Source organism: Ursus americanus, chromosome 3, assembly GCF_024610735.1.
Source record: "Ursus americanus isolate L20-20 chromosome 3, mUrsAme1.1.p, whole genome shotgun sequence".
Lineage (NCBI taxonomy): Eukaryota > Metazoa > Chordata > Mammalia > Carnivora > Ursidae > Ursus > Ursus americanus.
In genome coordinates, this window is record NC_142129.1 from 45,240,330 (window position 1) to 45,454,174 (window position 213,845).

The 213,845-nt window shown below is 43.9% G+C and overlaps 3 protein-coding genes and 1 long non-coding RNA gene across 6 annotated transcripts; 3 read left to right on the top strand and 1 right to left on the bottom strand.

Annotated features, from left to right (window-relative positions):
* Positions 1-1,374: 1,374 nt before the first annotated feature.
* FKBP14 (FKBP prolyl isomerase 14) lies at positions 1,375-13,874 on the top strand. Its single transcript, XM_045792948.2, has 4 exons — positions 1,375-1,751; positions 4,527-4,678; positions 7,987-8,114; positions 10,364-13,874. The coding sequence occupies exons 1-4, from the start codon at positions 1,555-1,557 to the stop codon at positions 10,520-10,522; spliced, it is 636 nt and encodes a 211-aa protein (XP_045648904.2). The 5' UTR covers positions 1,375-1,554; the 3' UTR covers positions 10,523-13,874.
* Positions 13,875-22,756: 8,882 nt separating this feature from the next.
* On the top strand, positions 22,757-83,202 carry SCRN1 (secernin 1). Of its 2 annotated transcripts, XM_045792950.2 has the most exons (9): positions 22,757-22,951; positions 44,582-44,721; positions 45,228-45,387; positions 58,667-58,848; positions 62,239-62,441; positions 65,590-65,784; positions 68,223-68,388; positions 77,126-77,306; positions 79,317-83,202. In XM_045792950.2, exons 3-9 carry the CDS (start codon positions 45,229-45,231, stop codon positions 79,473-79,475), a joined length of 1,245 nt encoding a protein of 414 aa, XP_045648906.1. In that variant the 5' UTR covers positions 22,757-22,951; positions 44,582-44,721; position 45,228; the 3' UTR covers positions 79,476-83,202. The 2 variants fall into 2 exon arrangements, with proteins under 2 accessions (XP_045648906.1, XP_045648905.1); XM_045792949.2 differs by lacking the exon at positions 44,582-44,721.
* A 3,094-nt stretch (positions 83,203-86,296) lies between these two features.
* On the bottom strand, positions 86,297-168,796 carry WIPF3 (WAS/WASL interacting protein family member 3). 2 transcript variants are annotated; one of them, XM_045792951.2, is made up of 9 exons: positions 168,535-168,793; positions 150,091-150,240; positions 113,764-113,896; positions 111,333-111,464; positions 104,482-105,255; positions 101,696-101,845; positions 100,625-100,726; positions 90,626-90,702; positions 86,297-88,573 (listed from the first exon to the last, which is right to left on the bottom strand). In XM_045792951.2, the coding sequence occupies exons 2-9, from the start codon at positions 150,181-150,183 to the stop codon at positions 88,550-88,552; spliced, it is 1,485 nt and encodes a 494-aa protein (XP_045648907.2). In that variant the 5' UTR covers positions 150,184-150,240; positions 168,535-168,793; the 3' UTR covers positions 86,297-88,549. The 2 variants fall into 2 exon arrangements, with proteins under 2 accessions (XP_045648907.2, XP_087717076.1); XM_087860950.1 differs by lacking the exon at positions 90,626-90,702 and having other exon boundaries at positions 168,535-168,796.
* On the top strand, positions 168,788-212,521 carry LOC123789575 (uncharacterized). The gene is made up of 3 exons (XR_006778841.2): positions 168,788-169,550; positions 192,395-192,477; positions 211,469-212,521. It is a non-coding gene; the product is annotated as an uncharacterized LOC123789575 (long non-coding RNA).
* The last annotated feature ends 1,324 nt before the right edge of the window (positions 212,522-213,845 follow it).

Below are 213,845 nucleotides of genomic sequence, written 5' to 3' on the forward strand. Positions count from 1 at the left end.
AGGATACTGTGCGGCTAGGAAACATGTTGTCTAAACTCTAAGGCCTCGCTACTGGAAGTATGATCCATGGACAGCAGCACTGGCATCACCTAGGAGCTTTTCGAAATTGCAGGATCTCACCTCAAGCCCAGACCTCCTGAGTTGGAATCTGCATTTTTACAAGATTCTCCGGGGAATTCCTAAGCATATTAAAGTGTGAGAAAGTACTCTGCTAAGGATATTTGACAAGGGAAAGTGCTAACAACAGATTAAGTGGAAAGAGCAGGTTACGAAACAAAGTGTACAATCTGGTCCAAATTATTTTAGGCATATGTCATAGAAGCATGCACCAAAAATGTTAAGGTGATCATTTGTATATGGTGGCGCTATAGGCGATCTTTTTCCCCCCTCTTTCTCTTTAGCATAAGATTGTCAGATTTAGCAAATAAAATACAGAACGATGGATTCGTTGTCTGAAATTCATATTTAATTCCACTCGTGTATTTTAACCGGAAAACCTTACATGCTTTCCAGTTTCTTCCAAATCGACTATAATGAAATGTTTTGCTTTTGAAATTAGGCAAAAAAGGTAAAGCTAATAATTTTAAGCCAAGATGAGCCAATGTAACTCATAACCGTGATTGTTTCTTTTTTGAAGTGAAGGTCTGCATGTCCTTAGCCACGATAGATGGTAACATTGACCCTCTACACTAGGGTCACCACCTAAGTGATAAATTATTAGCAGCCATAACATTATGCGGTGTTGTAGAATGAATCAGAAGACCTGGTTTGAAGGCGGAGCTCAACTGCTTTGAGGCTGAACAACTTTAAGCGGGACACTTAACCTCTCCTTGCCCAGCCATACTTATCATTTATATGGGATTAAGGAACCTGCTTTACTGGCAGTGTTGTGAGGTTTACGCACCGGAACGCGCTTTGCGAACCCTACAGAACTATTTAAGTCTTTATCGTTTCTACGGTAAATTAAACAATCGCAATAGCAGGATTATGGAATTCTGGGGGCGGCCTCTCAGCATCGGCGAGAGTAAACGAGTGCTTCCGGAAACCGCTACCCTTTCACCTGGCCCAGGACTCTTCCCAGCAAGCTGAGCTCGCATATTTTACAGATGTAAATCTGCCGGAGGCGTTTCAGGTTAGCCCAGAGCGTCACCCGGTCTCCCGAAATCCGAGGTTGTGAAATTCTTTAATCCGTCGAGCTCTAGGACCACTCCCTGCGGTTCACAGCCAGACTGGTGTCCGGCTCCGCCCGCCTGTGACTGTTGCAGCATCATTGGTTTGAGAGGCTCCAGCGGACAGCACCGCAAGCCAATGGGAAGCCGTCCTTCGCCGGCGGCAGAGCTGTGAGAGCCAGTCAGACCAGGGTATGGAATTTAACTCTTTAGAGGTGGGTTCGCCGTGCGTGGGAAAGTTGTAGTAAATGTGCCACGTCTGCTAGGAACAGGGAATTATGAACGTGCCAGAGGCTGTCCTTAAGTCTTCAACTACATTCTTAGCTCTATGAGGTCGGGGGCCCTTTCTTTGTTTTTGTAGGAACTTCCTTCCTACTCCAGCAACATGAGGCTTTTCTTGTGGAACGCGGTGCTGACGCTGTTGGTCACTTCTTTGAGTGGGGCTCTGATCCCTGAACCAGAAGTGAAAATTGAGGTGCTCCAGAAGCCTTTCATCTGCCATCGCAAGACCAAAGGGGGGGATTTGATGTTGGTCCACTATGAAGGTTACTTAGAAAAGGATGGCTCCTTATTTCACTCCACGTAAGTAATTATACCCTCAAGGTAAAATAGTGAAAAACCCACCCACCTATGCCAGCTCTCGGGCAGGAAAGTAGCCTGTATCAGGTTTTACCTCTCTTTTAAAAAACTGCAATATATTATTTTCTTCTTTGGAAAAGGAAATTGTTTAACGACAATCTTGCATAACGGGGCCTTTGAAGTCCTTACTGGAAACGTGGTAAGGATAAAGGTTTAATTTTTTATTATAAAAATTAGCGCTAGAATCTTTGAAATACTACAGAAATATCTAGGTGTATAGTTAGGCAATACATAGGGAAAAAAAACTTAAAGGAATTCTCATTTTTCAAATTCCATTCCCGAGGGAAAATGACCCAATTCCATTTTTTATTTGGTGTAGGTGAAATTTACTGAAAACTTTCCATAGCGACTTGATGAGAATACACAATCATTTATTTGCTTGTTGTAGGGTATGCTAATGCTAAGCCATTGATCTCTTTAAACTTTGTTCTTACAGATGACATTTTGGTCAAAGCACAGTACCATGATTTGTTTCATGATTTGTTTCTTTCTAGAAATTCAAAGACTTCATTGATGGGTGTGGGTGTGGTTATGGAAGATTAATCCAATACCTACAGTGAAGGATTTTCAGGTGGTTACACTATCATTATTTCTGTTCTATAAACAGAAATTGCGACATGGAAAAGTTTTACAAGTGTACTGATTCCTACTTAGGCATTGATTCTCTTCATTCCATTCCAAAAGTATTTATTGAGTATTTCTTTTATGTTAGGCCCTGTACTTGATACTAGGGAGATTAAAAATTTTTGGCTTCTCCACCTTTGTCCATTCATTTATCTGTCCACCTAACAAACCCTTGTTGAGTGGCCACAATCAGGCCTTAAGGATGCAAAGGTGACTAAGAGTGGATTCTTGTCCTCCAGCAGTACATCAGCTGCAGAGAGGAGGAAGACAAGTCAGTAACTCATGCCAAATAGTATGGCATTTTCAAATGTTCACAAAGCATAATGGAGTCTGGAATTATTTATGCTCTGAGAGGTGGAGAAAAAGAAAGACTTCCCAGAGATCATAATTAAGATGGGCCTTGAAAGATGGGTGGAGGGTTCCTTCCCGGTGGAGAATGGGAGCAGAGGGGACATTCCAGGTAGAGAGAATGGCATGAACTAAAGTAGTGAAACTTTGTGGCCCCTCCTAGATCTGGTTTTTGATAACCTGCCTTCACTGAGCACTCAGTCCTGGTCTGTCTTTGGAGAAGGGAATGGCACCCTTCTCTGAACTCTGTTAGCCCTTCCACAACTTACCAAAACAGTGGCTTGCTATAGAATTCTCAACTGCTCTATCTCTTTATCGACAAGGCTAGTGCCACAGTGAATGTTAAACAATATTAAGATTTGTGTTTTAAATTTTCAATCACATCTTTATTTTTAGTCTGATATTGACATAGCCTGATTTCTTTCAGGTCTCAGAACCTATGTGGACTTTGGCGGTAGCCATAAGACACTATTTGGCAGTTTGCTACTAATGTTATAGTACCTGACGAGGGGACTGTTGTCATGCAGCCTCAATGTAAATGGTCAGGAACTGCTAACCCTGAGCTTTGTGAAGAGTTACCATCAAATAGTCCATTGCAAAGCACGTTTGCCATTTTCAGAACGATAGCCTGTGTGGTAAATAGCTTAAATCCTTTAGCTGTGACAAGAAATGTGTCAAAACTGTAGTCAGCGCTGGGTGGCAGATTGTTTTCTTCCTTCTTTATTCTGTTCTAGCCTTCCCAAGTATTCTACAGTTGGCAATTTGTTTCTTTAGTCATGGGGGGAAATTAAGGAAAAGAGGAAGTAATGGCCTTTACCTGGATTTAGTAACTAACCATGGTGCCCATGAAACCTAGCAGAGTGATTTCTCATTCTCACCTATAAGATATCTTTGAGAACACTTTCCTTATTGCACTGAAAGAGCTATTTGGGACTCAGGCACTACTCAGCCTGCAAGCCCCCTAGTAGCTCACTAACTGGGTTTCTTAGGCTGGCCTCTCTCCAGCTCATGAGCCAGGACACTTTTATCTCCTTCTCCCTCAGTCCTTGAGGGGCCATTCCTCCAGGCTTCCCTGCAGAGCCCCACAGAAGATGCCTGCAGCCAGCATCTAGGTAGGGTTCAGGGTTAAGAACAGCCTTTTCCACCTCTCAGAGCCATCACCAGGCTTACATCAGGACAGTTTGTAAGTAGGCTAGACCCTCCATTGTCCATGTGGGTATGGACCCGTGTGTCTTGGCAGTAAATTCTCCTTAGCTTCTCATCTTCCTTCCCAAACTCTCCCATTTTCCATTATTCTTTCCCTCTTTTGCCCCCTTAAGATTTTCCTGGGACAGCATCACTATCGTTAAGACCTTGAACTTTGGAGCTGGATCAAACACTGGCACATTTAACCTCAGTTTCCTCCTCTGTACAATGGGGAAATAATAGTATTTATCTCATCTGATCATTGTCAGAGTTAAAAAAAAGCAAAGCATTTAGGGTAATACCTGGTAAACAGTAAATCACAAATAGTTATTAACTGTTTTTATTATGATTCCCTCTGCCCTTCTCTACCTGAGTCATTGTGTGAAATTTGTATCAAGAAATACGGGCAGGGAATTACAAAATTGACTTGGTTTTATGTGTATGTATGTAGCTGTTTTTGTTAATTTCCAAATTTAATCACTTATGGGTGGAAAAAATACACCACAGCAATAAAAAAATAGAGTTACTAAACAGGTCTAATGTGTTCTCTTTCCACTGTAGTCACAAACATAACAATGGTCAGCCCATCTGGTTTACCTTGGGCATCCTGGAGGCTCTCAAAGGTTGGGACCAAGGCTTGAAGGGAATGTGTGTAGGAGAGAAGAGAAAGCTCATCATTCCTCCTGCCCTGGGTTATGGAAAAGAAGGAAAAGGTAATAACAATTCTACATTTTTACTATAGCATTGGAGTTTTTCTCTGGATTAGGAGACGGAAATCAGAGTAACTATTATGTGTTTTTTTTTCCCCTAAAAGTAAGTAGAGAATGTATATTTTTTTTGGAAGTATGATTGTGTCTTGATTATCATTTGAAATGATCAGATTAAAGCCATTATATCTTAATGGTCAACTGAGCTAATGATAAGAAGTTCTGGAACTTTCAACTCTATCATTAACAATTAACCACCATATAACCCAAATAATGGTTTTTTTTAAAAAAAATTGTGGCACAGTACACATAACATAATGTTTACTATTTTAACCATTTTTTAAGTGTACAGTTCAGTGACACTATGAACATTCACGTTGTTATACAGGCATCACCACTATCCACTTCCATAACTTTTTCATCCTCCCCAGCTGAAACTCATCGATTTATTTTAACAATGCAAAGAAAGCTTATTCAACAGACGTGTTTTGATGAGTTGAACATGTAAAATGTAGATGATTAAGGCATTGAATGAGGGTTAGATGTGGGCTGCCAGTGACTCACAACTCAAGTTTTCTACACCCAGGCTTTTTTTTTTTTTGGAGGTTGTTTTCACTCTTGTTTTAAAGTTGTTTTATAACTTTTTAAATAATTCATTTATAAAAATGAATGGAGTGACATGAAATGAGTTTAATAAAACAGAAGCAAATGGGCTAGCTGATTCCAGGAGACTTTGTGCTAGTTTGTGGCAGGGTGGGCATGCACTCCTGCTGTTTGCATGGGAAGCTGAGCAGCTTTCCAAAGGACTATTTACAAGAGACCAGATGATGTTTCCTGTGTAGGATATGCATGTGTCCTATAATTCCTTTCTCATTTAGCCTAAGGGAATAGTCAGGTATCAGGAGAAAGATTTGTGAACAGAGATGTCCATTACTACACTGTTTCTAATAGCAAAAATAATTGGAACCAACTTCAGTGGATAATGAGAAGGCTTTAGCTAAATAAAATAGGGCCCAGTTATTAAGAAATGGCATTTCAAAGATTAAAAAAAATTATATCCAAGTATGTATGATATAATGTTATATATAAAAGTGGAAAATAAAGCTGTAGTATATATAATACTAAGTATTAGAGAAAAGTATATAGACATACAGAGTGAATCACAAGGAAATAATTAAGAATGATAACAATGGATGGCTGGGAATTATTTTTATTTCTGGTTCTGTCTCTTACAAATTCTCTACAATGGGCATGTATTACATAATGAAGAAAAAATATTATTTTTAAATATTTATTTTAGAGAGAGTGCATGTGTGTGAGTGAGTGGGGGGAGGGGCAGAGGGAGAGAATCTCAAGCTGACTCCCCACGGAGCACTGAGCCCTACCCAGGAGTTGATCTTATGACCCAGGAGATCATGACCCGAGCTGTAATCAAGAGTGGGACACTTAGCCAACTGAGCCATCCAGGTGCCCCTCCCAAAAGAAATTATTAAGTAGTCATCAGAACAGACAGGGAACCACTCTGATACTGTAGAAATATAGACTTCACAGGATCCTTAGGTCTAAGCTTAACCATTTACAAAGTGAGAATCCTAGCCCCAGTTTCCTGAGAAGAAAGTAAGTGCCATCTGTGAGGCATTGTATATTTTAAAATGGAGCTTGCCATATAAATCTTATGCACAGAATGGGATTTACTTACCAAATTCAATTCTTATTTTAATAATCTCTTTAGGGAAGAAAATCAAGTATCTAGAAAATGTTTCTCTGGGGCGCCTGGGTGGCTCAGTCGTTAAGCGTCTGCCTTCGGCTCAGGGCGTGATCCCGGCGTTCTAGGATCGAGTCCCACATCAGGCTCCTCTGCTGGGAGCCTGCTTCTTCCTCTCCCACTCCCCCTGCTTGTGCTCCCTCTCTCGCTGGCTGTCTCTCTCTCTGTCAAATAAATAAAATCTTAAAAAAGAAAAAAGAAAAGAAAATGTTTCTCTGGTGTTCAAATATTATTTTACAACTTCCTCCTGTATCTTTATTGTCTCACCTTTAATGTATATGTAGTATTAGTCCTACTGTATTTAACTCAATTTTACTTTGTAACAAGTCGAGATCTAAATTTGAGTCATTTCCTCCAAACTGAGAGCCATGAAACTAACTCTGCTAATATGTATTTAACACTAATTTTGTAGTCCTTTGGTACCATGTTTGCATGCCTCCTTTGGAAAGACACCAGTTTCATCAACGACCTAGTGCATGCCCCTTCTCTGTCTAGATCTGGAATGGTAAGCTTGGGCACACAGTGTAAGTTTTGTTCTCTTTAATAGTTAACAAATGCTCTTTCATGGAAATATGTGGGATTTGGGTGGGTGGGGAGGACTAAGAAATACTCGTAATGTTTACCCAGACCTGTATGTTAAATATAAGGAAACGAGTTGAAAAAAACTGTTCATACTTCCCAGAAAGGTTTTGTTTTCTGTTTTGTTTTGTTTTGTTTTTTAGGTCCCTGGGACTTTAACAAAGCTCTTTTCGTTTTTAAAGATTTTTATCTTCCTTCTCAGAAATTTATTTTAATTTCTTCTCCATGAAATGTCTTCAAAATAGGTATAACTTCTATATCAGAGGGGGTGTTGCCTAACTTTCTGAAATTGTTGAACCTTTCTGTATTGTTTTTAAAGCCTGTAAGAGAATTATGTCTTATTAACATATACTGAGAGCTCACTAGTTATCAAGTATGATGCTAAATATTTTGCGTGAATTTATCTTCCTTCATCCTCCACAAATTCTGCATCTTACAGATGAAGAAAGGCTTAAAGAAGGGCAGGAGTAAGCTTTAATACCAGCTACTATGACACCAGCTCTCACTCAGCTTGATACTGCCTCCCAGTGGTGGAGATGGCAGAACTATATATATTTCTAGGTCAGGACTTTGGTGACCCCAACGTTAGTAAATCACTTGTACTATAATTAACTCTGAATTATCTAAAGCCCTTTAAGTCATTCTTGGCATGTAATATGTAATATCTTAATTATATTGAAATTTAATACCAGGCCATTAGGCATATCTGTATGTATGTGTCTGTTTGTGTGCACAAAACAATTTGTAATTGCAAAACCAGAAACAGACTGCTTTTGATCTACTAGTTTGGATTAGTCCTTCTCTATTCTATTTGTTTGAGTAAAATATAAGTAATTTACATGTGATAATGTTAGGAAGGCTTTTCATTTAATTCAATCAAAAGAATATTTTATTCAGTATCGTAAGTTTTCTGTCATCAGAACTCTGGGATTGTTTAAATAAGCCTTAACCTCCTTTCTCCTCATGTCAGGTAAAATTCCCCCAGAGAGCACGCTGATATTTAACATTGATCTTTTGGAAATTCGAAATGGACCAAGATCCCATGAGTCATTCCAAGAAATGGATCTTAATGATGACTGGAAACTCTCTAAAGCTGAGGTGATCTTTCCTTCCTCATGTTCTGTTTCTTTCTTTCTTTCTTTCTTTCTTTCTTTCTTTCTTTCTTTCTTTCTTTCTTCTCACTTTTTAAAAAATATGTTTTTAAAGAAAGTCTATTTTTATTTGGATAAAGTATTATTTATAAGTTTTCTTAAAATACTGATGCTTCAAATGTTGGCTTCCCCCCCCCCCATTTGGAAATCCTTGTTTTGGAGAGAAATATATTGAGACTTAAGAAACATCATTCGTTCTTTTGCCCCCACCCACCTCCCCCCCACCATACTTAAGGTTCACTGTATCTTGCCCTTACCCTGAGTGTCTGAAAGATCCATTTTGGTAAGACAATTCTCATTTTGGAGTTGCTATATAAGAAACATAGATGTCCTGAGAAATATCTCATGTTGATGGTTTCTGTTTAAAACTGTAAACTGGCTGTTAAATGCACTTATAATTTCCTAGCAGTTAGCAGCAAACAACCCACATGCTGTTTTGTTCTGGTTCACACCTGGAGAAAGGAGACTTCAGCGTGGGTTTTCCAGAGCAGGAGATCTTTCCCAGCCCCCTTTTGGTCCTGGTGTTTGAGTAAGGAGAAAGCAAGAAGACTTCTATCTTTATTTATTTAGGCTTTTGCAGCCATCTTTACACATACCTGTCTTAGTCTGGCTGCTGTGGGGAAAGAAGTGGAGGTAGACATCTGCTCTGTGTTTTTCTGTTTGCCCATGTTCTCCACCGTTCCTTGGCTGGTCAGAAATCAAGTCCCTTTTTATGTTTTGATCAATTTCATTCTAACAGCCAGGAAATGATTAAGTCTTAAATAAGTCAAGTTGTTATGAACTCACAGGGTCATGATCTACAAGTTACTAAATTTATAACACCTCATAGTATTACCAGTCATAGGACTTTTTTCTGTCCAAGATAAATTTTAATTACCTTTCATTTAAAAAAAAATCTTAAATATATAACACATTCACGTGGTTCAAAAGAAAATCAATCCAGTTAAAAAGTGTTTATTAAGAAGTCTTTCTCCTATCCACATCCTCTTCAACTATGTCATCTACCCCTTTCTGCATGCAGTTTTGTTGGGTTCTAAAGTGTCTTTCCAGTGTTTCTTTATGCAAATACAAACAAATGTGAATACATTTTCCTATTTCCCCTTTTCTTACACAAAAAGTAGCATGATATACATAATATTTGGCATCTTGCTTTATTCACACAGTATATCCTAGAGATTCATTCTACATTAATCCATTTAACTTTAATCATCCTTTTTTTTTTTTTTACAACTTCATTAAATCTCCTGACTCTTAAAAGTTAATGTATGTCATATGTTTGCATATTGGCGGTAGGAGGGGAAGGATTTGAAATTACTGATCTAACAGGAGGAGTACTAGAGATCTGATTAAAAATGAAAATACAGGTTGAACTGCATTATGGTGAACCTAGCGGGTAATTAAGAACAGTATTTTGTTTATATCTTTAAATATCTGAACGAGAGTGGAAATTTTTAGTCTAAGCACTCATTAGGGTGAATTTTGCTTTAATTTCTGAGATTGGAAGGTCATGAGGCATGCTCATAATCAGGTCCACTGCATGTACTATTACCATACACTTACTTAAATTAAAAAATGCCGTTAGGAGAGGGGGGAGGCCGATGGGGGATGGGTGAACTAAGTGAAGGGGATTAAGAGTACACTTACCATGATGAGCACTGAGTAATGTATAGAATTCTTGAATCACTCACAATATTGTACGTCTGAAACTAATGTAACACTGTATGTTATACTGGATTTTTTTAAAATAATAAAACTTTTAAAAGATTTTTAAAAATAAGTTTAAAAAAATGCCATCCTTTAATCTTATTTTAAGAAATATCTGGAATTCTGACCCTAGTTAGAAAATGAGATCTGGATAATTCAATGAAATGAAAGACTGCAGTCTTTCAAATGCTTGGCTTTATTTAGACTCAGATTAAGAATAGATAATATGCTTTCATTGGGTATTTTTCAGATAATATAAGGCTTATCTTTGCCTCTGAGCAATATTCTGTGTCTCTACTGGAGCAGTATAGCAACAGTTTTTAAGGGGAAAAAATTCCTTACAGTTCTTTTACTGTCATTAGAAATATATTACAGTTGTTTAGTCATTGTTATATATAATCAAATGAACTACCAGTCTGCTCTGTGATATTAACTGGCTTGATATGGGTATCTTATGAATTAGAATTATTAACGAGACCCATTATTTTATAGGTTAAAGTGTATTTAAAGAAGGAGTTTGAAAAGCACGGAGCAGTGGTGAATGAAAGTCATCATGATGTTTTGGTGGAGGATATTTTCGATAAAGAAGATGAAGACAAAGATGGATTTATATCTGCCAGAGAATTTACATATAAACATGATGAGTTATAGAGAAACACGTGCCCACTTTCTATGGCATGCATCCTTAAAGACAGGGCAACCATTTTTAAAGAAAGTCTTATTTTTAAATAATGTGCTGTTCTTTTTCTGTTTTTTATTTCTATATATTTTTCTGAATATTATTCGAAGAAACCCTTAGGAGTCCTAAGTGCCCATTTCTTTCTGGTGAGTTATTGGGAAGAAAAAATTAATTTGTCTTTGAATAGAAGACTTCTGGACCATTTTCCACTTTCACATATGAAGCCTTCTGTTTAACTTGCTTACTTGTAATTTTAAAAATATTGCAGCCGGGAGCAAGCCCAACATGAGACCAGGTTATTGCACAAATCAGCCCCCTCTATTTCTACTTCTCTCTATTTTCTCCAAGTTAGATACTGACATTTGAAGAGCCTTGGGCTATAGCCCAAGGCTTACTGTTTTCATGTTATAATGAAACAGTGTGTCTGTAACTGCCTTTGAGTCTGCTTAAGGGAAGAGGAAAATAGTTGTTGAACTGGCCTTGTTCACAGTTATTGCTCTACTGAGTAGATGTGCAATGCTGCAGTGAATAACAAAGTTAATGACTTATAAATATGTATACATTGAAACATTCTGCCCAGGACTTAAGCTCTATAAGGTTCGGTTCTTAGTGACTAATAAATAACCTATAATGATTAATAGGACAAATTATTTATGTATGTGGTTCTTTGTAATAATGTGTCAAAATTTTGTAGCTGAGGTACAGAGTTGTGTTTAGTCAGTGTTTACTTTTTAAGTCTAGCCGATGACCCTTCCTGGTATATTAATGAATAAAATCTATAACTAGTGTATTCCACTACAGTAACATTGTATCATGAGTGAAATTTATAAGCCAATCAAAAATTTCCCATTTCTGCTTATCAAAAATATGACACAGGCCTACAGTAGCTACTATTGCATAGAAATCTGTCCTGGGTCAAAAAAATGGGATTTTATAATTTTCCCTGAAATTGGCTTTTATCCTTACTACTTTGAAAAAGCCCCCAAATCTCCATTTCACTAAGAATAGTTCTTTATTGTTTAGGAAGTGATCTCAAGGGCATCGTCTTTGATTTTCATTGTTCTGAAGCCTATGAACAAAGCTGGTGGATCTTGGCGAACCTATTTTATAGATGAGGAAATTATTCTTCAAAGAGATTGTTTTGCCCGAGGTCAACAGCTAAGTTGTACAGCAAGATTGCAGTCCCCAAGTTCAGTATCTTGTATTGTCCTCCTTTGACTTCACTGGGCCTACTTCTCTCTTCAATTTGTTCTCCTAACAGTCAACGCTGTTTTTATCTTTGGGTCCTTATCCTTTGAAGATGGTTTATTGGCTGTTTTGGGTGCTTTTGAATTCTTCCCCTGATCTAGGAATGGCTCTGGTTTCATTGTTGGGGTTAGCACTGAATTCCCTCAAAAACCCTCTACTGTGAGAAGGTCCGGGTGTGTGTCTTAGTTCTTTCATTCTTGTTTTACCTGTAGGTTGTTGCTGTTGTTGTTGTTTTAGAGAATTACGAATAATTATTATATACAGGCTATTTTCACTAGTTGTATATTGCATTTTCCTCATTAAAACATAAAGGTCTTGGGAAGGACATATATAACACCTTTTTCTGATGAAATCAGCTATATGTAGAAAACTCTTAAATTGTCACTGCTGTTTTCCTCAACCTGGAGGAGTTACGAACCACAATACGAAAGCCTTATGCTGTGTTCATCAGGAGGGAACGAGCTTGTCACGTGGTACCACCTCGTATAGACATTACTGGCAATGCTATCTCTGGTAGAGCAGGGAAAGTAAAAAGAATTTTGATTATTCGGGCAGCATATTTCTTTATCTCACGTGACTTTATATCAATTCCCATCTAAATATTTAGACAGAAGTATGAAATGAAAGCATATAAATAAGTTATGATTGTTTTTAAGTATCTGCCTTTGGTTTAGCTGCAAGTTTATGTCTTTCCATTCACGGAAATAATCAGACATCAATGGCGACCTCACTTGTAATATAATTTGACTCATTAATATTGCTAGATGTGTCCTATTTAAATTTATATGACAATGTTGTATTTTCAAAATAAACTTTACTTGGGGAATAATTGGTTTTCTGAAAAATTCTTCAAGCACCTGTTTCCTCAGCAGCTTTATTGATGTTCCTAACTATTATTCTAGGTTTTATGTTGAAACCAGATGGGGAAGATGGACAAGTCGTCGTAGGAGAGGGGTGTAGTGACACTTCGTGCCTCTGATTATCTATTCTGTTTAGATATATTTGTAAGGAAAGCTGTGGTTCCTTTTAAATTGTCTTGAAATAAGCATTAAATATTGAGCATGACGGGCAGTAGTTAATAGTGAATGTGGGGTACGGGAGAAAGTATATGTGTTGGGTTTTGTTTAATTTGTTTGGTTTTGGTGGTAGTTATCACTATTGTTTTGGTTTGGGATTTTATTTTGTCAGAGATGGACATTATGATGATTAATGCCCAATGAGTACATGAGTACTATAAAATACCTTATGTAATTAAATGAAATACCGGGTTGCCATAAAAATAACGGGAAACAATGATTTCTGATTTGAATGGGGAATTAGCCATTTGAATCTTTACTTGTGGAAATGAATTTGTACTCACCTTATTCATGATAATAGTATATTCTGTCCATCTACAATGATATTAGATATCAGCATGCTATCTGTTCCCACTGAACTGAATGTATGGATGATTTCTCAGTGTTGTTTGGAAATTGCAAGAGTTCGAGAAAAAGAGACTTGGTGGAGTATTATGGGAAAAACTCTATCTTTTAACTTTTTACTAAAAAAAATGAATTGTCATCGTAATAGCCACCCTGGGGAAAAATAACAAGGAACTTATTTTCAAGAGATACAGAGCACTTGGTCATAAGGGTGTTTTGTTTAGTTTTTGTTTCTTACTGACTTTCGTTTGAATTGAAATCTAAAATGTTATATGCCCATTTGAAAACATGAAAATTATAGTACTTCTGTCTCCTATATCTGTAGCATTGTTTTTAGTAAGATTTGCATATTCTCTTTAGTGCAATGAAATCCATATATTCTTATGTCTGGGTTTGGAGTCTTTACTGGAAGGTAAATTCTTTCTTCTGTTTAAAATATTGGTTTGCCTTGGGGCGCCTGGGTGGCTCAGTTGGTTAAGCGTCAGACTGTTGATTTCGGCTCAGGTCAAGATCTCAGGGTTGTGGGATCGAGCCCTGAGTCTTCGGGCTCCGTGCTCAGTGGGAAGTCTGCTTGAGATTCTCTCTCTCCCTCTGCCTCCCTCCCCCCACCTTGTGCTCTCACTCTCTCTAAAATAAATAAATCTTGAAAAAAAAATATTGTTTTGCCTTTGCTTTCAGCCCTGCCTCTGCTACCTCCAGGTCCAGGCTGACAGCAGGAAAAGATCCTTCATAGTTCCACCCTCAAATACAAGGAGAGGTATGCTTTGGTTCCTAAATGTTGCAGAAATGTAGCAGTCACTCACATTTAGTGGATACCAGAATTGCATGGAAAATGTGTTTAAAATGCAGATTTCTGAACCCTTTCCCCAGAGATTCTGATTAATTCTTGGATTAGGCCCATGAATCTGCATTTTAACCTGCCTTGCTAGATGATACTGATGCGGGTGGTCTAAGAATCTTTAATTTGAGAGATGATTAATTATTTCCCTGCCCTTAAATATACAGTCTCCTATATTTTTCTCTTAATAGTCTTTTTTTGTCTTCTGTAAAGTGTTGGTCACTGGGGCAACTAATTGTGCCTGAAAATGAATATACGGTCAAAAGGATAAGTTGTGTGAGATAGTATTTTCCCGAGAGAAATTTTTTTATGACTCTGAATTCCTACAGCAAAAAGTTAGATCATCAGTAAATATGTTTTTGTGAACTTTTCTACTAGAAGAGAGAAAAGAGTCCCAGACGTCTCCAAAATTATTATTCTATATTATTTTTTCAGAATTATCTACAGCCTATCCCTTGAGAAGAATATAAGGTCAAGAGATTTAGGAAAAAATGAAACTATTCTCTTAAAAACATAAATATATGTATATGTGTGTATAGTGTATAAACTATGTGCTGTGTATAATATATACATATATTATGAATAAATTACATACATACATGCATATAGTTTTGTATCAAAGATAGTCATTGACATGCTCTCTCTAGTACATGATTTCCCTTCTCTGAAGACTTGTCTTTTCCATGCAGTTAAACTTCCATTTGGTCAATTTGGAATCTTTCCGTACTTTGCCTACATTTCTATGTTTCGCTTATAATTTAGGTAACATTTCCTAGTAGTTCTCCATGTAAAACCAACAATAATTTTTTTAAATCCCTTCAGCTTTGGTTTACCAAAGGAATTAAGTGACTCATTTTGATATACATAGATTATTGTAAAGGAAAATAAATGGATACACACATTGGGAAGATTTGGGAGATCTGTAACACCTAGCACGCTCTCCATGGATTCTTTTGTTTACCGGTCCTCTGTGTTCCTGTACTGCTAATAAAGCCTCTGGCATAAAATGGATGACTTCAGTGAGTATGAGTCAGCTGATAATTTACAAAGCCAATCTAGGTGCCTACGAGCTAGACTAACATTAATTTTATTTTATGATCTAAATACAAATTGCATGAGATGTTTGCTGAGGTTTTACTCTAAAAATCTGGAGTAAAGTGAATGCTGTCCCCTTGGTCTGTAGTAATAGCTAAATTATATCCCACTTGGGGATTTCTGGGAACTTACAAGTCATTTCTTTAATTTGAAATTCCACACTGCTTTAAGGTAAAAGTAATTTCCTTTCCAGTAAACAGTTGCAGTAGAAACAATGCCACACACGATGTGAACTGAGGCCGTGAGGGACGGTTCTCATTACTGTACAGAATGAAAGAAGGGTAGGGAGACCCTTTGGACCTTAGTTCCAATTTCTTAGAGCACTTTCTCATTCATTTGTTGGGCTTACTCTGCTACAGTGTATTTTATGTTAATATAACTGATTATACTTTTACCTCTGGGCAGGAGACTAGGATATTATAACATTCAGCCACATACTGGGTTTTTTTTCCTGTTAAGATCATATCTCCTTGAATCGCTGTGCAGCTGTTTCATGCAGAACACATTTTGCTTGAGACATTCTAGATTTTTTTTTAAGTATCTCTTAAGTTAGGAGCTAAATTAAATTAAATGGGTAATATAGTTGTGTAGAATAACTAAGAAGAGGACGAGTGTAAATACAGGAAATTTGCCTTAAAATAAGAAACATTTTACTTGCAAGAAAATAGGAAAGAACTAAAAAGGATCTTTCAATGAAATCCCCATTTGAATTGCCAGATTCCCCTGCAGTATGATTGTTCTCTCCTGTTTTCCATGCATTGTTTTGGCTAAATTTTATAAGGTATATAATCTTTTACAAAATGTCATGTGCCTTTTTTTTTCTTGCTACAAGCATTAGTATTCCAGGTTTTCTGCTTTGTTTCATAATTTTTAAGAAAATTAAGCAGCCTACTAAAGTTAATTGATTCTTACTCACATTAAGACTGAACAGTAAATCAACTCTGCTCCTTGGATTCCTTTTCTCTAACATTTTATTACTATGACAATAATTCTTCAAAAGTACTCACTCTTTATTATTGACCTATTTCTTCTGAGCTGGGCAATGTCAAATAGTTGTCTTTTTTTTTTTTTTTTTTGAGGTAGGGTACTTTTTAAAAATTAAATTAATATGTAATACAACACTTTTTTATGGTTCAATAAATTTTAGTATACTCACAGAGTTGTGCAACCATCACAATTAATTTCACAGATTTTTTCTTTAGGTAGGCTCCATGCCCAGCGTGGAACCCACCTCAGGGCTTGACCTCAATGACCCTGAGATCAAGACCTGAGTTGAGATCAAGAGTTGGACACTTACCAACCTAGCCACCCAGGTGCCCCATCACAATTAATTTTAGAACATTTTTCTTATCAAAAAGAAATCCCCATACCCATTAGTAGTCCATCCCCCTTTTCACCAACTCCCTAAGCAACTATCAAACTACTTTATCTATTTGCCTATTCTAGAAATTTCCATAATAATTCTTAAAGCTCAATTCTTTCTTTATATTCACAGTAAAGAAAAACTGACTATCTGAAAATTCATACAGTAAAACATTTCTGCTTTTAATTTTTGTTTCAAAAATATGATAGGTACTTTTTGAAAATCAAATTGAACGAGACACAGGTTCCAACTCCAAGGAATAAATGACTCTGTGTACACAAAAAGTCAAATCCTTTGCACATGTAAGAGCTGGAACCAATGGTATAAAGGATGTAATAACAGTAAAAACCTAGAGCTTGGTTTATGACTGAATAGTAGAAAGTCAATGGAAAAGAGAGTGAAGAATAATTAGGAATTTAAAAACTAAAATATCTCCATATACCTAGATTATTCCCAACTGTCTGAAAGCCAGGTAATTAATCCAACAGGGAACAAAATGATACCAATTTTCTGCTCTTTCATGGAAAATAGAAGCATGTCCAAAACAAAATACTCTTCCTCTGGAGTCAGAAATTTTATACATTCTCTCAATCTTTCAAATCATTGTTTAATCACTGAAGCATGAAGGAAGTCCTCCTTTAATTGAACGCAAAATTTCTACAGCAATTTAGCCAGACTTTGTTTAGTTCTTGGAAGGTTGGAAAATAACTAATAACTTCTGTTTAAAGTTCTATATTATCTCAAGTGATCAGTGGTGTTAAAATTGCAGATATAGGAGGCTCGACTTCTACAATTCTGGATTGGCTTTCATCTATTAAAAGGTGGCCTCAGGCGTCACTAGACTATTAAAAACAAGCTTGGACCTTTTCCACACACATAAACTAGGAAAACATCAGCAAGACAGAACTAGGTTGAAACTCCCAGTCTGATCATAGAATTCTCTAGTCTTTTCTCTAATGATCACGAGACAAGGTCTCGGCAATTCTCCTTTAAATTATCTGTACAGTTGGCTAAACCCGTGAATGACTCCTGGAGGTATAGCAATGAGTGTGAAGCATACATAATCATTCGTTTTTTAAAAGAGGTCCAGAACATTTATGAACTGTTATTTCAAATTAAATAGGAGCCATTCATTGAAATGACACATTTAAATAATTGAACTTAAAGACCCATCACCTGATTATAATAAATAGGATTTTGTACCCTTTTGCCAAAATACAATTTATGGCTATGTAAATTACATATTCAAAAGGCTTGATGGATCATTTAAATTCTCAAGATAATTTAAAAATAGATTTTAATACTTAAAATCTCTTGGTGTTGCCTATACTCAATATGGGCAGTAATTCTGTAAATTGATTTCAGGGCATTCTAAAGGTTTGTTTCTATGGTAACCAAATTCAGAACACTAACCTCTTAAAGATGGTTGTCATAGGATTAAGGCAGGTGGCTGACTAATCTTAACTAGTGCTTTTCTTTCTCATTTTTCCATGGTTTTTCTCTCAGCTGCTTTCTTTGGTTCTCATAAGATTACATACAAAGCAATTACACAGGCTTTCTTACCCATTTATGAGTGTCTCATTCACATAATACTGTCTGTTGTTCATCCCCATGAGATCTGCCCAGTGACAGATCTTTTTCTTCCTGCTACAATTATACACTAAAAGAAGCACTAAGTGGAAAATACCTCCATGAGTAATGTGTTAAAGGCATTTCTCAATTACACATGTACTTCAGCTCCTCAAAATCATTGCCCAGGGTAGGGTTCTTTAGACAACAATTCCTGTTAGAAGAAAAGGCAACGTTGTCATCAATAATTTTTTTAAAGTGGTCTCTGTTTCGATAACCCTCATTTATGATCATCTTTCACACTTGTTCACGTTTCCTAGTAAGCTAGATTAACATATTTATCTGTGCATAGCTCTTAGGTTACTCTGATAGGAACATGGAATATATGCATATATTTACTTTATACTTAATTAATTTCCTTGCTTGCCTCTAACTTCTGAGAGGAGAGGCTATGATATACCTTTTACATCTTTGTAGCAAAAACACAGTTCCTGGTACAGGGGTTCCATAAATGTCTCTTGTTAAGTTAGGCATGATGCAGAACTTCTATAAGTAAGCTATGCATTTATAGTTCATAAAATAATGGGCCTAGTTGATTCTGTATCAGTACATTTGGTTCCTTACAGGCACTAAGATCAGTGTTCCTAGCCTTCCACATCTGCCCATGAAGGAAAATTGCTATAAGACTTGCTATCCTATTATAAGCAACTAGAAAACTGGGCAAAATACATGAGACAGCTTGGGTCAGACATTGGACAGCGGGCAGAATAGGATTGTTTCTCAAGAGAAAGGAAACAAATGAGATGAGACCTACAATTACCTCAGCTTTCTGCTTGGAGGCAATTCCAGAACCATACATGGCAAAGAGAAGGGAAACAAAACAGAGCCCAGTTGTCTTGTGGGGTTGGGGAAACAGAGATCAGAGTTCAGGAAGGTCAAAGCAGTTAGAGTTTGTGGGATAGAGTTCTTCAGAAAACTAAGTGGAAAAGAAATTCAGAAATTTGCATTTTAGTCATCAGTTGAATATCAGTCTACACACGCGGACGATGAATCTCCGCAAAGTTGAGGAAAGAATAACTGTTGGGTGCTGGGCACCCCAAACTTTCCAGAGCCCACACAAAACTGGGACTTGTTCACATTTCTACGAGCCGGGATCACCTTATGGATTGCATGGGACATTTATTAGAGCCCCTCTGTGAGTCATACCTTAGCAGAAGGGCTAAAGTAGCAGTAGAGTTAAAGCTACCCCAGACCTGTCCTAAATAGTTTATAAACAAGCCAAAATGGGCCAAGCTGATCCTTAAATAACTGCCAGAACAAAGTCCAACAACCTTTAAAGGAATACAAAAAAATCCATTACTCAAAACATAAAATTCACAAAGTCTGGCATCCAATGAATAATTGCAAGAGAGACAAAGAGGCCAGAGAGAAATCAATACATACAAATAGAGTAAAAATTGACAGATGGCGGAATTAGCATAGAAGTAATTTAAAACAGCTTTTAAAATATAAGTATGATCAGAGACTTTAAGGCAAAAATATATAAGAGAAATGGATGATATAATTAAAAAGAACCAAATAGAACTCCAAGGGATGAAAAATAAAATATCTGATATAAAAATTTTGCTGATGGTTGGGGCACCTGGGTGGCTCAGTCAGTTAAGCGTCTGCCTTCGGCTCAGGTCATGATCCCGGGGTCCTGGGATCCAGCCCCGCATCGGGCTCCCTGCTCGGCTGGGGGTCTGCTTCTCCCTCTCCCTCTGCCTGCCGCTCTGCCTACTTGTGCTCTCTCTCTCTCTAATAAATAAAATCTTTTTAAAAAAATTTCACTGATGGCATTAACAGATTAGAGCCTGCAGAAGAAAAGATAAGTGAATACAAATTATTTAAAATAAAATATTCAAAATAAAGCACAGAGAGAAAAAAGACTGATGGAGGTTGGGGGCATAGAACAGAAACTTAGTGACCTGTAGGACAATATGAAGTAGTCTAATATATGTATATAATTGGAGTCCCTGAATTTGGGAGGGGCAGCATACAATGCGTAAAATATGTGTAGAGAAAATGGCAAAAAAATTTTCCTAATTTGATGAAAACTATAAACCTACAGATTCAAGAAGCTTAATGAACCCTAGTGGGATAAACACAATAAAAAACAAAACAAAACAGACTAAGGTATATCATAATCCTATTGTTCAAAGCCTATGGTTTTTTTCTCCCCAAAGACTGTGTTAAAGAGAAAACTCTTAAAAGCAGCCATGGCGGGGAGGAGGGGGGTAAGGATAGATTATATACAAAGGAAGAAAAATAATCAAACACTAACTTTTCTCCAGAAACTTTGCAAGTCTTGTGACAATGTTTTATGACAACAGAATGGTACCTTTAAAGTGCTGAGAGAAAAAAAAACTCCCAGCCAAAAATCATATACCCAATGAAAATGTTTCAAAAATGAAAGGGGTGTAATGAGTCTTTCAGACAAAACTGGAGAGAGCTCACTACCATCAAACCTGCCCCCACAATAAATGACAGCAATGACACTAAAGGTGAGGAGGGGTGGGGGATAGAAGGATATTGTTGAAAGTGTTTTGCTTTATACCTGAAATTATATTATTTGAAGGTAGACAGTGATAGGTTTAAGATGCATATTGTAAATCTTAGAGTTATCAAAAGTAAAACACACAGTATGACTAATAAACCAATAATGGATATAAAATGGAATACTAAAAAACCCCTCAATTCTTCAAAAGAAGGCAAGTAAAAAGTGAAAAAAAAAAGGTGGGGGGAGAGAGAGAAACAAAGAACAGATGGAACAAATGGAAGTAGCAAGATGTTACATTTATAACCTACCGTGTTGATAATTCCATTAAATATCAATGGTTTGAACCAGAGTTTCTCAACCTCAGTACTATTGACATTTAGGGCCAGATAATTCTTGGTGTGGGTGGTTGTGCTTTATATCCTAGGGTGTTAACAGCATCCCCCGCCTCTGTGCACTAGATACCAGCAGAGACCTCCCCCACCTCTGCCATTTTGACAACCAAAAATATCTCCAGTCATTGCCAAATGTTAAGAGCTGCTGATCTAAACACTCTAATTAAAAGGCAAAGAGTGTCTGAATGAAAAGCAGGATCCAGTTATATTCATTCTTTAAAAAAATAAAATCAAAAACAGACCTACTCTAACATAAAGAGGAAAGAGGTTAAAAGTAAAAGGACGGTTTCCATGGTTGGACTCTTTGCACCATAAGGTCCTTTTGCGCTCCAAGGGTGTATGACCACTGCTCTACCTGTAGTATTTCACTGATTCCCTCAGCCTTCTCCCACTATCCATTCACTCACGTGGCAAACCACAAGCGCAGGGATAACATTCGAAAGACGTGAAAAGAAAGTCTCCTTCCCTCCCCTGCATTCTGTCACCCAATTCTCCTTCCTGGTGGCATCTATTATTACATTTTCTTCTGTATTCTTCCAAAGATATTCCATGCATTTGCAAATATGAGTACAGGCATATTTTTTCCCCACAAATGGTAACACACAATATTCTGCACATGGTTCTATCCCCTCACCTCCCTTAGTATTGGTTGGAAATCTTTCATATGAGTACATAGACATAGATATTCCCCATTTTTAAGTTTTTATAGCTGGATAGCGTTCCATTGTATTGATGTGCTGTAATATAGTTAACAGTCCTTTTTTGATGGATATTTGCGTCCAGTCTTCACTAGCCAAATAATGTAGCAATGGATGACCTTGTACTCATATCACTTCACACCTCTATCAATAAATCTGTAGGATAAATTAGAAAGGCGGAATCCTTGGATCAAAGACGATGTATTTGTTATTTGGGGACATATTGCAAAATTGTGCCCCGTGGAGATTATAAAACCTTTTTTATTTTTGTTACTCTGATAGATGGAAAATGCTACCTTGTCTATTTGATTTGCAGTTAAGTGAGCCTGAATATCTTTTCATGTGCCTGAGTGGTATTGAGTTTGTTTTCTTGTGAACTATCTCCTCGTATCCTTTGAGTTGGTCTTGTCAGTTTGTAAGAGGTAGAGTCTGTGATCTGTTAACAGACGGATGGTCATGTCCTGACCAATGACCTTGATGCCAGCATCAACACACTTGTCACCTGTCTGTGGATTTATTAACCCAGGTATGGAATCTTGGCTTTGCTATTTGCTGTGTGACCTTGGGCGAGTTTCTTAACCTCTTTGGGCTTCAATGTACCCAGCATCGGGTCTCACTTAGCAACGTGGCGCAGGACAGCACCTTTAAAACCAGGGAGTTGGCTTGCACCTGGGAGTCAACGACGAACAGGACTGGTTTTTCCGCGGGGAAATTTTGCCTAGGCACCGAGGCCGCTCGTAGGAACCCTACTGCGGAGTTCGGGAGTGCGCGGGAAGGAAGTGGGGCCTGAATCCGTAAAGCCCGAGTTCTCCCTCTCAAGAGAGCCGCAATCCCGGCCGTGACCAAGAACTAAAAATCGAGCCAAGAGGGAGCCACTTCCCGCGGCGACAGCCGCCCTCTCGGCCGCTCCCCTGCTCCCAGGCGCCCTCCCCTACCAGGCCGAGCGCGGCGCTGCAGCCCCTGCGCCCAGACGCGGCGGGTGCGGCGCGGCCCAGGGGCCCGGGTGGGGGAGGCGGGGGTGGGCCCAGCGGTCACGTGAGCCGGGCCAGCTGTTCGCAGGGGGCGGCGGGCCCGAGCGCCGGGAGTCTGGGGAGGGGGAAGCGCCCGACGGCTGCCTCCGCCACTGCAGCTGCAGCCCCCGATGTCGCCGCAGTAATCGCCGCCGCGGCAGCACCCGCACCCTCGGCGGCCGCAGCATCAGCACCGCAGAGCCGAGCCCGGAGCCCGCAGCCCCGCAGGTGAGCCGCGGCGGGCACGGCTGGGAGCGCAGGGCGTCCGCAGCCGCTTCTCCCCGAGTGTTTCGGCCGCGTCCGCCATCGCCGTCCCCTCTGCTTCGTGGCCGACCCCTGTCCCTCCGAACTGGCGGGTAGCGCTACTCCGGGCCGAAACCCGGCGGGTGGTGGCTAGGGCAGGCTGGGGTCTCTGGGGGCTCGGGGGAGAGGTGGCTTCCGCCCGGGTGGGGATGACTCGGGCTAGTAGGTTGAGGGGGCGCAGGAGAGGGACGCCCCACCCCGGGGCGCGGGCACTGCCGCCTGGTGTGAGCCTGTCTCCCCGCTCTACACCCCAACCCCATCGTTTGCCCTGACCTCCGGGTGCTTTTCCTGTGTTTCCATGTCCTGGTAGCTAAGTTGCTGCCCCGCTGGGGTGTGTGCCTGTGACCCCCCACCCTCCACCTCTCGGGCTGCTCCCGAGGTTCGCAGCTCGCTCGGTGGTGGCAGCGCTGGTGGTGGAGTGGGCCTGGCACCTTCCCGGGAGGTAGCTCACCTGCCACCAGGGTAGCGCGAACATGGCTGCCTGGTGGGGCCCGCTGTCCTTGACCTGGCTCTGCGCCCACGTCCATCCGGTTTGCGATGGCGAATCATGGCCAGGGGACTGCCCTCCCCTTAAGGGCTGTTGCTGTCGTCTATGCGGGCTGCAGGACTTGACACAACACCCCCCCCTCCCAACCCCCAGCCACTTTCCGGGAGGTCCTTGGGAGTGGAGGGGTGTCAGGACAGGTACGCCATGGCGCCAGGACACTTACTGGTAGAAGGCGCTCACGCGTTTCTGCTATGATTATGCACTTCAGTCCTCCGTTCGCTTGTCTGTCAGGGCGCTGATTATTTGGCGACATCACTGCTGAGGTTTGAGACTAGTGTGGTCTGCGAAACAGGGGGGATGCTTGAACTTTTAAAGAATTGACAAGAACTCGGATTTAGGGGTTTAAAATGTCCATGAAACCCAAGTGCATCTAAGGAAGCTGTCATTCGCTGTGACTCAAAACTGACTTGGTAGGGTTTTACGTATGGGCTTTCTGGATTTGCTGTTTAATTCTGACGTGATGGTCTTGAATTACACTTGTGTCCAGCTCTCCCGGTGGGGTGTGTGTGTGTGCGCGCGCCAACTATGTTCCAAGCCTGACCAGAAGATGCCGTGGGTTGCAGAGGAAACCTATGTTAATTCAAAATGGCAGCGTGAAAAAAATCAGGCCAGGCGGAAGCGTACAGACCACAGCTAACATCAGCTGCCCCCTGACTTAAGCCTTGGTGAGGACCTCGGCATCAGGGAAGGCTCTCCAGCTGGTCCTAAGGGGTAGGGAGTGATTCTTGCAGCAGGCTGGTTTTTAGGGGGCAGCAGGGTCGTGGGGGAAGTGAAGTGGGAAGTTTGGGGAGCTGTCATTATCTTCTCTAACTTACTAAAAGCTGGTGCAAAGACCTAATTAGAATTCTCTGTGATTTTGATCTGATTTTCTCCAGGCTCCACTAAGGACGATTTATATGGCTGCTTATGTCTGTTTGATGCATAACTTCCGTTTATTTTATACCTATGAGTGGCTTTTAAAAGAAATGAACGTCTAGTGTAAACATCACCCAAGAACAGTACATAACAAATACCAGGTTCTTAGAACAAGTTTCATTGGAAGAATATATAGGTCCATGATCAAGCACCCAGGCATCAGAGAATGATAAATTCTTGAAAGGTGACTCATTTTAGGATTTTTTTTTTTTTATCAGCCTTTTTTTCCGGTTTTACTGCTGTGCTGCCAGCCATCTTCTCATTTAGGAAGGAGGAGACGCATGAGGAGGCAAGTGTTTCAGGGATAATGGAATAGAGGAAGATTAGTGCTATGGTCAGGAATGGCGAGCTGGAAGCAGCCTGAGAGAGCACTGCTGTCAACCCCGTTTTGACAGCGCGGGAGGGAGGCTGAATCCAGCAGGGTGATTGGGCTGCACCCAAGGTCATATAGCTGGTTGGCAACTGGCAGTGAGGATCAAAATCCAGGTCTCGGAGCTGCCCAGGTTAGGGTTCCACATGTCACCTTGCACAGCTTGGGCAAAAGGGACAAACCTGTCATTATTAGGATGGCAAACAGAGCAATTCAAAAGCAAACTGTAGCATGAATTTAAAAATCAATGGGTATTTAAAGTAAGTGGCTACATCTTAGTTTCCAAATTCAAAACCATTTAACTTCTTTTTTTTTTTTTTTAAAGATTTTATTTATTTATTTGACAGAGACAGAGACAGCCAGAGAGAGAGGGAGCACAAGCAGGGGGAGTGGGAGAGGAAGAAGCAGGCTCATAGCGGAAGAGCCTGATGTGGGGCTCGATCCCATAACGCCGGGATCACGCCCTGAGCCGAAGGCAGACGCTTAACCGCTGTGCCACCCAGGCGCCCCAAAACCATTTAACTTCTTAAGCTGTGTGCACCTCATGTCCGCATTTTCCAGTGACTAGACTGCTTCTGTATTTAAGCACCAAAAACATAACTTTAGTCGTATTCTTTAAGGTGAGAAATGCATTCTTTGATTAAAAAATGGGTGGCTTGTGTTTAGGGAGAATCATTGGGTCAATTTCTTTTACAAAGAAACCAAAGTGGGATATGTAATAGCTTTTGAGTGTGTCGAATTTTAAGCAGCACTGGATACAGAGGCTTTTTCTAGAATTTGAATTTGAATTCTCTTGGTCATATACCAGTAACCACAGATCTACTAAAGCCGAACTGGAAAGTGTGCATGGGTTAATATTTGTGCAGAAGTGGTGAGGATACAAAATATTTCTTCTGGGCATTCCATTTCTTCAGCCCATTGATCTGTAGAAGGAGGAGCTGCGTGGGTTGCAGGGAACAGGGAGAGTAATTCGCATTGGTGAAGCGGATGGGAGCTAGGTATGGGTGATTATGTGCAAGGGAGGACAGATGATGATGCCATCCATGCTGTTTAAAAAAGAATAACTTGCATTAGAGCATGAATATGAAGATTCATTCACTTAAATTCCCCTGATATACCAAAGATATTTAAAATCGCAAGGTTTGGGAATACTTAACCGTGTGCAATTTGTGTTTGTTGGAGAACAGTAATCCAGTTATTTTTAAAAAGCCACCCATGATCTCTTTATCCAGCAGTAATCAGTCCTTAGGAAAGTTTGGGGGCATTTTCATTGGAATGAGAGCCTAGGTCTTTGCTGTCCAATTCAGTAGCCAGTAGCCACTACCCACGTGTGGCTCTTGAGCACTTGAAATGTGGCTAGTCAAAACTGAGATGTGTAAATTACACCCCAGATTTCAAAATTTGTATGAAAAAAGAATTTAAAATACCTCATTAGTAATTTGTGTATTGATTATATATAGAAGTAATATTTTAGATCTATTCAGTTTAAATAGAATATATTATTAACAATAGTTTCACCAGCTTCTCTTTACTTTTTTTAGATGTGACTCCTAGAAAACATAAGATTACATGATGTGGTTTACATCTGTCTTTCATTACACTGTATTGGTCTAGATCATTAACGGAAAGTGGAGGTTGGTTGTGGTGTGTGGTACTGTGCACAGAACTGGGTGTGTAAGGAGAGAGACATTTTAATAGAAGCAGGGGGGAGATAGAGTGGATGGAGAAGGACTAGCAGGAGGGAGTGCTCAGGGACCCTGGGTAGTTGGAGAGCGTGAGTATGAAGTGTGCTGGGGCTGCTGAGTTATGAGACTTCTGAGGTGGAAAAAGCAGAGTATGCAGTGATCCAGAGTTTGGAGTCAGTGGAATTGTGGTTGGCAGGGGTGGTGGTGGTGGTGGGACAGGAACCAGGGTGATGAAAAAGCAGCATGGACACAACCACACGTCATATTGGAAAGTAACTTCCAAGTCTGAGATGTCTGGTTTTACAAACATACCTAACACATCGAAATGAGATGAACACATCTCATTCAGGGTCCAAGCTCTGGTTCTGCCTCTAATTAGGTGTGTTGCCTTGAGCGGGTCCCTCATTGAGATGCTTCGCAATCTCCTTTTTTAAATGGGATGAATAAGAGCCGTCCACCGACTTGCGAGATGGTTCCCGTGGGAGGAGATACGGCATATTTTAACACAAGAGTTTATTGTCTTTCTCTGCTTGACTTATTTCACTTAGCATAATCTCCTCCAGTCCCGTCCATGTTGCTGCAAATGTTGGGTAATCGTTCTTTCTGATGGCTGAGTAATATTCCATTGTATATAGGGACCATGTCTTCTTAATCCAGTCATCTGTTGAAGGGCATCTAGGCTTCTTCCACAATTTAGCTATTGTGGACAGTGCTGCTATGAACATTGGGGTGCATATGGCCCTTCTTTTCACTACGTTTGTATCTTTGGGGTAAATACCCAGTAGTGTAATTGCTGGACCATCGGGTAGCTCTATTTTTAACTTTTTAAGGGACCTCCATACTGTTTTCCAAAGTGGCTGTACCAACTTGCATTATCATATGTTTCACTCATTTATGGAACATAAGAAATAGCAGGAAGATCGGTAGGAGAAGGAAGGGAATAATGAAGGGGGGTTAAACAGAAGAGGGAATGAGCTATGAGAGACTATGGACTCTGGGAAATAAACTGAGGGCTTCAGAGGGGAGGGGGGTGGGGGAATGGGCTAGCCTGGTGATGGGTATTAAGGAGGGCACGTATTGCATGGAGCACTGGGTGTTATACGCAAACAATGAATCATGGAACACTACATCAAAAACTAAGGATGTACTGTATGGTGACTAACATAACATAATAAAAAATTATTATCAAAAAAATAAAGCAAATTATATAATTCTAAAAAAAAGAGTTTATTGGCATTTACATTACTTTATTACATACAACACTACGCACTGAGATAACTTTTACTTCTACACATGTACATATGAGGACAACAACAACAAAAAGACCAGCCTTCCTCTGATTCTACCCATATGTGTTCTAAAAATTAAAAATTTTGAGTATTAACATTTGGGGGGAGATTAGGAGTGTTGGGGGTCTGCACAGATTTCTCTCCTGCTTTCCCCATCCCAAATAGTTAATTATCCCAACAACATTTACTGTTTAATACATCCTTTCACCTTGCTTTCAAACTCAGCCTTCATCCTACACTAATTTCCGACATTATATGGATATATTTCAGTAGTGTCTGCTCTGTTAATCTGTCTATTCTTGCATCAGTATTGAACTGTTGTAATTATTGAAACTTCCTAACGTGGTTTAATACCATGCAGGGCTAGTTTTTCCTCATTAGTTTTCATTTATGAAACTTTTTGTCTTGTCCCACATCCTTTCTAATGAGCTCCAGGATCATTTTTGGTCAGATTGTAACCAAGATTGATTGCTGCCTAGTGACTCCGTGGATTACTGTAGGAAGACTGACAGCTCCATATAACATTGGCTCTTCCCAGCAAAGCACAAGCATCTCTCCCTTCAGATCTTCTCCCATGTCTCCATAAAGCCTTACAGTTTTCTTCACTGAGGGTTTGTACATCTCTCTCTAGTAAACTTATCCGAAAATGGGCAGAAGCCCTATAAAGAAAACTACAGAACTCCAATGATGGGCGTAGATGCTCACACCAGCAGAGACGCTTCCTGCCTTTGGATGGCAGGTAGAGTCGGGTGGTTAGGGCATTCTGGAGTCTGAGTTCTCTCTCTGCTACTTTCTTGTTATATGACTCTGGACAAGACTTAACCACTCTTGATCTCAATTTTCTCATCTTTAAAAAAGGGGATACTAAGGGACGCCTGGGTGGCTCAGTCGGTTAAGTGTCTGACTTCCGGCTCGGGTCATGATCTCGGGGTCGTGGGATCCAGTCCTGTGTCAGGCTCCACGCTCAGCGGGGAGTCTGCTGCTCCCTCTCTCTCTGCCCCTCTCCCTGCTCGTGTGCGTGCTCTGTCTCTCTCTCAAATAAATGAACAAAATCTTTTAAAAAGGAGGGTATAATAATACCTTTGTGATGTGGTTATTGTGAGGATTAAGTTATTTTATTATTTCTATATTATATATATTTATATGTATCTTGCTTAGCATATTACTAAGCACATAGTGAATGCTTCATACTCTTAATAATAATAGTAATATGTAAGATTGTAAGATTTTGTGTGTTTTACATTATTATATGTAGTAATGTAAGATTTTGTGATTTTAATTATTTAATTACTCCTGTCAAATGACTCTGTAAAGCTAGTATCATTTTTGGATCATAGGTCCAGAGAGGCTCTGGAAACATTTTGCCAGATTTTTGAAAAGTTTAATGGAACTTGGGAAGCAAATGGATGGAAGAGCCAAGAAATGTACAAGACAGTTATTGAGCGTGAGGTAGGATCTGTACTTGCTTTGTCTCTGAGGTAGATCGACCACACCCCTCTAGCACTTTGTTTCTGCCCTGACCCAGGGATAGGCACATTCTTTGCCATCATTCTGTGGGTCTCTTCGACCCTCACTGTCATCCTTACCCCCAGTCTGGCCCTTAAATGGAATGGTCTTCTCAGCAACTCTTAAGGATAGTTGCAAAGCTCTTGTAATGGAAAGGATGGCTAAGATCACATGTCCCATTCCCATTGGGACAGGGGAACAACCTGCCATCCAAGAAGGCAAGAGTGGTGGAGGCGTTAATCACACCTTCCTCTAGAAGCTCCCCACATCAGCAGCCCAGTCCAGGGTGGTGGGGAGCTGAAGGGGATGGACTGTCAGGTCACTCAGTCAGGGTAACTGGGAGGGGAGGAAGCTGAGGGCCAACCAGCTTGAGCGTCACCTGAAGCAGAGAGAGGTTAATGTTCCCTTCTTCTGTTCTTAATAGTTATATATATTTAGCCTAGCTTCCCCAGTGCTTAGTGTACCTCCCTAAAGTGAGCTACATATCCTTGCAAGCTCCTATAAGCATTTCCAATCTTATTTTCAGTTGGGGTGCTGTTCTCTCTCGTTTGTGCTCATGAGCACCTCTTCTAGTGATAAAGACCTTGAAAACATTGTTGTAGTTCCATTTTCTCTTGGGTGCTTTTTTTTCCTCAAGGTGCTTTGGAGGTGGTTAGGGGCTCAAAATACATATTGGTAGTTCATCTGACTTCTTAAAAATTCTAACTAAAATAATGTAGCGATCGGAGGCTCCTCTGAATATCTTCTTCTCCTCTCAAAGTAAAACCTTAGTGTATTTTTAAACTTGCACTTAGAAGTGCCCTAGTGACCTAAAAGAATTAAATGAAATGTCTTAAAATGTCTTTCTTAAGCACCAAAGGAATCAGATTTTTTTAATAATTAAAACCCCAACAAAGTAATATGAGCTTGCTATAAATTTAAAATGACATAACTAGATAAAGTAAAATTTAAAGCTTCTATCTGTGTATCCCATCCTTACTTTCACTGCCAATTCTCAGTTAGATACTAATCCATTAATCCTCAAGGTTCTTTTCTCTCTCTCTCTCCCCCCTTTTGTATATATTTATATTTACATGAATGTTTGTGCACATACATATATGTATACGTATATACATGCATATATTCATATATACAAATACAGGTTTCTTTTGATAATAAAATGGGCTGCATTTTCTAACGGTAAAACACAGCAAATGGCTCTAACATTAAAGGGTATTTACAAAGTTGTTTTTAAGTCACATTTTGCTAGACGTAGTAAAGGTGTCCTCTGGTTACCAGCAAGATTTAGTCTTATTAGTTAATTTCTTCTGTAGGAAATGAATAGTTAACCAACTTTTTACAGGGACAGAGAATGTTGAGAAGTGTTTCTGAAATCCCAGTTTGCAGAGTTAACAGGTACATATCAAGTCACGTTAATGGGAAAAGATCAGAGTAGACAATGCATTATTTAGATGGGAGAAGAAAACAGATGGTGGGAATAGGAAGGTCATAATTCAAAGCAACCTTGCCAAATTAGTGGACACAATGGCAGCAATGTCAGAAAAGAGAACAGAAGGAAATGAAAGGACCCTAGATGTGGCTTGCTTAGTAGCTTCCAGATCTTTCCCACAGAGAATGCTTTTGGCAGCTAACCACATACCTGCCTACCTCAAACACATTCTTCCTTTATCTCCATTATCATTATGTTTCAAGAACTTTGTTTTTTTAGAACAAGTCAAAGAAGCAAGCGTTGGGTGTTTCTCTATTCTGTATATGCTATATATATTATCTCATTTAATCCCCATAATAGTTCATGGTGGACATCATGGCTACACTTTATAGACGAAGAACTTAGTAAATGGAGGAGCTGTACATGGAATTGGGACCTGTCTGATCCTTTCTTAAAAAGCTATAATGTAACCTTCTAGAGAGATTAATTTAACTGCACAGTCTAACCTATGTCATTAATGTGATGCAAGTCATTTTCTTTCTTTGTGTTACTATGAAAGATGCAAAATGTCTTCCAACCTGCCACGTATTGGAAGACATCTTCCTTACAATGAACTTGATCAGACTATATTTTTCTAATTTGGCAAGCTTGAGTGGAGAATTAATCTTGCTTGTACTATTTATCTACTCTTTCCTGCAATTAAAAAATTGTTACATCCATGAGAAATGGATGCCATTCAACTAATCTCTCCTCTTTCCTTCACTCTAAAATCCCTAAAAGGGCTCTTGTTTTTTCTGGCTCAATTCTCACTTTCTGTCCAAGGCAGAGGAGTCATGATAGTCGCCAGTCTTGCAGCCTGAGTTTTCTTGTGAGTGATACTATATTTTAAATACCCCAGAGTGATGGACAGACCACTGGGTGTGGTGGAGTTTTTGCAGATGGTCCTTGAATTCACATGTGTCCCAACCTTGAATGTACACAAACGAAATAATGAGCCATATATATCTGCACTACTGTTTTTCAAATAGTATAGGGTTCTCTTGCCATTTAGTACATCCAAATCCATTGGAAGTGTTACCAAAGCCAACTATAATGACTGTTACGTGGGGGTTTCCATGAAAATTTCTTGACATTTATAAGTTGGAAAATGTCATATTAGAATATTTTGTATTATAGAGAAATTCTGGAGTGATTTGAAGAATTCTTTTGTAAAGTGACCATTTACCACTTAACTTATTCTATGAATAAATGCAGATACAGCATTCCATTTGACTATATATAGAAAACTCTGCATTTCCGTAGTTACTAGTTTGTCCCATGAATCATTAAGTTAGACATTTTGCTTTATTCATATTTCTCGTTGTGACCATATAGTGCAAATGAAGCAGAATCAGATTTGGCCCAAAGGTAAAATGAGTGCGTTTGCCAGGACCGAGTTATACGGTTCTCTCCAATTCCTGGGTTTCTGCCCTGTTGCAAGACCATAGTTACTACCTGTGGCGAGACAGGATAATAGATTATTTTGATTACGACTCTTCCTTTTCTTTTTTCTTTTTAAAATATTTTCATTACAAATACTGTACTTTCCTGTGGGAAATTTGAAAATACCTAAATATGTGGAGGTTAAGAAATTGTGATTCTGCAACCCAGAGACACTACTGCTCTTAAACATTTTGTTGCATTTGCTTATCCTTTTGTATCATCTATTTAGATAATATACATACTTTGAATGATACCATATTTAATTTGTGTGACCTCTTTTCATTTCACCAGGTTGATTCTGTGTATTTATATATTTTCCAGCTTTCCATGATATGTATAGATAGGCAATTACATATCATATGTTTGTTTTGTTTTGTTTTTTGATTCTTATGATCATCTAAATGGCTATATTTTGGGGGAGGCGAATGAAGCAGCAGTGGCCCATTAAATTATCAGGGGTTATGATGAAGTTGAATGGTCATTAATGGCCTGGAATTTTGGTTTTACAATTTTTATTTGTTTATTTAAAATCATGGGGGGGGGCGGGCAGTGGGAGAGAATCTTCTTTTTTTTTTTTTAAAGATTTATTTATTATTTGAGAGAGAGTGAGAGAGAGAAAGAGCTCGAGAACGGGGGATGTGGGGGTGGGAGGAGAGGTAGAGGGAGAAGGAGAAAGAGTCTCTATGCCCAGTGCAGAGCCTGACGTGGGGCCGGATCCCACAACCCCGAGATCATGACCCCAGCTGAAACCAAGAGTCTGATGCCCAACTGACTGCATCACCCAGGCGCCCTGAGAGAAAGAATCTCAAGCAGATGCCATGCCCAGCGTGGAGCCCAACAGCGGGCTCCATCTGATGACCCTGAGATCGTGATCTGAACCTCAACCCAGAGTCGAACCCTTAACTGACTGAGCCACCCGGACGCCCTGGGTTTTGCAATTTTTAAACAGACACTCTTTTCATTTCTTCTAGCTAATAACCTTTATTGCAGTACTTTTGGAATGAATAACAACTGTTTGTGATCATTTCAGTCATTAAGAAAAATGTATGCAGAGGACATTTCTTAGGCATCTTACTGATTTAGAAATACTCAGCTACTTGAAATGATATTTAACTCTTCTCTTTTTCTGGCTCAAATTCTCACTTTCTAGCCAAGGCAGAGGAGTCATGGTAGTTGCCAGTCTTGCTTCTGTCAATGAAGAACACTTTCTTAAAAAATGGCATTTTTAGGGAGTTGGATGAAACTTTACTTCTTTAAAGTAGCACAAAATGCAAAACATTGAAATGACAATTAACAATCCAAATCTTCCCGATTATCCTGTACTCTGATTTCCCTGTGTTCAAGCTGGAGACCAAGAAAGCGTAGCTTCCTACCCCTCCATTTGTCATATTAGGGAAAAGAAAACCCTGCTTTCTCAAGTTAACCAGAGATGGGTTTCACCCACCTTTATGCTCAAGGCAGAGTATTGCTGCCGATACTGTTGCTGAATTCAGCAACATTCAATTAAAATTAGATGGTTTCCTTAAAAATAAAGTTGAGAAAGAACAAGGCAGAAAGTTGATGGCCTCTGAGGCTGGTGGATGCCTTAAGGGGGTTTATTATACTGTTATGTGTGTGCTGCAAATTTCCACAAAGAGCCAGCAGAAAAAATGAATAATGCTGTGAGAAGCAAAGAGGTTAAATAACCTGCACCAACGGGCATCGCACACCAGTCTGAACTGGCATTTGTTAGAATATGCTGCCTGTAATCTCAGCCTAGATCTACTGAACAGAATCTGCAAGGAGGGTGTGTCTGGGAATCTGCATTCTAACATACTCCCCAGATGATTTTGATGCGTGGTGGGACCATGGACCGAACCACAGCATGGGAGCACCTTGGCAAAATGAGCTTTTCCTGCTCTTTTTCTCTCATTGAAGGTAAAATATAGATATGTCTCTTTCCCTTCATTTATTCAACAAACATTTATTGAGGTCTTAATGCGTGCCGGTCTATGTACTAGGTGCCAGGAAATAAGGGCTTATGTAAGAGTTCTTGCCTTCGTGGGACTTACAGTCTGATGAGCAGGGATAAACATCTTGAAACTTGAAGGAAAGAGAGATGGCAGGGTAGTGGGAACCAGGGGCTCAGCATTTTCCCCATTGCGCTGACATACCAAGCCAAACTAAGATTCCTATCCATCGCCCTACCCCAGTAATCCTTCCTCAAAGAGGTGTCTAAGCCCCCAAAAGTTGAGTAATAACTCCGAGAAAACATTCCCTGTATTAGATCAGTCCAGTGCTGTTTCTAACCTTAAAAGAAATTTGAACATCTCATCATGTGCTGTGCTTTGTTTATTTTTTTAAAGATTTATTTTTTAATTTTAGAGGAAGAAAGAGCTAGCGAGGGTGTGTGTGATCAGGGGGAGGGGCAGAGAATCTCCAGCAGACTCTCCACTGACTTCAGAGCCCAATGCGAGGCTCAATCTCAGGACCCTGAGGTCATGACCTGAGCTGAAATCAAGAGTCAGATGCTTAACCAACTGAGCCACCCAGGAACCCCTCGTGTGCTTTGCTTTAAAAAGTTATTTATTATAGAAATTACAAGCGTATACAGTATAGGGCAGTATATTAAACCACTGTGTACCCATTACCCAACTCTAGCCATATTTATTGCATAGCCAAACTTGTCTCATCTGAACTTTCACTGTTTTGTCTCACCCTTGATTACTTTCATTACATCATTTCACATGGAAATACTCCGGTGTGTACCTCTGAAAGATACGGGCTCTTTTTTCAGACATAACGACAATGTCAGAATATCTAAAACAAGAATTCCTTAATATCATCAAATATTCGATCAGTGTTCACATTTCCCCAATTGTCTTATAAAGTTTTTGTATTGTTTATTTAAATCAGGACCCAAATAAATTCCATTCTGCGCAGTTGGCTGGTACATCTCCTAAGTAACTTTGTCTCTTAAACTTTCTTTCCTTGCAGTTTTTGTTGTTGTCATTGAAGAAATCAGATTTGTCCCATAGTTTCTCCGAGTCTAGACCTTCCTGATTGCCTCCCTCTGGTGTCATCTGCATTCTCTGCAAATCGATGGTTTATATCTGGGGGCTCCATCACTCCAGTTTGATTCTGTATGCACATTTTGGTTACACTTTGGACCGTGTGTCTGATGTGCGAGGTGTAAACCGTTGATGAGAAAGGGTGAAGGAGCCATAGTAGGGATTGGTGTAATGGTGGCAAATCATCACCAGTAAGATGGAGGAAAGTAAACATTTATTAATTGCCCACTGTACACAGCCACAGGACCTGGCGCTTTCCATATGCTCTCACGTAAATGCAAGTGCTATGCTCTGTTGTGTATGGGGGATTAGTCCCATTTTCACATGCGGAAACTCTGGTGCAGAGTTCATAACCTGCCTGTTTGTTGCGGTTGGCGGGTGAAGTCAGGCTACAAGCAAGGGTCTGTTTGTCTTAAAGTGCATCATTCATTCTCTTGCCTCTGTACACATGGGGCTGCAGGGCCAAGTAGGCATGGTAAATGAGTACAGCTGACCCAACACTGAAAACAAAGAGAAAAGCAAGAGCTGTAGGGTGAGGCCAGGAGGCACTGTCTTTGGCCTCAGTGTCAGGGAGTGGAGGGGAGTGTGGGGAGGAGCCCCTACTCAGCTCCAGTCTTGATGTCATGTAAGAATGGGTTCCCAGGGTTGCCAGATCTTTTGGGTTTTCAGAAGTATCTGAATTTCTATGAAGAAACTCTAGATCTAAAAATGTTAGGTGCTAATTCAGATTTTAAAAAACACTTTCTGGGACAACACCCTGGGCCAAACCAAACCAACGAGCAGCTTGCCACCCCCGTCCCACCTCATGCTGCTCAGAGGTATGTCAGCTGCAGATTGTGCTGATGACTGAGGCTGGTGACTGTCACAGGGAGATGTTGCCCCTGAAATTAGAGAAAGGGCCAAGACATCAAGGGACAATGAACCAAATCTTCAAAAGGTGACAGAGCATGTAGATACGTCAAGAAAAAGCCCATTTCTGAAATCTGAACAGATCAGACCTTGACAAAGCAACAGCCCTCCTCAGTACCTTTTCTCATCCTCATGAGGACTGAGTCCTTACCGTGTCCTGTATGGTATTCTGAGCACTTTGTAAGTATTTGCAAGTTTCAGCTCATTTTCGCCTCACCACAGCCCCATCGTTATCCTGTCATGGGAAGGTGACAGCGGTCTGAGATTCGAACCTAGGTTGACTCCAAAGCCTGCTTACTTTCTTACTACCCTGTGTGGTCTTTCTTCTGTGAAATAGTTGCTCATTCAAGGCACTGAGTATTAGAAACTGCAGTTCCCTAGCTGTGGACTCCCAAAGCCTTACGCTCTGCTACCTTGAGCTTTCAACAGAACACTTAGTAGGATCTTTCTTTCTTGGAAGCAGAGCTTGATGAGCCTTTCATGAGTTTCGGTTAGCATTGACATCCGATTTCTAGTTAGATAATTCCTTTCCCAAACACCTTATTTATCCTTTATGATCCCAAGAGTAGACCTACGACAGAAAAACCAATTCCTAAGTGACTATCTTTTGTCTTGTTTTCACTTCAGGAATGCCAATAATTCAACGAATTTATCAATAAATAATGTAATATAAATGATGTCTCCTTGACTTTTCTGGAAGCTGGTAGTTCACAGACCCTGGAATTAAGCTTACCCAGTCCGCTTGGTAAAATTGGGAGCTTGCAGAATAAGGCAACCTTGCTGGACATTTGGGTTTCATTTTTGTGAGCAAGTCAAAGCACTTTGTCAGAGTTCCTTGCGAGACAGTTAATAAGCCTCTAGCTTATAGAGACAGTCATTTTCCTCCTCTCAGGCAATTATAGCTTTCTTATTTCTGGGTAAGGTCACTGATGAGGGACAGACACTCTGGAGCTTCATTGAGATGAAAGGGCAGGGCAGTCTGGCAGGCAGGCGATGAAAACCCCAGCTTGGCTCGGCTGGGGCGCAGAGCATTCATGTCCTTCAATAACAACTCACTGGACTTGAGGACAAAGACCTTTTCTCGCTTGCGGCTTCCTCCCTCCTTGTCTAGACATTCTGTGAGTGGTCTCCTAGTTACAGGGGTACAGTGCTCCAGCCCCGCACGTCTGCACCCTGCCTGCGGTCACCAGCCAGAGCGTGAGGATACGGCCTCTGTGCAGGGCACCCCAGGGACGCGTGAGCATCTTGCTCCCACGAGGAGCCCTGACTCCTGAAAGAAGCTGGATGAAGAGGACAGTGGTGGTTAGAAACAGCTTAGGGGGATGTCACCGCAGCGGACAGCACCATCTCTAAAGCGGTGGGGTTGCGATTCCGCCGCCTCTAGCCGTAGGTGGCTATTTAATTAAAAAATTTTTTAAGTGTGGTGAAATTCACATAACGTAAATTTATCATCTTAACGACAGTTTTTAAGTGCACGGTTTAGTCGTGTTAAGTATATTCACATTGTTGTGCAATCGACCTCCAGAACTTTTCTGGCTTGCAAAGCTGAAACTCTGTCCCTGTTAAACAACGCCCCACTCCCCCCTCCCCCCAGCCCCTGGCAACCACCTTACTACTTTCTGTCTCTATGAATGTGACTACTCCAGGAGCCTCATGTAAGTGAGATTGTACGGTATTTGTTTTTGTGTGGTTGGCTTATTTCACTTAGTATAATGTTGATGCTTTAATTTTAAATTAATTAAAAATTCAGCCCCTGATGTACACTAGCCATCTGTGAAGTACTCAGTAGCCCCATCTGGCTAGTGGCCACTGTTTCGGACAGCACAGACCCAGAACGCTGCCATTCTCGCAGAAATTTCTCTCGGACAGGGCTCATCGAAAGGAAGCCAGGAGGCTTATACAGAGACGTGGCTGGAGGAGGGGGCTGGGAGAAGGAAAGTGCCAGTTGTTTTTTTTTCTCACCATTCCAGCTGGTGAATAATCTGACTCCTTTTCTCCACCAAAGCAACAATGCCGGCATCAAAACATCAATCCTGATGTTTTAATAATTGCCACTTGCATCCTTCTCCCAACGTCCAGTCTTCCAGCAGCACTGAACGTGAAAAATAATCCAGTTTGAGAAAATATACAGTACAGGTTACAGATAAATGTACTTTAAAATATTCTTAGCAAGTACATCTTAGGGAATGCCTGTCAGTTTAACCATCTATGGGAGTTGAATTGGAGTGTTTCATTAATGGGAACTATTAGTTTATCGCTAACTTGGCAAGAATCCTAATTGGTATTTATCACAAAGAAGCCTTATTCAGTAGACCTACCCTTTAAGCTGTTGCTTTTAAAGATTTTTGCTTGAGACCCACAGTAAGAGGAATGCTGTATCTCAACCCAGTGCATGCACACACTTACATGTTTATATGTATAAACCTGAACTTAACGTTTCTTGTAACAACACTTAACCTTATTAAGTGTGATGCATGTATTCTTTTATTAAAAGAAAAAAGATTGCCTCTTAAAAAAAAAAAAAAACAAACACTGATCCTGTTCACTAAATTGATTTCGTAACCCTCAGAAGGGCCACAACGTGCAGTTTGGAAAACACAGCTTTAAATACACCTAGGTTCCATTTCAGGCCTGGAGTGTCATGCCTGCTCCCCATCCCCTCCTCGGGTCCCTATCACTCAGAAAATGGCTTACGAATTGCATCGCAAAACAAGCAAGTTTTTTTTTAGGGTTTAAAAAATTTATTTATTTGTTTATTTCAGATAGAGAGAGAGAGACAGTGCAAGAGAGAACACGAGAGCAGGGGGCGCAGCAGAGGGAGCGGGAGAAGCAGGCTTCCCGCTGAGCTGGGGCCCAGGACCCCGGGATATGACCTGAGCCACCCAGGCACCCCCCAAAAAGCAAGTGTTTTAAAAAGCCATTCATCATAGCTTTACTTCTGAGCGAGTTCTGTCTACTCATTTTAATGCTGGTTCCAGTAGAGAGTATCATGATAGAAAATCCATTATCAAATGGTCATACTGTGTTTTCCAAAGCCGAATATAAACAACGAACACTTTTTCATACGGTAAGTTTCTGTATTAGCATATGCAATTGGGAGCTCATTGAATTTTAGCTTACTTTTCTCTGTAGAGGAGAATATCACATCATAATACTATATAAAGTTACTGAGGGAAAAGGAGAAAAAAAGTCTTAGTTTCTTGTGTCATACAAGAACAATTTCATAGCTTATAAAACCATAAACACAGATTTCAAAATGCATGCTTTGTACAGTACGTAGATGAGTCAGCTTGTCCGATTTTTTTTTTCTTTTGTAGTGTAACTATCTGGTATGTTAACTAGTATTTTGACAGATAATAGGAACAAAATGGCGTTTCCCTGAATCACTTTCAGAAGCATTTCTTCTCAGGGTCAGTGGAAGATTGACTTCCTGAGGGCCTGTTTTTCTTTTCACCTTAACCGAGGGCACGGCCCGGGGAGAGGCCTGCCCACCATTCGTGTGCGTAATAGTAATGAACGTTTGTGTACTCCTCGAGCAGCTCCGAAGTAGACAGGCTGTAGAAAAAAGTAGAAGAAAGTATCAGAGAATAACTGCAATAATGCTGAATAAATAAATCTCATCCTTGGGGGATGAGGGATGGACAGAACGGCTGAAGGTGGCCAAAAGGCACAAACTTCCAGTTACAAAGTGAAGAAGTCCTGGGGATGTCAGCTACAGCATGGCGACGATAGTTAATAATACTGTATTGCATATTTGAAACTTGCTAAGGGAGTCGATCTTGAAAGTTCTCATCACAAGCAAAAACATTCTGTAACTATGTGTGGTGACAGATGTGAACTAGACTTATGGTGGCGATCATTTTGCCGTGTATCCAAATCCTGGATCATTATGTCGTGCACCTGAAGCTAATAGCATGTATGTCAATTGTACCTCAATAACAAGTGTCATCCTAACTAGAACTCGTAAGAACTTACCAGTTTTGAAACTTCGGATGTATCAGGACATGGAAGTAGAGCCAAAGTGTTTTCTTTAAAATACAATTCCAGGGGCCTGGCTGCCTCAGTTGGTTGAGTGTCTGACTCTCGATTTTGGCTCAGGTCATGATCTCATGGTCCTAGGATCGAGCCCTGAGTTGGGCTCCGCTCTCAGCAGGGAGTCTGCTTGAGATTCTCTTTCTCCCTCTCCCTCTGCCCCTCCCTGCCTCTCTCTCTGTCAAATAAATAAATAAATCTTTAAAAAATAATAAAATAAAATTCCCAAATTGGTACTATCCACTGGGTTTATTTTTTAAAAATCATTTTTGTGTTTATGTAAGTATAAATACTTGTAGGGAAATTGGAAATTGAAGGAAAATATGAAAAACATTAGAATTCAGTGGTCAGGCTACCACTATTAATATTTTGGGCACATTTCCTTGTAGTCTTTTCTATGTGTATTTTTACATAATTAAAGTAATTCATTTTGGATCTCCCTTCCTAGCCATTTCTCCATGCAATTAAAAATTCTTTGCAAATATTTTTAATGGTTTTATAGTATTGATGTAGCACGAATTTTTAAGCTGTTACTCTGATGCTGGACAATTAAGTTTTGGTTTTCCACCTGTATAAATACCGCTGTGATGAACATTTTTGTGCATGAAACTTGTCCGTGTTCCTGATCATTCCTTGGGGTACATACATAGAATTAGAATTACTTGATGACCCTTTCATTTACATCTAATGAGCTGTCTCTTCTCTATCACAGCCAACTTCTTTGTAAAGTTGTCTATGTGCACCGGCTCCACTTCCTACCTAACACTTGACTTAAAAGCCTTCGGTGGCCTGGACATCCATGTCTGTCATGGGATAGACACTAAAATCCTTGCCGTGGTCTGCAAGGCTTAACGTGGACCGACCTGTCTGCCTGCTTCTCCAGCCTCTTCCCCATTCTCTCTGGCCTCAGCTGCACTGGCTTTTTGATTTATTGGCTCCTTGCTCTTCTCCAGCCACAGGACCTTCAAAGCTTCTTATCATATCTCCGAAACAGTCTCCCTCCCCCGGCCATTTCTTCTTTACGCAGGAGGAGGTGAGATGTCACGCAGGAGGAGGTGGGTGGAGGTTTGAAGAGAAGTGAAGGTCTCAAAAGTTCATTTAGGAGGCGAAGAGTGGAATTGACGGGAGAGGTGCCCGCAAGATTTCCAGGCAGCAACGGGGAGCATGCTCATGGTATATTCAGAGTTAGGAATATGAGACTCGCCTCGAGAGAAATGGAATTGGTGTCCAGGGCTATGATTTCCTTTAGCTTCTGGAGGAAAGAGCTTACTGGTGAGTTAGTAGCTACTTCCTAACGTTTGTTTTCGGTCTTCTGGAAGTGTACTACCACCTCTTTGCTAATTCAGTTTATATAGATGGTAGCATGTTTTATCTTTAGAATATGTGCAGGGCTTCACGAAGAAACACTTCGGGGATTACTGGAAAGCTTCACGTGAAAATCTTCATTTCTGGGTTTAGTGGAAAGTTGTAATGCTGTTCTGTCCAATAGCATTCCTGCTACCTGTGTGGCTACTTAAACTTAAACGAATTAAAGTTTGTAACAAAAATTTAGTTCCTTAATTACAACAACTGTACTTTAATAGCTGCATGAGGCTAATGGCCACCATATCAGACAGTGGAGATAGAACATTTCCATTAATGTAGAAGCTTCTTTGGGACAGCACTGATCTAGAGAGTAGAAAAGGATCCAGCGAAGACATCTCTGAGGCCGGTCAGCGTCTAGAATGGTGGTCCAGGAAAAATAAATGGACAGTTATCCTTGGCTAGTTTGCTACTGGATGTGTTACACAGTTTGCTGGTTCGTTTAGCATTTAAAACATAGACATTAACATTCTGCTCCCTTCTGGTAGTTCCAGTCTTTCACAAGATGCAGTGGAAAAGCCAGCCTGTCCGGGCCCACGTACCGCTGGGCTTCTATTGCCTACATCCAGATCATGACCACGTGATTCATACGACTCTCTAACCAAGCAGATGTCCTGGCTGAAGAATAGAATAGGTGCTTGTCAAAAACCCTGCGGGTTTTATTTATTTTCTACCGATACATCTCATAAATGCAAGACCAGTGGATTAGCTACTATTTTTAAGGGCCAAATAAAGTAAGGTTCTGCTCATAGATGAAACACCAGCACTTTTGAAATGACCCGACGATGGAGAAGGAAGGGAAGTCCTACCACACATGGGAGGGAGGCAAACACAGGTGAATGTGCCCTTTCTCCACCTTACCACCTGGATTTTCACTTCATCTGGCTCAGCCAGCAATTCTCCCCAACTTCAAATTATAGGAACTTGCTATTAATGCATTTAATATTATAATTATTCTAGGTATTTCTTACACATACAAAGTCTTGGTTGATGGCTTTCTACCCCTCAGGTCTGAAGATAATGCCATTTTTGTGGAAATAGGAAAGGATTACGGGAGAAGGAACTGGAGTTTCTTTATCTTCCTGCCTTTTCTTTCTCACAAAGGAGGGGGGCGATTTTTCTGAGCTAAGGGGGAATGATTTTCAGAGCTATGGGCTCCCCCGCTTCTCAGTACCCTGGTTGGGGCCCACCCTGCATGATGCAGGACAGGACTCTGCCGGCCCAGAGTGTTCGGGTACAGACTTACGTGAAGCAACCAGGACGCAGACATAGCAATAGGGTCCCTCACAAAGATGGTTCCAAACTCAGAGTGTTGCTGACTGTGTGATTTGATAACTGCTCCAGTTATGAGTGAGGTGGTTTTGGTTGGCTTGCCCTATAGAAATGTTGAGATGCTGCTCTGTTTGAATAGTCAAAACCCAAATAAAATATCTTATACTCATGTAGCCTCCACAGTTTGCAAAATCTGTTCTCAAGCATCATGTCGTCTGATACTGATGATAAACTGATGGGCTGGAGCCAAACATTTGCAGAAGAGAAAACCTAGGCCCAGAGAGGTGAAGTGACTTGCTCAAGGTCACGCAGTAGTCGGTGGTACAGCTGAGTTTTGAATCCCGGTGGCTTTGCTGAGAACATTGGTTTCCTTCTCACTTGTATTTTGGGTTTATAAAACACATCCAAGTCGGATAATTGATGACATAAATACGATAGTTGGTCTAATAGATAATGTTCGTTGAGTCCCCGTAATAGGGGGTTGGGAAAGGGGCTGCTGTAGTTGGGTTTCCTGGGTTTCCCTGCCCTCAGGGATCTTTATTTGAAACATTTGAAGCAGTACATTTACAAGCAACAAATGTGCATCATCCTAGAACAAACTGGATGCTTTAGTGCATACGGGTGCTGAGAAGATGACAGAGTCCTTTATAGAAGGTGTCCTGAAAGAAAGGGATTTTGAATCAGATCCTGAAGGGTATGGACAGACTAAAGGGAGGACATTCTAGCCAGGTACAGAGGCATGGTTGGCTTCAGTTTTAAGAAAGAAGAAAAAAGCACTTGTTTATTTATTTATTTTTGAAAATCTACCCTGCAAAGACCTTGCGTACAGCTGGGTTTACAGTGGTGTACAAAAGAGACATGGCCCCCCCCACTGCCTTCATATTGCTTAGATTTTGGGGGGAAAGACCAAGTATTGATTGTTGGTAATAAAATCATTACACAAATATTTCAGATTGAGATTTGCTATCAAGGAAAAAGGTGGGATTCAATGAGAGCATAAAGCATAGTGACGTAAATTCCACTGATGTTTGAGCTGGTATGAGAGGGAGTAGAAGTTAACTAGGAAAAATGGTTTTGGTATAGGGAACAAAGAGAGGAGTGCTCAGAGAGAGGAGTGAAGCATGTGCAAAGGCCCTGGGAGGATCAGAGGGGCTGGAAAAAGGCCCGTGTGCTGGAGTCGAGAGTGTGGAATGGTGAGTGGCAGGAGGTGAGGCTGGGGAGGAGGTACGAGCTTGATCAGATTTTAGTCTTTATTTTAAGAACCATGGGAAACCTCTGAAGGATTTTAAGCAGAGAGACAAGACTGACATGATCAAATCTTTTCAAAAGCTCACGTTGGCTGCCGTGTGCCAGTGTTTTGGAGGGGGGATAATGGTGGTTATGCAGTAACCCCCAGGAGACTACCATGGGAATCCAGGCTAGACGTGGCGGCTTGGTGCAGAGTGGTGGTAGCAGAGATGGGGAGAAGTGGAGTTTCCAAAACGGATTTAGATCAACTCTACAGGTGGAATTTGGTTGTATGTTGGATATGGATGATAAGGATAGTTTTTGAGTTCTGGATGTTGGGGGAAGAAGATGAAATCAACTTTGGGTATCAGGAAGGCATTTGGGTCTGTGGGCTGGAGCTCAAGGAGAGAACTGAGCTGGGATTGACTGTATAGGTCACGGGCACACAAGTGACCCATGGGCATGGATGTGCTTTCCCAGAGAGAAAGGAGCATGAAATGAGGAAAGAGGAGTAAAGCAGTGTGGAAGCTCAGTGCCCAGGTCGGAGGTAACGAGCCAGCCCAGGAGCACTGGAGAGGTTGGAGGAAAACCAAGAGATCCCTGAGCGTCTTGTCATTGAGGTAGAGTAAAAGTATATAAAATAGGGGGAGTAGCTTTCACTTTCTCTCTATACCCATTTCCCCATCACCACCCCAAAATCCATTAGGTGGAAGCCACACAACTCTAGACCCGAGACACTTGCACGGGGCACTGTTACAAGTGTATTTATTTATTTTTCTACTCCTGTGACAGATTGCAGTCTGTTTGTGTTTCCTGCCGGAAACAATAACCTCTTTTCCTTTCTCTTACGTCATTGCGCTTTTGGCCGCCCCTGACTGCAGTTTGTTGCAAATCTGAGCTCGTTCAGTCCCGTGGAGTACTAAACACTATCTGGTCCCGATGGCTGTGTAATTCTGCTCTGGGTGCCCAACTTCATGTGCCAGCTGGGATCTCTTAATGAGCTAGCCTCACACGGTTCGAGACGAAAGCTATTTTCGCTGCTGCAGCGTGTTTGAAGAACTCACTATTGGAATGTTCCACGTCACGGCCGCTCCCAGGCCATCTCTGGCATTCTCTCTCTTTGCAGGATGGCTGTCGCTCCTCCAAGTTACTGTTTTGTGGCCTTCCCACCACGTGCTAAGGACGGCCTGGTGGTGTTTGGGAAAAATTCAGCTCGGCCCAGGGATGAAGTACAGGAGATTATGTATTTCTCGGCTGCTGATCATGAACCCGAGAGCAAGGTTGAGGTAAGTCCCACGTTACAGTCTCTCATTGGCACTCATTCCCTTCCTCTGGCTTGGCCCAGCGTGCCTTTCCTTAAGTCGGCTCACTGGTCAGAACTGGCACGTCGGTTCTGTTGATGCTGTTCCCACACGGGTTTGCTTGTAGCCTGGAAAACAGGATCACATGGGGAATAATGCCACATTCATGGCTATGGCCCTTGTTTTACAATTAAGTAAAGTATTTACATGGTTCCGAAGTCAGAGTACAAAATGACACGTATGCATAGAAGTCTGGAATCAGTTTTTATCTCATTTACTCCACTTACTTTTTCTCCTGTAGATGTTTTCCATGTTTTGGAAGTCTTTTTGGTTTGTCCTTCCATTTAAAGAATTACCTATGTATGTAAGAAACTACACACACACACTTATTTATCCCATTTCCTTTTCTTTCTTAGACGAATGGTAGCATGCCATGTACACGTATCTCCACTTTGCTTTTTTCAGCGTGAATCATATCTTAGAGATCACGCTGTATAGTGAATAGAGGTAACGTTCTTCATTCCTCATCAGGAGCTATAGAGTGTCCCTTTCTATGGATGTATCACGGTTTAAGCAGTCCCATGTTGCTGGACGTTTGGGTTGTTTTCCAGTCTTGTTACTACAAGTATTTTTGTCGTATTTTGAAGGGAATGATAAGCCTGGGGTATCTGTCACACTATCTGGCCCTGGTTTATGTATTGTATCATGTTAAAAAATTATCCATCAATTCCTGTTTCGAGTGCTGAAAAAGCAGTTTTTGTCAGTCCTTCTTTGGGATAGGTACCCAAAAAGGGATTGTTGGATCACAGAGTAAATAAATGTGTAATTTTTTTGGATATTATCTTATTTCCTCACACAAGTGGTGTACTTTTGCATTTCTGCCAGCAATCGAACAATGCCTGTTTCTCCATATTCCCAGAGTGTGCTGTCGAACTTTCGCGATGGCTATTTTATGTCAGTTTTACAGTCTGCTGTTTTACTAAATTCTTTTATTGGTTGTGTCAGCTTTTATCATTGATCCTCTTGGGTTTTCCAGGTTTACTGTTATCAACACCTGCAAACAGAGATAGTCTGATTGTTCTTACATCTCTGTTTTCTTGTCTGATTGGCCGATAGCTTGGATTCAGTGTTAATAGTTACGGATGATAGTGATGTTATCTTTGTCTTTGTTCCTGACCTGAGTGGGGCAGCCCCTAGTGATTCTCCAGTCACTCAGATATTGGCTTTACGATTGAGATTCATGTAGTTTTATCATGTTAAAAAATATACATCAGTTTTTATTTTTAGTGGTTAAAAGAAACCCCTCAGGAATAGGTGTTAAATTTTGTTAGAAGTTTTTTTTTTTTTTCCTTTTTTTCCCCCAGCGATATAGAGAAACTCACTTGATTTTTTTTCTTTCAAATTATCTGATAAATTGAACCATCTTTGCATTCATGGAATAAACTTCATGGTTATGGTGTGTGTGTGTGTGTGTGTGTGTGTGTGTGTGTGTGTGTGTTTAAATGGTAGTTGTTAAAGGGTGGAGAATGTAGAGAAAAAAATTGGGGGCGGGTGAATTAACGAGCTCTTTCCATTGACATAAACCTCAACTCTTTGGTGTTCTATGCATTCTAATATAAACTGATTGTTTTTCTGGTAATTTTGCTAGGTTTTAAAAGGGTATTCATCAATGTGTGTTTTCTTTTTTTCTTTTAAAGATTTTATTTATTTATTTGACACAGAGAGAAAACGAGAGAGCACACAAGCAGGGGGGACAGCAGAGGGGGAGAGAGAAGCAGGATCTCCACTGAGCAGGGAGCCCGACACAGGGCTCGATCCCAGGACCCTGGGATCATGACCTGAGGCGAAGGCAGACGCTTAACCAACTGAGCCACCCAGGCACCCCAGTGTGTTTTATTTTCTTATCTGAATCTTTATCTGTTTCAATTCTTTAAAAGCAACTAAGCAGCACCAACGAGCAACAGAACTCTGTAAGGAACTGCCGACCTTAGGTGGATTGAGCAGAGGCGGGGACGCGGCCAGGCAGCGGGGAGCGTGACTTTGCCTATGGATTGTATGCGGTTGGGGCAGTGACAGCCTGTTTCCCACAGGACTTTCACCAGAACCACTCACCTCTCGTGTTACACCACTAACTGGGTCCGAGCCCCTCAACCTCAGCATTTTTCTTTTGCATCGGCAGAGAAGAGTGCTAGGTTCCCTGGTGATCATGCCAGGCTTTAAATGGGTATTCATTAATGTGTGAATGTCCGTGTTGTTGGGGTCTGAATGTTTCTCTCTTCTGGGAGCCGAGTGCACTGGGCAGAGATGAAGTTTGCAGGTTTGAGTTGTTTCGACTTCCCCTGTCTGTCTTCCCTCAGTGTTCCTTTTTCTCAGAGAGTCATACCGACTGAAACAATACTTTGATTTTCATGTGGGCAGATTTAATTTCCCAAAGATAGCTGCACCAACTCCCATCCTACATGCACTTCTTACATGTGATGAACACTCCTCCGTGGAGAGGTGAAGGTTATGCCCGCACCCCTTCCATGAATCTTGGTGAGGGCTTGTGTTTGCTCTGACCAGCGTAGCCTGGTGGAAGTGATGCCACGTGACCTCCAGGGCTGGGTCATAAAAGAATTCGGCATGGAGTCTCTCACTCTCGGGGTCTGGCCCTAAGCATCCAGGCAGTATATGCTGGAAGGAACCCAAACCAGCCCACAAATGAGGAACACAGGGAGGGGCCCACATGGAGAGGAACCGAAGTCCCTCAGCCAACAACCAGCATCAACCCACAGCCAACTGCCAGATGTGTGAGTGAATGGCCCTTCAGACGATTCCAGACCTCAGACACTGAGGAGGGGAGACGTGCCAGCTCTGTGGCGCCCTGTCCAAACTCCTGACCATCGAATTCATGAGCATAATACATGGTTGTTTTACACTGCTAAATTTTGGGGTCACTTCTTAGTAGCCGTAGTAACCACAGCATCACACAAAAGCCATTTATAAATATGTCTGAAATAGATATTTTAGAAAAATTTGTTTTCTTTTGGGAGGGATAGGCTAAATAACTCAGTATTTAAAGTTCACAGATACAATCAGGTTAGAAAATAAGACTACATTTCTTTCACTTGTTAACCCACGGTATATTATCACTCACCTACACTGGAGGTTCAATGACGTCCCCTTGCATAAATAAGAGCAGTTTGATACATACCAGAATTCGTTTCCAAGGCAACCTGACCTCCTTTCTGAGTTGTCTCCCTGTGTTTGGAGCTGCCTCTGTACATTTCCACATCCATATTCTGCAGGTAATAAAATAACATCACAGGTCAAAATTCGTTTCCTGCATTTCATCTGCTCCTTTCCCTCTTGTCAGCACCGCTGTCTGCCACATAGTTTAATCTAGAAACCAGAGGGAAACTTTGACCCTCATTTTCCCATGCATCCCTGGATGCACAGGGACAGCTGCCACCAAGTCCTGTTGTTTCCTCTCCTGCATTCCCTTCTCCTCCCCGGGGCCCCTGCTCATTCAGACCCACCCCATCTCCCTTCCACTATCATCTGCTTATTGGTCCCTGGCTCTCTTTTTCATAGACCCTTCAGCCTGCGGGGTCACCAGAATTTTCAGAGCACAACTCTGTTTAAAAATGCTCGTGTGTACAGGATGAGAGTCTGGGCTGATTTGTATGGAACTCTTCCTGCCTGGCACGAGGCTCACTTTCACTTTCTGTTCTTTAAAAAAAAAATTTAGCGCAGTTTTATGTTTGCAGAAAAATGAACAGAAAGTACAGAGAGTTCCCATATAACCCTTCACCCTGCAGCCCCCCAGCTTTCCCCATTATAACATGTTGCATTAGTGTGGTACCTTTGTTATAATCCATGAGCCAGCATTGATACACTATTATTAACTAAAGTCCATCCTTGACATTAGGGTTCACTTTCTGTGTTGTATATTTTAATGGGTTTTGACAGATGTATATAATGACATGTATCCCCCATTATAGCATCGGACACAATACTTTCTCTGCCCTAAAAATCCTCCGCCTATTTATTTATCTCTTCCTAACCCCTGGCAACCGCTCATCTTTTCACAGTCTCTAGAGTTTTTGCCTTTTCCAGAATGTCATGTAGTTGGAATCCTGCAATATGTAGCCTTTTCAGACTGTATTCTTTCACTTAGTAGTTATGTTTTCAGAGTTCATCCATGTCTTTTCCCGGTTTGATAGTGTGTTTCTTTTTAGTGCCAAAAAATATCCCGCTGTCTGGATGAACCACAGTTCAGTTTTCCGTTCACCTATTGAAGGACACCTTAGTTGCTTCCAAGATTTGGCAATTATGAACAAAGTTGCTATAAACATTTGTGTTTTTTGTTTTGTTTAGGTTTCGATTTGTTGTTTTGTTTTGTTTTGTCTTTTAGCCCTGCTCCCCACCTGTGTGCAGGTTTTTGTATGGACATAGTTTTTTTTTTTTTTTTTTTTTAAGATTTTATTTATTTATTTGACTGAGAGAGAGACAGCCAGCGAGAGAGGGAACACAAGCAGGGGGAGTGGGAGAGGAAGAAGCAGGCTTCTAGCACAGGAGCCTGATGTGGGGCTCGATCCCACAACGCTGGGATCACACCCTGAGCCAAAGGCAGACGCTTAACGACTGCACCACCGAGGCGCCCCATGGACATAGTTTTTAATTCATTCGGAATACTTTTAAAAAATAAAGATGCTTTTTAATGTAATTTTACATTTTGAATAGGTAATATATTCACGTGGTTCAAAGATTAAGTGATATTAAAAAGGTGTACCGTGAGTAGTCTTACTCCCCCTGTTGCTATTCACTCTGATTCCCATCCAATATAACCTTTCTGATTAATTTCTTGCACATCCTTCCAGTGTTTTATGCAAATGCAAACAAATATGAATACTTAGCCTTATCTTCTCACTTTTATTCACAAAAGTAGCACATTATATATACTATTCTGAAACTTGATTTTTTCAATATAAAATTCCAAACTCAAGAAAAGGTCTACAGTTTTTTTTGTTTAATAATATTTTCTAAAGATTTTTCTACATCTGTACACAGAGATCGTCCTTATTTTTTTTTTAAAGATTTTATTTATTTATTCGACAGGATAGAGACAGCCAGCTAGAGAGGGAATACAAGCAGGGGGAGTGGGAGAGGAAGAGGCAGGCTCATAGCGGAGGAGCCTGATGTGGGGCTCGATCCCATAACGCCGGGATCACGCCCTGAGCCGAAGGCAGACGCTTAACCGCTGTGCCACCCAGGCGCCCCAGAGATCGTCCTTATTATTATTTTTCATGGATGCACAGGAGTCCATTGTGGAGTTGTCCCGTAATTTTTCAGTCAGTCCTCTGTTGGCAGATACTGGGACTGTTTGCTAGTCCAGAAAGTCAGCCATGAAGAACCTTGAACACGAGTCATCCTGCACGTGTGCAGATATAGTCGCTACATGCAGTTCCAGATGCAGGATCGCCGGGTCATGGACTAAAGTATTTGTACCAATTGCCCTCCGTACAATTTCCTGCTTACCTTTCTAACCTCACTCTTGGTTTTCCTCTCCCAGCCGGTACCATAGCCTTGAGCTACACCAAGCTGCTCATCATTTCTTGAACAACTAACACACTTGCATTTCTCTGCGCTTTTGCTCATTCTGTCCTTTGCTAAGAATGGCCTTCCTCTCCCCTGTTCTCATCTACTTGGTAGACTCTTATGCATCCTTCAAGGCCCAAATTCAACCTGTCCTCTTTTTTTTTTTTTTTTTAAGATCTATTCTTTAATTTGGGGGAGAGAACGAGAGTGTGAGTAGGGGGAGAGGAGAGGGAGAGAATCTTCAAGCAGACTCCCCTCTGAGTGCAGAGCCTGACTTGGGGCTCCATCTCATAATCCGTGAGATTATGACCTGAGCCAAACCCAAGAGTCAGATGCTTAGCTGACTGAGCCACTCAGGGGCTCCCAGCCTGCCTTCCTTCTATGAACATGCAACACTTTATGCTTGTTCTGCCATTATAAAGCAATGGAAATTTACAGTTGCCTGAAACCAATGTGCAATGAGTCTGGCCCCAGATGTGGGGGTCCTGGCTTCCAGTCTTGCCTCCCCCATTTCCTGCACCTTGGGTCGTTGAGACTCAGTTTACTCATTTGCCAGATGGAGATCATAAAACCCACTGTGTCTGCCTTACAGAGTTTTTTTGTGAAGCCCATGGGAACTGACACTTGAAAGTACTTTGTAAACTTTAAGGAGAACATTGTGAAAAGAGTTCTTTTTCTTTTTCTTTTTTTCTTTTTTCTTTTTAAAGATTTTATTTATTTATTTGAGAGAGAGAAAGAGAGCATGAGAGAGAGAGAGAGAGCACAAGCAGAGGGGAGGGGTAGAAAGAGCAGCAGACTCCCTGCCGAGCAGGGAGCCCTAGGCGGGGCTCCATCCCAGGACCCTGAGATCATGACCCGAGCCGAAATCAAGAGTCAGATGTTCAACCGACTGAGCCACCCAGGCGCCCCTCTTTTTTTTTTTTTTTTTTTTTTTAAAGAATTGGCTAGTGTTGAGAGATTGTGTGACTCCGGGTCTCAGTTCCCAAACTCCTATCCGTAGCACATGGTTCTAAATCTGCTTTGCAAATTTACTCTTACCCCTTTAGTTCCCTTATAGTTACACCTGTAACTTTTCCAAGTACAGAATGATGGGTTCTTTCCCACAGCTGGGCTCACGAGCCACGACAACTATCATGTAACTTTTATAAAAGCTCTCATTAGCATAAGGAAATTATTTTTCTAAACTATGGAGAGTGAGAAGTTCCTATAAAACCCCATCTATTTCTCAGCCATTTCATGACATTTTAAACTTACATATTCTGCAGTTTCCCTAGAAACCTCATACTTAAGTTTTGAGGTTCCAGGATTTCATTTTCTGGGAATAACTCTGTGCTAAAAGTCATCCTGATTACTCATCCACTGACCCGCCTCCCCTTCCAGCTGGCCCATCCTCCCAGGCAGTCTTCCCTTCCAAGTCATCCACTCACCCACCCGTCCTCCTTCCCTCAGTCTGTCCGTCAATCCTCTATTCTATGGCAGGTTCCCTCTGCTTAAGGCTGGAAGAACGAGAAATAGGATCCCTTAGCAGAGCTCCTCAGCTTCTAAAATTACCGTGCACAGTTGTGTTTAGCTGCACAGTTGGAAGACTGGAGCATTTTATTTTATGTTCTTTAGTTTTTCTGTTGTGGATTCTAATTTTTTTTTTTTTACAACGTCCCTTTTGATGTGGAATAGGATAGATAAATGCATATCCACTTGTGAAAGGCCCTCTGTCTTCTCTGGGGTAGCTGTACCACCGTGCATCACAGAACTCATCTCGGCTTTTCCTCGAGCTCTGCTCCTTCCTATAGATGGGAGCGTCGAGGAGGCAGGTGAATGATTTCATGGATTGTGATGTTCTGTGAGTGCATGGTGTGTGTGTGTGTGTGTATGCCCGTGGATGGGTGTGTGTGTCTATTCTTATATGGTTAAATCTTCTATTTAAGAAACAAGGGACCCAGCATTAGAATACTGTTCCAGAAAACAATGATCTCAGTTAAAGTTGACATGATTTATACTTGGTGCCCCAGAGAATAATTGTATTCCAATTTGTGGAGACAGAATTCTTTTTTTTACATTTAAATTCAAGTTAGTTAACGTATAGTGTAGCATTGGTTTCGGGAGTAGAATTTAGTGAGTCATCCCTTCCATACAATACCCTGTGCTCATCGCAACACGTGCCCTCCATAATGCCCATCACTCACCTAGCCCATCCCCCCACCCTCTCCCCCTCCATCAACCCTCAGTTGAGACAGAATTCTTGATAGCCAAGTCAGATTTGACACATAATGCTTTTTAAAAAGAGTCTCTTATTATTATCTAATAAACCTTTTCTCCATTTTATCCCTTCCTTTAAAGTTTAAAATCTTCTTTGTTTCCTTTTTTTTTTTTTTTGGAAAGTGAGTTTTTAATTTATTTGTATTTTCCTGCACATGAAGTTCCGTATGAGTTCAGTATCCCCGTGAGACTATGCAACTTTCAGAATTTGGGGCGGGCTTTTGGTAGATCACTTCCTTTTTCTTCCTGGATAAAAATACTTGTAAGAAGAATAGAAAATTACCCACTAATGAGCGTGGGTCACGTTGTTAGTAACGTTGCCCAGATGGCAGCTGTATTTGTGGTTTGTGGGATGTATGTGTGTTTTGCAGAGGAGAGTGTCTGAATTTTCATTCTAAAGATTCCCTCTTACAGTAGGAGAGCACAGGTTATTCTGGAATCAGAGAGAGCAGAGCAAAGCTCTGTGGCCGCTGGGCAGACTGTGTGCCAGTCTTCCTGTCTGCTCTCTTCGGCCCCTTGAGCAGCAGGAGCCTCCAGATACGTCTCCCTCACCCCATGGGAGCATGGCTTAGCAGGGGCCTTCCTTCCGCTGTGTCCCCTCTTCCAACCCTGTGTCCGACCCCAGGCCTTTGCACCACCCATTCTCAAAGATCTTACGGCTTCAGGGAAATAAAAAGCAGCTCTACTAACATGTGGCTGACATTTTTTTTTTTTTTTTTTGGCCTTTATTTGGAGTCCTATGAACCTTAAGGGCACATTTTCAAAAACCATTCAAGTAGCAGGCAAGACACTAGGATAAAAGAGACAAAAACAACCCCCCCAAAACCGCAGTGATAATTAGCAACGCTGCCTTAGAGTTGCAGATTTTCTAAAACTAAAAATATTCCTCCAAAGCGTCCCATTTTCCCTGCCTTTTTTCCCCCCACCCTAGGAAGCCTGGCTGACTCATCAGCTCATTTCAGAGCGGCTTTCACTGGTGGTGCCAGGGTTGTGCTCGCCATCCAAGTACAGTAGGAAGCACAATGGTTGCATTTCATTAATTGAAACGTCTATTGTGTGAGTGTCTCTGTTCCCCTTTCACTGGGTGATACCCAGAAAGAGTGTGCGCTGGCGTGTGCAAAGGGTAGGCGACAGCGTGAAGCTGAGTTTGCTTTTTCGCTTTTGACACAGTCACACCAGATCATAAAGGGCTGGCTCTGCAGAAGAATTGTCTTTTGTCTCTGTCTCCACAGCTTTGTCAAGGCTCATCTTTTCTATCCTCCAACCTGCACGTGTCCCCCGGAGCCACCTGAGAGAGTGGCAGGTTCAGTGCAGGCGATGGCACCTTCAAAACCTCGATGATTAGCGTTAGGCAGCACTGACATTTAGAAGCATGCCTCCCCACACGCCCCACTCTGGATGTTCTCATGTTTGATGTGGCCTTGGCACCCAGAATCGTGCTGGCTGACGGATTTGTTTTATTAAAGGCAGCTTGGGAGTGGCCATGGGGCAGCAGGACGGTTTGCTCCTCTCTCTCTGTGCAGACCTTTTAAACAGCTTCATCCCCAAAGCCGCGGCCAGAACCATCCCTGGAAAGACTGATCTTTTGAGTGGTGAATGTGTTCTTTTCTCTGTTTTCTACTAGAAATCTGGCTAGGAATTTTGACTTGAAACTAAATTGTTTTTGTCATGCTGAAAGAAGATTTCACGTGCTGTTTGGATTTTTTTTCCCCTGGTGAGACCTTCTCGGCTGCCTCAAATCGCGCTTTCTGTCTGCCTGCCTCATTAATGATGTGACAATCGTGACGGTCGGGGGATTTTATTTACAAAAGAAATGACTACCTGCAGAGTTCACGTTCTAGATGGCTGACTTTACAAACTTCAGCTAATTACATCTTGTGTAAACGTTCCCTATTTATGACGTTTGCTCCCAGACTAGGATTTTAGAGAACCAATCTATATGAGGCAAGTGTGACCATCCGCTTTGACCTGGGTGTGATTAGTCAGATTGCAAACACAGTGGAGTGTGTGTGAATTGCAGCCACAGAAGGGTTCTTGTTAGGTCCAGGCTGCCGCTGTTCATGACAGAGATCCCCTAAAGGGTGTGTGTTACAGGCTCACTGAGGCTTGGGTGCACCCCCCACCCCGGCTCCCCATCTCCCTACCCCCCTGCTCGGTAGCATATGAGGGGGATCTGCTGCCTTGGCTTTCGGCCTAGTGCTGAGGAGGGGCTGTTTGGCCCATCTGGCTACTTGGGCATCTCCTTTCTTCCTCCTCATTCTGAGTTTGGCCAAAAAGTGTCAAGTTGGCTGCAAATATTTTGAACTCCTACGAAGACCATATGGTCTTTTGGATTCAATTTTCAACATTTTTATCAGTCAATACTTACCGAGCTCTTGCAGTCCTGTTACTCAATGCCATCGCAGTAGCTTCCCCGAGCGTGACGTAGGAGGGTGTCCCTGGACCATGAACACACCTTTGACATCCCCATCTCTCTCTCTTCTGTGGCTCTTACCTCTTTCTGGAATGCCTTGATGTCTAGCCCATTTTTCAAGATCAACTCAGATGTCACCCACTTGATAAAGCCTCTGCCCACTTGGATAATTTCGCTCTTTCTTTTGCACTTGTATTATGTCCCTGTGATCCCTGTTACTCACTTATTCCTTCATTTGTTCCTTCATTCATTCTTTCAGAAAAAGGTCCATCGATGCCTAGGATGTCCCAGATTTCAGATATATCAGTGAACTAAACCGCAGAGATATCTCCCCGTCCTTATGGAGCTTCCCCTGTAGCTGGCGAGATAACATAATAAACGGTATATGCAGTACCTGAGTCAATTATACACTATTTTCGAAAGGGGTAAATGGAATGTGAAAAAAAAAAAAGCAGGATCAGGTTGATCAGATGTATAAGGTGGGGCGGGGCGGGGGGAGATGCGGTACATGTTAAGTAGACAGGCCTCGGTGACAGCTACTCAGGTTGGCCTGGTGGCCATGGTAATTTGCATGCGTACCTTCTCCTTCTTTCCCAACTGAAAGATCAGGAATTGGGCATCCTTACGGACTTATCTGCCAGCAGCACTTAGCACAAAATGCCTTGTGTGTGGTTCTGTAAATGGTGAAATGGAAACGAATGTGTAAAAACGAATTTCAAGACAAATAAGGAAAACCCATTCTATTTTTTAAAAAATATTGTTTATTTGAGAGAGAGAGAGTGTGTGTGTGTGTGTGTGTGTGTGTGTGTGTGTGTGTGTGCGTGAGGGGCAGGGGAAGGACCAGAAGGGGAGGGAGAGGGAGGGGGAAAGAACCTCAAGCAGACTCCTTGCTGAGCATGGAGCCCAATGTGGGGCTCAGTCTCAGGACCCTGAGATCACAACCTGAACTGAAACCAAGAGTCGGATGCTTAACCGGTGGAGCCACCCAGGCGCCCCAAATAAACCCATTCTTATTTTTACTTTCTTCCTGACCTTAAAAAAACCTTTATGATAAATCTATACTTGAGAATCTTAAGGGGTGCCTGGGTGGTTCTGTCGGTTAAGTGTCTGACTTTGGCTCAGGCATGATCTCAGGGTCCTGGGATCGAGCCCCTTGTTGGGCTCCCCACTCAGCGGGGAGTCTCTTCTCCATCTCCCGTTGCCCCTCCGCCTGCTTGTTTCTCTCTTTCTCTCTCAAATAAATAAATAAAATCTTTTAAAAAATCTTAAATTCCTTCCATATTTACTCATTCTTTTCAAGACAGAATTTGTCACTGGAGCTCAGTGTGCACAGGGGTTTTGGAAAATGTTGGTCAAATGCCTGAACTGCTTTTTACATGAAAAAACACAATTACAAAATGTAAATTTCAATTACAAATTAGAAGAGCACAGACGACCATAGTTTGCTGCTTTGGCTAGGTTTTTGCTCTAACAGAATCGTTTTTCAAAGTAAACAACTTTTGGGAAGTGGATAGGGGAAAACATTTCAAGAGTGTATTTTATTATCAGTTCGCCATGAAAAACTCAAGAGTCTCTTGACAGCCTCTGGATTTAATTAGCTGTGAGCTGACCAATATTTATCAAGTGAAATAACATCATCCCAGAGCAGAGCCACCTCTCGCAGGGATTATGAGGATACGCGTGTCACCTGATCAGTGAGTGTGCATGCCACACACGTCTCAGCTCTTACCCGAGGTTTAGAGATTATGGAAAATCAATGCAGAATAACTTTCCGGGCTGCATTCAGTCGATATAACTGGGTCTTCAGTTAGAAAAAGATCCAAGGCCACAGTTGAGCCAAAGCTTGCAGTGCCCAATTTAAAATGTAAATGGTTGCTCCCACTGATAAAATTCTCCCCTGAGAGCCAAAGAGCTCTGTGTAATTTAGAGCCCTGAACTCCGTGCTGTATCCGCCCGATGGCGTGTGTGTCCTGGGCTGATAGAATGACAGAGTCAGGAGGCCTCTAACAGACAACCTAGCCTAGTGGTTTTCCAGTTTCTCCGCGGGCTCTCTCCCAGGGGCCCCGTGTGGGGAGGCAGAGGGAAGAACCAGCAGGCCAGGCTCTGAGTGAGCTGGTCCCACAACCCTTCTTCCATTTGCCTCAACACACTTGGACCACTTTTATTGTCTTCACGCTTCTGCGTAAGAGTTCGTGTGAAGGCAGGCTTCTGAGGCTGACAATCGTTTGATCTCGAGCAGCTCACTCGTCTTCCAGGTAAAGACACGGCGGCCTGGAGAAGGGAAGATAGACAACACCAAGGGGTGTGTCTTGCAGTCCTGACAAGTTAGAAACGTGCGTGTGAATCAAGTGAGACAGACAGGGAAGCACGGTGTATAGGAGAGCATTTAATGCATTAGTTAAATGTAAAATGCTATCATTGTGTTCCGTCTTCTACCAGTAGAGCAGTTGTGGGGGTTGTTAAACTGGGCTCCAGGGAGATCCTTGGATCCTTGCCAGACGCATAAGAACCCCCATTCTTCAGGCAACATATTTTCCCTTTAATCCACTTTCTATGTTAGGCCTCCAGGTAAAGTTTCTCCTATAGTAGGGCTCTATAACTGTAAAACAGTTTGAAAACCACTGATCCAGAAGGATTTTTGCATATGGGAATAAATAGCTATGTATGTTTGAAACGCCGGTGCCCCTCTGTGCCTACTGAAATGACCAGCAGAATATTCGGAGCAGAGGTTGGCTGCATACCTGGTTCAAGAAGACGACCGCTGGCTACGTGAGCACCGTGGATAAACTGGGCTTGAACCAGAGACTGACAGCTGATCTGCAGAACTGCAACTCGCCATAGACACCTCTCAGCTGCATTGAGACCTGGGGTGTTTTTTAAGTCTGGTGTTCCCGAGGCCTGTCAGTTTTTTGGCTCTGTTTGTAACTCACATGGGGGTTCTGTGTAAGTACCAGGGTGGAAACTAAGTGGATCCTGACAGGTAATGGTCCTTTCTTTCCTGTCTTTGTTTTTCAGTGCACTTACATTTCAATCGACCAAGTCCCCAGGACCCATGCCATTGTGATAAGCAGACCTGCCTGGCTTTGGGGGGCAGAAATGGGAGCCAACGAGCATGGAGTGTGCATAGCCAATGAAGCCATCAATGCCAGAGAACCCGCCGCTGAGACGGAGGCCTTACTGGGGATGGATCTGGTCAGGTGCGATACGGTGATTCTTTAGAACAACTGCTCAGAACAGGCGGGGAATGGGAACAGGATTTATGTTCCTCTAAACGTCAATATTTTGTAACACGAGCCTCCCAAAGAAGACGTGTGCCTTTTGATAGGAAGTGCAAGGTAATAGAGAAAAAAGCAGATTACAATGGAATATTATTAAGCAATAAAAACTAGCCGAGTGCTACATGCTTGAATTTTGAAAACAGGATACTAAGTGAAAGAAGGTCACATATTGTACGATTGCATTTACAGGAGATGTCCAGAATAGGCAGTAGAAAGTCGATTAGTGGATGCCTGGGGTTGGGATGGGAAATGGGGAGTGATTCCTAATGGAAATGGTGCTCCTTTCTGGGGTGTGGAAAATGTCCCAAATTTAGATTGCAGTGATAGTTGCACAACTTTATGCATATAGTAAAAATCATTGTATGTTTTAAGTGGGTGAAGTTTATGGTTTGAAATACATCTAAAATATAGGAGAGAAGAAAGGAATCATATAAAATACATAAGATAAAAAGGAAAAAAGAAGAGAGATATGTGCCTCCCATCCCCTCTTCATCTCCGTCATCTGTTTCCCTTTCCCTGCTCTGCCAGCCACTGCGAACAGGGGGAAGTGGACATGTGGGCTCGGTGGGATGGGGATCTTTGCTCGCTTTCCGTTGCATCACAAGCACCGGGAGTTGTGTGCCTGGCCTGCGGTGGCCGATCGATGACTGAGTTTGGACTGATTGACCAAAGGAGAGGGTGGGCTGGAACGAAATGACATTCTGAAATGACTTTCTTTTTTCTGAGCTAGTGAAATGCAATAGAATCATGACCACATTAAAAGAATATTGGGCTACGAACCAGGGGCCTTGGTTTTCAGTGTGAATACACTGAGTTATAACACGTCTCTGGGCCACAGTCTCTGCATTTGTTCAAGGGGAGGCCTTAGACTGGATGACCTCTATGGCACCTGCCAAAGCCAACATCCTATACAAAGGAGTAGAGGTTTTGACACTTTGTAGGTTGTGTAGGGAGAACGTGCACATTTACGCCGAGACCTCTGTGGTCTGTAGCTTCTACCAACTGATGGAGAGGTCTGGTAACCTTTCAGGAAAGGGCCCAGTGAGTCTGACATACCTGTGTGAGAGTCATGGGCCGCAAAAGGGATTTTTCCAAGGATTCACCATGAAACAAGAATTTGAATTTGGGAGCATCTAACTCCAAGACCCAGAAAAACCTGGACCAAGCACACACTTTTGAAGGATCTGAATCGTACCGAAGGTAGATGTCAGAGCGAGACTCTGACCTTGGCCCAGTACATTTCATCCCTTTGCCTGCCCCGGTCATGCCCATAGTGAGGTGAAGCAGCCAGGGTGGAAGTAGGCATGGGGCCAGAAAGAGGCTCTTCTCGCTTTGAATCCCATGAATCTGCCCCATCTAGGAGGCCAGACCACCGTGAAAGGCTTTGGAACTGGCGTCCTGACATTGGGTGACTTGCGGCCCTAGACCTCGGTAGCCCCAGTGCATCTGCCCCTCAGTCTGAGCCGGACAGCGGGTAACCCTGCTGTTGTTCGCAGTCTGTAGAGCAGGCTGTCCTGTCCCCGTCCCGTGGCACGGAAGCGAGGTGGGAGTGGCCAGGTGGACAAAGGAGTATCATTTCCCATGGTCCCGGCGCAGGGAGTAGGAGAGTGAGGTCGGAGTCGTGTCTGTGGATGAGGTCGAGGTCCCGCTGCAGAGGCTGTGCACAGAGACACAGAAGTCAGTGCGGGAGGGCAGGTGCATGCCTGGGAGTCGCAGTGTGGATCGCAGCAGGCAGAAGAGCCGGAGACTGAGCTAGAAACTTCACAAGAGCGTCACAGCTTCCAAAGGTGGTGTGCCCGGGCTAGGTATCACATGCTCCTAGCACATGGTCACATGGGCACATTGCAGCCCTGCAAAAGCCCCGGGGACAGCTTCTGCTTGGTATGCATGCACGGGGCAAGGTAACCAGAGGCTCCCAGGGATCCGTGGAGGGAGGAAGGGGGCCGTCTGGGGGGCACAGCTTGAGCAGACCTGTAGAGGTGCTCACACTTACTTGCTCCGGATCCTCGAGATCAGATGGGTGCCTGCTTCTGCTATTCCTCCGCGGAGAAGACGACACTGACCAACAGAAAAGTCTGCTTAATCCAATCTTCTCATGGGTTTAGTATTTATCTCTCTCCTAAGGGCTTAGGGTTTAGCTTTGCAAAGCAGTGGCTGGTCACCAAGTCTTCCTAAATAAACTAACATGGAGAAGTACCCAGTGAATTGATAGATAATGATCTATGAAAATAAGCCCATTGCAAGAATACGTCTGTAGCACCATCTTTTCCTCTCCCTGGCAGCACAGTGAATGAAAGTCCCTTCAGAAAGAATCAAGCCGGGTGGATTTTAGTGACTATGGGTCTGTTGGAAATTCCCCGAGAACTGGCTTACGCTGCCATCTTAGCAGGCACCGCTGCCTGTGCTCGGAGGCTCTTGTGCTCCTGCCACCAGAATTTTGATGTGAAGGAAGAGATGGAGAAATGGTCGTGTACCGGGTACATGTCATGAGCCATCCTCTATCAGGCCTGAGAGGGACGTACTGCTGTTTCGACTTTATAGATGAGAAAATCAGGTTTCCGAAAGGTTAGGTTACTGAAGGTCATGCTGCCAGTGGGTGGCATGAAGAGAACTGGAAGCCGGGTCCCTCTCTCTGTGAGTCACTATTTTTCTGCCGGAGGGGGCTGCCTCTCCAACGTACCCACCACCTACTTGGTCCTGAGCAGTTGTGCTTGTACTTTCACATTCGTTATGTCATAAACCTGTCCTCAGAGCAACCTGATGATGTAGGTACTTATTTTATAGGTGTCCTTACCAGGCACCCATTCCTAGTGAGATCTCTGAGTAAATTATATGCACCGAGGACAGTGGCTGGCTATGGAACACTTCTGTTACCAACCCACATATCTGGTGTAGAATGGCAGAGATTTCCTTTTGCCCAAAGGCAGGCGGAAGAAGAAGCCACAGAAAGGGGGCCTTGATAAGGCTGGAGCTAAGCTGGCCAGCTCCAAGGGAGCCAGAGTTAGAAAAGAACTGAAGGCTGAGCTGCCCTTCATGAGGAAGAAGCTGCTGGGCTCCTGACTCCTCTGTGTGGGAGGGGGGTGCCCAAAGACAGAGAGCACCCCCCTGATTTTGGACCGAATGTGGGCGAGATGTATTCTGGATTCAAGTGCTGTGTGTCTGCATCTCAGCCCGCAGATGGGACATGTTCACGCGTGTCTCACACTTCGTCACTCAGCTTCGGGCCAGTCTTTGGTTGCTGTGGTGAAAACCACACGATAGGAAAGGACTGAGGTATACTTCTCGTTTTCTTACTTACTTTCTTACCAGGCTTGGTTTAGAAAGAGGGACAACAGCAAAAGAAGCCTTAGATGTCATCGTCGCCTTGTTGGAAGAACATGGACAAGGTGGGAATTACTATGAAGACGCGGACTCCTGCCATAGCTTCCAGAGCGCGTATCTGATCGTGGATCGCGAGGAGGCCTGGGTGCTGGAGACCGTGGGGAAGTACTGGGCTGCCGAGCAGATCACAGGTGAGCCCGCATGGATGGGGTGGCCGAGGCGGACGCTGCCCAGACGTATAGGAATCCCGCTGCCGATGCACACCCTGTCTGTGCTAGATCTTCTCTTCTGGGCCCTGCTTCCAGAGAGGAACCTGGGGTGCGGGGATGTCAGCACTTGGGAAACACACCCTTGACATTTCTTATTTTCTCTTTGCTTTGTGGGCAGGACCCAATTTTGACGACCAGCAGTTTCATGACACAAATGGTTACTCTGACTTGGTCAAAGGAATGGTGGTTTTCCCATTCCATTCAGTCAACGAACCACTGTGACAGGGAGCTGCCCCCCATCACCCCCAGCCCTGTAGCTCCTTGTGCTTAGAATGTTCCTCTGAAAGAGGAATTTGGATCTGTGTGGCGACCATGGACTGCCTCTGGGCCAACAAGCTCATTTCTCTGTGAGACAGTGTTTCTGGAAGAGCAGAGGACTAGGGAATGCACCCGGAAGGATGTAGTGCCCATTCAGTTGTTGCCCCATGCTCTCTGCAGCATCTGTTCTGAGATGGTTCTGAGGGAGGAGATGCTAGAGGGGGGTGTGCTTGTCCTGTCTCATCACTTGGCACCCTCCTATTGGGGACCAGATGGGGTCCCAGAATGGGCTACAGGGTTTCTGAGAGGACTACGGAGTTCTAGGAGAGAATTGGCCAGTGAAGCCCTGCCGACATCCTTAGGACCGAATGACAAGTACATGGACCATGCGCTGCCATTTCTGGCCTCCTGTGCTCCTGGCAGACACACCTGGTAGGTCCTAACCCGCTTCTCGTGTTGGACCTATACGTGGCCTATGTACTTCTCTCGACTGAATTTGCAAGGAAGTCTCTTCCGGTTCCTCAGAATCGATGATAGGGATGAAACCTGTTTTCCATCTGTGCTGTAGGGGGGATTGGAACCAAATCTGACCTGAGTTAGAAGCAGAGATCTACTGTGATAGTTGAGAATCAGCCTGCCGTTTTCTGCGGCCTAAGTCGGTGCGGTGATCAGGGTTGCCGCGGATGATGGGTATGTTGTGTCCCATACGAGGCTGGCTTGCGGTGCTTGCCTGGAGGAGGAAGGCTTCTTTTCATTCTCACAAGGGCGCTGAATGGGCTGGTGGCGTCCTCGCAATGATCTCAGAGAATTTCTCCACCCCCATGTGCCCAGCATACACCCCTCTGTGCCTGCGGCCCTGCCTCCTGCAGTCGTCACGGGCCTCCCTGGACTGATGCGGCCAGTGTGGGCTGCCGTATTGCCAGGCCTCCTGCCGGGCAAGAGCTGAAAACTCGTTTGCCAAAACAGTTCTAGGACGAAGCCTTACTATCAGATGGTTCCATCAAGAGGGCTAGTGGTCCATGCTGATAAAGCAGTCATAGCTTGCTTTTCAATAGAACTGAAAACTTTTTTTAAGATTTATTTATTTGAGAGAGAGAGAGAGACAGGGAGAGAGAGAGTGAGCGAGCAGCGGGGGAGGGGCAGAGGGAGAAGCATAGGGAGAAGCAGACTCCCTGCTCAGCAGGGAGCCAGACGTGGGGCTCGATCCCAGGACCCCAAGATCATGACCTGATACGTAGGCAGATGCTTAACCAGACTGAGCCACCCAGGCGCCCCAGAGCTGAAAACTTTTTGATCTTTACCTGCCTTTCAAAAGCTTAGTTTTCCTTCAAGATATAGCTTAAAAAAAAAAAAAAATCCATCTCCTTAAAATCGTGTTGTCTTTCACTAACTATTGAAATAAAACCCCAGCCATTCCTTGGACTCATTGCTTTCTTGTCCTCACTCCCTCCAGCAGTGTGATAGCAGTAGGAGTTCATGGATCTGGCCCCTGAAATGCTCACATTCCCGAAAGCAAACATCCATTATAAATCAGCCCTTGAGGAAAATGTCTGTGGAGTTGTTCACAAGATTTTTTTTTGATAGTTTAGTATGAAGAATGCCAAAATCACCCATTTAGGCCAAAGCCTCTTTTTATTTTTAATTTTTTAAAGTAGTTTTATTCTTGTGTTGTCCTCTGAAAAGATGAATGGCAGAGCGCCAGTGCCCATCAGCTAGGAATACTTGTTTTGGAAGACTAAGTCAGTGAAGCAGAACATGCTGGAAGAACTCAGTCCGGTACTGGCCTTGTCTCTAGGAACTGGTTTTCAGGCAGTAATGCCTTTATTGCAGCTTGTGGTTTGAGCTCTCTCTCTACTTCATTCCCCAAGAATTTAGAAGATCAGAATACTCTCTGGAAGCAGCAAATACGGATGGCCTTTGTGAACCACAGCTCATAACTTCTTAGTGTTCTAGACAGCACTGGAAGCTGGAAGGCCAACTCGTCCTCAGGGTATTTGTGGCCGAGGCTTCGGAGAAGCCAGAGCGAGCCTCCCAGCAGATGGGAGAATTTCTGGCTCACCCTCGTCCATCAAGCCAAGTGTGCTCCGAGTACAAGCATTTCCGATTCTAGGCTTCTTTAGTCACGCTTATATTTTTATGAGAAAAAAATTCCCATAGAGTTTCCACACTCATACACGCGGACACACATGTACACACACACTTCTACGGATAGACTCAGAGACACGTATGTTGACAGGTGCACTCCAGTGTTGTAGAACCATTCATTATCAGTGCCACTGTGTTTTTCTAAATGTTGGGGCCTGAAAAAAAAAAGCTGAATGAAGAAGTATCATATTTGTATTTTCCAAAAATGATGTATTTGGGCTGAGGGTGGTGGTGGAGAGTGTTCGTTCAAGTGGAGGAAGGCTGAATTGGGGAAGGGGGATATCTATGGTTGTGGCATTCATTAAGTCTTGTTGGTAGTGCTGGGTCTCTTTCAAGAAAGCTTTCACTTTTCTTGTAAGTAATAAATGCTTGGGGCTTATTTAGCCATAATGAGGGCTTCACATGTTTCCTTTTGAATGTGAATCGTAGATCAAGTGACCATTGCTCATTTAAGATGTGGTAATGCCCGGTCAGGACTGGTCACACCTTCTGGGAGGTCTCCTTAAAAGAGGATCAAGGATTGTGTGTTTCTGTCTTCAAAAACAGAATCGATTCCTCTCTGTAGTTAAAGTTCCCTTACAGAGAAGGGATTCCCTGTAAATTTCCATTTCTTGATTTAGTCTTTCTAAGCGTATCTCCAGCTAACGGGGCTTCGTGCTCTCTACAGAGGGAGTGAAGTGCATTTGCAATCAGCTTTCACTCACCACGAAGATCGATGCGGAGCACCCTGAACTCAGGAGTTACGCTCAGAGTCAAGGCTGGTGGACGGGCGAGGACGAGTTCAATTTTTCTGAAGTTTTCTCTTCAGCTGATGACCATCTAGACTGCTGTGCAGGCAAAGACAGCATAGAAAAGAAAGAAGGTGAGTTAGCACATCCCTTATGATTGTCCCTCTCACACCTGTTGTCTTGTAGCTATTCCAGAGAACGTGCCCGATCTTAGGAGGGTGAGCAGAGAGGAGGAGATGACAGTAGTCCCTGTACATAGAGACCGACCTGTGTGGATGCCTTTCAGGAGCCGGCAGGGTGACGACGTGCATCTCTTGTAGGCTGCTTCCTCATCCACGGGACGTTCTTCTCCTTCTGGTGTTATTTCTCCTTTAAACGTCAGTGTCATTGTACTCGTCTTTATGGTGCTTATCGCAGCCTTCCTTCTACCTCAGCCGTTGTGTATCTGACTTAACGTCTTCCTATGTTTTCCTCTCTCATAGCCTGCTGGGCCTGGAGGGCGGGACACTGTCCTTTACGTATTGGGGGATCCCCTTGTGGTGCCCATTACGGTCTTGTGCTCCATAAACATTTGTTGAGTTCAACCGTTGACCTGGATTCTCTTCCCAAGCCCTCCGTCTTCCCTCTAGTTATTGACTCAATCAGAATCCAAATCTAGGTAAATGTGTGCCTGGATAGCTTGTTACTTTGGTGCCTGAGCAGAAAGCCTTCCAAAGAAATCACCGTGGCCACATTTGATATTTGCCACACAGTTGATACCTGTGTTTTGTAAGTTAAACCTGTGATCATTTACAACAGGGGTTGGCAGACTATGACCCGTTGGCAGCCAGAATTTTTTTTTTTTTTAAGATTTAATTTATTTGACAGAGAAAGAGGCAGCGAGAGAGGGAACACAAGCAGGGGGAGCGGGAGAAGGAGAAGCAGGCTTCCCGCTGAGCAGGGAGCCCGACGCGGGGCTCGATCCCAGGACCCTGGGGTCCCGCCCTGGTCCAAAGGCAGACGCTTAACGACTGAGCCCGCCAGGCGCCCCAGCAGCCAGAATTGTGTAAATAGAATTTTATTGGAACACCACCGTATGCGCTTATTTAGGGATCGTTTGGGACCGTTTCCACGCTAGAGTGGCATGGTTGCACAGTAAGTCACAACAGGGATGCTGTGCCCATAAGCCTGAAATATTTACTGTCTGGTTCTTTAAGAAAAAGTTTTCTGACGTTTAATATAGAAGAACACTTTAAGGCCTTTTGCTGTGGAGCTTTATTTATGGGTTCAGGGTAGGAAGATAAGAAAGTATCCATTTTAAAACTGGAACTTAAAAAAAAACTCTCTAAGAGTTAAAAAGAAAACAAGCTTGATAAAAGTATATAATACCATATGTGGTGTAGTCTTGCTAAAACATCAAAAACCTAAATCCGATGAAGCCTCTGGATCTAGCTACGAGTTTACAGGGAACACAGAGGATGGGGGAACATATTAAATAACACCAGGGGATGCCATCTGCAACGTTCGGACTTTGGGAAATTCTATAGGAGAAATGGCCTAACAAATAAAATGCAAGGGAGTAAAACGAGAGGCAGAGATTAAAAGAGATTTGACACATTATCGACCTAGTGGATCCTGATTTAAATCCATAAGCTCATTTATGAGACAATGAGAACATTCGAACACTGGGTAGTTGAAGAAATCAAGGCTTTTATTGTTAATATTTTTAGGTATGACATTACAAATAGAAACTTATGAAAAGGATGGGAGTTGTGTTCGTGAAGTTTAAGGCACTTTCCCCCATGTGATGCTTTGATTCCATCTTTGTGAACACAGACCGAAAGAATAGTGTTTTAATGAATTACAAACAGGGAGAAAATGTAGAGCTGGGGTCCTGTGGAGTCAAGGAATCATTGACACATTTAATTGAAGTCAGAGCCAATAGTCATAATGGCTCTGAATATTCTAAATACTTCTCTGACTACTTCTCTAAATACTGCAGAGAGGCCATTCTGCAAACATCATGTTGACTCCAACCAGCAAGAGTGTACAAGAGAGTGGGCTTCGTGGAGTGTGGATAGATTGCACGTACTTTCCTATGGATATTCTATTGCATACCGCGGTCATTGAGGAATTACTAAGTGCTCTAACAAAGAGACTGCAAAATAATATGGCTTAAAGAAAATGGAAGCTTATTTTTCTCCCATGTTATAGTCTAGAGCTACATGGACAGTCCAGGTCTGGTGGGTTATTCTGCCTGAACACAGGACTTCCATCTGTGGCCCACTTGCAGGCACGTCCTAGGCAGCAGCAAGAGGGGGGAAAAAGTGAAGGGCAAACCATCCTTTTTATGAGTGTGCAAGGAAGTTGCACACATGATTTCATCTCCCATTGGTCGGGATTTATCATGTGGCCACACCTCACCACAAGGGAAGCTGGGAAATGTAGTCTGTAGCTGGGCTGTTATGTTCCCAGCTATCCATTCAAGGGTTCTGTTACTAAAAAGGAAAAGGAATGAATGGATTTTGGTTAACAACCTGCCACTGTTACAGCTTCTCTCTTTCTGTCTGTCTGTCTTTTTTTTTCTTTACAGAAAGCATCACTGTGCAGACTATGATTGACATCTTACGGGACAAAGCCAGTGGAGTCTGTATAGACTCTGAGTCTTTCCTTACCACAGCCAGCGTAGTGTCTGTTCTGCCTCAGAACAGAAGCTCGCCATGCATTCACTACTTCACTGGGACCCCAGATCCTTCCAGGTTTGTCTGAGACACAGTCGTGCGGGTAGAAAGTGTGTGTTTCCCTTGAAAGCAATAACTTCCTTCATTCAATAACTATGTGCTACATTCAATAACTATGTGCTACATTCCTCCCCTTCTGTAGCTGAGTCACATTTTTCATTTGTGGTCCAATGTGGCCGAGGCAGCACAGAGAATTCGACTAAGGGAAGCTCTTGGCTTTAGTCACATCTTTTTTTTTTTTTTTTTTTTTTAAGTATGCTCCCTGCCCAGCATGGAGCCCGACATGGGGCTCAAACCCATTACCCTGAGATCAAGACCCGAGCTGAGATCAAGAGTCAGATGGTTAACCAACTGAGCCACCCAAGTGCCCTTAGTCACCTCATTTTTATGACATTCATGGAATCAAATTGTTTTAAATTCAACGAATATGTATTGAGTTGATATCACGGGCCAGGTGTTGTGCTATGTTTGAGGGATGCAAGCATACATAACACATATTGAGACAGATGCAGAAATGCCCAAGATTTCTGAAAGCACTTGGTTCCTATAAGTTAGGGGGAAAATTGTCCAGAGGCCATACAGATTGAAGCCACTGGCCACTTCTTAAGACGTTTTGTTCAGGGGGTTGCTTTCTGCCCATGTACTTCAGCAAAGGGGTTGTACTGCTCAGTGTTTAAGAATACAGCCTGTAGAATAAACTGCCAGGATTTTGAAAACCATCTGTCTCCCTTAGTGGCTGGTAAGTTACTTAGCCTCTGTAAGCTTTAGTGTCTGTACTGTACAATGGGGATAATTCCGGCTCCTACTTTGTAGGCTTGTCGGGAGGATTAAATGAGATAATCCAAGTAAATACACAGTAGGTTTAACTTCTCTTTATTAAGACTGTCTGTGATTTGCCAGGCAGACAGCAGCCCTGCTCCCTGGGTATGTTCAGTCACATATACCACAAGTCACATCATCAGTGGTTTAGACATAACCATCCAATGGTTTCTAATTCTGTTCATTATCAGAATCACTTGGGGGAGTTTTTGAAAAATTCAGGTGCCTTGACCCAAACCTATTGTATCAGAATCTTTAAGGTGGGCTCAGGAATCTGTCAGCTAAGACTGATCCTCAGCCTGGAAAACTCTAGAAGACTTCTATTCCAGTAGTTTCACTGTTATTTTTAAGGGGTTCCATTGGCTGAAAACCATCATCAGTGTTTGAATATCGGGTGTCAGATCTTTGACTGCTACCAGGAAATCCGTAACTGTTCAATTCCATTCCTTTTCCAGCTGTACGCATTTATTCTTCTCTTACTCTTTCAGGAATATGACAGTGATGGTGTCTAGCTAGGGACTGTTTCTTAGATGACTCAGGGGAAAAATCCCAATATTTCTCTTGACCTTTTGGCCTTACTTTTTCTTTTCTTTTTTCTTTTTTTTTATGTTGAGAGAGAGAGAGAGAGCACATGTGCACAAGTGGGGTGGGAGGGAAGGGGCAGCAGGAGAGGAGGAGAGAGAATCTTAAGCAGGCTCCATACCCAGCATAGAGCCCAATGCGGGGCTTGATCTCACGACCTTGAGATCATGACCTGAGCTGAAACCAAGAGTTGGACTTTAACTGACTGAGCCACCCAGGTGCACTTCAGCCTTACTTTTTAAACTACTGCCAATATCAATAGATCCTTCTAGCAGGACCTGACTATTAAATTCAGTATAAGCTAGTTTTTAGTTTTTTCGTTTTTCATTCATTCATTTATTCATTCAACAAGACTTACTAAGCACCTACTATATACCAAATATCATGCTTGTTGGGTGCGAGGGATGAAGTATGTACAAGGTAACAGGTGGCTTGGAGGAGGTGATGAAGGAGCAAGCTTCATGGAGGAAGGATCCCTTGAGGGCCAGGCATTGTGGGAAGAGGAAGAATTTGTTAGGTACAAAAAGCAGGAATGACGTTTTGGGTAGAGGGAACATGTGCAAACGCAGAGAGCCCTGAAACAGTGTCCTGTTGTAGATTAGGTCTCCCCCCCACCCCCACTCCTCCAGTAAACGAGCAGCCATCCTCGCGTGGCCCTTTTGCTGGCCTCCCACCGTGAGCCTCAACTCCACGGTGTCCCAGCCAACCTCCCAGGATGCTCTCCTGTTTGACCCCAGCTGCCTTCTCTTGATCTTCTCTCCCTTCTCTCTCCCTTCTCTCGATGCTTGATCTCATGGATGGCCTGGCTCTCGCCCCCTTTGTGGTCCACCCACTGCGGGGCTCTTCCTTCCCCCCTGTCATCTGGACTTCCCCTCGTGGACTCTGTCTTAGCCTGCCCCCAACGCTGGTGGCTCAGCCGCCTCTTGAGAACCACTCTCTGCTGGCTCACAGGGATACACGCGGGCCCTTAGAGCCCTGCTTTAAAGTGCCTGAAATGCTCTGCCCATATATTTGGACATGTTCATTAGGGAGCAGGAGCCTTTGAAGGCGTGGGGTGAACCGAAGAAGGCCTGTACCTCCCCTTTTGCTTCCGACGTCTCAGGCACCTCCTCCAGCCGCACTTAGAAGACGGCTCTGTGAGGCCAGGACACCGATGGAAAGGACTGCCGTTTCCTAGACCAAAGTACACGGCCTCGTACAATTCTGCACTTGGACTGGGAAATAGCCTTCGAGTGTTGAATGTGGAAAATTTCCAGTAATTTTTAAAAGAAAATTATTCACGGTTAAATTAATTGAAAAGACCTTAAGGAAGATTAAGGGCTTTCTGGAAGACATTCATTGTTATCTTCCAGGGCTAAGTGAGCTGCATGTCGTACTGCGACTGTGAGAACTGTCACACATCTAACATTTCCATGTTTCTCTGTAATTGGGCATGTTTAACATTTTGTATTTTGTCAGCAGGAAGCATAATTACCTACTCTTGGGCTTTTAGGTAGTAAATCGGGGAAATTTTAGCTGGCTTCTGCTGACGCTAAAAACATTAGAGAAATGTGTTCAGGAAGTCATTTCAGAGCAAGGGGCTTGCTGAAGATTATGATCCAAGGGCAAGACTGTGTTCTTTATCCCTCCCAATTAATGTTTGGAACCAAAGGACACGATCTGACTATTGTTCTGTCTGCCTCAGCACTTCTCTGCCCTTTGCTCGCCGCATTCATTACCATTTCCTTCTCTCAAAATAACTTGTTCTTGCATTCTCCTTTTCTCTTTCTCCTTCCCTCCTGGTATGTACCAGCTACTCTGCACGTTCGGGAACTGAATGGAGAGGCAGAAGTCAGAGATTGAGAGATACAGGGAGATGCAGAAGACCTTTCATTAATTTTACTGAGAAGGCAGATTCCGTAATATTAATATTCCGCTGAGGTCACCCATGTCGTGACACCGACTGGCATTAGCGCTCTGGTTCTGACCTTTGCAAGCCATTTCCTCGGTGGAAGCCGGCACTTGCCAAAGCTTCAGCAACATGAAGAATTGGAGAGGAAGAGAGTAGAGAGGTCCCTTAGCACTTTGACACTGTGGCATTCGGAGTCCTGCAGGGTGCTGGAGCCAGAGCTGATTACGTGCCTCTCTTGCCAACCCCCGCGTTCAGTGACATCACACTGGGAACTTGCCATGGGTCGCACACACCGCAGAAACGGGCAGACACACGAGTCAGGGCTTGTTTGTTTCAGATCTAGTTGTCCAACCGGCACATCACCCAGACTCCCCCACCTCTGAGAAAGCCCACAAACACTCAGCATACAGGATGGATAAATGAAGAAGGGGAGAACACTTAAAAATTTTCCATTTTAAATACCGGAAGGCTATTTCCCAACCCATTTCTCTAATTGTATTAGGCTGTGTACTTAAGCCTAGGAAACAGCAAATAGAGAGGACGCTCTAGGAAAATAGGGTGTTTGGCCTTCTTTAACTAATGGCGAAGAGCTGGGGAGATGCAAGGGACCTGGGGTGTGTGTGTGTGTGTGTTTCCTCCTCTTCTCCCAGTGTACTAAGCTTGAGAGGCTAAATTGGATTAACTGAGACTGTCTCATCTGGTTAATTCAAACGTAGCAATGAGGGGCCCCTCTTTGTTGGTGGAGACAACACTACGAGCCTTGGACACCACAGCTCTGGTGCTGTGCAGGGCACAGACGTCCACAGGGCTGAGCGCCCCATGCAAAATAACACCCCTCCTTTTCATCCCGAATCCGTCCAGCACCATTCTCTCTTCTCTCCTACCCTACAATTTTGACTTCAAAACCTTCCAGAGCATCTGGATCTGGCCCTAAGCTTGTCCCATGTTCCAAAAGTGCTAGTTCTCTTTTCCTCTAAATAGAAAGGCTCTTCACTGCTAGGTTCTGCTCTCAGCCAGATGTGGCTGTGACTATGTGATTACAGTGACTCACAGTAAAAAGCCAGAGTGACCCATGCAGAGAGACACCTGCAATTGGGAGAAAACTGGCTCTTGGTTCTTTGGAGCTCGGTTGAAAGTTTAGCAGATTCATGCGAGCGGGAGCCAGTGCTGCTACCAGCCATGTGCCAGACCCCCTCAGAGGATCTGCCGGGGACTCCAAGGCACCAGATAAGCCTGGCTTAGTTGCTAAGGGACTTTCTGCACCTTTGGTGAGAACAGAGCCATATTTGAGGTCAGACGTGCCAGCTGGCCACTGATAATAAAATTCCAAACCCCAAAGCACAAAAAGTGTTTTATTGTTCTGCACAATGTGTATAAAAAACCAACAGAAGAATGTAATGGTGAGAGGTAGTGGAGAAAAACTGACTTCAGTATTGGACGTCTGAATTTAGTTCTCCATCGCCACTTATTGGGAATGTGCCTTTGCACCAAGCACTTAGCTGCTATGAGCCTCAGTCTTCTCATCTGTACAATGGGATGGGAATTTTTGCCCTGCCTTGTTCATTGCAGTATCCCTAGCACCTAGAACAGGTATCGGCCACTCAGTCATCACTGAGCACGTATTTACTGCTGAATGGATAAATAGGAGTACCAGGAGAACCGAATGCAGGTACTTTGAAAATTACGATACACTATAAAATGGTAGGGGTTTTCATGGTAATTTTGTTTTCCTTCCAAATGAGAAAACAAATGAAAGGAAAACAGATTTTTTTTTTTTTACACTGGCTCAGTGCATCTATCACAAAGTTTTGGAAGACAAAAAGGACAGATAAGGCAAAGACGCCTCTAGGGGAGCGTGTTTCTTGGCTCTGACTCCACGTGTCACCCAGGGCTGACATGCTGCAGACCTCTGAGCCAGACCTCGGGAGCCTCTGCTGTGTTTCTTCTCATCAACCTGTGCCTTAGACCTTACATTTGTCTCAGGGAGAGCTGACGGTCGTGGTGACGTGGTTTCTTTTGTGTTGCTCATGGCTTCCTTTGTCTAATTGTCCCCCATGAGGCTGGATTGTCCCTTCAGAGTGGCTCAGCCAGCTTTAAACCTCCTCATTAATCAGCTGCTAGGCTGCCCTTTGCCACTGGAAGCACTTTCCCCTTCTCGTCCTGTTATCTTGTGTTCCTGTCACAGCGCATCATGGAGGGGCTGAATGACCAGGGCTAATTCCAGGGTAGGTGGCTTCTCTGAAACCAAGGGCGGAGCCGAACCAGCTTTCTGGAGCCCTCTCAGCCGTGTCCCGCATCAGAGCCATCCCTGGGACACCCTGGGAGAGCTCCGTATGTGTGACGAAGTTTGCCCTGCCCTGTCCGGGTGCCTTATGACCCCGGTGGCCGTTTTAGCTTTGCCACTGGCTGGACACGTGACCTTGGTCAAGTCATTTACTTTCTGGACCATTGATTAACATACATTCGACCAAGCGGTATTTAAGAAGCTACCACCTGAGCTTTAAGTGTGGGAAAATGTCAGAGATTCTTCTCACCTGTGGGGAAGTGTAGTGTGATTTTCTATAAGCCTTGGCAAGAAACCAGAAGGTTTGGGGACCACTGAGTTACCCACACTCTGCTTTTTTTGGATACGTAGGCACAAATAATGAAGGCTGAGTTGTAATTCCACATTCTACTTAAATAAATATTAGTATTATTGCAGATTGTCATCAGCAGTAATTTTTATTCAATCTCAAATATCTTCCTTTAACCACTTGACAAATCTATGCCATGTGTTTTTAGCAGTTGAGGATGCCAGCTTCCTCACAGACTTTGGGGAAAATCTGTAGAGAGCTTTGGCTGCTTTAGAGTATTATGGGAACCTCCTCGGATTTATTACTTATTTTAAAAAAGAAAACCGATAGATGGGAAGGATAAACATATGGCGCTTCTTGTCTTAGGAAGGCCCCCAGACACCCTTACTGATGTTAAACTAACCTCCACGTTCCAGCGACGGTGGGGTGGGCTTCGAGTTACATGGAGTGTTCTGATTTTTACTACACTATGACCCTAGATACTGGATGCAGAAGACCACGACTGTGCTTACCATGAACTTCTCGAAGTCAGAGTCACAAGTTCACGGGCTGCACAACATACAAAGAGAAGTTAAATAGGTTTAGAAGCTGGAAGGGACCTTAGAGATCACTTTAGTCCAGATGAGAGACAGAGAGGGAACACCAGTATGCCCACAGTTGGTCAAAGTAGAGAGGGGACGCCCACCCTCATTCTGAGTCCCAGCCCAGTTCCCTGCCCCCACTGTCATGAGTCAGGCAGATCTGGGATCTCCCAGACTGTGCCTCTCCTGGCCTCCAGAGCCACGGGTCTTGCCCACGGGGCCACTGTGCCAGAATGGCCCTGCGATGCATAGTCAAGTAAAGCCTTGCCAGAGGTCGAGCCGGTGCCAGCCCCATCGCCCAGTGCCAGCCCCATCGCCCAGCGTCAGCCCGCGGAGGCCCTGGCTCTGACCCTTTGTGGCCAGCACAGACCCTGCGGCTGAGAAGATGTGCGCTGTGCAGGCCCCGGGCTGCGCGGCAGGAGCCCAGACCCCGTCTCCCACAGAAGGGCCTCTGCGCTGGCCCAGGACGCTGCAGGGGAACGTCTGCTGGTGGATGGTATGGTCTGCACTGACTTGTCAGGAGCCCCGTATGCTGTTAGCCCTGAAGGGTTGGGTGCTTGCCTGCCGTGAGGCTGTGATGCGAGAGACCAGAGGGGCCCAGAGGCAGTTAGGTCTGGATGGCCGTGTGCTGGACTCTCTTTCCTCTCGCCATTTCCCTCCTGCTTTCCCTCCCCTCCCCTCTCCTCCTGTTACCCTTTCCCAGTGACCCCTCGCGTGGCAGCCCTCACATTTGCAGAATCAACTGCGTGACTCATAGGATAATTCGACATTATATAATCAAAATTGCTTTTGACACTTTAAAGCTTCACATCGGTTCCTCTCGCCTTCGGTGGTCACCATGCAAAGTTGAGTGAAGGGGAGAGGACCGTGTGTGTTCAAGAGGCAGTGGCAGCTTGTGCCCTCTCGGTGCAGGGCAGCCCTGCTCCGTCCTGGGCAGGGAGGGTCCTCGGGCGGCCTTGGTGTGGTGCAAGTAGGCCGGCCCGCGTGCTGTGTGCTTCCCAGGAGATGGGGCTGAGGATGGGTCTGGTCTCCTGTAGGTGTTCGCATCAGCTGCAGAGAGCAGGATACCTGGCACCTGTCCCTAGTCAGCGCCCTCCACTTTCCCAGCTGCGGGCACAAAGGTCCCACTGCTTTTACTACTCACAGTAACTTAGCCGGAGCCCAGTCTTGCGGAGTGACTTTGGCCTCTTTCTTCCTCTCCTGAGCCCTCCTTCCCTTGATAACCTCAGGGAACCAATCGAAGAGGTCACTTCTCATTACAGATTTCCCCCACTATCCACAAGTCCGCTTTACCCCGCTTCACTTCTACGAAAGATGGACGTTAGTACGGTACCCGCTTTCACTAACCAAAAGAAATCCCAAGAGGATTTTTGCTTTTACGAAATGGTGATTGCTTCTTCCCCTTATGCCATTTTGGCTTACGAGAGGTTTCCGAGGAACGTTCTACCTTCAGGCACATTCTGCCTTCGAATAGCTGGGGAAGCCTCTTTCGTCTGGGTGCAGAGAGAGGACAAGGCCCTCTCCCTGTGTTACACTCGGCTGTGGTCTCCACGTACGCTGTTGGCTTGGGATCCTAGGATGCAGTTTTTTAGAAACATGTCTCTTTTGGTGTGTGTGTGTGTGTGTGTGGACATGTGCCCAGGTTTGCACAGATACACGCACGCGAGCACACACACACACACACACACGGCCATTTTTCCTAAGGTTCACCATCATGCCAGAGAGCTGAATGAGTTCTTGCATTCTTCACCTCCTGTGCCCAGAGCTCCACTTTCACACAACTGAGCTTCTGCTTCTCTGTAGTGTGTCCTCTCTGGGGACTCTGGAAACCTTTGTGTCGTCTGCAAATAAGGTAGAACCTAAAAAAAGGGAGAGAGAGAGAGATGAGGTCTCAGAGCCTTCCTTTCCAGGAGGCCACTTTCCAGCAAGCCATGGTAGAGAAAGGCAGAGCTCTTTCAATGCCAATGGATGGCCCGTTGCACCCTTTTCTCTGGACACTATGTGTCTGTTTGCCTGACTTTACATAACTGAAAGTCGCCTCTCAATTGGTCCTCCCAGAACAGAGCCAGTCTGTTTTGATGTCTCCTTGCTGTTAATAGAAGAATTTGCAGCTGGTAAATGACAGTGTTACTAAAATATTTACTAAAATATGCAGTGGTGTCTCTGTCTTGGCACCCACCCCCACCCACCCCCACCCCACCCCCACCCACCACGAGCTGGCTCAGACAGTGTTCGCTGAATGAAAGCACAGTCTGGTGTCCTCAGGCCTCAAGCTCAGTTTGGCTGAAGCACCTCTCCTTTCTCTCCAGGTCCATATTCAAGCCTTTCATCTTTGTTGATGATGTAAAACTTGTCCCCAAAGCACAGTCTCCTTGTTTTGGGGACAACGACCCTGCCAAAAAGGAGCCTCGGTTCCTGGAGAAGCCAGACCGCCGGCATGAGCTGTACAAGGCCCATGAGTGGGCACGTGCTGTCATCGAAAGTGACCAGGTGAGCCTGGCGCCAGGCCCGCGGAGGGGGGCGAGGTCTGTGACAGGGGAGGCAGGGGAGCGGTTATGGAGCTCATCATTTTCCTCCTCGCCAGCTTGCCTCCTTCCAGAAATCCAGGTGCCCGAGGCCCTTCCTAGAAGGCTGCTGTTAATTTTTCCAGCCAGTCTCTTGAATCCAAATGAAACAGGTCCTGCACTTGTGATGGTGTTCCAGAACTCCGTGGGCTCGGGATATCCCTCTTTCATTTACTGTTTACCTAGGAATAACAGAAATGTGGGGTTCTAGCAGGGATAACTGCTTTTCTGCTGTCCAAAAATCTTTGTATACTTTTGGGGGTAGAAAGTTGTACAAGACGGCAAAACTTCAGTTAAAGGTGCCGTCATATGTTGTGAAAAAAGGCGACTGTCCTTATGCCATTGACCTTGCACACTTAAACACGGCTAAAACAGAAAATTTTATGTTATGTGTATTTTACTATAATTTTAAAAAGTTTTTTTAAAAGATTCTCAAATTCCGAGTTTTTTAAAAAAAGTGATTCTTCAATGTGCAACCCCCCCCCCCCAAGCTTTGGTAAATGAAGTTACAAGACATCAGTTCAAACAAGACAGCCATCAGTGATGGATCACGTATAAAACCCAAGCCTCTGTTTTGCTGAAGGGAAGGGAAGGGAAAGGAACACGGTTGTTAAATGCCCATCTGCCTCCCACACATGTATTTAACAACTTGAAGCGGGTCCGGTTTGTCCTGAAGAAAGGGACACCTTGTAGATAAATTGGTGTCTGCATTGCGTGGACTGGGCGAGCTTACTTTCTCATGCTTAGCCTGGTGGACTCTATGAAAAGCGTAGAGAGAAGGGCAACATCAGTAGTAAATCCAAGGGAATTCAGAAAGAATCTCCGAGAAGGGCAGTCTCACTACCCCTAGCATTTGCTTTTCCGTGCCACACAAATGACCGTTTGGACGTGTCAAAGTCATGGTGTTTTCACATCCGCCTTCCCTGCCGAACGTCTCCCTGGAAGTGTGAGCGCGGCCACCACGCTGCACTGAGTTTTGCTGGGGCTGTCCACCTCGCTTCCCGACTGTGCGGGTTTTCGAGGCGGAGGACAGCAAGCCCCGAATAAAAATGTCACTCGGTGCATGGTTTTGCGGATATTTGACAACCAGAAGGCAGAGGGAGAAAGGGCTGTGTGTTTGAGCTGTTGTACACAAAATGTTAAAGAGATAAGACTGATGGCATTGGGTGGGCTTTGACACTGAGAAATGACCATTGGTTTGAGTCAAAGCCGTGTTAGGAAGTGGCGGATGGGTGGTGACAGCAGCTTCTCCGTGCTGGGATGAATTGGGCCAATGAAAGCTTTTCACAGTCATCCACTGTAAGTGCGTGGAAGAAATCTCACCACTTCAGAACAAAAGTAAGTTGGGGGATAGGTGTGGCACGTGCTTATTCACTGATCCATTTATTCATGCCACGAACAGTCATTGGGAATGCCTACTGTGTGTCCCAGGCATTGGAGCACAGGGATGAGCTCAGTTCTCTCAGGAGATCATGGTCTAATGGCGGACGCGGGCAAGTAGACAGACCCTTACAAGACAGGAAAAGAACAGCCATGGCCGAAGTAAAGGCATTGACAGGGAGCCCCGAGGAAAGGTTCAATGAGGCCTGGAGATGGGTACGGGAAGAGCAGGGTGGAGTATCACAGGTTGGAAGAATGCAGTTAAGTCAGTCTGGCTGACGGGAAGGGAGACGTGGGGGCCATGGCCGGAGGTGAGGCAAGCAAGAGCCTCATATGTTACAAAAGGCCTTTCCTGAGTGTCTCCCGGGAGTCTGGATTTTATCCTGAAGGTAGCAAGGAGTTAAGGACGCCAAGCAGAGGAGTACCATAACCACACTGGCATTCTAGAATGGTCCCTGTAGCTGCTGTGGGGAAACAGATTGAATGGGGATGGGTGGGTCCCTGGGAGGCTTTTTTGTCCCCTGTAGTGACCTGTGCTGTTTCCGTCCTTCCTCAGGAGCAAGGTCGTCAGCTGAGAAAGACCATGCTGGAACTAGAGAAGCAAGGCCTGGAGGCCATGGAAGAAATCCTGACCAGCTCTGACCCCCTGGATCCCACCGAAGTGGGGGATCTTTTCTATGACTGTGTTGACACGGAGATTAAGTTCTTTAAGTGAAGTAAGCATTCCCTTTCCCCTTCTTATTTAAATGTTCCCACCTTACTAAATTACCAGCAAAACAAACCTCTCCTGTGTGAGTAAAATGAGAAAGTTCAGATGTGTTAAAGTCACACTCTTGTGTTCTGCCTTGAAGCTCAGCGACGACCCCTTCTCCTACCACGTGGCTTCCCTTCTTTTGCAATGTAACGCGTCTCCATTTGCTTGTCGTTCGATTGTATGACTACTTGTGGATTTGCAGCCGCTCTCATTGCATCTCAGTGACAGTGGACACATGAGCCTTCTCACAGAGGACGAGCGTTCATCAGGCCTCGGAAGGGGGCTCCGCAGTGCTAAGTGTGCAGGAAGAGCAGAATCGTTGGAAGTCTTAGTCTTTCTTTCCATACTGGTTTCTTCCGGGTTAACAAAAGGCCAGGGCTCTTGTGTGGGTGGTTGAGGGAGAAGCTTCCAGGCCTCCCTTCCCAGGAGTGCATGCCTGTCATGCAGAGTGTTCTCCAGATGGGTCCGCTGAGGGACAAAACCAATGGGGAGGAACAAAGGGGGCCCCTCTGGGATCCCAGCTCATCCCAATTCCCGTGATCCTAGAGAGCCCGGCTTCTCTACACCGCACGTGTGTGCGGGGGACCCGTAGACGGCCCCTGCGCGAGGGAGAGCTGGTTAGCCGAGTTAGCTAGAAGTGCCAGCGTTAGAGATTGGGAGGCGGCCGCACGGGTGGCTTCCCCGCACCACTGTGTGGCTCTCCCCAAAGGCCTGAGGCTCTCCCTGCACTGTAGCATGCCACCCTCGGATGTGGCTTTGTGTAGAAACGATTTCAGGCCTGGTTATGGCCGTCTACTTCGGGGTTAATTAAATGGCCCTATGGCCCAGTTCCACCCCACAAAGCTGAGACTTTCTCCAGCTCGTGAGGGAAAGAAAAGGAGAAATTCTTGACTGTTTAGATTTCAGTTAAAGTAGCTGGAATCGGAGCAGCGACTAGATTATCTCAGCAGAGACTTTAATTAAACTGATTTGTTTCCAACGTCGTGTTCACACGAAGGATTTGACTTTCCACCAGAGCACAGAAGAGCGTGTGAGGAGGGCCAGATGGGCTCAGCATTGGGAAGACAGAGGGCAGGGAGGTGACAGATGGACGCCGCTGCGGGGTAGCGACCCAGCCCCCGGCCTTCCTGCCCAGCTCGTTACACCCCACAAGCTGCGTAGGGTGCCGCTGGCTCTCCCCGGCCCTTCCCCTTATTACCAGTCGCTGCTATCGGAGTGAAGGTGGCCGGAGGGGGCAGGCGTCGGGGGGCTTCGCTTGGGCCACTGAAACTCGAAAGCACTGGGAAATGGACCCGGGGGCAGAGATGATGAGCAGATGCGTAAGCAGGGGTAGCCGCTCGCGGAAGGACAGCAGCTTCCTTGCTCCGGCCTCCCCTGGGCCGTGGGGGCCCAATCACGCTTCGTCACTGGTAGGGAGTTGCAAGTGGAAGAACTGTGAGCGTCAGTAATCTCTGAAGTGACCTGGGGTTAGGGACTCTGCACTGGCAGCGGTGCCCTGCACGCCATGCGGGCTGGAAGGGACGTGGTCCCACACGCATATGTGGGCACGGAGGGCCGCGGGTCTTATCGGAACGCATCCTGCGGCTGCTCACCGTGTCTCGTCCAGGGCTCTCCGTGTGCGTGAGTGCAGGGCTTCCTTCTAGAGGGAGCGGCCATCCCCAGGGCGTCTGCTTACAGATGCTAAGGCAGGGGAGGGTGAGGCTTGGGGCAGGGGGTGGGGGGACACAGGTACTTCACTGCCCCTCAGTCCACATGCTCGGGGGTTATTTAAGACAAGGTGATGTGGAAAATCACCCTCAAATTTCACCACATGGTTCACCTCCACGTGTTATAGAAACATTTCGTCAGACCTGACAGGTCAGAGATACCCAAGGTGATCCGGGGTTTTCCCGAAAGAAGTCTAATGAGGCTAAATTACACAGAGGCCCGCTTTCATTATTACGGGCCACACAGAGGTCACGGAGAACCCATCCAGCCAATGCCATTCCCTAGCCACTGTGAAGTGGGAAATACAATGGCTACTTCTGTTAGGGGACATTTGTCCAGCAACTCAAAGAAGGGCCAACCCTAAATGAGAATTTGTCTGCATGTCACAATTGTGATGCCCCTGTCTTACCACCAGGGGGCATGGCAGCCCTCCATGGCACAGCCTGGCAGACGTTAAATGGGGCTGGGATGCTTCCATCCAGCACAGAGGGGGTTCTGTGTACAGTCAGACCCCCAATAATAGCAGTGGACGGATTCTTTGTGCCTTGGGGGTTGTGGGGGAAAGACAGGAAGAGAGTAAGAAATCTGCTGATGCAGCTGGACTCACTTCTAGCGACTTTTCCTCTACTTCCGTCAACTGCTTAAAATATGTTGTTGGAGTTTGAGCAGGCTGTTGGGGAAATGTTTCTTTTTAAATGCTCCTAACAGACGCTGCTTTTGAAAAATGCTTATCATTACGTGGATGATTTCTTGACCAGGGATTGCTTTTCTAAAGGCAGTGTGGGGAAATGAATATTCAAGATGAACTATGAAAGCAATGTTTAAAGGTCAGTGTGTAAATAGCTTCCCGAAATACCATTTGTGTATCCATTAAGACTTGGATGGGGGAGCTGTGCATGCTTTGTGCAGAAAGAAGACATGGCCAGGATGGAATTTCTCCCCTATTCCCATGCCCCATAACCAAACATAAGCTACTTAGTCTTGTCTAGTGGATGGGATTTACCATAGAAGAAGACAGCCCTCGTCCTCTAAGGGGAAAGAGGCTGCAGTAGAAGTAAATTAGCAAAGCAGAGTAGTCCTCTTCATTCTTGGAGGTTGGTTTGGAATTCTAGGTAGAATTCTAGGTAGAATAAGGCTATACTTGAAATTATGGTGATTCTTTAGCGCCCAGTAACATAAGACTCAGTGTTATTATTAGGAGGAGTTTTTCTTATAAGCTGACAGAGCAGGTGTATGCCTATTAGATATTAGCAGTGAAGTTCCTTCACTACTGGGTGAATTGTTAGGTATAAAAAATAATTACCAACCAGGCAAACTACTTTGCTCCCTAACTTATGTCATCCCACATTGGTATAGGTATTCCACCGCTCTGACTGGCCCAGGAGGGAAGCCAGGTGGGACCAGGGTGTCTGCTAGGAACCCACGAACTGCATTCTTGACTGATGAACAGTCAGGCCATTCGTAGGGGAGGTCTTCAGCTGAGCTCTCAGCTTTAGGAAGGAAGCACATGGAAGAAGGAGGGAGGGGAGCCCCCTAGCTGGCCATGCTTGTATGGAGGGGGAGGAGTGGCGGGCCACATGCACGTGCTGTCCCAGCACCACCCTGTGCCTCCCTGTGGCTGTGACATTTCATTCTGCACAGTCCCAAGTCCCAGCTCTCCTCCTATGGCTTGTGTCAAATGTGCTTTATCTGACTGACTTCAAACATTCTGAAATGTCACATGCAGATTTCTCATGGGAATGAATATGTACGCGTTTGCAATCATGTTGTGAGAAGTTAAATGTGTGAGCTGGAAAATGCTATTGGCAGGGAATACTACAAAAGAAAATCTTTCTGTTTCCTGCAGTGGGAACTGACTGTGTAGTCTTAACAGCCTTTTGTACAAATATCTATGAACCAGATAACTTCCCTATCTAGTGCTTGCCCTTGGAATTGTCTCTAAATACATCAAGCATACAATAAAAAAACAACAACAACAACACTGAAGTGAATGTCCTTGTGTTTCATGAATAAATGTGGGCATCAGTCATAAAATAGAAGATGTACGAAGGGGGATATAGTTTTCTGACTGGAAGCTTCAGAAAACCCAGTCAGCTCAGCATTTCCAACATGGCGTACGGTTCTGTGGACAACTCACTCTTTAAAAATAAACACAGAAGCACAATGAGGCACCGCTTCACACCCATCGGGATGGCTGCTATCAAAAAAGCAGAAAGTAACCAGTGTTGGTGAGGATGTGGAGACCCTGAAGCCCTTGCACAGTGTTGGTGGGGGTATAAAATGGCGCAGCAGTATGGAAAACGGTATGGCCGTTCCTCAAAAAAGTGAAAAAGATAGAATTAGCATAGAACCAAGAAATTCTGAGTATATGCCCAAAAGAACTGAAAGCAAGGCCTCAGAGATATTTTTATACCCCTGTTTATAGCAATGTTATTCACAATAGCCAGAAGGTGGAAGCAACCGCAGTGTCCGTTGATGTGATTCTACGTGAAATAAGCCGGTATCCAGAAGGCAAGTATCGTACGATTCCACTTGCACGAGGTCCCCAGAGTAGTCAAACTCACGGAGCTGGAAGGCGGAATGGCGGCTGCCAGGGGCTGGGGGGATGGGGAGCGAGGAGCTGTTGTCAGGCGGTAGAGAGTTTCAGTTTTGCAAGTTGATGAAAGAGTTCTGGAGATGGTTGCCCAATCACATGGATGTACCTAACACTGAACCGTACACTTAAACACGGTTCGGACGGTAAACTTACGTCACGTGTGTTTTACAATTAAACAAAAACCACACTAGAAACGGAAGTCTCGGTCACCAGGACAGCGGATGCCGTCTAGCCAAGCACCTCGATGTTAAGGCCATCGCACGGCTGCTAGATGCCCCTGAAGCGAAAGGCCAGCTGTCTCCGCCCTTGTGACCCTAGAAACGCCAGATTGCTTCCATGGTTTGGGCTCCACTGTGACAGGCAAAAGGCAACGGAGTGTCTTTAGTTCTTGAAGCTAGGACTCCGTCCCTGGTCACAAGTGACTCACGTCAAGGTCAGAGAAGGTGACTGCCCCATTTATATGACAAGGAACGGCTAGCTCTTTAAACCTTATTTCCAACTCTTTTTCCAGAAACGTAACATTCTCCCGCAAAGCTCCACAGGCATGGAGCACGCATTCGTTCGCTAGGGCTGCTGCCCCAGAACACCACCAAGTGCTTGGCTCCAACCACAGAAATGGATTGGCTCGCAGTTCTGGAGACGAGAAGTCCAAAACAAGGTGTCCACGAGTTGGTTCCCTCTGAGGGCTGTGGGGGCGCCTCTGTCCTATGGCTCTCCCCTAGCTTCTGGTGGTTTGCTGGCCTGTGCTCATGTTCACATAGTGTCCCTGTGTCTGTGTCCGGATCCCCCTTCTCACAGGGACGCCATCAGATTGGATTAGGGCCCATCCTACTGCATATGACCTTGTCTTCACCGAACATCTGCAACGACCTTATTCCCGAAGAAGGTTACACTCTGAGACGTGGGGTTAGGACTTCCACATACGCATTTTTGGAAGACATAATTCAACCAGTAACAGAGCAGCTTCGTGAAGGACGCCCAAACGTCTGGGGCCTGGTGTGAGAATCTGGAACTCGCTTCTGGAGGTCCCAGGTCCCAGCCCTGCCCGTGAAGCTGTTTCCCTCATCCTTCTAGCTGCGACCTTTCCCCGCCTTCACTCCAACAGGGGTGCCTAAAATTAGGGCTCCTTCACCTACACAATCCATGGCTTTGACCTTCCTCACCCCCTTCGTCAATGATCTTGGGCCACTGCTTTTCTTCTCCACTCAGACTGGCCCTTTTGGTCGTGAAAGAGCTTCTCTCTACCTCTGCTAATGATAAAACAAGTCAGGTCCTTCACTAATTAGGAGGCAAAGTGTGTGGCGGCGAACTTTGAAATTAGTTTCCAGATGAGACTTATTTCGGGAACATGTATGAATTTTAATTACGTTTCTCTCCTTGCTATCCAACAGCAGAGCCAGTGGGGTGCGCTCTGAGCCGCTCCGTAACCGTCAAAGTGGAATGCTGGGGTGCGGCCCGTGTGAGCTGTGTCTGGGACTCAGCCTGTAATGAGCACGTTTGGACCCTAGAGTGCGGTGTGCGCCCATACCTGCGTCTGTTGGGCCCCAAGGGTGAAGGGCTTGTCTAGGTCTTACGTCACTGCATCTTTACCACTCCATGCTTAGGTCCATTTGTGTCCCCATTTTACACGTAAGGAAACGGAGGCACAGACCGGTTATGTAATTTACACCCCCAAAGTTGTAAGAGGCAAAGTAGAGGGTCAGGTCTATGTCTGCTCCTAAGCCAGCTTACCTAGCAGGTGAACCTCATCTCCCCTGCACCGCATACCAAAGAGGCCACCTGAAAATACTATAATGGGGAGCGAGAGGACACTGCCTCATATAGGTGTTTTGAGGGGTTTGCTAATTTGGGACAGGTGCTCAGTGCACTTCAGATTGAAAGCTGTTTCATTTTAACACAAATTAGAGGCATTCTATAAGCAATACTCTCTGCCCGTTTTCTAGTAATAAAACAACATAGTGTTACCTTTTTTTTTTTTAAGAAAATGAATTTGAGAAAGATTTTCCCTTGGTGGTTTTTCCCAAATACCCATCAGTTCAGTTTAGCTACAAAAACTCAGATTATTTTTTTATGTTTATTTACTTGAGAGAATGAGTGAGAGAGTGAGAAAGAGCATGAGAGAGAGCTCAAGCAGGGGGAGGGAGAGGGACAAGCAGACTCCCCGCCGAGCAAGGAGCCCAACTTGGGGCTGGATCCCAGAACCCCGGGATCATGACCTGAGCCGAAGGCAGACGCTTCGCCGACTGAGCCACCCAGGTGCCCCCAAACTAGGAAAACATTATGTAGGTTAGTTAGAAATGTCAGCTCAGAAAAAAAAGGCCCCATTTTGACCACGGCATGTCACAGCAAGCGTTGGGTCCTATGTGAGTATCCTTTGTGTCCCATCATTCTTAGAAGCTCTTCTAGCCCTGAAAAATGGTTGGCTTACATCAGTACTGCTGACCCTCGATGGGTTTTAACAAGGACACGGGCAGAAGCATTTCCACTTATTAAAGTTTATTAGATACAAAGAAATGAGTCTGAGGAGGGCACATCAATAAATATACATATGAAACACGGGGGAGCCACAGACGACGGTGTCAGTGAGAACACTCGAGAGCGGTAAGGGCGCCGTAACACGTTGCCTCTGGGTGAGTTTATGGTCAAGGGGCTAAAGGTCTGTCCTGCCAGAGGCAGGCACCGCACGAGTTCCGAGGGTGTGAATTCAGTGACAGGTCTCGAGGAGAGATGGGATGCCAGATTCCTGAGATTTCTCCCTAGTTGCAACTTTCGGTTTCTGCTCATCCCTTCCCTCTGTCCTTGATAGTTTTTATTTTTAATTTCTATCCCAGTGGTGCGGAACGTGAATGCATCAACACATCGGGGCAGCCCGTCTCCTCTGAGGGCGGACTTGCCTTTGTCTTGGGCCTTCTTCATTATGATAATTAAAACCCTTGTAATCATTGTCATACAACTGGGAGGGAGATGGAGCAGATCCCATTATAATAAAGAAATCCTGACCTTTTGGAAACCTTCCAGAACCAATAAAGCAAATCAGCTATGCCCAGAGCTGATGACCCACAAAAGCTTCTTTGCCAATTGATTTAGCAGTGACAATTTGGCATGATTGATTCCCCGGAGAAGGGCACTTGACCTTGCTCAGTGGCTCCTCTCTGCAATGACAAAGCACAACAACAGTGTAGGAGGCCATCTCAGTCTTTACTGTAGACAACAGCTCAGTGTGTGCAGTCACGTTTGCCCAAACCCTCCACACCGGCTACCTGTTTTGGATGGCTTGGTCTGGGCACAGTGTCCTTCACCTCTGAGCACATGAGTGGGTTGTTTCAAAGGACACTTGTTTTTCTACTGCTCTTTCCACCCCTCCCTCCCTTTTCTCTAATCTGCACCTATTTTGAGCACAGACCCGGGGTCAGTCTGTTTCCTTCTATTTTCTCTCCTTCCTCTGTTACAGCTTCCCCCTCCAAGGACGGGGAGCATTTGGGGTCAGGCGCAAGCAAACACACACTTCCATTTCCTTGCCAGCTCAAGGAAAAGGGTGTGAGAACAGCAGCCAGAGCCCCTTCCAACCAGTTCCATTTTCAGGGGTGGCTGGACTTGGGCACTTTTCCCCGACAGAGATGTGCGCCCCCCACAGGGAAGGGGGAGCTCTCAGACCAATCAGGTCCTCTTCAGCTCAGAAGGGAGCTAGGTTTGCCTGGCGGGTGCTTCCAGGGTTCCTAAGGGTAGGAGTGAGGCACCAGGTATGTGAGGCAGACACTTGCTAATAGGCCTCGGTCTACACTTACTCGTGTCATATTTTCCATGAAAATCCTGCTCTCCAGGAGGAAGAAAAAAAAAACCCACCTCTGAGATAGAATATGTAATTGACTATAATAATGAGTTATGTATGTTTCTAACTTGCAGAAAAAATACCCAAATCTCATAAATCTCGCCTTGCCCTGGCTGCAAGGATGGAGTTGGGAACTTAGGCGGGACAGGAGGAAAGCCATGGGCACCTGGGCACCAGGGGCACTGTAAACAGGAAGGGCATTGGCTACTTGTAGGAGCATTCAGTTACAAAAGGGCCCTGTGGTTGGCATCGGAGGGCCCAAGCCCACTCTTGCCTTTCTTTTGCATCATATTTACATTAGGCCGAAAAAAAAAAATCCCTGTACTGCGAAACGGAAGCGAGACATGACATCTCGTTCACTGGAGGCTGTGTGGCATTGTCTGGGTGTGGGGACACACTACTCTCTCTGAGCTGCTTCGTTTATAAGGCATTATTTGGTTTGATTTTGCAGTGTGTGTGATGAGAATACACAATCATGCAAATAAGCGGCTGTGGGTACTATAACTTTGGGACTACTTGCAGACAAAGGAATCTTCTAAAAACAGTTCAGAATCTAGGAAGGGCCAGCCCACACGCATTATGTACAGTCATGGAATGGACACCATGGGGTGGGGACAGGGCGCTGTCTGTACTGACGGATGAACGCCAAGATGTATCTTCAAAAAATGGCGAAACATAATAGGTGTGTGGTTTTTTAAATTAAGCAAATAAAAGTCGACTGTCATACTGAGTTAAAGCCTGTGCAAACCACGTATTTACAATAAATAAATGCTCCACTCAGAGCTTATTTGTCAACTGAATTCCAACTTAAGTATGGCGAGGCCAGACACGTTCTCCTGGGGATGCCCATCTGGCGATATGGACCCCCAGGTGGCTCACAGGACATTGGCTTCATCTGTCTTCTCACCGGAGTGTCTTTAGAGATAACTGTGGAAAGACAGGAATATTACCAGGTGGGTTTAGAAGACTCTTCACATGCAAACAGCCCACCCCGGGGCTGGGCACCACAGCTTTCCTGCAGTCATACGAGGCTGCCAGGGTCTGAGGGTCCCATCAGATACAAGGGGCTAATTTTGACCCAGGGGGTTGTGGGTGGAAAAGGGATGAAACAGGACACATAGTTGATGGCGTCTGAAGACCTACCGCCATCTTGGAAACATTCACGAGACCAAACACCAGCACTTGACAGAAACTCAAAAAAAAAAAAAAAAAAAAAAAACTAAAGAATTTGCTGGAGATCCCAGACAAGGCAAAGGAAAAGAGAAAGGGCCCCAGGCCTTCAGATTTCCAGCCCAGGACTCCCACCCGTGCACGGATCACTCGGGGCTCTCCGCCATAAAAGAAGAGTGCCCCCTGGGGGCATTTTGCGATGTCTAGAACCCTGTGATCTCTCTGGGCTGCTGCTTTTTGTCTCACTGAAGTGAAAATGAATTAAGACGGTGTCCATCTAGATGTAAAGAAGATCTTCTTGACTATGGGATGCCCAAGAGAGACTTCACAATCCATCCTTGACTAGACTTTAATGGGCTCCAGTGATGTAGGTGTGTGCCTGCCATGAGACCAGAGACCAGACCTGGCACAATGTTCCACCATTCTTGCCATGTCTGAAGGGGAGGATGACTCCTGTCCTGGTAATAGGAACATGCCAGGAAAAGCAGAGAGGTATACTGGAAGGAGCACTGGGCAAGGAGACAGAAGGCGGGGCATGTGACCTGGGGCAAGTTCCTGAGCCCCTTGGAGCTCAGTTCTCTTGTCTGAAAAAAAGGTCATTAAAGGTATCTCTCCAGCTTACATCACAGAGTTACTAAAAGGATCAAATGAGATCACATATGCAAGTTATCTGAAGAACTGTAAAGACCTATATAATGAATGGAGGGACTATTATTTTGATTATTACTATATTTTCCTGACCACAAGAATAATGTATTCACTGTAGAAAATTCAGAAATTGCAGAAACGCGCTAGGAAAAAAGAAAAAAAAATCAACTGTCATCTCCCAGAGTGGGTACCTGTTAATTTCGTGTGTATTCTCCCTGTTTTCTTTTCTCTGTGCATATATACTTCTCCCTTAACTGCAGTCAGCCAGCCACTTTTGAGCCTGTGATCATCTGAGTGGTTATCACAATTCTTAGCTTAGCTGTTGGTTAGAAAAGGGGGTGCTTGTTCTCCTGCAAGGAACTCATCCCGGCGTCCAGGGTCTTGTCCCCCTTCTCACGTCCCTTGTTGTGCTGTCCCAGGGGGCTGTAGAAGGGCCCAGTTTAACAGCAGGCCACCCTGTTTGCCACATAGAACTCTGAAACAGGAGGAGGCCAGGCCACGACTAAACACGTATTTTCAAAGAAACAAAGGGCCTTTAAAGATAAGGCCCTGTCGTGGGCAGTGAGAGACGTCATCTCCGCCCAGGTTAGGACACAGTCTGTCCAAGCTGCCTTGTGTGAGAGGGAGGGCATTTTTTCAAAGACCATCTTAACCCACAAGAACCCGTCTGGTTCCCCTCCCAGCTTCCTCTAGCCACCAGGACTTGGACTGTGACTACATTTGGCCAAAAGAAATTATCATGTTGATGGGAGAAAAACCCCCATGGGTGCAGTAAGATGCCCTGTATTCCACAGACAAGACAGAACCTTGAATTCCATTTGGTGCACATTACAGAGTTTTGTCTCAGGCCTCTCCAGCCACCATAACCAGGGAAGAACGAGCGGGGAGTGAGTGGGGTGACCGTTGCAGAAGGACTCCAAAGGGGTTCTGGGTGGCCAACCTTGCTTCTGGATGTGCTGGGGATTCTGGGGGAAGCCTCCCTTTCCCTCTTCAGAGTTTGAAACTGTACGCGTTTCATTCTAGCTGGAAACGAAGGTACACCAAATGGCTTTCCCCGAGGACCAAAAAATCTGGGCAAAAAATGTAAAGCTTGAAGGAGAAAGCACACTCTCAGCATGTCTGGGCTCTCTGAGGAGAACTCAGACCTGAGGGAGGTGTTACCTGAGAATTTCTGCCTTTGAGGTCATCCGAGCTCTGCCCTGCCGCCTCGGCGTGGAGCCAGGGACCAGGTGTGCGGCCTGAAAGAAACAGGAACGATCTCACATCTATTGGCCCAGGGACCGCTGTGCGCTCCGCAGAGAACCTCAGACTCAACGGGCACTTAGAGCAACAGCAGAGCGACCAATGGTGACATGAGCCGGTCATCCTGAAACCTTCGGGCTCCCGGCCCTAGGCTGAGAGTTTCTACCCACGGCTTCCATGGCCCAGCCTGGATGTAGAGACATCCCGTCCAATCTGCTGCAAGGGGAACAGGTTATCAAGGCCTGTCGTCTACATGCGTGTGAGAGCTGCTTTGCTCAGAACAAGCCGCCGTCTCCAGACTCGCTCATTTGTCCAGTACCCAACAGGTGCCAAGCACCGTGCTAGGGCGGGTTAAAAAAGGCAGGAAAAGGTAAATATATGCTGAATAAATCAAGCTCTGTTCTAGGAGCTTGAATTCTTTCTTGAATTCATTCTCTAAAATGTATTTTGCTTAAATATTACACAAGTTACATATAAATATATTCTCATAATTAAGGGTTCAAAGAATATGGAAGAAGACAATAGGAATAAAAACCCAAAACCACCTCAAGTGCCTCTTCTTGGCCTAATCCCAGTTTCCATCCCTGAGTCACCACTACTTGCTGTGTATCCCTCCGGATTTTTTTTTTTTTTTTTTGGCATTTACTTGTATGTGTGTGTATATGCATCTATGTGTTTTGGTTGGTCGAGCCAAGTTTTAAACCCACATTCCCCGGCATTCCAGAACTTTCCTGTGAGTCAGGTGTTCCGAATGGTGGCTCTTTCTCTGCGGCATGCAGTAGAAGGCTTATCCGTCCTGCCTCTGTCAAGGACTGGGATTAAATAACCACGTCCCAAAGCCCTCCAGACAATCCAGGCTGCTGTGTTCCTTACAGAGCAGCATGAAAAGCAGAACTACTCACTGCAGATCATTCAAGATAGTGAAAAATTGATAATATCCTGTGTTCAACAAAACTATTTAGGAAATCCAGGGTTCACTAACTATATGACAGAGTATGAAGTGGCCGTTTGAATGTTTACAAAACAAAATAATTTGGGGAGATGTTTGAAATTTAGGAGAAAAAAGGCAGGGTAGAAATTGTATAAATAGGATGACCTCAAATACTTAAAAAAATGGAAATAATATATTGAATGGATTCCTCCTGGATTTACTGTTGTTTATTTTTTTAAAAATCTCTTAAAAATACTTAGTACAACGAACATGTAAGTCATCTTAAGAATCTGTTAAGGTAAGATATAGTTTTTTAAATGAACTAGCACATGGAACTGTCTCTACAACTTATAAAATATTAATCCAATGGACACTGAAATTTTCATTAAAGTACTTTTTAAATCAATGAGTGCCTTTGTTCTAGAATAAAGATATTTTTGGGCAAATAACATAGGGAGTGCTAGGTTTTTAGCCAGTTTATTAACTAAGTTAAAAATAAAAAGACACAGGGGAGCCTGGGTGGCTCAATCGGTTCAGCATTTGCCTTCAACTCAGGTCATGATCTCAGGGTCCTGGGACGGAGTCCCACCATCGGGCTCCCTGCTCACTGGGGAGTCTGCTTCTCCCTCTGCCCCTCACCCTGCCTGTGCTCTCTCTCTCTCTGTCAAATTAATAAATAAAATCTTTAAACAAAAAGTAAAAAGACACTGATACACAGCCCCCGACTTAATTCCATGTGGCAGTACGGCCCTGAAATTACTTCTTAGGTTTAAGAACCTCCAGTCTACTACAGAAAAGCCTTGCTCTAGGCCAGGGTTTCTTAACTTGGCTCTGCTGACATTGTGGGCTGGATAACTCTTGGCTGTGGGGATGGCTGTGTGCTGCAGGCTGTGGGATAGCGTCCCTGCTCTCTAGCCACCAGATGCCAGGAGGATCTCCCCCAGCCCCCAGAGCATTTGTAACAACAAAAAATGTCTCCAGACAGTGCCCCATGTCCTGGGGGTGGGGAAGGAGGGGCAAAATCCTCCCTTTGGAGAACCACTGGGCAATAAGACAGGTTTCTCTGTAGGAAAGTGGTACCTGCTAGTTTTCATAAATATGACTGGAAACAACAGCAGAGCTAAAGGAGAATCAATTTCTTCATAAAACAGGAGGGAAAATTTTGCATTTTGCTATAAAAGAAACTTCACTGCTGCTAGAAGTGTGTGGCCAGGGGTTAGGGTTCCTCGGGGTGGTTTTTTTTGTTTTTTTTTTTAAGATTTTATTTATTGGGCCGCCTGGGTGGCTCAGTCAGTTAAGTGTCTGCCTGTGGCTCAGGTCATGATCCCAGGGTCCTGGGATTGGGTCTGGCATCTGGCTCTCCACTCGCGGGGTGTCTGCTTCTCCCTCTCTCTCTGCTACTCCCTCCTGCTCCTGCTCTCAATCTCTCTCTCCACCTCGTACGCTCTCTCTCTCAAATAAATAAAATCTTCTATTTATTTATTTGAGAGAGAGAGAGAACATGAGTAGGGGCAGTGGGAGAGGGAGAAGCAGACTCCCCACTGAGTAGGGAGTCCAACACGGGGCTCGATCTCACAACCCTGAGATCAAGATCTGAGCCGATGGTAGACGCTTAACCGACTGAGCCACCCAGGTGCCCCTGAGGGTGCTTTTAATACACATACTGCCTTAGAGGATTTTTTTCCGCCATGAGATGTCACTAGAATCAGTAGAATTCAAAAAGGAGAGTTCTTCTGCTGAAATAGTCCTTTACACGGGCTGTGTTTCCGCAGAATTGTGTTTCAGGTTCACTTAAAAAACACTGGTTTTCAAACTTTTGGCAACACCAACTTGTATTATGAAATACTGTTTACCTCCCTACCCGATCCCATGCACCTGAGGGCCCCCAGAGCAGCCCAAGTGACCCCTGCCGTGGTCTCCAGCACACGGATGGCCCCTCCGCTTTGGTGCTGAACAAAGCAGCCAGATACGAAAGCCTTCTCGGAGCTGCGAGGCCTAGAGAAGAAAGTCTGTGCCGCACTGAAGAAGCAGAGACTTGAGGGCCAAGCTGGCTTCCAGCTGTATTTTTTGTCATTTGTAAACCAAGCCAGCCTGTGCCTTTATGCAGAGGGCAGGAGAGAATTCACAGACGTGGCTGGCCATTCAAGCCGGGTCTCTTTGAGAGCCTCCCAGAACTCCGCCAGCCTTGCAGCGGGACTCCTGTGGGCTGGGGACGTGAGTTAGCACGAAGCTGGACTCCTAGGAGAAGCAGATCTCACCGGCGACCCTGGGCCAGCACAGTCTCTCCAAGCTAAGGGCTATGTGGCACAGGCTGGAGAGGGAGCAAGGTGTGGTACACAGAGCACTGGACACGGAACAGAGAACCTTAGCCCGAGCCCCAGCTTTGCCGTCAGCTGTCACCAGGGGTGGCTATCCTATTCCTGTCCCGGTTTCTTCAGCTGTATATGAAGGAGTTGGGCTGGACAACCTCAAAGAGCCCTTCTGTTCTAACACTGGGGGCCTCTCACAGTCTTGAACCAAAGGAAATGACAGGTTTCATTGGGAATGATAATTCTAGTATCTGCCAGATCGAGACCTTAGAAAGTACATATCCGGCCTTTCCTCTCCTTCCCCACTGTCATGTCATAGTTGAGGTTGGTATGAGCCTTGCCACTCCTTCCGGACCACTTCCCGCTTGTAGAGAACTTAGCGGGGTCACCCTGTGTACCACGGGGCCACACTTCCCCTCCACAGGTGCTCAGACCAGGTGTTGGCCAATCAGAGTCTCTCTCCCAATAATTTGGAATTTTTAGAATTTTAAAATTAGTTTTAATGATTATTAAAAATAATATATATTTGTTATAGAAGACTTGGAAAAAATCATGAAGCATAAGGAAAACAAAAATCACCCAGCATTCTACTATTAAATGCTAACCACTCTGAACACTTTAGTGTACGTTTTCTAGCCTCTTTTCTCTCTATTTGGTCAACATCTTCTCCTTTCCCCTCTCCATATAGATTTACAAAATCATTTCTTTTTTAAAATCAAATTTCGGTTCTACTTTATGTACTTTTAGTGTACTGGTGTTTTTGCTTTTCCTTCTCAAACATTTTCTCATGTTGCTGAATAGTCAACAACACTATTTTAATGGATGCATGGCATTCTATCCTGTGGCTCTTCCTTAATTTATTTAACCCCATTGCTGGGGGTTTGTGCTGTTTCCAAATTTTTTATTCTGCAAATGTTTAGCAATATATATATATATATATATATATATATATATATATATATATAGGCATTCTTATCAATTTTAGAGAGAGAGAGAGAGAGCACACATGCGTGCATGAGCCAGGGGGTGGGCAGAAGAGGGAGAGAGAGAGAATCCCAAGCAGGCTCCACGTTCAGCACAGAGCTCAATGCAGGGCTCGATCTCATGACCCTCAGATCGTGACCTGAGCCCAAATCAAGAGCCAGATGCTCAAGTGCCTGAGCCACCCAGGTGCCCCGACACTCTTGTCTATTAATTCAACAAGCATTTATCGAGTGTCTGCGTGCCTGGCCCCATTCTGGGAGCTGGCGATAGACCAGTGAGTAAAAATTCATACCATCCCTTCTTTTCTGGGCCTTACACTGTACTGGGGGAAACAGAGAAAAGACAGGCAAGTATATAATATGTCAGGAAGTGACAAATGCTTTGAGAAAGCAGAATGAAGAGAACAAAAGTGATGGGGAGGGAAGGGCTGCTATTAAATAAAGACTGGTCAGAGAAGAACTCTCTGACAAAGTGCTATTAGATCAAAGACCCAAAGGATGCAGGGAGTGAGTCTCACAGACATCTGGGGAAAGTGTCCCATAGAAGGAACAGCAAGTGCAAAGAGCCCAGAGCCCAGAGGTGGGAGTGTGTTTGGAATGTTCTATAAGCTGTCGGTGGTCTGTGCTGTTGGAGCAAAATGAGGTTTTGTAGGGAGTGGGGCAGGGTGTGTGGGCACTTCCGGTAGGTCCTCTGAGCCATGGTGGGGATTTCTAACTGACACAGAGTGTGACGGGAACTCAGGGAAGGATTTGGAGTAGAGGGTGGTCTGCCTGGACTTGGGCTTTAGACGAATCATGGGGCCTGCAAGTATGGAGCAGGGAAGCCATCAGCAGCTTCCCGCAGCCTCCAGATGAGAAACGACAGTGGTTTTAGCCAGGCTGAGAGTAGCAGAGGAGGTGAGAGAGAGCAGATTGGGCATACATTTCACAGAAGGAGCCCTGAGATTTTCCTGGTAAGCGGGATGTGGGAGCAGAAGAGAAAGAAAGAAGCCAAAGATGACTCCAAAGTGTTTGGCATAACAAAAAATGGAGGACCGGTGAGCACAAAGTGGAAGGAGGAGGAGAGAGAGGGCTGTCAGAAAATCTAAGCGAAGATGTGCTTCATAGGAGGGAGTAATGGATTCTAGATAACACCTCTGACCCCTGGCTTTGGCAACATGGAGGTCCCCTGGTGGCCTTGCTAAGGACTCTTTCCATGGCGTGGTAGGAGGAAAATGTCTGAGAGGACAGGAAGAGAGGAAGTAGACATGGCACTGGCTGTGAGAGGAGCAGAGAAATGGCCCAGGGGCCAGAGTAGGTCAAGGGAGATGTTTTATAGACATGACAACACTTTCGCCAGCTCAGAGGAATAAGGGAGTAGTCTAGGACAGCAATGGTGGTAAAAGAGTGGGTTGCTGGAAGACAGCTTATGACGAGAACAGCTAAGGTAAGCACAGGGCAGAGGTCCTTCCTGCCCTGCTGCCCTCCGCAGAGGCGGAGATAAATGTTTGGCCACTGGCAGTGTCTACGGATTCTGTCAGTCCTGGAATAGCTCATCCTCTGATTTCATGACATGAACCACCCAGTATTGGTAAAGTGACTGCGGCACTTGCTGGAGAAGTTTCTTTGCTAATGGAAACAATGGTGGCTGGTTGTGCCCTAAGTGTAAAGTAACTATTTTAAAACAGGAATTGGGCCACAACGAGCTACCACTGCACACCTATTAGGATGGTTACTATCAAAAAAACCAGAGAACAGCAAGTGTGAGTAATGATGTGAAGTAACTCTTGTGTGCTGTTGATGCGAATGTCAAATGGTGGGAGTGTACGATGGAAAACAGTATGGTGGGTCCTCAAATGATTAGAAATCGAATTACCATATGATCCAGCAATTCCATTTCTGGGGATATACCCCAAAGAAGTGAAAGCAGGGACTCAAAGAGATACTTGTACACCCACATTCATAGTAGCATGAGGCAACCCAAGTGTCCACTGATGGATGAGTGGATAAACACAATGTCATCCAGACAGACAATGGAATATTATTTAGCCTTAGAAAGGAAGGAAATTCTGACAGATGCTACAAAGTGAAAAACCTTGAGGACACTGTGCTAAATGAAAGAAAGCCAGTCTCAAAAAGTCAAATATTATATGATTCCACTTATATGCGGTACCAAGAGTAGTCAAACTCTTAGAGCCAGGAAGTGGAATGGTGGTTGCTATTTACACGGGTTTAATGGTACAGAGCTTTAGTTTTGCAGGATGAAAGGAGTTCTGGAGATCGGTTGCACAACAATGTGAATGTACTTAACACGAGTGAACTGTACACTTAAACATAGTTAAGATGGAAAACTTCATGTTATGTGTTTTTAAACCACAATTAAAATTATATATATAAAAAAGGAGTTGGGATATAAACAGATTTCTAACCAGCCACTTTCCCACTGAACCGACTGTGATCAGGATGGTTTGCGGGGAACACCAGACTGAAATGTTACATTTGGGTGTCTGTCTCTCCTCCCTTTCTCCCCTAAAATGTGAATTTCTTGAGGGTGTGTCAGGGGATCATTTATCTAAATGGGCAGGGGCCTCCGTAAGTATCTGTCAATATGATGACAACGTTACTCTATCATCACTATGTTAATAAATATTTGTGACCTACGCAATTTTTCCCAAAGATTCCTCCTGATAGGGTGTTTTTTCCTACTTTGTTTCAGTACAATGCACGTAACATAAAATTTACCACGGGTGACCCTGAATACATTCACAGCATTGTGCAACCATCACCTCTGTCTAGTTTCAGAACATAGGCATCACCCCAAAAGGAAGCCCGTACCGTTTAGGAGTCCCTCCTCATTCTTCATAGCCCCAGCCCCTGGCAAATGCTAACTCTACTTTCTGTCTTTAAGGATTTGCCTGTTTTGGCTACATCATGTAAATGGAATCACACAACATGTGGCCTTTTGTGTCTGCCTTCGGTCACTCATCATGATGTTCCCAAGGTTTATCCATGTTGTAGCATGTATCCATGCTTCATTTCCTTCTGTTGTCAAAGAATATTCCATTGCATGGCTAGACATGCTGTTGATCCATCCATCAGTGGATGGACACTGGATGTTTCTACCTTTGGTGACTGCGAATAGTGCTGCTGTGAATATTTGTACATGACCTCTTGTTTGAACCCCCATTTTCAATTCTTTTGGGTGTATTCCCCAGAGTGGAATTGCTGGGTCCCATGGTAATTCTATGATTGACTTACTGAGGAACCTAGTGCATTTTTAAAACATTTAAAAAATTTGGTAAAATCATCTTATCAAAGAAGGAAAACAGCTAATACGTGCAGGGTGGAGACAGTGACGAGAACCAGTGGAAGAGCTACATATCAGGGTGTTTGTGTGCTGTGTGTGTGTCAGGAGCAGAGAGAGAAAGCGAGCAAGTGGGAGGAGACAGAGAGAGAAGTGCTGCAAGACAGCGTGAGAACACACTCATCCGAAAGCAGCAACAGTCTCCCAGACCATGAGGAGCTCCAGTCTCGGGGAACCAGGTCAATGGGGAGCAGGAGGAAAACTGTAAGAAGAAATGGAATCAGACAGGCATGAACTGTATCAGACTCACACTAATAGAATTACCATGGTTCTACCTACGGCTCCCAGGGACGGCAGGAACATGCTCATGTAATTGGGCTGGAAGCCGCAGGAGGATTTTATGCCTGCCAATGCTGCCTCAATCGAAAAACCACATTTTATTTTTGAAATCGCAAATACCCTTTCTGGTCTGTAGGATGTCAGTTCACTTCGCAGGCTTTTTTTTTTTTTTTTCTTTTCTTCTTCTTCTTTTTTTTTTTTAACTGCATCAGATTATTTGTGTGTGTGGGCATGGATCTGACCACTTCTCTGAGATGAGAGGAGTACAGCGCGCATGGCCAGCTGCGCCCCCCCTGGCGAGCTACGCGAGGCATGGCCTCTCTTGCATTCTCAGGGAGAGACTGGGCACCATGGGCTCAAAATGCAGCTAACTTTAGAATTTACTGAGTCTGAAGGTTGAAGGACTGCATAGCACGCTACTAAGAAAGAAGTGAGATTTTGAAGCATCTGCTTTTCTGGAATGGTTTCGTGCCAAGATCAGCAAAATACGGCCGGCAGACCAAATCCAGCCGGCACCTGTTTTTTTAATAAATAAAGCTTTATTGGAAGACAGCCGTGCCCATTCATTTATGTATTGTCTATGGCTCCTTGCAGGTCAAAACAGCACGACCGAGTAGTGGTGACCAAGACCATATGGCCCACAGAGCCTCAAATATGTCGTTTCTGGCCCTATAGAGAAAATGGTTGCTGACCTCTGGTTTAGGTTTAGGGTCAGTAACTAAAAAGCCTCCAGGGGCCAGGTATCACATTCACCTGTCACAGTCTTGGCGTAACAGAGGATGGTGGTGTTTGTGGCATGAATGTGGCCAGTTAGCAGACACCAGCTTAGGGAAAGGAAATGAGCCTTGCAGGCATGCTGACAATACTGACTCCATCTTTGGCCCTCTGTCTCATGCTGCTCCTCTCTCCTTCTTCTCTCTCTTAGTTCAGAGCAGTAGTCTCTGCATATTATTTAAAAAGCACACAAGGTCACTTCTCTCTAAATGCGCAATCCCACAGGCCAGCAGAAAAAGACCTGCCCAGGCTGATTCCAAGAGGACCTATGACCTGAGCAGGTCTGCCTGCAGGAAGCTGAACCTTGGAGGAGCGACTTCACCAAAGTCCTTCTGAAGGGAAAGGGTCGAAGAGCCCAGTTCATGGTCTTGGGCTACCCCAGGACACGGATTGGGGGCCTGACTCCAGTTGTAGGGTGGGAAACACCCTCACTCCATGTTGTTGCCTCTGCCCCCCCTTAGCAGCCCCTGCCCGACTGAACTGGCTCAGCGCTGGACCAGAACTGCCTCACGCTAACAAACAGGCAGCTTCTCTGTGTGGTTAACACCCCACCTTGCTTTTCTTCGCTTCCTGTTTTCCTAGAGTGCTTGCCTCCCTGCCCTTTCAGCCCCGAGGGATGCCAGCTCCTCTTCTTCCACTCTTAGGGCTAGTAGGTAAGCAGCCTTCACTTGTAGGCTGGCCACGTGATGAAATTGGGAGAAGTCAGGCTCTTACCAGCCTGAGATTTTCAGCCTTGGCTGGACACTGGAATCACCTGGCAGCTTTCAAAAATACCACGTGGGTCCCTCCCTGCATATTTTGATTTAGTGGGTCTCGGTGTAGCCTGGCCTTTGGGATTTTTAAAAGCTCTGTTGGTCATTCTAATGTGTATTCAAGGTCGAGAACCACTGAAGGACAGTCTCTATTTCACAGTCTGCCAGAGTTCTGGATTGGGGTCTTCTAGTCTTCTCTGGGTATTAATACAAAGCTCCTGTATCCCATTTTGCTGTTGTCTTGGGGTGGTTAGCTCCCTTGTCAAAAGCCCTAGGGAGGGGAGGGAAAGTGGTAAATCCAGGCACTCAAATCCAAAGCCAAACAATTAACTCTAGAGTTCTGTAAAAACCTTCTAAATGAATCCTTGGGGCCAGACCAAGTAAGTGTTCAGATACTTCCAGAAGTATGAATAGCACTGTATTCTTCCAGTAGTACAGTGAAATCATGACATCATCCTTTAGGCAGCCTGTGGCCAATCAATGTACATGAAGCACTTAATTCTGGAGGGTCAGGGAAAACCGAGAGGCTTCCCAAGGTGGTACTTACTTCTGGGGATTTTGCTGGGGTAAATCTTCTGGCACGGCTTATACTCGTCCGGAGGAGGAAAGTCTTCCACAGTATGAAACGTGAATTTAGATTCAAAGTCATCTGCACACGTGGAAAATCACAAAATTACTCTGGTTATTGTGATGACCCAAGTTTTGGAAATTTCCAGGAGCACACAGGTTTGCCTGCCCAGCGCAAGTGTTTTAATGGCTGGGCTATTCCCCCTGAAGATACCTCCATCTACCTCTCGATTTTGACTGCTTAGCTCAGACAAGGAAATCAGGAAAAGTGAAATCCACAGACTCTCCCTATCACCCACCCCACCTCGCTTTGACCAACATCTTAAGGAGAAGTCCCACAGAGCTATCCAGGGTCCAGATCAGAGGCGGGGAACGTGACAGCAACAAGGGACCAGCAAAGTCCCCGTGGCCTGAAGCTACCCCTGAGCCCCTAGGGAGGGCTTTGTTTGGGAGGGGTGAGCAGAATAGAAGTCCTCAGCTTGGCTGGGGGGAGTGAGCATGGCTTATATCTGGTGGGGTTCCTGGGCTCCCCAAAGCAAATAGGATTTTCCCTGAGCTCCTGACTGCAAGAGGAGAGGAGTCTTGTGGCCCTTTTATAAGTTGAGTCCCTGCTTTGTGATCTAGGGTATGGGTCTGACCCCAGAGAATTTCCTTCCTATCTCAGTATTTTTGCTCTAACTGTCCCTCTGTCTGGCGGGTCTTCTCTTCATCCTTTCACCTTTTCCAGACCACTCTATTCTTTCTATTCTAATCCAATATGCATGGATTTCTCCATGGAGACAGACAGACACACACGTATACAGTTTGCATGTTGGTTTTCTTCCCTCTTTCTCCTCGCAGTCAGAAAGTTAGAGAATGAGTTCTGGAACCTCCAGAAAGCCTCAAGAGAAGCTTTATTTAGCACAACTTGCAGGCTATTTTGCCCTAGAGTGAGCTCCCTGTTCTTGTGAAGCATGCACCCTGAAATGGTGGGCTGGCAAACTCCTTCCGAGGGCCAGGGGAAAACACTCCCTCACTGGCAGCCAGCACAGCACAAGGTGGGCCCCCTTACCGATGATATGCAGGCTTCCGTTCCGCAGCTGACCTCCGGGCTGCTGTGTCGGGGTCCAGGCTGGGGCCTGCTGGCTTCTGCTTGAAAGCTCCGTGGTAGGTGATCTCGCAGGGGGTGCTGGGGGTGGATTTAGCTTTCCTCCACCGGTCCCTTATAGAAAAGATGCCAGTATATTCAGATACAGGAAGGGGGACAGAAGATGCTATAACCTCCTGGGAGAAGTGAGGTACTGAGGTCTCTGGATGTCATATGATCTGGTGAATAAAAGGGCTGCCTCTGGGGCTAGGCCGCTTGGGACTGAATTCCAGCTCTCCTGCTGGGATAATGACAACCTCTTTGTGCCTCTGTTTCCTCATCTGTAAAATGGGGATCACAGTACACACGCCTCCTGGGGGTGTTGAGAGGGTTGAATGAATGAAGTCAAGTGGCATGCAGTAGGATTCAGTAAACATTAGCTGCTGCGACAAGATGAACGACGACAGCAACCCTCAGGATCAGAAGGCTGCAGAGTCTAAAGAAAGGGAAGGACTGTCTGTAGACAAGGCACAGAGGGAGGCGAGGCGAGCAAGCTGTGGGGCTTGCTCCTGTCCCCGGGATTCTGCTTACGTGGGTTCCCTGCATTACAGACCCTCACTTCTCCCTCCAGTCAGCCTAAATCCACCCTCACCCACCACAAAATGTCCACCATTACAGCCTCTTTCTCTCCCCCCTCCCCAGTTGGCTTGAGGCAGAAACTGCCTTCATGTTGTTCGGGGAAACGAAGTTTCGCATCCAAAGACACAAGGAGAGAGGCCAGACAAGCATCTCTTGCTGGCCTTGACTTTACCACTCCGGTCTTCCCCTCCTTGGAACCAGGACCCACTAGGATTTACTTGCTCCCGTAAGCAGACTCAGGGGACGAAGGGTCGACCGTGGCTGCTGAGCTCTCTTCTGGAGGAAAAGCTGCCCTACACGTGGTATGGGTATAACACGGCTGAGCCCCAGCTCCACGCAATGCACTCCAGGCACATTTTCTCACTGAATATTCGTAACAACCCTATGTGAACGGTCTCATTATGGTTTCCATTTGCCAAAAAAGGAAAAAAAAAAAGCAAGTTTCAAGAACCATTTAAAAAATGGGCACGAGGTTACCCAGGAATGGGTGGAGAGGCCAGGCTGCGCTCCAGTCTCTCTGAATCTAAGGCACTGTTTTTCTCACCACCCGTGAACACTTCAGAATCATAGGCAGCTCCCCGGGACGAACGCTGGCCCTTATGGCGACCAGTCCGGTGAAAAGAGAATGCCTTGAACCTTCTCTCTTGTGAGCAAGAGCCTTAAAAATATCCTTGCCCTTTGTACCGGGAATTCCTTTTGAGGAACCTGTCCTTTCAAAATATCCAAAAGGTGGATGACAATTGCTACAAAAGTATTTCCTGCAATATTAGCCATAATAACAAAAATTAGAATCAGTTTAATACTAGAAATCTGGCCAACGCTGATGATCCTATCAATATGCTTATGAACAAACTTTAGCAACTGGATGAGACTGCTTTAATATAATATTAAATAATTTAATATATATTAAATAATTAAATAATATATATTAAATAAATAATATATATTAAATAATTTAATATAATATTAAATTAAAACAGCATAGAACATTGTATATTCAAAATAAGATTAACTTTGTAGATCTGTAGATATTTTTGGAAAAAAAATGAAAGGAAATACACGCAAATATGACAGCTTTTATTTCTGGGTGATGTTATTGTAGGTGATTTCTGTTTCTTTCTATTTGCTCTACAGTGAGCTTGTGCTATTTTTAATTTGAGGAAATACATTTAAGAAACCTTCTGCATGAAAAGATTTTCTTAAAGACCAAAGAATATGTGCGTGTGTGAGTGTGGACGTGGGTTGGGGGGGGTGTGGTGTTTATGGGCACGTGTGGATGTGTGTGTGTGGATATGTGTGTATGTGGGTATACTTTCCGTTCGGAAGGACAGTAGAGGCGAATGAAGCCTCCCCACTATGTAGAGATCAGTTATGGGCATGCATACTCAATCCAAAACCCTTTCTGCTAGGTATGTGAAGGAATTATTTTTAATTTTTGGCTCAAAATATAGACCCTTAATTTTCTTGAGTCAGCATGAGCACCTGCCAAAAAGAAGACAGAATGCTAATCCAATCTGCTGAGGGCCAATGCAGACTGTGGCTGGGAGCCAGACTAGTAACTCAGGCAAAAATTACACCAGACACCTGGTTCTGGAAACAAACTGCATCCACAGCCCCCTCCACCGCAGACGGGAGATTTGGGCGAATGAACGACAAGAGTAAGAAAAAGAACCCTTCTCTAGAGCTCAATGTTGCCAGGCCCTGCTCCAACAATCACAAGAGGAGGGAACTATTGCTGTCCCCATTTTACAGATGAGGAGAAGGAAGCAGAGAGGCTAAGTGATTGACCAGGGTCACGCAGCTAGTAATCGCAAGAAGATCAAAGCCAGAATGCCTGGCCGGTGGTCTGTATGATCTTGGACAAGTCTTTCAGCCTCCCTCCCCCTTGGTTTCCTGTCTCTAACATGAATACAACAGAAAGTCCCATACAACAAGTTTTATTGTGCTCCATGAGGGGCACTGATAGCTCTGTTCTAAAACAAAATCCAAGAGTTAAGACATCTCAAGGTGTTCCCAGGCAGCTCTTCTCTAGGAGCAGACCTCTGGCTGTGTCCCTAGCACCTTCATAATTACTGGCGAGGGCTGAGTGTTCTTCTGATACGGACATCCTGGACCAGAAGACTGGTGCTTACCTGGGCCTCGGCCGGGCCTCTTCTTCTGCAGGAATGGCTGGGATCCTGGAGGGGCCGGCGGTGCCGGCAAGGCCTGCATGCCGGACTTGGGTGGCTGGGCCTGGAAGCTGGGAGACTTGGGGGGCAGTGGGAGTGGGCCTTCAGTGTTGTTGTTAGCTCCTGGCAAAGGAGGTGCAGGCACAGAGGACCTTGGGGTACAGGAGGCATAAAGAGGGGGTGGGGGTGGTGGAGGCGGTGGGGCGGGAGGCTCCCGCACATCTTGGGCAGAGCTGGCAGCATCTGTGCTGAGCCCGGGATACCCACAAGGTGGGAGGAGAGGGAGTGGGGGTGGGATGGGTGGCAGGTGCAAGGGGGCTAGCTGAGGCTTCACGGCCTTGTCACTGAGAACAGAGGCCAGGGGGGGTGGGGGTGGGGTTGGGGGGAGAGGTGGGGGAGGAGGGGGAGGGGGCGGTACAGAGGGGAGAGGGGGTACAACCCCTGGGGGGTTCCCTTTGGTGGGCGGGCCAGGTGGGGACACCAGTGGAGCTTTGGTGGGGGAGGAAGTGGGCAGGGGTGGGGGTAGGGGTGGGGGTAGGGGTGGAGGAGGTGGGGGTGGGGTGGGAGGCGGTGGGGCAGGCATGCTGGGGCGAGGAGGGATTGTCCTGGCAGCGCCATGAGCCTCGGAGGCATTGCCTAGCCTGGGAGATGCAGGGGGGTTAAGTGGGCCACCGATAGTTTTCGTGGGAAGCCGGGGAGAAGGTGCGCGGGAGCCAGGGGCCTGCCCTGTCTTGCCACCTGGAAGTGAAACAAGTTCTGAGTTAGCTCCGAGACGGAGGAAGGAGAAACCCAAGTTTGTGGGCAGTGATGACAGATGCCGTCCAGCATGATGTCCGTGAACCGCACGGCGGATGCTCTGATCCTGCAGGTACACCTGGAAGCCTCAGGGGCAGCAGCTGTCACAAGGGGGCCAGCTGGGCCGGCCCCAGGGCTCCTGCCAGCATCACTGGGCTGTCCTTCTCAGAGATAAGCCCAGGTCCGGCTACCAGACCGTGGTGCAGCTTTCCTGTTCCATCCCACCTCTGCCCTCACCTGCCAAGGGCCCAGGAGTCTCCCGGCCCAGGCACTGGGCTGCTCTCACCTCCTTTGCCCTTCCTCATTTCAAGACTAACCTCACCCTCATTCACCATTACCCACTAGTCAATCCAGCTGGGGACCCAGCCCTCACATCCTAGTTTGGATCTTCAGGTGGACCAACCAGAAGCTCCTTGCTAGGGAGGTTTTCCTCATTTCCAGCATTTTGTGAACATTCGTTTTCTGCATCAAGATCAGAGGATGAATCATTCTTTGAACATATAAGGTAACTCAGAAGTCAGTGAGAAGACACCATGCCTTGGGGATCCAGGTCCAATGACCTTGAACCTCCCAGTTTCAAGGCCTCTGGAAGTTCAAAGTTTCTTTTCTGAAAGTCGCGCCCATTTCCATCAGGCTCTCTGTCTCCTGGTCTCCTGGCCTCCTGGCTTCCTCACCCCACAGATCCACGAGCCCCAACTTGAAACCCAATGCGTCTTTGGAATTCAGCAACAGCACACCCCTCACAGTGATGTGTGTTTGGTGTGCTTCACGGAAGACTGGGGGGAGGTGTTCCCTAGGAGGGGCCTCGTCACCCTTCGCACAAAGCCCTTTCACTGTACTGCTACCTCTTCCCCCTTCGTCCCTCTCTCACCATGGAGAAGAATGTTCCTCTCCCTGTTTAGGAAAGCGTGGAAGTTCTGTGATCACTGCTTAAATGTGTCCTCGGAGCATCACTGTCCCCTCAGGAGTCACGTTAAAATACCCCTTCCAAACAAATACGGTGCTCTCCTGAATGGACTTCTGGGGAATATGTCTTTTCCTATTCTCGCACCCTGATACTTTATTACCGCTAGGAAAACATGTGGAGAACACGTGAAAAGATGGTTGCTTCTCCTACCTACAGCTTCCCCCGGCTGTTGCAGAATAAAAACACAGGTTTCAAATCAGATTATAAACTCCAGCATCTGGTGGCGAGTCTGAGCTTTTCAGCTGAGAGTCTCCAGTTGTGTTTACCCAACCAGGTCTAAGATCGAACCCCAAAGGACTCGACGCTGAAAGCCAGGCCAATCAAAGTGGGTGTGGCAGAGGCGACGCTGGGGCTGAAACTCAGCGGGCAGGAGGGCGGCATCTGGCCTTCCAAAGCGGATGCCTGCCCCGCCTCTGGCTATGACCTGACGGTTCCCTGCACTACTCACTGCAAGTCTCAGTTATGAAATGGCTGCTCATGAGGCAGGGTGGTGAAGTCACTATTCTTCTGTGGAGGACTTTCTCTGGGGCCATTCGAGAAGAGATATTGTCTTCGTATCCATGCATCTACCCTGTCTGACGTGATCCCCTTGGAGTCTAAGGCAGGCGCTGCCGTAACAGCTGGCTGACCATGACCGGGAGAGAAGGCCCCCACCTGGCCTTTCCAAGGACAGGATCTCCCACCGCAACTCTAACGTTAGATGTTTTATGTGAGGTCTAGGGCAGGTGTCAGGCTCAGGGATTCCTGCTCCAAGGATTCAAGCCTGTTTCCAGAGTACACAGAGATGAAGATGGAGGGCCAAGGCAGTGCCTAACAAGGTAAGGCCTCCCTGCATGCCCACTTGCTCCATGAACTTGAAAGGGCTAACAAGTTTGAGGAGCAAAATCAGCCCCTGAGTAACCAATGCAGACTTTTTAAGTGACTGAGGACACCATATACCCAAGATTCAAAAACTCCTAAAAGGAGTCAGTTAAAAGTACAGACGCTTCTGTTTACTAAGCAGCCAAGCAAATGAGAAGTGGGCAAACCTACTTTTATCAAGACATGAACATCAGAGGCAAGGCAGGCACAAATCCTCATCCGGCTTATGTTCATGCCCGCTCCAGGATGAAGCAGAGACCTGGCAGCACGCATTCCAGGTGAGACCCACAGGACGGAGGAACTAACCATGTCAAGTGCAGGCCAGGAAACCAGGTAGCACGGGGCCAGCGGAGAGAGCCAAGGTAAGGAAGTGCCAAGGGAAGGAAGGAGGGGGCTTTCCTTCATAACATAAATGTTAACCCTAGAAATCCAAATAGAAACACAAAAGGAGACCACAAAGCAGGTGGAGGAAAGGCCAGCTTGAGTGCGTCAAGAGCCTGGGGGTAATCAAAAGATGAAATATGTCTTCTTCCTTTAATCTGCGTATGTTTCCAGAAGACATTAGACTGCATGGAAGTCTCATTGCACATTCCATGGAACCCAGTAGTGTTACTCATCCTATCTTATTTTTTAACTTTTTAAAAAAAGATTTTAATTATTTATTGAGAGAGAGAGAATGAACTGGGGGAGGGACAGAGGGGAAGGGAGGAGGAGAAGCTGACTCCCCCGTGAACAGGGAGCCCGATGCCTGGCTGATCCTAGGACCCTGGGATCATGACCTGAGCCAAAGTCAGATGCTTAACCCACTGAGCCACCCAGATGCCCCCCATCTTATTTTAATGATCACTCCTTCAGATCTCTAAGCCAGGTCCACTTTTGAAGACATTTTATAGCTGTATTGCTATAAAGACAAATATAATCTTTGACTCTAAAAGTTCATGGTTGTTTTTTTTTTTTCCTGATTTTAAAACATACCCAAACATTTTCATGGGCCACCAAAAGTACTGTGAGCACTAGCCTTTGTGCTTTCTGGGCCTAACGGCTCTGAGCAACCATGCTACCCACTCACACATTCCATTCAACAAATATATACTGAGCACCTACTATGCATCAGGCATTTTTAAGGCAGTGAAAAAAACATAGTTCCTGCCTTCACAGAGCTTACAGCAATACACAAATAAACCAGTAAATATATAATATGTCAGATGGTGAAAAGTAATACAAGAAAACTAAATCCAGGTAGAGGGCATATGGATAAGGGGGTGGGGCTGATATTTTATACGGGTTGACGAATAAAGCCTCACTGATAGGTTGATCGGGTGCCACTTGAGCAGAGACCAAAGGAGGGGAGAGAATGAGCCACGTGGACACCTGAGGAAGAGTGTTTCCGGTCAAGGGAGCAGTCAGTGCAAAGGCCCTTTGGCGGGAACACGCATGGTGTATGCAAGAGCAGCAAGGAGGCTACAGATAAAAGACTGGTATCCAAGATCTACAAAGAACTTCTCAAACTCAATACACGAGAAACAAATAAACAAATCATAAAATGGGCAGAAGATATGAACAGACACTTTTCCAATGATGACATACAAATGGCTAACAGACACATGACAAAATGTTCAAAATCATTAGCCATCAGGGAAATTCAAATCAAAACCACACTAAGATACCACCTTACGCCAGTTAGAATGGCAAAAATTGACAAGGCAAGAAACAACAATTGCTGGAGAGGATGTGGAGAAAGGGGATCCCTCCTACATTGTTGGTGGGAATGCAAGTTGGTACAGCCACTCTGGAAAACAGTGTGGAGGTCCCTTAAAAAGTTAAAAATTGAGCTACCCTATGATCCAGCCATTGCACTACTGGGTATTTACCCCAAAGATACAGACGTAGTGAAGGGAAGGGCCATATGCACCCCAATATTCATAGCAGCATTGTCCACAATAGCTAAATCGTGGAAGGAACCGAGATGCCCTTCAACAGATGACTGGATTAAGAAGATGTGGTCCATATATACAATGGAATATTACTCAGCCATCAAAAAGAATGATTTCTCAACACTTGCCGCAACATGGACGGCCGTGGAGGAGATAATGCTAAGTGAAATAAGTCAAGCAGAGAAAGACAATTATCATATGATTTCTCTCATCTATGGAACATAAGAACTAGGAAGATCGGTAGGGGAAGAAAGGGATAAAGAAAGGGGGGTAATCAGAAGGGGGAATGAAGCATGAGAGACTATGGACTCTGAGAAACAAACTGAGGGCTTCAGAGGGGAGGGGGTGGGGGAATGGGATAGACTGGTGATGGGTAGTAAGGAGGGCACGTATTGCATGGTGCGCTGGGTGTTATACGCAACTAAGGAATCATCGAACTTTACATCAGAAACCAGGGATGTACTGTACGGTGACTAACATAATATAATAAAAAAACATTAAAAAAAAAAGAGCAGCAAGGAGGGCCATGTGGCTGGAAGGGAGGGTGTGTGCTAGCAAGAGAGGTAGGGAACAACATAAGAGAGGTAGCAAAGGCCAAAGTCCTCTTCTCTGAATGACCAGGAGGCTGATGGAAGGATTCTGAGAGAGGACAGCCATGGTCTGACTTACTCTGACATGGCACCCAGTCCATGCATCTACTTATTGGCTCTGTCCTTGAGCTACCATCCTGTAGCAGGCATCATCACCCACTGCATCGTGGATTTCCATCTCCTCTACAGAAATTGATCCGTGTCTTCACAGAGCGGCTCAAGCATTGGACACTTGTGTCCTAGTGTTGACAGGTAGGAATGGAGACGAGCTGGCTTCCTTTGGCTGGTCCCTGTTAAAACTGAGTGGGGACAGTTTCTCCTACCTTTACTTCTATGGAGAGAAACTAGTGGACATTTTATATTGCACAGGATGTTTATTTGATATCACTCAAGCATTTTGAAAAAGAAGGCAGCACTGGGACATGCCAACCCTCTTTGCTAAACCCTTAGCAAAAAAGAGGAAAAACAATGGCCTCTGAGAAGGTTCAAATTGGATCTCAAAGCATCCTAGAGCCCTTGTCTTTGCTGGATTTTATCAGTAGGCGACAGCAGCAAATGCACCCCACTATGTCAAACAGCCACAGAGCCCATTGAAAAGGTTAGCAAACCCCACGGCAGAAGATTCTATACCAGCACTGTTTGGGGCTTCATATTCCCTGATTAACACAATTCTTGGTGTTTATTTCCGCTTGCTGGCTAAAGAGAATAATAATAGGAAAAACACTTCTATTACACATAATTAATATATATTTGCCCAATTTTAATGCAATGCTTTCAAAATATCTGATACCCACTAACACACAGATGACTGTAGTAGACTGACTGCAGAAATGGCCTTGATTATCCACTCACTTCTGATTTCATAATCTTTGAAATGTGATTTTGCAGATCCTCTCATCAAGGAGTGAGGTGTCTCCCCCCCCCCCGCCTTGTTTCTGGGCTGTTCCGTGGCTTGGACAAGAGGATGTGGTAGGAAGTAATACTGTGCCAACTCCACGACTAAGCCTTAAGAGACTTTATATACTTTTGTCCTCTCTGTTGAAACCCTGGCACCAACAGGAAAAACAATCCCAAATAGCCTGCTGGATACTGAGAGACCATATGGACGTGTCAGGCCAGTCATCTCAACTGAGGCACCAAAGATTAAGAAATATAAGATTAGCAAAAGCTACCTACCCAAGCTGTACGTACCAGAGGGAGCCCCGCTGAGACGACCCTAAATTGCCAACCACAGAACTGTAAGCTAGATACATGGTTGTTTAAGGTCCCTAAGTTTTAGGGTATTTTGTTATACTGCAATACCTAACAGACAACGATGACTGATACATTATGGTGATACCATTAAAATTTTTCTAAAGTGCTTTATACCTTTTGTCTACACTTTGTAGTCTGGGCCCCAATCACACCATTGCTAAACACTACACACTGTGGCCAGTCCTTCTTCAATTATTACAATGGCATGATTTAAACGGGATGATGATTTACAAGATCCCTTGAGAACAATGGTTTGGATACTTCCAGGGCATACTCCCAAATCCATGATCTCCTGCTCTACAACTTTTCACTAAAAACATGTCACAGTCCTCATGGCTCATGAGGATTGCCCAGGTGGTTTTACACATTAAGGAGAGAACAATCACGAGGTAGCCAGTCTGAATTCTCCCTTACCTGCCACATCCCTCTGGCCGGCTGGTCTCAACACGGGAAAGCCACCAGCAAACAGATCTCCCAGGCTTGGGGGTGTGCTTCCGGCTCGAGAGTTTGCAGACCCTCCTCCTTCTTTGTTGGTTCCTTTAGAATCTTTGCAGAGAAGAGGCAAGCAGATGAGGACTTGTGAGCAGAGCTGAGCAGCCCGTTCTCAGCCCGGGGCCGTGATCCAACAGCGCCTGGGGCAGCCTTCTCATTTTCCCACCTCCAGCCTTACCCTTCCAGTGGGCATCTTTCCCAGACCCCTGTGCCTGGTTACCCCGCAGACTCATGTGCTCACGCCTGTCTGCTACTCTCTCTGGACCGACCCAGGAACTGACCGTCGGTAGCTGAGCACCCTGAAAAGTGACCCAAACAAAGGGACCTAAATGCTACCATTCCACAGATGCCGGTGGGGGAACTGTCAGGACCTTTCCAATGAGAACACCCAAACATTGTAGGTGTAGTTGCTAGCCCTATTTTTAACTCGACTGTTGTTGTGGGAGGACCAGACAGAGAAAACCCACAGATTTAGTTGCAGTCAGTAATTCTAACTTCTTGTCCACAGAGTCTGGCCCAGGACTGCAAGGAGGAAGTGAAGGTCTACAATGATTGGTACTTTGGCATTTTCCTTCTCTGTCTCGCCAGCTCTTGCACCCTGAGCCCCACACCCTTCCCTGCATCTTTTCTTCTACAGAAGAGCAAGCTCGTAACACCCTGGGGGAGAGGCATCACTAATTCCAGCCCAGCAGATGTGTGTGATTGCCCACTCCATACAATGAGAAGACATTCAGCTTAGATAAGAATTCCTAGCAAGGGGGCGCCTGGGTGGCACAGCGGTTAAGCGTCTGCCTTCGGCTCAGGGCGTGATTCCGGCGTTATGGGATCGAGCCCCACATCAGGCTCTTCCGCTATGAGCCTGCTTCTTCCTCTCCCACTCCCCCTGCTTGTGTTCCCTCTCTCGCTGGCTGTCTCTATCTCTGTCGAATGAATAAATTTAAAAAAATTAAAAAAAAAAAAAAAGAATTCCTAGCAAGAAATGTTCACAGCCTGAAGCTAACTTACACAGAGGTATCAGGGCCCACTGGGGGATGAATGTGTTTAGATTATTCTGAGTATTAATATATATGACCTACAAACTGGAATGATTAGGGAGTGAGTGTTCCAATCAAATGGGTTATCTGGTAACTGGGCTTAACCAATGATAACTGGGCTTAACCAACGAGTGGGTCTGACCAGAAACTAATTTTTATTGCAATTGTTGAAAATATTTCTTAAAATAAGTTATCTATCCCTGTATACGAAAACGTATAATTATAGATACTAGATATAATTATTTTTTACGACTATCTTTGAGAATTACCACCATGTGCATCACTGAAAACTATATGAAGACATAATAAGAGATGACATTGATAAATAATTCTGCATAGATTATTTCAACCTTCAGCAATCTTGACAAAAAAAAAAAAAAGCAGGTATTATTTTTACCTCCCCCATTTTGTAGATGAGTGGACCGAATCCCAGAGAAATTCCCCGATGTGCCCAGCAGCAGACTCGGGACTCAGCATGGGTCATGGGACCCAAGCGCTGGGCCCTTCTTACTCTATACATAGAAACCTGCAGTCATAGGGTCCTAGGAGAGAATTCTGAAGAAATTTTTTTTCCTTGCGGACACAAAAACTTGGCATACTTTAATGTTGAGACTCAAATTTTTGTCTCGACGAGTCCTCTCAACGAGGACTAGGTGGACTTCGGGTAAGCCATCTTCAGAACGCACCTCACCGTGGATGAACACAGAGTGGAATACCCAGATAATGGAATATTAGTCAACAGTAAAAAGACGTAAAGACCTGGCACACGCTACAGCGTGGGTGAACTTCAAAAACATTATGCTAGGTGAAGGAGCCAGTCACAAAAGGCCACGTATTGTATGATTCTGTTCACGTGACTATCCCAAAGACGCAAATCCATAGGGACAGACAGTAGACTGAGCAGCTGCCAGGGCCTGGGGGAGGGAAGGGGAAGTGACATGTAACGGGTGTGGGGTTTCCTTTCGGGGTGATGAAAATGTTCTGAAATTAGACCGAGGTGATGTTTGCAACCACACTGTGAAGGTACAAATGCCACTGAATTGGACACTTTAAACGGTTAAAATGGTGAATTTTATATTATGTGTATTTTATCACAATTAAAAAAAAAGTTATCCCACCATGTTTTTGCTTGTTTGTTTAGCATTTGAACAGTGGTAGAAGATATGCTCTAAACCATCTGTAGATGTGGAAAGGGAGCTCTGATTCTCTCTCCTGCATGACCTGTACATTGTGCAAGTCTGCAATGGCCCAAAGTGCATCCTGGGTAACAAGTGTGGTCCCCTTGACTCATGGCAGTCCCGGCCCAGCTGCTCACTTACTCTCAATCTGTGGGGCACTTCGGTCATTGATCTGTGTGACTTTCCGTAGGCGAGTTCCTTGCTGGATATCAGCCAGCAGTGCACTCCGACCTTTGGGGTCTGCCTTTCTCAAGTTGGGAGTGTCTGCACCTACCTGTAAGGGAATAAGAGGGATTTGATGATAACTGCATATAGTATCATAATTTACTTTTTGCTAGTACAACCTCCTCGACTCCACTCCCTTCTGCCTATAAAAGGCTTTGAATTCATACAGCTCCTCGGGGCTCTTTTCTATCTGCTAGCTGGGCTGCAGCCCGGTTTCATGAATCATTGAATAAAATCAGATCTTTAAAATTTGCTCAGTTGAATTTTGTTTTCGACATTTCCACTGTAGCTTGGGCTGACATGGCAGGGGTGTCCATGGGCTCACAGAACCAGGGAGCACCAGAAAGAACAGATGCAGGTTGGGGGCAAATAAGGGGGAGGGGTAGGTGCACTGGGAGACACAGCCGGGAGGAAGCACAGAAGGTTCATACCATATGCACGGAGACCTGGTTAAACGGTTCTTGAAGCCAGAAATACTTCTTAGCACCTGCTGAATAAGAGCTACCATGTGTCTTTAGTTTTCAGCTGAAATATCACAACTTCAGAGGCCTTTTCTAACCCTCCAGTCTAAGAAAGGCCCCCCAGTGTTCTCTCTTAGGGTACCATCTTCCTTTTTCCTTTGCAACTTCTATCACCTTGTATAAATTTATATCTATCTTTCCTTATGGAAAATGTCCATTTGCGGTTATGAGTTGAAGGTTCGCCACCCCCACAGGACTCTATGTCAGGAAAAAGACCTAGTTTGTTTTGTTCACGAATGCATTTCTAGAGAGTATAATGGGACCTGGCTGCAGATAAGCACCGTGACTATTCACCAGACGAATGAATGAGTGAACTAGACCCAGGATGTCTATAATACACTGGCCTTGCCTTCAAGGGCACATGGGTGTGCCAGGGAGATGGGACACATGTGCATGGAATTAAGCCACTACCTAATGCAGCACGTGACGTAAGTCCCACAGACAGGAAGGCTACCAAGAGTTCAGAAAAGGCTACAAGGAAGATACGAGACTTTAAGATGGTCCTCGAAGTACAGAGAGGATTTACAAATCCTTGCTATAGCCATTTTCTGTTCAGAAAAGGACAGTTCGGCTTTGTTGACAATACAGTCCGAGACTCTCCAGTGTCACAGACTAGAAACAAGGACAATTGCGGTTTTAGCTAAAATGTGCTGAGAGCGCATTTTCACTGGCTGACTCTCCCGCACTGGTGATGCATCTTCAAGGGCTTTGAAGGGTGTAAGCTTCAAAACTGGGTTCTTATTGCCCGGAAACATGCTTTTTTCACCCTTGAGGGGGACTCATGGATCATGGTCAATAACAGAGCGATAAGCAAAGGGCCCCAACCCTAAGGATACATGTTTTTTAGAATGCGTTATTAATGCACATGTACAGCAGGGATTTTCTCATACAACATGCTTTTTAAAAGTCTCTCTACATGAATCATTAATATCAATAAATCATTTTAAACTGCAAAGTTTTAAGATCTTTAAAGTCTCTCATTAAGAATAAAGAGCCAACAGAAATATCATGACCCTTGTCAAGAGGGTATGAACGTTTTTGCAAAAATCTAGCATGACCATCTCAGGCATGTATTATGGTCAGGGATTAGGGGGACAGAGTGCTTTGTAGCTTTCTTCCTAGTTACAAGATAAATCGCACACTGAATTATGATGATAGCCATGGTCCAACTCAGGTGACAGCCTTGGGGAAGGTGAAGGTTAGAACGGTGTGTTCTTCTGCTTAAACATGCAGCTGGACGCATGAACAAACCTTATAGCTAATAATTCTGGGGGTGGGAGTGGGTCATCTCATCTAATTTAAGCTTGACTGTTTATTACTGAAATGTATCCCCTACTCCCCAACCTTGCCCATCCCAAGCTTTTCAGGTGAGGGCTGTGAAGAAGGTTATATGTCCTTGGAATAATTATTTACATTTGAGTACCTACTTAGCACAGGCCTCAATAGGTTCTTGACGATGCCACATCACAGATTTGTGGATAAACATCTTCCAAACCAGCAGGAGGCTATCACGAGTCCCACCATGAGTACATGCTGCAGTTCAATTTGCTGGACTGAATTTAACCTTCCATCTTTGACTTCTAGGCTTCCGCACCTGCTGCACTGTCTGCCCTGATGACTTTCCACTAGAGGGCTCTCCCTCCCCTGATACTGAGATGGTATCAGTCAAGCCTCTCCTCTGAGCTCGAGAGCCAGTAACCTCAGGGCTAGGGCGACCCTAGAGATTTGGCTTAATGGGTTTTATACAAAAGGACATCCAAGGACATATTCATTTGCACACTGAAAACTGTATTATACAGTGACAGTCGTTTCTCTACTCCACCTGTAATATTTATGAACAATTCACTCATAATCTGCTTTCTTAAAAAAAACCCCAAGAAGTCTTGTTACTGTGGTTACAGGGTACAGGAACAGAAGAGAGAAGATGTCCAGATATTCACTCGTTCTTTTATTCTATGCAAATCCTGGTTACTAGCAACTTCATTAAAAGTATAATCCACAGAGAGAAAGCCACTCCTGGACACTTTTCCTGCGGTAATATAGCCACCAAACATGCCTTCCTCACCGTGCGGGCACGTGCGTGCGTGCAAACACATGCACACAAACACACACACTCACTCAGGAAACCAAAAACATTACTTCAATGTTCATACTTGTCCTTTCTCGACATTGCTAATGAGTGTGACGATCTTGAGTTCTACATAAACCTTTTGTGGACTCCGTTCCCCCACAGTGAGCTCCAAATGGAATGGTTTGGATCCTAAAAAGAGGCAAAGTGGCAGACGAGCAATGCGAATGAGCCCATCCTGAGCCACCCACAGGCTGAAGAACTGAAATCAAGCCGTAAGATCACAAAGACAAAAACTGACTGACAGTCCGAACAGAGCCCAGGGTGCAGAAGTGTCTGTTCTCCCATCTTGATAAATTAGAAAAGCTTTTGCATGTCCCTTTGTCATCCCAGCAGATGAGGTGATCCGGTTTCAGTGTGGTTGGGGGGGGTGGATGGCAGTCCAGCCCAGAAATGCATGTCCTGCTGTTTGTCACTCTGCCACCGTATGCCTGGCATTTCTGCATCTCATACCGATTTCTGTGACAAGCACGAATACAAAAAAAAATCCAACCGGTTAATCCAAATCTAGCAGGTTGTTTGTCTCAACGATGATCTAAACCCTATCATCTTCATACCGTTTCAGCTCTGCACCTTCCAAAAGGTGCACTCTCCAATGTGGCTGTTAAGCCTAAAATTAGCTCTCAGGTTTCCAGGCACCCAGCCTGCTCGTTACCTTGGCCCTCAGCCCACTCCTGCCTTCCACACTTGGGGGCAGACAGCTCTCAGCAGCCAGGGTACTTGGATTTCAGGACCAAACCTGAGTCCCCAGGCCAGCCCGAACGGCACTGCCTCCCCCTGCCACGACCATCTTGCTGGAGGAGAACACAGACAGCCTGGGATCCGAAAGAGAAACATGAAATATTTTCAGAGAAAAAGCACACAATGTTCCCTACACCCCAAATGTGCTTAAGTGAGGCTGTTCCAGAATGAGGTGTACCGGGATCTAACAGTGTTAGGTCTCATTTTCAGAAATCCAAATATGCAATTAAAATCCACAGCACAAAGAATGGAACCTCCTTTCCTAAAGCCTGGTTTCCTGAACAACAGCGCACAGACCGTGCCGTTCCCTAGAGTACCCAGCCGCCTCGGAAAGCGCCACTTCCTTTACCAGGAGGGTGAAAACAGCAAAACAGGTCCAAAATGGAGCCACCTGCCCCTCCAAGACAGCAAACCAAGACTTAATTTTAGTTTCAGCCCCTCTCAGGAATGTGACCTTTACCCAGTCAGGCCGGGGTGACCCCACCAGCACTAGTGAGGTAATGTGGGTGACTGACCCCTGCCCTTCCCTCTGCCCTTCACCTTGCCTGAAATATTCCTTTCTTTTATGATGTCCCTGTCCCACCTGCTTTCTGCCTTTATTTATTTATTTTTAAAAAGACTTTACTTTTCTGTTTGAGAGAGAGAGAGAGATCACGAGCAGGGGGTAGAGGTAGAGGGAGAACCAGGGTCCCCGCTGAGCAGGGAGCCTGATGCAGGACTCGATCCCAGGACCCTGCGATCATGACCCCGGCCGAAGGCAGACGCTTAACTGCCTGAGCCACCCAGGTGCCCCCCACCTTTCTGCCTTTAAAAACCTTCCATTTGGTACAGCTCCTCATACCTCCCTTCTAGTCATTAGATGGGATGGTCCTCGATTCCTGAATTGTTGGATAAAATCAATTAGCTCTTTAAGTTTACCCAGGTGAATTTTGTGTTTTAACAGGAGGCAAAGCAGAGTTAGGGCTCTTCCGTTGGAGCACTAGGTGGGTCTGTTCCTATTCTCTACACCCTCAGAGAAGTCCATCCCCGGACTCATCTCCTCCCCTGGAATGGCCAGCTGCTGTATGCCAGCAGCCACCTCCCTGCCCAAGGGCCTGGAGCCATCTCGGACCTTCCCTCTTCCTCGTTCCCTACAGCTACTCAAACACAAACTCCTATTGATTCTTCCTGAGTGATCTTTCCAGAACCTGGCTCCTTTTCTCCATCCCTGCAATGTTGACTCAACGCAGGTGGTGGGGTTCAGCCCAGGCTGCCTCCGAATATGCCACTTCGGCATATTGATTATTTTGAAATAAAGTTACATAAGAAACAGCCAATGCGGGGACACTGAACATCCTTTGTTCCTGTTAGTGGGAAAGAAATTTCCCATGTGAAAAGTAACCCCCTTGTACCAGGAGGAAAGGAGGCGTTCTTAGCCCCAGAGATAGGAATTCAAGACCAAGAGGGCTGTATAAACAAAACTTGTTACTTCTTTGCTAATTTACTACCCCAAGCCCAAACTTCTTTGTCTTCTCAACACTTAAAAAAATTTTTTTTTGTTTGAGAGAGAGAGAGAGAGAAAGCGTGTGCGGGGTTGGGGGGAGAGGGGTAGAGGGAGAGAAAGAGAGAGTCTTAAGCAGGAGCCTGATGGGGGCTCCATCTCAGGACCCGGAGATCATGACCTGAGCCGAAATCAAGAGTCAGCCACTTAACCAACTGAGCCATCCAGACGCCATTGTCTTGTCAACTCTTTACAATGTTCTTTACTGTTTCTTTGTCTAAAAGGTCTAAAAGCTGCCTGCTTTGGTGACTTTGTTGAGTCTCCTATTTCTATGAGCTCCTATACATAAAAATACATGTTTCTCCTGTTACTCTGTCTTATGTCAATTTAATTATTAGACCAGCCACAGTACCTAGAGGGGGGGAAAGGAAAACTTTCCCGCCCCTCCACAGGCCACCATCACCTTGGGATTCCATCCCCTGGCCTTCATGCCTCCTGTCTTCTTGCTCTCCCTCACTCGGTTCTCAGGATGACCTGTATAAGGCCCATGTCACCTGTCATGTCCCTCCCCACCATAAAACTTTCTGCTGGCTCCCCACTGCCCTCAGGAGCAAGTTCAAATCCCTTCACACTGTGCAAGGCCCTCCACTTCTCAGGCATTCCATGCTGGAGCTACTCTCTGCTGCTCTTTTTACACTTGTCTCTTGAATCAGACTTCCGGTCCTGGAAGGCCAGGTGAAGAGCCCTTTTTTTTTCCAGAGCAACATGTTCACCCTTAGCACAGTACCTGCCACCCAGATCATGTCACTCTGCTCAAAACTTGCAGTGTTTTTCCATCTCATTTGGGAGAAAAAACTTAAAGCCCTTTAATATGGTCTGCTGGGCTTATCTGCATTTCGGTATGCTGCTCTGAGTTTACCTATCAATGCCAGCATTTTCCTAACCACCAGTGTTATAAAGCAGTTCCACCGCAGGGCAATCTCTCCCTAACTACGAGTTGTAGTTGTGGTACTCGTTTTTAGCAACGCTGAGAATTTTGATTTTAATATGAATTGCAAGTCCCTTCAATAGGGAATAATCAGAAGGAAATGGAAGAATACAGGCTGGCAATGGGAAGAGCAGCAATAAAGAAACAGGGAGAAAGAGGGATCTGAGGTGTGTACAAACAGGGCCCACGGATGGGTTTAAGAGGCGGGGATTAGACTTAACTCTACCAGAGCTATGAATTTAAAAAGGCAGTCAACTTCTGGATAGTGGATTGGACACTGGACAAAAACACACCTTTAAATTCACGTGATAGTTATTTTATCTGCATCACAGTAAAATGAATTTGTAAGTCGTTCACAGGAATTGCTAGAGAGAGCGACCCCGAAAAGAGGGCAAATAGAAAGCAGTAGAGCAAACCTGGTGGTTATTAATATCACTCAATAATATATAAGATTTGGGTGTTGACTCTGCACCATTGGACTAGGAGTTGGGGATACTGTATGGGCAAGACTGTGAGGATTCTGTCCTCAGAGAGTGTATCTATGTGTGTGTGTTTGTGTGTGTATGTATATACGTGTATATGTGTGTGTGCATATGTATATTGCATACATGTACATATATATATATATATATATATATATATATATATATACACACATATACAGGGATCTTCTGCTATTTGAAAGTTCATGTTACTTCACTTTTACAAAAAAACGTACATTAGCACCTATTTTTGCTAAACACAAGAAACCAGAAAAGGATTTTTGCTTTTGCAAAAAAAAAGCGAAAAGCGAAAATAGCGTTCAGCATTTGTTTTGCAGTGAGGCTTACAGAAGCAGCGTGGACCCGGAGCAGCCAAAGCAGCACCACCGAGCTCCCCGCCGAGAAGCACGCTCAGCATCTTAGCATGGAGCTGCCTGGCTTTGAACTGTGTCTGTGGGCACCTGTGTTTTAGCTCGATTTATTTTGTGCCCCTGTTAGCAAGATGTGTCCTAAGGTATCAGAAAAGCCTAAGAGAGGTTATATTTTGGGTTTGGGAATGCTCAAAAGTGGTTCTAGATAAATTAATGGTAATTGCTTCCACAATTTACAGCATTTTGACTTACAAAAGGTTTCATAGGAACTCTACTGCCAGAGAGCGGGGTTAATTTGCATTCCTAGTTATTGATTTTCTGGACCTGAGCCTCTGAACCGGTCTCCAGAGCTAGGATCCCAATGTACCTTCAAGGCTGCCCTCAGATAACTGTATGAAAGGCATTCACTGTCTGACTCTCCTCAAACTGCTGCAGTGACTCTTCATTCTGAACCAAATCAAGGAATCTAGCCATACTTTCCCAAGGAATCTTTCAACCTTATTTTGTATTTCTTGTTGAGTTTAAACTGCTCCGGATGTCTCCTGTGTTTCATTTCTCCTTCTAAGCCTGTGCTCATGCTTCTGCCTCTTCTGGGAATGCTCCCCCGGCCCCAGACCTGCCGACCTGCCCAACCTTTTACTTCTCTTTTAGGCTTCACATCAAAAACAGTTTCCTTACAAAATCTTTTTTTTCTTTTGAACTTCTTCAAATTAATTTTTTCCTTGTATGATTCACACATCTCCTCCAAAGCACACCGGAATTCTCTACAGCACTACTCAGGTCTTTCAAATATTGAAGTTTTTATATACTGCCCTTTCCCCTTATTTATTGTTTATCTTTACTCTGGGATTCCCTTCATATGACGTTCTAGAAAAGGCAAAACTAGAGACAAGGTAAACATATCAGGCATTCTTAGGAGCAGGGAGGTTCAATCTGTGAAACACTTCCCAGGATACTTTGAGGACAGGCAACTGCCATCATGCATTTGCCAAAAGCCATAAAACTTTATAGCCTAAACAGTAAACCGTATGCACGTGAATAAAAATAATCATTTAGGAAGCTGCTGTATCCCAGGAAAGAATGCAGAATGTGACACAATTATCAAGCCGTGTTACCAATGAATGAAATAATCCCCCTGCACCCTGTAAGAACAAAAGACACTGATGCACGTAAATTTGTAAATGAGTCAAAATTTTTAAGAATTAAGGCAAAGGAATTGCATATAAATCCTAGACTCTATATGATCCCGTTATTTCCCACTGAGGTACTGGCTAACAATTCTGAAACTGCTATCCTGAAACTGCTACGGGTGTCCTGGAACGGGTGTCCTGGAACGGGACAATTCATAGGGGACAAATGGCGGCTGCGAGGCATCTCACTGTTGGAGGAAGAAGTTAAGGATGAGTGAGAAGAAAAAGTCCAAAGGTCCAGATGAACGCGCAGCAATCAGGAGGCACAGGACACAGTGCTGGACAGAGTGTTGCCAGAGTTTGCCCTGAGGGTCTGGCAAACACTTGAGTCTCAGAATTCCCAGTAATAGCGCTGATGGCACTGCTTTGCGTGCTGGTTGTCTCCTTCCTCAAAGTCAGGTCAACAGTCCCCGGATTAAAAAATAAAAATACCCAGCTCCAGAGTTCCTTGGTACCACATCTTGCTAAGCATTTTTGGGTCCCAGGTATAGTGCCTGAAACTCTGGAAATCTGGGGTCCATGCTGTGGCTACACTGACAGACGTCTGTTCCAGGTACGGTAGAACGCCGCCATAAAGCTCGCCCAACCTCTTCATCTGGACGCCTCATGGTTGGTCACAGAAGTTCAAGACTTGAGTTTCAGGTGTTTTCCCAACCTTCTTTCCCCTGAGGAAAGCATCCTATCCCCACAGTTTTAAGATTCTTTTGAGGTAGATCCAGATTTAATTACATAAGAGCCAAAAGGCCAACCATCGTTTCTCTGGAAGTGAGATCATTTGTCTCTGCCATTTTCCCCTTTTGAGTGGAAATTCTTAACATGCAAAAACTAAGCGATTCCATTTTTAATAACCAGCATACCCAGCTTTTTTTTTTTTTAACTGTATGAGCACTCTATCAGTATTTTATTAAAATGAACTTCGTGTAAACCTTAGCCCCTGGGTCTTTGACATCTGTCTGCTTCGACAAAACATGAAGGCGTGGGAAGAGAAGCTGCCACTTTCAAGGTTATGCCACAGCCCTGATTCCTCAAGCTGTCTTCACACCTTTTCACCTCTGGTCACCCTGTCCCTAGAGATGGGAATTTGAGTCAGCACTTTTCTCTCTTCTTCAATGATGCCAATATTCCCAGGCTTTTAAGACTAAAATTTAAATGAGGAGAAAACCTGATTTTAACACCTATGCTGGACCTGGAGAGGGTAACCTTGTAAACTAAAAAAAAAAAAAAAAAAAAAAAGGCCAGCCTTAGGAGTCAAGGGTGTGGCACTAGGAATTGCTAATAAATAAAACATAGTTTGAACAGTGTCTCAAAAACTGGTTGAGGTTTCATATCTTCCTTTTTTTTTTTTTAGACAAAAGTACTACCAAAAAGAAACATGCTCGCATGATTAATCTGCAAACTAATGAAATAACACTACTGTCAATTACAGCATCACTGTTTCTGTTAAAGGCTTTGTCTCATTTACCCGAGCTGACACCTAGGATTCCTTCCCCTCTTCCATGTGAAATAACCAACTTTTCCTAGGACTTGGTTCCTTCTTTTTACTCTACGATGCACATAAGTGATTCTGGAGTCTAGGTATGGAGGCTGCGACATGCAAAGCCTGACAACGATGACAACAGCAATAAGACAGAGATGGGAAGGCTTTCGTGTGTGTCAAGCACTGTTCCAAGTACTTGATGTGTCTTAGCTCATATAGAGGGCTCTGGAACAACCAGCCCCATGACGGAGGTACTAGTTATTATGAATATTGTGTCCACTTTACAGATGAGCTGCAGAGGGGAAGTGTGCTGTTTACTGCTAGTGAGGGGAGAGCAGAAAGGTGAGGCCAGGAGAGTCAGGGTCCTTCTGTCACCCTGCTGGACAGCCTCTTGGTAATAACATCACCTGGGAAAATAGTGCAGGTGAAAACCCAGGAATACACGGCCAGCCTGCAGCTGGGTGGGGGAGCAGTCTGATTATCCTCTGGCCTGGGACCACGGTAGCTGTTGCGTCACAAGGAGGGTGACAGCCAGAGCAGGAAGGAGGGGGCAGAGAAGGGGTATCAGAGAAGGAAGGGAGGGTGTTGCTGCTGAGAAGGCTGGGGCCAAGATGCTAAGTGCTAGGCCTTTGCCAGGGCCAGCAAGGACAGCCAGAGCTGAATGACGGCCTCCGAGAACAGTCTGATTAGTGCCTCAAACATGAGCCAGCAGCCGTCTTGGCACGATGACGACTGAAAGCACTTAAAATGGAAACTGCAAAGAGTAACCTTAGCTCTGAGGCTGATACCCTCAACTGTAAACAGCTTGTACCTGAAACTCTCTTGTCAGGTAACATGGAACCTCCCGCAGGGCAACCATGTGGGCCCACTTCTTTCTTTCCAAGTGTCAGCCCCCTATTCTCCTTTACACCTCCCTGCTGACTGCAGGGCACAATGCAGGGTTTTCAGCGTATGGCCTCACTTTGTTGACTCTGAAATAGATTAAGATTTTGAACATTGCTCAAATAGGAAAGGACACAAAAGTGACAAAAATAACCAAGAGGGAGAAATTCCAAAATTTCTAGAAAGCTCAAGGTGTTTCCAAAGTGTTGTACCTATTATGGATGATAACGTAAATGGATCTAGACTTTCTTCTCTCATGGTCACTCTTCTAGGTCCCTTGCATGGAGAGGCCAATGGAAGCCTCTGGATCTGGATGTGAATTGGATCCTACTAAGTCTACCAAAAGAATCTTATATCTGGATCTGGTGATATTCTCATCATTCCAGAACCTGCTTCCCCACCCCTCTGGTTGGTCCCTAGGATACCAGACCTGGGTGCTGCATGTATGTGCTCTGTCATCACCCTGGGACCTCGCTCTAGTTCTGGGCCCTGTTGATGAAGAGTGGAAAGCCGTATCTGGCAACTAAGGGATCCTTCTTTGGCCTGCAGGTGTTCTCTACACCCTGCCTGATATCTTTGTGGTCCATGCTGCTCACATTCTTTGTTTTTCCTTGGGCCACTTCTTTTATGCTGTTGGGCTGCTAAAAGCATCTTCAAAGGCCAGTTGGCAAGAAGGTACTATGGTATAGTGGGAAAAGCCGGGCTCAAGGGTCAGTTTTACAATTTACTGTTCCGCTCTGGCTGAGTTAACACTTAAGGGAGCATCTGAGTCCAGTCTGCCAGTGGCTAAGTGGTCTTGATAGAGTGAGTCACGCAAGGAGGAAGTCATCAGCTTGCCATCAGTAGGAGACAGCCCCTCCTTACAGTTAAAAAGGAGGATTCCAGAGTCCCTTCACCTTGAATGGGATTGTGGATCCACCATTTATTAGTGGCATAACTTTGGCAAGCTACTTTACCTCAACTAGGCTCAACTTTTAGAGAAATTTTTAGAAACAAAATAGGAGATACTTAACTATGGTTACATAACAGAAGGCAAATGTTATCATCCTTGACTATGAAGAAGTTCATAGAATCAGGCAATATATAAAAAGAATAATAAACTACAACTAAGTGGGATTTATTCTGAGAATGCAAGGCTGGTTCAATACATATTAACAGTTTAAAGAAGAAAAAAAATCACACACATCAGTTGAAGCACAACAACATCTGACAAAATTCATCCATTCGTGGTAAAATCTCTCATCAAAGTGAGAATGGAAGGGAATTTAATCAACCTGAAAAAGAGCATTAACAAAACCCTATAGCTAACCTTGCACTTAATGATAAGATGACAAGATCAGGATATTCCCTCTTAGCATTCTTATTCAGCACCATAAGTGGAAGTCCTAGCAAGTGCAATAAGGTAAGACAAAGAAATAAATGGCATACAGATTGGAAAGGAAGAACATGATTTCTATGTAGAAACTTCCAACAGGCAAAAACTCCTAGAACTAATAAGTGATTTAGCAAGGTCATAGAATACAAAGTCAACATACAAAAAGCAATCATGTTTCTTTATACTAACGATAAACGATTGGAAAGCAGAATTAAAAAAAAACCTTCGTAATACCTTGAACTAGCTTTAAGTACAAATGAAATACTTACGCAGTAATCAAACAAAATATGTACAGAATATGGATTCTAAAAACCATGAAATGCTCATGAAATAAAGAAGACCTAAAGAAATGAAGAAATACACTGTGTTCATGAATTGGAGGACTCCACACAGTAAAGATGTCAATTCTCTCCAAGATGATCTATAAATTTAATGTGGCAATCACAACCCAATAAGATTTTTAAATATAGACATGTTGATTCTAAAATTTATATGGAAAGGCAAAGGAAGTAAAATAGCCGAAACAATGTGCAAAAGAAAAGTTGGAGGACTCACGCTACACGATTTGAAGACTTAGTATAAACTATAGTAATCACAACGACATGGTACTGGCAAAGGGCTAGATACACAGATTAACAGAACAGAATAGAGAATTCAGAAATAGATCCATGCAAATATGGCCCATCGATTCTTGACAAAGGTGCAAAGGCAATTTAATGGAGAAAGGATAGTCTTCAACAAATAGTGCTGCAACAATTGGACGTCCACATGCAAAAAAATGAGACTAACCTAAGCCTTATACCTTATACATAGATTAGTTCAAACTGGATCATAGCTCTAAACGCAAAATCTAAAATGATCACATTTTTAGAAAAAAACCAGAGGAGAAATCTTTGTGACCTGGAGGTAGACAGAAAGTTCTTAGGCAACACATCAAAAGCATCACCCATTTAAAAAAATTACCAAACTGGACTTTATCAAAAATGTAAAACTTTTGTTTGGGGAAAGACACTGTTAAGAGGATAAAAGACAAGCTACAGATGGAGACAAAACGTTTTCAAATGTTTCCTCTGTGCAGCAGAGGATTTGTATTCGGAGTATCTAAAGAATTCTCGAAACTCAACAGTAAGAAAATAAAAACCCCAGTTTAAAAAAAAAAAAAAAGGGCACAAGATTCAAACAGATATTTTACCAAGGAGGATATGTATACATGTCATATAGATATAGATGGCGGATAAAAACATGAAAGGGTGTTCAATATCATCAGCCAGGAGGGAAATACAGATTTAGACCGTGATGAGATACCTCCTCACAGCTGTTAGAACAAACCAGACCCTGACAGCACCCCGTGCTGGTGAGAACGGGGAGCAACTGGGAGGCGCACACACTGCTGATGGGACTGTGTCGTGGTATAGCCACTTGAGCAAACAGCCTTGCAGTTTTACATAAAGATAAGCATACGCTTAACATATGATCCTTACTCCTAGGGATTTGCCCTAGAAAAATAGACTTCTGTTCATTCAAAAAGCTTGTACGTGAATGTTTAGATCAGCTTTATGCATAATCACCAAGAACTGAGAACACCCCAAATGTCCGTCAGTGGGTGAACGGACTTAAACTTTCTTCTTAAGATTTTATTTATTTATTTAGAACGTGCGTGAGTGGGGGAGGGGCAGAAGAAGAAGGAAAGAGAATCTTTTTTTTTTTTTTTAAAGATTTTATTTATTTTATTCGACAGAGATAGAGACAGCCAGCGAGAGAGGGAACACAAGCAGGGGGAGTGGGAGAGGAAGAAGCAGGCTCACAGCGGAGGAGCCTGACGTGGGGCTCGATCCCGTAACGCCGGGATCACGCCCTGAGCCGAAGGCAGACGCTTTAACCGCTGTGCCACCCAGGCGCCCCCAGAAGGAAAGAGAATCTTAAGCAGACTTTGCACTGAGCTTGGAGTCTGACATGGAGCTCGATCTCATAACCCTGAGATTATGACCTGAGCCAAAATCAAGGGTTGGATGCTTAACCAACTGAGCCACCCAGGAGCCCCTAGATTTAAACTTTAAAATCCTACCCAGCAGTGGAATAATAAAAAGGAACTAAAAAGGAAGAAGCCTTGATGTACACAATCTGTTTGAATCTCACATGCATTATGCCAAGTGAAGAAGCTAGTTCCATAAAATTACACACTGTATGATTACATTTTTGGGTGTTTTGGAAAAAGCAAAACTATAGTGACACAGAATAGATCACAGGCTGCTAGGGGTTAGGGATAGGGGACGGTGGGACTACAAAGGGGTAGCAGTAGGGAGTTTTTTGGGTGATGGAACCATACCGTATCCTGATTGTGGTCAGGGTTAAACAAATCTCTATGTATGTTGTAATTTAGAGAGGTGCTACCCTCTCCTAAAAAAAAGTCAATCTTATTATATGTTACTTTTTTTTTTTTTTAAGATTTTATTTATTTATTTGACAGAGACAGAAACAGCCAGCGAGAGAGGGAACACAAGCAGGGGGAGCGGGAGAGGAAGAAGCAGGTTCATAGCGGAAGAGCCTGATGTGGGGCTCGATCCCAGAACGCCGGGATCACGCCCTGAGCCGAAGGCAGGCGCTTAACCGCTGTGCCACCCAGGCGCCCCTATATGTTACTTTAAAAATAGAAATAAAATTAAAAATGCAGCCGAGAAAATTTGGAAAGTGGAACAGAGAAGAAAGATGGGACAGAGGGTCTAGGCACCAATGACCCCATTTCACAAAATAGAGGGGGTTCAAGCACAATGTCAAAAGCTGACCAAAAGCAACAGAGGTTTAAGTATATTCTTTAAAGTTACAAAGTGTGATGGTAAACTTATGTGTCAGCTTGGCTGGGGTAGGGGTGCTCATGGAGCTGGGGAAAACATTATTTCTGGGTGTGCATTCCAGGGTGTATCTGGAAGAGGTTAGCCTTTGAATTGATAGACTGAGTGAAGAAGATTGCCCTCATGAGGCAGGTGGGCATCATCCAATCAGCTGAGGGCTGGGACAGAACAAAAGGGCAGAGGAAGGGTGAATTTGCCCTAGGCTTGAGCTGAGACATCCATCTTCTCCTGCCCTTGGACATTGGCACTCCTGGCTCTCGGGCCTTCGAACTCAGAATGGATTATACCACCAGCTTCACTGTTTCCCAGCCTGCAGATGGGAAATTGTGACTCTCAGCCTCCATTAACATATGAGCCAATCTCTATAATAAATCTCCTCAAAAATATATTCTATTGGTAAAATATATATATCTCTAGAGAACCCTGACTAGTACACAAGGTAATGACCAAAGGAAGTACAAATAATGCCACTGGTATCAAAAACAAAGAGGAGGGTGGGGAAGGGGAGGTGAGGCGTCATAGAAGGGAGCTAAATTCTCATCTCTCATTGCAGTAAGTCAATAGACGACTTCTCAATGTAACAAATATTATTTAGAGATTATAATTTAAACTCAACACATCCCAGACAAATAGATTACTTCCCCCACCAAAAGGTGAACACCATGAAAATGCTTAAACTATACTCAGACTCATGCTGCTGCTCTTCTGTACCCTTGACTTTCTACACTAGCTCATTTTTAAACCATGGGCATGTATTAGTTTGATGTGCCCACTGGGAAGCTCACCAAGTGCTGCTTTCTGTTCATCTGCAGAACAGAGTTAACATATCCTGAGGGCAACAAGTGACCAGGTCCTGCCCAGCCCAAGTGACCACGCTTCTCTACTACCCCAGGGTCTCTCTGACCCTTTATCACGTTATGGCCCTAGAGTGAGTCTTTTACAATATGAGTAAATTTGAACAGCCAAGAACAACCATGTCTGACATTTCTTCTAAGAAGGAAGGCTGGCATTTCCCCCAGCCTCAGGTGAGTTGTGAACGGTCTAGTTTAGATGTGTGTGAGGCCTTCGTGGAATAAGGCTGATTCCCTGCAAAACACTCAAGGCATTCTTTCTCCCATTCTATCACCCCACCCTCCACAACCAGAAAACCTCCCCAAACGCCATTTTCATCAGCGCTCCTCTGGTTAGGAACGTGCAGTGGTTCTGCTGGCTTAAATACACCTTCTCCATCAAGTACTTTCTGAAAATCCTAGTGGGTTTTTCTTTCATCTGCCCGATCTTTGCCTAATACGGTCCTATAATTGCACACATTTACAGCTTACAAGCCTTTCTATATCTATTATGACATGTGTGTTTGCCAGCAACCCTGAGGGGTAAATGTGAATGCCTTCCTTTTTTACCACTTAAACCCAGGGACTGCTGTGTGCCAGGAATTCAATTTGTATTTGTTTGACTTTCTTGGCCAGGAGACTGGCTCAGAGCCCTACTTGATGCCCTTGGGAAGCCCAAAGCCTCCCAAGGACTTCTGCAATTTCAGGGGAGGTTATGTCTCGTGGGCGCATATGCTTCCATGTTCCTTCTTTCACACATCCTGTCTCTGCTCTACTCCTTATGGTCTCAGAAACACAAGCCACAGCCTTCTGTGGGCCCTTCCCTTCTTCCTCCATGCCCCTCAGGAAAACCCCTAAACACCCACACAAATCATTCATGAGCACAGGAGACTTTATTGAAGTGTGGGTGGAGAACAGGCGGGCTTTCCATTCCAAGAACCAACACCCCTGTGCTGAGCACTGGGTATCCCTGGCCCTCGGATGGCCTTTGCTTGTCACACCACAAGAAGATTTCATCTGGCCCAGCATCCCCTTCGTCACCTTCCTCAAACCAGTGTTCTGGCCCCTGCCCCCCACCTCCCTTCTGAACTCTCTTTTCCCTCTGCCCAGCTACTTATGCAGGAAGCAAATCTTTCTCCTTGCTTGGTTTTGTGCAGTGTAGCCATTCTTATTTTTTGCCTCATTCCTGCTTTCAAGTTCCACCCTCCCTGTCAACCCCTCCACAGTTCATCAAGATATGCTCCCCAGACAGGTCCCGCCTTGGGAGGAACTCGGGCGCCAGTTGCTGAGACGCTGAGACGGTATGTTTCACATCTTGACGTACATCAGTCTTCCTCAAGTAAGTTCCTTGGGGCAGAAATGATGTCTTCATCAACTCTTCTAGTGCTCAGCACAACGTCTTCTATATAATAAACACTCCGAATATTCACTAAAATAAAATTAGTTCTTTAATGTGAAAATTCGGTGTCAATTTTTTTTTGAAGTATTTTTGTCATGAGAATCACAGAAGGGGCCCATCTGAACACATGAAGTGCGACTCACACAACGTACTCTTATTAATGACACTCCTTGTGTATTTTTAATAAAATGGAGCCACTTCAAACCCTCCCTTAAAAATACAGTAGCATCTGTTTAACCGAATATGCCAGAAATCCTAGAGGACAGCAGAAATAAATTGCAGGTCATGACAGCTGCAGTGCATCGAAATGAGATGTAGGCTTTCATTGTGCTTAATAACTGTCAAAAGTCTTCATGGCAATTATGACAGAGAAAGACTTTTGCATAAACTGAACAGACTTAGCATCCGAGGGAGTGAATTGTAACAGAATAAAGGGGGGAGGGCTATTTTTAGTTCACTTCTCTCAACTGTATTTTTGTCTTACACCTCCTAAAATTAGGCTTCCTGATGGAGGCCATATGTAATCAGAGAGACGTAGGCTGTTGCAACAAACTGAGATACTTCTCCAACCACTGTCCTTCCTTTGCACTGATGGATCTCTGCCTCCTTGGCATCTCGGTGAAGTCAACCCTGCACCCTAACGAAGGAGCTACACCCCGGCTCAAAGAAAAGCCATTTAAAGACCACCAACCTACTGGCTCCCAGGCCAAAGACCATTCAGATGACACAGCATCTGGAAAGCACAGGACTACTTAAGGACTAGAATATCAACACAGTCAACAAACATCAACTGTCCTTGATGTGCCAGCTACTCATCTGATCTCTAGTACATTTAATTTCATCTTAGGAACCGATAATTCTTATACAGGCAGAAAATATGGAAGACCTGGTAAAATATTAATACATGAACATTTTTTAAAACTCGCATTTTGAAAATGCTACTAATCTTTGGTTATTCTGCTCATTTTAAGTAGCCATGCCTTCAAAGAGATAGTTTTAAAGATGATGAATCTTTAACAAAATGCAGAATTTAAGTCTTGATGAAAAATCTGCTGCTGATATGGGGGAGGCTGTGCAGGGGCAGGAGGTATAAGGGAATTCTCTGTACTCTCCACTCAACTTTGCGCTGAACCTAAAACTGCTTTAAAAAATGAAGTCAGTTAAAAACAAATCATACTCATACACAGATACATTTCAGATTCAGTGTTCAAAGGGAACTATTTTAAAGAGAACCGTAATAGTAAAGCACTCTAGTCATCAAAGTTATGGGGTAGGGGTGGGGTCAAGGAGTGCTGAAGCCCCAAATAACAGCAATGGCCAACAGCTGGTCCCCAAGAGTTGGAAGTCTGCAAAGTGTGTTTTAGGACTGTATTGGTGGATGCCTGCACAGAGTTTTTGGAATTTTTTTGTTAACAAGTGAATCAGACAACTGTTCACCGGAAAAGAAAAACAAACAAACCATAGACACCAACTACTGTGAAAAGGGTTTAGGAAAAGTTTGGGGAGGCAGCATTTTAAACAATGGCTGTGTCAACTTTTTTGTGGAATGAGGTGGAACACAGGGAAATAAAAATCAAGAAAAATAAATTCATTTACTTCCGTTTTTCTCAAATTGGAAAAAAAAAAAAAGGTGCCATGATGCTTTTTGAAAGAGAAACACCTTGGTTGAGCTTCCGAAGTGCTGGATTATGAGGGAGCAAAGTTTAATTGCACATGTTACAGAGCCAGGACAAGAGTGAAGTGAGGGAGGTGCCTAGGGTGCAAAATAAGACGAGGTGTAAGTTCCCAGAGTGAGTGCCCTGGGCACTCCTGCTCTGTCTCCCACCTGGTGAGCAAGGCAGCCATTTTAACCCAAACCCTTAATGATGAAGGTCTGTCATCACTCAGTTCTGGCTCAACCTAACCTCCTCACTTTTTGCTGCAATGAGTACGTATTCCTTCGTATTCTTACCTTTGCATGTGTCTTATCTAAGGGTAAAGACCAATGGGCTGCACTGATTTAGGAATCCCACAGCTTAGCATAAAGATTTGCAAAAAAACAGACATTAGAGTCAATATGCCTATTGACTGGGAGGTTTTAAGATTTACTCATGAAATTAAGCAAAAGTAAAAAAAATAAATTCCTCAGATTTCTTATGTTGCCCGTGAGGTTCCTACATGACCTGTATCCTGTGCCACCACCGTTCTGTACAGGGGTCTGATTCCATTTTCATATTAAGAGCCAGTGATCCAGCAAGGCAAAATAAATATAAATAAGTAGGAACAACAAAAAGCAAATTAGATATCTAGGCTGACCATGACCTTGTTTTACTGGTTTTTAGAGAAAGACCTATCAAGTATTCTACTTCGCAAAATGTTCACGTAGGAAGGAAACAAAAGTTATTTATTAAGTGTGACCAACATTTAGAGAGAGAAAAACTATAGTCTTTAAGGATAGATAAGGGAGATGATATAACAGGGGAGAGGATGTGGAGGAACGAGAAAAGGTGGAAAGAAAAATATGTGTAACCGCTCCTGTACATATGAAGGAAGGTGGGGAGTGTGTGTGGTGGGTTTATAGGCGAAAAAGACATAAGGAAAACCTATGAGGGAGATATCTGTCTCCATCCAGGTAAATCTCTGTGTACATACACACCTGTATATATGAGAAACATACAAAAGAACACATACTCAGAGTTGCCAGATAAAATACAGGGTGTCCAGTTAAATCTGAATTTCAGATAAAAGACAAAAAATGTAAATATAAGTGTGTCCATATTTACTCCCCACTTACACTAAAACAATGATTTGTTTTAGTTGTAGTATAGCTATTTAACTGAAATTCAAGTGTATCTAGGTGTCTTGTACTTCTATTTGCTCACTCTGGCAATAAAATAGTAACATAATGTAACACAGGGAAGGTAAAAGGAGAAAAAGTGAAGGAGACAAAAAAAAAGGGAAAGTAAGATGATTTGTTAAAAAACAAAAAAACAAAAAAATGATTAACTTTCACTTCTTGTGGTTTCTCTGGTACCATTAAAGACCTAAAACCATTTTGCACTTTTGCAAGGCCAGGTCTCCACGAGGACCTCCCGAGGTTTACCCCGGGTCTACCCATGCACCTAAGCAAGCCCCCAACCCCTGCCCCCCACCGCCATTGTAGCAAGAATTGGCTGGGAACAAGGAGGTCCTGGGAGGGAGCCAGCGGCCACTGTGCAGCGAGCAAGCAGAGAGATCTGCTCTGTGATGGCTGGACGACCGTCCCATAATGGATGCTAAAACGATTTACGATTGCACGGAATAGACACAGCTCTCAACCTGAGCTTCCAGAAATAGAAGCTATGGGTCCAGGGATTCTGAAATGCGTGACTCCTGCTGCAACCTCAGCAGTTGAGGTCATTTGCTGCAAAGGTTATAGAGGCTTTTAAACAAGGTCTTGGGGAAAGAAGGCCCCTGCTAATCAGAGATTCTGTGTGCTTCTGAAGAGTAGACAGAAGACAAAACAGAGCAAGCAACAAACCAACTCCTCCCCCCCCCCAAAAAAAGCACAAAAAACGGGGGGCAATGATGATCACACACAGCAGGGGATGAAGAAACCAGCTGTGGATTCTGTCTGACTGGGGCTGGCCGGCTGACTCTGGAACCAGATTTGCCCCAGGTGACCCATCCTCGAGGTGTGGTGGGGTCCCCGCACGGGGCTGTCACGGAGCTGGTGGAGCCCGCGAGAGGTCTCTGCAAGGCCTACAAATGAAGGCATTGTGTCCTTGTTTGCTAGCCTGCCTCCACAGAGCCCCATGGCCTGGCAATTTATTAAACAACAGAAATGTGTCTCCTCACACTTGTGAGGCCGGCAGTCTGAGATCCAGCTGTGGGCAGGGTTGGTTTCCTCTGAGACCCCTCTCCTTGGCTTGTTGATAGCCATCACCTCCCTGTCTGTGTCCTGATCTCCTCTTCTTATACAGACACCAGGTCTCTTGTATCACGGTCCACCCTGATGACCTCATTTATTTTATTTTATTTTTTAAGATTTTTATTTATTTATTTGACAGAGAGAGACAGCCAGTGAGAGAGGGAACACAAGCAGGGGGAGTGGGAGAGGAAGAAGCAGGCTTCCAGGAGAGGAGCCTGATGTGGGGCTCGATCCCATAATACCGGTATCACGCCCTGAGCCGAAGGCAGACGCTTAACGACTGAGCTATCCAGGCACCCCTGATGACCTCATTTAACCTTACCTTTCTCTTTGAAGACCCTATGAGTCACATTCTGAGACACTGGCCGTTAGGACTTCAACATATGAATTGGAGGGGAGCACAGTTCAGCCCATAACAAGCTGACTCTGCGACGTGGTGTCTAGGCAGTGTAGCTACAACCCACCTCCCACTACTGGGCACCTCCAACCTTCACCAACGAGAACTTGGAAATTGTGAACAAGCACCTCGCCTTAGCCCTTTCAGCCTCAGGGTCCTCCGATGCCAAAGTGGGGCCGAATTCCTCAGACATAAAACATGACCCCTAATTTGACCCTGACCCATTTTAACCATGCGTCAGGGTCAAAGAGATGTGAAAATGAGTCCACCTGTTGCCACACAGTGTTATCCGTACTGATACAATAATACCAATAATCACCGGCCGATGTTAATACTACACGTTGGAATGCCCCCTCTCCATCTCTTCACTTCCAATTTCATCTCACTGGGGATTAAAGAACTGAGGCACAGCTGAAAATTCTTTTGAGGGCCTCAGAATAGTGTTCTATAAATACAGAGAAAATTCTGGGAGGAGTACCTTTTAAATTCTTTTTACGCTGATGTCACCACCAGCAGGTGGCTTGCCTGGGTAACACGACCTTCCGTGTCACTTGTGAACCACTGGGACCGTGCGCTCTCATTCACCAAACACCAATTTCCGGAGCAGCTCCCAGGGCCAGGCACTACCCTTGGCACTGCTCACTCCGGGAAGGGTAAGGCCGGCACGACCTCCCTCCTTAGGGAGTTCCTCAATGCGGGGGTGAAGACAGGCGATAAACAGATTGTCTCAAGTGCCATGGTGTTTAAACTTGGCAAGATGCTTCCCAGACACGAATGCAGGATGAAATGTGAGCTTTCATTTTATAATGAGTTCACATGAATCCTAAAGCCAGGAAATGCTAGTGACAGGAAAAAGAGCATCCACACTCACACAATAACACCACGACTAACACTCTAATGGTTGATCTTCCCTGCTAAGCACTATACGTGTATTGACTCATTTAGTCTTTGTGTCAGCCATTAGGAAGCAGATAGTATTTTAATAGAGAACAAAACGAAGGCACAGAAAGTTTAAGTCAATTGCCCAAGGCCACTCAATTTCCAGGACAGGAACACAGGAGGGCTGGCTAGGAAATCACCACTATGCTGTGTTGCCTCTAAAGAAGGGGTTACACTCGTCCTGCAAAGGGCCCGGCGGAAACAGAAACGTGAGAAGCACCTCAGAGAAGGCATTCTGCCAGTGCTGCTCTCAGGCCTCCTAACCCTGGCTACTTTGGGCTTTTAGGGGATGTCCCAGCCATCTCTGTCATCACTGCAGCCCCAGAGGCCATGCAGTGCAAGGGATAGCATGCAGGTGAAGGAGTGCAAAGACTCCACCAGCGGTGTGACTCTGAGCAAGTACTTAACCTCTCTAGGCCTCCATTCTTCGTCCTTGAATTGGTGAGACTATAGCAGAAGCTGCTAGCTCCCCATACCTACCTGCTCTGCTCGGCCTAACCCAGGGGCTGACACCAGCCAGCCCCCCACATGCTAACTGCTTGTTGGTCTCTTCCAGAGGAATCCCCTGGACGGGCATGCATTCCCCTGCTGGGCTGCGCAAGGTGCCAGACAGTGATGGAGGGGGGTGTGTGGATAAAGCCCCCAGCCCCTCACCCCTCAATAGCATAATCCAGGCAGACTCTATAGTCTCTTGGGGTCCCCCCTGCAGGATGGAGCCCCATTTTTCTACACCCCCTTCCCCTGCTTTCCTCTCTCCTCTATTTTTCTTCCTCGCTCCCTTGCCAGGGCTTCCAGGAAGCATCTCCCAAATAAACTACTTGCACCCAGACCCGTGCCTCCAGGTCTACTTCTAGGGAAACGCAGATTAGACAGTGCTCTTATCTTCCTCCCAGGGCAGGAGGAAAGATCCAGTGAGGCTCTATGAGAAGTTGCTAAATGGTCAAGCTGTTTACAGTAATATGTTAGAGGATTACTATTTTGAATAATAATACAAAGGTACGATTATAATTGCCATGGAAAAGTTTCCACACCGGATGACTTTGAATACACCCCCTTTTTTTCCAAGCTTGTCCTCAAAACCTGTAACTCAGCCATCATGATGGGTCAGTGGCAGAAACTCCAACTACAGTTGGCAGCAAACAGAACCAGAGTTTTGGTGAATGCACTGATTCCTCGAGTCAGGATGGGTAAAGGGGCCCACTGCAAGGGAGGGGACAATGTACAAGAAGTTACAGCAGGTCAGAGGGACCCAGAGGGTGAGTGCTCTGGACATCAAAGCAGAGAATTAAGGAACTGGGTGCTTGGGTGATTCTTGCTGGGCTTGGAGCTCCTGGTGTCTGGGCCTTAAAGAAACACATTCCAGAATACTGTGTCCTAATATAGCTGTTCATTTCACCTAAAAATTAAACTAAGGGAGGGTCTGCTTTTGTGTGAGTTTATGGTTTTCATAGGAAATCTCATTGGTTCCTCCTCTCCTCCCCAGGACACTGGTCCCCTTTATCTCCCCTTGTCCAGCCTCCCCCAGTTTTGCACTAGAGAATCCAGCCTTTGAAGAACATGTTTAAAGATGTAGAAGAGCCTTTCTCTTTAGGCATTACCTAGCGACAATGAAAATGAAATGAAACAAATCCTTGACAAAGCCAAACAAAACACAATCAACAGCGAGCCACCCCACCTCTCTCCATGTAGGACTGTCTCCATTGTGCAGCCTGCCAGGTGAAGGGCAGGCAAGTCCCAGATGACACAGAGGGCAGAGGTGATGCAGATGTGCTGGGGTCCTCAAGCCCCTGCTCAGGGCCAGCCCAACCGGCGCGGACCCGTGGCTGGTCTCACCAACACGCTTCTCTGTGCCAAAGTGGGGCAGGAAGGAACACCATTGAATTTCATAAAGTTCACCAAGCCTTCCATGTCAGTCACTTGACTACTACTCTTATCCAAGCCAAACAGGCCAAGGCTGGCCCTGTTACTAATGGAAAATTTATGGGCCTTAAACACAAAATCCTATTATTCATGTTAACATAAAAATCAATGGAGGGAAGGGGTGCTTTTGTGTGGCCCTAGTGAAGATAAGTCGCCATGCTTTTTCCCAGGTGAGGGTCAGGAATCAATGATGCAAGGAAGTATTTGGTCAAAATAGGGAGGAGGAGGTTGGCTAAAGTGACATTGCCAAAAAAGGAAAGACGAACTGATGGGTGAGTTTGCACGCTGCTAAGAAATTACTGGAATGGAAACGGGAAAACTAGTGTGCCAAGGGGAAAACTCTGGGCTCCAGGAAATGACCTTCACATCTTGCTGTGTAGGGCCCCTGGGGACAGGAAAATCGCCCATCTCTGTCTCCCGACCCCCACTCTCAGGATCCTCCTGAACAGAAGGCCCCTAGACCAAATCCCCCAAAGGTGGGACTGACAACAAAGTAGCTGAACTGACGCAGGAGGGTTTACTGTCCTCCTGGAGAGACCAGTGTGAAAGCCAGTGAGACGGTGCTCTAACCCAGACTGTGGCTGAGTGGGGTCAAGGGGCTGCCACTCCCAGAACTGCACACCTGCCTGTGTCAGGCACAGGGCTAAGGTTTTCAAAGCATCGTTCCCATTAATTTCTTTTCCACCCCATAGAGCCATAGTATTTCCATTTTGCAGGTGAGGAAACTGAGGTCTAAAAGGATTTGCTCAGGTTTCAGTAGCCACTAAGCTTGGGGTTGGGTCTGACAGGGAAGGCTGCAGCCTTCCCCTCCCTGCTCAGGGGTCCTCCCACTGCATGGGGACAGGACATGTGTGTCCAGCGGGCACAGTGCTCTCTGCTGCCCAGGGAATCACCGCTACCATGAGTGCTGAGTCTCCACTTTCCCTCATCCTAACCCTAGCTTTCCAGTTATTCTCAGTGGGGGAAAGGGGGGGCATGCTCCCCTAAGTAAGTCCAAGTCTGGCCTTTGAGGAGGTGAGCAAAGACATACCACATTTCCAGTGGGTCTTTTTCCCTTAGCAACTGGCTTGTTTTTGTTTCAAATCCTTTCTTTGGATATAATAAGTGCTTCTGGTGTACATTGTTTAGTAATTGTTACGAATTAATGGCAAAAAAAAAAAAAAAAAGGAGCTCACCTACCAGTCCTCACTTGTGTTTGCACGAGTGGCCCTTGAGGTAAAGGAAGGGGTTTTACTGGGCCATTCTTGGTCTGTGGGCCAAGCCTCGAGGGGCAGCTGCCCTCCCTTCCTGTCAATGATCAGACCCCCAGCATGAATGTACTTTTTCTTCCAGTCAAACCAATGGTAGTTCCTAAAAAATGTTGACAGTCTGCAATGCCCAAAGGGCTAAAGTCTGTATTGCACAGTTGTGAGGTTTTAAGAAGTCCCCGGATGCCTGTGATCTGACTTCTTGAGAAGTGCTGTTCACCTGCTGGTGGACCCACAAGGATTTTGGTTTTTGGTGTGTTTTTTTTTTTGTTTGTTTTTTTGTTTTTAAGCCCTAACACATTTTCCAAGCTACCTCCAGGTCCAAAGTTTTTGCCTCAGAGTTGGTTTTAAAGCTCCTCTCCCCTCCCCAGCCTCCAGAATCCTTCAGCAACACAATGGCAAGCGGCATGTAGTCAGAGAGGAGACAAGGCTGAAGGAGAAAATTCTTCCATATCTGGGTGGGGCGACCTTGGTGCCCACAAGGGTTGCTGGCTGGGAAAGTTCTGCCTTAGCAATTCCCACAATGTCCTCTGTGCTTTGAGGAGAAAACACCAGCTAGCACTAGGTGTCCTTGTACCAGGGCACGGGATAGTAACGGCAACAGTGTCACAAACCAGTGTTTGTAATCTGCCTCCCACTAGGGCTCCAGGTTTATTTAAATAAAAAGTAGCAAGGGAGACTGGGATGTTTCACTGCTTCTCTGACACTCCCCGCTTCAGAGTCATTCATATCAGGGCTCAGTCTGAGGAGGGAAAAACCAAAACATTCCATAACTCAGTGATTAGAGATGGCACGTCTGCTGCGGGGAAGCGGTGCTAAAAACCTTCACATTAATCCCTAGAAAAACAGGAGCCAGATTACTTGGGGTGGCAGGCGGGGGGGGGGGGGGATGACAGAATTTTAAACAGACGTTCTGTGCCTACATGGCTTTTTTTTTTTTTAATTAAAAAGCATATAATAGGGGCACCTGGGTGGTGCAGTCCATTAAACATCTGCCTTCGGCTCAGGTCATGATCCTGGGGTCCTGGAATTGAGCCCCGCATCAGGCTCCTTGCTCAGTGGGAAGCCTGCTTCTCCCTCACCCCCTCATGCTCTCTCTCTCTCAAATAAATAAAAAAGATCTTTAAAAATAAAATAAAATAAAATAAAATAAAATAAAATAAAAAGCATATAATAGTTGGTCTCAATTATCCATCTGAATTAGTATAATGCCTTTCTTGGTTGTGCTAAACCACCTCTATTTTGCATATTTTGAGGTTGTTGATGTTCTTTGAAATTTTTTTTTATCATGGAAAATTAACATATATAAAAGTTGAGTAGTATAAGGAGCCCCCATGGGCAGTGATCCAGCTTCAACAATTATCAACTCGCAGCCAATTTTGTTCTACCTTTACCCCACCTGCTTTTTTCCCCTCCAAGTCCCTGGTTTTGAACATATATCCCACATTGTATGATATCAGAGAGCTCTTAAAAATGCAACAATAATATTATTAAGTAAAATTATAATTTCTTTATAATCTCCCATCAGTGTTCAAATTCTCATGGTCACTAGAGTTTTTTTATTTTATTATTTTCTTAAAGATTTATTTATTTTATTTTAGAGAGAGCACTGGAGCATGTGAGTGGAGGGGGAGAGAGAGAGAGGGAGAGAAGCAGACTCCCCACTAAGAGTGGAGCCCGATGCAGGACTTGATCCCTGGACCTTGCGATCATGACCTGAGCTGAAATCAAGAGTTGGACACTTCACCAACTGAGCCACCCAGGCACCCCATCAATACCGTTTTAAATGAAAGTTTGGGCCAGGCAGAGAGAGAGAGAGACCAAGCCATAACACCTAAATCACATCCTCTTCAAGCTGCCACAAGGCCCAAAGAACATCTTAACATCTTTCTTTGCTGTAGATAGGGGCCCAGAGTCAGCCAAATGATCTAGAATTCTTGCATGAGCATCACCATTAAATCCTCTAGGGAAACAGGTGCCTTCCCCCTGGCAGCTTCTTGGTCTGCTACTGCCCAGCTGCTTGTAAAGTGACAAACCAAACAGCAGCTGAGAAAATAAAACCTCCTCTACACGTTTGGGATATCCGCACTGGGCTGTCATTCCACCGGCGTGGGTCCTAAAGGACATTACATCTCCACTCCCTCCTCGCCCACAGCCCTAGTCCTGATTCCAGGTACTCCCTGCTGTTACCCATGGATTCCAGCCACTCAACTCAGTGGGAGGCACAAAAGAGGAGGGAAGGCCAACCATTCACCTCCTTGGAATCATGCTACAGGAGCAGATACTGGCACGGTGGATTGGTACCCATGAAAACCCAGAAGCGGTCAACTCTGCCCTCTGTTTCTGGACTATTTGCAGACCGCTGGCCTAACTCCCCACTTGAAATAACTCGGGCTTCCAACCTTGATCTTCACTTCTGGTGTCTGGCCTCCTGCCCCACACTGGCCACAAGGGCCTTTGCCTTCCACTTACCAGTCCCGGATCTAGTTACTCGCCCAGCTGTTGCCTGGGCCCTGAAATAACAGTAGCTACCATTGACTGAGCAGGCAGTGGGTAAACAACAGCTTCTATCAATATCTTATTAGATCCTCACAATAACCCCATGATTTGTGCATTCATTGCATATTTGCCAAATGCCTACTCCATGCCAGGAACGGCTCAGGTGTTGAGGATTCACTATAATATAGCAAAACAGACAAAAATGAAGTTTCCACTCTTGGGGCACGGCACCCGAGGAAGTAGTGGTTATTTTTCCCATTTACAGAGAGAAAAGTGAAGCCCAGAGTCACTAAGGAATTTGCTTGACATCATATAGCTAGTAAGTGGCACAGCAGGGATCCAGTTTCCAATCTGTACAATTCCAAAGCCCACGTGTTTTTGTCTTTTTAAAACACACCACGTTGCATCATTGCATGATCCCTGATGAACCTGACAGCTTGGCACAATGAGTGCTGAACGGGGATGCAGAACACAACATGTTTTTACACCTTTCTGTTTGAAGTGGTACAGGTGCTATCCTGCTTTCACCAGCTTGAAAATGCATTCAGACTCCTCTGTTGTGAATAGACCTTATAAAAATGGAAATCTCTTGCTACCGTGTACAAAATGGGTACACCATGTTGCTTCCTGGAGTTCTCAAATGTGTTTATGTAAAGAAAAGGTGCAAGGTCTATTCTCTTCGAAAACAATAACAAATTGGAATGGGTCAGTTTGTGCCAAAGGCCCTTTTAAGGGCTTTTCAAATAAATGCCTGGGTGTTTACTTTTGCTATCCGTAAATTTGTTAGATCTGTAAAACTGCACTTGCTTTATAAAATATTCTTACTAAAATTTGAATGTGCTAATGCTGTTCTGACACAATATAGGACACGTTCTGGCTTTCAAGGCTTAAGCAGGTGCAAGATGTAAAGTAGTGGCCGGCTAGCTCCCAGTGGGTTTACCTTATGAATGATACTTTTGCTAAACTCACTAGTTGGGGAAGTAATGCTGGGTACTAAGCTCCTACTATGTGTCTAGTACTGACCTAGGCACAGACTCCCCGTCTCAGAGTCACTTACTCACTGCTCACTGGCCCCACGATCCTTTCAGTCCTCGACCTGCCTGTTCCGGGGAGATCTCAAAGCATTAGCAAGACACAACGGTACCTGATGCTCAGAGAAGCAAGCTTAAAAGGATGAAAGGTAATGAATTCAGAGGACCTGAGGGCTCCTGAAAGATGAAACCTCGAGGATCCCAGACGCAGGAAACACATAATGAAGCAGCAACTCAAGGTACAAAGTTCTGGCCTGGGAATAACCAATTGTATGCTCAGTACTATCACGACTGAGCTGTGATCAATGACAAGCCCAGTCTTCTCTGGATTCAGGTCCAAAACTCTTCAGAGGCAGAGACTGGGTAAGTCTGTGCAGTAAAAGGTCTGTAAATTTGCACAATGGCTTGGTCAAGGTGAAGGGCACAGTCTGCCGTCATTGAGCTCAGAGGCATTTGCAGTCCCCACCATGCACCCAGCGTTGCCAGCAGCAGAGGCCCTGGGCAGTTAGACCATGAGTGAGCATGTACAGACACAGTTTTGTTTTGTTTTATATAGTTGGGACCATACTACTTCTATGTAGCCTGCTTTTTTCATGCCATGCAACCTGCCTTTTCAATAAACGTTCTAGGGAACGTGACTTTTACTGGCTGCCAGCACCTCCCTGAAGAGAGGTACTCCTGGGTCCCAGCACCCCTCCCTTCTTGCAGCTCTCTACAGAGTCAGGGCTGGATATCTAACTGCCAGCAATCACCTGACACTGGTAGTTTTTGCCTTTTATGGCAAGAAATGAAAGAGCAGTTTGGGGGAAAGGGTCCACGGCCCCAAGGATCCCAGGCTCCAAACCACAGTGGTGCTCCTAAGTGTAGCAGCGTACCTATGAAAAGACAGCCCTGGTGCAGGGACAATGGTCTGCTTGCAGTTTTCTAGGAATTGTTAGTTACACTGTAATTTTAAAAGATTTCAAAGGCAAAGAACCAGCAGACTTGCGTGTAAAATAAATCTCGGGTTAGTGATTGCTGAAGAGAAGGCTGAGGCTTCTGAGGATCGCCCTTTGGCCTCATACCCCATGGCACCTTCCCTTCCTTATCCCTCGGCTCAGGCACTGCGTGAGAGTGGCTTACGCTCCTGGGCTCCTATGAAATTTGATAAAAGCCTTTAACAAGAGCTTGCAGGCTCTCTAGCTAAGTCCCAGGCATTATTAGCGCATAATCGCTGCCTCCAGCACACCACTGCAAGCCTTTGCCTTCTTGTTCCCACCACCCCTCCCACCTCACAGCTGGGAAAAAAGAAACACATTTCAATACCATCCAGAATGGCCCTTTGCAAGGATGACTGGCAGCTCCTGCCACACCTCTCTCGCTTACAGACCCAGCGAATCTGTTGCAAAGACTGGCTCCCTTTTTCACTGATGCAGTGTCACTGCTTGTGGCTGCACATGGGCAAGACAGAGGGAATCAAGTTTTTAAAATTACTTGAAGACAAAGGTGCAGTTTTGCAAACTGTTAAGTGGAGACCAATTGTCAATTTAATTCTCTCTCAATAGCTTGGCCTAATGCAAAAGCCTTCTCCTTATCCCCGTGGTCACTGTCAATTCTGGGTAAGTGTTCCCAATCCCTTATTAGCAACACTAATCGAAGAGCCAGGGTGTCAGGAGAATCTGAGTGACAGTGTTTAAGATTTTTTTAAGCCTCTCATTATTCCAAATGTACCAGTAAACATGCAAATGACCTCTTCCAGAATATAGGGTAATATGCAATTCTACTAAAGCCCCTTTTCACTAAAGTGCCCCTCAACTCTGCATTTTTAACCCCAGCAAACACAAAACTCTGAAAATGGCTCTCATGGGACTTCAGACACTGCTCCATTTTCCATGTTTTCTTTCTTAGATAACATATTTTTCTATACCACGTGAGCTCCTGCCTCCTAGAGATGGTGGGAAAACCGCCCAATGTAAGCCACAGCTGATGTTTCCTGACACTGGAAAGTCTACCTCGCCTATAAATCACGCAATCCTTAGATTACAAGGAGAAAAATTATCTCATTGAGTTTCCTGAATGCAAACAAAAACCCTGCAAAGGGTAAGCAGGGAACGAAGAGCGAGGGGCCACAAAATACTTCTTATTGTAGCTTCCCCTCAGGATTTTATTAAACACTACCCCCGGAACAGGCAGGCAGAAATATACGGCCCCACAGTGTTTTCCTACTTAGACTTTTGCTTTTTGTGGTAAATAAATGACTGTCAAACCAGTTTCTCCTTTGTTTTTAAATAACAAGGTACAACTTCTCTTTGGGGCACTGTTTCCTCCTGAGGATGTTTAAGCTTGAAGAGCAACATTAAAAAACAATGCTGTAAACATTTACAAATCTACTTCTTAAATAAACACCCATGCAGTGGCCAGGACCCTACCACTAGGCTTTGCCTGGGCAACCCAACTCCAATGAGTTTATCAGTTGGTCAGAGACATGTATTTCATTCCTCTTGGGTAGACAGTGTTATGGGATTATGGCAAGAAAACAGAAATCACAGGCCCTCAAGGAGTTTATTCTCTCATCTCGGACACTACCAAAGGGTCCAACTAGATTTGAAAACAAAAGTTCCGTAAAAGTCTGCTGCGTTTCACAAATCAAATCCATTACATTTTTCTAGATTTTTAAAAAGTTACATGCCCCATAACCAAAGCAACAATAATTTCATTGTAAGTGGATCAATGCACCACGCAGGCAGTTTTGATACTGTTACCAGATTTTAGAGGGCTAAGACAAAGGAGTAGAGCTCAAAAGACATGGGAATAAGGGGCAAGCAAAGGCGAACAAGCTGGCGAAGGCTGTCTGGCTTTTTTTTTTTTTTTAAGAGAGGGAGAGAGAGAGAGAGAGAGGTGGGGGAGGGGCAGAGGGAGAGAGAGAGAATCCCAAGCCGACTCCACGCCCAACACAGAACCCGACTTGGGGCTCAATCTCACGACCCTGAGATCATGACCTGAGCTGAAATTAAGAGTCGTACGCTTAACTGACTGAGCCACCCAGGTGCCCCATGTCTGGCTTTTAATGAAAGTCTACTTCAAAATTTTAGCAAGCCCCATCTGCCCTTCTCCCTGGTTCCACGCTCATATTCTTGGAAAAAAAGAGAGGCTGCACATCAGACAAGAGGAGGAGATGAGGATGGGAGGGACAGGAAGGGGAGAAGTGAGAGGTGGGAGGAAGAAACCAAGAACCTTTCAGCCCTGGTCTGATCCTCAGATCTTCCAGAGCCAAGCTGAAGCCTGATACTCTTCATTACAAGTGCTCAGACACAACAAAGTGTCCCCTCCTTGCACGGGTTCCATATATCACAACCTGCCACATTGCTCCGTGAGCACAGATGTGTAAAGTCTTGAACGCTGGTTAGGAAGAGGTTCAGCTCCATTTCTTAACCCTTTTACACAGATATTCATTCATTCATTCATGCATGTATTCACTCATTCATTCAATGAGTGGAGTGCCTATGTATGAGCCAGGCACACAGAACTAAAAGTCCACAAAACACAACTATGGCTGCCAGTCGAATGAAAACAAAACTAAAAACTGATAACTGCTTCGAAGGAGAAGTTTAAAAGTATGTTATAAATGCCAGTATGGGCGTGAGGAAATATTGCTCCAAGGAACTGACATCTGAGCTGAGATGCCCAGAAAGAGCTTTCCAGACAAAAGGAAGATCAATGCTGAGATCCTGAAGGAGAAGACATGACTAGAGGAGCACGACAGGTCTGAGAGGTGGCATGGGACAGTTAAGAGAGGGATGGGAAGTCCTTGCAAATCGTTGGAGGGGAGGGACAAGATCTGAGGTAGGCGTATCAACATCTCTGGCTGCTGGTGACCAAAGGAAGGCTGAATGAAGCCAGCTGACTAGTAGGACACGTGTTGGCAAACTTTTTCTGTGAAGGGCCAGAGAGTAAATATTTTAGGCATTGTGGGCCAAGAGGCAAAATCATAGATGTTATGTAAGTACAACATAACAAAAAAAAGACAACAAATGTCCACAAAATTTTTGTTGATGAAGTTCAAAATATAATAATAATTGAGTATAATTTTAAAAATATAGGCTGACTAGTGAGAAAGTGAAATCATTTTAGGGGGATAACAAGTTATTTAACTGGTGTTCAGCCATTGTAGCAAGAAAGGAGCCACAGACAATATGAATGAAAGAGCATGGCTGGGGTCCAATAAAACCTTACTTATGAGCTGAAATTTGAATTTCATATAATTTTCACATGTCATGAAGTATTTTTCTTTGAATTTTTTTCAACCATTTGAAAAAGAAAAAAACATTCTTAGCTTGCAGGCTATTCAAAAACTGGAGCATGGGTCCCACTCTTGTTTGCCAACCTCTATTGTAGAAGATCCCACATCTGGATGTCTCACTGCTTGCTCAGAGTACATTCATTTTTGGCAGGTGATTTTTATAGGGCGATGCTCTGTATTTCTTGTTGCATTGCAGCAAAAGGCTTGGGATAGAAGGTCATTCCACTATAGGTCACCATTTTAAAGGTATACTTTCCCCTTTGTAATTAGAAGTAATCCGGGTGATACTTAGGATCCTGTGAACATCCTGTTCCCCACAAACCTCTCACTGACTGGGTTTAGCTTTAATGCATGATCCTTGTCTGAGTCAATCATTACACTGGAAGTTATAAAATAATTTTGATATGACTTTAAATGGCTGCCTAGTATGCCATTGTGTGGATTACATAATCATTTGTTTATGGAATCTTCTGGTATGAAAATTTTAGATTGTTTCTTTTCTTTTTGGGTTGCTATTACAAAGTAATGTTTTCATTTATATCCTATAGCTAAATATTTCTGTACATCTATGATTAGTTTCTTTTTTTTTTTCCTTAAAGATTTATTTATTTGAGAGAGAGAGAGAAAGAGAGTAGGGGGAGAGGCAGAGGGATAGAATCTTCAAGCAGACTCCCTGCTAAGCGTGGAGCAAACACGGGGCTCAATCTCACGACCCATGAGATCATGACCTGAGCCAAAACCGAGTCAGATGCTTAACTGACCAAGCCACCCAGGCACCTCCATCTATGATTAGTTTCTTAAAGAAAATTACTTTAAGTGAAACTAGGTCACAGAGTATAGCCATTTTTTTAAAAGGGTTTTGATCTATATTAACAAATTGTGCTTTAGGGAATTATACCAAGTTTTGTTCCCATTAAGAATTATTAGTGCTTGGTTCTTGACATTTGAGCCAACTACCATCACCATCATCAGATGAAAATGGTTTCTCATTATTTTAATTTGTGTTTATTCAATTATAGTGAGGTTGGAACATTTGTATTTCTTCCACCTGCTCATATCCTATGCCCATTTTTCAACTCATCCTTTCCATATTGATCTGTAAGAGCTCTTTATATACTAAGGATGTTAATTCTTTGCCTTTAATATGCATCGTACATAGTTTTCCTAGACTGTAGGAAAATGTGTTTTTAAAAATATTAACATTTACACGGTTATTTTACTCCTCAAAAAAATTTAGGAATGGGGAGGGAATGTAACAAATTGACCAAATGTAGAATTATTTTTATTTACTATGAACTTAAGCATCTTTAAAGAAAAAGAACTGCCTAATGAAATTTAAAATTTTATTATTAGCACTCAAAACTCTCTTCTGAACTATGCTACATATATATATATTATATAGCTGATCTCATTATGCACAAAATGTGCATTGTTTTTAATCCACCATTCCATATCTGCTTTCCATAATCAGCACAGTTATAAATATAACTTTTAATTAACTCTATGCCATAATGCAATTTTTAATTATCAGCATGACTTAATAAATTTCATTTAGTTCTCATAGACCATTTAAGATCTAATTTTTCACTGGAATAAACAGCATTGCTGTGAACATCCTTGTATAAATTCTTTTTGGTTTCTTTAGAGTTACATTTTTAAATCAGGCTCAGAAATAAAACTACTCAATAATCAGAGGAAAAAGCATGATGCATTTAGATTTTTAACTGTTCTCTGCCAGAGAACACTCCAGACTCATTCAACATGTATTGAATCCCAGGCATTGGAGTGTCACCAGCAGTGTTTAAAAGGGCTTATTTCCCCAATTCTCCACCAACATGGGTTTTGATAAGTTTATTTATTCTGGCTAAGTTTACAGCATTGTGGTATCTGAAGTTATTGTAAATGGCACTTCCCCAGATCTGGCAAGTCTGTGCAAGAGCCACATGATCGTCCCATGTCTATTTCCTTCACTTACAAACTTCACCTCCTTTATCCCTTGTGGGATCAGATGCAGCAGTGGAACTCCAACGCTTATCTCTATTCTTTCTACAGTGGCTGGAGAGCTTTTAGATATAATTCACATTATGTGTCTTCTTTCCACTCTCTTCAAGGGCAAGAGCCAAGTTTCAGGCAGGTCGGTGTCCCTGGCACATCAGATATGGTCAGCTGCAAAACTAACGTCATAGGGGGCGGCACCCAGGCATACCCTCACTCTCTCCAGGGGAGGATGGCAGGCGAAGCTCTATTCCTGGCTTCTGCTGACTTGGTTCATATCATCCCTAGGCAGCCCTGCCTCTGCATGCTACGTCAACACAGTATCTGTATCTTTCATTTTCCACCAGAAACAGGAGCTGTGGTCAGTGCCACACCTGGCTCTCTGCAGAGGCCTGTGGAGGGCAGGCTTAGGGGAAGAAATGCTCTAGGTTTTCGTCAGAAGAAGGCCTCGTTGTCAGCATGAAGCACAAATATTCTTCTCAGACGGGAGGGGGATCACTGTGCCTCTCGGGAAGATTTGGCAAAGGTTGGAGACATTTTTGATGGGCACAATTGGGGGCACTACTGGCAACTAGAGAGTAGAGGCTGGGGTGTTCCTTAACATCCTACAAGGCACAGAACAGACCTCCACGACAAAACTGATCTGATCCGAAACACCAGTCGAGCCAAGGTTGAGAAATCTCTTGTTCGAAAGCAAAGTAGCTGCTCTCTGTGCCTCTCCTGAACCCAAACTATTAAACCGAAGAAGTGTATCCAGTATTACAAACTGGAACGGACTGACTTCAGTCTTATGTAGATAGGGAAATTTCATTTGAGATTTATGTTTCACTGCAGCGTTTCATATGACATTTCTCTCGTGTGGACCCAGAACTAGGCTACCGAAGCCCAAGCAATGTAAGCACCAGCTACAGCACACACTGGAAGCTGCCGCCACAGCACACACCGGAAACACACACCGGAAACTCACTCGGCAGCACGTCTCACTGAGCACTCCCCACCACCTCTCACCTGAGGGTTCCAGTGAGATGGGAGAGCCAGTTAGAAATTCTCGGAAAGCCTGTACAGAGCAGCAGGAATTAGAAGAGAAATGATGCAGATGTTTGTATATGACCCTGAGGTAGGGGGTGGGAGCCGCTGAGAAATGGGAAGAGGACTACCTGGCCAGGCTGGTTTGGAATCAGACCCTGGAGCCCCCAGAGCCAGCTCCTAAGATGCCCCCTGCTTCAGGTGAGCTGGGTAGTGGCTGGTTCTCAACATTTAAAACCTTCTGCTCAAGTGTATTCAAAGCAGCTTATGCTCAACAGTAAACCAGACTGAACGACAACAGGGCTTACCGGGGGTGCTGGCGGTGGGGGAGGGGGAGGAGCTCCCAGGGGTGGGGGAGGCGGAGGCAGAGGAGGAGGTGGTGGTGGAGGTGGCACTGGCATATGTCACAGCGTTGGTGTCTCTTGCTTCTGAATGGTCCCAGGAGAATGGGTTCTGCCCTGAAAGGGAGAAAAAGAGACAGTTTTAAATTTGGATGTCTTTATTCACCCACCGGTAATACAGTCCTGCAGACACGTGGATTTAATGGATAGCTTCTTTCTTTCACTCATCCACTCATTCATTCTTCCTCTCATTCTTTCTTTCAATAACTACTGAAGGCCCCCCTGTGAGGCAGGCACTGTGTCAAGTGCTAGAAACAAAAGAAGTAGCTAGATTAGGGCGCCTGGGTGGCTCAGTGGGTTAAGCATCTGCCTTCCGTTCAGGTCATGATCCTGGGGTCCTGGGATCCAGTGGGGGAGCCTGCTTCTCCCTCTCCCTCTGCCTCTCCCCTCTGCTCGTGCTCTTGCTTGCTCTCTCTCTTTCAAAGAAATAAAATCTTTTTTTTTTAAAGTAGCTAGATTTTAGAGAGAATTAGGTGATAGAACTGATAAAATTTAGCTATTTATGTTTCAATATAAATAGAATATATAAATATGTCAATGGCGACACCTCATTCCATAACGATTTTTCCAAATAACTTCATTCTATCTTCTTAGCATTAAACTTTCAGTTTTACCATTTCCGATGCAATTTAAAAATATTCTGTACATACTCCCATTTTCTTAAGCAGAGCAAATGGAATGAAATCTAACCTTTCAGAATGTCACAGGCTCAACGTTACTCACGATGCCAGCCTTGAACAACGCTTGCAAAGTGCATTAATCCTTTTCCTGCTTCCTTCTTTTCTTTCAGCTCTCACTTTTCTTATTGTGGCTGTGTTGTTGTTTCTATACAATCTGGTATTTGCTACATAGAGGGCTTTGGAGCACAATTATGCAAATATGGTTATGTTTCAAACAGTTAATATTACAGGATGTCTGATCTCCAAATAAATGCGGTCTTTCTCTGTGGAGTGTGTGTGTGTGTGTGTGTGTATGTGCATCTTAGAATCCACATCAGGACACACTGAAAAAGCTTAAAATGTACACTAAAGAAAATCCCCAGAGTTTACAAGAACGAGGAAAACCTATATGAGAATCTAACAATTTAAGTGGAAACAGAAATAAACATCAAACTTAGGCAGGGGTGGTTTTGTGTTCCTTCTGTCTCTGTAGTTAGTGGAAGGCCAGAACAAGGCCTGTGGCCATTTCTTTAGCTTTAAACTCCTGCGGCATTTGTATTCTTCCATGGTAATATTCTTATCTCTTAGAGGCAAAAAGCAATTATGTAACCTGGTACTTTGTTCTTAACCTAGTCCCCTGGATTTTGCTTACTTCAAACATGTTCTCTTTACCTTTGTGGATAGTGGCTGCCATGTGACCAGCTAATCACATTAATTTCCTCTAAGGTCAGTAGTTTAATCCCAATTTTATAGGTAAGAAAAATGACATTCAGAGATATTAAGTACTTGGCCCCAAATCCCACACAGCTAGTAATGGGTGGACCTGGGGTTGGAACCCAGGCTTATTAGGCTCTGAAGTCCAGCCTCTTCTCAACATGATTTTTTTTTGTGGTAAAATATGCATAATACAAAATTTATTATTTTCATAATTTTAAACTGTACAATTCAGTGGCATCAAGTACATTCACAATGTTGTGCAATTATCCCCACGATCATCTCCAGAATTTTTCATCATCCCAAACAGTACCCATTAAATAATAACTTCCCATTCCTCCTTCCCCTAGTCCCTGGTAATTTCTATTCTACTTTATATTACTGTGAATTTGCTTATTCTAGGTACCTTAAATACAGTATTTGTCCTTTTGTGTCTGGCTTATTTGTCTTCAAGTTTCATTCATGTTGTAGCATGTGCCAGAATTTCCTTCCTTAATTGTATGCATACACCACATTTTGTTTATTCATTCATCTGTTGATGATACTTGGGTTGCTTTCACCTTTGGGGTACTGTGAATACGACTATGAACACTGGTGTATGAGTATCTCTTCAAGACTCTGCTTTCAATTCTTTTGGGCCTATACCTAGGAGTGGAATTGCTGGATCATATGGGACTACCCTGTTTTCAGCAGGGTTAAGAACCCCCTAAAATTGTACAAAAATTTAAAGTGGCACCTGGGTGGCTCAGTTGGTTGAGCATCCGACTCTTGATTTCAGCTCAGGTCATGATCTCAGAGTCATAAGATCGAGCCGCGCATTGGGCTCCTCACTCAAAAGGGAGTCCGCTAGAGATTCTCTCTCTCCGTCTGCTCCTCCTCCCACTCATGCATTCACTCTCTCTCTCTCAAATAAATAAATAAATCTTTTCAAAAAATTTAAACTGGTATAAGATACATGTAAGTTCAACTTTCACATAGAAAGAATCCATGATAGTTTTCATAAGAGTTGCAAAGAGATTCATGAGCTGATCACTGTAAGAGACCACAATTTTCTTATAAAGTATCTCCCTCAAAGTTACTAGCACCTGATAATTTTTGTGTCACTGTTTCTTTCCGTCATAGTAAAACAGGAACAGAAAGACTAAAAAAAATAATACTCTTCAGAGTCCAGATAATAAAACTATACTAAAATTGAGCAGAGGTCCCAGGCGGTAGTAGATACTTCTTCTAAGTAGTGTCGATGTTATTTTATTATACAATAAAATAAATTGTGTGTATTAGACAATAATGTAGAGTCAGATAAAGCTGGCATTTTACTGGCTGAATGCTAAAGCAAGTTGGATGTGAGCCCACAGTTTAGTTGGAACAAATATGAATGATCAGTTATTTGTATTTTAACAATGTCTTTCATAAAAAGCACTGGCTATATCTTTTCGTGATCCTTAATTCAGTAACAAAATAATTTCAGTCAAAACTTTACAATAGGGATTAAAGTGTTGGCTGAAGTATCACAAAACAAGAGAAAACATAGAGGTCTCATTACATGAGGATTATCAGAGGAGACAGAGCTGCTTCCCTCGGTGAAGAACCGGAAAGGGATTAGAAAAGTAACTTTAGAAACTTAAATGCCACTTACCTAAGGGTTTTGTCATTTATCTAAGGAAAAATGACCACAGGAAGTAATTAAAGAGAACTGTGGCAGAGCTATTCATGTAACCCCTTAGCACACAGCTGGATTATATTTCCCAGCATCCTCTGTGGTTAGATGTGACTATGTGACTGGGCTCTGGCCAACAGAATGAAGGTAGGCGTGATGTCTTCCACGTGTAGGTTGGCCCATAAAGACCTTCTACCCACAACTTTCCTCTCTTCCTCCATCCACTGGCTGGAAGGAAAGGTCTAATGTGTGGGCTCAGCCACAAGATATAAAGAATCTGGGTTCCTGACTCACCTCTTTAAGGCCATCTGCCAAACACTCGATTGGATTTTACAAAAATGAAAAATAAACTTCTACCGTATTAAGTCAGGGAGAGTTTGGAGTTAATTTATTAGAGCCACTAATTTTGAAGCTATCGAATACAGGAACTTAATAGAATATAGCCAGTTCTCATTATTTGTGGTAGTTATATTCTATAAAGTTGCCACAGACACTGAGTTAGCAAAAACTGAACCACTGCTCTTCACAGAAACACAGGGTCAGACTGCTCTGGACATCCAGTCACAAGACTTTTGTAAACTCACTAATATAGAATCTTGTTTTACGTATGTTTCTGTTTAAAGACACCTTATTTAGTGGCGCCTGAGTGGCTCAGATGGTTAAGCATCTGCTTTTGGCTCAGGTCATGATCCCAGGGTCCTGGGATCAAGCCCCACATCGGGCTCCCTGCTCAGCAGGAGCCTGCTTCTCCCTCTCCTACTGCTTCTCCTGCTTGTGCTCTCTCGCTCTCTCTGTCAAATAAATAAATAAAATCTTAAAAAAAGACACCTCACTTAATATATTGTACGTACATTAGCTTGAACTCATGCCAACAGCGTTATACCTCATGCCTGAATGAAGGTTCTCTAACACACATTTTCTCGCAGCCTTTTTGTGCTCAGCAACCCTAGAGAGCACTTCAGCGTTATATTTGGAAGGGTCAGCGAACTCACCGACAATCAACACAAAAGTTTAAAAAACGTGGCACTAAACAGAATGTGCAAAGAACACAGGTTTACAGTATGAGAGCTGGAACAAGACTGCAGAGTCCTGCCTTGTTCCACCTCAGCTGGGAACGCATGTGTGCATGGGGTGACTCCAGTTTTTCCTCACTCTGTACGTTTCCTCCAGCAACCATGATGGTGCCTGTGAATACTGACTTTGGGGTTGCAAATAGAGTTCAATGAGTAGATGATCAGCAAACTATGGCATCTGTGAATAATGAGGATTGACTCTATAACTTTTTGAAGCCCCTAGATGGGCTCAGCCCTGCATTAGGTACTTATAACACAATGTTCTGTTTAATCCCTCAACGACTCTATGGTAGACATCAACATTTCCTACGATGGGGAACCAAAGTCGGAGACATCACCTAGTTTCTACCAAATTTCAGATAGAGTACCAGAAATGAGTTAAGGCTCTGGCCTCTCTGATCCAAAACCTCATTTTTTTGTTTTAATAACTTGGTGTCATTCAGGTCATGTGACTTCTCTACTTCCACCTGGCAAAGATTTTTAAATATTTCTGAGACTCTCAAGTAAAAGGGACCTTATACAGGGAAATATAATTCTTCCACTTGCTGCTCCTGAATGGAGGCATCCTTGCTCTCCATTTAATTTTACCTTAAGAAATCTGAGAGGAATTAGGTGCCGCTGGGCTTCTGTCTTGCTGAACTCACCAGAATGATTATTCAAACCCTCTAGGATTAAAGGATATTTTTACGTGTGGGACTTGATGGCTGTGAAGGCTTTTTCTTGACAGATAAAATAATTAAGCAATTACCTAGAGAAGTATTCGTTAAAATCTGACAGTTAAGAATGCAGAGCTCCAGGAAGTCACAGGCTGTACCCATGAGCTCTTTGAAGCTTTGTGCTCTCCCAACACACTTAAAACTGTTACTTTGCTCTGTAATGTATTAAAAAAAAATGCCTAGGATAAAAAAAGCCAGATTCTCAAAGGCTTTTTTATATTTTCTCCCGACTCAGGAAGTAACTCTGAAAAACAGCATTGAGATGCAGGTTAGATATCCAAGCACCCTTAGAAGGTGGGGAACTAATGCCCCTTCCATGTGAGACCCCTGAGTATAGGCGACAGTGCTGTTCTTCCCGTCAGACCCATGTCCTACTTGTGCCTCGGCTTTTCCCAGCTGTGTGGCCTTGGTCAAGTCACTTAGCCTCGGGGGGGGGGGCTGTCTCGTTTTCTTTATCTGTAAAATATCTACAATGCTTAACTCTTAGTTTGTCATCAGGACTAAAACAAAGACTATACATGCAGAGTTTTATTACAGAGGTCGTGACACACATCAGACATTTAACTGGAAGCTATATTCATCATCATCACACCACCACCACCTGCATCACCACAAATAACTACAACAAAAGGTGGAGTAAGACGCATGCCCCAAGAGGGCTGTGGAGCACAAAGGAATGTCACCATCGATTCAAACATGAGGAGGGCGGCGGGGCAGGGGCCAGGGAGGGGCAGTAAATAAACGTCTGGTAGAAGCTATTGCATTCTTCAGCAGGTGAAAAGGTGGCTACAGGAGGCCGTTCTGGTTAGAGGGAGTAGCACATAAGCAGAGATACAGAAGTGGGAGAATGCAAGCAGCCTGGGAGGTTCTGCGTGTGTGGTGGAGGAGAGAAAAAGGCTAGAATCACAGAGTGGCTGAAATGACACTACACTATTCCGCAAGTGTCTCTTCTCTCGGGGAGGGGTGGACATCTGTCTCATCGTGGCTATCCGCCATCTTTTGAACACTTTTCCTATGCCTGAGGAATTTCTCACAGGAGTCCTGCCTCCCTCAGCCAGAAGCCAGGAGCTCTTTTGCCCAGAATCCCTTGCAGGCAGGGAGCCGACTTGTGACCACTGAGTCAGAGGTGAGGAAACAGTGGGTGGACAAGGTGTGGAGGGGCCCTGGCTCACAGGAGTGACAGCCTGGGTCTGCAGCAGGAGGCCCCCCCTTGCAGTGGGAATGCAAGCCCAGTATTGGCCCCATCTTCCCAGTGTTCCCCCAAAGGCCCCAAATCCAGGTGTTTGTGTGAAGTCCAGTTTTGAAATGTGGGTAACAATTCAAAGAGCATTTTTAAAAATCAGTGGGCCAACAGAACATACCTGCAGGTCACACAGGATCCACAGACCGCCACAGTGCAACCTCTTTACCAGGAGCTAGCGGGCTTGAGGGAGGTGGGGGTAGGTGATGAACCCTCCTTCCTACCCCTCTGCTCCCCTTCCTTCCCCACCTGATCCAGAAATAGATGAGGACTGGGCTTGCCCAGCTTGTGAATATAAAAAGTTCTATAGGTACATACACCAACTGAGCTTTTTCAGAGAGAAATCGCTTATGGTAAACAATTTTACACACTAGGTGCTTTTGTCGAAACTACATGCTCCCTTTTTCCCCCAATAGTAGTTTGTCAGATTACAGTTGTTAACAAGTAGAATATGTGCCTATTTTAAAAATATAAGCAAGAAGGATTACTGCTACTATTTGACAAAAGCTTCTTTTGCTGGTTCTTAAAATACATTTCAATAGGAATCAGAAAATAAAGTTCTCTGTGCACTCATAACTTTTTATGTTTTGTCACTGTCCCACCGAGTCTCTTACTTCTTTGGCTATGAAATGGAGGAGGCGAGCAGAGATTTCTCACCTCTGAACTTCTAATAAAGCCCCATGTGACAGACAACCCATTGCTCCCATTATGGGCTCAGCAGGGTCCTACAGATCAGTCATTTATTTATCAAAGGTGCCTTGTGGCCAGGAAATCACAGCCCACAAGTCCATGAGCATACAAGGCAGAAATAAAACATTTCTCAAAAAACACATGGCAAAGTTGCCAAAGCTATAACGAAAATAAAGAAAATTAAAAAAATATTCTCTACAGGTGGCGGTGAAAATGATTTATGAGTGATCACTTTCTGCTGTCACTTCCTTATTGTGTGATGAGTGAATTCTTTGGGCATCGCCTTCTCCTGGGACTTCCCTATAACAAGATCTCACGTCCCACACACCACCTCTCCTGGTCTACACTGTCCTTGTCTAGGCCAAAGGGAAAGTTGATACCCTCACTGGAATCCTCAATGGTATAAAAGTCCTGGAAATATTTAGCCTTTTGGGGGAGTTGGGGCATGTTGGGCTGAGTAAGTAGGGAAGCAGGGGACAGGGCAAGGCGAAATAAAAAGCACAGGATAAAAAAATCCTTGACCATTTGTGTTCTAGAGCATAGTAAAACAAGTGAGCGCTGACATAGCCGTTACTATGTATCGGATCCTGGTGTTTTTTTTTTTTATATTAACCCATTTAAGCCCCACAACAGCCCAACCAGATAGATACTACTATTGTCCCCATTCTTTAGATGAGGAAACTGACGCACAGAAATGTTAAGAAATCTATCCAAAGTCACATAGTGAATTAGTGGGGGAGCTGGCATTCAAACCTAGGATGTCTGGCTCCAGAGTCCATGCTCTTAAGTACCATACTAACTTAAGTCACTTAAAAACACACGGTTTTTACTCTGGAAAACAGTATGGAGGTTCCTTAAAAAGCTGAAAATAGGGGTGTCTGGATGGCTCAGTCGGTTAAGCGTCTGTCTTCGCCTCAGGTCATGGTCCCAGGTTTTGGGATTGAGCCCTGCGTTGGGGTCTTTAAATATTGTATGTATGTATGTATGTATGTATTTATCTTTTTGACACACAGAGAGAGAGAGAGAGCACAAGTTGGTGGAACAGCAGGCAGAGGAAGAGGGAGAAGCAGGCTCCCTGCTGAGCACAGAGTCTGATGTGGGGCTTGATCCCAGAACCCTGATCACCTGAGCCAATGGCAGAGGCTTAACCAACTAAGCCACCCAGGTGCCCCAATAAATAAAACCTTAAAAAAAAAAAAAGGTTAAAAATAGAGCTATCCCATGACCCAGCAATTGCACTACTAGGTATTTATCCAAAGGATACAAACGTAGTGATTCGAAGGGGCAAACACACCCCAATGTTTATAGCAGCAATGTCCACAATAGCCAAGATATGGAAAGAGCCCAGATGTCCATCAACAGATGAATGGATAAAGATGTGAGATATATATATTATAATGGAATATTACTCAGCCATCAAAAAGAATGAAGTCTTGCCATTGTTACGTGGATGGAACTAGAGGGTATTATGCTAAGTGAAATAAGTCAGTCAGAGAAAGTAAAATACCATATTTCACCCATGTGGAATTTAAAAAACAAAACAGATGAACATAGGGGAAGGGAAGGAAAAATAAAATAAGATAAAAACAGAGAGGGAGGCAAAACATAAGAGATGCTGAACTCTAGGAAACAACCGAGGGCCGCTGGAGGGGAGGTGGGTGGAGGACAGGAGTCATTGGGTGATGCACATTAAGGAAGGTACTGGATGTAATGAGCACTGGCTGTTACATGCAGCTGATGAGTCACTAAATTCTACCCCAATAACTAATAATACAGAATATGTTAACTAAACTGAATTTAAGTAAAGAATTTAAAATAAAAAATAAAAAAAGCACGTGGCTTTTATAGTTTTTGTCACATTCACATACCACCTGAAGTTACTTTTAAATACATTTATTTTGCAAAAGAAACTTTAAATTATTGCTATAAATGGAAAACCAGTATCATCTGCCATAAATAGAAGGTAGTAATAAAAATGAATGCAATAATTATTAAAATAAAATGCTATCTATCTACCATCTAAACTCATTTCAGGTTTCCCTGGTGATACCTAAACCTTTGTGCTTTGGGAAACAGTGATCTAGAGTGATGCTTCCCAGACTTTAATGGCAATGAATGAATCACGGTGGGGGTGGGGGTGGGGGTATGGATCTTGTGAAAATGTAGATTCTGATTCAGTAGTCTGAGTGGGAACTGAGATTCTGTATTTCTAACAAGCTCCCAGGCAAAACTAACAGTGCTGGTCTGGGGGCCACACTCTGAGTATTCTAGAATGTAAGAAAGGCACAGTGTCCACCCCAGACCTCCTGAATTAGAATCTTTGGGAGTATCTTATCAACAGTGATTTTTGTGCCTGCTGAAGTTTGAAAAGCTCTGTTGCAGAATATCTAGGATGCTGAAAGTCTCTGTCCCATACCATTGGAAGTTGTGTCCTTTACCAAAAGGCTCCTTTGCTATAGACTCATTTAACTTCAGCAGGCTGGATCCATGAAAATGGTATACTGTACTTAGAATTGGAACTGACCCACAAATGTGAAAGGGAAACCATGCTGAGTGCCCATTCACCTCTCACCTAGGTGATGGGAAGGATGACTTTCTTTCTTTCTTCTTTTTTTTTTTTTTAAGATTTTATTTATTTATTTGTCAGAGAGAGAGAGAGCACAAGCAGGAGGAATGTCAGTAAGAGGAAGAAGCAGGCTCCCCACTGAGCAAGGAGCCTGATGCAGGACTCGATCCCCAGACCCTGGGATCATGACCTGAGCCAAAGGCAGACCCTTAACCAACTGAGCCACCCAAGTGTCCCAGGAAGGATTTCTAACACCTGGGAAACCCTGCCCTGATGAAAGTAGCTCTCACATCTGAATCTGCTCAGCCCTGATCAGACATTGTAGTTAATTATCTGGTGAAATGCTGAAAGGACTAATGCAGTCTTGTCTATGTGAGATCTAAAATGAAGACACACTTTAACCACAATCTAATAGGAAACCTAGCAAGTCACGCCTGCGATGAGCTCATAAATTGGTTTCCTTCTATAAGGCTCTTACTGAAATGCAAATTTGTTCCCAGATCATTCATTGAACTTGTTATGATATTTGGACAGTATTTGGCGAAGGGAAAAATGGAGATATTGATAATATTTATCATTGACTCAGGTTTTTAAATTATAGCTAAATGCCATGAAAATCATTGTGTGTGCCATTCCCAAGGGGGAGAGGAGAAAATATTGATTTCCTGTCTTTTTCTTTTTTTCCTTTTTTTTTTTTTTTGCCGCCTTTGAATGAGCTAAAAGAAGAACTAGGCTTATTAAAAATACATGATATTAATCACACATTTATAAGTAAGTCTCATTTTATATAACAGCTATGTTTCTGGAAAATGGCATCTCTAGTTTTGGAAAATCAAGGTATGCTTTAAGGATAGAAGAGGAGTTGATTAAGCAATGGAAACCCGTAATCGATGTGATAAAATAGTGAATCATTTTACACAATAAATTGCCACCTCTTTAATTAATTTATTTGATGATGTTAGATTTTATGAGGAGGGTGTTTTTTACTTTCTAAGGCTAAGGGGGTAACTCTTCACTTAGGATGGTGAGCACTCCCAAAAATGATTTTTTTGAGAATCACTGAGGAAATAACGTGAGGACAGGAGGTGAAACAGGGTTCAAGGCTACAAGACAAATCCTTCCTTTTCAAGTTTCACTTCTGAGACTTTAGTTTAAGTATTTTCGCCTTATTCGTACTGCTCCAGCTTGGGCCAGAGAAGGACCAAGCCGATTCTGGTGCCTCCAGTCTCTCGTCCCCCTTGACGTTCTGCTAGAACCCCAGACAATCCGCTGCAGGGAGTCACTCTCATGTCTCACCAGGCAGATCCCTTCCTATGGCAGCAGGCACGGTTCAGTGACAGCCAAGTGACTGGAGGCCACACCTCTCAGGCCACAAGGCATCACACATACTGCTTTCGTGGCTCCTTTCAATGGTGGCAAATTCTACATCTCATCCTCCCCTCTGTTCTACACACTGAGATTTTACCCACACCACACTTGCGACATTTTCTTACGTACCTTTTCTGTATATCTCTGTGTCTTTGTCCATGTGATTCAGGCTGCACAGGACAGCTTCTGCCACCTGGGAAATCCCTACTGATCCTTTAAAACACACTCAGGTGCTAGCTTCTCTGCAGAACGTTCCTCCTCCCCTTGGCAGAGCTAACTGCACGCTGCTGGTGGGAACATAAAATGGCGCCGCTACTTTGGAAAAGTCTCGAAGTTCCTCACAATGTCCAACAGTTATCGTAAGACCCACCAATTCCACTCCCAGGTATCTACCCAAGAGAAATGAAAACTTATGCCCACACCAAAACTGACATGGGAATATTTCTAGTAACATTGTTCTCAAGAGCCAAAATGTAGAAACAACCCAGAGGTCCATCAACTTATGAGGGGATAAACAAAATGGCCATGGGATGAAATATTATTCACAAAAAAAAAAAAAAATGAAGGAAAGACTGACTCATGCTATAGCATGATAAACCCAAAATTCACTATGCTGAGTGAAAAGCCAGTCACAAAAGGCCACATACTGTATGGTCCCGTTTATGTGAACATCCAGAATAGGTAAATCCATAGAAGTAAAAAGTAGATTGGTGGTTTGTCAGGCTGAGGAGACGTAAGATGACGAATGACTGCTAATGGGTGTCTTGTTGGAGTGATGAAAATGTTCTGAAATTACATGATGGTGATGGTTGCGTGACTCTGAATATTCCAAAAACCACTGAATTGCACAATTTAAAAGAGTGAATTTTATGGTATGTGAATTATAACCCAAGAAGGCTGTTGTTACAAAAAACAATTGGTGCAACATGATTAGTTTCAGGCAAAACGGAATCCAGGGCAAAAAATATTAATAGAAATATGCAGTGCTCTGGAAAAATGAATTAACTGCTTCCATAGGTTATGGACATGTGAAAAGCATAAGAAACCTCTGAAGCAGACTTTCCATGGTTGAAGGGAGTGAGGAGGGTATGAACAAAGCTTTGCCACCAGTGTACATGCCACATACATGAATTATAGGGAGAAGCCGCAAATAGGTAGACCAATTTGGGGATCCACATGAGTGAGGGTGGATATTTATTGAATTCGAATCATGGTAAATGGGATAGAACCAAGAATATTAGTTTGGATGTCTGGAATGGGGTAGAAGAATCAGCCCAGGATAACCCCAGTGCTCCTTGCCAAGACAATCTAGTGTTAAATAAGGATGGGAGAAAGCGTGTGTATGGTGGGGAGGGACATAGACGGACAGGGAGAAGTGGGTTTAATTTGAAGCATATGAGGTGTATTTGGCAAATGGAAATACAGATCTGAAATTTAGGAAAGTATCAGGACTGGTGCTAGTGATTCAGGAATCTTTACATAAGACACTTGGGTATGTTTCATTCTCTCATGCTAATTGTATGAAGATCTAGAAACACATAACATTTTAAACTACTGAGTTGCCTTCTGTAATTTCTAATTAAGTCAGGGACATGGCTTATAATGGCAGTCAGGTGGCTGATCCTGCTAACTGCCTATTCAATAACCATTCCCTCTTCTTCCTCATAGCAAAACCCCTAATTTGTGGGTAGGGTAGTGGCAGTTGCAATTTACCCAGCTAAAAATATTTGATTTCTCAGACTTCCTTATATTTTGAGCAACCATGTGCAAAATCTTGGCCAACGAGATGTAGGTGGAAATAGCTAGGGAGGGCATCACTTTCTGAATAAAGAGGTAACACCTCCCTAAGGGAAGGGCCCTCACTCTGGATATTTACACCTTCCTTTTCTTCCTGATTGTAAGCCCAGAGATACAGCAGCCATCTTGTGACCATGAGGCAACCAGATGTAAGACAAGGTCCTACAGGCTAAGGACGGTGAATCAGGAAGATGGAAAGCATTGTTTGAACTCCTGCATCAGCCCTGAACTGCCTTTCTTGGGAGTCTAGTCTGGTTGCCTAACACAAACTTGTATCTGTTTAAGCCAGATTCTGATGTGTATGTTGTTCCTGTTTCGTTTGTTTGTTTTGGTAGCCGAATGCAATCTTAACTGATACGAGTCACATTTGAACTAATACATATATTAGTGTTATTGTATACATTAGTATTGTATTAGTACATAACATACATATAGTGAGACTACAAAGACATGACCATCTCATTACTAAAAATAAAGTTTAAAAACAAAATATTATTTTTTAAAAATATTTTATTTATTTGAGAGAGAGTGAGTGAGAGAAAGAGAGCAGGGGGTTGGGGGGAGAGGGAGAGGGAGAAACATACTCCCTCCTGAGCAGGGAGCTGACATGGGGCTTGATCCCAGGATTCCAGGATCATGACCTGAGCCGAAGGCAGATGCGCAACCGACTAAGCCACCCAGGTGCCCCCAAAATATTTATTCTTACCACCAGGAAGTACTGAAAGCATTAAGGGGCTTAAGAGGTAGTATAGAGCACTGGATCTTTCTTTTTCCAAACAGTGTGATAAAATTTGCAACTAATATGAGACTACCATACTAAGAAAATTCATGAATACACACTCTATTAATGAGCATATGTGCAGGAAACACCATTCTGGATGAGGTAAACTGAGCTGGCATATTTAAATGGCTTTAGCCAAAATGCATGTTCTTAAAGATGGGATTGTTCACATGACTCTCACAAGAATTATAATCTGTGGAAGAAAGAATCTTTCTACTCCCCCAGGCCCTCAGTAAACACAGCTAAGAACATAGCATGTCCTCAAACCACAGCTTTCTGGCCCTTCACAGAAGAGCTTTGGCTGGACTGTGCTCTGGGATTATGACTCCGGAACTGCAGTCCATAATGTTCTAGGAAACATTTATTATTGCCTTCTACCACAAAACTTCCATTGTCTTCACGGCTGGGACCACGTGGAACACTTAGATCTCTATGGCAACAGTGATTGCTTTGAAGACCTGCCAGGAGAAAGTTATCCCAGGTTTTAGGACCCGGAAAAGCTGTGCAACTGATCTGTTTTTATCTCATGGTTACTGTGGATCAAATAACTATTTGTGTTTTCCTCTTTGTTTTGGCTACTGGGAAGCTCTGACAAATTTTTAATCCTCTCTCCAGAAACTATACTGGACTTTATAGTAAACTCATCTCTAGAAACTACCTGCACCTTATGATACACTCTTATTCTCGAAATTACCTCTGATTTTATCTTGCTTTCCGGCATGTATGTTCTCTTTAGCCTGGTTTCACTCTCTATTAATTTTATGTTTACCATCTGTTCTTGTGAACTCCTCAAATGCTTTATGGAATAGGAAATTATTTAAGGCAAACAACTTTTAAAAGCATCAGATAATAGCAGCTACTTTATTGACCATTGCTATGAAGGAGGTGTTGTTCTCAGCATGGAACCTATCTTATTTACCCTTAATATGAGATAATTACTATTATTATGCCCATTTTACAGATGAGGAAACTGAGGCACAGAGAAGTTATTTGTCCAGGATCATACAACAAATAAATGGTGATTCAAACCCATGTATTCCGAATTACAAAATTTCTACAAAAAAGAAATAATAATACTGAATTTCTAAAAGAAGCAGAGGCCTTCTGATTTTATAGGCTGAGCTTAGCATCCTTCAGCTTTAAAGGCGATACCTATTATACATCTTGTCTATAAAGTCATGCCTGATGATCCATATCAACAGAGAGGAATGAGAAAGTAAAAGTCAGAAGGGCAGATCATCCAAAAATAATTGACTTTTGATTTTAGAACATAGAGGCTTTCATTCATTCGCTCACTGTTCATGCAGTACTCATCATGTGCCATGCATGGTCAGGCTCTGGGAACACAGATGAAGCAGACAAGCACCTGCCCTTCAGGAGCTCAACTGCAATGAGCGAGAGTCAGGGAGGCAAAGGGTACCTCGGGGTTATAAATGGGCTGATAGCAGACCAGAGCAGGGTGTGACATGATCACTCTATGACCAGATTAGCCCTTGGTCTCTATGTCACCATTGATAATGGGAGTAAGAAGAATCAGTTTCTTTGTAGGGCTATTGTGATGATTTCATACAAAGAAAGTGCTTAGCCTAGGCTGGCATGAACTATGTGTTCAGTACGTGTTAGCCTTTAACTCTTAAGGCACAGTGGACAGCAGCCCGGGATCCTGCTTTGTCACACAAACATACTCGTATGGACACATGTTCTGGAAGCTCAAGAACTGAGGCTGGCTACTGCTTCCTCTGAGCTCCTCCCTAGGAACTGACTAACTTATAGTCCATAAGCACTCTTTTCTGGATGTCACCATCTCAGATTCAGCGTCTTGCTGGACTATATCATGCACACATGCTGAATACTCCTTCAAGTTGCACTCGACAATCTTCCATGGTACCCGGTCCATATAATGCCCGCCTGGCATTTCCCCTCACATTTGCTCTGCTCCACTCTATCTCGTAGGCACTTCAACCTGGCAGGTAACCACACGATTCCCCGGCTGCATAACGGGTCAGGTTCCCACTTGAACAGGTCTAAGGAAAGACCCAACTAGAATTGCAAAAGGGGAGCCTCAAGTGCGTTACTGGCTGACGCCGGTAGGAAAACATATGTGCCGCACCTGCTCGGCATCAGCTGGGAACAGTACGTCTCTTCAGTTTTGTGCAGTGGCTAAATAAGAAATAACTAATCATTTTCTCACCAATCCTAACTCCTATTTAATAGTTCCCTCTCGAAGTTTGTTTTGTCAAGCTATCAGCAAAGTCAGTCAAACATTACGATTCCTTTCTAAATATTCCAGCAGCCAGATGGCAGGAACACTACTGTGACAAGGCAAAACTCGCCTAAAGATAACTTCGTGATGCATAATCATGCTTGATGGCACTCGGCTAAGCAGATTCACCCAGAGAAACCTCTTCACTTGCCCCACTTAACCCACGTTCTTTACACCAAAACTTGATAATTCCAAGAATAAGGCAAACATTCAACCCTGCAATATGATACTGGCTGGTAAAACAAACACCGTTTCTACTTCTTACTAAGGTCTGAATTTTAGGCAGAAATACAAAATCACTAGAAGACCACACACATCAGCATAAGATTTCTCTCTAGATAGGTTACCGTACGTTAAAGTTTCAAATGCTTCTGCACCAAATTTAATGTATATTTACAACATGTTGGCTAGAAAACGACTTTTCTTCCGCTGCCGAGTTATTTCTGTAGAGTGTGTGGCTTTTTGTTGTTTTCGTTTTTACTTGAGTGTTAAGAAAAGTATCTTTATAAATTGTACGATGTAGGAAAGTTGACTGTTCCTCCCTGGTGAAAATTCTACTATGTGTTCTCCTCTAGAGTTAATTATATTTTGGTTTCTCATACCTTTGCTAGGTTATATTATTCAGTGTGTGTGTGTGTGTGTGTGTGTGTGTGTGTGTGTTTGAATAACCGCAAAATCACAACCTGTTCTATATGGTTTCTGAACAATAAATCTCCTAAAAAGAGCGTTGGCAGGCTAGGCCAGCTGGCTTTCTCCTGTTTCTAAAACTGTATGTTCTTAGACACACGCGCTTCCTCCATCCCTTCTGCTGCTGGCTAACTTCAGTCTGTGACACAATCTCACACGCACAATTATATGAAAACAACAGGGACTCCTGGAAAGGAACAAAAAAGGGGCAGGGCAGAAAGCCAACCTTCAAGTCTCTGTCCCTGCTTCAGGTGGCCGAAAACTGTCTGTTTAGGGTGGTATGTACAGAATTTGAAGTCTGTGTACCCCGGTTCTTAACCCTGGTTCCCCGGAGCAAGGCATGTAAGGCATTTTAAAAGCGTGTGACTTTTTATTTGCTCATGTGTAAACTGGCAGAATAACAATGTCTCCCTTAAAGAACTGTGATCCCATGAGGTGACGTTCATACAGGCATTTTGGTAAAGTCCTCTGCAGTGTGTTTCATTTCCCATTATTTCTCAACTTTCTTTTTGTTCCCTTGTCCTTTTTTCCTTTTCTGATTCGGTTTTTGTGGTTTTTAAATGTATCTCTAAAATGTACTGCCTGGAAGACTGCACTAATCTGTGTGCTACCACAGTGAGTGCATTTTTAGCCTTAAATTTTCATTTACATTTTTATCGAGGTAAGACATAAGTCAAGTGCACAAATCTCAAGGGAATGACTTATCGCTATCTCTATGTGTACACCTGTGGAATCACTAGTAAGGCAAGGGAGGGAGCATTTCCAGCACCCCAGAAACCCCCTCATGCCCTGTCCACGTCCTTACAAGGCCCAAAGGCAACCCCATTTCTAACCTGTATTGCCATGACTAGCTTTGCCTAAAGTTACACAAATGAACAAACAAAAAACCAACTCAGGGAAGGTTGGGGTCCCAGGGATAACTACTATGGCTGACCATAAGAAATGTACTTCCAACCCTCCTTCTGAAGAGGGAAAAGATTCTGGAAATAAGGAGAGGGGTTTGAACTTTCTAAGTCACACAGGTCATGCAGAACAAGGCCCTCATTTTGTAGCTTAATGACTCTCGGGGAGGCGAAGTGACAGCCCAACTTCCTGCTACAGAGTAACTCTGCTTCCAAACGTTGCTGTCATAAAACATAAAAACATCCCGAATGTGAGGGATGCCGCCGGGGCATCCCAGCGAGCCAGCTGGGAACAGCTCTCCGGGCCTCTCCCAGTAGAACTTTCCAGGGAGCAGCGTACACTAGGTCCCCACGCGGCTCCAGCTCCCGCTGCAGGCACACCCACGCGGCTGGCACGCCACGCTCAGAAGGCACTGTTCCTGCGAGCCTGTGCCTGCCTGCCCACAGGGGCAGCGCTCGTTCCTCAGACCCCCTTCCCAAGGGCCCCGCTCCTGCTCCCCTCCGCCTCCGGTGTCTCTGGGGGGAGGGGCAGTCTCTGCCACCTTCTCTGACTCCTTCAAGGGACTTTAAAGCCCATGTGTGGCCAGATCTAAATCTCTGGAGCACAGCCAGCCTACTGACCTCAGGGGCCTGGAGATGAGCACTGAGAGGGGAGTCCTGAGACCTTCTGTCGGGTCCCAGCTAGGTCATCACGAACGAGCTGTGTGACCTTGGGCAAGTCACTTCACACCTCCGGGACTGACTTCCTCGTTGGGGGGACTGGCTTCTGTATCCCCAAAGCCATCTCCAGTCCAGCAATGTGCTGGCTCGTCTTTACTCCGCCCCAGTTCTTCCTGCGACTGCCCCCTCCTCAGCGAGACCCCAGCCTTTTGTTCTGGGGGGGAAGCGGGGAAGAGAGGAAGGGAGAGCTCGGTGCAGCCCAGGCCACGCAGCCTGGGCGCCAGGGGCGGCTCACTGGAGAGTCGGGTCCAGGAAGTCACCAGGCAACCCCACGGTGACCTGGTTCCCTCCGCGGTCCCGTTAGGGCCCCGCTCGGAAGGCGCCCCGCGGCGGGCGGCGGGGGGCGGGGATCCCCGGATACCAGCGCGCGCGCTGCACCCCTGTCCTCGCCGCACCCCTGTCCTCGCCGCGGGCCACTCCGCCCCGGGACGGGCCCGAGCGGCCGTTGCCCCAGCGCGTCACCACACCCCCCGCCCCCAGCCCGGCACGGACCCGGACACGCGCGCGCGCACCGCTACCTGCAGCTAGCCGCGCCGCGGGCCGGACTGGACTCGAGCTCCGGCCGACGTCCCCGCCGCCGCCGCCGCTGCTGTCTCCAGGCTCCGGGCTCCGTGTCGCAGCCCGGGTGCTCCAGGCGCCGCCGCTACCGCGGCCACGCTGCGCTCGGCGCTGCTGCGCTCGGTGCGCCCCGCTCCCTTGCCGCCGCCGGCTCTGGGGCTGCCGGGACGCGGAGGCGGGGCCGTCGCCCCACCTGCTCCGAGGGCTCCTGCCCCTGCCGCCGCCGCCCAGCGCGCAGGGACGCGGCCCGGCGGGGCGGCTCTGGAGCCCGGGGGCGGGTCCCAGCGGCAGGGGCGCGCCTCTCCCGGTGCGCGTCCTGAGTCTGAGGCGCCGAGAGAGGGGGCCTAAGGCACCGCCACGCTGGGGACACGCCACTGCTTCACCAGTTTACTCCAAGACCTCAGGAACGCTTCTTAGGCTCCAGGAGGCGTCGTAAGCTGTGGTGACAAAAGAGAGAACAAAATCACCTTTCGCCCTCTCAGAGTTCACGCTCTAGAAAGGGAAACGAACGGGGGCAACTACAGTCCAGACCAAGAGGGTGTGGTAGTAGAGGTGGCACCCGGTCCAGACCTGGGGAGGTCAGGGAAAGCTTCTTCAGCAGGCGACGTCTGAGAGACATGAGCTACTAGCCGGGTGACGGAGAGGGCCTGAGGAGGTAGACTGTGCCAGGTGGAGCCCCAGGGGAGAGGCCGCGGACTGTGTTTGCAGCCTGAAATGTTGGAGCCGGAAGAACTTGCAGTGGGCAGCACATCCCCTTCACACTCCATGTCCAGGCCCCCGGGAACATGCAGAAAGTTTGTGGGTACGGCCGGATGTGTTCCTCTAGGTGCAGTGCTTCTCTGGTGAGGCTTTCCTACCTCCCATGTCCTGGACCTGCCTACTGCTGGAGGTGCTAAGAGGATACTCACCGACGGTTCCCTCAGCCCTGCAGTTTTGAACATCTACTAGGAGCCAGGCCCTCTGCAGGGGCCTTAAGGTATGCTGGCGAGGGGCGCAGGGTCTCTAACACTAAGGGAACTCCTGGGCTGGAGCAGAGGAGAGACCTGCGCTCAGCGTTGTGCCAAGGCTTGTATGAAGGGCATGGGAACACAGGGAAAGAAGCAGTTAATGCCAGCAGGAAGGATCTCACACATGGGTTGCAACCCCCCTTCAAGTTCAGATCCTGTAGGAGCTGCTGTCAAAGTATGTTCCCACGCAGCCCTTAGCTGGTTTCTTAATTACTCATGTTCATAGCAAGGATAAATAATTCACTCCGGATGTCTTTCACTCCTGGGTTGTCAAGAACATGGGTTTCCATTAGGTTGAGGTGAATAAGGGCACACGTGTAGTCAGTGGAAGCCAATGAGGTACTTGCTTCCTGCCTCTTTATCCTGGGTTCCTCCTGCCTTTCTTCCTTTAGAACCAATAAAATGATCATGGGTATGAAATTGAAAAACTGTGCTCAACCTAAAATTCAGAAACAATTTTGCACAGGTGAACACTACTTTAAAAAACCCTGAAACATAACCAGACAAGACACCCTCCTCCGAATCCCTAGTGCTTGTTCTCATTAAACACATAACGACTAGAATTCTAATCTCTCAAAAAGGAAGAAAAGATAAATTAGCAGAGAAAACATTTCCATAAGTCCAGAGAGTTCCCATAAGGGCTTCGGCTGAGTGGCCCAAGCAGGAGCTAGTTGAACGGATAGGCTGCTGGCTCTGTCGTTCCATTTCCCATATTCCTTATGCCTGAACACAAACGGGATGCCTAGGGTTGCTGCAACCAGATGACAACTGACAGACCATGAAAATGAAGCCACAAGGCCGATATGACTAGGATGACTGAGTGAAAACTAGCATAGCACTGCTGGGCATTCGAAACAATGCCAGCAACAGCCTACCTCTGAACTTCTTGCCATGTGAGAAAAATCGTCCCTGTTTGTTTAAGCCACTAGACTGGGTTTTCTGTTCCTTGCAGCCAAACATACCCTCAACTGATCCAGTGACCTGGTGAAGGGCAAACGTCTCTTCTCCTCCCACTGCTCACAAATGCCTGAAATAGCTCACCTTTCATACCTTCTACTTGTAAACATGTATTTCCATCTACTGTGAATTCCTGAGCTTGTCAGGAGAAAGGTGCTAGAGAAATCGTAAATGTTTTATACATGTATCCACATCAATTCTTCAAGTGTTTATGAGCAGCTATTAGATGGTGATAATGTACTGGTTCTGGGGGTGCAAAGATGAATTCACAGCCTTGCCTCCAGGGAGCAAACAGCTTAGAGGAGGACATGAGCTTGCAAATAGAGTTTCACTGTTCTGTGCAAGAAGGAGTTTGCCTTGGACAGAGAGGTGATACAGAGGAAGAAATGATGAGCTCTGTCTGGTGTGAGGAAGGAGGGAGACAGTAACACCTGGGCTGGGCTTCCATGGAGGAACTAAAGTTTTCCCTGTCAGAAATTGGGGAAGGGAGGCCATTTCAGAAAAGAGAATGTCTGATAGAGCTTGGCTGTCCAGGAGCCTCAAACCCCAAATGTCTGAAAGACACTTGTGGTCTTCCTCCCAAACCTACCCCATTCTCGGTGTTGCCCGTCTGCCTGGCCCACCCAGCAACCTCCTCAGCGGCCTTTCCCTCATCACTCCTCCCTAAGGTGGATTTCGTCTCTTGGGTCTGTCTGGTCTTACCCATGGACACCAGTGCCCTCTCTCCCCAGTGCTTCCACAGCAGCCTCCCAGCTGTCGCTCTGCAACATGCTGCTTCTCTCTTGCAGACCTTTCTCCACAGTGTGGCTGGAGAGGTCATATTGAAACCCAAAGCTGATCTTATTAACCCCCATTATCTGTAGTTTAGTGACTTCCCTTTGCTCTGATGATAACAACAAAGATCCTGAGCTTGTTCTGAAGGCCCTCACCGTCTCCAGCACTACTTGCTCAGGCCTCTCCCCCCATCTCTTTTCTCCAGCTATGTGGGCCTGCTTTCAGATCCTTGAGCAGGGAACATTCTTTCTTGTCACAGGCCCTATGCACCTGTTATTCCTTCTTTGTAGGGAACATCACCCAAATGAACTCCTCTTCATTTTTCAGATCTCAACTAAACTTCACCTGGATCTTGACTAGGTCAACTTCTCCTATTATAAGCTCTCATAATCCTGTGTAACTTTCTGTTACAGCATTTATTACAGTTTTAACATCACCATTAAACAGCCACACTGTCCCAAAGGGTGACAAGGGGATAGTTCACTATCTTCGGTACAGTTAAATTCCATCACACTGCCTCCACAAGTTCTGCTGTTCCAGAAGGTGGTGCAGACACAAAAAGGTTGAGATCTAGCATCCTCATTTGTGGGGTGAGAAGAGAGGAAGGTCAAGGTGTATGGAGAACATAAGAGTTTACTGAACAGGCAGAGAAAGAGGAGCCAGCCCACAAAGGAGATGGGGGAAGAAGGGAGAGGGCAGGGAAAGAGCTCAGAGCAAGGGGGCACAGAAACCAGGCAGAGAGAAGACATGGTCAAGAGTGTCATACTGCATGGACGTCACATTCAAGAGCCAAAACATGTACAATGGGAGGTCGTGAGTTACCCTAGTAACTACAAGTTCAATGCACTAGGCCAAGGGGAAGCCTGATTTCATGGGCTGAAATACAGAAAAGCTGGGGAGTATAGACCACACTTCCAGCTTTTTCAGAAATCTTGACCAAGAAGAGGAGGAGAGATATGGGATCACACCTAGAAGAGGAGAAAGCATCAGGGAGGGTAGAGACCCTACCATGTTGCAGGTTAAAAGAACCAGTGGAGAAAAGGGTCTCAAGATTTAGGAAAGAGAGGGAGCTGGAAATGGATCCAGGAATTCTCCAAAATATCTTCTTAGACCTGTTCTTTGAGAAACTGAGAAGGGATTTACTGAACCATATTTCACAAAGTTTTCAAAACCATCGATCCTGCTAAGTAAACACATAAAATAATATAAAAAGCCTTCATCTCAGAGACCAAAGATGTGTGTTCAAGGTAGCATCAACTGGTTGTGTGATGTTCATTAGCTTGTCAGCTCCCCAAAATATTAATTCTTTCTTTCTTTTTATTTATTTATTTATTTATTTATTTATTTATTTATTTTTAAAGATTTTATTTATTTATTTGACTGAGAGAGAGACAGCCAGCGAGAGAGGGAACACAAGCAGGGGGAGTGGGAGAGGAAGAAGGAGGCTCATAGTGGAGAAGCCTGATGTGGGTCTCGATCTCACAACACTGGGATCACGCCGTGAGCCAAAGGCAGACACTTAACGACTGAGCCACCCAGGCGCCCCAAAATATTAATTCTTTCATCTACAAAATGAGTGTAATGGTTTCTGCCATGCCTCAGAGTCATTATCAGAATACCAAGAGGTGAATTCTATGAAATTCATAAAATTGAAAGCACTTTGTTTCACTACTAAGGGCACAGGAATGGAAAAAACTTTACCTGTTTTCCTGTAGCATATCTTAAATTAATCTGTCCTTATTGGAAACACCAACAAAAACAAATTATTATTTAAAATGAACGATGTTACTGATAACTGTTCTCACTTTTACAAACTCCCTCATGCTATTTCAGAGTATTTCCAAGGTTATGTTCCTATACACTGTGGGTGAAGGGGCAGTCAATGTGGTGTAGGAAGGGTGTGATGGACCCTCTGAGTCCCCTCCTCACTTCTGTCCGGGTCTGTCACACTGCTAAGGAGATTCGTTTTCTTCACCTCTTGTTTCTTGGCTGTACTGTAGCCAACATGGTCCGTTATCTACAAGGCAAACTCCGCACTCATCTTCTTTGTTGAAATTGTCATTCAGGGTCTAGTGAGTACAACTTACCAAGGGCTTTCCCCAGTGTTATCACAGTGCTCATCCAAACAAGCTGAGAGTGTGGTCACCACATTTGAGATGTTGACATAGAAACGCAGAAGGTAATGGGCTTGTGAGAGTCTCCAGGCTGGTAAGGAGTAGAACTGTGAAAGGAAATGAATCCTGTGTCACAGGACTCTTGTCTCACTGCCCAGCACAGTGCCTGGCACGGAGCAGATTCAGTGAACGCATGACTATAGGAATGACTCATCACCATCTCTGCGTGGCTGTGCCGATCCAACCTCCATCCTGATAAGAGCTATCATGTCATACTGGAAGCCCTGTAAAGTAGAATTTATCCTCCTTCTGGATCACTGGTTTCTGTTAATGGTACTATCACTCACCGATTCTCTCAAGACAAAATCCTGGTTCATCCTAACCTTCTCCCTGACTTCTACCACCACCCTCTGATCCATCACAAAACCCTGTCCATTCTGCCTCCCAGACACCTTCTTTAGTGCAGGTCTGGTCTACTGCCATCATCTCCAAACTGGTGTCTCTGGCTCCAGTGTTCTTCCCGTTCCTCCCAACTGTTCTCTATTCTGTATCCATAGTGATTTTTCTAAAGGGAAAATTTAATCATCTAATTCGCCTGCTCAAAATCCTTCAATTGCTCTTGTTTGATCTCAAGATAAGGCCTAGGTAACTTAGTATTGCCTATACAGCCTCCAAGATTTGTCCCTCCCACATCATCTTCCACTCCTCAGCTTCCCTTCCGTATTATGCCCTGCTCTGGCTATCCCAAAGGACTCCCAAGTCCCCCTTGGATTCACCATATGTACTCCTGACTGCCTTCACGCAAGCCTTTTTTTTTTTTTTTGGTCTTGGAATAACTTTTCTCTCTTTGCTACCTGGAGAACTTTTCTTCATTTTTCAATATCAATGCCCACTTACTTTAGAAAAGCTTTCTGAACCCTCAGTGTCGACCAGGAGCCCCTCCTCTGAATATCTAGCACCTTCTTTCTCCATCTGTACTGTAGCACTTAGATCATGCTGACATAGCTCTTAGTTACATCTTTAAGGGCAGAAATGGTCTCATTGCCTCAGTATCACCAGCACCCACCTAACACATGAGGTGTCATATAAGTCAGTACTCAATAACTTGATTAATTAGTTATCAAAAAATACCTAGCCCTCCGTTTCTCATCTGTCCAGGGAATATTCTGCACCAGAAAGATAACAGCTTAGAGTGGTAAGTCAGCTGAAGTGGATGCTTTATTTCTGTCTTGGTGAGAAAGGACTCTGGCTAACCCTCATCGTGTGAAATCATGGAGCAGGTTGGAACAGAATGATAGAATAAGAAAGATAGTTTCAGAGCAATGCCTGAGTCAGAGCTCAACTCTGTAGCTTTGTTATTTTGCTTAAAATGGTGCACACTGCTGAACAACAGCCACACATTTCAAATGTTCAAATAAAAACGTAGCCCAAGATTAAATAGACATGCTGTAAATTTTCCTGCCATTTTGGGCTGGTTGCATTCGTATTGCCCAAACAGAGACACCCTGTTCTCAAGGATGATTAAGAATCAACTGTTCTTGAAAGTCCTGGAATTCTGCATATTAAGATGGTAACAAGAGAGTGGCTTTGTGACATGGTGTTAAACTGTCACTTAATGGCAACAAAGGAGAGGGATAACTTCTGTGACTGAAAGGTCAGTCACCCAGGTAACACAGCCAGGCCTTAGTTGGTCAGTCCTCAAAAAAAGAAACCTTAGTCTTCCTCTTTCTACATCTATAAGGCAACAAGTTCAGATACCAGATTAGCTGTGTTTCCCTGTCATTAAAAAGACTGATATTCCTATTTTTTTTCCAGTGCTGGTAAATTTCAATCTGAGATAACATAAGGTTGAAGGAAGATATTATGTCATGCAGTAAGAAAGAATAGCACACTTACCTAAGGGCCTTGCCTACCAGTTCTCTACTGCTTAGTAAGAATAAAAAACTGCATCCTGAAAACATTTGAAGAGAGATTCTTCTAAATCAAAGTTCATCTTAATCAGCCTGAAATCCTTCTTGGATTCCTTTATCCTTCTTGACTGTTCCTTGGAAACCTTTATCCTTCTTGGCTATTCCTTGGAATCCTTTATCCTTCTTGGCTATTCAAGCAAATAGTCATGAAGCACTTGGTGAAGATGGAGGAAGGCACTTTGCTGGAAAAGTCCGCTGAAGCACAGAAACCCAGCAGGGAAACCAGATTATGATATTAAAGGCCGTGTGGTCCAGCCCAGAAAAAAAAATGCATAGGAATTTCAGGGTGTAACTCCTAGTATATCCCCACACATCCAACCAAATGACATTATAACACAGAAGATACAAGCAGGTGGAATATATGCTAGAAGTTCCTTTTGCTTTAAATAGAAAAAAAAATGAGTTCTATTCAAGGTTTCTTTTCTTTTATTTTTAATGATAAAGTAATGTATATTGGCTCTTGGTTCCATATAGAGAAAATTGGCTCTTGGCTCCATATAGAGAAAATTTAGAAAACACAGAAAATCACAAAGAAGAAAATTTGCAAATAACCCATAAGTATTCTACAGCACAGATAAGGAGAGGTAATATTTTAATGTATTTCTCTGAAACACACAAACCCATCCATATAATATAACATATATACACACAAATGTTCTGCTTTTTTCACTTAGCATGAATTTCCTTGTCATTACATGCATAGCGCAGTGGTAAGAGTGCAGGGACCCAGGCATTTGAAGCTTGGTTGTGGTTTAGTCCTCATTTGATGGGTCAACCCAGAAGTGACATGACTCTTGTGGGCAGCTGGGTTTCAAAATCCAGTGTTTATTTGGAGTGAGAATGAGGGCTAGCAGCCATTAATGTATGAAAGTCTGCATCTGTAAAATAAAAGACACGTCCCTAGGGGTGAAATCACAAGTGAGCCAAGAGAGGAAATGCACAGAACTGAGGTATGGCAGAATCAAGCCCTCCTTTCTCCTGCTTGGGGGCAGCACAGAATCAAGGAGAGAGGCTTGACATGGCTTTCATTTTGCTTACCTTGTCACACACACTTTAAAGGCTCCTTAAGAGTCTTCCAATTTTTTATTTCCAAGGAGAGAAAAGCTTCCCGGGACCCTTTAACCGACTCCTCTTTCCAAGAGAACGGAAGGGAACATGCGGGTATTTGTGCCCGTGTAAACACAGCACATGCACGTTCTCTTGTCTTGATCAGCCCAGAAAAATGCTTAAAATTTGCACAGTGAGTTTTCAAATAATACTCATCTTTGCAGAGACATTATGTTAACTGTCTCCTTTCCTGATTCAGTTTTGCAGAGTCTTTCCCTCCACAATTTATCTCATTAATGCTTTTTGGCTTTTTTTTTTAATCAATAGTTAAACAGTTAAACTAAGGACCCAGGAATTTAGCAGCTTGGTACTTGATAAACCATTCCTGTGGATCTTTTGTTCTAAAGCCTTCAAATTGAATCAATGAAACATGGACAGAAATGCCGTGTGTGTGTGTGTGTGTGTGTGTGTGTGTGTGTGTGTGTGTGTGTCTGGTGTTGACCTTCCTGAATAAAATGGCATTTTTTGTAGGTGCTGAGATTGAGATAGACTTTGAACATAGAAACTTTGATTTTTAGAATCCATAAGATCAGTTGATAGGGTATTGAATTTCTAGTAAAGATAAATTAATTCAGATTAATCAATTGGTTATTTCATTTAATATTTTATTTCTCAATAATTCCAATGAAGGACACCATTGAAGTAGTTCGGATAACTTAGTTAGAGAACAATGACTTGGTTAGTTGTTTTCATATTTTAAGAACTGATTTTTTTAAATCAAAGTGATAATGCAGGTAAGTTTAAAAATAGTGCTGAAAGCTTATGGAAAATAATTGACTTACTCCAATTTCCCTCTTCTGCAGGAGCAACCACTCCCAACTCCTTTAGATTTTTCTCTTTTATCTCTGTCCATATTTTAGTAGTATACATTACGTGCTATTGCTCAGTTAATCTGTTTTAGACATGATCATGTAACTTCTATCATGGTGGATAAGGATTTTGCTTTTTTTTTTTAAGATTTTATTTATTTATTTGACAGAAAGAGAGACAGTGAGAGAGGGAACACAAGCAGCAGGCAGAGGGAGAAGCAAGGCTCCTGCTGAGCAGGGAGCCCGATGTGGGGCTGGATCCCAGGACCCTGGGATCATGACCTGAGACGAAGACAGACACTTAACCCACTGAGCCACCCAGGCATCCCAGGATTTAGCTTTTGTAATTGCTTCATTTTTTTTGTTTTGTTTTGTTGTCTTCGAATTTACTGCTAAGTTTTCTTATACCTCCCATAGGTTCTCAATACAAATTTCAGATAATCTACCCATTCCATTCTCCTCCTCCAAACTGGGCTGGTGGCTCCTCAGGCCTGCTAACCAGCTGCCCTGCTGGGAATTCTCCCACCCTTCATCCCATGCTGGATCTCCTGGTGCTTGGAATCCACATTTTTTCTCTCTCAGGTTCTTGCCTGGCCCATGCCTTAGTGGTTAAGACTTTACACACTTGATTGTTAGTTGTGGCAGGTATGGAACTCTAGGATGAACGTCATGTTCTTGAAAATGTTGATGGCATTTCTCCACTGTCTTCCAGCTCCCAGTGGTGTGGTTGATAAGTCCATTGCTGTTCTTAGCCCCAATCCTTTGTTTGTGAACTTACTTTAGATCTTCTCTTTATGTCCAGTGATCTGAAATCTTATGATCGGCGTTGGTGGGGTCCTTTCTCACTTATTATGCTTGGTAATTGGTAATTCATCAATGTGGAGACGTGATTTCTTTGTACTAATCCTGAGTAATTCCTCCTTTAAAAAAAAAAGATGTATTTATGTATTTATTTATTTATTTGAGAGAGAAACAGAGGAAGAGAGAGGAGCGGAGGGAGAGAGAGAACCCTCAAGTAGACTCCCCGCTGGGTGTGAGCCTGATGTGTGGCTCAGTCCCAGGACCCTGAGATCATGACCTGAGCTGAAACCAAGAGTCAGACACTTAACCGACTGAGCCACCCAGGCGCCCCTGAATAATTTCCTCCTATCCATTTTCTCTGTTTACCCCTCATAGACTTCCTATTAATCAGAAGTTGGACCTTGTAATAAGGACGGCTATTTGCCTACCTAAATATTTGCTTCCTCTCCTTCCTTAGTAGGAAAACACTTAGTGGTTGGCTGTGTGTAAAGCGCCTAAGATAAAAGAACACATTTCCCAGATTCCTTTGTAGCTGGATGAGACCAACTTAATAAATTCTGGTCAATGAGATATAATTGAAAAGTGTTGGTAAGATTTATTGGAACACTGCTTTTGGAGCTGACTTAGCTGAGAAGAGCACCCTTTGTCCCTCCTGGCTTCCTCTTTCCTGATGCTGGAATGCAGACGTTACGGCCAGAGCTCCAGCAGCTGTCTTGGATCATGATGTGAATTTGAGGATAGAAGCCACATGCTGAAAGAGGCAGAGTAAAAAGATGGCAGTCTCTCTGGAGCTGCCATACCACTTTTAGTATGCTTACCTCCATTTAAGAGAGAATGGATCCTTGAACATATAAGCCACTAGCATTTTGCATTTTATGTTAAATGTAGCCAAACCTAATCTTAATCTGATACAGACCTTCTGGATTGCTATTCTAATTTTAATATTGTTTTCTCTGTCTCTTTCTCTCTCTCTCTTTTTTTTTTTTTTGTTAAACTTTCTTGGAGTCTTACTTGAATTTTTTTTAAATTTTGGTTTTCGTTTTTTTTTCAATTTCTGATTTTTAATTTTCTTTCTTTTTCTGTGATCTTATTTCATGGATGCAACATCTCTTATCTCTATTTTGGGGGAAAGTTTTCTTCTGATTTTGGTACTATTTCTGTGGTCTTCAAGTCCTTTTGCTGCTTTTCATGTTAGAAGCTTTCGTCAAATACCAGGTGACCTTTAGTTGTCAAATCCTGTTTTAGAAGTTCATCTCTGATTAGAAGCTCCATATTCATGGATGGGGCTTACTGACCCATGGTTTCCCTTGCAGGAGGTCAGGAAGGAGGCAGGCTATCCACTGGATGATCTCCAGCCTTTGAAGATAGGTCTGTGTTTATTGAATTCTTCCAAAGTAGGATCTTCTAACCTCCTGTGTGAGAATTATAAACCCGGCTGTCGAAATTCTGGGATCTGAGTAGGGGAAGGGAATGCTAACTATTCAGTATGCGGATTTACATAGGATCCTATAATTTTCAACCCCTTACCGTCTTCCCTATTCTCCACGGGGTCTATTGTCTCAGGGATGAAATGTCTCTGGTTGACTTTCTTGGTTAAAAAAAAATTGAATCTTGTTACTGCCCCCTCTCCTGATTTGCCTCTGGAAGTTAGTGAACAATGATTTACCGTTAAATACCCAGAGTGTACCCAGTAGGTAAAATGCAGACAGCTTTTCTCCCCCAATACTAAGCCAGAAAATAAGAAGACAGGGATGGAGACTCACAGAAAAAGGTGCTTTTGCCATCCCTCCATCTGCCATTGGTTTATGCCAGATGGGTTGAAGGCAGGTTGCCTTTTTTTCTTCTTCCATAGAACTATTGTCTCAGCAATTTTTCTGCTTGCTTGCTTTATATATTTATATTTATATTTTTTGGTGGGTTGAGAGAGAAGAATGGGAAAAACAAAGTTCTAGCTCCACATTCCATGTGATGAACGCTATTGATTTTTACAATTGCAGCCAGATCTGCATTGTATCTGCTGATAAAGGGGGTCATGATACAGTGATTTTTCAGCTCACAGAAATGTGAATGAGGGTGAAACGATAATAAGAATGATGACAGTAGCAAGAATAGTTCATTGAGTACTAGGCAATATCTTCTTTAATCATTATAGCAGTACTATGAAGTACACATTATTATCACCTTCATTTGTCAAGTGAGAAAAAGGAGGCATAATGGGGTTAAGTAACCTGCCCCAAACCATACTGTGGACCGTGGAGGATCTGGAATTTATAAATAGATCTGTTTGGCTTCACTCCTAACTATAACGCAAATATGCTATAATGTGTTTTCTTCTTCATTCATTTTTTCTTTTTAATCATGTTGTGTCATACATTTAACATGTGGTATATATTTTTCTCAATTATTTTCCTTATCAATTTGCTAATACATGTTTTGAAATTGGGATAATTTTATCCCAACTTTATTTTAAAATAAATGTACCGTAGTTTGTAATGACTACCCAGAAATGTATTCATTCATTAAATATTGATAGATCACCAACTCTGCGCAGGGAAGTGTGCTGTCTCCAGGTGGGATAAACCTCCCAGGACCCCTCCTCTCCTAACCTTCAAGCGTTTAATAGTTTGTAGACGTGCAGTCAGAGGATTCCACCTGTTAAAGACTAAACCCAACCATCATGCTATTGGTTTGAGCTTTTAAAAAGTCTTAGAAACACTAAAGAATCTTAAGACAAGTTTAAGACCATATCTGGCTGATCCCTTAAATGGATCAGCACATGAGAATTCAATGTCAAAGCCTAAAATTTGGTCTCTGCCTTAATTTGCAGTACTTCCATGAACCTTGTTTTCCCCATTCAGACAATAAGGGTAATATAATAAAGCTAGCTCATGTACATTTATGATAAAGGAATGAGAGACTATATGTGAAATACGAAAAAAGAGGTCTTTGTGTTAATTAGGTTATTGAATTAGTGGCATGAGAAAATTCTAAGCGGGTGAGGAGGCAACAGCTAATTAGCTGACCAAACCAATGGTCCCACTTTGCTCTTTCTAAAGTGCAAGTGCTCACTTAGGATTGAAACTTCTTAATAGCACACTGATGGTTGTTTAAGGAGATGTCGATTTGCAAATAATAATTCACACACAGTATGAGCTCAGCTGCTTTGGGAAGTTGAAATCAATGAGTCCAGGAGGTTTGTCTGCTCCTTGCTCACTCCCCTTCCAGGAGGAAGGTTTACTTGGTTGAGCTGACAGTGACAAGTGATTTTGTAAGCTGCTTGACTGTTTCTGGGCTTGAAGTTCCCTGGCCACTGGTGAGCTAGGGCGGGGAAGGGAAGAAGGCATGTAACCCAGTAAATAGTCAGGGTTACTCTTTAACCCTTTTCTTAGGGAAACAGGGTGGGGGAAGAGAAGAGAAGAGATGGACAGAGCCGTGGCTTCAGGGCTCTCCAGTGGGCTGGATGCTCATGATTCCAGCACAACTGAATTGCACACATTATTGAAATTGTCTACAAACTGCACCGGGTTTAAAAATCAGTGAACGCAAAAGCCCTTGGATAATGTCAAGTTTAATATAACTCAAAAGGCAAGATGGTGGGGGAGGGGGGATGCAAAACAAAGCCCTGTTCAAGCCCAGAACACTCATTTATTGCATTCTGTTGGAGGACCCAGATTTTTCCCTCTTGGAAATCATCCGGGAGAAAAATAGGGAAAGACAGAGGTAGAGGATGAAAATCTGAATTGTGTCCCCACCTGGATTTGAAAAAGAAAATGTTCCTTGAGACTAAGCTTCAAATGCTGCCTGATTTGCTGTCTTCCATCCCTCAGACAGGAGTATCTACTATACTGTGTGGGTATAAAGTGTGTCCCTGTGTCCTCTGATGGGCCTACAAGGTCACAGGAACCTGTTAGCACCGTCTTGTATGAAGAAACGAGATGACCGAGTCTGACCTTCCTCTTTCTTCCTGGGAGTCTTATTCTCCTCCTTCTAAGGACCTTGGCAGAGGCTCCCGCTCACTCATCCATCTTTATTTTGCTAATATCACTGCTTGGCTGCCCTCAGAAGATGGAATCATGGCTTATTTCCAGTTTGAGTAATGACAGGATTCACCATTTTCCACCACGCAGGTTTCTGGCAGCTTTTAAAGAAATCGTTACAGGTTAAATAACCAGAGGCAGAGGCCTTAATGCACTCTCGTTGGCAGCTGCCCTTTCTCTAGTCCAGATATTGAGCAGTTCCCTCTGTCCTCCACGACAAGTACATTTGAGAATATTTTCTATGTGGTCAAGTAATGTCAGACTTTTAAAAAGCCCTGAGAGGGGAGAAGGGAAAGAATCAATCTTTGCACTAAAATTGAGAGCTTTTCAGATCTAATAAACTTAGACAGAAGGTGACATCTCATTAGTCCATGAAAAATCTCTTCCCTTTCTCCTCAAGAGGGGATTGGGGTTGCCCAGCGAAAGAGCCCTAAAGAAGCTTAGTGGCCTGGCCTAGGGAAGCCCCACCCCTACAAAGCAGGCCCCACTTCCCTGAATTTGCACAATAGCTCCAGAAAGGGTCTTGAAAGCTCCCCCAGGGACCCTCTTGCTGGATGGACTCAGGGGAAAGAACATGGGCCTTGGAATCATAAGCTCTGAGTTCATGGCCTGGCTGCCACCTACCCACTGTAGGATCTTGGACAAGTAGCTTGACCTTTGGGAAAGTCTCCTTCTCCTTACCTGGATTTCGGGGATACGACAGTAGTAACACCTATATTGTAAGACTGAGTACCAAGCATGATGACATTTATAAGGACACTTGTGCATAGCTAGTGCCTAATTAATGACCACTGTTACTGTTATGATTGTTGACATATTATTTAACTGCCCTCTCAGCAAGCCCATTTGGATGTTTCATAAGTTTCTCAAATGTAACTTGTCCAAAATAGAACTCTTGGTTTACAAGTTCTACCCTCTTCCAGAGTATTCTCCCCCAAATGTTCCATGTTAGCCTTCTCTACTCCCAGAAAAGGGTAACCACCATCCCGCAAGGGACCTGGAATTATCTGTGACCCCTCTTACCTTTAACCCCTACGATGAATTCAAATTAAGCCCTGTTCTGCCTTCAAAAGTTACCCTAAATGCCATAACTTTTCCTATCTCCACTGCTACTCCCAGGGTCTGAGCCACTATCATCTTCCACCTAGAGGCCTGCACAGCCTCCCACTGGCCTCCCTGCCTCCACGCTTGACCTTCCTACAGTCCATTCTCCAGAGAGCTGCAAAGTAGTCTTTTTTAACAAAGGTAAAACAGATCAGGTCACTCACCTGTATAAAACCTTGCAATGCCTTCCATCCTCTTCCAAGGCCACAGACCCCTACACAACCTGGCCTTTCTGTCTCTCAACTTCATCTCCTACCTCCTGGTTCATTATGCCCAAATCACAGTCACACATCAGGTTTATTTGCATCTCAGGGCCTTTGCACATGCTGTTCCCACGTGCTGTCTGAAACCCCCCACCCCACCGCCTATCTTTGCATAGTGGCCTGACTCTTATGATTGAGGATTCTGCTCAAATATCACCCCTTCGAAGAAGGTTTTCTGACTTATTTGAAATTACTAGGGTCATTCTCCATTCACTTTATTTGTAACCCTTTAAATTTTTTTTCACGGTGTTTATCACCAAGATAATAAAAAAGATTCAGATAAAATATATCTATGTTTTAAAAAATATATATCTCTGTTCTAGTATGTAAGCTTTGAGAAGACAGAGACTTCTGTCTTGCTCACAGCTCTGTACTCATCACTAGAATAGTGCCTCAAACATTTGTTGAATGAATGAACAGAAGCATCATTAATGGTACGGTGTTTTAATTCCATCTCATCACCTTCTCCTATGGCCTTATGCACATGTACCTCGGTTCTCATTTCCTGCCCACTGTTTTTCCTTTTGGGGTCATGACTACCAACTGAATAACCAATTGGCAATGTGTTAAGAGCAGCGGTTGGATTAGGGGTGGGGAGGTGAAATTCCTAAAATAAGATGTGCTTCTTCTAATTGGAGTTTTTGTTGTCTTATCATTTTGTAGCTTTAATGGTGAACATTTGAGACTCTCAGGCTGTGGGGAAGACCTCTGGGCTGTGAGCTCCTAAATCCTACCTTCTATCTACACAGAGTGAGTGGGGAAGGAGGGCTAGTTCTACTGTTGTTTAATAAACTGGACTCCTCCATTCTCCCATAGATTTCCTTGAAACAATTGACAGGGATACACAATTGTGTCATTTTTCCTCAGGTGGAAAGCCTATGGCTTTGCCTACCTTTATTGGCATACATTTCTCTACCTGACTTTTGAATACAAAAGCAAGAGAGTGGCAGGATAGTAAACCTCTTTTAGACCAGCACTTTGTAGAACACTGTTTTAAGGGTATTAACAGAAAAGACAATAGAAAATCCAAACAAACAAGCAGATGCTCCTGTTTCAAACTACCCAAGGGCTCATACTTCAACTAAAACAGTACGAGCTTCCATCTGCCTGACCCAATGGTTGACAGCCAGTGTGGTGGGGTGATGAGAGCCTGGACACTGGAGTTAGACAGGCCTGGCTTTCATCCTGGATCTGTCTTTTCCTAACCCTCTTTGAACTCAGCGCTCTCATCTGTAGACAGAGATGCTAAGAGCAACTTTATAAGGTTGTCTGAGGAGCTAATGAGCTAGCGTATTTAAATAAGCCCAATCCCTGATATACAGAAGCTGCTCAATGAGTATTACTTCCTCTTTACCTTACCATGATAAAGGAGAGCATTTGCTAGGAATGCCCTGGGTTGCAAGTAACAGAAGACCAATTAGAGAGACTTAAAACTTAAAGGTTTATTTTTCTAACATAACGGGAAGTCAGAGGTAGGCAGTTGCTTGACATTAATTCAGCAGCTTAACAACATTAAGCCTGATGTCTGTGTGTTTCTCTTGGCCTTTTCCTTTTGCTCATAGGGTGGCTACTGCACTTCTACTATCACATTTGTGTTCCAGGCAGGAAGAAGGAAGAAGGAGGAGAGTAAATGTAAAGGGGCAAAGGACCATGTGCTTTTCTACCAGGAAGGCAGCCATTTTTTAAAAGCTCCACCAACCAGAGGTCTGTTTACATCTCATTGGGTGAACTGTGGCAGATGGCCATCTCTAGACCAATCACAGGCCAGGGGGAATGAGATCGCTATGGCTGATGTAGATCCATTGATGAGTATTCTCTGGAGCAAAATCGGAGTTCTGCATTCAGAAAAGGAGTGAGGCGGTGGTAATGGAAAATGAACGCTGAGTATGCAATAAGTCGTGTCTGCCACACAGAAGTAGAACCCATCCATATAGTTCTGGCTAGAACAAAACAAAAGAAACTTCCATCTTGTACTGCATGTTCCAATTACTGATGGAGATCAGCAGCGTTTATGACACTGAAAAAAAATTACTGAGAACCTCAGGGATAAATTTCCTAGGAATGGTCTTGCATGCATATCTGTCCTTCCTCTGACCACTTGAATTAAACACATAAAAGCATTTAGTGGCCCAAATATCAGGCTCCATTCAGAAAATAATTCCCCTGAACTTTAGTGCTCTATGCACTAAAGCTAAAGAAAATTGAGATTAGTCTGGATTTAAACATCCACCCTAAAACTGTATCATTAACTTCAAGCATAGAAATGTTCACAGGCTGTGAAAAAAGGCTGTGATCCAATATTCCCAAATTGTTCTTGGAAAATGATGCCATTGGCTAAATGAGAAATTCATGGAACTGTGAACAGTGTTAAGTTGAAAAGGCCACAGCGGGGAAGGCTGGGTGTCAGGAGGGGGAGCAGGAATCAGGCACCAGGAACACAAAAGAATTACCAAACAATGGGTGTGAAGAAGGATTGAGGATAATTTACTAAATAAGATGATAAACATAAGCATTTGTGCTTAACGAAGAATAATTACAGTAAAAGACTACATTTTGGTCTACAGTAAGCTTGAGTATCTTTTGACAAAACCTATCAGCATGAGAAAGGGCTGTAGAGGCATTCATTTTGCAGCAATAAGAAGTAAATCTGTGAAACTGCCGCTTATGTCTTTGTTTATCCCCCTGAAGCAATAAACGTTGTTGGAACTGGGGGATGGGGAGAGTGGAACCACGTCTTCGGTCCCAGACCTAGAGATCCAAGGGCAAGAGAGAAAGAAACGTGCAACAAGGAGAGGAGAACTGTGGAAAGGCCAGCTGGAGTCCCCAAGGGCACCAACCAGTAGATAAGGGAGGCCTCAAGTGTAAGATAGATTTGCTCTTCCTCTCCCCAGCCACACTTACCTTATTTTTTTTTAAAGATTTTATTTATTTGACAGAGAGAGACAGCCAGTGAGAGAGGGAACACAAGCAGGGGGAGTGGGAGAAGAAAAAGGAGGCTCATAGCAGAGGAGCCTGATGTGGGGCTCGATCCCATAACGCCAGGATCACACCCTGAGCCGAAGGCAGATGCTTAACCCACTATGCCACCCAGGGGCCCCACACACTTACCTTATTTTTATCCCTACCACTAGATGTCTTCTATCCCAGGAGTCCCCATCTTCATAGTGATCACCTATATGGATATTTGAAGCACTTTACCTTCCCACCAGTAGGATATGGGGGTACCCGCTGCTCGGCTTCCTCTCCCACACCCGATCTTTTATTTTAGCCATTCTGGTGGCTGAGTAGTGGTGTGTCACTGTGATTTTTAACTTCCATTTCCCTGCTGACCTGTGATGTTGAACACCTCTTTACCCACGCGTTGGACATTTGGGTATCTTCCTTTGTGAAGTGCCTGCTTCAGACTTTTGATCACTTAAACTTTTGGTTTTGTCTTTTAAAACTTAATTTGTGGTAGTCTTTGATTGCCATGGGGTAGGAGTTCTTAGATAACATATACGCAAATATCTTCTCTCACTTCATAGTTTGCCTCTTTTTCTTTCTTTCTTTCTTTCTTTCTTTCTTTCTTTCTTTCTTTCTTTCTTTCTTTCTTTCAAGATTTTGTTTATTCATTTGACAGAGGGAGAGAGTGAGCACAAGCAGGTGGAGGGGCAGAGGGAGAGGGAAAAGCGGGCTCTGCAGGCTCCCTGCTGAGCAGGAAGCCTGATGTGGGGCTCAATGTGGGGCTCAATCCCAGGATCCTGGGATCATAACCTGAGTTAAAGGCAGGCCACTTAACCAACTGAGCCATCTAGTCGCCCCTGCCTCTTATCTCTTAATGATGTCTTTTGATGAACAGAAAGGTCTTACTACTAGAGAGAAATGTTTCGATGCTCTGTTCAAGAAATCTTTGCATTTCTTAAAGGTCATGAAGATGGTCTCTAATTGCTTCTAGAAGCTTGATTGGTTGTGCTTTGATTTTAAGTCTGTGATGGGCCTCAAATTTTCTCATTTAATCATCGCGAGCTCTCTTTCTAGTAATACCTGACACGTGATTTAGAGCACACTGAAATCCTTTAATTCCAAGAATTACAGTGTCATTTTCAAGCTGAGATAGGAAGGGAGTCTATGTCTATTTATGCCTTCTGGGCAGGGCTTCCAAAGTGCTCTAGACAAGTTTCAAGGCTCACACTAATGCACAGACAGCATCCTTCCTGCATTTCCACCCACAGTGTGAGGTCAGAACATGTTCACAAAAGTACCAGAAGCAGATGGGAATGGAGATAACAGCCTGTCATTATGCATCTCGAAGCCTTGACCTTTTGATTTTAAGTATTTTAAAAACACTTCGGGGTAGAAATACAATTGTCCTGAGTTGCATTTTTACCAAGGGCTTCAAATTGTGCTTGTAACCAAACTTCTCAGGCTCCTTGGGCTTCTTCGGCTCCTTGGTGCCCCAGAGGACAGTCTAACTATGGGGATGTTTTTCTTAGGATGTGGTGGAAGGTGTGCTGCCCTGTCAGGTGAGGCAGACAACACTTCTTGTCAACTGGTCAGCAGCCATGTGAATGGGAGGGGGCAAGGCCTCTCTCACCTGGACCCAGACACATGGATCTCTCTTATTCTGAGAAAGAACCATCCCTTTTAGAAACCCCTCTGCATTCTGAAGCAGAGTGGTACCTTCTTCCAATATTTGTTACATGCCTGCTTCCTGGAAGTTACCTTCATGTGCTTCAGTCCATTAGGTCCTTGCTGCAAGCCCGTGAGATAAGTAGTACTTCAGAGAGGTTAAGTAACATGCCCAAATTCGCAGTCCTAAAGATGACGGAGCTGGCATGTGAATCCAGACCTTCTAACTCCACATTGAATGTTCTTTGTACTCCTTTGCACTAAACGATGCTACCTTTCTTTTCTGCACAATTTTGTCTGCACTAGTCTTTCTTAATGCTTCTCTTAGATGATGTCTTAGCTCAGGCTGCCATAACAGATTGGCTTAAACAACAATTTCTTTCTCGCAGGCTTGAGGCTGGAAGTCCCATGATCAGGGTGTCCACAGAGTTGGATTCAGTATGTCTCCTCTTTTGGGTTGCAGACAGCAGACTTTTTCTTGTATCTTCAAATGGGGGGGGAGGGGCAGAGAGAGCTCCCTTCATCCCCTTGTAAGGGCACCAACCCCATCATAAGGGCTCCACCCCCATGACCTCATCTAAACCCAACTACCTCCCGAGGCCCACCTCTGAGTACCATCACACTGAAGCTAAGGCTTCATCACATGAATTTGGGGAGGACACAAACATGCAGTCCATAACATATAGGTAGTTTTTAATCTAGGATCCTGTTTTCATGCCTTCGTAAAGCCTTGACATTTTAAGGAGATGCTGTTTGCTTGTGCCATTATATGCACAAAGGCCCTCCCTTTCATCAGGTTCCAATTATCGAAAGTTCGCACGAAATAAAAAAGTCACAGTGTTGGATGATGATAAGGCGGGAGCCCCTGAGGTGGCCTTGTTGGCCGTCAAGCGTGGGCAGCCCGGCTTAGTGGTGGGAGCATTTGGTGCCCTCCTTCGCTCCTCAGGCTTTGTGAACGTGACAGCTGTCCTGTTTGTGCTGTTTGTGACTCCTAGAGACTTCCCAGTGCTCTGTAATAGCCCTCAAGTGAAACAATGTTTTCTTTTCTCTTGTGATTATAGGGAAGAAGAATAATGTTCATAATAAATAATCAAGGCCGCTTGTAAATCATATATACAGTACAGAATGTTCTTCCAAGCTTTTTTCCTAATTCTCTTCCCACGTTTCTCCTCTTTGTGTTGTGCTCACATCCCACGGCAGTGAGCAGCATTCAGGCTGGTTAAAGATTGTTGTAGACATTATCATAATCACAGAATCTCTGGGTGGCAAGAAGCACATGCTGTGTTTGTTTAGTGAGAAGTCTCCAATAATAAGAACTGTAGTGAGGTTTACTCAGCTGAAGCTGTTATGGGTCAGAGAGAGAAGAAATACAAAGAGGAAAGGGAGAGGGGACAAGTAAAGAGGGAGGGAGACAGAGAAAGGGGAAATAAGCAGCTGGTAGAGAAGGATGAGGCAGCAACTGTGATTATAGATTGTTTCTGCAAATGTGAGGCTTTTCATAGGTGTATCAGGTAGCTCCAGGAGGGGACACACCTGCCATGGACGCAGCCCCATACATGTGAAACCGCTGGCAGAGAGGAAAACAGAGTAGGTATCTTATACTGAGTCAGGTGTCATGTTGAGTTTGCTTATCAAAGTTTGGCCCGTGGGCTAGTAGCATTGATATCACCTGGGAGGTTGTTAGGAATGCAGAATCACAGACACCACCCCAAACTACTGAATCAGAATTTTTAAGTTAACAAGATCCCCCATATGATCCATAAGTACATTTAAGGTTGAGAAACACTGACCTGTTTCTCACCTGACTCATGCAGGTGGTGGAGGGGCTGATAATGTGGGTTGCAATGAGACACCAAGAGTCATTACTGGAAGAAGCTGGTAACCAAAATGATTGGATGACAGGTAAACAAGGGCAGTGCAACAGAGTGGTTAGGAAGAGTTCAAATCCCAGCCCTGCCACTAACAAGCTGGGTGTCCTTGGACAATAACTTCAACTCTGTTAACAAAGAAACTACAGACTACAAATGGAGTCAGTTGTGCTAAGCCCCATGTCAGCAACCCAAGACTTAATACTTAACCTAATTGCAATTTCAGCCCCTCCCAGGGATGTGACCTTTAACCAGTCAATGGAGAATTACCTGATCAGCAATAGTGAGGTTATCTATATGATAGATCTCTACCTTCACCCACAAAGGAAGGTGACCTTGCCTGAAATATTCCTTTCTTCTCTTTATGACTTCCTTGTCCCAGCTCCTTTCTACATTTAAACCTTCCCTTTTGTACAGCTCTTCAGATCTCCCTTCTATTTGCTAGATGTGTTGCTGCTGGATTCATGAATTGATTCAATAGAGCCAATTAGATATTTAGACTTACTTAGTTGGATTTTGTTTTTGAACAACTCTTTGGGCTTCAGGATCTTCATCTTTAAAACAGTGACAACGATAGCACCTCTGTCAGAGGGTGGTTGTAAGGAAAACTGAGTTTACATATATGAAGTCTCGGAACTGTTCCTAGATGGTTAGTAACAATAGTTGTTATCATTATTATAATTATTTTATTATGTACCTGGCTTCAGCAAGTACACTGAGAGTAAAGAAATTAGAAGCAGGGGGCGCCTGGGTGGCACAGCTGTTAAGCATCTGCCTTCGGCTCTGGGCGTGATCCCAGTGTTCTGGGATCGAGCCCCAAATCAGGCTTCTCCGCTAGGAGCCTGCTTCTTCCTCTCCCACTCCCCCTGCTTGTGTTCCCTCTCTCGCTGGTTGTCTCTCTCTGTCAAATAAATAAAAATCTTAAAAAAAAAATAAGAAATTAGAAGCAGGAAAAGCAGTTTCAAATTTCAGAGAGTCAGATCAAGCTGGGAAGAGAGCAGAGGCAGTCATCTCTGGAACTTGCCCCAGTACAAAAACAGCTGATTTCATCCCTGGGTAAGCTGCTCTCCTGTTTACCAAGGGCACTAATAATAACCAGCCCTTGCATCTGTTCCACACTTCACCCCCCTACCTCCCCCTTCCAGCTCACAGAGTGCTATCCATGCACATCTCCTCTTCACCTCCTTCCTGGATGTGGGCATAGGCTCAGGCTGAGTGTGCCCTGAATAGGAGGATAGTAGGATAAACAGGAGAACATGTGATCCAACTCCAGGGGTCAAAGGAATTCCTGGTTCTGTCCTTAGACTGCAGGCATGTCTTTGTCAAACCACCACTCGCTTGCATCACTCACCTGCATTGACCATCTGTGTAGTAGGAGGAGAATAACATCTGTTGTGAGCATCAGCACTCCCTGACATTGGCCTGAATGCAGAAGATCACCTGGATTCCGCTTCCTACAGCTCTCAGTTTTGAATTTACAAGTATCTAAAAGGGTTGACAACATTTCCAAAGTTGTTGGCTCTGGGAAGTTGAATTGACTTAGTTTGAGAATGAGGCAAGTATCTCAAAAAAATTTACCTCCCTTCCTCCGTTGTTCTAACTACAATGGGTTAACAAGGACCTCTATTAAAATGTCAATACCCCTTGAAAGTAAACGTTAAAATTTATAAGTAGTTTCTCCTTTATTATGAATTACTATAGCTAGATAAGTTCTCATCCACTATCAATAACATTAAGGGAAGAGCAATGTTCTTGGATGGGGTGGATGGGAGGAAGAACTTGGGATGATTGTGTAGAGTAGGGAACTCTCTACATGGGGAAGTTGGGAGAGTAGCCAGGAAATCAAGAGCTTTTGGGGAGGGGGAGAATATTAAAGAGAAGGCAGCAGGAGATAGAATACAGGTCACAAAATGAAATGGGATGACACCAATGAGAGTCTTGATGACTTTGGAACTGGGCCAATGATTGGTGGAAACAACTACCTGAACATACAGTTGGTCCTTGAACAATACAGGGGTTAGGGGCATTGAGCCCACCTTGTGCAGTTGAAAATTTATGTATAACTTCTGACTCCCCCATACCTTAACTACTAATAGTTACTGTTGACCAGAAGCCTAACCAATAACATAAACAGTTGATTAACACATATTTTGCCTGTTATATGTATTATACTCTGTACTTTTACAATAAAGCCAGCTACAGAAGGAGAATGTTATTAAGAAAATCCCAAGGAAGAGAAAATACATTTATAGTACTATACTGTATTTATTTTTTAAAATCCATAGATAAGTGGACCCATGGAGTTCAAACCTGTGTTGTTCAATGGTCAATAGTAATTGCAAATCATCTCCTGGGCTGCTTTGGGCGTTTATGGTATAAAGTGCTAATGTTTTGCTTACAGAATAAACTCAAGGTACTTCATTGGATACCCACAGCCCTCCCCAGCTGAGTGGAACTCAACTTCACGCTCTGAAGAGAGATCTGGTGAGTAGTATCTACCCCTGGGCAGTTTATTAGATTTTTCCCAATTAAAAACAAAAACAAAAAACAAAACAACAACAACAACAACAAAAAACTTCTCAGAATCATTTAAAATAAGATTTAAGGATCCAAGATGTCATTATTCAAATTGCTCAGCCATGAGAATGTCCATTATGTTGTTCCATGTAAGTCTGCTTTTACAAAGTGGGGGGAAGGGGGGACTTTTTGTTAAGTATTTCTTCTGGCATAGTGTCCCAACTGAGTTAAAAACTTAGCCATTGTTAGCAAGTTCTGGAAGAACAACAGCAGTTATTGTTTCAAATAGTCATCAAACAAGTCAAGAGATTCCATCTGATTGGTTGGGTGGAGATTATAGCTCAAGAAGCATACGCGGAGGAAGGAAGAGAGGACTGCAGTGACTAGTGAATTAAAAGAACGCAGGTCAAACTTCATCCTGAGACTGCAGGATCCACTTGGAATTACATAATTCAACTGGATTCCTGAGGTTGGCATGAAAACTGAATAAGGAGAGATCATTTTATCCTTTCGATCTACAATTTTCCCGTTGATGCTATGCTAATCTTTACTATCTCTGATTCAGCCCAGGTATATCTTTAAGTAATTATTTCCAAAAAGAGTATAGAAGAGGTAGATCTTATAAGTAGTTGAACATCTATTCATTTATTCATTCGTTTACTTATTAATGCATTCAAAATATTTGTTTAGGTCACCGTAGGGAAGCACTCGGCTATGCATTGGTGCTACATAGCACTTACTTTCTGGGGAAAAAATATAGGCCAGCAATCTGCAACAAAAATGCTATGTTCTGATAGACATACAGGGTCCTATAGAATTACATGGGGTACCATCTAACCTGACTTATAGGCTCAAGCAAGCTTCCTCAAACAAGGAATATCTAAGTAAAGACCAGACGTTGAAGAGAAACTAGCCAGAAATCCTGTGCAAAGATGGGAGAGGGTACAGTGTGTTTGGACACTCAAAGACAACATGGGCAGAATGCAGAGTGAGCAGGAAAGGGGCAAGAGAAGTATCTAGGGAGGAAGGCAGGTGCTAGATCCTGCAGGGCTGATAGGCCAAGAAAAAGTGTTCAGATATTCCTTAAAGAATATTAGGGAGTCCTTGAAAGGTTCTTGGTGAGAAAAGAGCCTGCCTGCATTGATAGATGGATGGAGAAAAGGCAAGAGTAGAATCAGGGAGACAGTCTAACAGGCCATGCTAGTATCCAGGTGGAAGTTCATGGTCACCTGAACTAGGGAGGAGGAATTGGGGATAAAGGAAAAAGAATGGGTTCATTAAAATGTAGAAGTGACACAACTTGGAATTTGAATGTGGGGCATGAGGAAGGGGAAGGAAGCAAAAAAGCTTTTCTGATCTTTGATCTGAAAATAGATACATGGTAATGCCATTCATGAAAGAGAAACACCTGAGAAGGGTGGGATTTTGAAGAGAAATGATGAATTCCATTTACCAATGTTGAATTTGAAGTGCTTCTGAAAATGTCTTTTTGTTGCTCGACTATAAAATTTGACAGTTACAGAGCTTTTTCTTCACAAAATTTAGTAAACATCATAACATTAGCTTCATGGATTAAAATTGCAAACAAATTAAAGTTACCCTTCTTTAAAAAAAAAAAAGTAAAACTTCTTTCCATTACTTATTTTTACCTTTTTTTTTTTCCCCTGCTTGGGTGCTTGTAGGACTTTTAAGTCATGAGAATATGTCCAAGGAAGTCAGGACCCACCATGAGCTCCTATGTGGGTGCTTGAGATGAATGTGGCATAATGTCATGTCTATTAGTCCAGCTCACAACTGGTGACCGAACTTCACAAAGCTGGGTGCAGGGAACAATGCAGGTGTGAAGAGCCAATTGGACATATTAGAACTTTGAGTCTCATATCTAATCACTTTCCTCCTTTTTTTCATACTCATCTTGACCCTTTTGGGTGGCCTGGCATTTGGGGTTGCCTGGTTTGGGAACAGTTTCATGGATGTGAACTTGGGTGTTTTCTGCCCCTGCGAAGTCATGCCAAGGTTATTGCCACAAAGCAGGCAACTCTGACAGTTTGTGTTAAGTTTTCTGTGCTTCCATCATGCCTTTCTTCTGTTATGTGGACATGGCTATGACATAAGCACATGTAGCAGATCCTCTGTTCTCTGTAGGTCTGTGAGGATAGCCAGATAGCAAAATGATGTCTCCCTGTTTCCATGGAGCTTTTGCTAAGGGAAAAGTTCAGATGGTCTGGATCAACTGAGAGTAAGGTTGGAAGTGAGCATGTCTGACCGAGGAAGATGGTGGGACTAGAGGGCGTATTGTTTTTCTTCCGTTCCATTCCAGATATGGGTAGGGAATGGAGAACAGCCTTCTGTGGGTGTCTCAGGCAATGGCCTATTGTGTAAACCTCTCTCTATATCATCCCTAACTTGGACTGGACACAAAGGATTTTATCAGTATTCTATTTCCTCAGACAATGGTACAGGAGTGGATTCCACCTCGCAGTGGTGTAACTGCTTACCCTGGCCTTAGACAATCATGTTCTTTCCCCCTGGGTAGATGATGTTAACTTCAGATTGACGCAGACGGTACACCTTGAACCAGACTCAGGTTGGCCCTATATGATATCAAGACTGGTTTCTCTTTCTCTGTGAGGTGGGTGAGCCCACTCCTGCTTTTTCCTTGAACCTAATACTGCTTGTTCCTTGGGAATTAGATATGACACTTTGCAAGTCCCCACGCCCCAATGGCAACAGCAACATCCTCAGCCTCTGCTATCAATGTCAAGAATTCTCTGGGGAGGATAAGAACACAGTTTTAACCATTTTACCGAGATTTTCCTCCCAATTACATGGTACAACATCTTCTAGTCACCCTAGAAAGATATTGCCCATAATATAGCCATTGTTTGTTCTGGATTATTTATTTTAGAAGCCTGTCTAGTAAATCTGTAGTAGTATTAAAGGCAGTAAAGGAAATTTAAAGACAGACCTTAAGGCTGGAAAACACTCAATTCTTTACCCCAGTCTTCTGATAAATTTTTTTACTATAATCAGACAAACAATAAAAATATTTCCTAGGGAAATCTTATTTCTATTTATTTTCTGTATAAAGTTTGATTTTAACACTGCATTATTATAATTTCCATAACAATGCTCTACTCTTCTAGTCTCTGAAAATATACACAGATTTAGTTTTCTGAACTATGCAACTCCACAACTTAGGAAAATCTTGTTCCAGAAGCACATGGACTGTCTATAATCGGGTTTGAAAGAATTTTATGACATGCCCACTTTATTCACTGTGACACAATTGAACATAATCATAGGATTATGTTCCGTTCAGGCAGCTCATTTAAACTTTTTTCAACTTTTGGAGAACTAGTTTAACTTCTGTCCCTCAGTTAGGAACAGCTCTATGCAAAGTTGTATTTCAATGTTGGTTGTTCCTGAGCTGTCAGAAAAATAGACAGTTTATGGTCTAAAAATAAATATGATAAGTTTCCTTATTCAAAAATGGCAGAACAGATTTTATACAACTGTTCTACCGAAACACTGCATGTCACTGGTTTTGGAAAATTTCAACATCCAGAATAATAACATGGAAACTTCTGGGCATGAAAACAAGGACTAGAATGGAAAGTTCTTCCCTTCTTTCCCTGTGAAAAGAGAGACAACATCAGCCTTGTGTGCTGGCAGAGAGAAGAGCAAACATACAGTGTTTCTGGCTTCCATATAGGACCCAAAATAAAAAGCAAAAAAGCTCCCAGGAATGCAAGAATGATTAGTTGGTCAAGTTTTCCTTGGCCACTCCCCAAGCTTAACAAGAAGTGCTTCTGTCCATCAGCAGACTCTCACTCACTATCACTCTTCAAATTATTAGACCACTGTTTCTTGAAGAGTGTTCCAGAAATTACTAGCTCTAAAGGATAAGTATTATTTGAACAATGGGTTTCAGGATGAAAAAAAAAAAATCCAGAAACACTGATCTAAACAAGTCTTCATTGGTTTATTTACTTGAGGACTCTGCGTATGCTGATTGACACGCAATGTGAATCTCCAAGAGAGAGCTAGAGAATGCAGTTTGGGACTCCATTTTCTAGTAACCTAGTGAACCAGGCATCTAAAAAAACCTCTTCACAAAACACCTAGAAGTTCTGGGTAAAATATATAAGTAAAATACACAGCAATTCAAAGTTAGGGAAATCCTCAGGGGCAAAAATACAAAGGAGAGACCAGGCCAGTAAGCAAGTGCTAAAGCCACATGTGAACTGGAAGCATTTTTCCAATCCTGGAAACCCAGCACTCTGAGTTTTAACAGCTGCAGGAGAGACAGAAGTTAGAACTGAGACACTGCCATTAAACTTGAATCCTCAAGGGTTTACTCCGTTAGATGAAAGGAAAAACTAGAAAAAAATCTCTGCAAGAAAAGGGAGATGGTAAGGGATGCTTCTACCTTGGACTATGTTATTTATGTGGGAAAAGTCTCACATTATATTTCAGAATAACAGACTCCCTTTATCATCTGAGCAAACATGAGGTAAGAAAATTAACTTACTATAATTTCAGATTATGACGCTCTAGTGTTCCTTGAACAGGAAAACGAAATTCCTTTCTGGAGTTACTAATTCTCCACCCAAGCCCTTCAGTATTTCCATAGATAAAGTCCACAGGACATGAGTTCAAAATTCAAAGTTACAGAACGTGTAAAGAAATAAACTATTATGAGTTTGCAGAAACAATTAACATCAGAATTTTATCTCCAAGGATTTCAGATATTGGAATTATTGGATATGAAATATAAAGTGAAAGTATTTAAATTATTTGAATAAAGGAAAGAGGGAATAAAAACATGAAGAATAAGAGGATTTTACAAAGGAACAGGTAGATTTGAAAAAGAAATAACTAGAATTTGTAGAAATAAGAACATCATTATTGAAATTTAAATTCAATGTTCAGATTAAGTAGCAGATAAGATAGTGTTAAAAACAGAATTTGTAAACTAGAAGGTAAATCTGAAGAAATTATTTAGATGGTGGCATAGCAAGATAAATATGGAGAGTTTAAAAGAAACAGAAAATGTGCAGATGTTACTATGTCTAATAGGAGTTCCAGGAGGAGTGAGTAGAGAGAGAAGAGATAATATATACATAGATTATGGCAGGAAATAGTATGGATTTATAGGAGACATAAATCCACAGGTTTAGGAATCACAATGAATCCTAAGCATGATTAGTAAAAATAAACCGTATCTAAACCTATTGTAACGAATCTATGAAAACAAAGAAAAGATAGTTTATCTTGTCAGAGATAAAAGATTACATACAGAGAAATGTCCGGTACTGATGTCACGACAGCAGACTTCTTAGTCACACCACAGCTGGAAAACAGTAGAATGTTGAGTGGAATGCTGGGAGAAAGTAACTGTCCAGGACTGAGGATTGTATCCTCAATTGGCCTGTCTTCCAAGAAAGAGGTAAAAAAAAGAAATTTTCAGACACACAAACACTGAGAGTTTGCCACCAAAAGATCTCACTAAAGGGAACTTCTAGTTCTTTTTCACAAAAAGGGTGTCCTTTAGGAAGAGAAAACTGATCCCAGAGGAAAGGTCTCAGAAGAAGGAATGGTGAGCAAGGAAATTGGTTTAAAAAGGTGATAAATCTAAATACTTACATGTATAAAGTTAATATTTGAAATATGCATTTATTACATAGATAATATTACATATGTTGTCCTATATGTAATATTACATGTAATATATATAATAATATTATATAGATAATAAAAGAACCAAAATATTAGACAAAAATAATCTCTAAACTGGGATGGAAGGGATTGGAGTTGAAGGGAATGCAGAGTTTCCCCAACGAATTTGAGCACAGATTTGTAATTTGCAAGCATCTTGTGAGTTTGTGCTGCCAGGAAATGTACTTTGTGTTTGACTTGGCATATACAGCTCAATAGAGGCAATCCTGTTCCCATCTTGGGTCCTGTTGGGCTAGACAGGGCTGCTGTTAGGAAGCCTAGTGGCAAGTGTGTTCACAGTGGGTGAATGTAGGGATGCCAGATAAAGCACAGGACACCCAGTTAACTTTGAATTCCAAATAAACAACAAATAAAAATTAATCACCGTTTATCTGAAATTCAAATTTAACTGGGTACCGTCTTTCCATTCACTGAAAATGGCCACTGTCAGCGGATGAAGATTTGGGCAAGAGCGTGGGCCAATCAATGATGGAGGTGAAGACATAGTCCTCAGGGTACCTCAGAGTACTTGTACTTCTAAGTCACACAAGGACCAAAGCAGAAGAAGCTGGTCACATTAGCAGGCTCTCAGCTGATCTTCACAGATAAGCAGATTGTGCTGTGAACTGTCCTCTCAGATCACCTTTAGGGATTTTCAGATTCTGCTGCTGAAAAAGGGGGAATGGAATGGGCTGAAGAAGTGAGCAAAGGAGAAGGGCAAGAGCAATGATTTCTCAAGCCCATGTTTCTCAGAAAGTAGATTATAAGGGTACACTATATATTTGCAGCACCCCTTTAATTTACTGAGTACTTGTTGCTAACGTTAAGGACGTGGCAGAGTCGGGATAGAGATTTACCTGGAATCTAGATATCCCGCATCAACTATCTCATGGAATGTCATGGATGCAGAACACCTTGCAAAGGCACAGTACTAGAGTGAATACCTACTGGTTTTGCCTGCCTGGCATGTGCCCCCCACCCCTTCTGTAACAGCATGCTGGTTTGGCTTTGGGAAACTATCCTACGGGAAACAGTGCTCTTGGAACTGTCTGTCAAGGTGCTAAGCTGCCGTCATAGGAACCAAGTAGAACGTCTTACAATGGATTTGAATCTTGAGAGAAGGATCATAGGATCTCAAAAGGGTAGAAGCTAATGTGTCTAAGATGGTTTCCTGAAGAGCTTCTGCATCCTTGATCATTATAGGCACCCTGGTTTCTGTCTTTTCTGAGGCCACTGCTTTTCCTTGGATTCTGTGACCCACTTCACATGTCTCCAAATATTTATTTTCTTAGCCATGGTTGGTTTCTATTGCTTGTAAATAAATAACTAGAACAGGTGCAAGTACTATAAAATGAGGATTATTATTATTATTATTATTATTACACATTGGTGAGCCACTTCATTTTTTTCCACTTTGTCTTACACATTACAGAATATGCTAAAAACTTCTGCCAGAGTCAGGAGTTGGGTGAGTCAAGGGTAATGCCTCAGGGACAAAATTGAAGGAGGCGCTCACTCTCAAGTTCATGCAAGTGCAAGGCAGGCACCTACGAAAAGTTTTTCCCTTAAGGCCTGAGGGAAGCACTTACTTCTGTGTTAAAGTGAACCAATCTTCTAATGCAGGCATCGTAGATGAATAACAAAAACTTCCGAAGCCTTCCATGAGCTGTCCTCATCTCCAGTCTGTGCAGAGATTGTTGCTTAGAGAGGGAGGAGCAAACACTATTCCAGGTAGATTTCTGATATGAGAGTCTTAGGAATTTCTTTTTAAAGCTTAATATATCCATTAATAGTGTCCCTCAGGAGATTGGTTCTTAACTCTGGCTGCCCGCTGGAATCATCCAGAGAAATCTTATAAAACATCCAATGATTTGGTTCTATACCGTCCAGAAAATGTAATTTATTTGGTCTGGGGAGGGTCCAGCGAATCAGCTTTCCATGTGATTCTAATGTGCCGTCGGAACCACTGCTCTAAGTGTGTTATATCATAAGGATCTGCTGGATGTGTTGACCTAGTCTCCTAACAGAAGCCCTGGAGCCGTAGGGAAGAGGGCGGCGGAAGAGTCTATTTCCATACACAGAATTTAAAATCTGGTTCTTCTCTTACTTGCTGTATGACCTGGGCAAATGAATTCATTTTCTCATCTGTAAAATAAGTATAACGTTGGTCCCAAACCTGATGGTATTGGTGTGGGGAGTAAGTGAGGTAACATATGTAAGGCAGTGAACACAGTGACCTACGTGTAGTAAGTGCTGAAAAATGTTAGCCTCGATTTCATCATGGTCACCCCTATAATTAAGTGAGCTTAGACCACTCCCCGAAAAGACACCGAGATTCTTGTGTATTTCTGGCCACTTGGGAAGTTCAGAGTGTTCCTTCAGACAGGTGCCTTGGAGATGTGCAGGGTTATGTGGCTGCAGAGCCTGGGAGGGAGCGTGCTTCATTTCCTGGGGTGCACCATGGCTTCTCGTGGGGTAGTCGTCCAGAAGCAAAGCTGCTTCTTGACCTGAGTCTGGAGACCAGCCACCCAGTTTGACACAACGGGACAGGAAGTGAGGGCCAGTGGGGATATTCTTGCTTCAGTCTAGCTCCCTCTGGGCTGTGGGGCCACTTTCCTCCTCTGATTTTGTGTTCTTAATTTAGATCTTGAAGGCTGGCCTTGAAACCCCAGAGGATATCAGTGCAAACTCACCCCTTTAATTGCTTTCTGAAATTTTGCACAGGAGGAAGGGGAGGAGGAAGTCGCAAAAATTCATGGGGTGCCAAGCCTCCATCTGCTTATCACTGGGATGACTATTGTAGTCATTGCAGTTGTAAAAGCTGACATTTATTGAGTACACGCTATATCCCAGGCCTTGCACATTTTGTCCCCTTTCATTTCATTTCATCCTCAACAACACCCTATGAATTGAAATCTGTCATTATTTCCATTTCGAATATGAAGAATCAAAGTCTCAGGACCTCATCCACACCCACCCCGCTAATAAGCAGGAGAGCTGGGATGGGAACTCAGGAAGCTTCATTCTAGAACTCGTGCTATTAACCACAGTGCTCTGTCAGCTTCTAGCCCTAAGGCACGTGCCGGGCTGCGTCCATGCCTCCTTAGGGAATGCCGCGCCCACGGGCATGCTTGATTTGTGGTCAGGACCGGAAGAAGGAAAAACAGACCTGAATGATTCATTGCTGTTGGCCTGTGAGGAAAGCACCATGCTTTGTGCTAGGTGTTGGTGGCTGGAGAAAGAGCAAGGAAGGATAGCGATGGAGAGGACCAAGTTTAACAGGGTCCCTGTTTGAAGAGACTTGCTTAATTGAAAACACTTAGCCAGATAATGAGTTCTTGTATGCATCCAAAAAAACCCCCCACTCATCGAACACGGCTGAGAGGCATGGCGGCTAGCTCAGCCTCAGGGGTGCTGGGCTTGAACTCCAACCTCGCTGCCAGTGCTGAGCCACTTGGAGGAAGTTGCAGAACCTCTTCATGCCTCAGCTGCCTCACCGATGGAAGCAAAAGGGATGTTAATAGTACCTTCTTCAGGCTGATGTGAGGATTTCATGAATGAATATATGCAAATATCTCAGAATAGTGACTAGCTTATTGGAAGAGTTCAACAACTGTAGGCTGGGATCGTCTTATGTTTTTACCGCTGAGGCTCTACGGTGAGGTGCCTGACCTCCAGAAGTTCAGTCTAGCGCTGGAGGAAAATGAATAACTGTAATGTGTGTGGCACGTGAGAGGGATGACGAGCAGGGGCGGGGGTCGGGGTGGTGAGGTGGGATGGGAGCCTGCAGCAGGCACATCTAACCCATTCTGGGTGTGTGCGTGGTGGAGACAGTACTCATAGGATTTCTAGAGGCATGGAAGTCTGGGTTGAGAGTCTTGCAGGACAGGAAGTTAGAGGGAGGTGCAGTGATCCGGGCAGGAGCTGAGAGAAAGTGTTTCACATCTGTAGGGTTGCCAGATTCAGCAACTAAAAATACAGAATGCCCCATTTAATTTGAATTTCAGATAAACAATGAAGAACTCTTTAGAATAAGTATGTGCCTTGCAATATTTTTAGTATAAGTATGTCCCAAATATGGTGTAACAAGAAAAATCATTTGTTGTTCATCTAAAATTCAAATTTAGCTGGGCAATCTGTATTTTATCTGTCAGTTGTATCCATCCACAATTAAGGAGATGAAGGTGTTTCCATGTGCTGGCCCTGGGGGAGGGAAGGAATAGTGGGTACGGGTGGGAGGCATGCAGGAACCCGGTTGTGGAAGATCTTGTGGCCAGGGCACAGAAATGCAAGAGCACCTGGCCCTGGGATCCCATACAGACCGGGTTCAGCCACTCACTGCTGACAAAATCCAAAGGCAGAGAAATGAGTGGTGGTGAAACCAAAAAGGAATTAATTTCAGTGAGGCCAACACGGGCAGACAGCAGACTGGTGTCTTAAAGATTATCTCCAAAGTGCTGAAAATATTTCCAGGTTTGTATAAGGGAAAATGTGTGCAAAGTTTCTTGGGTACATGCAGGTGGGCATTTAAGGGTCGGGCAATCATTGTCTTGGAGTCAGTCGGGCGGAGTCTTGCTGGCTCAGGGCAGCCCTTATTGCCTGCGGGGGTAGCTCCTGTTCCCCTCAAGAGATGCTTTGCCTGCAGGGTCTTTTGCCCTAGTTAAGAGAGAAGCTGGAAAGAAGAACTTAATCAGTTAGAGAGTACAGATTGAGGTCAAATTGGAGGTGGTTGAAGTCCTCTTTCAATCTCGGGCCATGTCAGGGATTTGGATTTTATCCTGAAATTTGGAGAGCATAAGCCACCAGTCTGTGAAATCACAAGCCCGCAGTGCTGAACATGTCATCAGGCACCAGGAGAGGAGTATTCGTCCCTATGGCTGCGTAACGAATTACCCCCAACTCCGCATCTTAAAACAATAAGCATTTATTATCTCACATTTCCTGTGGGTCAGGAATTTGAAGGTGACTTAGGTGGTTTGGCCCAGGGTTTCTGATGAGGCTGTAGTCAAATGGCCACCAGAGTTGCATCATCTGAAGGCTTTATTTGGTAAGCTGGAGGATTTGCTTTCCAAGGTGGCTCACTCCCGTGGCTAAGCCACTGCTAGCTGTTGGCAAGAGAGCTCAGTTCCTTGAAATAGGGACCCTCCAAGGGACTGACGTGAGCCTCTCACAGCATAGCAGCTGGCTCAGTGATCTGAGACACAGCGAGGTGGAAGCCACAGGTCTTTTGTGACCTTAACTGTGCAGGTCACACACCACCATTCCCACATTATCCTAGTGGGTATGCAGATTAGCCCTGCTGGATGCCGGAGGCACTAAGGATATACATATGAAATAGGCAGAGATCACTGGGGCCACGCAGGAGGCTGCTACCACAAGTGGGTGGCTTAGAGAGTGATGCCTGTGACTTTGGAGGTAGAGCAGAATGATAGAAGCATGTAATCATGGGAAGAGGCTTGGAGGAGCAGGGATATGGGAGAGGAGGGGAGACAAAGAAAAGAGAAGAAATGGAAGGAGTGTTGGAGCAGTTTGCAGCCCATTCACAGCAGAGCGTAACCAAAGCCATCACAAGAGAAACTAAACGTGCCTCCTTTCTCTCCTGCACGGGCTCCAAAAATGGCTTCTGGTTCTCCAGAGAGGACACTAAGAAAAAGTACATAAACTGGAGGATGAGAGGGCAGTACCCCAAAGTCCCAATTTTCTGTGCTCAAGATTGAGTGAGCTCCCAATGTGAAACAGGAAGTTAACATGCTTAAGGAGAAAAAAGTGGTAATTACTTAAGGGAACATAATCACATGTAGTTTTAGTATTAATGGATGGGGAAAAAACATAAACGTAATCTATCTATTTATATTTGTATTTGTGTATGTTACATTTATGGCTCTTTCTAAATATATAAATATATATATACATATACACACATAATTTAAATATACAAATATATTTATTTACATATTAAAATATATTTGTAAATATATATCTATATAAACACATAAACAAATATTATACATATACATATAAATAAAATTATATGTGTATATTGAAGAGCCATAAACTAATTAACATACAGACATTTTAACAGTTTTCCTGTAGGAAGAAAAGTTCAGATAGAAACTAATCTGTAGGACGAGCGCCCCCTGCTGCCACTTGCACAAAACAGATTTTCTGTTGATACCAAGAAAAACACGTTAAAAAGGCTCTTAGGTTATTTGGCTGCTGTCTATAACAAAAAATAAAATCACATAAAAAATAAAACTATAGTTGAATAAATAACACATTTGTCTCTTCAAGTATCTTTAAGATTTTTTTTTCTGTGTTGTAGAAAGCCATGTTGCTACACCTTTCAATTTGACTTTATTTTTTCAGTGGTTAACTCTAACGCAAATGTAATTAAGAAACAGAGACATGGGATAATGATGCAATATGTAATTAGGAGCATTTCTTCTAAGCTCAACTAAATAAAATAAATCCCTTTTTAGGTGCACAAATCTGTAGGTCAGGGGCCATGATTACCCCATCAAGAACAACAGCTCACAATGGCAGGAGGAAATGGTTTTATTTGTTCCAGAGCACCCAGGAAAAGTAAAGGTGCTGACCTTTACAATCAACTCTGCTGGCAATTCCTGGGGACAGTAGTCAGGGGGTGGGGTGGGGGGGCCGACAAGTCAATGCCCTACAACTCTATGGCATCCACGACTCAAGAAAATCAAGGATGTATTTGTTTGGCATTCTGTATTGAGCTGTACATGAAACGGGTTGGTCCCAGATCCTGACTCCCATACTGACCCATCTCAGCAAACTAAATACAGACATGAGTGACACCACTCCCCCAGGTGTCAGCCTGGAAATGTCCCCCCCTTCCATGCATTCATCCCTGCTTGTATCTCCATAGTTTGCAGAGTCCCTGGCTCAGTTTTGTGGCTTCCAGATCAACTTTTGAACTCTCCCACTTGTCTGATTTATCACCGTTGGCTCACTGCTTCATTGAGGACTTTGTAGGGATTTCTTGATTTTGAAATATTTGCAGCTTCACAGAGGAGACACTCTTAGCCAGCTTCATACCAGCCTCTTAGCTAAGAAAAGGGGATGAGACATTGTCACATATTTAGGAAAGTTTTTATCTCCTCTAAACCCCTTATCATCTCTAGAATGAGGACAATAAAAGAATTCACGTTATCAAGTTTTTGTGAGAATGATAGCTGATAGAGTGCCTAGGATAAATATAAATTGTTAAAATATGTAATTAAATAATTATTATGAGGTGTGATTGAAATTTTTCAAGCAGAAAAAAACATGAATTGGATGACCACCTGGTAGCTATGACCAGGAAGGAAGTTTAAAAATCAAGGAAAGACAGTTTGTCCATAATAAACTAATTTTGAAAATACATAAAAGTAAGTCTGGAGTGGGGAAGTTATAGTTTATAGTTTACTTTTCTTCTTCCTTTATTTTAAAAGCATTCTCTAGTGAAAATATAATACTTTTATAATGGAAAAATATGAAATTTTAATGTTAAAAAATCCACTATTTTTTCCCTTTTCACAAACTTCACTTACACAATTAACACATGATTTTATTTTCAATCCAAAATTTAAACATTGGGGATAAGACTAAAATTTGTCATGCACACATACACAACCACTCTCCTGCCACATCAAATTCAGTTACTTCCCAGAGGTCACCATGGCTATGAGTTTTGTGTGTGTCCTTCTAAATATCTTCTTATCCAGTTACATGTGACTGGCTCATTGCTTAAGGACAATTTATGACATGATCCAACAGACTTTATTTTTCCTCCCGTTGTCCCTTTAGAATTTGTTCAGTGGGGGTAATCATCTCTTGGTGCTGGATGAAAAACAGGGCCATTCTCAAGACTCTTCTGATCAGTCTGAGGTCATAGACACTTCTACATTCATTGTGTCGTAAAACAAAGGCCTCTTTGGAAATTTCAAATATCCAGTATAAAGTATACAACAAACATCTCCTGTCAAAGAGGGGGATAATGGAAACTAAATATGAGTAGAACTCTAGAGAGGTGATGCTCAGTATTGTATGTATAGTGGGATCATCTGAGAAGTTTTTTTAAAATCCCAGTGCCTCCATTTCACCTCCAGAGCTTTTGATGTAGTTGACCTGGAATTCTCCGGGACTTCAGGATTTTTTAAATCTCCCAGATGATCCCCATGGGCTACTTTTGAGGACCACTGCTCTAGCATCAACTTGCAATTTACAGAAAATACAGGAGACAGAAGAACATGGTAAATAACACCATGGGGATGCGAACAGCAATAACCAGGCCACAGGAAATGCTATAGGGCAAAGACCCAATTTCTTTGCAAAAAATTGCCAGGAAAAAAGAAGTCAGGGAGGAGAGAGAAACCTATTGATTAAAAGTGACTTAGAAGAATAGCAACGCATTACAATGTATAGATCTTTTTGGCTACTCAGGTGAATAAAGAAAGCATCTGAAAATTTTTATACAATAAATGGAGAAAGTTGAACATTTAGTAAATAGTTGATATTAAGGGGTTCTTTTTAAATTTTGAGAATATGATAATGATATGGTGGTTATGTTTTATTTTTAAAAAGAGTTTTTATTTTCCAGAGATACATCTTTAAATATCTCTGGATGAAATTCTACAACATCTGTGATTTGCTTTAAAATAATCTGGGGAAGGGGAATCTTGGGAAGGTGTAGAATAAAACTCACTGGCCTTGAGTTGATAATTGTTGAATTTGGGCAATGGGTACACAGGGAATTCATTATTCTGTTCTCTCTACTTTTTGTATGCTTAAAAGTTCCCAGAATATGAGGTTTTTAAAAATGTTCAGTCCAAGATATCAATCAACACGTCAGTCCTCTCAAAGACAGGGGCTCTTTTCCCCACTAGAGCTTGTAGTTAGGTAGTAACTGCTTTTGGGGAAAGATGTGTCCTGCTCCTTGCTGCCCACTCCCTGCCCCCCATCTCTTAGCTGTTGCCTCCCAAAGCCAAGGCAGGAGAGAGGAAGTGAGGGGCACCTGGGTGGCGTAGTCGTTAAGCGTCTGCCTTCGGCTCAGGGCGTGATCCCGGCGTTATGGGATTGAGCCCCACATCAGGCTCCTCCGCTATGAGCCTGCTTCTTCCTCTCCCACTCCCCCTGCTTGTGTTCCCTCTCTCGCTGGCTGTCTCTGTCAAATAAATAAATAGAATCTTTAAAAAAAAAAAAAAAGGAGAGAGGAAGTGAGATGGGGGGGTTGACAGCTTTTACCTGCTGGGGTGTCTTTGACTCTTTCCTTGGTTGGTCTAAAACACATTCTTCATGGCTTTGGTCAATTTCCTTGTGTTGTAGCTTAAATCCTGCCCCCCACCTCCCAAATATGTTGAAGTCTTAACCCTCAGCCTGGGAATGCTCCCCTCCTGCTGCATGTAATGTGTTTGATCCGCTGGACTGCCTGCTCCAACTGGGGTTCCCAGGAGGCCACCTAACTGGGGGTGTCAGTCCTGCACGGCTGCTCTGGCCTAAAGAAGCCCTCACCCATCCTCTACCTCTCACCTGCTGGGAGAGGTGGCCTTTTTCAGTGCAGTGGTGCTCTCTGGTTCCCACACAGAGCACTAAACCAGCCATTAGATTTCCTGGGGAGGAGTCAGACCCTGTCCATTCTGTCCCTTCCTCAACTTTACCAGGTTTCCCCGAAAACTTTCTACAGTATGTCCTCAAGATCCTTCAAGGACAGTACAGATCATCCTATCTTCTTATTATTATTATTATTTTACTTTTATGTTTAATTCCCTAAGAAGGCTTTTCCATAGTATTCAGTCATTATCTTGGTGATGAATATTATTGTACTTCTAAGTATTGCACTGCTACACATGACCTGAAATCAAATCCTCATACATACCCCCTAGTGCACATGTGCAGGTGTTTCTCTGGGCTGGAAAAGGATAGGTGGGATTACTGAGTCATAACGTACGTGCTTGAAAATGTTTGAATGGTCCTGTCAAATGCTGTCCAATGTGGCTGCTTCACCTCCCTTCCCTCCCACTCGCAGTGTTTTAGGGCACTCATTTACCCACTTTCACCAAAGTATTCTTCTTTCCAGTGTAATGCACCAGTGGTTGTGGATTTGTATGAAAACCCATCAACCAACAGGCTTACTGAATTCCTTCCCCTGACTACAGTCAGCTGACCCTCAGCATTCCATCCTTCCTCATCTTAGCACATCTTCCAGTACGGTGGAAATTGGAAAGCTTTTAAAACAAATTACGTTTGGTGGCACCTGGGTGGCTCAATTGGTTAAGCACCCTACTCTTGATTTCGGCTCAGGTCATGATCTCAGGGTGGTGAGATCAAACCCTGTGTCAGGCTCTGTGCTCAGCGGGGAGTCTGCTTGAGATTCTCTCTCCCCCTCTCTCTGTCCATCCCCGCTCTCTCTCAAATCAATCAATCAATCAATCAATCTTAAACACACACACACTACATTTTTTATACTTCCTTATGGGTAAGGTTCTGGGTGCAAATCGGGTTCTGCCAGTGAGATGTATTCACTGGAAATTTAAAGGTGGAAACGAGGTTGAGTCACCTTCCTGTTGCTTTGGAGCTGTTGGTCATGTCCCTTGTGGTTATAGAACGTAGTGTTTTCTTCCTTCCAGAAGTAGTCCAGTGTCCAATCTCCAGATCTGTGGACAGTGAGAGTACCAGTGACTTCTGGATATCAGCTACTTGATTCTGGATCTTATCCACACGGACATTTTCTTGGCCCCAATAGTTCCAGTGGCAGCCTCTTGATTTTCCACCTTCCTGTTTGGGACAGACATGAAAGCTTCCCTGATGGGTCAGTTCTGCATGGTTCTGGGCATCATTCTTGGAGATCTAGCCTACAGCACAGTCTTCCGGTCCTTCCACCAATTTCCGAAGTGCCTGATTCCTTGTATTAAATCATGTTCTGCATAAAATCCCTAGGGAGGTCTCTACTTCTTGCAGTTGGATTCTGACTGAGACATGCTTGCTACGTGGCATCTGATTTTACTTCTCTCTTACAAGCAATGGCCCTAGTAACCACAATCGATGGCCTCACCTTTCTTCTTCGTAGGCCAGGTGGTGAAACTCTTGGTGTTCAGTACAATGGATTCCACAAAAAAGTGGAGCCTGAACTAGTGGACTAACAGGTGAAAGACACACTATCATGTGCCCAAAAAGAGCCTCGGTTATCAGTTCCGTGTCCTGTGTTCGGCTCTTGGCTCTGCCTCTTACGAGCCAAATGACCTTCGTTAAATCCCTTACACCTTTTGGGACTAAGTGTTGTGTACTCTAACATAAAGGTTTGCAGGAGACTTTTAAGGCCATTTTGACTCAAAGACTCTATGGTCCTATGAAATCATTATATAAACCCAAGCACAAAATGGTTATCTGTTGAATAACGTCAAAGCCCACTCAGTATTAAAAGTCTTGCAAATGACACATTTACTTCCCTTCCGCCTTGTTCTGCTTGTCAGTCTTAGGCACTAAGCTTTCTCTCTTCTGTGTGCTTTCTTTTGTTTCATCTTCCATTAATAGTAAATTGACATAAAATGGCAGTTCCAGAGAATTAGAGGTGTTGCTATGGAAACAGCCTTGATTCACTGAAGTAAACATTAAGCTGTTGATGCTATTCTCTGAGGTGCTGGTAAAAAGGAAAACAAAATAAAGGTTATAGTAAGAATGACATTTTGTCTTTAGAGACAGTGGACCACACTCTGAAAGCTTGATCTGAAGGTGTGTATAGCAAAGATTCAGATTTACCCCAGGTCTAAGGGTGCTTCCTGACTCAGCGGCTGATGTGATGGAGCCAGACTGGAGGTGGGGGCTGGTCCTGGCCCCCTGCACCCCACTTACAAAGGAATCTCAGAACTCAGTGTGAATAATATAAAATAAAAATACCTCCACTTCAGACTCATTGGTTGTGGCTCAAACTTGTCTTTTCTGGGGGGCAAATGAAATTTTATTTCTTCCCTTCAAACCATTGCATTTGCTTTCAGAATGAAGATTTTTTATTGTTGACCTTTCTTTCTTTCCTTCTTTCTTTTTCTTTCTTTCTTTCTTTCTTTCTTTCTTTCTTTCTTTCTTTCTTTCTTTCTTTCTTTCTTCTCCTCTTTCTCTCTTTCTTTCTCTCTCTCCTTCCTTCTTTCTTTCTTTTCTCTCATTTTATTGAGGTTTAATGTACAGACAATAAAATTTACTCACGTTACGCATACTGTTTGATAAATTTTGATGACTGTATACAGTCATTCAAATTTCACCCAAATCAGATAGAACAGTTCCATCATTCTGAAAAAGTTCCCTTTTGTCCCTTTGCAGTGTTCCCTCCACCCTGATGCCCGGCTCCAGACAACAATGAACCTGCTTTCTCTGCCCATAGTTTTACGTTTAGTAGAATTTCACCTAAATGGAATCGTACAGTATGTCGTCTTTTGTGTTTGGCTTCTTTCACCTGAAATAGTATTTGTGATATCCATCTATGTGGTTGTATATATCAATCCATTCCTTTTTTTATGTATAATATCTTATAATATGTTTATACCTCCGTTTGTTTATTCGCTTACTAGCAGATAGAGATTTGGGCTGTTTTCGGTTTCTGGCTACTGTTAATAACCCTGCTACACACAGATCTTTGTGTGGACACATGTTAGTTCTCTTGAGTAACTACTTCACAGTAAGAGTGCTGGGGTGTGTGGTAAGTGTACAAAGTTTCTTAACCTTGTAAGAAACTGCCATTCTGTTTTGCAGAGTGGCTGTGTGATTTTGCATTCCCACCAGAAACGTAGGAGAGAGAGTTCCACATCCTTGATAACAGTGTGTATCATGTCTCAATTTCTGTACTTTTCTCAACGTGGACAAGCACAATTTTGTGGACCATACTTTGAGCAGGACTGCTCCAGGCCTTTCACAGGAATATGTCCATGATCCCAAATGTAATTTGAAAAACAGTGAGGCGCTCTGGTTATCCCTGACCTGAATAATAGGATCTATGCAAAGCTCCCCGTGGGTCAAGAAAATGAAAATGATACAAGTCTAGTCCTACAGCTTTTTATGGATTCTTTTAATGCCAACCCTGGGGTATACTTTTTTTTTTTTTTGAGAAACACTTTGAATTTTCTTTCTTTTCTAAATAATGGAAAATAAACATATCTATTTTTAAAAATAAATCCTCATCTAGCTTCAGCATGTCTTGTGGTCTCGGCAGCAAGGTCATTAACATCATTTCTGGCCTCTTCACCAGGGTTTGGATCGACCTTGGAGGAGCCAGACTATCATGGGTGGATGAACAGCCAGACTCCGGAACACAGGCAGGGAGACGTGTGCTACACGGAGGTGGACGGAGGCACAGACGTGCAACTTGAACCAGAGCAGAAAAACATCAAGTCGAGCCCTAATTAGGAGCTATGGATAGAACATTGCCGGAGGGAGTAGCTGAAGCAACTTTTCTAACTCAGGTAAGTTTCTTAACATTTGGTGGGAGGAAGAAGGAAGCACACGATTGATCTGAAACGTCAGGAGAGCCTGCTGGCTGTTTTGTTTCCTGCCCCTGGAGAAGGTAAATTTGAGTCACCGAGCAGTCAGGTGGCTCAAGTGCCGCACAATTGTATGGGTAGCTTGAAATCTGGACTCAACAGCCCCAAAGGCAGGTTGATTCAGCTGCTTATTTGTGACTGAAGAGCGTATTAGAGTAAAATATTCAGAAATGCATTAAACATACTTATCTCTAATTACTTACAGAGGGTGGGTTAGCCCCCTGTGGGGTCGTTTCACTAAATAATGCAGAAGAAATTCCATTAAAAGATTAATTCACTAAGGAAGAGTGTGCTATTCTTGGAATGAAAGTAGCCATAAAGTATGGGAGACCCTGCTGAGACAGATCTGTCCCTGCTGCTAAGGGTTATTTTTGACAACGTGTTTTGGAATGAGGTACAATTATTGAAGACACATAGAGAATTAGAACTGCAGTAAAACAGAGCACATTTTTTTTTTTTTTTTTTTTTTTTTTTTTACAAAATATGAAGTTTAGGGAAAGTTTATGGTGAAGAGTTTTTGGGTAAGAGAAGGTTGTGGGAAATAAAGCATAATATTTTGATTTGAAACTCTTCTGTTTTTTCTCTTTGCTATACTACATTAGAGTGGCTGCAGGGATTAAAATGTACTTATCTTTTAAGTAAAAATACCAAGTAAAAAAAATCCAAGCTTGCAGATAGTGAGGCAAGGCACTGTAAGAAGCTTATGTATTTTATATACATTACACATTTACTATATCATCAGTGGGTTGGTAAGTCTGAAGTCCTCCTTAAGGGGTTGATTCCAAGGAAGTAAATAATTTAAGTATGGAAATAATTACTAGACTTTGGGTTAAGAAGGCTGCTAGGCAGCAAGATACCTGATTAAATCCTCCCCACCACCCCAATATAGACACTTCCTAAAACGATTGGTGAAGTCAGTTGTAAACTACAAATGCCTTGGGGATTAAACATATTGGTCAACTCTCTGACTCCCTCCAGGAGAAGTTTTATTAACTAAGTGTTTAAGAGGCTCCTGATCAGGGTGCTATAAGGAAGTTTCCATGTATTTCTAGGCTCCAGGGATATGGGGTCTTCACAGGTGAGCAGCCCGCAGTTACTTCTCTCCAGCACCGAGACATTCTTTCACCCCAGACCAATACCTCTCTCTCTCTACTTGTACTGCAGGGCTGCAGTCTCAGTAATGCAATGCACCTGGAGGAGGACCAGGAGCTGGGAGAGTGGGGGGACAGGTGTAAAACCAGGAAAGGTGAGCGGAGTGGTAGTCACCAGAGGTTTTAATTTCTATATACTACTTTTTGCAAGCAATGAACTACAAACTGCCTCAGATTATTCTGGAAGCACGAACCTTCTAACTGGCTCAACAATTAAGTAGCAGATCTTAGTGGATGTCATAATTTAGTATCTCAATAGTTAGTTGGTTAGCCATTTGGGAAAAGGAATAATTTAGATCCTTGTATCATACATCAAAATAAATTCCAGATGAACTAAAGAATTAGGTGTAAATGATTAAGCTACAAAGTAAAGAATTCAGTAACAGATTATCTGAGTTTGGAATAGGGAAGGACTTTTCAGCTACAAAAATCAATGGAAAAATATTTAAAAAGTAAAATCTGTAATAGATTTGACCACATAAAATATGTATTACTCTGTACGCGTGTTTGACCACCTCTACAAACAAAATAAAAATATAAAATTGAATGAATATTTGCAAAATTAATATGGAGGTGAGCTTATGGTTCTTGTTAACAAGAGCCTCTCTCCCCAAATTAAATTAAAATGAACAAAGGACACAAAAAGGCAATTCATAAATTTAACATTTTATGAAAATAGCAAGTAATATATATTAAAGTGCCCAGTCTCCCTAGGAACTAACCAAATCTAAATGAAAACAAGATTTTTTCTTTTTAATTATTAAATGGCAAAGAGTTTTTAAAAAGACAAGACACAAATGTAACTCGATAAAGACTCTCTAATCACCGGATAGAGCAATTTGGGATATTTGTCAAATTTTACTTTGCTTCAGTAGATTTTCCTCCATATGCTAATGAGTTAGTCAGAAGTATAAGGATTTACATATCAAAATAT

Coding starts and splice junctions, on each gene's coding strand:
- SCRN1 (XM_045792950.2), top strand. CDS start 45,229: ATGGCTGTCGCTCCTCCAAGTTACTGTTTTGTGGCCTTCCCACCACGT. Junction 58,849..62,238: donor CTGGGGATGGATCTGGTCAG/GTGCGATACGGT, acceptor CTTTCTTACCAG/GCTTGGTTTAGAAAGAGGGA. Junction 65,785..68,222: donor CAGCATAGAAAAGAAAGAAG/GTGAGTTAGCAC, acceptor TTTTCTTTACAG/AAAGCATCACTGTGCAGACT.
- FKBP14 (XM_045792948.2), top strand. CDS start 1,555: ATGAGGCTTTTCTTGTGGAACGCGGTGCTGACGCTGTTGGTCACTTCT. Junction 4,679..7,986: donor TTATGGAAAAGAAGGAAAAG/GTAATAACAATT, acceptor TCCTCATGTCAG/GTAAAATTCCCCCAGAGAGC. Junction 8,115..10,363: donor GGAAACTCTCTAAAGCTGAG/GTGATCTTTCCT, acceptor ATTATTTTATAG/GTTAAAGTGTATTTAAAGAA.
- WIPF3 (XM_087860950.1), bottom strand. CDS start 150,183: ATGCCAGTGCCACCTCCACCACCACCTCCTCCTCTGCCTCCGCCTCCC. Junction 111,465..113,763: donor AAGTGCCCCACAGATTGAGA/GTAAGTGAGCAG, acceptor TTCTCTGCAAAG/ATTCTAAAGGAACCAACAAA. Junction 100,727..101,695: donor CGGAAGCCTGCATATCATCG/GTAAGGGGGCCC, acceptor CCACGTGTGCAG/ATGACTTTGAATCTAAATTC.